This window comes from Rhinichthys klamathensis, unplaced genomic scaffold (assembly GCF_029890125.1).
Source record: "Rhinichthys klamathensis goyatoka isolate OS25496 unplaced genomic scaffold, OSU_Roscu_1.1 h1tg000391l_1, whole genome shotgun sequence".
In the NCBI taxonomy this organism is placed as follows: Eukaryota; Metazoa; Chordata; class Actinopteri; order Cypriniformes; family Leuciscidae; genus Rhinichthys; species Rhinichthys klamathensis.
This window is the reverse complement of record NW_026606894.1, coordinates 1,642,700-1,931,057: the sequence shown is the minus strand read 5'-3', so window position 1 is coordinate 1,931,057 and position 288,358 is coordinate 1,642,700. Positions and strand designations below refer to the sequence as shown.

At 39.4% G+C, this 288,358-nt stretch overlaps 3 protein-coding genes across 3 annotated transcripts in view; 1 reads left to right on the top strand and 2 right to left on the bottom strand.

Annotated features, from left to right (window-relative positions):
• Positions 1 to 60,542, bottom strand: part of gramd1bb (GRAM domain containing 1Bb) — a 205,312-nt gene extending 144,770 nt beyond the window's left edge. Inside the window, exon 1 of the mRNA XM_056234219.1 lies at positions 60,400 to 60,542. Within this exon, the coding sequence (XP_056090194.1) occupies positions 60,400 to 60,527 (128 nt within the window). The 5' untranslated portion in view covers positions 60,528 to 60,542. The remainder of the gene's footprint in view (positions 1 to 60,399) is intronic.
• A 10,250-nt stretch (positions 60,543 to 70,792) lies between these two features.
• On the bottom strand, positions 70,793 to 182,638 carry clmpb (CXADR like membrane protein b). Its single transcript, XM_056234228.1, has 7 exons — positions 182,242 to 182,638; positions 95,764 to 95,921; positions 85,441 to 85,636; positions 82,400 to 82,567; positions 80,153 to 80,275; positions 74,841 to 74,982; positions 70,793 to 71,619 (listed from the first exon to the last, which is right to left on the bottom strand). The coding sequence occupies exons 1-7, from the start codon at positions 182,270 to 182,272 to the stop codon at positions 71,280 to 71,282; spliced, it is 1,158 nt and encodes a 385-aa protein (XP_056090203.1). The 5' UTR covers positions 182,273 to 182,638; the 3' UTR covers positions 70,793 to 71,279.
• Positions 182,639 to 280,270: 97,632 nt separating this feature from the next.
• On the top strand, positions 280,271 to 284,189 carry rbm7 (RNA binding motif protein 7). The gene is made up of 5 exons (XM_056234205.1): positions 280,271 to 280,426; positions 281,273 to 281,435; positions 282,265 to 282,352; positions 283,415 to 283,508; positions 283,628 to 284,189. Exons 1-5 carry the CDS (start codon positions 280,334 to 280,336, stop codon positions 283,961 to 283,963), a joined length of 774 nt encoding a protein of 257 aa, XP_056090180.1. The 5' UTR covers positions 280,271 to 280,333; the 3' UTR covers positions 283,964 to 284,189.
• The last annotated feature ends 4,169 nt before the right edge of the window (positions 284,190 to 288,358 follow it).

Below are 288,358 nucleotides of genomic sequence, written 5' to 3'. Positions count from 1 at the left end.
GTGTATAGTATACTAAATGAGGCAAGGGTGTAGAGTTATATTCAAGCTATTTTAAAGCACGAAGACATTTTTTTCAAGGAAATATGTAATTATGGTGATCAAAGACGAGTTTTAAGGGATAAAATTATAGACTACAGGGGGACTTTAATAACAGACTTCATTATTTGAAATAGCCTCTTTATAAATACTACCATGAGCTGATGTGATGGGTTGAAATGAATGCAAAAATCTATTCAAATATGTTTTAAAAAGAAGCGCTTCCAGAATATTATGTGTTTCCAGGGAATTGAGCTTATATGGTGCTAAATGCCATCATAAATGCCAGAATTAATCCATTCAAAAGACATAAATCGATGAAAAAAAAGAGATGCTCCTCGCCTAAGTCAGGTTCCAATATCAGATACTAAAATCTCTGCCAATTATCATAAAAATAGGAGAAGAAATAACAAAACACACACACACACACACACACACTTGCCCAAACGTGCATCAGCTCAGTGTGAGCCAGTTCAGTGAATAAGCTTGATAAACAAGTTATTCACATATTTGAAACATCCTCCATTAAATCTCTCATTGGACATTGTACAACCATAAATTGCAATTGGAAAACTGATTGTATCCTGTTTATTGCTATAAAAGGCTAACAATCTTATATGAGGTTTTCCAGATCTGGTACAGTTACTCCTAAATTGTTCTTTCTTCAGATGCCCTGCTGCATTTCTGTTAGTCATTAGAATGGTGGTTTCAAATGATTTAAGACCATTTAGGCTTAAGCGACTGCAGACAGATCGAATACAATACAGAATTCAATTTCATCAAGAAATAACAATCCTGAATGCTATTTTTATGTTGTTGCATGTTGGTCTGTAAAATTATGGAAGCTTGTTTCTGCCACAGAATGAAAAATAAAAAAGGTAATTGCGACTCTTTATCTCAGAATTGCAAGATATAAAGTCAGATTGCGAGATATAAAGTCAGAATTTATTGATATAAAGTCGCAATTGCAGGTTATAAAGTCAGAATTGCGTGATATAAAGTCGCAATTGTGTGTTGTAAAGTCAGAATTGTGAGATATAAAGTCAGAATTGCGAGATATAAAGTCAGAATTTATTTATATAAAGTCGCAATTGTGTTGTAAAGTCAGAATTGCGTGAAATAAAGTCGCAATTGCGTGTTATAAAGTCAGAATTGCGAGATATAAAGTCAGAATTTATTGATATAAAGTCGCAATTGCGTGTTATAAAGTCAGAATTGCGTGATATAAAGTCGAAATTGCGTGTTGTAAAGTCAGAATTGTGAGATATAAACTATTCTGAGAATCCCCTTAGAATTGGCCTGATAACTCGCAATTGCGAGTTTATATCTCACAATTCTGAGAAAAGATGTCAGAATTTAGAGACATAAACTCGCAATTATGTGTTATAAAGTCAGAATTGCGAGATGTAGACTCCCAATTGTGAGAAAAAAAGTCAGAATTGTGAGATAAAAAGTCGCAATTCTGTCTTTTTTCTCGCAATTGCGACTTTATTTCTCATATTTGCGACTTTATATCTCTCAATTGCGACTTTATTTCTCATGTTTGCGACTTTATATCTCGCAATTGTGACTTTATTTCTCAGAACTGCGACTTTATATCTCGCAATTGTGAGATAAAAAGTCGCAATTATTATTATTATTATTATTTATTCAGTGGCGGAAACAAGCTTCCATAGTAAAATACATGATAAGAGAAGAGGTTTAAATAATGGGGTTTGTGATTGGGCTGTAAAAGAATGCAAATATTTGATTAATACAGTAACTGTATGACTTACTGAATCTTGCACTTCTCCACTATTAATGTTTTGATGAATATCAAACACTAAATGTTCAACATTACCGTCAGAAACCCTATAGCGTTCAATGCTACTAACAAGCTCCACCCCTGTTGCTAAGGTAGGATTACAGTTACAGTTTTTACAGGGTCAGTAACTGATCCGCAGCACCAATACAGTTAAGAATGATCTAGTCATTTATTTGCCAAGCCTACAGTAAATCACTAAAATGTCCCTCACATGGTACACTGTAAAAAGTGATTCTTCGCAGCTGAAGATAAATCAAAGATGATTGGAGTACGGTTTACAAGAATATGTTTCTCGGAGCTCTTTCTAATAAGATTTGCCATGTTCTTTCTGAGGGAATTCTCAGATAAAAAGAAAAGCATATCGACACCCATAATGAATCTGGGAAGATTTCTGTGAGCCATGCAGTCCTGATTTACTGCTCCGTCCTGAGAAGAACCTGACTGGCAGCCTATAAGTGAAGGAAACTGAGGAGCGACATCATTAAATGAAGGAAAAGTCGCGTGTTGTTCACTTGTAAAACGCTAGCTAGGGAAATGTAAGCTATTTTTAGATGAGAATATTTATTTCCCCTATAGCTGAGCAGGTTAGTACAGTAGTGCTCATTAAACCTTTCAGTCTTTCAGCTGAGTTCATCTTCATTACCTGCTGAAACTCACTGCTGTGTGATGGGAATTTTCCAGAAGTTTCCCAGATGTGTCCTGTGTTCAGCAAAGCATGAAGATGCTCTATGACAAACACCACTGTCAAGCCATAGTCAGTATATTCATGGCTTCAGGACGGGTTCTGCTTCCATTTCACATCATTCAGCTTCAACTTCTCTAGTGAGCTGTATAGATGGCAACACAAAAATGAACTTTCTGCCATTATTTAAAGGACAAGTTCGGTATTTTACACTTAAAGCCCTGTTTTAAGATCGTTTCTGATGAAATAGAACGGTTAAGATAAAAATTTATTTATTTATTTATTTATTTATTTGAGCAGTAACCATTCTGCTCAAAAGGAGAGAGCTGAAGCAAAAGAGCTTATAAGCGCCCCCCCCCCCCCCCCAAAAAAAAATTATACAAGAAAATGTCTCATTTCACAATGGTTCAAGGAAACAAAGTGCAAAACAACAAAACAACAACAAAGAGACAACAAGTATCTGGTCATGGTAGAAGTACCCCTAATGACAAAACATTTCTTCTTCTCTATACTTTTCAAAGATCTTTTGTTTATATTTGTATTTAAAAAGATTGATGTTTGAACTTCGTTTTATCACTATCTCCAAATTATTCCATAATTGTACCCCATTGACTGTAAGGCTAAAACTTTTCAAAGTTGTGCTGTGTTTCTGCGTCCTAAAGTTTAATTCATCACGTAAATCATAATAACCAGTACGTTCTTGGAACCTTTTTTGTATTTGGCATGGTAACAATTTGTGCCTTGCTTTGTATAATATCTGTATTTGGACACATGCTGCTGGCCCGAGAATCTTCGGTTTCTGTGGTTGCACCCCTAACCCCCCCAACCCAACCCAATCCCCCCCAATCCTTCCTAAAACGCATTAAACTTAAAATCGCTGCAAAAGGTGCTTTCCAACGGGTTTCATCATAGTTTTTGTCCCAATTCAAGTCAATGGAATTGGACCATTCAAGGAGCACCCCAGTGTAATTTGTTTGTGCGTGTGTGGGCGTACGTGTGTGAATGAGAATATTATCTTTAAGACATTATTATTATTATTACTTTGGTTTTTTTTGTTTTGTTAGAGACTTGTGCCCTGTGTGTTGTAATTTGTCCGGAATGTGTCAAAATAGTTTGTTCTGTTTGTCTTGTCTGTTGTATCTTGTCTTGTGTGTTAAAAAGAAAAGAAAGAAATGAGTGTTGTAGGTATAAAGTGAAGGGGAATGTGCATTGAGGTGGTGGTTCTTTCATGCGTGTTTTTTTTTTTTTCTTCTCTCCCCTATTGCATAGAGGATATTGCTTAATAATGGGATGGACTTGGATGTAAACCAGGTGCCCAGGTTGTTTGTCTCTATTTTTCTTTGTACTTGCAAAATAAAAAAACAATAAAAAAAATAATAATAAAAAAAAGTCAATGGAATTGGACAAAAACTACGATAAAACCTGTTGGAAAGCATCTTTTGCAGCGATTTTTGTGTGAGGATATCAGTGAACACCCCAGACCACTCGGTAAGTTTCACGTCTTTGTAAACTAAAGTTTAATGCGTTTTAGGAAGGATTGTTTCTCAAAAATTCTCGGGCCAGCAGCATGTGTCCAAATTTCAATCTTAACCGTTCTATTTCATCAGAAACGATCTTGAAACAGGGCTTTAAGTGTAAAATACCGAACTTGTCCTTTAAATCACCCTCGTGTTGCTCCAAAGCTGTAATGTTTTTTCATTCAAAGGAGGACTTCTTAAAGCTGCAGTCCGGCATTTTTCCTCTTTGTCGCCATCTCTGTTCGAAATCTGCAATTGCAGTCATTCGCGGAATTATCAACTTTACGTGGGTTGTAGTTCAACACCCTCGACACGGCACAGCGCGGATGAACACAGTGTTTGAGGAGAGTGTGCAGCTGTCAGTCACCGCGCCGATGTGGATATTGTCATTCAGAATCACAGATTATTATTTTTGGAAGTATGACCAACATAAGAATTTTCACCGGGAAATGTCTGAACTAGTAAGAAACATTCACTTTTGTTCTGGTTCTGACATTGCAGTAAATCGCGCTGATTAAATCTAACAATTGCTTATAAGTTATCATTTCACGCAAAACCGTGCAAAGTAGCTATACTATGTTCTCTAATTGTTAACGTTAACAACGTCAGCAAGCATTGCGTGACTACATCATGTAATGTCCTTCCGATATTATCCTTGTTTTCGCATGGGTCCGGTTGCAGTCTCTTTTTTTCTGTAGCCACTCCGAAGTCCGAACGAAGTCTTTTGCATTTTACAGCGGGTGAATCTCTAGTTGTCACTGATGATGATCGTCGTTTGAACCTTTCTGGATTCGCCATCAAATTGATAAGTTTAATTATATCAAGTGCTGTGAGAAAAGGCTATAAATCTCCACCTCCAACATCCTCACACGCAATATAGCTTATACTAGCCGAGATTCTTCTTTATGTGTACAGATGTGACGTAATGACGCAAAGACATGCTCGAATCTCCCGCGGAAATCCACCAGTACCACTAAAATTAAAAACATTATTACAAGCTTACCGTTTTGCATCGAGCTAAGGCAAGCAGATAGTTTTGAACACTGGCTGGTTATGTATTTTATCAAATATGTATTTTGGATAATTTTTAACCCAAAAAAAGCTACGGACAGCAGCTTTAAGTACAGCTCTTTTCTATAAAACAGTTCATAATGACCATGGCTTGGTTAAAGACCCACTCCGATGAAAATAATGTTTTTCTAGGTGTTAACATGTTCTTGTGGCATTTCTCTGATGTTAGAGGACATATCTTGAGAAAAATAAGCTCAAAGTTGTATTTCTGAGTATTTCTACATTCAAATGGCTGTGAATCAGTAGCAGACGCTAAAATAGACTGGAGTTGTGACGTAGTAACTCCACTGGGCGTCTCCACACGCGACGTCTTGGAGTGAAATAATGATCGGTGATCGGTGATCGGTGATAACTTTGATTAACTTCGGATAATAATAATTAACGTGTATATAATACTGTTGCCCCACCGGTATTGGGGGTGTAAGCTAGCGGGAGAGACAGAGCTCTCAGCAACGGGCAGGGGGAGGGGCGTCTCCGTGGCAACGGCTCCGCCCACAACGCAGAGGCGAATTGCTAATGAGCTACTGCCGCTCTGCTGAAGCAAAGTCCCAGAAAACGGCACAGGTTTTGTGATTTTGGCTAAAAATGACATAATCATAATTTAAAGACCACTGGGAATGTTTTAAAATAGCTCAAAATATGATCGGAGTGGGACTTTAAACTAAAAAAATGACCATGAAATCATCAAAAAAAGCAGCTTATACTACTAGTTAACTATGTTTTAAGCTTTGTGAGAGAAACAGACCAAAGATTATAAATTGATGATGCTTCTCTGGAATTAAATTCATTTTCTTCAAAAGAATCATTGAGGTTTTGCACCCCCAAAGGCTGAAGTTGGCACTGCATGCAATTTTTTTATGTGTTGCAAGAATCAGAGCGGCACAAAAATGTGTAAAACATTTATACAAATATGTAAAACATTTATACAAACATTTATACAAATAAAAAAAGAAAGAAAAGTATTTGCCGAAACCAAGCCCTTTCATGGATTTGTAAGAACCAAACGTGATGCCCGTTCTAACATACGGACCAGAGAACAAGAGTTGACAGCTGACCGAGGGGAAGATTATCAGTGAAAACTGAATGACATTTTGGTATAGTTTGCATAGTTTCTGAAGACTTGAAATATAGAACATATTAGTCAGATGAACCACTTTATCGTCCCTTTTTTTTGGCTTCCCATCCTATAAATATTCATGATATGAAAACTAGGATTCTTAAAATATTTTGAGAAAGACGTCAAGGGAGTCTGCGTTTTTAGGACCATTGTAAAAAATGTCAAAGACACATTAAGAACATATTAAAGCAATATTTGCTGGATACCAGGTTGTTTTAATGGTTTCGACGGGGTTTAGGAAGCACAGTGCTGTTCAACTGCCTCCTCCTGAGGTCGAGAGAGAGAGAGAGAGAGAGAGAGCTGCTTCCTGGGATAATAGGTAGGAAAATACCAGGTGTGCCTGTCTTTGGGGACTCGTTGCCATAACAACCTCAGGTTTCCATACAGCCGAAATAAGAATGGTACTCATGACCTGGTCTTGGAAACTCAAATGAGACACTACACTATATTAAGCTCTCAGATCTCTCCTGAAGATGCTCATGTTGAGTCAGGCTTTAAATGTTCATACCAATCATACAGTGCACAAGAAAAAAAAATGATATTCCTTCTGTAGGCCCTGGTGCAGTTCAGTTAAATAGAAGTGAAAATTCTTTAGACATTGTGCTTTATGGCCATATATATGGCCACTACATCCACATGGCCTTGTTGAGCATTTACAAACTGAAAGTGTCAAATCCATAGGGACCTTTATGTTTTTACATATTCCATGTTGTCTATAATATTTGTCTGTCATAATTTCTTCAAGTCAAACCAAACTTTCATTTAGGTGGGATGTAGTGAAGAGATTCTGACAATAGTTTTATCAAATGAAATGGTGACATGCTGGTGAAGTGCTAATGAGCACACAGAGAAATATAGATAACAGTGTTTTTGCTCTTTAATATTCATAGACACCAGTCCATATCACAATTTAAGTGTACAGCTCTGCTTTTGATTTATTCATCTGTGGATTCTGTGATTCAGTCCACGTTTTCTTCATCTCGGAGAGCATAGGGCACTAAGTCTGTTAATTATAAAGAGGTGTCCATATACGTTTGGTCATGGACTGTAAGTCACAAATTGTGTTTTGGAAATATTTCATTATTTCATATCTAGCTAATTGTTGTAGAACAGATCCCATTTAGCTGTTGCTAAAGCAACCGATGTTCACTCTTGCACACACGAGTCCAATTACAGACAGACAAAGAATCACGAAATGAAAATGCTGCATTGTTTGCTAAATATGTAATGTGTGAATACATTTCTCTTGTCTTGACCAGACTTAAAGAACTCTTAATTATCCCTTTACAGGCATTGAAGTCATTCAGTCAGGTGTAGCATCACATCTAAGTGGCTCTTGGATTGATTAGCATCAAATAGTAGCTCAGCAGTAATTTGTGTCTTAAGCTTTTCCAAGAAAGCTATTTTTAAAAGAAACACTACAGTGCAGATCTCAATAGAATCCAATGATCTGATAAATGCACAGCAGTAGATTGAGTTGTGACTGGACTGGTGAGTGAGTTGCTTTAAAGCAGGAATTCACATTTTGGTCAATAATCTAATAGAAAGAAAACATGTTGACATTTAATAACTGAACAGGATTGCTCAGCATGCCTCCCTTAATACTAATCTCTCCTCTGATCACAGCAAAGCCTGACAAATATGTTCCCCATATTCCACAAACCAGATGATCACGTCGTGGACCATGAAATAATATCTGAATATTATATTTAGTAGTGATGTGATGTACTGATATAAAAAGTCTGACTCGTACCGAATCGATAAACCAATTATTTTCATGTTATGGTTGATAAAAAAAAAAAAATTCAAATTCTACAATATTTAGTCTAAATAAATGAAAAATAAAACATTAAAAAATAACATGTAATTTTAAAGATAATTTTAAATACTACAAGTGGATTTAGGCATCACAACATATACTTAGAGATGCACAGATAATTCATTTCTCTACTGATTATTCAGAATGATATCTGACGACACCGATAGTTCGATTTTATTGAGGAAAAAATATATTTCCCAACTAATGCTGTAAATGTTATAGAAAATAATTCTATAAATCAAAGAAATTAGCATGCAATACACATTATTAACCAATACAATAAATAAAATGAGAAAATCCTAATATTAGACTGTAACCAATATGGTATGAATGAATCCCAAGCATGAATCCCAAGTAGGGGTTCTACAGTAGTTTTCAAAAATATGTGTAAAATAAGTCATACATGAGATGAAGACTCAACTAATATTAGTAGTCTAATAAAAGTCGAAGGCCGCCATGTTGAGATCACATGACCAGCTGAATACTACTTCCATTATCTTCCACATTATTAATCACGTCTGACAGAAAACAGAACATTTCTTCAATGGCAGCTGTAACCGAAACATGTTGCATTAGCAAGTCCAAGATGACTGCTACATCAATAAAACAGCGAGTGAACCTTAATAATCTCTGTTCTCTGTGCGCTTTCCATATTATCTGGGCGCCAGCTGTTTATTATGCAGTCCATTGTGCTACAGAAGGCCATTAGGCATCATTTAATAAGAAGTCATAAACTGAATACAGAATCAATTACAGCTCCCTTGGCTGATGGCGATGTTGGCATTCCCTTCCTATTAATATGTCTGGCACTAACCGTACTCTGAATGCTAACAGGGAATGGTCACTCCAGTGGCAATCAGTACAATTTTTTTTTAGCAAATGTTATTCTTGACAAAAAGTAAAAAAAAAAAATATATAATTAACAATTTTAAGAGGACATCTTGTTCTGAATAAATTACTTTTTCTTGCACAGCGAGTAGAGGGTGCTCGAAATCCATAGTCAGGACAGACATTGTCATGCGATTCTGTGGGTCAGTGGATATACACTCACCTAAAGGATTATTAGGAACACCTGTTCAATTTCTCATTAATGCAATTATCTAATCAACCAATCACATGGCAGTTGCTTCAATGCATTTAGGGGTCTGGTCCAGGTAAAGACAATCTCCTGAACTCCAAACTGAATGCCTTGTTGATGCTAGAGGTCAGAGGAGAATGGGCCGACTGATTCAAGCTGATAGAAGAGCAACTTTGACTGAAATAACCACTCGTTACAACCGTGGTATGCAGCAAAGCATTAGTGAAGCCACAACACGCACAACCTTGAGGCGGATGGGCTACAACAGCAGAAGACCCCACCGGGTACCACTCATCTCCACTACAAATAGGAAAAAGAGGCTACAATTTGAAAGAGCTCACCAAAATTGGACAGTTGAAGACTGGAAAAATGTTGCCTGGTCTGATGAGTCTCGATTTCTGTTGAGACATTCAGATGGTAGAGTCAGAATTTGGTGTAAACAGAATGAGAACATGGATCCATCATGCCTTGTTACCACTGTGCAGGCTGGTGGTGGTGGTGTAATGGTGTGGGGGATGTTTTCTTGGCACACTTTAGGCCCCTTAGTGCCAATTGGGCATCGTTTAAATGCCACGGCCTACCTGAGCATTGTTTCTGACCATGTCCATCCCTTTATGGCCACCATGTACCCATCCTCTGATGGCTACTTCCAGCAGGATAATGCACCATGTCACAAAGCTAGAATCATTTCAAATTGGTTTCTTGAGACAATGAGTTCACTGTACTAAAATGGCCCCCACAGTCACCAGATCTCAACCCAATAGAGCATCTTTGGGATGTGGTGGAACGGGAGCTTCGTGCCCTGGATGTGCATCCCACAAATCTCCATCAACTGCAAGATGCTATCCTATCAATATGGGCCAACATTTCTAAAGAATGCTTTCAGCACCTTGTTGAATCAATGCCACATAGAATTAAGGCAGTTCTGAAGGCGAAAGGGGTCAAACACAGTATTAGTATGGTGTTCCTAATAATCCTTTAGGTGAGTGTATGCTTGAATCAGATAATGATGCCAATAATGGCCTACTGGTCAAGCATTGTATTTGGGGAGTTTCGGTTCAAATAAAGGCCATTTTCCCTCCTTTTCAGCAAAAGAAAGGCTTAAAGTCATTTTGGATAAAAGCAGAAACTGAATGACAACTTGATGTTAGCTATTACATTTGATTATTGTCAGTGATTACAGAAATTTACACAGGTCTATTCTGAATTATTGAAATACAGTTTTTATGAGACAGTCTTGTGGCTCTTATACCAAATATATCTATTACTCTGACTGTATATTTCTTGCGTTTGTGAATGATGCACTGCCAGTACTAAGGGGTCACATTATCCTCCCAAGTAACGAAAGGGGAAATCTTGAAACTTTTGATTCAGTTTCCCTGTTTTTATATATATATTTTGTCACTGAACCAAAAAGGTGAGGAGGATAAATAAGGAGAGAGACAAGTAAGGAGACGAGTAACAGGAACACCATCTATCTCTGTCCCTGGTTTGCAGAAGGTGTTCTTTCTATCTTTCTATCTTTGTCAGTTCTCTAAAAAAAATGTAAATGCTATTCAGCATATGTTCAAGGACTGTCAGTGTGGCCACATGCATGGCCGAAGCCTGGTGGGTTTAGCCAAAAACAACATAACACAGTCAAACAGATAAACCACATACTAATGCATATGCAATCCTACAATCATTTTTGAGGGGGCAACCAGATTTACACACCAGATTTAAGCCTCCATGAGGAACGCAATTATTGCAAAATATGGGCTGACTTTCTCTGTTACTAAATAAAGGTAAAGAAAGATGTGGCATTCATGCACTAGAGCGGCATGGTTTGACCTCTGTAACCTCTGTCTGTCTTAGTTATGTCATTCACATTCACATCCTAGATGCAGGAAAAAAATCAATAAGCCAAAGTGAACAATCTGCACCAAAGATAATGAATGAATGGCACAGTTTATGTTTTTTTTTTAATAATTTAACTGCCATATAGTTACATGGGGACATGAAGCAGAGCCCATTATACACCTGAGACTCTCTAGTTTGAGAGAGAGAGAGAGAGCGAGAGAGCAAAAAGATGGGTAAGGAGATGGCTGAAAAAGATCATGAAAGAGATGAAGAGATGTTGCTGGGGGAAGGAAAATGGCAGAGGAAGTGAGAAAACACGAGGGAACAGAGAACCACCACACACCAGATTCATGTCCATTGAACACATGGTTGCAGAATCTCCCTAGAAACATTATAGAGTGACATTACAAAGAGAGATACACAACAAGAACATATTTATTCAGACAGAGTTTCTACTTAAAGTCAACATAACAATAAAACATCTTCCTTTCTTAATGCACAATCCTGGTCTTATTGTGCACAATTCACTGATGCACAGAAAAAAAACTGTTTCTCTTAAACTTTTATCACTTTGTGTTCCGCCTACAGTGTGACATTTCCCTTTTGAACCTCTCTTCCTTCAAACACTTACATTTTTTATGACCAATCAACTCCCAGTTTCACCCTATTCTGTCTCATTGAATTCCCTGTTTCACCCAGAAATACAACCAAATACAAAACTAAAGAGGTTGCGAATGCCGTTTCACATGGACTCATCCTTTCTCATCCTGAGCTATTCAAAAACTCTCTCTGGTACAAGACCTGTGCGTTTCAGGCGGGTTTGTCCCAGTGTTGCTTTATACAACAGAAGAAATTAGTGTGTTTCCATGTACAGCACAAAAAAAATAAGTTACCGTAATTAATAAAAATGACAGTTTACACAGCACTAATTTTTATTAAGTATTAAAATGAAAATGTAAACAAAACATGCAGATTTGCAAGTACAATTGATATATCATATTTTCCAATATACTTTATAAGCATTCTTTTAATCATCTGAAACATGCTGTGACTTATATTCCAAAGCGACCTATTCACTGCAATTAAAGGTGCAGTAAGCGATTTCAGAGAAACACTGTTGAAAGTGGATCAGACCGAGCAGCACAACACACTTGTAGCCAATCAGCAGAAGGGGGGCGTGTCCACTCATGAGGGGGGAGGAGAGAGAGTAAAGAAAGACTGTAGAAAGAGAGATGGCTGAGAGACATTACAAAAGGGAAGAAGAATATCACTGTATAGGGCGGGGGTTTCTCAGAAATCGCTTACTGCACCTTTAACGTCAAACACGCAAAACCTTTGTGGACTCGAGAGAGGTGTGTATTTACATATTCAAGTTTAAATTTATAGCACATATAGTTTCGGTTTCGCTTTAAATTAATAAATTTAGGCTTGGCGTTTATCATACATGTTGTTTATAATTAATGGCACTATAATTTATGTTTGTTTTATACTCCTGCTCTGTTCATACAGTTACATTTAAAGGATTTGTTAAGAATTGAGGGGAAATACATGTTTATAGTGTGTATAATGTTTGTAAATGTTTTGTTTTATTTACCAGTATTTTACATTATTCCCGAATGTAATAATAATGCAATTTTGACCCGGTGCGACTTACAGTCAGGTGCGAATAATTGGTGCGAGTGTTAATATGACCTTATTAAGTGTAACGGGTAAACTTGTGCATGTAAACAAAGTGTCTAAAAACAAGATGAATATTTTATAGTTTGAATATTCTGATGCAAAATTGTTCAACACTAATCAGCATAATTATCACTAAAGTATTTTGAAGTGCTTTGAAAGACCTACAATACCCCATCGCAAATGAGTTTCTTTTTGTTGTTTTATCATAATACAACCACTGTTTTGTAAGCAATAGCAATATTTTAGAAACGCACAAGCGATCCTAATCCTAACACCATCTTCCTTATTTCGGACTGGATGCAGTATAGAAATTACAGACAGACACAATTTTCCATCATTGTAAATTATGAATGAGGCTTTAGACGGCTGTTCCTGTTGTGGAAAGAAAGCATCCCAGCAGTGCATATCTCTGTGGATGAATCCTAGCATTAATGCGTGAAAAAAATAAGACTATTCATTGATCTCATGGAATAACCAGTGGACACACGTTACAGACCACTGTGTTCTTGTATTTAACAGCACACAGAAAGACGAGTCGCTGGGGAAGAGGGCGCACTTTCACGGATACTTAAGACTTGCTAATGGCTGGTTGGTCTCAGGAGGAGGATTTCTTCCAACTGCTCCGGGTCTTTATAAGTGCAAACAGCACTTTTCCCATGTGAAATGACTGATTAAGGGACAACCAACATCTCAAATTAATTAGCACAGCATGAGCTAGCATGCTAATCAAAATGAACAGTTTACTTCCATACAGGTTTGTGATCTAATCGTGAACAACTCTATAAATACAAACACACATACATTAAAACCCCCCACAAATAAATAAATACATTTTTGGTCACACTTTATTTCGATAGTCCACTTTAGACATTTTACTAACTATAAGTAACTTTGCAACATGTCAACTAACTCTCATTAGAGTATTAGTAGACTGTCTGGTTAATATCTGCTAACTCTTTATTGTGATGCTCCTCCAACAGACATTCAACTAACTATAATTAACTTTGCAAGTATGTCAACTTATTCTACTAACCATAACCCTAACCTAACAGTCTGAGAGTTAGTTGACATCTAGTTGCAAAGTTACTTACAGTTAGCCTGGATGCCAGCCCGAACCCCGCCCACAACATTTTTTGGTCGGGAAGTTTGGTCTGGACTCGATCCATTGAGGAGTAATTATGATCGGTTCAGAATTAGTCGGGCCAATCAAATTGCCAGGGCGGGTTTTATACGATGATGGACAGATGATCTGCAGTTACGTAATCATCGCGTTATCAAAGAGCGCTTCGGTTGAACTGGTTTCCCTCAGAGATGACTGCCGCTGGAGAACTGAGATGTAGAGATTCCACTATCGCATCTGCTGTAAAAGAAATCGACAGCGCATTCATTTTAAAAGACGAACAGAGAACTGCAATCAAGGCATTTGTCGATCGGAAAGATGCGTTTGCCGTCCTTCCTACGGGATTCGGCAAAAGTTTATTTTATCAGCTGGCTTCAATGGTCGCTAAGAAGATGGGACGCAATGAAAACCCTGTGGTCGTTGTGGTTTCTCCTTTGGTCGCACTCATGGAGGACCAAGTAAAAGAAGCAACACTCATTATTTTACTACTTCTTCCAGCGTGCATGCAGTTGAGTTCTGTTGACAACTTTGTAGCTCATAAAAAAAACACTTACTGCGTTGCTCTCATTGGTTGTAGGTCTATCCAATTGAGCGCAGAGTTTGTTTTTTTCCTGGTTCGGTTAAGACACGCCTCATAATCAAAGCCCTATGGAGCAGTATCAGACTCACATTCTGACTAGAATATGAGTATGACGAAGTCAACTTACAGTTAGTAGAATGTCTAAAGTGGACTATTGAAATAAAGTGTAACCTATTTTTCTTTCTTCATTTGGCAACAACTTGCTTTGCTTCAGAAACCATTTTCCTTTATCATCAAGCTCTCTTATTTTAGAACCCCTACAATAGCGTCAAAGATCACTTCACGATCCAATCTTTTTTTTAATCAATTTAAATATATATATATATATATAGAAGTAGAGGAACTTAAATAGCATTCACTCCAATAATCTTTGTTTAATTTACAACTTTTTTTTGCAGTGTATTCAGTAATCAAGTGGCTTTAGAAAAATGTCACTAAAGTGCCCACCCGCATTCTTTCCACGATTACAATGTTGGCGTGGAAAAGAGGGTGGATTATTTCTTAATAATTACTCATGTCTGACATTCCACATCCTAAGCTGAAAAAATATCCCAAAGGTGTACAATCAATCTGAGGTGTTTAGTTCAGTTTGAGGGAGGAATATCTCATCATCTTCCGTCTCCTCAGGCACACTGCCAGTGTGTGTTTCTGATGTAACTGAACAGAAATCGTAATGCGTTTCAGAATCACAGCCTGTTCTGCCCATGGGGAATAACATGCATTTAATACTTCTGTCCTCGTCGGTTGAATTGGTGGATAGGTTTTTGTTTCTGAAGGCATTTCTGCTGACCTTATTTCACACTACAATAAGTCATTCATTTATTAATTTTATTAGGACCGGAGCCGTTCCATTGTGCCCTGAACTCAGGTCACTTTCCAGAGTTTATTTACATAGAAGCGGTGTTCATCACAGTTGAGTTATGATTTCTCTGGGGTGAAAAGTGAAGGACGATGACTCTAAGCCTGTCCCCGCAGCAAAAGACTTAACCCTAATGGATTGTCCTCTCTACATCTCTCCAGTCCTCCATCTATTACCCCTATCAGTGCTCATTACACATGAGGAGTATAAGAGATAGATGCATTCAATATTACAAATGTCTCACACATACTTCATGATGTGTCTTTCTTTCCTTTCAAACCCTTACCAATACAAGCAAACAACATCAGATCCAATCGATTCTTAACAATACACGCAAACCACCTCAGACCCAGGAATTAATCAATTAAATAATCAAAAAGTAGGGCTGTCAAATTCTTTTAGATTATTAAAATGTAATGCAACTATTAAAAACAGAATCCAGAATGGAATTGATATGGAATTTGATTTAAAAAAAAGCCAACTCAAGAGCCCTATAAGAGTCCATTCTGCATATAACGCTATGTTACAACATAAAGCAATATTCCAATAATTTATATATAATTATAACACTTTATATAGGGCCATTTTGCATAATGAGTAGTTATGCAAGCTGACAACTTACTTGGGCCTATTTAAAAGAGTATTTAAGTAAAAGTACTGTAGTAACATGTTTTCATTATGGTATTGTTACTTTTACTTTAGTAAAAAGATCTGAGTAGCCTATACTTCCTCCACTGGTAGAGACTAGAGGAATTAAGACTAATAATAGAAGAACCCTTTCGATATATACTTATTGATATAAGTTATTTTTTTATATAACGTGACTAAATAAAAAGACAAAGTCATTAGTGCAGATTATGCAACAGTATTTAGAATATAATATAGAATATCATGCAATGCGAACTGGTTACAGTTCAAATGTATCATTCTGATTATATCATTCACCCTGCCTCCATTACATATCTTTGTCACACAAGTGTTTGATCACCACAAAAAATGTTATATATATATATATATATATTCTGTATATGTATACTGTATTCTATATACAGTACCAGTCAAACGTTTGTACACACGAATAGGAAAGTGTGTCCAAACTTTTGACTGGTACTGTACTAATATGCACATAAATAATATTGCTACTGTATTATAATATATACATAAATAATATCGTCCGATATATCGATATTGGGCTTTTTTTACTCCCTAATATCGGTATCGGCCCCAAAAAATCCATAACGGTCGGGCTTTAATATATAGTTGTGTCCCAAATGACGCACTTAACACTATGCACTTATAAATGCTCTACGTTCTCTAACATCTAAGGCTATTTTGACATTCACATTGGAGTCTGATAGTCCCTTCCACTACGGAAGAAAAGCTGTGAGTTGAGTACATGAAGTGTCTAAGGGGCCATTCACACAGAACATATTTTTGTCAAGGTCTAAGTGCTGCGAATTCAGAACGAAGCGTCATGCACGAGATGCTGCAAAAGACGCGAGTGCAGCGGTTAAAGACGTCCATCTAGCGAGTGTTTACGCTGAAAAACAATGGGAAAGTAGCGCAGTGGAATGGCCCCTACTCTACACCACGTTTTATCTGCTAATTAAGTGCATCATCTGGATATTTAAACTGCAGTTTTTTGGGGGATTTTTTTTGTGAACACACTATACTCTATTTATACTACAAAATGTCACAGCATTGTACATGCTGTAAGTGAATGTGATTTGGGGGTCTGATATAGAGGCAGAACCTTTAGTTTTAAGAGTGAATGAATTAAAACGATTAAATACTGGCTCAGCTGTCAAATAGTTGACTGTAGGATGCTCAAAGACATGGAAATAAAACAAACATATTTATTTCTAACACCACTTTTTGTCTATTCAGTAATTAACTCGTCCATTGCAACGATCTCTGATTTATTATTTCCAGGGTCTATTCTAAGCAAACATAAGTGTGTGAATTACATACTATGTCTTGTACAACACACTACTTACTATGCACTTCTGGTTAAATGCATTTTATTGGTTGTCTACTATTACGCTACACAATGCCGATCAAATATAATCAAACTGCTTTTGAAACTGAAATACTAATGGGAAGTTGACAAGTTCTGCTGTGTAAATGCTGTACTCCATCTAAATCTACTTTAAACAGCACTTATGCACAGTAGTAAAGGGGTTTTATTACTATGCATGCAGCTTTTATGAGCTCAAATTATTTGGAATAACTGAACTTTAAAAGATCCATTTGTCACACACAGCAAGACCATTGGAATGAAGGCAAATAAGTGATTCAGATACTGAAAAAAACCCCTCTTTCTCTACATTCAAACACAACTGAATCTATATCTCATGGACATGTTATGCATCACACAGCCAGCAGAAGTAATATAAGATTTAATGGTTATTTAATAAGGGAGCCTTTACTGTCAGACGACTGTTTCTCACTGTTATGTATGCATGTGTACGCACACAAGAATACACATCGACACACAGCATGCAGCAAGTAAAAACTGTGCAAAATAAGAGAGGAAGAATGGCAAACACACACAAAGCAAGCTTTATCCACACATTGACTCAGTGATGCTCCGTTACCTTACAGCAGCTGAAGAACACACACTACGAGAGCGCTTCACTTTGCCATGCCATCTGCTCCGAGCACAGGGTGCAAAGACCGGGAACAACTCTGTCTTCCAACTCTGACGTTCCCGTGCTCTCTCTCTCTCTCTCTCTCTCTCTCTCTCTCTCTCTCTCTCTCTCTCTCTCTCTCTCTCTCTCTCTCTCTCTCTCCCCCCACACTTTCGGCAGACGGACTGCTCCTGTAGGATCTCTCTCTCTCTCTGTTCTTTCCCCTCTCGCTGTCTTTCTTCAGTCTAACTCCAGCTCTGCCTTCAGATCATTGTAGCGTCTCTCTCTCTCTCTCTCTCTCTCTCTCTCTCTCTCTCTCTCTCTCTCTCTCTCTCTCTCTCTCTCTCTCTCTCTCTCTCTCTCTCTCTCTCATTAGATCACTGAATTGACTACTTCTCACTTGCATGTTTGTTTATGGAGAAATGAGTGAGTGTGAACACGCGTGTACTACTGGTTTTCCATAGTAACCCTCTGATGCATTAATGGAAAAAATACTGCGTCTTTATTTGTGTTTCAAAATAAGAAAATAATCATCAGCTGGTCATTAACTGAAAAAAAAAACTACACCTTAAAATGTTTGCCAACCAATCAGAAGGAAGCATTCACCCGCTCTGTAGTATTCCCCTTTTTCCTAATGAGCATGCTTCATTTTAGAATATGTGAGGAGGAGTTCCACTCTAAAAGACTGAAACAAATCATTTCAAATCATAAGGTTGTACAACGACTAATCCTTATCCGTCAATTTGACTGAATGAGCTGTAAAATGTCCTTCATGTTCAGACTTCAAGAGAATATTGTAATGCTTGGTATTTTAATGTGACGCGGTGGTATAACAAGAATATAGTAAGAGCTATTTTCAGTCGCTACATTCTTTTCTTCCTTATCATTTTCTTTTTCCCCTTTGTATTCTGCTGTAAGAGTGAAAAATGATACTGCGCATTTGTGGTCTGCTCTTCTGGTTTAATTTATGATATGTCCCATTAATAATTCACTGGAATGCACGAAGAACCTCTTTTTTTTCTACCCACATCCTCATGTCCAGGTTTGTTGTTTTACACGGATGCTTTAAAAGGTAATTGTCTCCCCTTTTGACTATTAAATCCCTATTAGCAGTACTTACTGGAATGTTTCTAAAGCAGGTAAATACAATATTTATTGTCTGTCAAAATGTGTGCATGGTGTGTGTGTGTCTAAACCTTAAGTTGTTATGTCAACAGAACTCATCAAAATAATATTTGCAACTTAAAAGGCTTAATAATTAAATCAATAAATCTGAATTTTTATCTTGCAACCATGCATTTAATTAATAAGTGGTAATAGGCCCCTTGAGAGTGTATATAGATAACAGATGGAAAATTTATCTAAAAAGGGAGCAGTTTGGAAGTTAGTTAGCATTACAAACCCGCCTTAATATAAAGGTAGCAATACAAATCTTAAAACAATTAGCATGCATGATCAAGACACCTTAATTGAAGAATTTATGGAATGTCAAATGAAAAGAGTTCTTTATGTAAAAGATATACCAAAAACAATCACATAAGATACATGTACTCATAAGCAATAAACATAAATAAAAATAAGATTATGTATTTATAACCCCGCAGGATAGATGCTGTTCTGGGGATTAACATTTCATTTTTTCAGTGTCTTTGATCATTTTATGCACACATCTTCATTCGTGTCTTATCATCTGGCACTCACTGCAGTGGAGCACTATGCCCATGTTTCATTATGAATACATGCTGCATGATAAGAGAACAATGCGATTTGTAATGAATTATTGCTATCGAGTGAGGGAAGTAGAACAATCTGTTTTATATTAACCTTTTTAGATTCGTTTTGAAAGGCTAGTATTGATACGCAAAGACCGAATAGGGTATCTCAAAATCATAACTGAATTTACATAAAAAAAAATTCCCTTTATATAGACTATAAAGTCTCAATTGATCGGCCGCATTCAAAAGTATTGTAAAATGCCTAATAATACCTGATAAACGTGGTCTCAGTGTGAGGCAGTGCATTGTGAAGGCTGATAAACTGAGCGCTTATATACTTTACTGCTTATATTTCTGATAAAATACCATGCTGTCTCCTGCAATTCAAACATTTTCCTATCATAGACAAATTCTGACAGATTTATGCATTTTAAAGGAATTAAACTCCCATTAAGGTGCAAAATCGTCTGTTGATCTCTCATAGAAAAATGTGCTTGAATCGTGCAATCTTGAGATCTTGCCTCTCAGGTTAATTATACTAAAAACCTGGTTGTCACTTTGATGCTGGCGTTAATTAGTTGCATGACGCAGAATATATCAAAGACACTTCTAACAAACACTCTGAGAAAATACACAGGAGAATACACGTGTGTATTCAATTCTAACACTAACAACCATGAATCCAAAGATGAGAACCGACAACGAAAAGCAGCAAACAAGGGAACTAAACGAGTTGTAACTAATAAGTAACCATGGTAACTGATGAGGAGGAATAAGTAACTGAGGGAACTAACTAGGAAACAATAGACTGAAAGGATCAACACTGTAAAAAAAAATTTAATTATAGATTTATTACAACTTTTTTTACTTCTGTCGAATCAACTTAAGCTGGGGCCACACTAAAAGATTTAGAAAATCTTATAAGATTTTCTAAATGTCAGAGACCACAAACATGACCATAAGAAATCATAGATTTAACCGTTTTGTTCCTCTAGTGTGTGGAGTGCCGCGATGTGACCAGGAAAACACACCACACACTAACAGATTCAATTCACAAACAACCACAGTCCCACCTGTGAACACAGGAAATCTCGCATAATCTCTTGCATCAAACGTGACTTTAAAGTAAACAAACATGGCGGACAACCGGCAAGAAGAAATGACGCTTTTTGCAAAAAATTTTCAGGGGGGAAAAAGAAAAATGTTTATATGAAGTCGTGGAGACAGTGTGAACATGGACTTTACATTTTACAGTGGGAGATGGTTCCCCCCACACAACAGGATTTCTGATTGTAAATATTCGACATGTTGAATATTTATGATTCGAGATTCGGGGCGGCTCCTACATTCTTCCGAGCAGATTCAGTCACTCTTAACACACCTCAGGAAAATCTAATAAGATAATCTGTAGAACCATCAAGATAATCGGGACTTTACCCAGGATTGTCGGAAGGGGAGAAATCAGTCCAAAATCGCCAAATATCTTGAAGTGGGTACCCAGCATTAGATAATTAATGTGGTTCAGATACCATAAAAATATTTTGATTTTCTGTTGATTAAACCAATCTCCTTCTTTGTATTAATTTATATTTTTAATTTCAATGAACACAGCCAGGTTACTTACTTTAAGTTAAACCAACAATTATTTTTTACAGTGTTTTACATGAACAAAAACACAACTGAACTAGACATAACCCTGACAGTACTGTCCACTCCCACAAGGTGTGTCATCGCACCTAAACTAACAGTCCTGGAGGGAGGGAGGGGGTTTCAGAGGAGGACAAGGTACAGGCAAAGGACAGGAAACAAGAGAAGCAAAAAGAGGGGAACACCAAGGCGGAGTTGACAGAGCCAAGGCGAGCCCTGAAGGGTTGACCGAGGTGAAGACGGGGGCCTGGCAGAGCAGGAAAAAACCATAGGGAGTGAGGACCAAGGCAGACCCGGAGGGAAGGAGGAACCCGGTAGAGCCGAAGGGGTGGTGGGCTGAGGTGCAGCCAAAGGCCTGGAAGTCTGCTGTGGAACCAGGATGACGAGTGACCAAGTCGGAGCCGGAGGGACTAGGTAGGCCAATGAGGCCTGAGGGATTTAGGACAATGGTGAAGCTGAGGGAGCGCAGACCCAAGCTGGAGACAATGGGCTGACAGGCCAAGGTGGAGTCATGGGCCTGGAGGCCTGAGGTGAAGCCAGGAGATCAGAGCTTGGCTGGTGGAGACGAAACTTGAGGGGGAGCCAGAGAATTGGTGGGAGTCTCCGCCAGAGGCAGAGCCAAGGAGCTGCATGACACCAGCAGAGCCAGTGAGCCCTGGGGAATGGATGGAGCCAGAGGTGATGACGGGGACTACGGAGTGGGCAGGTGACAAGGAGGGACTGGGTCATCTACAGGATTCCCTGGAGTGAGTGCTGAGGCGGGAACAAGGGTGGGAGCTGGCTCCACTGTGAGTTAGATGGCAGTGGGGACGGACGAGTTGCCAGGCTCTGGCTCTGAGGGTGTAGGCAGCTCTCACACATGATTTGTGACGGGCTTGGGCATCAAGGTTAGGTCTGCAGCGGAATATTTCTCTTGTCCACCAGGAAACTCTGGGGCTGGAACGATGGATCCTGTCTGGAGCGGACAGGAAGATGGCTGCTGGAGATGATAGATATCTCAGGGAGTTGGAGTTGTTGAGCCTGTCTTCGACAACTCCTGTGGTGAGGAAGGATCCGAACAGCCACTAGGTGTAATCCACAAACTTGGCGAAACAGCAGTGATCCTTCCCCATCAGCAGCTGGGAATGGGATGGGAAACTTCGGTCCTGGAAGGCCACTGTCCTACAGAGTTTAGCTTCAACCCTAATCAAACACACCTGAACAAGCTAATCGACGTCTTCAGGAGTACTAGAAAGTTACAGGCAGGTGATTTTTTTTAGGGTTGGAGCTAAACTCAGTAGGACAGTGGCCCTCCAGGACCGAAGTTGCCCATCCCTGCTCTAGTGTCTGACCGTTTTGTAGAAAACAGTCCTCTTTATCAGTTAAGATCACTTCTTGTGTCACGTTGACGCTGAAATCTGCAGTGAGGATGCTTTCCTGTCACATATCAATGATATCATACATGCATATTTTAATAAACCTACAAACAACGGTTAAGCTGTTTACATGCCGGGCAAAATCAGGGTAATGGGCAAAAATCTGTCTGTGTCTGGGTTTATGCTTAAGGAAAATTGGTTAACGTGTTTACATGACCACACACATTGTAGGCTTATTAATCATAATTGGGTAAAAAAACATACATGTAAACAGGTCTTATCAGGAACAAGAAAGCAAGAACATGAAAACATTACATTCTGCAGTGACGTTCACACACTGTAATTGTGGTTGGATTCAGTACAGTCTGACTTCTGCAAGTAAGATTCAGAGGTCAAAGTCATCTTCACCCCGTGATATATCCATTTATACAAATGGGCACACTCACACATTCTTCTCTGTGAAAAAGTAATGCATGGGATATAAAAAGATGACTTTTCTTTCTGTCAGTTGCTTAGGTATCCATGATGGTGAAATTGGATCTTCAAGTAACCTTTATTACACAGAAAGCTAAAGATGATCACCAAGTGTTAAAATATAATGAATAAAAGAGTATGGAGCCTATCTATCTATCTATCTATCTATCTATCTATCTATCTATCTATCTATCTATCTATCTATCTATCTATCTATCTATCTATCTATCTATCTATCTATCTATCTATCTATCTATCTATCTATCTATCTATCTATCTATCTATCTATCTATCTATCTATCTCAAACATGTATATCTGTGATATTCTAAGTGACGTTCTTGCTTCCATTAAAGCTCAAGATGCTCTTTGGATTATTCTCAAATCATGCTGGTGAACATGAACATCAGGTTTTCTACAAACTTATGCCCCGTTTACACAAAGGGAAGACGCAGATATTTCCCTGCTGTTTGGCCTCTCATTTACACGAAAACCCCGTTTTATCACAGAAAACGTTTATTTCTAAAAACTCCGGCCAAAGTGGAGATTTCAGATAACGCCGGTTATGTGTTGCCGTGTCAACTGGGAGAAACAGGGTTTTAGGTTCTCAAACGTCACATTATGCGCCAGAAAATGCTTAACGTCATGTGAGCGCCCAGTTTGGCATAGTTATTATGATGGCGCTCGACAGCGTATTTATGTGGGTTGATTTTTTTTTTAAATGATGTTGTGTGCACAATGTTATTATTGAAAACAGAGGGGGGGAAATATTTGTTTCTCTAAATACCCGGCTATGTGTTAATGTGGCCTTAAGGAGTTCATGCAGCTTGAGTGCTGCTGTCATTAAGCAACAAATACAGGTCCTTCTAAAAAAAATAGCATATTGTGATAAAGTTCATTATTTTCCATAATGTAATTATATAAATTAAACTTTCATATATTTTAGATTCATTGCACACCAACTGAAATATTTCAGGTCTTTTATTGTTTTAATACTGTTAAATTTGGCATACAGCTCATGAAAACCCAAAATTCCTGTCTCAAAAAATTCGCATATCATGGAAAGGGTCTCTAAACAAGCTATTAACCTAATCATCTGAATCAACTAATTAACTCTAAACACCTGCAAAAGATTCCTGAGGCTTTTAAAAACTCCCAGCCTGTTTCATTACTCAAAACCGCAATCATGGGTAAGACTGCCGACCTGACTGCTGTCCAGAAGGCCATCATTGACACCCTCAAGCAAGTTTCTGAACAAATAGGCTGTTCCCAGAGTGCTGTATCAAGGCACCTCAGTGGGAAGTCTGTGGAAAGGAAAAAGTGTGGCAAAAAACGCTGCACAACGAGAAGAGGTGACCGGACCCTGAGGAAGATTGGGGAGAAGGACCGATTCCAGACCTAGGGGGACCTGCGGAAGCAGTGGACTGAGTCTGGAGTAGAAACATCCAGAGCCACCGTGCACAGGCGTGTGCAGGACATGGGCTACAGGTGCCGCATTCCCCAGGTCATATTGTGAAGAGAATATTGTGAAGAGAAAGTTGAGAGACGCAAGACCCAACACTCTGGATGAGCTTAAGGCCGCTATCGAAGCATCCTGGGCCTCCATAACACCTCAGCAGTGCCACAGACTGATTGCCTCCATGCCACGCCGCATTGAAGCAGTCATTTCTGCAAAAGGATTCCCGACCAAGTATTGACTATTGAGTGTAGGAGTGTAAATATTAATCGATTCGTATCGATGCATCGATTATACAGCCGACGATTCGATGCATCGATGTGTCCGCAAGAGTATCGATTAATGTGTTTGTTTTGCCGCCTGTCTATTTTCAGCATCCGCTCATATGCGTACAAACGATTGTTGTTATGCTCTGGGCTAACGTTAGTTAGTCACCGAACTAAACTGCCGCACCCTCAGTAACTTAGTTGGCGAATTCCAAGCTAGCAGTTACTAACGTAAACAAACAGGCGCTAACGTGTACAAAAGGCTACTTCAACAGCTTACTTGAAAAGTCTAGGGTGCTTTCACACCAACTCGGAACGGAACGGGCACGGTTCGCATGAAAAATCGCTAATTATGTAAACGCTGTCTGTCATGCGGACCCGGGTGCGCACTGGGGTACCAAACCCAAAACTGCCTGAGTTCGGTTGCACTCGAACCGTGCCGCGGCTCGCGTGAATGTGAAAGCATCACACGGACTCGGGTGCGCACTTGTTCAGGAAGTAAGTGACCTGCGCATGCTTTTTAGCTGATTATGATGTATTTAGTTAAATAAAACACATGTAAGGGATGATAGTGTTGATAATTTACCTTGGATAAGAGCGAGAGTGAGTCTGTATTCGCACACACACACATAGCGCGTGGACTCAGGGCAACAAATTAATGGAAATCCACTGTCTCCTGCGTTTGCAATCAGCAAAAAGCCAAATGCGACACACAGTAAACCGGTGTTGTTCACTCAGCTGTGCATAATAATAGCACCAAATAAAATAAAATAAACACAATATATTGACCCGCGTTCTGTTTTCTATCATGCGTTGTGCACGTTTGCGATGACGTAAGATGCACGGAAACGCACCAGGATTCGATAGAATCAAGTTTAGAACTGTATGCAGTAACTGTTATATTTGCTGTTCTATTTGCAGTGCATTGAGCACAACATACACATTATGTGAATAGAATACTGTTCCTGTATTCTCAATAAAAGGCCAATTATAAAAAATTGTGTTGATTTATTTGAAACTTAATAGATATCATGTAAAAATATCGCTTATTGAATCGTATCGAATCGAATCGAATCGCGGGGAATTCTGAAGTATCGAAAATAATCGAATCGTTGGCTTAAGAAATCGGTATCGTATCGAATCGTCATGTAGGCTCCGATTTACACCCCTAATTGAGTGCATAACTGAACATAATTATTTGAAGGTTGACTTTTTTATTTTGTATTAAAAACACTTATTTTATTGGCCGGATGAAATATGCTAATTTTTTGAGACAGGAATTTGGGGTTTTCATGAGCTGTATGCCAAAATCATCAGTATTAAAACAATAAAAGACCTGAAATATTTCAGTTGGTGTGCAATGAATCTAAAATATATGAAAGTTTAATTTTTTTCATTACATTATGGAAAATAATGACCTTTATCACAATATGCTAATTTTTTGAGAAGGACCTGTAGGGGGAAAACCACATACTAAGACATTCTGAAATTCATATTCATTTGCCACTTAATATATTTTCTGTGAAATTAGGCTGACAATAACATTGGTAATGTTTTAAATTAGAAAAAGGCAAAGTGCAAGCATTTTCACAACTTGTCTATGACTTTTTTTCGACCCCCACTATATAAATACACACACAAGAAGTGGAATAGTTCTCCTAAAGGTGAGAGCTCTCATGGCAATCACCTCTGATTCTGATTGGTAGATGGTCTCTTGCTGATGATGTACATTCCTGTAGGCTGTTTGATGACAAAGCAGTCTGTGAATGAATCCACAATGACCATTTAACAGCCACCGCCAATCATTTCTGTTGGGTTTGAAACACCAGTAATGTTTAACTTACATCTTTGCAATCTTTAAGTAGTGCTATGAATTCATGAAAAGTCCTATGCAAAAACCCTTTTAATATAGAGAAAGTGCAATTCCAGGAGATATATCTCAGTTCGACCATTTCCTACTGTAAATACATCTAGTGAAATGAAGGATAAAGAGCATATTCTCTACTTCCTGGCAGAAAAGCATGTTTTAGAAAAAAGAAATCAGCCTGGATGATAAGAAAGTTCATTCAGTTATATCAGAAGCCTTTAACATTTCTTCCATTCCCCTTTTGAAATTATACACTAACTCCTGTGATCTGACAGAGCAACTGACATCATGCAGTACAGGAATATCTGAAGAAATCTGGCAGGGTGATAGAAAAGTTCACACACATACACAGGACAGGAACATGATGTTTTGTTGAAAATCGTATTAATTGCATGCATTCACTTCCACTGAAACAAATTTACAGCAGATGCAATTCAAACACGTTGTTATCCATGGCGAATTTCATGGTGAGTGTGAATAATGGTTTTAAAATAAATGCCAAATAACACAGCATACCACAGTGACTAACACACTTTGTAAGATTAAATAAGTTTGAAACTGTTTAAATGCTTTGCTCATGGAGTGAGTTGCATAACCCAGCAAGAGCATATCAGGAATAATGCTATTCATTAAGAATGCAAAGAATGCAGGAGAAAATATGAGTGAAATGTCAAACCGCAATGTAGTTACTAAGAGTAAAATCATGCATGGTCATTATGCGGTTGCTAGGGTGTTCATGAAGGTTGCTATATGTAACCGCTCCTACTCAACCCACGGGTTCTGAGTGGGTTTTGAACCGGGGGTCTCCGGCTTGGAAGTCTGCGTGTTAACAAGGACGTTAAAAACCAGAAGCTGAGATCAAGGGAGTGAGGTTTACACGCACAGCTCTTACTGGCCTACGTCCGTTACATATATTTTAATGCTTACTGGCTTAAGTAAAAAGAGCCTAAGTTAAAGACTATGGCTGCATCTGAGTAGGTCTGGCTCTTGAGTACGTGCTTATTTTGATTAACCCTCTGGGCTCTGAGGTGTTTTCTGGGTCCTGGAGGTGTTCTGACTTGTTCTGACATTTGTTCTTATTTCAGTTACTTGTAATATTTCCATGGCTAAAGTCTGATTACACTGTATTCAGCACAAACTCTGCTACAATAATATGTCAGCAGCATGTATGTAAAAGTTTGCAGTTTTGAGAAAATTGCGTTTATTCGTGGTTTGTGAAAAAAAATGTCACTGAAATAAGGTCATGAAACCCATACTGATTATTTCTTCACAAGACTTGTGAAAATTGTATCATGTAGCCTAGAATATTTGCTTCAAAACTTTGAAAATCATCCTGCCTACTCATTCAGATAAAATAATATATTGATTTAAAATTTGTAAGACATGTTTTGTGTAAGAAAGCTCTATGTGAGGAATTGTGAATCATCATGAATATTGATGTTTTTCACACTTGGAAAGACAAAGACCCTCCCATAATGGCCCTATCAGGTGGGACTGTGAGGGTACTTGAACAAAGAATGAGGAGATACTTAAAAAAGAATGGCTTTTTGATCGCTTCGATTTATTTACAACACAACATAATCCAAAAATACATAACAAAGGACAAAAAAGCACATTATTGATCACACTGATCTAAAGACAGAGACTTTAACAGTCACACACCTTTGTGCCATTCCTGAAACATAGTACATAACTGTCATTCCCAAGGTGTTTCATTTTTCATTTTACCATGTTCATGTACATGTACATGTACAGAGACTCATGTGAATGTTTAAGTCAGTAGGACTCATCAGTGGCATCTGGTTCCTGTAAAAAAAAAAAAAATAAACACCTGTGAATATGCTGATATCAAGAGAAACTATAGGGCTGTGCGATTTTGGGAAGAAATGATAGATTTTTCTGCGAATTTTTTTTTGCGATTTAAAATTTACAACAAAAAAATAATATATATATATATACCTATATATATAAATAATGAACACCAGGTTTGTTGTGCCTTGTAGCCATAAACTTGCAGGGCTGCATAAAATAATAACAAAAATAGCCTGATAATAATTTTTACTTTACAAAAATGCAGAAAGACTATAACGAATAATCGTTAAAAAGGAACACTTCAGTACACTACACTAGAGAAATATATATGGATTATCATATGTTACTTTAAATGTTCCCATTCGTTATGACGTTCTGAAATGAGATTGGAGTAAAAACATGAAGCCTAAGGTTTGGCGCGTTTTGCTTTTCAAACGCACACCACGAGTGACTCAAACTCATAGGGCGTGCAGAGAACATTTACTGAACTTGTAAGTATGTTTGTTTCGAAAAGCAAGCGCACACCTCTTCTCAATGATTCGCAGGATTTGAGGCATCATACATGTCTGTAGCAAAAATGCTGTAGGAAGAGTTGCGTGATAAATTATATTTAGACAAAACAGGATGCCTACATGAACCTCATTCAGTACATTTAGGAGGGCATGCTAGACATGTTTTTCAGATGTGGTGATGAACATAATGCCTTTCATTTGCTGTTGGCTCTTACAGGATTGTTATTTTTAGCATTGGTCTGTTGTTTTGCACTCACATTGTTGTCAATGAATGAATGATAGATTTGCATATCAAATGAAATATCCACAATTTGGCATGAATGTGATTTGTGGGTGGCTAATACTGAGAGACAATAATGAATCTACTTTAGTCCTGTTTTCCATCTCAGTCTTTGAGCAATTGTGTTGTAAATCACTTTATTCAACACGTCCAATGCAGTTCCAGTAGGTGGGTGTGTTTGCTCATCACATTAGCCATAAAGTTGTTTTAAATCCATTTTTACGAATAGAGATATCAATATGAAATGTTTTATTATTTTCTGGGAGAACACTGCCAATTCTGTCAGGTAACATAAAAAGCGTGGTAACATCTAGATTAACTGGATTGATTCAAGTAAAAAAATATTAAAAGCATTTTTTAGAAGTCATATGAACGTAGAAATAGCAGCTTAAGGCAATTTAATTAATCAGTTTCTATAGCCAAAATAATTTTTAAAACAAAATTTTAAATAGTGTTTCCTTAATTAAAAGCTACGCTCGATTCTCAGTTTAATAACGCTAATAAAATTTACATACATGCTATGGTGGCTCAAAACAAGGGGTTCATCCCCTACTAAAATCCATGTTTATGGTAAAAAAGTCCTTTGTGCCGTGTCTATATGGAGGAGCCCCGGTTTGTAACCTTGGGTCCTTCTTTAGGGGCGTTTTGCCATCCTCATTACGACTGCACCTCACTCACGAGCTGGGCCACTGTCATGGATCGTCGCCCAGCTCAGGGTCTTTGGCAAGGCCCTCATCTCTCTTGGCACCTAAAGATGAGGGCTGTGTTTTTAGCAAAACACTTCTTCCCAGATCTCAGGGGCTATTGCATTGCGCCCCCTGTTCAGGTTGGTGCAGCAATGCTACTCTGGGAGGATGCAAACTGCTCTCCCTGATCGCTCGCTTCCTTCGTGGAGCTAGGAGGCTGAGGCCACCTGTCAGAGTAAAAGTCCTTTCGTGGAACTTAGCCTTAGTTCTTAAGGGGCTGGTCGGGATCCCTTTTAATCCACTAGAGTCAGCGGCTGTCAAGCTTCTGACTCTAAAGATGGTTTTTCTCAGAGCTATTATTTCGCTAAAGAGAATTGGGGATTTGCAGGCTCTGTCAGTCTCGCCATCAAGCATAGACTTTACCCCTGGATTGGTCAAGGCTATTTTGCACCCTCACCCTGACTATCTTCCTAAAGTCCCATTCTAGACCATGTATCTGGTCATTCTTGAAGCCTTCTGTCCACTGCCATTCACTATGCTTACTGTGTCCAGTTTGTGCACTTCGGACTTACTTCCACCACACCAGTGGCATAAATTGCTATGGAGGGCCGCAACCGGAGGGCGGCCACCACCAGACAAACGGTGTCACATTGGAATGCCATTGCTCTAGCCCAGGGGTGTCCAAACTCGGTCCTGGAGGGCCACTGTCCTGTAGAGTTTAGTTCCAACTTGCCTCAACACACCTGCTTGTAAGTTTTTAGTATGCCTAATGACCTTCAACAGCTAATCAAGACCTTGATTAGCTGTTTCAGGTGCGTTTAATTAGGGGTTGGAGCTAAACTCTACAGGACAGTGGCCCTCCAGGACCGCGTTTGGACACCCCTGCTCGAGCCTATGAGGTGCACGGTCAAGCTTCGCCTCTAGATCAGGGGTGTCCGAACTCGGTCCTGGAGGGCCACTGTCCTGCAGAGTTTAGTTCCAACTTGCCTCAACACACCTGCTTGTAAGTTTTTAGTATGCCTAATGACCTTCAACAGCTAATCAAGACCTTGATTAGCTGTTTCAGGTGCGTTTAATTAGGGGTTGGAGCTAAACTCTACAGGACAGTGGTCATCCAGGACCAAGTTTGGACACCCCTGCTCTAGCCTATGTGGTGCACGGTCAAGCTTTGCCTCTAGATTCATCACTCACATGTCCTTGAGTCAACATCCCAAGGTCATGTCTGAGACTTCTCCAACATTTGTGCCCACACACTACACAACCTTGAGGGGTCCAGCAGGGAAAGTTTTATAAGTAACATCAAGGGTTACTTGACTGTAACCTTGTTCCCTGAAACAGCAGAACCAACTTTTTTGCCACACTTTTCAGACAAAGTTATAACCTGAATGCGCGTCTGTTTTATGTTTATTTATAGCCTCTCACGAGCGAGCATCCCAATGACGTCATCTTCAGAAGTGATTTAGAAGCGTGTTTGCCACACATGCTTCACAACCAGTCGAACAAAGGACGTTCTCATTAGCGTAATGAAATGCAGCATCTCGTTCCCGCTTTTTCAGGGAACAGGGTTACAGACAAGTAACCAGATACATTCAATCAAGTATGTAAAATGTTTATTTAAAAATTACATTCACAATTTAAGTAATCAACTAAAAAAACTAGCCTGTACTGAGATTACTTCTGTAAAATAAATCCACCAGACGCATACCCCTTTCAAAACGCTGACACATTGTTAGTGGAGATCACATAATTATGGAGCGTGATGCTTTAAGGAATTTTCTGGCATTAGGGAAGACTTATAGGAAATAATCTTATTCATTATTTAAGCTGGCTGTCATGGCAATAATAAAACGAAATCATGCAAAATGACTTAATTATGAATATGATCTGAGTTCACATCATCTGTGTAAATAACCATAACAAATAATTCATCTGGAATCTTTTGTGAAAACAAGTGTAAAAGTCATTCATTTGGAAGTATAAATTGACAGATCTTCAAATGGCTCAAGATAGCAGCAAATCTATTTTAATTGTTTTTTTTTTTTAAAAGAAAAAGATATGGTGGTACACAGAGCTTCCCCCTACATGTACTACAGTATGCATGAAATCAATAGGATATAAGATCTTGGTTGCTGTTAAAGTCAACAGAAAATTATGAGAATAAAGTGAACATGAGAGTTGATTTTTTTTTTTTTTTTTGAGAGTGAAATCATATTGCATTGTCAGCTGCTGACATCATCAAAAAGTCACACAAGAGCTTATAAACCACTGTGACTGTGAATCAACCTCTTGTGGCCTTTCAATATAATGGGCGGGTGATTCTGGCAATAAAGAATGGCCTCTTATGAAAGAATGACATTTTTGGCCATAAAGAGAATGTTATGAATCATTCTCAGCGTGACAATCCGGTCCGTCTGTGTTGATCAGGAAGACATTTGGAGATGAGGGGGCATTTGTCATCAATGTTTCAAAGCAGCCATCAGCTACACTGCTCACGTGCAAAGTGCCTGTGCAAATAAATCAGAGATGTATCTGCAGATTATTGCATTTTACAGTGTCCAGAGCTCTCAATCAGAGTGTCGCAATGCCAAATGAACCCAATTATATTTTCCCAGACAAATCCTTAGAAACAAGCAGTCACTGGATCAAAGAGACACTGTCCCTTCCTTATTTAAACCCAGCAGGAAGCAGTGGCAATGCCCACTAAACCAGACACAGTTTACACTTCATAATATATGCATTCAATCAGAAAAACAACAATGTGTGTTTGTGTGCATTACTGCTACAAAGTTTAATATGTGATACAACGGATACAAAATGTATTTGAACACTACATTTGAAAAATTTCAAAAGTTGAATTACAAGTAGTACAAGCACACTTTTCAAGCCAAACATTTCACACAAGTTTGCTGTTCAAAATGTTGGGGTCAGTAAGATAAAAAAAAAAAAGTAAATTAATATTTTTATTTAGCAAGGACAAAATTGACAGTAGACATTTACATTGATACAAAACATTTTATGTCAAGTAAATGCTGTTCTTTTGAACTTTTTATTCGGCAAAGAATCCTGAAAAAAAGGAAAAAAAACGTCAACATCGATAATAATCAGAAATGTTTCCTGAGCAGCAAATCAGCATATTACAATGATTTCTGAAGGATCATGTGACACTGAACACTGGAGTAATGATGCTGAAAATTTAGCTTTGTATCACAGGAATAAATTACATTTTAAAATATATTCAAATAGAAAAAGGTTATTTAAATTGTAAAAATATTTCACAATACAGTTTTTACTGTATTTGTGCTTATTTTTAAATGTTTAATCTTTTAAACGGTAGTGTGCAATTTAAAATTAGTATAAAATCTGGATCATGTTGACAGTTAATTAAATACACCTGCACATCGGTTACTTTAATAGGACATCAGTGTGAACTTAAGGAGAACTGATTTTTTTTATCTTACCCCTAAGAGTTCTCTTAAATAGCAGTATGGAGAGAAGTCTTAAGCTAAGAGAAATAGTGGGGTTGACCTTGTTGCTATGGATAATGTCATCACGCTTACTATAACTAATATTGTAGAACAAGGTATCATATTGACATTTTTATATAGGTCTAAAAATTAAAATGTTGCCATATTCAAATAAAGATTTTAAAAATGTAGGCTAAGTGACAACTTAGGTTTTATAAACAAAGTTAGGGAAGATCACTATCTAATCAGCTCGAGAGGAGGCTTACATATACATACACACACACACACGTATGTATATATAAGCCTCCTCTCGAGCTGATTAGATAGTGACTGCAATGTTTTATTCTCCATCAGTCAATGCATTTTGCCTGTACATAAATGAACCTTTATGTTATGTCATCGCAGATTAAAATCAATAAATTAAATATTTATTGCATTTATGAAGAAAAGGCTTAGTCGCCTGTTGCCTCAATGGTCTCTACAGTGTCTTTGCGCGGATTGCCAGAAACAGCCATTTTAGGATTGTTTGGTCTTAGTGATTTAGAAGTCCTCTTGACTACCCCTAACTTTTCACAGATTTAGGAGCTGGCTTTAGTACTAAAATGCTTTGTGAAATAATCAAATTTTTATTTGTGAATAAAAAAAAAGAGCAAAGATTTAGGAGTATTAAAATTAGGACTGACACACCCATTATTTTTAAGAGTTTCTCCTTAACTGGCAAGGTGTTTTGTGAATACAGCCCCAGATGTTTAAAAGTCATTCCCTCACCAAAAGTTACCGTTTAAAAAAAGGCTCAGAAAAATGATGTTAGTTCTGAGAAAAGCTGTTTTGTTTGCAGATGCTGCTTTGTTAAGTTGGTTTGATTTTTGAATGCCATGAACATGTTTACTAGCCCTGTCCCATTTTCCTGCATTTCTTCTTTGTGCAAGTATGACACCAAGTGGCTAAAAGGCTTTGTTGCAGAACGGCCAAGTGCACTTTCTGTACCACCCACAATGCTTCTCCTGCTGTTGCTGCTTCACTTATTAGTCGTAAAAGCCATTAAAGTGACAGTAGACAGAAAGAGATGATAAATATATAAACAGAGGCAAACTAAAAGATTGAGTATGAGGCATTTCATTTAATCTCTTACTGTCCAATAAATCATTGAATGCTGTGAACCCCATATAACCATTTGCTCCAGCCCACCATCACCAGCCCAAACAGAAGATCTAAGTCACTGGCCTCCTCTCATCTTTTGCTCACTCTCTCTCTCACTCCCTTAAGTCGCCATGAAAAAGGTAATCCTGTAGTTCACAGAGCTCGGTGCACCGAGAGGACCTCAGAGAAAGAGAGTTGAAAATTTAAAATTCACAGTCGTGTTGCTTTGAAGTCGGCACAGCCAAAAGCTAATCAGAGAAAGCTGGCATGCTAGATTTGGCAGGATAAAGGTTTGTGATTATGTTTACTGAAACCCAGCGCTGGGTCTCGTACCTCTAGGGCTTTAATTGAGTTCTCACAGCAGGCTGCCAACAGCAGAAGATATGAAACACAGAAAAATGAGGCCTACAGTAGAGATCTGTTTTGGTAGAATATGCCTCCTGAGGTAATCGGCATATTAGCGCCTCGTGACTCTTCTCTTGTTACCACATCCACACCTTCTTGTTTGACTGCTCAAAGACTTTGTATATAACTCTCGATGAGCATTACACACGACACGTCTGTTTGTACAGATAGTAACTTATCTTTATAATGGAACATTTTATTGTAATTGTAACCATCAGTTCGAGGCCCTGTTTTCTTTTTCTTTGTATTTCTATTTTGTCTTTGGTGCTGCAAATTGTGATGATCGGTGATATCCTGTGAGAGGTTTCCAGTTTGATGGCGAGCCACCCGAATCTACTACAGTGAAAGAATCACAATTCCTAAGGAAGAGGACAATATCCTTTCCTTTCTTCTCCAGTCTTGCTGTAGCGAGACAATTCACATGTAGAGACTATTGAGTTTTTTCTTTTTCTCAAGATTGACAGACGAATACAGAGACTGATAAGAAACTGATATGTGCTTTGAAAAGCGCTAAAATTTGATAGTAAATTTAATTAATACCGAGGTTCTTGATCAATCATACGATTGACATTGTGATATTTTGAGAGAAGAGTGTTTAAGAAAAAAGACACCACTCCATTCATTTTATTTCTTTTATTTTATTTTGTCATTCCAATTGTCTGTATGTTTTGGGGTAAAAGAAGAGTGCACTCTGGGGAAAATTGTCAGGTTTGAACTGTGTGTATAATTGCCATTGTAATTACTGTTCCTAATCCTGTGTATTTTCATTGGAACCAAAATTACATACCAGTTCACAACTATCTTGTGTTGTCTGTTGTTTCTCACCACAACCCGCTACCTCCTTTACGAACTTAAAAAAAAATCTTCTGATGAATTATCTGCATCAATAGCAATTTAATTTAATTTAATTAATTCATTGTTAAATACTGCAGACACCCGTTACATAAAGTTTGGCTAAAGTTCCCGCTTTGGCCCTGTTTACACTAGTGCGTTTTCATTTTAATAGGGGTTTGACGATTCTCCAAATCCTCGATTCGATTAAATTTTCGATTCTAAGGTCACGGTTCATTTATTTTTTTAAAGCCGAAACCGGCCAATCAGGATGCTCTCTGTCTTACATGCGCTTCATGAGGCACATACGCAAGATCTCTCGCTCTCTCCCGTGCGCGCCCTATACGGTTTGGAGCACAGTTTTTTCTGTCTCGCATGCGCGATTGCGCACTCTTGCTCGCTCGCTCACTCTAAATTCCGGGAGATTAACTAATTTCATCAGGGAGCCGCTATCAATATGCGGGAGACTCCAGGAACTTCCGCGAGACTTGGGATGTCTGCAAAGTAAACTGTGGCTCAGGCCCGGATTGGCTAATCCGGAGCACCGGGAGAATTCCCGGTGGGCCTGTCTGTTTTATTGGCCAGGAGGGCCGGTGTTGTCATGGCACTGGGTTGAATGCTTTATATAGGCTCCAGTCACAGCTTTCTGAGTGTATAATGAACGTTGTGAAATAATTGCCTAATATTAACTCTAATTTGGTGCTGCAATGATTTGCATATCGCGACGATAACCGACCTCATAATCTGAGCTGCTTCAGTATTCAAACACCGCTCGTCGGCCATTGGCAAAATGTTTGAGATGGCCGATCAAAGCAAGCGGGATTTATGTTCACAGAAGCGCGAGCCGCGGCCGCGCGCCAATCCCAACGCGACGCTTCACGAGATAAGATGCATGTGGCTAAACTAAACAGCTGTTTTAATTACGAAAGAAGTTTTAAACGACCGAAAGAAATAATCCGTTTGTGAAGACTGTATCAATCAAAACTCAGCTTCGGGAAGGGGAGATTTACAGGTAACCTAAGATAAAGAGACTGAGAGAAGAAGAATGAGAGAAGATGGAGATGAGAAATGAGAGCAGGTAGAGGAATAGCCTTGCATAGGCTACTGTGCCCAGAATGAGAATAACTTTATTACAATGGATTCCTATTTAACACAGACATATATGTTCTTTGCCAATGATGATCATCAGTGTAAAAATAAGCTCAATTTAACAACACAATCACCTATATATATAGGCTAATATATTGCTATTGTTATTGTATAAATTTAGATATTTGTATACCTCGAATGTGTTTATATTTCCCCATATCAGCACTGGGACTTTTCACTGTTTGTATTACTTCACTTGTCTGGGTGTGCATATGCCCCCGAACCCCCAGCAAGATCCCTTTTTGGACCTCTGTATTTATAAAACCCTGTATACGGCTATTGCACTGAATAGAAATTTATATATTTTTTTAAACACAATGAATAACAAGGCTGTACAGAACACTGCACTATTGCAGACTTATAGCTATACTGAGGTTTCAATTACATTATTTTAATATAGTCAGACGGGAACTAATGTGGGCCGGTCTAAGGCATGAAACTCCAGGGCTGAAAATGAGTCCCACTCCGGCCCTGCTGTGGCTTTTTTGAAGCGCGAACGTTGTCAACATAACTCACTGGAAATCAAAAAAACGTACACACCTGCGACTTCAATGAAAGAGGAGGGGGTTCAAGTTGCCATGCTATCTTTTGAATGGCTGTAGCTAAATTAGAGGAGGTTGACCATAGACCAGGGCCGTCGCCAGAACATTTAGAATGGGGGGGCATTTCATTTTCATGGGGGGGCACACTTTTTATGATCTACAAAACAGACAGTCACAAAAACATCCCCTATTTAGTCTAATATAACTGAAATAGACCAAATTCTATATTTAAACAACACCAAAACAGAAAATATTAAGTTTCTGATCATATGAGGGTCTATGGCATAGACTCGCAGCTTTTCAACACGCGTGTTTTTTTCCCGCTTAGCACGCCGACCGGACGTGACATGGGGGCGTGGCAGCATCGACGATTCCATTTTTTAATTCGATCATTAGAATATTTTTTAATTTCGATCGATTTCGATTTAAGATCGAAATCGTGACACCCTTACATTTTAACACGGCATTTTAAAATGAAAACGACCCTCGTCCATAGTACAGACGTTTCAGAAACGATCTCCATCCGCACTACATGTGAACAGATTGAATGTAGGCTTTTATGCACATATAAAAATTCATCAACCCACACATCAGATCTGGTAAACGGATTAAATAATGTATGTATACAATTTAATAATATAGAATATAGTTTTATTTCAAATGGAAACAACGAGGAAAATATAGTGCCTTGAATATCTCTGCAGCTCGTCAAAATTAAAAATGGGACATCTGTCAAAAGAAGGAAGGCTGTTGGAGTTTCCAAAGCAGACACAAATAAAGGTAAAATACACAACATATTACTTCCGTTTCTGAATAAATAAAATTAATGTCATAAAATCATGATTTTATGGTCTGAAGTTGGCTTAACAAATGAAAATCACAAACATGACACTTGTTAATACAACTTTTTTATAAATAGAATTTATTAATAAGCAATATAATTTTAAATCAAACAAAATAGAAAAATAAAGTGGGTTGAATCCAAAAAGCTCAATTTTTTTTAATTAAGAAGGCATCAGTAGCGAATAGACCATTTGAAAAGGTTAAATATAGGCCTACACAAATAAAAGCTGCATCTGTCTCTGAAAAAAAATCAGCAATATGATGTTTTTGATAGATTTGATGTTATTGAACTCTGAAACCAGAATGAATAACTTTTTTGGTTTGAATGATCTGAATATGTTCTCGGTCACGTCAAACCGCAACTGGCTTGACTGCATGTTCAAGGCTTACGTTAAAGATTGTTGCTATATGACCAAACATTTCACTGTACCAATCTTTTTTATGGATCCTAAAATTGTGCATAGGCTACAGGACAAACCCATGGGGTTCGGCAAATAAAGGCTGTAAACGCCGGTCTGTGGGGACATCGACTCTACATATTTACGCCCCTAACGCTGAACAAAACAAACGGTGACTGGTAGCTTTGCATGTTGGTCAGAAATGTCTTCTTGGGTGGTCCTTGGCCAATGAAAGCTACTATGGAGTCCAGACCTTCTGCGATCAGTCTGAAGGTGTGGATAAGCCAGACTAGCAAGGAAAGGGCATAAAAAACATGGACTTAAAGGCAACAGAAGTTAGCTCATTGGAGCCACCTTGACTTAAAATGGTAGTACAACTACTACTGATTCCAGTAAAAATTGCCTTTTAATAGCCCCAAATCTTAATTATTAAATGCATTTTCCAACTTTGAAGCTTGTCACAAACATAATGACAACATGGACATAATACAATAAAAATATTAGGGGTAAAAGTAATAATTGTTTATAAGTCTCCTCTGGATTATTATTAATACTGTATAAATTATAAGAGTTTGACTGGCTTGAGCAGGCTTGTAAAATGATTGATTCCACAAAGAACAGGGATTTTTTCCCTTTGTTTTTTTTTTCTTCCTTATTTGCCCTTGGAACTGAATGAAATTTTAATAAGCCACTTGATTGGTCAATTTAAACAACCAGCTTTAAAAAGATAAAAAGAAGAACTTCAGACTCAATGATTGTGTTGCAAGAGGGAAAGAAGATTAAAAGATAACCAAAATCCACCCACTGAATATTATCTCTCCCTCAAGTATCAAATCAAATCAATCAAAGCATATATCAATGAGAGCAGAGCTAACGTTATTTTACCCTGGCGCTGGCTGGAGGAGAGCAGTTCTCTCTCATAAGCTCATTTATTCTGGAGGGAAGACAGCTTGCACTGTTACAGGCTTTCCAGAGTGACTGATGAGTTCAGCAGAAAACAACCATAAATCTGATTGTACAGAAATGTGTAGTTATGGCATCATGAGAGCCAGATGTGTGTTTGGAAAACTGTGGTGTTCTTGTGATCATTATGCATTCAAGCTGAACTTTCAAGGCAAATTTAGTTTGCAAAAGCAGCCTAATATGAGCACATCTTATTTATATGCATATAGGGAGTTAAAAAACAAAAATCTGGTTCCATTAACAGTTCTGGTTCCATTAACAGTTCTTTGAGTACTTTTGAGGAATAAATAAAACATTACGATTCATTGAAAGAATTGCTGTAGTCTGATTCCCGAACTAACAACTCTTATAGGTAGAAGAGTCATTTATTCAAGAATCAGACTAAAGGTCATATAGTACAATATGTTTTTGGTTCACAAAAAACCCAGCTCATAAAAGTCATTTGTCTGGGGATCGAACCACACTGGTTGAGCTGTATGATTTTGATGAAGTAAAAGTCTCATAAGAATATTTTTTGGATTACACTGGTCACACTGTATGTTTTTAACTCAAACTCATCGTCTCTTTGTTCACTGGCCTGGTTACTAACACAAATCCAGTTACTACTTCATACTCAAGTGTTCATTATGCCAAATCAATACCTCAAAACCATGCTTTATTTCCTTTATTTTGGAATTGGTCATTTCTGCTAGCGCTAGACATTTGTATGGTATGTGCAAAATGCATCAGTTAAACAAGAATAGACAGTGGGCAAGCCATCTGAGACTAGCATATCAGTAACCCAGTAATGAACGCTCTCTTCATAAGGTTCGCCTAGAGCTTTTTCTTTAGAATTAAAACCAATTACTGTGAGGCAGAACAAATCAAATGCAAAATGTCCCAATAAAGCAAAACAACTTAGTATGAGTGAAAAGTAGAGGAGGCGTTTCAGGCTTAGAAGGATCTGGAATAGAAATGAGAATAAACTCAGGGTACTGATGAGCTAAAGTGTCTCTGAAGGATTCTCTTCTCTATTACGGGAATCGCGATGGCAAAGAGGCTTAACAATATTGGTTACGGGATTTGAAATGATCTAGGGACAGGCTTCTTTTATTAAGCATGAGGAGGGAGTTATTAGTCTCTTATCTCTCTTCTCTGTGCTTGAAGAAAGGTGCCTTTCAAAATCCTCAGCCCTCAGCTAAGAAATCTATTTCTGTACAAGTCTAGCTATACTTGTTCACCTGGAATATACATCCTGATACAAATTAAGAAGTGCCTGTGCAATCTCTGTACTATCTTTAGCGGAAAGTCACACTCATCTTGGTTTCTCTCAACCGGCCGCCAGCATTTTATTCAAGGATGCTATATAGGACCACCTAAACACTCTCCTTCAACTCGCAAATTTCACAAAAACACATTAATTCGGCACTGTAATCTCGAACTGAGACTTAAAGTGGATGATTATAGAGCCCTGCAGCAGATGACTGGAATTATGTATCATTATCAGAGATTCAGAAAGTATAATGCACCCAACAAATCATACAACATAATTATAGCAGAACTGATTTTGGAAAAACTGAATCTGATATCTTATAACACTAACAACAATTTCCATTAAGGAGGGAATAGTCAATATGGACATATGAAAACACACAGAGTCCAGAGTGCAAGTGTTAAAATTTTTAAATTGTCCTAATTTACCTAAAAATCATTCATATATTGAAATATGCTATGTGAAGATGACAAATCCCACTGGTTATCGTGTCACATGACATACTGTATGAAAGCTACGCTATTATTATGCATTTATTAAATAATGACTTAAAATGGCCTTTAGAGAAAAATAAATAACCTACAAAACGTTATCTAACAAAATATTTTGATCAAAGTATTTCACCTTTTCAAAAGACTGTTCCTCACACAAAGCTACGGTGTGGTTTCAGAACACAACTTTTATGGTGTTATTTTTCTATTTTGAGCTTGACATCCTCTCTGTTGTATGGAAAAGAGCTGCATCAACATTCTGATAGACATCTAAAAGTGTGAAATTTCACAGGCAAAGAAGATCTATTGTCAAAACAGCGTAGCGATGTGTGAAGCACAGCTCACACAGATGCCACTTTCAAACAAGCAGCTTTCTGTTGGTCAACATGGTAACGTGTCCGACTTGAACCAGATGCGAAATCTGAGCTGGGAAATATTCCGCTCTCACACGTAATTGGATTCCTATTGAAATGGCTGGATTTCACCCGCAAATTCACTGTAAACATGAACAACTTATAGAAGAAGGTCAAACAGATTTTGATGAGTACATGATAACAGAATTTTCATTTTTGGCTACAATCCAAGCGGCAACATTCTAATCTGAAAAATGAAGCCTACCCGGAAGTGCGAAAAACTGCAATACATCGTAAATCCGCTAGGGGCAGGTCACAAAAGGGAGCAAATGTCCATAGACCCTATGTTAAAATGTCCGTTTTCACAGCATAAATTCATGTTTTTACAGGTTGGTCCAATGGACTTTTATTGTATTTTTCGATAAGTTCCGAGTGCCAGACAACTGTGAGGGGGGTGAATTTTTTTCTAACTCGTTAGTTTAGATCGTATTTAGATATAAAATGTATGACAAATAAGGGCGTGGTTAACTTTGATTGACAGCTTGATTGACAGCTGATAATGGGCTGCGCCGAGTGGAATTCCTGAAATTTGACGTCTCGGCCATGATCTGACACAACACATCATACCACCTCTGTATCCTTTCTGAACATTTGTATTGAAATACCGTACATAAAATGGGTTGCTCTGCTATAAACTGCACTAACCGACGCTGTAGGAGTACTTCGCTTCATTTTTTCCGGTAAGTGACATTCCACATCTATTTCACGAAGTTAGCACTATTTAGCATCAATGTTTGTGGGCAGTGGCACTGCAACAGTTAGCATTAAATCGCCTCAGATGAGTTAGCGTCCGAGGTACTTTACCAATGGTTATAACTGACGTTTGAAACACTGTAAATGCGTCTGCCAAATGAATAAATGTAACATAAGAATAGACTGATATGTTCCACATTGGAGTGTTAATATATTTTGATGGGTTGTACTCTTCAGCAGCTTTGCAGTGAATGTAGTAGCCATAGATAGACTGTAAAAAGTAGCCTGCCGTCTTGTAACGGTACAGATAGCTGAGGCTGCTTGGCTGAAGAGGCGCGTCCACCGGCCGGCTCAGTCTCACACAAAGCCCGCCCTTTTACCCATGTATGGATTGGCCAGAAGGTGGGCGGGGTTAGGATTTCCCAAGATTTTCAAAAGATGGCGCCGCCCATACCCCCCATAAACGGCCTCAAAACCGTTATTCAGAAAGTCTATGGGTGACGTCACAGACGCTTTGTCCATTTTTTTTACAGTCTATGCTACAATCCCTCTAATGTATGAAATGCATGATTATGGATATATGTAGAAGAATATAGCTTTTTAATGCTATGTCAGCATCTGAGGCAATCTTCATGGCAAAAACAAAAAATACAAGAGTTGCATTAATACATTAAAAATAAAAACTAAAGAAAAAGATTCTGGATATGAATCTACAATGCTACTTCATTATAACCCATCAAAGACCTGCAAGTGTCTGCCCTTCAGCTCAGCCTTTGATTTTCTTTCATTTTTGGAACCTCAAAAGCAAGAAATCCCATTGGGAGTCTTGTGCGGGTGGAGAAAAACAAAGTCCAAGAGAGACAGACAGCGGTCCAGCATGATGGACTGGAACAGCAGGTGTGCAAAGTGGAATATACAATGAGCCACAGCCACAGAGCAAAGACAAATGGCAGGACATCAAGGGCCGAGAAGAAGTACATAACAGCCACACTCCCGCAAAAGTCTTCCGTTCAAGACTGCCGCCAAAGAGCTAGTGGCAGACCGGTCACGGGGCAATGCACTATGAAAATTTATAGTGACTGAATCCAAAAATGCACATTTTATGGATATGTATAATATGAGTGAGATGTAGAACCAAACAAAACTAAAAGAAAAAAAAAAACAGTTAGGTTACTAAACATCATGCATTTACACAAATAGGTGTCAGTATAAAGTCTAAACCACTAAAATGAAGAAGAGCAAGCAAAATACACAAGAACTGACAATTGACCATTCTTATTTTTTATAGAATATTGCAGTATTTATAATAAATTAAATTATTTATCTGTGCCTCGTAATCTTGAATCAAAATAACTTCCCGCTCCCTCTTGCAGCATCTATCTTAACTCTTGACACAAAAACACTAATGCCGTTTCTGGGTAAATCCGTTGCCGTAAAAGAAAGTGTATGAAGAAAAAAAAACTTGTTTTCTGCGCATGTAAAAATACATTTTTTTTTTTTTTAATAGCCTATTTTACGTAATCGAAATATATGAGGTGAAATCAGGCCTGGAAATTTGGTAAGATACTTTAATTTATTGGAAAATTAATGAAACAAAGATGCTTCTCTGATGATGTGTTTACCAGCGTGAGGGCGGGACCAGGGCCAGATTATCCATATGTGACACTGGGCGAGTGCCCAGGGGCACCAGCCAATGGGGGGCACCAAATACTATACCTTTAAAATATTTGTCATATTTTATAAATGTATATGTATTCACTATATAGTTATATATTTGATACATATATATTTAATACATACATATTTATGCATTTAAAAATAAAGAAATATAATTGCGATTTGGTAAGTGCCCCCCTACCCCTACCCCTCCCCCTCCCCCTCCCCCGATCTTGGTCCATTCCACAGTGACACACTCCCGCCCAATTAGTCAATCAGACTAATTCAAAATGGACAGGCGTCAGTTAAGCGGTTGCGCTAAGAGAAAACTTAAAAAGAAAAACAATTACGGCACATTGCCACTATTCATAATGTACTCGCAATCGCGAGCTTTTTTATTCAGAAACCGGCAGCAGGAGCAGAAGTAATGTTAACTAGCACAGGCCCTGAAGCTAACATATGCAGCGAAGCTAATGTCTGCTCAACTGAAACAGCTCAGGAAGACGCAGCAGCTAATGGGAACCAGGTGACGGAGAGCAGCGAGGAATCCGAGGATGATGCCAATATCACACATTGGCCGGATAAGCAGCAGCAGTCGCGGGAGGATTTTACCGTCTCACTCTCAACAGACCCTGAACTATGGGGAGACATCACGGAGCATGTCAGAGAAGTGGCCATTTCTCAAGGTCCTGCAGCTTTTCAGAATAGGGCGCCAAAATACCCAGCATCCATACGGGACATTGATTTTGGAGGTAAAACGCGGTCACTTACCAATGATTTATTGCATTGTCGCCTCCCAAACAACGAGGTAGTTTCTAGAGAGTGGTTAATTTACTCACCATCAGCAGGTATGGTTTACTGCTTTGCCTGTAAACTGCTGTCCTCACAACAGAATGTTTTTACGTCTGGGTTCTGTGACTGGAAACATCCTGAGCGGATTATGGACCACGAGAAAAGTGCAAACCATAGTCACAGCATTATCGCTTTATTGCGCAGATCAAAAAATGTCGGCACAGTGGACGCTTCACTCAGGCGACAGATTGATGCAGAGGGGAAATACTGGAAGGAGGACTTAAGGCGTGTTGTGGTGGTAATCAAATTTTTGAGCGAGAGAGGACTAGCATTTAGGGGCGATGACGAACTTTTGGACTCCCCAAGTAATGGCAATTACCTTGGACTGCTGGAACTTATTGCACAGTTCGATCCTTTTTTAAAGGAGCACTTTACCCATTTCAACATTAATCTTTATTGAAAGTGGGTCATATATGTAGTCGAAATGTAAAATAAATTTTGAATTTGGTGCCCTCTTGACCGAGAAAAGACAGAAAATAACTTTAGGGCGCATTTGTGTGTAAGACCACAACTCCCAGAATGCACCACGTTGCACAGCTCCGCAAGCCACTCCCACTAATCCAGAACAGCGCAAAGTCGCAAACATCAGAGAAATCACTCTTCCGTCTACCCTACAGGGCTAACATTAGCTGCCAACAGAGTTAGAAATTCATTTCACACAAAATGTATAGTTAGTTGGCTGTGGCGAGCAGGACGAGGGACGTGAGAGCGGCGCGAGGCCGGTGGCGTGAGTGATAATGAACGACACCTGTGAGACGCACTGGTCTCTCTCGCGTCTCTCACCGAGGAGCGGACGCATAAAACGAGGAGCGACAGGGCAGATCGAGAGAGGAACAGGCCTGATTTTATGGTGTGTTTTGTTTCTGTTGTGTGTGGCCAGCAGTGAGGGGCTGCTGGCTTATACTTTTGTTTTGTATTTGTTTATTTTACTATTAAAATGTTTAAATGTTCACCGATTCCCGTCTCATTCTTCCTACAACAACGAACCCCGTTTGGCAAACTCATTAGCGAATTAGCAGCTACTCCTCGTTTGTATTTCTTTCTATATGGTGAATTATTGCATGATACCTGGATGTTCAGTCAGAACATTTGCGGTGTGACACTAGGATGGTTCTCATCACAACACAAACGTCCGTGTGCTCGTCTGATCCAGAGATTTCGTCCAGGAGAAATTGCGATTGTTGAAATTCTCTGCAGCAGACGGAGTCTGTGTCCGTAGCGCACAGCGAGAGCACAGGCACCAGCAGTCCGCCTCAGCTCGAGCCAGTCCGGGCTCCTCGTCCACTCCAGTCTGCCTCAGCTCGAGCCAGTCCGGGCTCCTCGTCCACTCCAGTCTGCCTCAGCTCGAGCCAGTCCGGGCTCCTCGTCCACTCCAGTCTGCCTCAGCTCGAGCCAGTCCGGGCTCCTCGTCCGCCGCCTGCTCCTCCAGCCTCAGCTGCTCTTCACTATACTGCGGCTCGTAAAGATAGCCACGAACACCGGATTCGAGCAGCAGAATTTCAAAATCATCTTCTTCCATATCATGTTTAGTTTCTCTCGTCATTGTTGTAACTTCCTATCTCCACAGCGCTTGTTAGCTTAGCTTCCAAACAAGATGGCGGATATTGCTTTCAGTATCTGCAAGTGAAGTCCCACCCACTGATCTGTAATAGGTCTAGCGTGAGTGGGTCCCACACCCTGAATAAATGATGAGCTTGTGTTTGTAGTCTATACACTTTTCAATGAAATGTGACTTCCTGCTTATTGTGACGCAAAACGACGATTTTTACGTCACAATAAGCAGGAAGTAAAACACTTAAATCCTTATTTCTCCCATCTCAGGGAAAAATAAAGGAAAAATCCACGATCATTATAATATATGACTGGGTTTCTAACAATACAAAGCTTAATGCAAATGGGTGAAGTGTCCCTTTAAGACAGGTGTGCCCAACCCTGCTCCTGCCGATCGACTGTCCTGCACAGTTCATCTCCAACCCTAATCAAACACACCTGAAGCAACTAATTAAGGTCTTCAGGATCTGAAGCAACCAATTAAGGTCTTTAGGCTCACTTGAAAATTAAAGGCAGGTGTGTTTAATTAGGGTTGGAGATAAACTGTGCAGGACAGTCGATCGGCAGGAGCAGGGTTGGGCACTCCTGCTTTAAGAGAACACATAGAGAAGTATGGCCAAAAGGGACGAGGGACAACATCATACCTGTCATCTACTGTGTGTGAGGAGTTCATTTGCTTAATGGGTGAGAAAGTAAAAAAAACGATTGCAGCAGAACTGCAGCACGCCAAGTACTTTTCTGTCATTGTAGATTCAACCCCCGATTTGACGCACGTTGACCAGCTGACATTTATCTTTAGATTTGTCAACGAGAAAGGGAAAGTAGTGGAGAGATTCATTGGTTTTGAGCCTATTCACAGCCACACTGGACTCTTGCTGAATCTGTAATTAAAATGGTTCAGCATTTGGGTTTAGACTTGTCAAATTGCCGGGGACAAAGTTATGACAACGCCAGTAACATGGCCGGTAAATATAAGGGTCTTCAGGCGCATCTGAAAAAAGTAAATCCCCTTATTCATTACGTGCCTTGTGCTAGACATTCACTTAATCTCGTCGGGGTAAACAGCATTGACAACAGCTGTAAAGAAGTGAGCGATTTCTTTGACCTACTTCAGTCACTGTTTGCGTTTTGTGCCGCATCAACTCACCGCTGGAATCGGATATTTAACAATAAGGATGTGAAAATCAGCAGGACTCTAAAACCACTGTCTAGTACTAGATGGAGTTGTAGAGCTGACTCGACCAGTGCTTTGAGAGAAAACTATAGTGCAATAAGAGAGGCCTTGGGAAGGTTTGCAACAGATGTGGACGAGAAGGACGAAGCCAAACGCGAGGCTGCTGCGCTCTGTCGTAAACTTGATAAACTGGAGACTGCGATAATGGCGAATCTATGGGATACCGTGCTGACTAGATTCAAAGCCACAAGTGACACGTTGCAAAAGCGCGAAATAAACTTAGATTCTGCACAGCGACTACTGGAATCTCTGCATTTGTTTGTGGCATCACTCAGAGATCAATTTTCTCATTTTGAAAAGGTATCTCGGGATGTGAAGGGTGTGACACAGGTTTATCACTCCGAGACACAGCGGGTGAGAAAAAGGAAAACCTTTGCAGATGAGTCCACTGAGAATGACACGATACTAAATGGGAGTCAACGATTTAAGGTGGAAACGTATAATGTGATCATCGACAGGTTGCTCTCCTGTCTTGCGAAACGAATTGATGCATACAAGGATTCAAATGAACTCTTTGGCGTTTTGTTCGATTCTTCCGACTGCGATGGTGTGCGTGAACGCGCTGCTGCGCTCTCCTCCACATATCCAGATGACCTGGACAAAGATTTTGGAGATGAACTTCTTCAGTTTAAGCACTTTGTGCGGGAAGAGAAAACCCGTTCACCCGAGGAGATGTTGCAAATTCTGCTAAACAACGGGCTACAAACTACTTTCCCAAGCGTGTTCGTTGCACTCAGACTGTTCTTAACCCTGCCCGTTACCAACTGTGAGGGCGAAAGATCCTTCTCTCAACTTAAGAGAGTAAAGAATGAACTCAGGACAACAATGAGAAAGAGACAACTGTCTGCACTTTCACTGCTGGCAATTGAATCTGAACTAGTCCAGGGATTGGACTTTGAGGATTTAATTAACGACTTTGCATGCAGAAAGTCAAGGAAAATTCTGTTAAAAGTAAGCCTTTATTTACCATTAATTCGGGGAAATATGTGACGCTGTGGTTATTTCATATTTGTGGAACAATCTCTTTTAACTGGTTGCTCAGCTACCGTTACTTGTAAAGTCTGGGTTCGTTAGTTAACTACATTAACAAAGATCAATAAATGTTGTATATGTGCAGTTCATATTAACTAATGTTCATCATTTCAACATTTACTAGTATTTTATTTAAAACTTGTTAACATTAGTTAATGCACCGTGAACTAACAGGAACAAAGTCAAACAATGAACAGCTGTATTTAATTTAAAAAAAGTAGTGAAAACATATGGAGTGAAAATAGCCAATAAACATCCTGTTTACAATGGTATTATTATTATTTTTACTATTATAATAATAATTATATATTATGTTTGAATTATTATATATATATGTTTTTTAATAAATGTTTAAATAAGAGTTTTCCAACATCTTAAAATTTTTCGTTTTAGGACAATCTTTAAAGGATGAACAAAAAATGTGTTGGTCATCATATAAAAATAAAATAAAAATAAAAACATTCATAAATGATATTATAGCTTTGAAGTGCTGGGAAAAGGTGTGTAGGCTAGTAGGCTACTTGCACGCGTTTGACTATTTCTGTCACATTATCATATTTATGGTTAGAGTTAAGTTACTACATTAGCCTAAATCTATGGTAAATGTTGCTGATCTGTGGACTGAAAACCTTCTAAGTGTTTCTCCTGGTTTCCACGTCAGCGCTGTTTGATCTGATATCTATGGTTTATAACTAGGGATGGCCCGATACCGATACTGGCATCGGGGATCGGGCCGATACTGTCCTAATATACTCGTACTCGTACTCATAAAAATTCGCCGATACCACGCACCGATACCACGTACATTTTGCAAAACGAAACTGGCCGCCGCGAGTGCTTTGTCGAGGTGAACTGAGGCATAGGAAAGTATAGGCTAATGTCGGCGGTTTGGGCTCATTTCAAGATAAGGGATGATGACAACAGCAAGGCAGACTGTGAGTTATGTTCAGCTAAGGTGTCGAGAGGAGGGAAAGAAAGTACATCGTTTAACACCAGCAATCTAATTAAACATCTGAAGACGCATCATAGATCTGATGGCCGAGCGCGCGCGCGGGCGGTAATGCACTCACTCTGTGTGTGCGGGTTACGGGAGAATAAAACGATTCGCGGGACTCCCGCAAACTAGAAATATCTATGAATAAAACATAAAAACTAAAAGATTTTTATTAATCTCTTGAAGAAAAGCAACAAGAACAACTACAACAAAATAGAAACGATTTACAGGACAGAGTTTCTATTCATAACATGGTTACAGCGTTGAGCGATGTAGCCAATCACAGACATATGTGTTGATTTCTGGAACGCAATGGCCAATCAGAAGCATTTAAGATAGACTCCCCTCACCGCTCAAAACGGACTTTTTTGTTCAGTGCTGAATTCTGCATGCTGGCAAATCCTCTAATTATAACAAACAAAGTGTGGATATTATGAAAGATTGATTGTGCAGTCAGCTTCATTGATAATAACAGAGATGTGTGAGATCGCGATGAACTGTCAGCTTTTAGGATTTATTAAGGGAGCGCACTTTGCGCGCATTCAGTCATGCCAGACCATGCACGCAGTAGCCTGCTTGCTTTTATGTTAAATTAACAGTGGTTTGTGTGTTAATACATTTATTATTTTACTAATTTTTATTTATTTTTTAGACTTGTTAAAACAAGCAGAGAAGAAAATAAAAACAGTCTTCTAACCTGTGTTCTAAAATAGTCGTCTTCTTTTCTGGGAGCCTATTACTTTTGCGGTAGAAATATCGGTATCGGTACTCGGTATCGGCAAGTACACAAATGTAAATACTCGTACTCGTATCGGTTTGAAAAAAAATGGTATCGGGCCATCCCTATTTATAACAGAACTCTGCGCCGAATCGGAATGTTTCTCGCTGGATCTCGTAGTGATGAATGATGTTAAAATTCTGAGGCGAATTCAATTGATTTCTTAACTGGATCTCAACTGATTTCTTAACTGGATCGTGAGCGAGATCGGCCCGCGACTGGCAAGTTCGGGGCTTTATTTTACTGTCAGTGGTTCGGGGGGCGCTGCTGCTGCTCCACGGTCCTAATCATAGGCCTATATGAGTAGCGTATTCTCGTTTCACTTTCATTTTGTTTGCATTCGCTGCTAGGTAACGACTAACGAGTCGATAGATCGCTCATTGCTCAGACGCACATAGCAGGTTGTGATTTGTCTCCGTCTCCATCCCACAGACGCCTACGCGCGCTATTCTTGTCACGGATTTATTGAATTCCCTGCAGTATTTGTGGTGAGCCTTTACTTTAGCTGTAAGTTCATGTACATCTATTGTCTTCATAGAAATACTGAATTTCAATTGTTCACACATTAAGTGTGAGGAAGGGGGCACTTAAACTGTGGTCACCCTAGGGCACAAAACTATGTTAATCAGGGCATGGGCGGGACAACCTGTCACTCACATGAGATCCACCAATAGCAAACCACAACCATCCAACCAATTCCCCACAGACAAAATCAGGTCCCGCCCTACATGTATTCTAGTCACTGATCTATATAATAATCATTCTATATAGATCAGTGTTATGGAGACTTTCTTACTACTGTGGTTCAATAGTGGTGTGATCGCGGAGTGTGCATCGGTTAGAATGCAATGGAATAGGATGGATGGATCTTTATGGTTTTTTTATTTTCAGATGGGAGAGTATAGAATGACTAGTTACATATACATGTGTGGTTCTGTAACAAAACAGACAGTAAAAGAAATATTAATTACCATTTACATACAACTAACAAAAAATAGTAGTGTAAATATAACCTGGGGAAATGAGAATTTAACCAAAAGAAGATAATAGGTAGAATTCACCATATATTCACTGTAATAATGCAGTCACATGCTATCACGCAGGCCCGAAAGCCTTCACCACTACACATGACTACTGCTATTACACATAAATAGACACTACTACACTACTAATCAACAGAACTGACATACAGGTGACTGCACTAGCATAATAGGATGCTATCAACCAACTAAACATAAATAGAATGAGCATTAAGTGCGCAGAAAAAAACATGATTTGTCTTAATATCTTAGCTCAAGTGCTAACAACAATGAACGAGAAAAAATTATGTCCAACATACTCTAGTAACACTCTCATACATTTTAACATTACAGACATTGCACAGCTAAACACCCACCTGTCTCAAGGACGCATACAGTGAAGAAAGGAAAAAGAAAAACGAGGGAACATGCAACTATCACCGATGCTCTGGGCCGACTAAATAAACACAGAAGCTTTCCTAATTCGCAAATGGCTGCGCCCCCTAATGGTCGGCCTGGGAACTGCATGCAAACTAAATATACTGTATATAAGCAGTCTTGTCTTTTCAACACAGCCGCCCCCAAACTTGCTCCAGCAAGTTTGAAGACTGGATTTACTGTCCATCTTTGTCCGGCACAGCGGGGAGCCGAATGAGGCGACTCACAGGTCTCACATAGGTGCGGTCCTTCACCTTCACTTCCGCTGAGCGGATTAGGCCATCAGCTCCTGGAAAGGCTTTACTGATCTCTCCAACTGGCCACGACGCTCTTGGTAGTTGGGGGTCTACTATTAGCACAACGGTGCCAACTTGAATGGGGGATGTGTCCTTCTGCCACTTGTACCTGGTCTGCAGGGTTGGCAAGTAATGGCGCAAAAACTGTGTCCAGAAGCGGTCACTTAGTACTTGACAGGTCCTCCAGTGTCGGCTTCCAATCAGCTCAGAGTCGTGGTACATCACCTGGGGAAGTGAAGGATCCAGCCGCCCCATCAGCAGAATATTGGGGGTGACGGGGTCTGGGTCGGCCAGGTCTGATGAGACGTATCCCAGAGGCTTCGAGTTGAGGATTCCTTCTATCTCGATCAGCACTGTCTGGAGTACTTCAGCGCTTACAACCTGAGAGCCCAGAGTGGATGTTAAAGCGGATTTGATGGATCTTATCTCCCGCTCCCAAGACCCGCCGAAGTGTGGAGCGCTGGGAGGATTGTAGCGGAATTTTAGCTGGTATTCCGCGAGCTGGGCCTGCAGGGATGGATGTAAGGCGTTGAATGCTTCCTGTAACTCACGGTCCCCACCTCGGAAATTAGTGCCTTGGTCACAAAGTATCTCAGCTGGTTTCCCACGACGAGCGATAAACCTTCTTAGTGCCATAAGGAAGGAGTCGGTATTGATGCTGGACAACACTTCAATATGGACAGCTCGAGTTGTCAAACATTTGAAGAGCAGGCCCCAGCGCTTTTCATTACGGCGACCAACTTTCACCAGCATGGGCCCAAAGCAGTCTATACCAGTGGAGAAAAAAGCTGGTTGCTGTAACCGGAGGCGGGACACAGGAAGGTCGGACATCTTTGGATTTATTGGTTGGGCTCTCCACCTTTGGCATTCTGTACAGGAACGCTGCTCCCTTTTTATGGCTTCACGGCCTCGTAGAATCCAGAATTTTCTCCTCAGCTCTGCAAACAATCTCTCAGCCCCCGGATGTTTCAGCTCACTGTCAGTCTGCCTGATGAGTAATCTGGTCACAGGATGCTTAGGTTCCAAGACAACAGGATGTTTAACATCAGTTTCCAGGTCATGGCAGCGTCTGAGCCTCCCGCCTACTCTAATGAGCTGGAGTGTGTGGTCAAGTTCTGGAGCCAATGTGTACAGGCGACTTGAGGTGGATATGGGTTTCCCAGATGAAAGGTGCAGGAATTCATCATGAAAGCTGTCTCTTTGGGCAGATCTTAGGATACGGAGCTCGGCCTCCTTGAAATCATCTGCTGAAGGGGTTCCTTCAGGATCACTGGCCGCTCCATGTAGGCGCTTGGCAGTTGCCTTAATCAGGTCACTGAAGTTGTCGAATTTCTCTGCATCAGGCACAAGGTCAATGCTCACAGATGTAGCCAAACATATTATAGGTCTGCGCTGTTCATTGGTGAAGTCCTCACACGGAGGAAGTGGATGCTCTGGCCATTGCGGTGGGGGGAGCGATAGGAAGGGAGGTCCATAACCCCAGCGAGACTGACCTGTAAGCTCCTGTAGTCTTTTACCTCTGGTCAGGTCATCTGCGGGGTTGTCTGCTGACGCCACGTAACGCCAGGCCTGGTTGTCTGTTAGCTCTTGGATCTCTGCAATCCGTGTACCCACAAATACCTTAAAGTGGCAGGAATCAGACTTAATCCAGGTCAGGACGGTCGTAGAATCTGTCCACATTACAACTCTGGACAGTTGTAGCGTCAGCTCTCTGGTCAGTAAACTAGCAAGTTGGGCGCCTGTGAGAGCTGCACATAACTCAAGGCGTGGCATAGAAAGCTGACGTTTGGGAGCTACTCTGGATCGTGCAGTCAAGAATGCAACTTCCACATGTCCATCTGTGTCTTCTGTGCGAAGGTATGCTACACTGCCATATGCCTGCTGAGATGCATCACAGAAGACGTGTAACTCTCTGCTGCACTCAGGTTTGTCTAGGGCTGGGTTGACGTAACAACGACGCAGACAGATGTTATCCAACTGTGGCAGTTCAGCTTCCCATTCTTGCCATGCAGTAAGTAGTTCACTGGGAAGTAGAGGGTCATCCCACTCACGTTTCTTGTTCCACAGTTGCTGGACAAGTACTTTGGCCCTTGTAGTGAAAGGGATGAGGAACCCTAAAGGGTCGTATTGACTGGCCAACACTCTGTAAATGTTCCTCATTGTAGGAGGGCCACTCTCGTGGTGCTTGGACTTGTAGTGAAGCGTGTCAGAGTGGCACAGCCAACGCAGACCTAAGGCTGGCTCTTGAGGGTCCATGTCCGTGTGATTCAGCCATTGTTCACTGCTCTCTGATCTCAGTTCTTTGGGAAGATGGCTGACGAGCTCTGGCTTGCTGCTGGCCCACTGCCGAAGCTCGAATCCCCCTTCCTTTAGTAGCGTACTCAGTTTTTCCATAATATCTTTGGCTGTGTCCATGGAGGAGAAACTCTGCAACCAATTGTCCACATAAAAGTGCTTCTCAATAGAGTTGCGCAACTCATCTCCCTGATGGCTGTGATCATGTACGTGTCTTTGAAGCGCATAGATTGCGCAACAAGGGGAACATGTGGTCCCGAATGGAAGGACCTGCCATTCGTACACCTTTGGATGAGCGTCTTTCTGCAGGTCACGCCAGAGGAAGCGCAACAGAGGGCGGTCTTCGGGCAGCAGTCTCACCTGGTGGAACATCCCCTTGATGTCACTGCTGACGGCGATGGAATGCTCTCTAAAACGTACCAGGACACCAAGGAGAGAGGCGCCCAGGTTTGGACCGGGCAATAGCAGCTCGTTCAGGTTCTGGTCTTTGTAGGTGAAAGAACAATTAAACACAACACGACTTTTATTGTTGTGTGTCACCATATGGTGAGGGATGAACCATGATTCAGTTGAGGTCCTCACCTGTTCGTCACTTGCTTCTGTGACATAGCCTGCTTTCACCAACCTTGTGATCTCTGCTTGATAAGCTGTGGCCTTCTCCGGGTCTCGACTGAGGCGTCTTTCAGTCCCTCGGAGACTGGGGAGGACTACTTCAGGTGGTACAGAGAGTGTGGGCATGTTATTAACACGCAAGAGAGGAGTGGCATATCTCTGAATGCCTTCCACATTTACTCTTGTAGCCTTTACTTCCAGAAGATCCATAGCTTGGTGCTCTCTCAGAGACCGTGTGATCAGCTTCTCACTTCTGTATGGCAGAACATCAAGTTGCCATAGCTTCTCTACGTGACTGAAAAGCTCTGCCGCAGGTGAGATAGTAGACAAGAAAAGACATTGTTGGGGCTGAGTGTTCTGACGGCAAGAGGGGACAGGTCCCTGTAGTGTCCAACCTAACCTGGTCTTGACTGCGGCAGGACCTCCAGGTGGACCCAAACGCACAGGCTGGATGGGAGTAACCAGGTGGGGACAGTCGGAGCCAATCAGTAGGAGCGGCTGGGCATTTGTGAATGGCTGCAGTGGTCACTTTCTCAGATGCCTGTACTTCTGTTGAAGAGCCTTCACCTGGTATGAATGCTCAGCCAGTCCTAAATCATCTGCTGTAAAAGCCTTCGCAATTGTAAAGGTCTTCAATGGTTGGCTTACTGGTGAGACTTTAAATGTCACTGATTCTCCGTGTAGTGTTCTCAGTCCTTGTCTCACAGTTCGCAGTGAGAGACTCTCTGGGGTTCCCCTTAACTTAAGCCTCTGGGCGGCCTCTTGAAGCAGGATTGTCCTCTCAGATCCGTCGTCAAGTATGGCCAATGTCTCTAGTGTATGCTCACCATTTCGCAGCAGGACCTTACTGATCTTCAGGAGAACCTGATTGCATCCTGCTCGCCGGTCTAGATAGAGAACATCTGCAGAAGATTTATTCTCTGGCTCAGAAGTTGTCGGGTTTACTGCTCTGGATGCAGCCACACGCAGATTCACGACATGCAAGGCCTCAAGATGCTTTCCTTTGCATGTCTTGCACTGTACTTTAAGTCGACACTGAGCCACTTGGTGGCGCCGCCCACAACGCCAGCAACGGTTATTGAACTTAATCCAGTTGGTCTTCTGCTCCTTTGTCAGAAACTTGAAATTGGCACACTGATCTAGAAAATGCAGAGTGTTGCAGCAGTAGGGGCAGTATGATTTGGGCTTGTCTTGAGCATCTGGAGTTGAATGGGTTTCAACTAGAGTCTCTCTGGATGTACCATCTCGTGTCGCGCCAAGCAGGACTGTTGTAGTCCTCTTAGCAGCTCTTTTATCTCTCTTTGTACTGATTCTGTCTCTTTGAACATCCTCTCCTTTGTCCACTCGGTCCCCGCCCTCTTGAATAACCAGCTCATATTCCAGCCACTCTGAAAAGTCTCTAAGTGATGGCACGCCACTGTTTCGTGGGTAGAGATAGCGGCGGAAGGCAGCTCGTAGATCCTGAGGCAGCTTTCTTGTGAGTCTCGCCACATGAGATCCACACTGTAGCTCTACACGGCCGTCCCCCCCAAGCTGTTCCAACATACCAACCAATGCTCGGACTCTGAGTGCAAACTTCCTGAAGCCTGCCGTGTCACTGGAATGGATATTGGGCTCATCCATCAGCTCTGCTATTCTTTGCAGTGACAAGTGATGAGGCTGACCATATTGCTTGATGAGTGAAGCCATAGTGTCTGTGTATGGGCGAAGAGAGTTACTGTACGAGTCAGCAATCAGAAGAGCTTCTTCGAATCTGAGGTGGTCACATAGCACCTGATACTTAAATCTCTCCGTTGCGTCAGCTGGAAGAATGTTGTCCAAAGCCAATCTTAATCGAGCAAACTGCCTGGGGTCAGCCCGGGTAAACTCCGGAATTGATGGCTTTGGGCCTCTGTAAATCTTCTCCCTCGTGGCTATAGGTTGAGTGGGAGTAGACGCGCACTCTGGAAACAGGATTTTGCCCTCTAGTGTTGTACCAAGAGTTGGTGATACTGGGACAGGCTGCGGCACATGGCTCTGGGTGTCTGTACCAGTGGTCACTGCAGCTGCGGCCTGTAGAACTCGTAACTCCTGCAGGCGCTGGCTAAGCTCTTGAACAATACCTGGTGATTGCGAGGGTGGAACGAACTGCACGTGTGGCAAATCAGGATGGTCTCTGGGAAAGGAGACTGGAGGTGGTGGTAGTGGCCACTCCTCCTGCTGTTCAGCTCTTCCTTGTGCGCCAGGTATAGTATCCTGATGCAGAGAGATCTGAGTGGGCGGATGTGTGGAGAGCCACGAGTCACCGGCTGAAATACTTCCTGACGGCGCAGGCTGCAAACTTGTAGAAGCCAATGTTGCAGTGCCACGATCCATCCGTCTGCACATATCTGTAAACATCATCTGAAGACGCCTGTTTTCTTCCTGCAGCTGTTGCACAATGTTTATAAACTCGTGGGGAGCACTGGATAATGCTGGTTCAGTGATGGGAGTTCTAACATAACCAGGAGATATTCCACTTATCTGTTCTGGGGGTTGCTGGAGGGGCGTCATCCCGGCGTATCCCTCTCTGGCCCTGTACTGCTCCGGTGGCCGTGCGTATCCCTCATAATCGCTCATCCATCCTGGCGGTCGCACTGTTCTCCGTGGACGGGCACCACCTCTCTGCTGATCAAAATCCATCTTCACCCCGTAATCATCAATTCCCGGGTTTCGGCACCAAATTTGTTATGGAGACTTTCTTACTACTGTGGTTCAATAGTGGTATGATCGCGGAGTGTGCATCGGTTAGAATGCAATGGAATAGGATGGATGGATCTTTACGGTTTTTTTATTTTCAGATGGGAGAGTATAGAATGACTAGTTACATATACATGTGTGGTTCTGTAACAAAACAGACAGTAAAAGAAATATTAATTACCATTTACATACAACTAACAAAAAATAGTAGTGTAAATATAACCTGGGGAAATGAGAATTTAACCAAAAGAAGATAATAGGTAGAATTCACCATATATTCACTGTAATAATGCAGTCACATGCTATCACGCAGGCCCGAAAGCCTTCACCACTACACATGACTACTGCTATTACACATAAATAGACACTACTACACTACTAATCAACAGAACTGACATACAGGTGACTGCACTAGCATAATAGGATGCTATCAACCAACTAAACATAAATAGAATGAGCATTAAGTGCGCAGAAAAAAACATGATTTGTCTTAATATCTTAGCTCAAGTGCTAACAACAATGAACGAGAAAAAATTATGTCCAACATACTCTAGTAACACTCTCATACATTTTAACATTACAGACATTGCACAGCTAAACACCCACCTGTCTCAAGGACGCACACAGTGAAGAAAGGAAAAAGAAAAACGAGGGAACATGCAACTATCACCGATGCTCTGGGCCGACTAAATAAACACAGAAGCTTTCCTAATTCGCAAATGGCTGCGCCCCCTAATGGTCGGCCTGGGAACTGCATGCAAACTAAATATACTGTATATAAGCAGTCTTGTCTTTTCAACAATCAGTGATTCTAGTTCGAGAAGCCGTTTCACTCGGATATACGTCAGGAGAAAATATTATGGCAACTTCCATTTCATGCTGACTTTAAATCTCAATGATAAAAATGCAAAAGAATATTCCTTCAAATCGTTCTTGTTTTACTATTGGCTTCCTGGTCTGGAAAAAATGTGAGATGTTTTGTGGTTTTTGAGGATGTTTTTTTTTTTTTTTGAGTGAGTACAGTTAGTGATAAGAACGACCACCATATTACTACAAAAGATTAAAGAAAGGCCTGAAGCAGTGAGTGAGAGAGAGAGAGAGAGAGAGAGAGAGAGAGAGAGAGAGAGAGAGAGAGAGAGAGAGAGAGAGAGAGAGAGAGAGAGAGAGAGAGAGAGAGAGAGAGAGATTGCATGGGCAGCGAACTAAACTTACAATGGAAGCACTTTGGCCTTAAGTAATTAGATAGTTAAATCAAAAACAGCAAAGTAGGACTGGTCTGTGTTTGTTAACCCCATTTTCAAAACTGCATTAAACCACAAAGTGCTGTGCCTGTAAACGTTGGCATGAAACCTGGCAGGCCGGCACTAAAGATCAGTCAATAATAAAGTAATGTATAAAACAATTACAAATAAAATCATTGTGTAGCTTATTAATGTGCAAGGATGTATTAATGTAGACTTCTAGGGGTGTGCGATATGTAACTTCTACGATAATATCGTAGTTGTTGTTTTAAAGATGTGGAAGACGACATTTATCGAGTATGTCACTTTAGACAAAAAACACTTCAAACATACTTCAAAATATATATTTTTTGTGTTCCACAGAAAAAATAAAGTCATAAGGTTTGGATTGACATGAGGATGAGAAAATGATGACAGAATTGTCATGTTTGCGTGAACTATCCCTTAAAGTCCAGTTGTATGAGTCTCTGGGTTTTGCTGTCACAATGGCTTTGTTCACCAGTATAAAAATCTATGAGGTGACCTTTGCTTTTACAGTCCATATACTGTATTTTGAAGCACAAGACCCATGAAAAAACTTTAGATAAACAGAAAAGCCAGGTATAAAATTGCCATTTAAAGAGCAGATTTGGTCCTAGTTATTCCTTTTCTGTGGACGAACATATAAAATGTCCTAAAGAGGCCTAAAAGCTGTGCTCTATTAAACTGGAATGGATGATCACATCTAATGTTACAGTCTCTCGAAGCGTCGATACCACATAGTGTAAGTCTCTAAAAGGCTTTTTTAAGCATGTCTCACGTGAGTGCTGCTCTTCAGGATCAATGGCACGGCTCAAAGTGTAATTTGGGATCCCCAACACGGACAAGATGAGATTATCAGGGCAAATTGATTTTCTTGTTGGACATGTCTCTGCTGGGAAAAGTTTCAAGAAATGTGATGAAATTTTCAGACAGCTTTCCCTAATCTGAGCACATTCTCGAGGAGCACACGGAACAAGAATATTGACTTTTCTCCAGCATAGTGGTTTATTGACTATCATTTGCCAGCCTGAGCAGGGGAGTAATAAAGCTAATATTGTAACGTTATTTGATGTTATTTTGAGTTAATATTAACTTACTATTCGCTGAGGTGATGTAAAACATGTTTTTCTGGGTATTTTCTGGGTCCTGCAGCAGTGCAAGTGTAACTTGTGTCTTACCTGTGCTGTTTTCTGCTCTTCCCAGGTGAGCTGCCGTGTTTCTGCACATGTGTGAAGGGTCTCAGAGTGTTCTTCAGCAAACTGTCCTCCTCCAGCCTCAGCTGCGGTATAAGGTGTCCAAACGCCATCTATCCCAAACTCCAGTCGTTCCGTGCCAGTCTCTCGTTAAAGTCCTTAGTTCAGGGATGAAGTGAGCAGAAAACAGGGTCAGTTTCGGGTAGTGCAGCTGTCATTCAGACCTGTGGAGTCGAGCTCGCGCTGCACAGAGGAAACAACATTTTCCGTGCATGGCGGGACAGTAAGTGATGAAACGGAGGTGTGATGCTTGACTTTTTCCTCAGGTTTTCCTCGATGTTAATAGGAGAGCACTCTATCCATCTGCCGCTCTCGCTCTCGCTCTCGGGATTACCGGGAAAATTAAAGGAGAGTGTCATGCGCTGCCCTCACCGAGGCGCATGCGCGTCAGCATCAGGTGCAGCGAACTTCAAGGCTGTGAAATCAAAGTCCATTTGTCTAGAAACTGTATTGTATTAGTTGGAATGTTGTTGGATGACACAAAAACACTAATGCTGTTTCTGGGTAAATCCGTTGCCGTAAAAGTAAGTGTATAAAAAAAAAAAAAAAAAACTTCTGCATGTTAAAATATATATATATATATTTTTTAAATAGCCTAGTTTACGTAATCAAAATGAGGTGAAAGCAGGCCTGGAAATTTGCTGGGATGATAAGAGACTTTAATTTATTGGAAAATTAATTAAACAAAGACGCTTCTTTTTTCAGTATATTTTGTTTCCTAATTTCGTGCCTTGCTTTTTATTTATTTATTTCGACTTTGAAACGTATTATTTAGTTATTTACACTTTTGCATTATACATGTATATTTTTTATACAAAACAATAAGAAGAAAAAGAAAAGAAATGAAATGAAATCTTGCACAATTAATAAAAAAAAAAAAAATAACTTTAAGGTATGCATATATCCTAGTGTACAATATAAAAGAATAAAATATTCAGTAGTCTTCCTGCATATATGCAGATATTTGTCAAATATTTTCTAGAATCCTAATTAAAGTGTTTAAGTAATTTCTACATTAGGCATTGCATTTATTCCCATGCACCAACAATTGAGAATAGCCTAATTTGTCCAAATGTAAGTTTTTTTTTAAACATTAGGAGCATGAGTTGTCATTTGACACGAAAACCATGCAAAAGGAAGTCATAGCCTGTAAATCTTTTTTTATGACACGTTTTGCACATTTTCTGTGTAGGACAGGGAACCTATACCAAAAAGCAAGATTGGAAGTCTTTTAACCTTTATTATTGCAGGTTGTCAAAGGAAAAAACAAACCCCATGAACTTAATGATATTTGATTCATGAATCTTTTTTCTACAAAAAAAAAAAAAAATACTTGAATATACTTTGTAAAAATAAATATAAGGTGTGTACACTCACTTTTTACTTATAAACAAAATACTTTTTATATGATGGTTGTGCCGCTTGACACATTTAGATATAACATAGTAATCAAGATATTGTAGAAACTTGATTTTTGCAAAGTTTTCTTTAATGCAGATTTCCTTCCACATCCTTTCTTCTCCCATCAGTCGCTAACCTCAAAAAGTATAATTAGGGTGACAATTTCAATGTACTTTCCACAAATGGGCCACAGGTCTCTAGTGACAGCTCACTCTGAGCCATTAATCTTTAGAAACATAAGACTTAAAAGAAGCCGACCCAATGAGCAACTGTATTTCCCTCACCTGACAGAGTTGCATTCATTACACTCGAGAAGCCACAAATGCACGCAGAACGTTGTCTCCGAGCTTTGTTGGTGTGTGGGTTTTTAAAAGGAAGATCATGCAGAAAGGCTGTTAAATATAACATCCCATTAACTTCTCCATTTGACTTTATAGCTGTTGCATAATTAGGCGGCTCTACAGACGGTGAAATGTGTTTTAATTTGGGTCACAAAATGTGATCTTCATCATCCGAAGTGTCACAAGAGACCAGAGAAATGAGATTGGAAGAGGGAAGTGTGCAAAAATACATACAGGCTTTGTGAATATGAATGACAAACAGAAAGGAGAAAAATACAGTGTATATATATATTGGTTTCAATGTAATGTTTCATGGTTTACATGAGAATTTCTTAGTCAGTTGGATGTTTGTGTTTTTTCGTTGTGATGAACTGAAAGGAGCTTTGCTGTTTCTTTACTTGTGTATATGTTATATATGTTCTTTAAGAATATATCTGTTTGTCATTCATATTCACATAGTTTGTGTGTATTTCTGTGTGTATTATAAATTATTTGAGATGCAGTTAGGCGAGTCAGCCTCCACAATAGATACACAATGGTTTATTAATTATCTTAAATATCTGTTGGTTGGTTTATTGTTTGGCATTTTGGTTAAAAAAGAAGAAGATTTTTGTCAAAATGGGCATGAGGCTATCTCACACTTTGACATTTCAAACACTAGAGAGCAGAGTTTTACAACAAATGTACCAACTGAGCTAGGCTATATAGTGACCAAAGGTCATTATCCATGAGAAGAGTATATATCTATATCCATAAAACAGCATAGGTGAAAAGTACCGAGATGAACTACTTCCGCAGAGATATTGAAGTGTTCATCTGATGGACACTTTAATATCCCATGAGGCCACAGGAGAATTGTGAATCCCAGTCAAGCGACTCTACTGATGCCGTAAATCACATGACAATGACAACATGACCAGATTTCATTACACATATTCATACTATATAGATTGTACTTTATTATCACATACAGTAGTGGCCAAAAGTGATGTCAGGAGAGGATATTTGACCCTCAGATTTGATTGAACCATCAAAATATGAGGAAAATATAGGATAGTTTTTAAATATTTTAAATATGAGGAAAGAACAAAACTAAACGTGGATAAGGTATTTATTCTGACAAAATTATTTGGCAAAAAAAGCCATTTTGTTGGTTCTCTCATGTTTTTGCATGTGTTCGTAATTTCTTTGTGTGATTGCATGGCCAAAAATGATATCCGCACAATTTGGCATTATGAAAAATGAAATATGCTTACAAAAATATTTAACAGATCCTTAATAATATTTCAATAAAGGGGGAAGATTTGCATATAGGCTGGACATCACTTTTGGCCACTACTGTATACATTAACAAGCAAATCAAGGCCTTTGGCTGATGATTTAAAAAGTTCCACATCAAAAAATGGTGTGCAGGAAAAGTCACAACAATAATGCAAATGTCATCTTCATTTAAATGATAATTTGCTGGATCAAGGATGCATGAAAATGGAGTGTGGGAACATTTTCAGTCTAATGACATCAACTGTTTCACTCATTTCACTTTGTCTACATAATAGCTCACATCAAATTATAATATTTTTGAATAATATTTGAATTATGCCTCTTTTGTTTCCAGCATCATTTCCACATGATTGCTCATGATAAAGGTTAATTCCATCACACATATCCTCTCTCTCTCTTCATACTTGTTTACACAAATGCATGTTGTTTGGACTAATCAAATAACAGGCTGCCAAATAGCTTGTCATTGAATATTTTATTTGCAAATGAAGTATTAATAACTCAGAGTCCGTAAAAATATACATTATTTTACTTGTAGAGGGACATATTTACAAGAATGGATCTTCTTCAAAATGAACAAACTGGTTTACAAAACTCAAAAGGTGTGCAACCACAAAGAGAAAGAAAGATCATGAGCATTTTCCCTTCATTCTCAGCAGACAGGGACTCTAGGGCAAATACAGGCCCAAGCTCCCACATGTACAACGATAAAATTATAACAAAAAACACTCAAGATAACAAAGAAAAGGACAGTAGGTGTTAAAAAAAGCAAAGTGAACAAAAAAGAAAGGAAGGAAGGAAGAAGACAAACTCACAGAGAAGATGTTGGTCATATTTACACTTACATATTCAGCCGAATACAGGTATGAACACAGAAGCAAAGCATTCCCAATATCTGACCTGTAGGCCATAACATGCAATCCCTTTGCTTTTCCAATGGAAAAGTATTCCCTTTTTACACCCCTCATAGTAACACATACTGCTACAGTTTCTAAGAGGAGTCGAAGGAGCCTTTTTTAGACATCCAACATTATTTTAATAACAACCATGTTGGGTAACATTGATCAGGCTACATAGATAGTCAAGTACGTCTTTTAAATAAGAGTGTTATGTCAAAAAAATACCTCACAGGTGGACCTCAACAGTTTTCCTGGCCTGAGCTCCCGTTCAAAACTGAATGCCCTCATGCAATGTGAGCAACACTTTAGAATGCATTGGCGGCTCTGAGATGGTTTCTAAATACCACATTTAGCATTGTTGAAATAAAAGCCACTAAAGATTAATTGTCTGAGGAAATGGACCGGTTCTTCTTGTTGGGAGGAGAGGAGGCCCTCGGGATGGCCCATAAAGGAATAAAAATAACCTTAAGTGCCAAAACATAGGAACGGAACTGCTGGAAGGCAGCTTTCCATCAGGCTTGGCTAGTTTTGGTGCTGTAAAAAAAAAAAGGACCAAAAGGAACATAAAACAATGGCTCTGTTCCAAAATCTAGAGAGCTGCCCATGTAGGCAGCATTTTAAAGCATTTAAGGCTGTTCCAAAGGTTCTGAGATACCCTTTTTTGGACCAATTCTAAGGCAACATCACCTGAATCCTTATAATGCATTTCAATAAGAAATATATTGATTGATAACTGAAACCTAACTTCTAACTGAGCTTCAGTTTCAGCTAGGATGCTGCTCTAAAGGCCCATTACCTATGTAGGCAGTAGACAGCAAGGCAGCATTTTATGTGTACTTATATTGCAATCACCTTGATGCATTGCAAGAACCAGAGTGAAAAATTCCATCCAAGATGGCAGATAAAGAGTGGAAAATGCCTATAAGTAATTCATTTAATACCAAAATGTATCGATAAAAAGTTCTAATTAAAAACTATTTGTGTGTGCTGTATATTTTTACACCGTAGAGTATTGTGTTTTTAGCTTAGCAAAATGCTAACGCCAAACTCTATTGAAATCAAAACATTGTAAATGACTTGTTTCCTCTCTAGACTGTTCCACATGAGTCTTGTGAGGTTGCATTTTAATAAAGTGCAACAGTTGGGTTCTGGAAGTAAAAATCCCATTCATTTTCTCCAAAGGGAAATTTAAATGTAATGATATTTTGTTATTTTTTTTAATAACCAAGGGATAGTTCACCCAAAAATTCTAATTACCAAATAATCATTTACTCACTTTCATGTTGTTCCAAACCTTTATGACTTTCTGTGAGAAATGGCTGTGTTTTTTTATTTTATCAATACAATTGAAGTCAACGGGAACCAAGGCATTTGGTTTCCGACATGAATCAAAATATTTTCATTTATGTCCCACACAAGAAAGAAAGTCATACAGTTTGGAACGATGTGCTGATAAGTAAATGACAGATTATTCTTTTGTGGGTGATCTATACCTTTAACAAGGGAATTTGAGTTGAAAAACTACATTACCCATGATTCTGTAAAGAAAGCTCCACCGGTCAGAGAATCGCTACAAGAAAATTGCACCAGACAAAAGGTGTGTTCGACTTGAAGCGGCCGATTATACAGACCGATTGGCGAGCAGGACGAGGCCGAGGGCCATGAGAGAACGGCGCGAGGCCGGTGGTGTGATTGATAATGAGCGACACCTGTGCGACGAACCGGTCTCGTATCTCTGGAGGAGCGGAAGCATAAAGGAGGAGCGTCGACAGTGAAGATCGAGAGAGGCCGGGCCTGGATTTATGTTGTGTTTTGTTATATGTGACGGCAGTCGTCCATGAGGGGCTGCTGTCTTTTACTTTCGTTTTGTATTTGTTTATTTTATTATTAAATTGTGTGTTGAACGTTCGCCGGTTCCTGACTCCTTCTTCCCGTAACATCTAACTGCATTACAAACATCAATGTACAGCGAGAGCGATTCGAAAGCATACGGATCATTTTATTTTATCTTCATGCATTTTTATATCAACACTTGAATGTTAAAAAATGCAACATTTTTAACAAAAAGCTAAGAATATCGTGTTTTTTCAAAGACTACAACGTGCATAAGCAATGCTTTAATCGCTTGTTTCAGCTCCTTTTTTGCCTGTGTTTTAATCCGAAGGTTCTGTAGTTTTTCAGTATGCGTCATAGCGCCCCTACCGTATAACAGTGAAAACACGGAAAGCCATACAATTCTGTCAATGGCAGGGAAGCTGAAAGTGTGCGGGCACTGTTGCACTCTATTAAGATGATAACATTTGAGCCGGCTACCTATATAGGCAGTAGACAGCAAGGCAGCTCACTAGGATTTGGAACAGAGCAAATATTTTAGACAAGGAGAGTTACTGCCAACAAAAACCTCCATATTGTGAAGGCCCAAATTGGATGGGTTTCGTCTAGGCCTCTGTTTGAAGGTGGAGAGCCTCTGTAGGGTTTGGACCCACAGAACTCTGCATGTGTTTTCCTTCCAATTCCCATCATTCACTCCTCACACTGAATGACAGCCCATCCATCACACTTACTGACAACAGTTCATCCAACAACACCGCCTACACCGCCTTGTGGAGAATGTGGCTCTGGAGAGCACGTCTCGAGTGCGTGTCTATTTATGAGGTCGGGTTAGACTGTGTACACTTGGGAAGAAGTGTTTAGTTGTGTATCAAACACAATTGTTTGGGGAAGGTAACAGGAAGGCGGTGAATTGGCATAGGCAGCACTCGGCTACATTACAGACTCAAATGCAACTGCAACCCAATAAGAATGACGTAGGTTATTCTGCTTGGCACATACACTTGTGAAAATTAAAGTGGCCCAGGAACATTGACAAGGGCGTATGAGGACGGAGTGTTGGGTAATTGTGTTGTATGCTCGCTCACGTCTTATGGCTTTACCTGTCTTAGATATATTCTTAAAGTCCATCAATGGCAGATATACAAGTAGCCATTAAGAAGGAAATGATTTTAATTATTAAAGGGAGCTTAGCGGGTCAGGGGCTACAATGACCAATTATTACTCTCTGAAAATGCATAATACCTCATCTACATCTTTATTATGACCTATAACCCCAATCTTCAACCGATAACAAAGAATATTGTGTGCGTATATTTATCTGTATGTACAATATAAAACAGCATCATGACTACAGAGTGTACATTATTCGTGTGGCTGCGTTTGGACTGCCTCTTTGTGTCAGAATGCTCTTCCTCCACTGACTGGAGCCGTTTTACACATGGCTTCCTTTTTTTGTCTGGCACATTGCGAAGGACAAAAGCAATCTCAGGGGAAGAATTGTCTGTGAAGGCACACAAAACAGGCAACTTGTCCATTTCAAATTTCACAAATGCACCAAGCAAGGTCTTCCCAGGGGCTTAGACAACACCGCTAATGGAGAGGGGTTTGACAGCGCTCGGCGGAGGAAGCCGTGGGACGGCTGGCACAAAAAGGCAGCCATCTCGAGACAGCCTGTTGTTAGAGGGTCCTAGGAGATTCCTCGGACGGTACCGTGGTGCATACACGAACTAGAAGGAGAGTACCGCAAATGCGCACACACCATCACACGCACGAATTTCACACACACTCTGTACATAACTCCCTGTTCTGGCATTCCCTTTCATTTACTTGAAGTCCACAGTACTGTGAGATTATAGTAAAAAGTTACTTGTGCCTCATATGCTATTATATAGTACCACTGGGTATTCTAGAAAAGAAGGAATAAATAAATAAAAACCAAACCTATCTTTGATTTATACACATTCATAGTATTCGTGACAGATTTTGGTTTCAGTATCATTGGAAATACAGCTGTATCGAACATACAGCGGTTGGTATGTAATACAAACTGAAATTGTCCTTGAAGCGGTGAGGATGACATCTGAAACCAGACTGCAGACTTTCTGTCAAGTACGTACACTCCATGTATATACAGATGCAAAGATTCATATCAGTGTGTAACAGTGCAGTGTAGGTGACATAGTCACCATGCTTTTGCCAAGTAAGACATGTTCCTGGATCAACAGGAACCTAACCTAACCCTTACAATAATCCTTGAACAACTTTTCTGTCAACATTTTTGTCCTAACCATATCTCTACCCCTAAACCTACCCATAACTTATCTCTAAAATTAAATGGAAATGATAGGTGAATAACACTGATGTAGAAGCACCTAACCCTGGTTGTTAGCCTCAACTTGACAGACTATAAAATTGTCCCTCAAATCTGATTGATTGATTGATTGATTGATTGATTGATTGATTGATTGGAATGTTGGTCCAGGATCAACATCATGATTTTGCCAAGTAAGACGTGTTGCTGGATCAACATTTTTGTTGATCCTGGAACAACATTCCTGTCCAAAAACATAACCCTAACCCTACCCATAACTTCACCTATCATTTCCCTCTGATTGTAGGGATAAGAATGGTGTAGAAGCCCCTAACCCTTGTTGTAAGCCTAAACTTGACATAAACTGTAAACTTCCCCCAAATCTGATTGGCTGATTGGAATGTTGCTCCATCATCAACAAGGATGTTGATCCAGGAACATGTTCTACTTGGTGAAATCACGTACACCTAGTTGACACACAGAATCAATTGCACCCACGTTGTTTTAACACCCAATTCACGAAATCAAGTTATGCAAATCACATAAGTTGCCACAATTTGCACGCTGTAATTACGCAGATCAGTTCTGAATGGTAGGTTGGGAAGGATAAAGCAGACTACTGCAATCTGGCGTACCTAACTGGGAATGTACATACAGCAACTCTAGGCACCTGAAATGGTGATTAAAGTTCGCTCGACTGCATGACACTTTGGGTTAAAATGCTCTTTTCCGTCATTTAATCATCATTTGCAAGAAAATTTGCTTAGACCAAATCTCCTAAACATTTCTTTTACCGTCTACTTGCTGTAGGCAGTAATAGCAAAACTTTGTGGCAGGCAAACACAGTAGCATAGATTTTTGGTGAAAAGGTACAATAATCAGCCTAATTTACTTTTGGTTTTGGGTTTGCGGGGGGGAAAAAACGATTAACAACGACCATTTAAATACAGTTAAACTGGACAGCGGGTGTTTTTTGTGAAATATAGCACATTAAGGTATAGCGCACTCATTTAGGGAATTGACCCGAGTGTGTTCTGCATTTACTGACCCACTGAAGTCTCTCTATGCCACTACATCAATGACATGCTGTCATCCACTGGAATTTCCATCGAGGGGTCATGTTTTCCAATCACTTCAAGTATTCTTCTTGTTAGTAGATTGTTAAGGTATTAATAAAATTGCCTTTGAATTTGAAGTGTGGGCCACAGTCAATGTGTGCATTGCATTCTGGAAAGAAAATGAATGAGAACTTTGCAAATGAGATGGACAGTTCGTATTCCCAGAGCCACCCCCATCGCCATCGCCATCAACAGGAACTACAGGTTCTCGGGTAATATCCTCCATTTCCAGGGGCGGACTGGCCATCTGTGTGATCTGGAGAATCACAGAACGGCCGGTACTCCAGGACGGCCGGCGGGCCGGCCCACCACCCGCCACACACGCAGTCACAGACATACCAAGTCTCCCGGAAGTTCCGGGAGTCTCCCGCATATTAATAGCGGCTCCCTGATGCCCGCAAATTACTTAAAATCTCCCGGAATCTAGAGCGAGCAAGAGCGCGCATGCGTAGCGCGCGCACGGCAGAGAGAGGGAGCGAGCTAGAGACCTTGCGTGTGTGTGCTAGTGTGTGTGTGTGCCTCACGAAGCGCATACAAGGTCCCAACCAGTGCGGGCTGGCTTTTATCTTTACTACTCCCGAACCGAATTAATCAGAAATTTATTTGCAAGTTACTTGCTAGGGATGATGTTAGGAAGTGATATTCAGCTTGCTACATTTTTAATGATTACAGTAGTTAAAACAGCTAAACTTCAACATTTTAGCTGTAAAATGCAACATGCAGTAGCTAATATTAAGAAATATGTTGTGCTTTTACTTTTAAAAATGTTGGTAATGTTACAGTTAATGCTTACAAACTTTGAAGATTTTTAATACAGAAGTTACATTTGTAATGGTGTAGGGCCAGCCTATTTTCATTTAGATGTGGTATTATTATTTGTGCAGTAGCTAAGATTAATTACTGCATACATTAATTAAGATTATTAAGTAATAAATTCATTTTAAGACAGCATGGAATAGATTGTATAATATGCTGTTAGCTATAATTTGGATGGTAGTATCATGAGCCACAATTGAAGTCATGTGACACTCATGCCAGGCGGCAGGCGTTATTGTTGTCGAGTTTCCGCGCGCCGACTTCTTTGGGCCAAAGTCCAGGGCCGTTTTTTAGTCCCAGTCCGTCCCTGTCCATTTCTCTTCATGGGGGCAGTCGCTGGACCTTCCCCTCCCCATCGTGTTTCATCATCCCAGCCTGCCCTTGGTCCTTTGACCTCTCTGATTCAATAAATAAATAAACTGCACTTGGGGAAATCTTTCCACCCCACTGCCTTCAAGAGTTCAAAAAGGGAAACAAATAAAGTGAAAAAAGGGTCAGACTGCACCATGAGATCAAAAGAAGTAGAGAGAACCAAAGAATGAGAATAAAAAATTCTTGTTCTTCAGTTCCTGTCTTGTTTTCTTTTAATACTTCAGTAGGGGGGCAAGCACTTTGTATTTTCCCTTGTAAATATGCATTCAACTTTTTAGATTTGTGATATATGATTGAGTTTATTTTTACGTACATCCTTTAATTATGTTTTTATTTTATAGGGTTTTTTTCCAATCGTAGATGCAACTTTTGGAAGAGTCACTGTGTGTTGTCTTGTACAGAGGCCTGCATCAGGCTGCGTTTCCTTTACTCTCTACACTGTCTGAAAGGCCTTGCTTTGAGCAGGGACCATGACTCCCGCCGGGATGGCCATGCCCACCGGAGGATTCGGGGGTCTGAACTTTGGGGTGGCAGGGGGTTCTGGGGTTTTGGGCACGACCTGCGTGTAGGCCGGGGGAGACTGGGGGAAGCCGTGGGGCTGTCCGTTCTCCTTGAGAGCGGCGACAGCGGGTGGCCGTGGACGTTGGCTTCGGAGTGCGCTGTTGTGCACCATGGACTGTGTAGAGGAAGCACCGGAGCGGGAGCTTCCAGAGCGGGACGAGGACAGGGAGTTGGGCTTCACCAGCTTGGCTTTTGGAGCTTCTGCATCCTCTCTACAAAAGTAATGAAAAAATAGACATGGTTGGAGAAGTCAATATTAAAATAGAAAATAAAAAAATAAAGCTCAAGTATAACCATTGTAGGCTGTGCCTAAACGTGCTGCCATTTTATATAATTAAACATAATTACATAAACATAAAATTAATATATTCAAAAACAAATAAACAAACAAACAAAAGCTGGTCTTTATATAGGATTATTATTAGTGTTTTACATTTACATTTTATTTGACATTTTTGAATATTCACTTATATATTTTATCCTGATAGACAGAAAAGCTTCAAGCACTATTTACTCTATTTATATATTTATTATAAAATATTTTTAAATAAAGAAGAGAGTTCAATAGCATATTAGTTATTAGTTGTTGTTTTTTTATAATGGAATTGATAAAAGACATTTCAGGTGTATTGAATCAACTATACATTTGGTATCATGACAATCCTGGCAATTCATGTTTGTACAATGTTTGTAATGTACTTGCTACAAGGTACTGTAACCTCCAGTATTACAAAACTTAGGCCTGGTTTCACAGACAGGGCTTAGATTAAGACAGTATTAGGCCTTAAATTTAAGTAGCTTTTATAAACATACCTTTAAAAAATCTGGTGTGCGTCTTGAGACAAAGAAATGGCAGTGACATTTTTTTAAGATACTATATGCCAATGCAAGTTTCTTTCAGTTAAAACAGCTCGAACATTCATTTTAGTCTGGGACTAGCTTAAAGGTGCAGTGTGTGACTTTTAGCGGGATCTAGTGGTGAGGTTGCAAATTGTCACCAACAGAAGTTACGGTGGCCGACAGGAAAAGATGTAAGCAGTTAAGCAATGAGGTTTCTTTACAAAGATAAATTAAGAAATTATGTTTACTTTATTATTTAGTAAAACAATATGTTATTGCGAATATTATTGTTACTTGATCATCATTGTGCCAGTGTTTTATTCGCTGACTTTAGCTCGCTTCTTTGTACGAAGAACAACATAGTGACGAAACGCACTCTGTAGTAGTTTGTCCGTTTAGGGCCACTGTAGAAACATCTTGGAATTTCACTGTAAGGGGACCCGCGGTGTATATAGATAGAAATGGCTCATTCTAAGGTAATAAAAACATAACGGTTCATTATGTAAGGTCTTTATACACCACTGAAAACATAGTTATGTATATGATATTGCATTTCTGTCTACAGATCCTCCTAAATTTTACACAATGCACCTTTAAGCCTTGCCTGTGAAATCAGGTGTAAATGTGCTAAACTGGCATAAGAGATCATGACAGTGAATGTGCACGAGAACGGTCCCCATGTTTGTGTGTGCATAATTCAGAGATACAGCCATGGTTTGAGGATGCATTATTCATGTGAGTAGAAAGAGTAAAGTTCTGTCACTATATAGGCCTAAATACAGTAACAGCTGTCTAATGTATTATAAAGATTGACCTGAAGACAATATGAAGTGTGTGTTCCATCCTAAACATACTCAAATAGGTAATATTAAAGGAACACTCCGACTTTTTGGGACTTTAGCCTATTCACCTTATCCCCCAGAGTTAGATAGGTCCATCCATACCTTTTTCATCTCCGTGCGTGCTATAAGTCTGTTTGACACACCCACCGCTAGCCTAGCTTAGCACAAAGACTGGATGAAAATGGTTGCAGCTAGCATACTAATCCAAATAAGTGACAAAATAACCCAAACATTTTCCTATTTACATGTTGTGATTTGTATAGTCACAGAGTGTACAAAAAACAAAGTCACATGAGACACAGACATATTTTAACCGTATAAATACTGGGAACCAGGGGCCTAGAAGCAATTTTGACTTATGGGAACAGACTGTATTACTTAGTTTGTTTCTAAGCAGTGATTAAATTGTGATTTATTATGTGGGCTCTCCCTAGGGGGGTCCGGGGGTATGCTCCCCCGGGAATTTTTTTTTAAAAATAAACCATTAAATGGCACTTTCTGGAGAGTTTTGTGCAAAGAAATTGAGAAAATGAGTCTTACATGATATGTGAAAAACTGCAAGGTTAAGAGCATATACTTTGCATTGTTGTAGTATCAACAGGTATTAGGACATTTAGCATTTACATTACTGTTAATCAGTCATGTAGCCTACTGATTAACTAAAAATAAAAAATTCAAATAAATGGTTGATTTAATTTCCATTAACCACCTAGCTTACCCTCCAAGGATAGATTGAAAAATAAAATCAATCTATCCTTGTGGAAAGGTTCCTTGGTAGCTAAAAGTAGGTCTAGCAAGTCTTATATTTCTGTAATTCACACAGATCAAACACAAATATGCTGCCTGAATAGATTGCTAGTTTATTTTGAGTAGCCAGCTAGCAGTTCTCTTGGCAGTTTGCTGATAATCCGGTGTCTGAAGTAAAATGCTCGAAACATCTCCTGAGAAAAATCACATGGCCAACCTAGTCTTGGTCATTTAATTTAGATTTAGTCTTATTTTCCTTACCTTGTCATTCAAGGCCAGGGCACTTTATGTATTACGCTTCCACATCCCGCGCAACTAGGATCTCCCAGGAACACTCATTATATATTGTTGCGTACATTTATCCGTGTCACCTAGATGCGCGTGCGCGAGCGGTGCGCGATCATGGTCGACTGACAACGAGATTAGCAGCTGAAGAGTTCGGCCGTTTTTAAAAAATTGAATTATTTATTTAAAAGTTGCCGAATGGATTCATTTGGAGACTCCGAAATCGGCAGAGATAGGCAGGCAATGCAAAACAAAATCTTACATTGGGAAATAGTGGGGGGGACAAAACTTCGATTTTGAAATGTGGGGGGGACATGTCCCCCCCACGTATAATGGCTCCTACGCCCCTGGGGAACTATATTCTCTGAAGGCGAAGCACTGCTACTTGGGCGGAGTGATAACCGCAGCACCTGAGACGCGCCGTGGTGAGGAGCAGAGAGCGCGTCTCAGAGCGCGAAAATGTTTGCGTTATTTTGTCACTTATTTGGATTAGTATGCTAGCTGCAACCATTTAGATCCAGTCTTTGTGCTAAGCTAGGCTAGCGGTGGGTGCGTCAAACAGACTTCTAGCACGCACGGAGATGAAAAAGGTATGGACTGACGGCGGACTTATCTAACTCTGGGGGATAAGGTGAATAGGCAAAAATCCCAAAAAGTCGGAGAGTTCCTTTAAGAGTGAAAGTGGAACTATAAAAACACAGTCAATACTGAGATCTCACCTGATCTCATTAGGTGTCTCCTCCTCCTCATATTTCTTCTTCTCCTTCTTGCGGAAGACCAGCCAGATGATGAGAATGAGGAGGAGAACGCCGAATGAAACGCCAACCACAGCGCCAGCCACCACACCAATGCCTCGCACATCTAAACACACAGAAGGACATTTCTGTCATATTGTCAAACGTCATTACATCATATCGGATTTGCCTCATTCATATGATGACAAGAATTCAAAAATTATAAAGAGCAAAACCCTAAGGACACCAGTGAAAATGTTTCAAATTAGTAGAAGAAAATCATCACAAATTATACTATCACGAAAACAATTGGAGTGGATTTTTTTTTTTTTTTTTAAATATGTTACATTTACATGCACATAAATCTAATTGTACCCTGGTAAAGGGATGTTTATAGGCATGCTGCAAAGCAGAGAATCATTCGACTTCTAAACTGTGGTAAAAATGATGTGTCAGTTTGCATTTATAATAAAAAGAAAAAAAAAAAGAAAAAAAAATCCATACAGCCCTCAACATGTACATCAAAAATAAAAACATATATTTTTTAACAACATAAAATGAGCAATCATTATATTCTAAACCTAATTTCAGCTGAATGTCTAAAAGCAATTACATTTACATTGTTACACCATTGCACATGGATATACATTTTTTTGTACAGCAACTTGGCTTTCAAAATCTGTATCTGAAAGTAAGGAACAGATGACATCTGTTTGACATGCAATGCTGTACAATTAACCAAGAAAATTACATAAGTTATAAGCACTTAAAGGTGCATAAAGTCATTTTTTCCCTCATTAAAACCCACAGTCATATTAATACTCTAATAACAGCATTTTAGGTAACACTTTACAATACGGTTCCATTTGTTAACATACTAGGTTAACATTAACTAACAATGAAAACATATTCTAAAGTATTTATAAAGCTTTCAACATTTAGTAATGCATTAATAAAATCAAAAGGTTATATCTGTTAACATGAGATAACGAACAGTGAACAGTTGTATTTTTAACTAATGTAAATACAAATTAATTAATACTGTAAAAAATGTTTAGCTAATTGTTAGTTAATGGGACCCTTTTGTAAAGTGTAATTATTATTATTATTTTACATAAAGCAGGTCGCCTCATGAGGGCAGCCAAATTGAGATTACATGACAGTCACATCTGGTCTGTGTTTGTGTTTTGCTTCAGTTGGACTTGTGGCTGTGTCCAAAATCACCCCTATACTCTTAAATAGGGCACTATTTGAGGGGGCAGCTTGTAGTGGTGTCCGAAACCATAGTGGACGTTATCGAGTGCACTCATTGAATCCCACAATGCACCACAATAACAATTGTACAACAGAAGTACGCTCAAAGTCTAGAAAAAAACCCATGATGCACTGTGAGAGTCACGCACCAAATTAATTCCCATGTCAGACCAGAAGATGGCGCCTAAAGCTGAATCATCCATCCATCCATTTTCCACACCGCTGGTCCAATGTGGCTACAGCGTAATATCGCAGGTATACAATCTGTTTTAATTGATTATGAAGTTATTTCATTAAAATGTTTATACATTCTTGTTTCCACAACAGAGTTCAAGATACATCTTTTCATCACTACTGGAGCTTGCCAAAGTTTCAAATAATTATCAAACAGCAAACGCGGCAGCCCTTCCTGCGCATTCAGTGTCCGAATTCACTCACTCGTTTTCATTCACTCCCTCAAGTGAACTATATTAGTGGAGTAATGTTGGGAATAGTGAATGACTGGGTATAGAGGGCGATTTCGGACCCAGCCATTGAGTTAGTTTCTTTGTTCATGCCCTTCTGTTGCCATAGTTTTTGATTTGCCCTCATGTGTCTCACCTGTGTCTTGTTAACTATTTAGTCCCTAGTGTGTTTTTTTTTTTTTTTGTGTGTATTTACAGCTCTCAGTTTGTGTTTCCAGTAGTCTGTTATTATCTACATTTGTTGGCTGTTCCACTCCTGCTTTTTGGTATCTGACATTTATGGGAATCCTGAGTTTTTGTGTTATTTTTGAATTTTGGAGTAATAAAAGACTGCTGCACAGCACATACGTAGATCCTGCTGCAACAACCGCTGTGACATTGACCAGCCAAATATTAGTACCTTTAACTCAGCAACCCTCCTATAATTGGTTATTTTGCTCCGTTAATAAATTAATCATGTCTGACTACTAATAGCATTTCTACAATGCCAATGGTACCTGACAACTTTCTTTTGCATGATTCTACATTCATGCCACTGGGTGTCAGTATTTCAGTCTAAGGTGACTGCCATATTGGCCAGCACAACATAAATAAATACTAAGTGCACCACGTATTTTTGTTTGACAAATGGCTTTTGATTTGTTCATTGTTTAAACGTTATATTATCAGGGGAGCCCATATGGTACTTACACTTTATTAGTGTTCTCATGAGATATCTTGCGAGTAAAACTGAATAAGTCAGACCCAAATTAAACTTTGCCAGCCACAACTGTAAAACGACTCTTTCACATATTATTTCCTCTGTTGTGAAAGACTTGCACAAGGCCTAAGTGCAGGACAGTTGTCAAGAGTTTATATAACTCCCTCCATCTTCTCCTCTGGTGAACATTAAATTCTTCTGCTTCTTCCAAAACCATTACACACACACTCTGAAGGATGGCTATTTGAGCAAGAGCAATGACAAATGGCCACACTCTGGCTTTCTGTAGTTCCCAGTGCTCAGTAAAGAGAGAGAGAGAGAGAGAGAGAGAGAGAGAGAGAGAGAGAGAGAGAGAGAGAGAGAGAGAGAGAGAGAGAGAGAGAGAGAGAGAGAGAGAGAGAGCAGGTTTGGCTATACTTGTGAGGGCCAAATGCCCTTACTTATATAGTGAAATATTATGACAACCGACTAGTGAGGACTTTTCACTGATCCTCATTAATAAAAGAGGCTTATAAATTGGCTGGATTGGCCCAAACATGTCTTTTTAATTAAAATCTAGTGTTTTGCACATTTTTGATATGGGTAGGTTTAGGGGTAGGGGATGGGTTAGGTAATAGAAAATATCATTAATCTGATGAAATCAATGGAAGCATATCCAATGCCTTTACTAATATATTGAAACAAACATATGAGTTTGTGTGTGTGTGTGTGTGTGTGTCTGTGTGTGTGTGTGTGTGTGTGTGTGTGTGTGTGTGTGTGTGTGTGTGTGTGTGTGTGTGTCTGTGTGTGTGTGTGTGTCTGTGTGTGTGTGTGTGTGTGCATGTGTGTGTGTGTATTATCCGAAATCCTTGTCCTTGTAGGGTAATTTTTTTGGTACCCATGAGGAAAACAACTTATAAATCATACTAAGTGATGTTTTTTGAAAATGTGAAAATGCAGCAAATTTTCTGTGATGGGTAGGTTTAGGGGTATGGGTAGTGTAAGGGGAGAGAATATACAGATAAAAATCACTATGTCTATGGAAACTCCCCATACAACATTAAAACACAATGTGTGTGTGTGTGTGTGTGTTTGCGTGAGTGTGTGTGTGTGTGAGAATGTGTGCAAAGAGAATATGGAAAATAGTTTTTTTTCCCAAGACAGCAAAGCAGGAAAATATTGTATTTTTTAAGATAGTAATACTAAACTAACTAACTAACTAACTAACTAACTAACTAACTAACTAACTAACTAACTAACTAACTAACTAACTAACTAACTAACTAACTAACTAACTAACAAAAACTACCCAATATTTAATCTGTCAAAACAATGGAAACAATGGTGTCATACCAATGATAATAGTATTTTATTTGACAGTATATTGTTAAAAAAAACTATATTATAAATATTAAAGTGTTCATGACATGAGCAATCAACTTTGCCTCAATCTTTTGACATATAAGAGGTCTTTGTAGCATTAAAACCTCCAGCATGTTTCATAGAATAAAATGTCCACCTCATAATAAACAAAGCATTTATCTAATCAAGCTTGAAGAAAGGCTTGTTTTGATATTGAGTGACCTGTGACATCACACAGGCAAACACATTTACATAAGACTGCCTGCAGAGCAAGACGTCGACGAGTAGTTACACATCATCGCACCATAGGCCCCGCCCACTGACATTCAGTCGCTGTCTACACTGGATGTGTGTTGCGTCAAAAGCTAATGTAACCCATTATAATCACTGACTCAGTCTACACTGGATACAGTATACAGATGCACGTTCAGTTTCTGACACATCCACACATCGACAACAGGAAGAGTGAAAGAACGTTTGCTTTGACACATCCAGTTTAAACAGCTTGTTTGCATCTTTGTTCAGACTTTAGAAGGATCCCTGCATCGGAAACAAGTTTGTGGCTTATTTTTAAGCTTAATTAATTAAGGCTTAATTAAGCTTTCACATGAGAACTACTTTTAATATAGCCTAATATCTAGATTTATATGCCATTTGAAGCAATGCATGTTTGTGAAATTTCATTGTATTTTTATTAGTGCTGTCAAACGATTAAAAATATTTAATCGCAATTAATCGCACATTTTTATCTATTCTAAATGTCTCTTGATTTCTTTTTGTCCCATTATTTTTTCTCATTTTAATGCTCTTATCAACATGGAAAAGTGGATCGGCTTGCTGTGTGCAAATGTTTTTTGATTGAAAACAACATTGGCATATACTGTGTTCAATTTCACACTAACATTCTCACTTGGAGCAAATAATCTCTCAATGTAACACTGTCCATCAATAAAAGGGTGAAAGAAATACTGACGAGGTCCTGATATTGACGAGGGGGAGGAGAACGAAGGTCGCTTTGGTCGACGAAGCAACAAAACGTCCTCGCGCGGCGCAAGCCATTGAAATGAATGGGTTTCATAGCGCAGCGCCGCGTCCTGTTGCAAAAGCATGTGAAAAAAACTACAAAGTTTGCTAGGCCAAAAAGACCGTTAATCGCGCAATAAAAAAATTAACGCCGTTAAAATGGGTTTGAGTTAACGCCGTTAATAACGCGTTTAACTGACAGCCCTAATTTTTATATAGTGGTGTGCCGTGGAATTTTTTACTTATCAAAATTGTGCCGTGGCAAAAAAAAAAAGGGTGGGAAACACTGATTTAAACTGCATGAATCAAAACAATAGAAACAATGGTGTCATAACCATGATGCCCATAATAAACAAATACAAATACTCTCTGCAGTGTGGAAACAGCCTCCATCCATCACACTGAGGCTGTAGCTCCAGCTAAAAGCGCCACCACCGACTGATCCGGGATCAGAGTATCATAACATCCACACTTATTACACCCAGGGCAAAGGCTGACCTCAGAGCAGAACTCACATTGCATTGTGACCTCGATGATACAGTTCTCCTCTCCTACATCGTTGCTGGCGGTGCACTTGTAGACCCCGGAGCTGTCCTGCGTCAAGTTCCTCAAGGTCACGATCTCTGGGTTCTTCAGATCTGAAAACAGGAAAACATACTTATATACTGTACATATATAAGCTGAGGGACAACTACAGTCTATCAGATAATTAGGTAGACATGTTGGCAATTGTACGTTGTACATTTCTTCAGTTACACAGCCAGAATAAAGTCCTCTTTCTGTTTAGAAAAATGAATGTGAATATTTTGAATATAGTATAATATAATTAAATGTTTAAACAATTCTATTTAAACACTATTTTGGATTTTATCTATACCGGTATATTAAGTAAAAAAACACAAAAAACTGAGACTGAATTATTTAAATTTATTACTTGATTTTACTTTACTTAATTATAATGTTGTACACTATGTCCACCAAAACAAAAACGGACAATTGTAACAGACTTATTGTATTATAAGTCTATTAATTGTAACCACATACAGTATAACAGATACATCAAAAGATTAGATCAATAAAAGAAAATGTTATAAAAGAAAAAATATAGTGAATGATTCATCCATGCATATGTTTGATTTTTATCAAAATCTTCCAGTGAAAAATTCTTATGCTGGACTTCTCCAATAATTTAGCACACTTAACCCCCTTTCCTACAATTGACCGCACATTCAGATCTGCCTCCATCCAATCTACAACTGATGCTCAAGTTCACACCCTACATTATTTTCTTTTTGAATCCATTTCATTCAGATGAGCGTCACTATACAAAAGAAACAATCTGCCGCTACTTCTGTTACATCGTGACTTAAAAGGGATAAAATCGCCAACAGTCTCCCCAACTTCCCAAGTAGAATTATATATTGGTGTTTTTGTCATATTTAGCAAGGTTTCCTGTGTATTGTGTTATGTGCATTGCTCAAGAACACAATGCTGATGAAGCAGGATTATGGTATGAGTAGCTCTCCAGTTCCAGACTCATCCTGAACCTACAAAACAGTGCTAAAACAGTGCCGTCTTTTACGACTTCCTTTACTACACAGGTTTCAATCAAACAGAGTGTTTTAATCAGAGAAGGAAGTGAGAGCAAACCCAGTAAAGTGTGTGCGTTTATGTGAATGAATTAGTGTTTGTGTGTGTCAGGGTGATTCATGGTTCTGCTGGAACTCCAGTAGATGTGATGAACAGTAAATGTTTCCCTGTAGCCTGTGAGGAAGCGCTCGTGTCTTGAGACCCGAGAACCGCGTTTGCATCTTTGTCAGCCAGAGTGATTTGAGTCGCCTGGATCATTTACACATCCAGGATGCAATGCCTCCTGTTTCATCCCCCCATTCCTGTCCCATCATCCCTCTTCTGATCCACTATCTGCAGTGAATGCAGGAGTGGTGGAATGTTTATCGGCCAAGGAAAGCTTATTAGAGTGAGCAGGTGGTCATTGATGAGGGTGGGTAATTGTTGAGCTCGGGCGAAGGCACGGTTCATCTCTCCTGCAGCACTGACTGCATACGGCTAAATAGATTGTAAAACAATATGGGGCTCTGATGATCTGGTGTCAGCAGGAGAAACTGTTCTGAAAAAGTGCATTATTCTGTCCCATCTGCAAAGCCATTTTACACTCGAATTTGTGTGGTTCTTGCACTTTCGCTAAGTTGTTTTGTTTTCCCAAGCAGAACCCAATGAGATCGAATTCTAACAACAGCCAATATTTTGTATTTTGTAATGTAGTCTGACTATGTTTAGCATAGGCATGTTTAGCATAAACATAGCAATAAGTTAAAAAAAAGAAAGAAAAAAAAGTACTTTTGAACACAAGTACATCTATTTTGAAGGCATGTGTGACTGCAAATCAGTTGAATTCAGTTTGCAGTGTAGGCTATAGTCTTCTGTTTGTGTTATAAATATATAGGTATGCTATAGCTAAATCTCTACCGGTTGACACATTTCACATTGTATACTGCACAACCCTATAGTGCATGGGCTAATATCACTAGAGCTGTTGACATCACAGGTTTAATCTGCTTTAATCAGCACTTCTGTGGAAGAACTAAGCAATGCATTTGTCAAAGTGTGTAAAGTTCATGGCATCAGATCTTTGAAAGACATTCAAGGCTATTATTTGAGACAGTTAGCAGCAAGTAACTGTAAAAACCCCTTTCTGTCCAGAGTAAGGTACGATATGCTGGTTTGCGAGATGTTTGACTCACCGATGAGGGCGAGGGGAGGCAGTTTTCCCACACTCTTGCCTTTATCCAGCACTCTCTCCCATTTGTACTGAATGGGGTCAGATCCGTCTGAAGACTTACAGCTCAGTTTCACATCGCTGCCCTCCAGAAGCCGGCCCTCCATCCAGCAGCGGGGTTTAGAGGGCTTCACTGTAAACGAGGAAACACAAATGTGTGTTAATGTTAACTAATCAGTCTTTTAATATTGTTATCCAAAGCAGCTTACTATAGAAACAAGCCCCAGAATCACGTATCAACCCTTGTTGTGGGGTTTCAACCAACTACCTTTCAGTTACCAGCCCAGATGTTTGGTGATGACTGGGTCACACACACCACCTAGTGGTTGAATGACATCCAGAAAAATGGTTGCGCTTTTAAATCAGGGATGGTGAATTTTTAGCACAAAACATGAAACAAAGATTTTTCTTGTAATAATCTATCTATCTATCTATCTATCTATCTATCTATCTATCTATCTATCTATCTATCTATCTATCTATCTATCTATCTATCTATCTATCTATCTATCTATCTATCTATCTATCTATCTATCTATCTATCTATCTATCTATCTATCTATCTATCTATCTATCTATCTATCTCTATCTATCTATCTATCTGTTTGTCTGTATATATATATATCTGTATAGATGTGGTCTAACTATCTGTATCGATATTGTTTGACACCTTGAAGCAGTATTTTGAATTCATATATGAAACTAAAACTTGCAAACTCAGCACACTGCCTTTTTTTTTGCAGGAAAGTCAATATCAAAGAGGCAATCCATCTTAACTGTGACATTTGGGGAGGCAAGGGTCAGGATTTGGGCAAAGGTCAGGATTTGTTGTCCTGTGCACAGACTGGTTTGAACTCCCCTATGACCTTACGCAGCAGATCTGAGGGGACACTGAAGCCAAATCAAACACCACACTGCCTCACAACAGTTACCAAGTGACCTCAGACCAGTCCCACTGGCATCCTGCTTACCACAGCACTGCTCTAAACTGTTCTGGGGTCAGTTAGATGAGCCTGTCCAGAGGGATCTGTCTGGAGGCTGAATGACAGTTAGGAGACAGCCTGTAGACCTCTGTGGCCCTTACTGGCCCTATACTGACCCAGTCTATAAACACACAAACACATCAGAAGGATGCAGGAACCAATCCAGATATCAAACACTCTATACATGTGTGCATTTTCTACAATGGCATTCTTTAAAAAATTTAAACATTATCTATTTTAGATTTTTTTTTTTACTTAAACAGAGAAAAAATAGAAAAACTAAAATTAAACAATGGAAAGTTTTGACAAAAACAACAAATACATAATATATGAAATTCACGTTCATTCGTTACTCAAGTTGTTATGCTGATAATATAATTTGTCATTAATAACGTTGTATTAAATTAGAAAAATGCAAAAAAATTGGTCTCACTGTACAGTATATGTCAATATATTTTACAGAATCAGGATTAGTTAACTAGAATTACAACCATAAAAAAAACTTTTGTTATTGGAAATAAAATAAACCTTAACTGAAATAAAATAAAACAAAAATTAAACATATTTATTTCAGCTAGTTGCACTGCAGCACTTCTCATTTTTATGTAGAACTATAGACATAGGCCTATATATAAAAAAAACATCAATAAAAATGACAAAAACAACTAAAATTTTAATGAAAACAGAAAATATACAAATAAAAACTAATTAAAAATATTATATATCTAGTCTGGTTCTGTTGAGATCACAAGTTCACAAGAAGACAAGACAGTAAAATAAAATTCCATGGATTGTGTGGACTGTATGATTGGAAACAATATAATTATTATTTTTGCAATTCCAATTGGTGCCTGAAATAACTGCACTGTTCCAGGATGCGGTCCTCATCTCATAAAATAATCAGCGAACAAGATTTTTCACAGCTTATGCTCCATACTGAAAATCAATGAACATGCGGATGGACTCCAATTGAAACAATGCCCATTCGTTTAGCTCTGATTCAAGAAATCTCAGGAAACAAGCAGAGCTTAGATGGACCAGCATTCACAGTAGCTGCAAGCAATTAATACAAATTATGATTAATGCGTGTGCGTCATTTCCTGTCCACTCTCAACTGCAAATTTCGATAAAGGCTGAAAATAAAGGCTGAAAATAACATCCTCATGTGAACACTAACTCTCTGTAATGTGTTTATAGAGTGACGGAGAGGAAAGAAAAAAAGAAGAGTAGCGAGAGAAACAGGGGGTGGAGAATGAGGATTATGGGAAGGCAGAATTGAGCTAATCTTCTGTGATATGCTAATACATGAGAGAAACTCTAGGGTGGAGGCCGGATTTACATCAATTCATCCTCCCATTTATCTCTCTTTTCCCTTTCTTTTTCTCTTTCTTTCAACTTTACACCAATATCCTGTCCCTCTGTGGCTAACGTACTAATCTGGTAATAAAATGATTTAAGAAATAAAATTAGGACGTGATATACAACTTCAAACTGCTTGGCATAAGCCTGCGAGTCCTTGAAAATAGGAACTACGCAGCTAAAGCATATGATAGAGATGAGTCTAACGTCTTTCTTTTCGCTGTGGTGTCAGAGATACTGTGTTTGAATGACGGCTTGGAAACCCTATGGTCTAATAATGGATGCCAGACATAGCAAAATATCAAATCATGAGAAGCTCATCTGAACCTCATTTGGGATGACAGTAAACTGTTTTGCTAGAAGAAGAGAAATCACATAAGCTCGTAATTCTGCCTCTTCTGTTTTTAAGAGATAGAGCTCAATCAATGTTCTCTCATCCCATCATTTCAAATTAACATCCTCTCGATTTACCATCCAAAGTGAAGCAAACATAACCAGCCACCAGAGTTGAGAGTGACTGGCCAGCAAATGCAACCAATCATATTTCTAGGTTACGTCAATGATGGCCAAATTTTGTAATCTGAATGATGATCAAATTGAATCAGTGTGAGGCTGGCTGATGGAGGAAATGGTTGGGAGCTGATTCCAGGAAGACGAGCCTTACCCAGCACAATGAGGTTGACTTGGCTCCAGTGGTATTTTCCGCCAGTCTTGACCTTACAGTGGTATTCTCCAGAGTCCGTCAGCTGCAGATCACTGATGAGGAGAGAGGAGTCTCCGTTCAGGTAGTCGCCCGCGAAGGACAGACGACTGGCATGGTTGTCGTTGGTGTAGACCTCATTGTTGAAGAATGTGATGATCTGAAATGTGACAGCGAGAGAGACAGAAAGAGCTTTCATATAAATGAAGGAAATCAGTGGAATCAGACATCTATTTGAGTTGAAGCCAAAGGGACGATAAAACAGGCAAAAAAACTTTTTGGGTAACACTTTGGAATAATGGTCAATCATTAATAAGTAACTTTGCAGGATTAATGAGTAGTACTACATTAACACTTCAGCTACTACTATTAACTGAAAGGTTTAACTAATTAGTAAGTAATTTCAAATTAAGGAGATGGTTCCTTATTAGTTAATCAATAATTACTTAATGAGATTAGCCTCATTAATAACTAACTGAAATTATAAAGAACATTATCATGTGTCTGAGACGTAATCAGTCATTACACTAATTACTGCATCACTAATTACTCAAGTGTTACCTAGTCACTATGCAGGAAGTGATCTGGACCATTATTTTAAAGTGAAAAATTTCACTTTTAACATAATGGTCCAGATCACTAGTAGTCCTTGAGAGTAAAGAGTAAAAGAGTAAAAAAGACTATTGCTAACGTCTCAGACAGGTTAATGTTGAGAATAGTAATTAATTAGTAATTCTTTATAATTTGTCATAATTACCTATTAGTTCTTAATGATGCCAATATTAGTGCTGGGTTTCGATTCAAATTTCAAGAATCGATTCGATTCCGATTCTCAAGATCTTGAATCGATTATCATTATTCGATTCGATTCGATTCGATCCGATCCGATCCGATCTTCGAGATTAAGATAAGTGTTTTTGAAAAAAGCATATTTTTTTTCCAGCTGTTGAATTACAGGACTGTAGTTATGCAACATATTGATACAATTATTATAGACATTTAACTGCAAATTAATGGAGTATGGATGGTTGTAAAGAACAATCCCCCTTCCAGAGTGTTGATACAACTGCTTTCACAAACTTGCACTGGTGTAGACGACAGAGGACGCAGAGGTATATCAGCAGCAGTAACCGCAGAGGATTGCAAGTAACCGCAGCAACCGCGATATTCACGTTTTTTATAAGGCTATACCCTTCTTGTTTTGAACTTCATGCATGTGTATTGAATGTTAAACAAGTTCATAATGATAACAAACAAGACTGTTTATCGTGGTGATGTGTAGCCTACAGAGGCTTCGCACAGACAGTGAATGAGAGAGATCGGCAGAGCGCGTGCGATTACCTGCGTCTGTCTTTGAAGTCATATATGTATTTGTGAAAAAGGTTGCCGTGTCAAAGGAAAGCGAAATATTTGTCGTATCATCCTTTTAACGTTCACGTCACGGGTATTTACCATAAATGCGCGTCAGCAGCAGCGCTGGTCAGCATCCCACTGCGCGAGGAAGCCGCGGGGAAATAAAATCAGCGAGTCACGCATTGAATCAATGCCATATTGGTCTCTAATAAGTAAAGCATCAGCTTCAGCGTTACCCATGCGACGCATTGCTGCTCAGCTGAGCCTTGAAAAGTGGAACTCAAAGTTAAAAAATAATTAACACCTTGTTTCATTACATCTCTTTTAATGAATCAGCTTTTTTGAACGTGTTCGTTGAATGAACGGTTTAATGACTCACTCAAAGCCCGTTGTCGTAACAATGTGCGCGCTGAGTGAAAGCCTTTCAATGCGCATACAGGGATCTCCCAGTCGCGGCAAGTTAAAGTTCACGGGGAAAATGTAAACCTATTAAAATCGATCCTCTGAGTTACGGATCGATCTTTAGAAATTAATATGAAAATCGATTCAGAATTGGTGAATCGATTTTTTCAACACAGCACTAGCCAATATCATTAAGTAATTATTGATTAACTAAAAATGAACTCTCTTAGTGATATTATTGATTAGTTAACCTTGTTTCCATATTAGTTAATACCGGTAGTAGTAGCTGAAGTGTTAATGTTGTACTACTCATTAGTCCTGCATTACTTCCTGTTACTTTTTGAGTTGAGCTCTTTTAATTTGGGCCAGTAAGCAACCACCTAGAAACCAACCAGATACATTGGCAGCCACCTAAATCAACCTAGCGATGACCTAGCAAATCTAGTAGCTACATGCTAAAAGCAAACAGAAATGCCCTCACAACTAACCAAAACAAGCAAATGATCTAGCAACCATCCAGAATACTGGATAGCCACATAGCAAAGCATTGAAAACATTCAAAACACCTCAGAAATGCATTGCAATGCCTTGCCAGTCACCTAAACCAATAGATATGTATGTGTAGATGCCATATTCAACCGCTCAAAACACGTTGACGCACACACCGTCAGTGTGTTGTCACTCACTGTAAGAATGATGCCACAACATTGAGCAGCTTCTGGTTGTGAAACCACCAAGATTTAAATTCCCAAAGGAATAAGATAATCTTTCACATGGGGAGAATATGTTGGTTTGTGTTATATTAACTCAATATTGCATGTTTTTATCATGGTACTTTTAATGTTTTTACTTTTACTATGGTAACTTTTTAATGTCGTGTTAGCTGACACCTTTGTCTTGTTGTATTGTGTTAGTTTAGAAAAAAATTCTCTGCTGAAGTCTATTTCAAATATAGATATACAGTACATGCATCTAAATGCAGTTGCAGACACTCAGTCAACTTGCTCTCGAATGTTCACGGACCAGCTTTGACCTTTCCAATATGGCGGATGACCAACGCATTCTCATCCCAAAGCGTAATATTTTGACTCTTTTGCCAAAGCGTCTATATCCAACGCATATGGCACCCTTTAGCGTCAATATAACACGCTTTGGTTTTGGGTAGGTTTAGGTCTGGGGTAGTGTTAGGGTTAGACCACTAGGAGGCGCCATATATCTGCGTCTCATTTGACGCTAAAGGGTGCCATGTGCGTTGGATATAGACGCTTTGGCAAAAGAGTCAGTATATTACGCCTTGGGATGAGAACGGGCTCGGATGACTTACGTATAGCGGCCCATTGAACGGCCGCTAATGAGGCGCCTGTGGACATATACACTCACCGGCCACTTTATTAGGTACCCCATGCTAGTAACGGGTTGGACCCCCTTTTGCCTTCAGAACTGCCTCAATTCTTCGTGGCATAGATTCAACAAGGTGCTGGAAGCATTCCTCAGGGAGTTTGGTCCATATTGACATGATGGCATCACACAGTTGCCGCAGATTTGTCGGCTGCACATCCATGATGCGAATCTCCCGTTCCACATCATCCCAAAGATGCTCTATTGGGTTGAGATCTGGTGACTGTGGAGGCCATTTTAGTACAGTGAACTCATTGTCATGTTCAAGAAACCAATTTGAAATGATTAGAGCTTTGTGACATGGTGGAAGTAGCCATCAGAGGATGGGTACATGGTGGCCATAAAGGGATGGACATGGTCAGAAACAATGCTCAGGTAGGCCGTGGCATTTAAACGATGCCCAATTGGCACTAAGGGGCCTAAAGTGTGCCAGGAAAACATCCCCCACACCATTACACCACCACCACCAGCCTGCACAGTGGTAACAAGGCATGATGGTTCCATGTTCTCATTCTGTTTACGCCAAATTCTGACTCTAACATCTGAATGTCTCAACAGAAATCGAGACTCATCAGACCAGGCAACATTTTTCCAGTCTTCAACTGTTCAATTTTGGTGAGCTCTTGCAAATTGTAGCCTCTTTTTCCTATTTGTAGTGGAGATGAGTGGTACCCGGTGGAGTCTTCTGCTGTTGTAGCCCATCCGCCTCAAGGTTGTGCGTGTTGTGGCTTCACAAATGCTTTGCTGCATACCTCGGTTGTAACGAGTGGTTATTTCAGTCACTGTTGCCCTTCTATCAGCTCGAACCAGTCTGGCCATTCTCCTCTGACCTCTGGCATCAACAAGGCATTTCCGCCCACAGAACTGCCGCTCACTGGATGTTTTTTCTTTTTCGGACCATTCTCTGTAAACCCTAGAGATGGTTGTGCGCGAAAATCCCAGTAGATTAGCAGTTTCTGAAATACTCAGACCAGCCCTTCTGGCACCAACAATCATGCCACGTTCAAAGTCACTCAAATCAACTTTCTTCCCCATACTGATGCTCGGTTTGAACTGCAGGAGATTGTCTTGACCATGTCTACATGCCTAAATGCACTGAGTTGCCGCCATGTGATTGGCTGCTTAGAAATTAAGTGTTAACGAGCAGTTGGACAGGTGTACCTAATAAAGTGGCCGGTGAGTGTATATATATATATATATATACATATATGGTCTTATCAACTACTGCTAGCAACCCTGTAGCCACATAGTAAAATGCTAAAAACACTCAGAAACAAATGCCAACTAGTGCCCTTACAACTCTAGTAGCCACATAGCAACATCCTAAAACACCTCATAAAAATACAGCCACACCTCAGAATAACACATAAATGCTTGCAAGTTGCAACTATACCTAAAAAACAACCAAACCACCCAGAATACATTAACAGTCAAAGAGTGAAATTCTGAAAACACTCAAGACCCATCAAAAACTCATAGCAACGTCCTGACCACTGCCTGCAACACTCTAGCATTGTAGCGGGGAACTTTGCATTAGAAAGCACTTTCATTTTCTTCAGAAAATGTACAAATCTTTATTTTTCTTCTGATGGTTACTTCCCGACAACTGTACTACTGTGCAAAAGACAAAAGGGTTTTTCTGATTTAAAGAACCTCTACCTGTGCTGACTGCCCTTGGAAAAGATGCTAAATGGCTGTCACACACAAACACAGCTGCCAACACACACATTCACACACAGTCTGACTGTGACAGCCGCCTGAATGCCTGGGGTTAAGAACTAAACGCTGATGCCACGACACATCAGCAGACCTGCAGTTGGGTTCACCTGCCAAAGCTGTCGGTGATGACTGCTCGTTTCACACACACACACACGCACGCACACACACACACACACACACACGCACGCACGCACGCACGCACGCACACACGCACGCACGCACGCACGCACGCACACACGCACACGCACACGCACGCGCACGCACACACACACACACACACACACACACACACACACACACACACACACACACACACACACACACACACACACACACACACACACACACACACACACAAACTCATTTGCATTTCTGGCCAAAACATCTGTGATTCTTATTGTGTGCATCCAGTATCACTGACAGTCATGACACGATACTCTTTGTCATACTTATTTATTTAGATTACAATTGACGCCAGAATAATCTTCTCTAACAAGAGTAACATCTGAGTCACAGGTTATGGCTTCACTTCAAAGAAAGAGGTTGTTTGCATTAGCCAAGTATAGGTGTAATATAGCTGGAGAGAGCTTTGTTTGTATTTCCGTTCATCTCAGTAACAGCTGATGGATGTGCGACATATACTACACATGAACATGCAAAGTCAAAGGCAAGTATTGCAGGTTTGCTGGTCAAAACGTTCACTCTGTCTGGTCTGTTAGCAGGTTTCAAAGGGTTTTTGCATACTTTTCAGTTGGTCAAGCTGGGAGACCAGCTTAAACCACCTAAGACTAGCAAATGAGATTAGGCTGGTTTAAGCAGATCTTCTTCTTTTTTTCAGCAGCAAGGAACAATCTGTCTGTTTCAGAATTTCAAGAGCCCTCTTAGGCCTTGTCCACACGGACACGGCTATTTTTATAACCGGAGTTTTTCCTCCTGCGTTTAAAAAAAATCCCGTCCACATGAAAACGCAAAAACACGCTGTCAAGAGCATGCCACACCAGCAGGTGGCGATATATAACCCTAACTGTAAAGCCATGTTGGCCAATCAGAAGCCTAATAAAAAGTGATTACAGGTTCCGGTAGGCAGATAACGGCGCGCAATCTGACATCGCAAGGCAAAAACCCCGGTTTTACTGTCTACACGACAATACTGTAACCGGCGTTTCTGAAAATCCTCACCCTGGCAGGGGTTTTCAAAAATGTTCGGTTTCAGTGACCTGATACTGCGTTTCCGTGTGGACGAACGGCCGAACCGTGTAAAAAAAGTCACGGTTATAAAAATACCCTTGTCCATGTGGACAAGGCCTAAAACAATCAGCTACAACAGCAACCTCTAGCATAACAAAATATCTGCGGTTCACACAGAACCATACAGCAGTTTGGTGTCAGTAAGATTATTTCTTGACCAAATGTGAGTGTAAAGACTTTTATATTGCTGCAATAGATCAAATACATGCTGTACTTTTGAACTTTCTAATCATCAAAGAATCCTGAAAAATAGTGTCACTGATGGTTTCCACAAAAATCAGCATATTATAATGATTTCTGAAGGATCATGTGACACTGAAGACTGGAGTAATGATGCAGTAATTCGGCTTTGATCACAGGAATTAAATTACATTTTAAAATATATTCACATAGAAAACTACGGAAGCGTATTGCATTCACTTGAGGAAAAAAAATCTACTCTGTTTTTCTGAATTAACGAGTTAATTATCTCAGAATTACGAGATAATTTTTCATGGAAAAAAAGTTTTTGCTCTGTTTTTCTGAATTAACGAGTTAATATCTCAAAATTATGAGATACATTTTTCTTGAAAAACATATTTTTCACTCATAATTTTGAGATAATTAAGTCATTAATTCAGAAAAACAGAGCAAAATCTTTTTTCCATGAAAAATTATCTCATCATTCTGAGATAATTAACTCGTTAATTCAGAAAAACAGAGCAAAAACTTTTTTCCATGACAAATTATCTCGTAATTCTGAGATAATTAACTCGTTAATTCAGAAAAACAGAGCAAAAACTTTTTTCCATGACAAATTATCTCGTAATTCTGAGATAATTAACTCGTTAATTCAGAAAAACAGAGCAAAAACTTTTTTTTTCCATATTCTCTTCAGTTTCCGGTACAGAACCCATTGGATGTTGCGCATGCGCGGTCAACAAACGAATCACTCTCTGAGACAACTCTGTAGTCCCAAGTCATATTAAAGGTTCGTTCAAAATGAACGCAGGGGCAAACTGGGCCATGCTAAACATGCAAAACCACTGGCTATATCAGTATTCTTGTGTGTGAACACATCTCCTTAGAGCCTATACAACACATTGCTAAACAAGTTGTGGCTAAATGTTGACAAGCTGAACGCTTCTAGTAACACAAGCCTTACAGTAAAACAAAAGAATGACTTATTTATTATGCCAGAGGCTCAGTTTTATTCCTAATCACATTTTCAGACATTTGATTTTAATTAATGACGTCTCAACTGTTGTCTTTCCATTAAATATTACATGCGATGAGCCAGCCGTCCCAGAGGTTTCAAAGACTGTGATGCGAGTTTCTTTATAGGCCTTTCTTTCTTCAGAAATGAAATCTCAACTGATTATATGAACAGATCTGTGCTGACTTTCAAACAAAGGAAGATCGCTGTCTGTCATGTGCATGGGGGAATAAAAAGCCTTATCACAATCAGATAATTCAATTTATCTGAAAGTATATCGCCTTTTGACGTCCCCCTGATGAATTAGTGTGCGCTGCTACATGAAAGATATCTAAACTTGAAGCTGTGTTCAAACAATGTTAGTTTCACAGTGAAAGATTCCCACTTCAGGCAGATAAGACGAGCTCTTATCTGAATGTGTTTATGCGAGAGCGAGGGAGAAAGAGAGATGGGTGAAGCGTCTGTTAGGTGTACTGATACATGCGGACCAGACGGGTGTGCATTTCAAAGAGAAATTTAGCCTGTGACAGACTCAGACTCTGAAACTGTGACGAAACTGTGAGAGAGATGACAGTCAAAACTAGCAGTTGCTTGGGTTATTTGTGTGGTTGCTATGGTGATCTGAGAGATTGCTAGACGGTATATTTTACGAGGTTGAGATTATATGTCTGTCCACTACTGACAAACACAAAATATAAAATTAAGGGGAGACTTTCACTTGTCCCAAAAGAGTTAAGACATCATTATGAAAACTTTTTTTTATTATTTATGGTATTTATGGTTTACTTTAAAAGGAAATATGATGGTAACCAAAATAACACACAAATTATTAACTATTATTAATAAAACAATTATTATTTGGATCAGGCCCGCCGACAGGGGGGGACAAACGGGTATGTTGTCCCGGGCCCAGGGTAGGTAGGGGGGCCCAGAACTGGGCCCTCATTAAATTATGGAATAATTGTAAAAAAAAAAAAAAAAAAAATAGGCATATTTGTTGAAAAAATATCTAATATTTGAGTTACATAAAAGCTTTTTATTCGTTTTCTTCCTAATTGTCCTTGAAATAGTGGTCAAGAGCCCCCCCCCCCAACAAACAAAAATGGTTTGGCCACTGATCGAAATATGATGTTGTCATTTGATTTGAAGTTCAGTAGGCTAACGTTACGCTCAAAATGTCAGCACAAGTCCGGTGCTCAGAAAAGAAACGAGAAGAAGAAAATAGAGGCCTTCGAGATGCATTAAAAAAATATTTTTAAAAAGGTGGTGACGGTGAAGCTGGAACTAACGTTAGTAAAGTCAACGTTGACCAAGGTAAGAAACAGCGCAGCCAACGTTTATGAGTGTTGTCAAAGACCCGGCACTTCGGTACCAAGTCGGTACAAATTTATTTTTAAACGTCACGCCACGGTACCAGGTTTTCTCAAACCCGGGATGCGCGTGCATGCCCAAAGCGCGTGCAGTTGCGTCCTCTTCATAAAAGCGCTGAGACATGGCGACCGGCGGTGCTGCTGCTGTGGTGGCTGTATGCTGTAAATCCACTTGTTGATAAGAAAGGAGGAAAGAGCCACATATGGAAATATTTTGGATATTAGCTCATAATAGCGACGCGGCGCGCTCGTTTTTACAGGCGCGCCTAAGTTCATTGTTGCATAGCAACGACAGACGCCACGGGAGAGCAAACGCTTGTGGAAAGGAGAAAGCGGTGCGAACTGCGCTCTCCATGATGACGAGGAAGTATTAGCAAAGAATTCATTGATTTCTAGCCCTTGGATTAGCTTTACTACTATTTATGGAGATGAGAAATAAAAAGCCGGCTGAAATGCATCACTGTCATCATCGGTGAACAGATAATGGGTCAGATCCGAGTCTATTTTTGCTGTGCTGCTCATGCTTAAAAGTGAAAGCACACTTTTGATGGACAAAAAATAAATATGATTTCACACAAAAAGTGCCCAAAATGCACAGATTATGCATGTCTAGTGTGTTTTAACAAGAACTGCAGTAGGCTATGTCAGAAAAGAAAATGAAGACATTTATTGAAAATGTACCCATTTAAACGTGTTTTTATTATTCATTTTGGGTAAAAGTATATGGTGTTCTATAAAAAAAAAAAAAAAATCATGGGGGGGGGGGGGGGGGGGGATCCCATCTAAGATTATCTTGTCCCGGGCCCAGGCAAGACTGTCAGCTGGCCTGATTTGGATTATATATACAAACACACACACAGTAGTGGCCATTATATATATACATAATAATATATACATATATATAATATAATATTAAATATGTTATATTTTTTAAATATTTTAAATATGAGGGAAGAACAAAACACTTAACTTGGTTAAGGTATTTATCTGACAAAAAAAAGGCAAGCTACAACAACAAATCCGTAGAAAAAAAAAGCTCACAGGAAAAAGCATACATTAACTTAAGCATAGTTAATAATATTTTGTTCAGATATTTTGCCTTCAGAAAACAATAGGGCTGTATACACACTTTATGTGTGTATTTTGCTAATACAGCAAAAAGACATTATCAACACAGGAGTGAAAAAAAAGGTCTGAAAAGCAAATAATTAAAATAAGGTTTGTAAAATATTAGCCCTACAACTTGTTGTCAAAAAAAAAGATTATGAAAACAATGTTTGGGCCATTTGAGCATTACAACTCCCTGACCAAACTACATAGCAGGTAACTCGGCTGGGATTTGTGTAGGGACATAAGCACTGACCTTTCTGAATACAAAATAATTTTTCTGGCTAGTATCTGTAAGGCTAAAATCACCTCAGGTTTTTTAAACAGTTAGTATCCAAATATAACATGTTTAGACCAAGTGACTGGAGACCCGGATGACAGACAAAAGGGATGAGAAGTATAATGCAAAAACAAAACTTGTATCCCGAGAGAGAGAGAGAGAGAGAGAGAGAGAGAGAGAGAGAGAGGGAGGATAAAAAGCAAAATATTTTTTACCACACGCTGTTTGATGTTAGGTTTCTGCAGGAGCCACTCGATGTCCAGTGTTTGTCCATTCGACTGCCAGAACTGGTGATAGCAAGGCAATGTGGCGTTGTCCCCGACAACCCTCTTCATCTCGGTCTGAGCCCCAGTCGAGAGCAAACTCAACAGCACTGTAGAGAAAGATACAAACACGGCATGTCTGTGAAATCATGCAATGGACTGGTGGACAATTCCACATTTAGGACATTATTGTCTTTCGTTAAAAAAGTTCCAGGTTTTATTGCAACCCAGTCTCAATGAAAAACGTGCCTGCAAAACAATATTATGTTCGTCCTTGCATGTTTTGTGTCACTTTTTTTTTTGTCCAGTGAGTGGCACTTAAAAGTCCGTTTTTATCTGAAACAGATGAATGTGAATCTGACAATGGTTTATTATAAGTTAAATTAAATGATTCCCCTGTAATTATAATTTGTTTAAAAAGGAATAAAAATTGTTGGCATTTACTGGTGGTGCCACTGGTGGTCATTTCAGCTGGAAATGTGATGGATAAAATTCCACACTTTCACTATTTCTCACTAAATGCTTCACTTCGGAATAGATTACATTTCAGGAGCAACATGTGTTGTGAATTCCATTTCGTGCTATTTTTTTTTAAAAGGGGAGACAGCCCAGGTGAATGGGAAAAAAAAAATTAACTAATAGATATCAGCATTACACTTTCCCAGTTGATTACTGACTTTAAGACAAATATCTTTTGTAGTACAAGTTTTTAGAATGTTTATGTGTAAATGTGCAAATTAGGTATTATCTCATTAAATATGCGCTAATTTGCATGTATTTCCAGAAGAGAAATCTGAACATTAGATAAAGCCAGATTCAAAATTCTTGTTTAATTTTGTTGACATATTAGAGTCAAAGGTTTTTACATAGGGGATTTTGGATATCTTTTTATCACTCATTGTCAGCAGCCATAAAAAATCTATTTTCGCCCCGTTTTTAGGTATAAAATGTTGTATTAATCAAAATCTGAATGATATATGAACAAACCCCTCTGTAAAAACCTTAAGAATATGGATAGGAATACAACTGGAGAGTTTGGTGTGTGTAAGTGCTGCTGAAGTGGAGATTTCTGGCTCAGAGTATGAGAAAAAACACATTTTGAGAAAACGGCCTTTAAAGAATTGACATCAGCCAATGAGATTTCGCTTTTAGAATTAAATGCCCCATTGTACTTTCACGATTGGTTACTGATAAAAAAGGAAATTACCATATTTGGATCCCACAACATTGTACAGGAGAGAGAGCTTTCCAATGGTATATGTGATGACAGGGATGACTATGAAATTCAACTTTTGTTGAATTTAGGAGAAATCTACAAACGCAAATAGACAAAGTGTGGTAGAATGAAGACCTAAATGTGTATTTTGGACTTTTTTTCACCACAAGTCTGAAAGAAGACATGTTATTGGAGACAAATAGCACAAAATCTCAAAATTGACCAGTGAAAAACAAAACAATGTTTTTGCCTGCCGTGTCTTGCCTTAAAGAACTAAATAGTTTTAACAAAATCAAGTTCCACTACAAGACTGGCATGGGCTTCAGCATTTATCATGCAGTCTAGACACACTGTAGCAACACAACAAATACTTCAGTACAACTTTGGAAGGTTAGTAAGTCCCAAAACCCCAGATAGGTCATTTTCACACTTTTCCGATTAATACATTTACACAAAAAAATGGCAAGTCCACATCAAGTATACTATTTCAGACTCTATGAACCTACAGCTCTTTCCGCCACAGGGATCCTGGCTAATTTACTTGAGGCTGTTGGACATTGCCGGAGGCTTGAGTAGCATTACAGACAGGCGTCGTAGGGATTTGCAGACTAGTTTGGTCCCATGAGGCAGGAATAGGACGAGATGCGCAATTCCTTCCACCTGGTGAGAGGAGCTCGCAATACAAACAATGCAGCATAACTCACAGCTTCACCGCTCTTATACCAACAGATATTTATGGAGTTCCGGCATTAGCATAACATTACACTTAATCTGCTGTCGAATATCACAAATAGCCAGGGCCGGAGTGGGACTCATTTTCAGCCCTGGAGTTTCATGCCTTAGACCGGCCCACATTAGTTCCCGTCTGACTATATTAAAATAATGTAATTGAAACCTCAGTATAGCTATAAGTCTGCAATAGTGCAGTGTTCTGTACAGCCTTGTTATTCATTGTATTTAAAAAAATATATAAATTTCTATTCAGTGCAATAGCCGTATACAGGGTTTTATAAATACAGAGGTCCAAAAAGGGATCTTGCTGGGGGTTCGGGGGCATGCCCACCCAGACAAGTGAAGTAATACAAACAGTGAAAAGTCCCAGTGCTGATATGGGGAAATATAAACACATTCGAGGTATACAAATATCTAAATTTATACAATAACAATAGCAATATATTAGCCTATATATATAGGTGATTGTGTTGTTAACCCTTGTGTTCTGTTCAATTTCTGTGTACACCCCTTATGGACCGGGTCAAATTGACCCTAATTGGATTCAATACAATTCCTCAAAAATCACACTATGAAAAATTACAAAGATTTAGATACAAACCATAAACTTTTAATATCAACATTTGTCAAACATTACAAAAACATTATATCTGAAAATATGATGTATGAAAATGTTTTTAAAACATTTTTTAAAACAGTTTTGTTTTGACAAAATTGGAAAATAAACAGTATACTGATTTTTTTGCATATATTTTTTTTTTAAACTTTTTTTTAACTTTTTTTTTTTACATTTTATGCTTTGAACATCGTAACTGAACAAAAAAATTGCTGTATAATGAAATTTTTTCATTTTCCTAAGTTAACTTTCCCTAGTTTCCTAAGACCTATTTTCCTAGTTTCATTATTCACTCACTGGGAAGTGAGAAACCAAACATAACAAAAACATACATCAAATAAATGTTTTTTATTTATTTTTTGGCTCTGTGAAGCTGCCTTTGAAAATCCTACTTAAAAGTTTTGGTTAAAAGCTAGGTATTTTAGATATCTTGAATATTGAAATGAGAGCTTATTTTAGTATCTGTGTCTGACAAAGATTTTCATCTGTAATTTGCAAATAATTCTGAACACTGTAATTTTAGCTTTTTCAAGTGTGTTTGGTTAGGGTTCGAGCACTTTTAGATGCACTTGCACGTTAGAACTGGAGTTGAAGTGCCCTGACATACAGAAAATAAATGTTTTTATTTTGTGTCTGTACAGTTGCTTTTGAATGGCTGTCTATTAGGGTCAAATTGACCCGCGAACATCACGAACGTAACAGTAATTTTGTTTGTATATGTCAAAACACATCAGCATGTTGAAACTTTGCATGCATGTTCATCATGATAAATGAGAAAAAGTCACAAAATATCAAGAAAAAAAACAAAGGTTAACCAGTATTTCCAACAACTTAAAAATCGAAACGGGTCAAATTGACCCGCAACATAACACAAGGGTTAAGTTGAGCTTATTTTTACACTGATGATCATCATTGGCAAAGAACATATATGTCTGTGTTAAATAGGAATCCATTGTAATAAAGTTATTCTCATTCTGGGCACAGTAGCCTATGCAAGGCTATTCCTCTACCTGCTCTCATTTCTCATCTCCATCTTCTCTCATTCTTCTTCTCTCAGTCTCTTTATCTTAGGTTACCTGTAAATCTCCCCTTCCCGAAGCTGAGTTTTGATTGATACAGTCTTCACAAACGGATTATTTCTTTCGGTCGTTTAAAACTTCTTTCGTAATTAAAACAGCTGTTTAGTTTAGCCACATGCATCTTATCTCGTGAAGCGTCGCGTTGGGATTGGCGCGCGGCCGCGGCTCGCGCTTCTGTGAACATAAATCCCGCTTGCTTTGATCGGCCATCTCAAACATTTTGCCATTGCCGACGAGCGGTGTTTGAATACTGAAGCAGCTCAGATTATGAAGTCGGTTATCGTCGCGATATGCAAATCATTGCAGCACCAAATTAGAGTTAATATTAGGCAATTATTTCACAACGTTCATTATACACTCAGAAAGCTGTGACTGGAGCCTATATAAAGCATTCAACCCAGTGCCATGACAACACCGGCCCTCCTGGCCAATAAAACAGACAGGCCCACCGGGAATTCTCCCGGTGCTCCGGATTAGCCAATCCGGGCCTGCAAATAGCTGCAGACTCTTCACATATGCAACAGTTGCTAAAATGATGGCAGCATACAGATTCATCCTGCTTCTGTAAATATTATGACATTTCCTCATTTAAGCTCTTCAACCCAAGGGAATAGGGAAGGGAATGAGTTGTATTGCTAAACACAGACTTGGGATTGATGGACGTGCGGTTTTAAGTGTGTTTTGTCTGGCTCTGCTCATTTGGCAATTTCCACGTCATGGTAAGAATGCATGCGCCACGGGTCGCTAACAAAGCACTCGTGATAAGTTGACTGACATGCATGAGTGACTGTCTGCAACCCATGAGACACCAGCTGTGCCAAAACACTGTTCCTACTGCGTCATAATACAGAATCAACGGGATGTATGCATAATGCGATATATGGTTTGATCTTCCTGGAGATCAGCAGGGCATGCGGCCAGGAGACCTCCACAACGTCATTACAATATACTAATATAAAAGTACCTAATCAAAATTATTTAATTTTTTTAAAGATTCTGAAAGCATTGAATGAGATCCCATAATAATTTAATTTAGATTTAGTAACATTAAATCATATTTTATTAAATTATATGATTAATATCATATTTTTAAATATGATGGTTTCACCATAAATATGGTAATTATCTCTAAGGTGGACACCCATCTTAATATATGATATTTACCATCTGAATCTAACCATGCTATGTCAACAAATGGAAAAGTTAGCCAGATATTGATTATCAAGTTAATTATTGTGCCTTTAGCCCTGACAGCAGATGCGCCTTTTACCCCAAATACCATACTTTTACATATTCTTCTGTTATTGAAAAACTGTTGGTTTAATTAGCTTGAACAAAACTGAAAATAATTAACAAGACCTTTGTCTCAGAATATATTCAAGAATTTTAGCGATTCTAATTAGCTACTTACATCTACAACAATCAAAAAAACACAACATATTAGATCAAATTAACCCTGCTGCCCGCGGTCGCATCAATGATCAGACCAAAATCCATGTGTATCTTGAAAAGCGGATGTTTTGGAAAGTGCTGCGGCAAGTTTTTGTGCCATCTAGTGGTTTAGAGGATAATAAAATCAAAGGAGCCTTTTACCCTGTGGAGCCTTTAGCACTGTTGTACCCGACATTGTTTACCAGACATGTGGCCTAACGGTTAGAACATGAGATTCAATACATTGAGCTCTAATGCTAATGCTAATTAGACTGAAAACTTGAATCTGACACTTTTTTCAGCATTTCAGATACAAACAAACATAGTTTTATGTTAATGTGCAAAGCCACAAACACTTTTTTTCACAAAAGTATGTTGTTTGTCGGACCTGAGGCCTCATTGTGTTAACACACATGCTTTGACATTTTTGAGCCTTGATGCTAACATGAGTTGCTTGGGTTTGAGTCAGGCAAATTATGTTTCCCCATCGGCTCTCTCTGTTTCTATAAATAAGTGTATGGTTAATCTATTCTACAGCATATTGTACCTGCATGTTATTCTTAAAACAGAAAGAACTGAATTAGCATAAAGTGGAAATGTTGACATATATGTATACCTGCACCGAGTCAGCCATGGTGGAGAGGTTTAATGAGAAAAACCCAGAGGAGATCTGCATGGGTCTCTTCAGGGTAAGTCATTCTCATTAAAGCTGTGTTTCTGATTCAGCACTATGATCTCAATAGGCTGTAGGCAGTGAGAAGAATAATAGAAATCACTACTCTGCCATGGCTCTTTGTCTCTTCGTGTGAACTGCCAAACTAAAACGATGAGTCGGCAAAAAAGCAGCATGAAGCCCCCCTGCAGTCAGCCCTGCTCATGATTTTTTAATGCGTTGCTTGCATACTCCATCATCGGGTGTAACTTCCACAGTTAGGGGTGTGTGAGAAACACTGAAGTCAATTGATTTCAGTGGGGAATGGGGATGGTAGGGCTCAAGATGGCAAAAGAGAAATGCAAGTGTTGTGAAGGTAAGGTTGAAAAGTTAGGAAAATTTTAACTAACTAGCTATTTGCATCCATTTCTATCCATCAAACGCTCCATCAGAGCTTTCTTTAGGTGCTCAGTGGGACTTGTTGACTTGTTGGTTGATATGTTTTCCTCAGCTGTGTGGCTGTTCATAAATATTTTAAACATTTCTTTTTTACTAATATTTTAAATATTTTGATTTGAGATTATATCCATCGGCCAATAATTGTGCAAGCTAGGCTGATTAACAAAATATTCAAAATATAGTGACAGTCAACTCAATTGGAGAGATGCATTTTATATTTTCAAATATTGTGAGAGTGATTTTGAATACTTGTTCAGTAGACTTCAACAATTTTGTGTCTTTTGCTAACATAAAGCAATAGAATTATTTTAGCCAGCTTATTCGCATCAGTTTTTGAAAAAACTATTTAGTTGACCACTATTGATGAATTGTCTGTGGTGAGAAGAAGAGTGGTTCATTCTGTCGGGCCAGACTGGGTCTCCTGGGACGTTCTCACTGGTTTAACTCTCTGCTGAAAAATGCTAAATGCCCTTATTCGCTCTCACACACACATCTGAACTCAGAAATATGTGATTAAACTATGCAATAACTATCTTTCCTGTCCTCTCCCCACATCCAGGCCCAGAGGTGAGAGGTGTATCTCTATTCTCAGACCTTTGACAGCATATTTCTTTAGGCACATTGGAGCTCAGCTTGCTGAGTCATTCCTCGCCTGTTACCGTTACGGATGGACATAATAATGTGTTGGAACAAGCTGGCAAGATATCAAAGAACAGAATGAAAGCTGTTTTAATTTCATCCTCCTTCAAGGAAGGTAAAGCTCAGAAGCAAAAATATCCAGCACACTGCCAGCCAGGTGGTTTAATAGCACTGCTTCACATGTTGGTCTGCTTTATACTTCAATTCAGGCTGAAATGAAGAGCTACGTGATGTTGAAATTGGAAACTTTTTCCTTTCCATGACGCAACAAAGCAATCGAATGTCAAATTAGATATCTTTGAAATAGAAATAAACCAACGAACGGATCAACATCAAGAACATTCAACATTTTCAAAGGTTATAAGCATTTTGGTAAAAAGCTTAATTTCTTTGGAATGCTAGGTGGCGCTGTCTTAAAACTTTTCCGGCACCTTTAGGACATGGTGATTATGATGTCTACCAAATTTTATGCCAATATGTCTATGCAATTTATGACTAAATTCAAAATGGTGGAAAGGCGATTGGTCCGATTCTGCAAAATATGCATTGATGGATTCATCATGACCCAAGGAATCTGATCGTTTTTCTGTTTTAGTGTCAACATGAAATCAGAATGGACCCTTTGAGTTTTCTTAATATATGTTTCTAGGAAAAAGATAGTTTGTCTTGAAAATCATTTCAGAATTGGAGCAAATTTTAATCACAAATCCCTCCCCTCGACATCCTGGCTCTGGTAATTAAAAAACACTTTTAAATTGAATCAAATTCCTTTGTATAAGATCCAGTCCTACACTTTTCCTTCTTAAAAATCCAATTTCACACTGAGATACATCACACTATGGAAGTAAAATCGATTGAGATCAGGGTTTCATCATGTCAACTTTAAGTTTAATAGCTACATTCTCACTGTTACTGTATATTTTCAGTGTACACTATCTCGCTACCTGACAGCTTAGCAAAAATCTACAACACTTTTTATGTGTGAAGCCCTGACATGAGCGAAGGCAAGTCTTAAAGGCAAGTATGGTTAGCGTAGTAAGCTTCTGGTTTCTTTGGCTTGTGTTTCCACTTCTGCTGCAGATGTTTTAAATTGCCAATTTACTGCATTCAATTGCCCCTTAGACTAAACTAGGAAATGTAACAAAGGAAAATGGAAATGACATGGATTTTAAGAAAGAGAGAGAGAGAGAGAGAGTTCTGTGAAAATGCCCTAGGGGGAGTTGTGCTCCATTAGATTCACCCCTCTCACACACTCAATGAAAAGCATCTCCTTTGCTAGTCACCACACCGTCAACAACCGATACCTCAAAATTTCGTCCTTAAACTCCTTAACCCCTCAACTCTGCAAAAAAGCCTGCAAATCTAATTTACGACCACATCCATCCCTGGATTACATTCGGAGCACAAAGGCAGTAAAGGAGATTCCGTGCTGACCAAAACAATGACTGCTAATAAGCAATAATCTCATAATTCAATCTGAAGTACTAGCCAACACACAAACTTGCAGACTAGCCGAGTCAGAATTTAAATTCGATTCAGTGCTAGCAATCCCTCTTTAACCCACATGCGATAAGAAATCCACTGTCCCAGTGAACCGGAACAAAGGCAAATCAAACTAGTCAAACTATGTCCAAACATAAGTCTATCTGCATTAGCAATAGGTCTAAACTTTGACCTCTAAGAGTCTTACTTTAAGAACAGATCAAGCAGAGCTTACACATCTTCATGCTGCTCGTCCTGTTATCCGCGATCTCTCGTGAGCTCTCTGTCTGCTGGGAGGCTGAGGGGCAGTTGCTGGCATGTAAAGTAAAACATAATGAAACGGACTTCCTGATGATTTTAACAGAATAATCAATACGTGCTGTTAACTAACAGGCTGTTAAGCAAGTCATTGTCTAAGCATGTTGTACCTTTACAGCATGTACTAAATATCTCAGATATAAAAAAAGAAAAAATGGTTCGAGAATCTATATGTTAAATACCTGTGGTTACTTTTATTCACTATATTCATTACCATTTAAAAGTTATTACAATTTAAAAGAACTCTTCTCTATTTTATTATACTTTAAACCAAATTTATTCCTGTGATGGCAAAGCTGATTTTGCAGCATATTTTTGTGCAAACCATGATGTTTTTTTTAGGATACTTGAATAGTTGAATAGAAATAAACCACATTTATTTGAAATAGAAATCATTTGTAACCCTTTTAAACAAATTTACTGTCACTTTTTGTCTTTACTGTTACTAATACATATTATTTACTAAATAATAAGGTTACACCTTATTTTAAGATGATGTAGTTACATTGTACTTACTATATTAGTACTGAGTAATATTAATGAACAACATGTACTTACTATAGAGTTACGGTTAGGGTTAGGTTTTGGGGTTACACTTTATTTTAAGGTGTTATTTATATATACAAAGTAATATTTAGCAAATACATGTACTTACTGTAGGGTTAGATTAGGATTTGGTTGAGGGTTAGTTAGTTAGTAGTATGTAATTATGCCTAATTTACTGTTATTACTACATATAACATATGTATCAAGGACACTGTAAAATAAAGTGTTACCGGTTTTGGTTTATGGTAAGTTACTGTTAATTATGCATAATTTACTTTTATGGTAAGTACATGTAGTTACATGTAACTACATCACCTTAAAATAAAGTGTTACCAATAATGATAATAATAATCCTTAAAGTTCACTTATAATGTTAGCACATCCAAATGTTGTTTTTAACAACACAACACAAGAAAAGTCAAGCATTTTCTTGACTTTAACAGGGTGTTTTATGTGCTCTACTTTAGACTTTGTGTGTTAGACTTTATATGTAAATGACATCTGTTGTGATTGGCTAACCGCATGCACTGTTGTAGTTTACACTGGCAGGCCATGTTTCTAAACACTGAATAGGCAATGATATGCAAAGATGCCCAGTCACCCGATCTAATGTCAAGACCAAACTGTTTTGACTCGTGGTGCAGTTTTCATGACCGATCTCTGACTGGGGAGGGAGGTTTGCGTTGTTTAGTACATCTAGAGAGCACATGCAACTCTTTATTTCAAAAGAGCAAGGACAATCCTGTTTTCCATGGTCCCTTTAACCCTTAAAGACCTAGAACATTTTTGGAGAACCTGACTCGCCTGTTCTTTTCTTTGCTTTTCTAACCCATTATAGCAGTCAGCATCAAGTGCCATATATCATTTTAAACAAGACAACTTGAAGTTTCAATCATTTAAATTCCAAATTTTACATTTATTTTGTCTTAGAATGGATGAATTTACCAGATTTAAGAAAAACGGCAGCAAATTATTATTATAATTTTTTTATACTCAACTCAAACAAAACCTCCTGAAGTTTGGATTTTTTTCCTTTAGAAAGTTTAACTTGGATATTCTAGATTTCCAGATGAAATTTTTTCTACGTTTAACAATCCCAAAGCAAGTTATAGCCATTTAGTACAACATTGTTATAGGCGATTTTCAGTGAAAGTTTGGTGTTTTTTATTTACTGACAATGTAGATGTGTCCAAAAAAGTTCAAGAAGTAATATAAATAGAAACATTATTATATAATCATAGAGCACTGAAGCAAAAGTGACATATATATATATATATATATATATATATATATATGTTTGTGTGTGTGTGTATTCAATCTGAACATGGACAACAAACACACACAGTGCAGCAAGTAGTGTAAACAAGCTGTTAACTCTCTGTTTAAGCATCCTCAGACCCCTGATGCTGCTTTGCCCTGTCTTACATCTCAACTGAACTCAATTCAATTCATTTATGAAAATAAATTCATGGGCGCTGCTGACATATAGCACACATCATCTGATTCTCTCTGACACATGATAATGTGCCGTTGCAGATGAGAAAACACGGAAATATTCATGCCTCCGGGGCAGTAGAGCACTACAGCACTACAGCACTTCCAGACAGGTGGCAGAATTAATAGGCAAAACTAATTTTTATATTCCCCCTTTGGAGGCTTGGCTGGATGTGTTTTAGAGGTTATGACAAAACCAGGTGAGAAAAATACATCAACAACAGGACTCGCATGTCTGTGTGAGGAGAAACCAATGCTATATAAATACACTGTATATATATACACTCACCGGCCACTTTATTAGGTACACCTGTCCAACTGCTCGTTAACACTTAATTTCTAAGCAGCCAATCACATGGCGGCAACTCAGTGCATTTAGGCATGTAGACATGGTCAAGACAATCTCCTGCAGTTCAAACCGAGCATCAGTATGGGGAAGAAAGGTGATTTGAGTGACTTTGAACGTGGCATGATTGTTGGTGCCAGAAGGGCTGGTCTGAGTATTTCAGAAACTGCTAATCTACTGGGATTTTCACGCACAACCATCTCTAGGGTTTACAGAGAATGGTCCGAAAAAGAAAAAAACATCCAGTGAGCGGCAGTTCTGTGGGCGGAAATGCCTTGTTGATGCCAGAGGTCAGAGGAGAATGGCCAGACTGGTTCGAGCTGATAGAAGGGCAACAGTGACTGAAATAACCACTCGTTACAACCGAGGTATGCAGCAAAGCATTTGTGAAGCCACAACACGCACAACCTTGAGGCGGATGGGCTACAACAGCAGAAGACTCCACCGGGTACCACTCATCTCCACTACAAATAGGAAAAAGAGGCTACAATTTGCAAGAGCTCACCAAAATTAAACAGTTGAAGACTGGAAAAATGTTGCCTGGTCTGATGAGTCTCGATTTCTGTTGAGACATTCAGATGTTAGAGTCAGAATTTGGCGTAAACAGAATGAGAACATGGAACCATCATGCCTTGTTACCACTGTGCAGGCTGGTGGTGGTGGTGTAATGGTGTGGGGGATGTTTTCCTGGCACACTTTAGGCCCCTTAGTGCCAATTGAGCATCGTTTAAATGCCACGGCCTACCTGAGCATTGTTTCTGACCATGTCCATCCCTTTATGGCCACCATGTACCCATCCTCTGATGGCTACTTCCACCATGTCACAAAGCTCTAATCATTTCAAATTGGTTTCTTGAACATGACAATGAGTTCACTGTACTAAAATGGCCTCCACAGTCACCAGATCTCAACCCAATAGAGCATCTTTGGGATGTGGTGGAACGGGAGATTCGCATCATGGATGTGCAGCCGACAAATCTGCGGCAACTGTGTGATGCCATCATGTCAATATGGACCAAACTCCCTGAGGAATGCTTCCAGCACCTTGTTGAATCTATGCCACGAAGAATTGAGGCAGTTCTGAAGGCAAAAGGGGGTCCAACCCGTTACTAGCATGGGGTACCTAATAAAGTGGCCGGTGAGTGTATATATATATTAGAATTATTTCTGAAGTATCATGTGACCTGAAGACTGGAGTAAAGGGAATGCATTTTATTTAAATAGAAAACAGTTCAATTTTCAATTGTAATGATATTTCATTATTTTTGATTTAATAAATGCAGACTTCCTTCAAAAACATTAAAGTACAAGTAATGTACTGTATACATATATATTTAAAAAACAAATCAATAATCCATCATTTATTATGGTTCAGATGATTTTGAATGTTGCAAGTTAGGTCACATTTGAATGTGGTGCATGGACAGATATGATAAGTTGTGCACACACTGTATGCAAAAAAAGAAGCATAGAGTCACACAAACAGACTTTCCATCTGCTGTTTTAAAGACTTGTTCTTCAGTGAGATCATCTGTAGCCTTCATCTGTTCGGAAGTTTATTAGCTTCCAGCATCGTCCTTCACAATTTTTAAAATACACATCTCAAGTTCTCTTCAATCTATACCAGCAGGCACACCCTTAATCAAAAACAGCCACATCAGCCAAACGTCTGCTACGGGTTACACATGAGGACTTACATTATGGGGACTTTCCATAGACATAATGCTTTTTATAAACTGTATATTCTATCTCCTAACCCTACACCTAAACCTACTCAGTCATCACAGAAAACTTTCTGCATTTTAACATTTTCAAAAAACAACATCCTGTATGATTTACACCAACGCATTCTCATCCTTTGGCGTCATACATGTGACGCTTTGGACATTTCGTTGAAATCTTACGCACATGGCATCCTTTAGCGTCACTATAACACACACTGTTATGGGTAGGTTTAGGTCTGGGGTAGGGTACGGTTATGACGCCTTGGGATCTGCGTCTCATATTGATGCTAAAGGATGCCATGTGCGTAAGATTTCAACAAAATGTCCAAAGCGTCACATGTATGACGCCAAAGGATGAGAACGGGCTGTTTATACGCTGTTTTTCTCAAACCAAAAAAATAGTCCCCACAAGAACAAAAATTGAGGGTATTAAGGTAGCGAATACCTGAACAACACCCCTGCACACACACACACACACACACACACACACACACACACACACACACACACACACACACACACACACACACACACACACACACACACACACACACACACACACACACACACACACACACACACACACATGCTAGCTACTTCTGACTGGACAACAATTCCTTCAGACTAAAGACAGTCCTTTGATGAGATAATATCCCATAATCCTCTTCATGTCATGGGTGGTCACTGTAACCTCAGCTGGGTCCTCTCATTTACACAGCACTAATACCAGCAGAGCTCGTCCTTGAGCAACGACCGTGGGGATTGTGATCACTGTAGTGCTAATAGTGAAGGATGGGAATAACGGACGACAGGATGACCGGACGTTTACACTGGTTTCACAGGGTATGTTGTGGCGTTCTGACAATTCACTGAAACAAGTTTTAGCTGTTTGGGGCACAATTTAAAAATATTTACTCTCATTTCAGCCATATCAACCTGTAGCCCAAGACTGGTTGCCCACTAAAGCTAAGCAGGGCTGAGCCTGGTTAGTACCTGGATGGGAGACCTTCTGAGAAAACCAGGTTGCTGCTGGAAGAGGTGTTAGTGAGGCCAGCAGGGGGCGCTCACCCTGTGGTCTGTGTGGGTCCTAACGCCCCAGTATAGTGACGGGGACACTATACTGTCAATTGAGCACTGTTCTTCGGATGAGACGTTAAACCGAGGTCCTGACTCTCTGTGGTCATTAAAAATCCCAGGATGTCTTTCGAAAGAGTAGGGGTGTAACCCCGGCATCCTGGCCAATTTGCCCAGTGGCCTCTGTCCATCATGGCCTCCTAATAATCCCCATGTATATATATACCAATTGGCTTCATCACTCTGTCTCCTCTCCACCAGTAAGCTGGTGTGTGGTGGGCGTTCTGGCGCAATATGGCTGCCGTCGCATCATCCAGGTGGATGCTGCACATTGGTGGTGGTTGAGGAGATTCCCCCTTCCATGTGAAGCGCTTTGAGTGTCCAGAAAAGCGCTATTTAAATGTGATGAATTATTATTATTATTATTCATTTAGTTGTACATTTGTACTGTTCTTCAAATCTTAATGGTATATTAAAACATAACTATATTAATTACAAACGCCACTTAAGTGCACTTAAAGAGAGTCCACTTTCATGAAGGTTTCTTTACACATGTAAGGCCCTGTCCCAAATGGCACACTCCGGACTTGTGGACTTCCTCAGAGTCCACACTTCGGTGATGTCATGTAGTGCAGAACTATAGCGCCCTTAGCGCGAGTCCGCGAGGGCGCATTGAGAGGTATTTTTGGGACAGACTCGATCGTCACGCTGGAAACAGGAAGACGGTCGATTGTTGTTATGGACAGGAGCTACAGGTTCGGGGAAATATGCTGCCTATTGTTGTTGTGTTTACATATGACTCAGTAAAGCCCTGACATTCTGTTCTATTTATTTAATGAATCATAATGCGATCGATCGTATTATTCAGCTCGCTATTATTAGCCTATGTTTGAGACATCATCAACCACTGGTCGATGATCATAATGTTTGTATAAACTTGTCATAAAAACCGTAATGATAATTACACTTAAATATTTTCTTCTCAGCCATGTTAACAATTGTCCGTGAGCGAAATCTCCTTCCATCCGTTGTCTGATTGGCCTTTCGCAAGGATTCCTGGGTAGTTAAAGTGCGTGGAGCCTGCATCTATACGGGCAGCTTCGCGGAAGACCGCTTCAAGGGTACAAAGGGGGCGCTGCTGAGCACACTTCAGAGCGTTAAAATGCTAAATGGGACGGCCTACGGACTCGTAGACTCGGCGAGCACGCGCAATTTAAGTCCACGAGACCGAAAGTCCGCATGAAGTGCGCCATTTGGGACAGGGCCTAAGTACGCCTTTAAAAAGTGCACTTTGTAAGTGTTACGAACTGCTCCGAGACTTGGGTTGAAGATCCAAATGCAGCTTTATTGGGACAATCCAGAATTGTGATTCATATAACATGCAACAGGTCAAACACACGGGCAAACAATCCGAATGAGCAACAGGGCAGAAAACACAGTTTTTTTTAAATATATATTTTATAATGTAATAATTTCACAGTTAATCTCAAAATGAATGGAAAACAATTGTTTAATGGAATCTTTTTATGAATGATACTAATACAGCTACTGATGTCTCGATGAAAATGATTCCCCCCCCCCCCCAGTTTTAAACATTAATTATAGCCATTAAACATTACAGTGCAATTGAATGAAAGCGATACATTGTTTTTAAAACATTTATTAGGCTTCAAAAAATTGAAAAACTTTTAAGTTTGTTTTAAGTGAACTTAAAACTCCTCACATAAACCCATAATCAATGTCATATTTACCGGTTCCCCTTCCTGTAGGATATATACAGAAATTGAATAAAGTCATCAAACAGTCTGTACTGCATAAATTGTAAATATAGAGAGTGGCTTTCTGCGCTGGAACTTTCTAGACCTCATCTGCTTTCCATTAAAACACAATACACACGGCACAATACTTTTACCTAAATGCATTAAGCTCACATTCAATCACTCGTATTGATTAAACACTGAAATAATCAAATATTAATCTGATCTGGATTCAATCTGTATCTAGGAAACGAGTCCATGTTTTTCCAGTAGATTCTGTCCCCTCTGGAACGCAGCTGGATCATGGAAAACCTGGCCATGTGGTCAAGATTCACGTCACACGGACTGCTTTGTGCTCAAGAAGAGAGAACGAGGGTTACTCATATACAACGCTCCCAGAAACACCGTCAGATTTCCCATCATGCTTTGGCACACTGCCTCCGTCTCTCTATGTTTGTAAACCTAAAACATGCTCATGACAAAATGGAAAAGGGTAGAGGACATTTCACACCCCCGTCCCCGACGCAGAGCTCCCTGCCCGCGGTCGTTCGGCTGACGCTTCACTCAAAGCCGGTTAGACGTTTTTGGGATGGATGTTCGGCATTTACATTTTAATTATGCCTATGAATCTTTGAGAGTTCTGTCAAACCCTGAGACTAATCTGTGGAGGCCTTTGGCTAGGAAAGCTTTGAAACTAATGGCCGCCAAATAATGGCTGGTCAACACAACGTTGCTTCACATATTTTAAAGCCGCAGCGTGTCTTTTTGGTTGCACAAAACTGAACTGAAAGGATAATGACTAAACAAGATGAGGTTTCCAGACAGAAAATACCACTGTTTACCCACAACTCTGATGAAAACAACTGTCTGAAACTAGCTATGCCTTGTGGAAATGAAGTGTCCTTGAATGTGCACTTGTAGTGTACTTCAAATCTTAAAAATATACTTAAAAAAAGGTCTTGCAGATAATATTAAAAGTACTAATGCTTTAAAGTACACTTATTTTGCCGTGTTGACTAACATACGGGGTAACTGTGGTGTGTATTTAAAGTAAATATACTAAATTGCACCATCATTATGTGTAATTTTAATTATATTGAAATACATGACGCACGTTTCAATAGAAAATACATAAAAGTATATTTTAGTCAGTAGTCTTTTGAAAAGTATGCTAAAGTGTACTTCTTTTTCACAAGAGATAATATAAAACTATCAAAGCAAACATATGTTTACTTAGCTCTCATATTTCAGATATCTATAAACATATGTGTGGGTGGGGCAGAAGAAATATAGATATGTGCAGTTCCTTGACTCTCCAAATATTCATCATCTGTGTAAACGTTAAGCTTAATTTCTAGAAAGAACGCATTCCTCTCATCTCCTCTTTTTTCAGGATATCTAGGCACTTTTGTTTTCAGTAAAGCACCAATCTCAGGATGACAGTCTGTTATTTTTCCTGGCAGATATTTCGTTTTGTGAAAATGAGGAGTAAATATCCATTACTGGAATCTTTCTTGATGAAGGAAAGCTCTACAACAGCCTCTCCATTTCTCACTGCCGGTCTCTTTCTCTCTCACACACACTCAAACACACGTTTGTCCCTGCAAAGTTCAGGTTTATTCTTGACCTTGACATCCAAACAGATGGTCTGGGATCTGAGGAGGACACTGACTGAAGGAAAGAGAGAGAGAAGCACACTCTCCGGCTCACCTGGACTTTACTTGACAGCCACAACACTGTTTTGAGGGGTTAGAAAACTTGTAAAATGTGAAAGACATAAGAAATCTGCATATACGCACTTTGAAGGTGCAATATAAATATCTTTCCTAGTCATAAGAAAAAAATACAGAGATATCTTTAATATTGCAGTTGTTTCTCCTAGATGAGATAAGTTTTATTTCAGTATTAGTTTTACTATTATAGATTTAATTAATATTTTGAATTAGCTGTTATTTTGATATTTTAGTTTTTCATTTGAATTTTCGTCAAATTTGTAATAATTTTGTTTTGTTTAAGTAGGCTAAATATTTTTTTTTTTTCAGTTTGAGTTTTTACTTATTTCTAGTTAGTTATTTAATGCTTTAACTCCAGCTTATGGTAACATTTGAAATGTATGTTTTTCATCCAATATTTATTTATTGTTTACCTATATTTTATTTTTAGCTATAGTTTTAGTTAAATATAATAGCCCTGCAAGAAATAGCTCACCCAAAAAAAAAGAAAGAAGAAAAAAAAAAAAATTCTGTCCATTGAAATATAACACATAAATCATATTGACCATTTTTATTTTCATTCTCATTTTTTTGGTGCTTCTTTCATAATTTTGGAGCTTGCCAGCTACGATTCCTTTAAACTATTTTCCCTGCCATTGATGGACATTTCTGGCAATCGAAGTTTTACACTGTTATACGGTAGGGGGCGCTATTACACATCTTCTGAAAGAGTACATAATCTCTGGATCAAAACGCAGAAAAAGAAGCAGAAACAAGTGATAGAAGCATTGCTTACGCATATTTCAAACATTCAAATCAAAACTGCAGACAGTTACTGAATGAAATGTCGACCCAGGACGAGGTCTCAGCTTTTAAGCAGAGGCTCTGTTCTTTCTTTTGATATATTGCATGTTCAGATATTCATACAAAACCATCTCCATTTATGTTCAATAGAAGAAAGAAAGTCATAAAAGTTTCAAAAATCATGATGGTGAATGATTTTTGGGCAAACTATTTCTTAATAAATAGATCAAATACAGACCTTTCTCAGATTCATCTCACAAATTCATCCACAGGTTCAACAATGTCTGTTCTGAGAATTTCTCAAAGAACTCAAGTCTGAGAACTCAACATGACCTCAAACATTTCTCATAAAACTCTTCTGAAACCAAATTATCTGAGCTATGCTATCCTCATTCATATCACTCTGTGTCAACATTTCTCTTCCTTTTGTCTATTTTTATTTCTCCTAAGGATTTTTTTTTGCAATCTCTGAGCCATAAAAATCTCCTTTGGGTAAGTTCAGACCTGGCTGCAATATCATAATAAAGTTTTGCTGTCAGGAAAGATGGAAGGTGGGCTCTCAGTTCACTGACTAAAAAGTGCAAGCAACTGTCTGCGGCACAAAAAAATATATTACTACTGAACATCTCTGAACTTTTTTCATGACTTCAGCAGAATCCGTCACAAAACGGATTCATTACCCAGCACAGAAAACACTCAAATCACTGACACAGGCCGTTCTGTTTCCATCTCCCACCTGACGTTTAAAGCCACAGTGGGCAGCGTTCCACCTGATCTGAGACGCCAGAAAGAAGGACACCTCCCGCTTTTTTATTGATAGCGTCTCATTTCCATTTCTAGCCAGCGGCGTCTGATCCTGTCACACATTGTAGGAGCTGAATTTCAGCAGTGACCTCCCTGGATCGATACTTAATAAGCTTTTGTGCAGTCGAGCCCATTTTGCCACAATCTGCAATTTTTTTTACGCCCATTATGGGAAATCCAGCTGACTAGGTGTATGAAGTGGAGTCGCAGAATGTATCTGCATCTCACAGCTATTGGATGATGGATGCCTGCAGACCAATACAAACGTGAAATACTATCATCCTTACCACTGCTTCTCTCTCTCTCACCGGTATATTATGAGTAATTCAATACTCTGCAGAGGGTTTAAAAAATGAGTCAATGGCACTGTGTTCACGGCTCATAAACAACGGAATAAAAAAATAAAATAAAAACCAAAGTGAATACAAAAAATGTGTGAACATAAAAGCTAATTGACAGTAAGTCCCATCATTCATATCTGATTGAGTCTACGGCTGGGAAATATATAATCATATATTTGCATTATATAGTATTCCTGAGAATTTTGCTGGTTATATAAAATGAATGCACTTTTTATTTGAATGCACTTTTGAATTTGCCCTTTCGTATGCTAGAGATATTTTTTTCTAATAATAAATATATTTAAGTAGCAAAAAACAGCTTGAGTTTATCTCCATGATTGAGTTTAAACTGTCACGTTCACTGAATTGATTCAAAACACTTCAATGATTAATTTGCATCATCACTTACACATGACCATAGAAACGTCCTGGGGTGCGTTTCCCAAAGCCAACTATGGTCGCAAGTTCCGTCGTTACCAATAGAGTTCAATGGAAATTGCGATCATAGTTGGCCAACGATGCTTTTGGGAAACGCACCCCTTGTCACGGTATACGATTCTCTGGTTCCTTCTTGTCTCGTGTTTATGTTGTTGTGTGAATGCACGTGCGTAGTGGGCGTGAGTGTTGTGACATTACCTGATCCGCTCCAGCTGATCATCATTATCACCGCCAGCTGCAGTCCATTTCCTCACCCCATTTATAGTCACTGGTTTTTGTCCTCTTTGTCAGATCGTTGTTTGATGTCTCCTGTGTCGGTGTTCCAGTCTTGTCTTCCCGCTCGTCCGGTGTTCGTGTTTCGTCGTGGGTTCGTCATCGTCTGTGGATTATCGTTTGGGTTGTGTGGATTCCGTCTTCAGTGTTCACCACTTCACGGTTCCTGTCTTCACCACTGACCATCGAAGTCCCTGCGCCATCGTTCCACGCCCGTGTCATTGTTTGTCTCAAGTCTGTCAATAAACTGAGTTTACTTGCTATTGCTTCCAGTGATTCTGTGACCCGTCATGACAGAACGATCTGACCAAACCATGGAAGCAGCGAGTGTGCCATCGTCTTCGTTGGAGGAGTTCATTCGGCACAGCATACGAAGGATGGATTCCCAGGAGAGGAATTTGAATGACACGGGTCGTGCGGTACAATCTTTGGTGGCGCAGGTGTCCGAGCTTACCCAACAGATCCAACAACTACGAGCTCCCACTGCGCCACCCGCACCAGCCGTTCCCCCCACACCACCAGAGACCCAGCATCAGTCTGAGCCCCGCCTACCGGCTCCGGAGGCTTATTCCGGGGATTCAAAGTACTGCAGAGCTTTCCTGACACGATGCTCGATGCATTTTGCTCTGCAACCAAGAACCTTTCAGACGGAACAGGCAAAGGTAGCGTTCGTCCTGACTCTCCTGACGGGAAAGGCGGCGCTATGGGGAACGGCGGTGTGGGAGAACCAAGACCTATGCTGCGCCTCGTTCCACGCACTCTCCACCGAGATCCGACGAGTCTTCGATCGCGCCGTCGCGGGGAGAGAGGCCGCCAGGGTTTTGGCCGACCTGCATCAGGGAGAGAGGTCGGTCGCGGAGTTTTCCATCGAGTTCCGGACCCTGGCGGCCGAATGCCATTGGAACGAGGAGGCGCAGTGGGACATGTTCCTGCATGGGTTGGCTGACCGCGTCCAGAGGGAGATCTACGCCCTGGACCTCCCCACATCTTTAAATGGGCTGATCGAGCTAGCACTGCGGGTGGACGCTCGACTCTCACGAGTCGGGCGAAGAGGGGCGTCCACCCGCACACCGGAAGGAGCCGAGGGTCCATGGTCCAGCGGCAGGGACGCGGTCAGTCCCGTCTACGATCACGAACCCATGCAGGTGGGGCGAGCTCGGCTTTCCCGGGAGGAGAGGGAAAGGCGGAGGTCCCAGGGCCTTTGCCTCTACTGCGGTGGCACGGGACATTTCGCATACAACTGCCCGGTAAAAGGTCAAGCCCGATAGTAAGTATGAGGCTACTATCGGGTGGGATCTCCGCCAAGAAGACCTCATCCACATCTACCCTCCTCCCGGTAAGACTAAGATGGTCAGTTCACCAGCACGACTGTAGAGCACTTTTGGACTCCGGGGCGGAAGGTAATTTCATGGACAAATCATTTGCACTCAAGTTTCAAATTCCCCTCAAGCCCCTCACTCACAGGATTTCAGTACATGCACTTAATGGTCAAGAACTTCCCACTATTTCATTCACGACTGAAGACATCACCCTCATCACATCTGGCAACCACACTGAGACTATTTTTTTTTACATACTGGATTCACCCCTCGCACCTCTTGTTCTTGGACACCCCTGGCTCATCCACCACAACCCCCGAATAGACTGGCAGCAAAGAACTGTGCTGGAGTGGAGCAAGGAATGTCATAAGTCCTGTCTTGTGTCTGCTTGTTCGTCTGTCCCTGTTTTTGTGTTTCAGGAGGAAGCGGGGGATTTGTCTAACGTGCCCAGGGAGTACCTAGACCTGAAGGAAGTGTTTAGTAAGTCTCGTGCTGCTTCTCTTCCTCCGCATCGTCCCTATGACTGTGCCATAGATTTACTGCCAGGTAAGTCTCCGCCTAAGGGCAAGTTATACTCACTGTCTGTTCCGGAGAGGGAGGCCATGGAGAAATATATTTCTGATTCTCTAGCAACCAAGTTCATTCGCCCTTCCTCTTCTCCAGCGGGGGCGGGGTTCTTTTTTGTGGGGAAGAAGGATGGTTCTCTGCGACCTTGTATCGATTACCGGGGGTTGAACAACATCACGGTAAAGAATACTTATCCTTTGCCGTTGATGTCTTCAGCCTTCGAGAGGTTGCAGGGAGCATCCGTCTTCACGAAATTGGACTTACGTAACGCATATCATTTGGTTCGCATTAGGGAGGGGGATGAGTGGAAGACTGCGTTTAACACCCCCAGGGGGCACTTTGAATATTTGGTTATGCCGTTCGGGCTGTCCAACTCCCCCGCGGTCTTCCAGGCACTCGTCAATGACGTGCTGCGAGATATGATAGACCAGTTCATATATGTTTACCTGGATGACATATTGATTTTTTCATCTTCTCTCCAGGAACATGTGCAGCACGTCCGACGAGTGCTTCAGAGGTTGCTAGAGAATGGGCTTTTTGTCAAGGCGGAGAAATGCGAATTTCATGCACAGTCTGTTCCTTTCCTAGGGCACATCATTTCGTCTGAAGGAGTGCGTATGGATCCTGAAAAGGTTAAGGCTGTGGTCGAGTGGCCAAGCCCAGATTCCCGTAAGGCCCTACAGAGGTTTCTGGGCTTCGCCAATTTCTACCGGCGTTTTATTCGTAATTTCAGCCAACTAGCCGCGCCTCTGACTGCCTTGACCTCCCCCAGAACTGCGTTCAGGTGGACAGACACAGCGGAAGCTGTGTTTGCCAAACTGAAAGGCCGCTTTGTTTCAGCCCCCATCCTTATTGCCCCTGATTCTTCACGTCAGTTCGTGGTGGAGGTCGATGCGTCAGAGGTAGGGGTAGGTGCAGTGCTATCCCAACGCTCTCCTACAGACGACAAGATGCATCCCTGCGCGTTTTTGTCTCATCGCTTGTCCCCAGCCGAACGTAATTACGACATCGGTAACAGGGAGTTGTTGGCAGTCAAAGTAGCGTTGGAGGAGTGGCGTCACTGGTTAGAAGGGTCGGGGGTACCTTTTATCGTCTGGACTGATCATAAGAATCTAGAATACATTAGAACGGCTAAAAGACTGAACTCCAGGCAGGCTCGGTGGGCACTTTTTTTCGGCCGTTTTGACTTTACTCTCTCGTACCGCCCGGGTTCTAAAAACATCAAACCCGATTCATTATCTCGTATTTTTGAGCCTTCCGAACGCCCGTCTACTCCCGAGTGCATTTTACCCGAAACCATATTTGTTTCCACACTCACATGGGAGGTCGAATCGAAGGTCAAGTCGGCCTTAGAAGGGGTAACGCCTCCGCCCGGTTGCCCACCGAATCGTTTATTTGTGCCGGAGGGATTACGGTCCGACGTCATTCAGTGGGGTCATTGCTCCAACGTGGCTTGTCATCCAGGAGTCAACCGAACCGGCTTCTTGGTTAAGCAACGATTTTGGTGGCCACTTATGGCTCGTGACGTCCACAGTTTTGTCTTGGCTTGCTCAGTTTGTGCCACTGGTAAGACTTCTAATCGACCCCCAGATGGGTTACTTCAACCGCTGCCAGTCCCTTCGAGACCCTGGTCCCACATCGCGCTAGATTTTATTACCGCCCTCCCGCCCTCCCAGGGTAACACAGTCGTTTTGACCGTGGTGGACCGGTTCTCGAAGGCGGCTCACTTTATTCCCTTACCCAAATTACCCTCAGCTAAGGAGACAGCGTTGACGGTCGTAGATCACGTCTTTCGGTTACATGGCCTCCCGGTGGACGTGGTCTCCGACAGGGGACCCCAGTTTGTGTCCAAATTTTGGCGAGAGTTTTGTAGATTACTGGGTGCGACGGTTAGTCTGTCCTCAGGGTTTCATCCCCAGAGCAATGGCCAAACTGAGAGAGCCAACCAAGACCTGGAAAGGGCGTTACGATGCGTGGTTTCCAAGAATCCTTCCTCATGGAGCCAACAACTATCCATGGTGGAGTACGCCCACAACACGTTACCGGTGTCGTCCACGGGCCTTTCTCCGTTTGAGGCTAGTTTAGGTTACCAGCCACCTATTTTTCCTAGTCTGGAATCCGAGGTCGCGGTCCCCTCTGCTCACGCCTTCGTCCAGAGGTGTCACCGTACCTGGACTAGAGCCCGTGAGACTCTACTCCAGGTGGGGGCGCGCACCAAGGCCAAGGCCGATCGCCACCGGTCAAGGCCTCCCGTATACATCGTCGGTCAAAAAGTGTGGCTTTCTACCAGAAACATTCCTCTCCGCTCCGTCTCCAATAAGCTTGCTCCCAAATTCATTGGCCCGTTCACTGTCACCAAGATCATTAGTCCGGTGGCAGTCCGCCTCAATTTACCTCCGGCGTACAGGAGAGTTCATCCCGTCTTCCACGTATCCAAAATCAAGCCCGTGTTTCATTCGCACAATTATCCGCCAGTCCCGGTTCCCCCACCGCCGCGACTCGTAGATGGGGAGACCACTTATTCGGTCAATCGTATTCTGGACTCTAGGCGGAGGGGACGCGGATTCCAGTACTTGGTGGACTGGGAAGGTTACGGTCCGGAGGAGAGAAGTTGGGTACCTGCTAGAGACATCCTGGATCACTCCCTTATCGATGTTTACAATCGGCAGGTAAGGAGTTCTGAGAACGCCAGGAGGCGTTCTTAGGAGGAGGGGTACTGTCACGGTATACGATTCTCTGGTTCCTTCTTGTCTCGTGTTTATGTTGTTGTGTGAATGCACGTGCGTAGTGGGCGTGAGTGTTGTGACATTACCTGATCCGCTCCAGCTGATCATCATTATCACCGCCAGCTGCAGTCCATTTCCTCACCCCATTTATAGTCACTGGTTTTTGTCCTCTTTGTCAGATCGTTGTTTGATGTCTCCTGTGTCGGTGTTCCAGTCTTGTCTTCCCGCTCGTCCGGTGTTCGTGTTTCGTCGTGGGTTCGTCATCGTCTGTGGATTATCGTTTGGGTTGTGTGGATTCCGTCTTCAGTGTTCACCACTTCACGGTTCCTGTCTTCACCACTGACCATCGAAGTCCCTGCGCCATCGTTCCACGCCCGTGTCATTGTTTGTCTCAAGTCTGTCAATAAACTGAGTTTACTTGCTATTGCTTCCAGTGATTCTGTGACCCGTCATGACACCCCTGTGTGGCAATTTTCATTAAAAGTTTGGAATTATTAATATTTTTTTATTGTTTTTTTAAAGAAGTATGCTGACCAGTCCAAGGCTACATTTATTTGATAAAAAATAAAAATATCACAATGTTGGGTGCTGTCCCTTTAAGGACGTTGATTCTGTGATTGCCAAGGCAATAAGCCTAGGTAGAAAAAAAGGGAAGGATAAAGCCATGCAATTCTAATGTTGAGACTTGCTGAATTTCTGTAACAATCTCAGATGAAACTATAATCTGAAACCATATATTCCCAGCACGTTTGACCACATAAATGTGCAACACTACACCTAAACTACAGCAACAACAACTAAATGTGTGCATTGTAAGCAAAAGAGGAATAAAATACTAAATCTAAATCAAAGTTAATGTTATTAATTCATGATTAACACACAATATTACCATTTTTACTGTAAAAACGCAGTGTGCAGCCTTGTTAAGCAAAAGAGACTTCTTTCAAAACAAAAAAATAATAACTATTCCAAAGTTTTGACCAGTAGTGTACAGTCTATAGCTCAGCTCTAGGTGACTGACAGTCGCATGTTACGTAATAGCGATGGGCTTTACCACATTAGCAGCCCTGCCTCATGAAGCCTATCTGTGCTGGACTCTGACAGCATAAGAGTGAGACACAATGACAACGCGACAGGACAGTTCACATGTTGCAAATCTAACTGGCTAATTAGCAACAGACGGAACACCAGCGTTCCCATTACCCAGCATGAGGGAAATACTGAAGCTGTCTTTGACTTCCTCCACTCATCTGTGGATCACGAGATGCTCACCTGCAACAGGAGCTGGGCGTTGGGAGAAGAAAGCAAACGAGATTGATGAGGCATGTTCAATCGCTGGGTTTCGTTGGCATCAGATGTGCCCCTGGAGTTGAGCTTGTGTCAAGGCTTTATGTGTTACAAATATGAGCGCGTCTTTGATGTGAAGGTGGTGTGACAGTGACAAACTGCCACCTGTCCTGCCACGGCAAAGAGAGGCTTATTTGAAGGTCCCATTAAAGCAAAGATGCTCACTAATAGAGCAGGGAACCATCTGTATCGTTGACTACTCAATAGGACCAAATCTGTAAAACTTTAACACTTTTTCTACTTTGTTTACACCCCAAACTTATGGCTGACTCAAAATTTTAACCCCAATTATTTTAGATTGAAAATGCCAATGGTAAACATATTTGTAACTATCATTATTAAATATACTACCAAAAGCTCCAAAGATATTTTTTTGCAGAGTTTTCTGAAGCTGTGCCATGGTAATACCATATTTACCAATATTTTCTGTAGTATCTTGGTGTACTATAACCATGTAAATGGTACATGGTAATAGTTTAATATCATGTTATATATCAAAGTATCATGCTACTAACACCATTATACCATGCTGACAGTACTACTACATAACACTACTTGCCAAAACACATTACATACTGTAATGGATTTCTTCCTAACCCTGACTATCTGCTTTCTACAAATGGCCACTTAATACTTCTTTATACTCTAGCTCTCGCGTCAACCGTCGACAACTAGCTTCGGGTTCTCTAACTTCTTTGCTGCGCAGCTTAAATGACAGACAGGCTTGAGTAATTGTCCTTTCAATGCTCTTTATTACGGCCGGGAGTTCTCGAGCAGTTCTCAGAGAATCTCCCAAAAAGAAGCAATAAGCATGGCCGGTGGATCTCAGACAAATCCCATTGAGAATCCCACCAGTAAACACAAATACAACAGTTTTATAGAATAAGGAGGTGTGGCAAAAAATGACATGAAACATTACTTAATTTGATTGGTTCTTCATAGACAAGCCCTTTGGTTACTAGGTGACCAAACTCTGTTTTTAGTTTTGAGTTTAGACACCTGTCTAGTTTCATATCCCATATTTGTTATTTATACACACACACGCACACACACACTCAAAGTCACAAGTTTTCCATTGGTTTCGTACAGTACATTCTGTTCAAATGTTAGATGTTAAATTAGGTTAGATGTACATTGTTACTTTAATATAAATAGGCTAGTTTAATTTTTTTCACCACCATACTTCTATTGTTCTGTTTTATCACAAAGGGTTGTATGTGAACAAAATGCCATGTAATAAACATATGAAAGAAGCACAAAATAACTTTTATGATTCTCAATTAATTGTATATTATGAAGACTAATCTCTGACTGTTCCACTTCATACATGACTCATCCATTGCATCCCTCATTTATTTATTTCAATCTTTAAGGGGCCGTTCACACAGAATGCATTTTTGTAGTCCTCCCGTTGTGCGTATGCCAGGACGTGGCACTCAAGTTTAAAGAAGTTCAACTTTTAAAAAAACACATTGTCCTATGCCAGACAACACAAAACGCAATCTGTGCGAACGGCCCCCTCTGACTGTGTTTCTTCTTCTCATTGACCCGCACAAGTCCCGGCTCGCTACTGCCTCCCTCTCTGTCCCTGATAAGAATGCCCACGCGTCCACATCCGGAGGAGGAAAGCAGAGAAGATTGAAAGCAGATGGAGGCGCTGGAGCGGCGGGTGTGGCGGACTCATATTTCACTCCCTAAAGGCTGATTAAAAGGCCACTCGGAGACTCTGGCTCTCTGGGCAGACTTCTGTTCTCTGACTGACATCCCTGCCGCTTTGATTCCTCAGTGCGAGAGCGAGAGCGAGAGCGAGCGAGCCATCCAGGCTCATTCTCACATTCTCTCGCTCTTCGATTGGCCCTCTTGACCTTCTATTCTAGTCTGAGAGGATGATAAACACTGAAAAACAAACCAGCCTTCACATTTAACTTGGAAACATTGCTGCTGTGTAGGGGACACACTTCAAGACTCTTTGCCATCTTTTAGCATAAAAGCCATTCATTGTATGTGTGCCGTTTTTGGGAGTCAACTTAGATGCCCAACAACAACATTAATTAACAAGCTAGACATACACAAAACCATGTTTTGAAGCTCTTAAAAAGGAAAGCATACAAGACCAGGCGGCTACTGTACCAATGTCTGTCATCTTTTTCTCATAAAGTGATGCAATTACGAGAACTTCAGTGAGTATATACTGAATGAACATCAATTATAGAAATTTAGGGTGCTACAACGCCCCCAGTCTCACAAGTTTAATTTAAAAAAGTTGGTTTAGCAGCATGAGGCGTTGTGGCATTTTTTCCCCCTAAATGCACTGACATGAAGGCGAAATGTAGGCCAAGGGGTGGAAATAATGAAATACTTCCATAAATTGAACACAAACTGTAACATTTTTTTTGGAAGTTTTCTTTAAACTAGAACGACAGTGGCAGTGAATAGAAGAGCAATTCAGTACAAATGTGGAGTCGTTTCACACCTCAGAAATTCCTTTTCTTCTTACCAAACAAAGCGTCACCCTCGGGACACATGTTCTCTGGCCTTGTGGCGCAAAGTTCGACTAGCTGACGTTCTGAAACCCACAATTGCAATGGATTGAGCAACTTGGCCTATTTCCTTCTGGTCGTTACATTCCCTGAAGGACAGAAGAAAACAAATAAAGAGTGGAGGTCTGCTTTTTCCAGTCTGCGGCTGCCACGTGTGGCTGTGTGGAGGCTGGCGTTGTGCCGAGGCTCTGCGCACACAGAACAGCAGCGCTGGGGTTGGGTGTGGGTGACTGGAAGCCTTGTTTGCAGTGCCGTTGCACAGACGACAGCCCCTCTAGGGAGGCACTGCTGTGTTTTTTTTCCCCCTCTCTGGATCCGAGACTCTTTTCTCTCTCTTACTTACACAGCTAGTCTGAGCAGCAACACTGTGCAGCTCGTACCAACCAGCTATGCACATTCCCATGACATTGCAGCAATGTCACGATGCAGCCGCTGCAGCACAGCATAGAGATGCAGCCATCTACTGTACCTAACACGCTTGAAAAAACTAGGCTTGATGTGCTCATGAAAAACATTTATAGATCAATATATTAGTCAGTCCGATCAATCAGCCGACATTTAGTCTAAATTGGCAGATTAACAGAAATGTTCTCTTCGTGTCATATATATACATTTCTGTCATGATAACTCTCAGAGTGTTTGGCATGGTAATCGATACGACAATGTTGATATATTTGATCTAGGCGGAATAGATCTGCTGTTGGTTATTGCTGCTGCGGCAGAGCAAGTACAGGACTTGCTACTACCAATTCATACACAACACACTGCTGTGAGCAAGTAAGACATGCCTCTGCTTTACAATATAGCGTACATTAAATACCAGTAGCAGATCTATACAGGTGGAGCTGGGGAAGGTGGAGGGTTTCTGAAAGTGCGCTGCACCACTATAGCAAAAGCTGACCAAGTATTTGAAGGTTAAGCAGCGAGTTCATTGGCTACTGATACAGCAGGAACCAATCAGCCGTGGACTATAGAGATTTCAGTTTGAGTTAAGGACCTATCAGCCTGAGCCATCTAGAGTTTCATGGCCTGATGGCACACTAACCATGCTTCACTCACCACACTTGGATATTCCATTTTATTGCCTCTATTTATTCATTATAACATGTGCAATATTTGGCTTGCAAAGGGAAGGTTACTCACATTTGTTTCTGAAGAAAACCACAGGCATTGCTCTGTCATGAGGAACACAGTGAACATGCTGTTGTTTTGGAGGAGTGCTACAAGTCACGACCCTTTAAGTGAGCCCAGCACGTCAGATCCATGAGCACTTGATCCAGTAAAGATCACAGTCATCCATGCCACTGTGCCAAAGAGCCATTCACTAAAGCTAATGACTCATTACCAAAGCAGAGCTGAGAGACAAGGAATTGTCCCAAAGAAGAAGCGAGTAGGAGATCTGGGCATGTGGTTCCCATCATGCCGAGGGAGAGGAAGTCCTGCTAATACTCTACCTGCTGGGAGAAACTGTTTTACGGGAGACTTGTTCCCACAATACAAGTGTAGGCCAATTAGTTTTCTAATCAACTTAATAGGACTAGGTCTGCTTTTCATTCACCTTCATCCCTCTTTCCTCCTGCTATGAATCATAGCTGGGCCTTAAGCATTATGTGGGTTTTAATTCATGTCTGTTAGCTTTGAGGTCATTACATGCTAGTGTACTCCAAAAAGTCAACAAAATAAACCAAGGTTTTTCTCTTCCAGGTAAATGGACCACAGCATCTATCATGCAGGGGCCTATACAACACCTTGCCCCATTCACTTCAATAGCAGCAACAGCTGTTTTGTCCATGGATGCTCACTTCTGGCCCATTTTGAAATGTAATTTGAGCCATGAATGCCATTTGACTTCTCTGGAGTTGCATGCAGAATAAAAGTCCTTATAATGCTGACTAGCTGATAGTACCACAAGAGCAGTCCAAAACTCTACATTAGTGACCTTCCTACTAGTGAATATATGGCCATCAATGATACCGAATTATACCGTGTATTATGCCAACTTATTGTGACAAGCATAAGCTATTGTATATCATTGTATATTCATTGACAAGCATAAGCTATTGTATATCAATCCTAAAAACTATAAAATACTGTTAATTTTTATTATGCTATTATATTACAGCCATTCATTTGTCAAATCACATGACTAAAGAAGGCTTTCCCCCCAGATTTCTACTAGCCCTAGTTCTGTAACCAGCAGAATCCCAAACTCAACATTTACAGAGATAATCAACCCAAAAAAGTAGGGGAATTTTAAAAATTGCATCTTACACTTTCCCATCCATCCATTAATCAACCAACCAACCAACCAACCAACCAACCAAGTAATGAATCAATACATTTCGATTTCAGTTCAAAGACTAAGGAACAAGAATTTGCACAAAGTTTTCGGACCATTTGAGATGGAGAGACCCATGATGAGTATAAATGTTGAATATGCATAATATTTTCAAGTTCACACATGAACTAACATATTCTGCTAATGCAGACCAGGCAAATCTTACCCTCTACTTGCAAACAACTGGCAATAGCGAACAACGATTCATAGCTGCGCTGTAAACTAAAGGCTACTGGCTTTTAAAAAAAGCATTTGCTCAAACTTCCAGCTTCAATAGTAAACACACCAACACATTATAAAAACTGCACTCGTCAAGTAATAACACGGGGCCAGCCCTGCTTCCCCTGTGGCCCCACTAAAAAAGATCAGTGAACAAAGCTAACATCTCCCTCCATCTTCCACCAAATGAAGCTCTCGATTATTAATGAACGCAGCTCATGTGCTCATGCACTGCAGGAATGAAAAAGAATACATTTACAGATGATCGCATTTGAGATGCATTCGTAATGTTGGCTTTCGGGAGATAAAAGAAAACATAATTATCACTTCCTATCAGTCTCTGTCTCTTCCCTCCCTGATATATGTCTTCCCTTCACTTTCCATTCCTTTTGTCTGCTTTTATTGTTTCGCATTTAGCGTAATATAAATCAAACCTTCAATCTTCTCATTTCAATATGCCTCCCCAGCCTTAAAAAGCGACAGAGAACAGAAAGAGAGAGAAAGGAATGCGCGTAAAAGACAGAGCAAGAGAAAGAGAGCGAGTGCATTACGTTAATCAGAGCAAGCCCCCTCTCAGCCATGAGAAAGCATGCCCTGGAGTCCTACATAAATGAGGTTTATTTTTGGCAACAGAATGAAGAATCTTATTTAAGGCTAGACATTTTAAATGCCTTGTCTTTTATGTATCAGCCCAAGGGTAATGTTTTTGGCTGAATTTTAAAGTAAAAATAAGGTGCAGCGGCTTGCAGCCTAAAGCTGGTGTGGCGACTGCTGGCTTTGCGTAAAAAAAAAAGGCATCTTTGGACACAGTCCCTTCTCCCTCCTCGGCTCAAACCTCGATTCTGCTGATGCAAGAGCTTCGTCCGAAGATTAATGACAGGCATTTGGCTTCCTGAATCCAACACAGAGGTTAAAAAACAATCCCCCTCCAGAAAAGCCCACCGACTTTGTGAAGCAATTTCTCCCTCTCCACCATTTTATAGCAATTTCAAATAAACACCAATAGAGCAGGTCTGCTTCACAGGCAGGAAATCGGATTTGGACTGCACTCAAATGGCGATGACAGTCAGATCCAATAATGTTGTATGTTTGAGACCTCCCTTTAAGTCCATCGTCTATATGTCATCCGCATGGATGTGCTGTTGCTAAAGAAGTTCCGTTGCACTTTTACAAGTTGGGATTTCTGTCTTTTGATTGAATGCAATGAAATTCCAGTACTCTAAGCAAAGGATTGTGGGTATTGTGGTCTATTTATTTCCTTCTCAGCAGAAAGCAGTGAAAAGGAGGTTTGAGAGGGATGTGCAGGTAGCTGGCTTGAGACCAGTGGAGGTGTCGGTAAGAACAGTCTAGTCCAGTCACTTTAATTCCACAATGCCTTTCTTTATTAGGTATGTTTGTGTAATGTGTGGTTTCTAAAAGGGAAATGATATGGAATACAATTAGCTACATAATGCCACAATACAAGGCCACAATCCATTTGAATGACAATCAAACATTTGTACATTTAAACAGACAGAAAGGAACATTCTCATAATTCAATTAACATACAATCAAAAGAGAAACGTATGGAACTTACATAGTTCAATAACGCACACAGGGCAGGAGACAAGGCATTTCCAGCAGCAACACACAAAGGATTCCTCCATGTGGCAGGAACAAAGAGAAAGAGCTGTGTACAGGTGCTGTCTAATAAAGTCTGTGGCTGATTGGAGCTAATTAGTTGAAGGTGTGGTGAACTGCATGGGGAACTGAGTGGCAAAGAAAAATGGGCGTGGCAACTGCAGGACAGAGAGGAAAACTTCCAAACAGCCGCCCCCAAATTTGTCTTGCAAATTTGCTTGAGTGGAAGGTCATGGGGGTTCAGGTAGGGCAGGGAGTGGGATAAGGCGGGCAACGGGTCTTGTGTACTGTTTGTTCCCCACCTGGACATCTGCAACCCTACAACGGCCGTCCTTGCCGGGATGGAGGGCAATCACTTTACCTACTGGCCAGAGGGACCGGGGGAGCTGAGGGTCAAGAATGAGAACAACAGTGTTTAGTTGGAGGTTAGGATTATCAGTGCGCCACTTCTGTCTAGACTGGAGAGAAGGAAGATAATTTCTGAGGAAGTGAGCCCAAAAATGATCAGAAAGAATCTGACTATGACGCCACTGACGGCGGCTGCGCAGCTCAGAGTCAGGATATGTTACCAAAGGAAGGGAAGAGTCATGCCGCCCCATGAGCAACAGGTTAGGAGTCACCGGATCAGGATCTGCAACGTCAGAAGAGACATAACCAAGGGGCTTTGAATTGAGGATACCTTCGATTTCAATCATCACTGTGCGTAGCACCTCTTCAGTGACAGCTTGGGCACCTAGGGTGGTCTGCAGGGCAATCTTGATGGAACGTATTTCACGCTCCCACGTCCCGCCGAAGTGGGGTGCGTGTGGGGGGTTGAACTTGAAGGAGATCCTCTGTTTGGCCAGGATTGCCTGGAGGTCAGGGGTCAGGGATCGGTAGACTTCCTCTAGCTCTCTGTTGCCTCCGATGAAATTGGTACCTCTGTCAGAAAGCAGCTCAAAAGGTTTGCCTCTGCGAGCTATAAAGCGCCTTAGTGCCATTAAAAAGGAATCGGTATTCATGTGACTGAGTAGATCTAGATGTACACACCTAGTTGTCAGACATTTGAAAATAATTCCCCACCTTTTCTCAACTCGCCGTCCAACTTTCACAGTGTAGGGCCCGAAACAATCTATCCCGGTGGAATAGAAGGGAGGTTTGCGGAGGCGTAGGCGAGCAGGAGGAAGATCGGCCATTTGGGGGATAAGGGGTTTGGCACGGAACTGCCTGCACTTAGCACATCTGTGCTGGTGTTTCCTGACAGCCTCACGACCCCTCAGGATCCAGAATCGCCTCCTCAGCTCAGCGAATAGCCTCTCGGGACCAGAATGATGTAGGTGGTTATCACAATGTTTAATTATAAGTTTCGTGGTCGGATGGGCAGGGTCCAGGACAACTGGATGTATGGCATCAGGGGGCAGGTCATTGCTTTGTCGTAACCTTCCGCCTACTCGAATGAGACCTGACACTGGATCTAGTTCCGGAGCAAGGGAAAGAAGACGACTGGAATGTGGAAGGGGTTTGTGGGTCTGAAGGCATGCCAAATCATTTCCAAAGGAATCCAGCTGGGTCTGTCTCAGGATTGCAATCTCTGCGTCAAGGTAGGTTTCTGCCGATGGTGTTGCAGGAGGTTCTGCCACCCCATGATGGGATGCAGCAGTAGAGTCAAGGAGATCCTGAAAGGTGGTGAACTGAGTAGGGTCGGAGATAGAAGGATTTTGGCAAAGAAATACAGCACCACAGAAACTGGGCTTACGTAGCTCGACAGGATCTTCGGCCTGATCTATTGTGGGGTTAGTTGGCCACAGGTCAGGGGGTTGCAGGAGGAAGGCAGGTCCTTGGTTCCACCTGCAAGGCTTACTTAGATCAGACAGTTGCTTCCCTCTAGTCAGATCGTCAGCTGGGTTGTTCCGGGAATCCACATAGCGCCATTCCTGGCCTTTGGTGAGCTCCTGGATTTCAGCCACCCTGGTTCCAACAAAGACCTTATAGCGGCATGAGTCTGAGAGAAGCCAATAGAGGACAGTGGTAGAGTCACTCCATAAAGTAGCCCGTCTGATGTTGAGGGTGAGCTCTGTTCGGAGGAGGTTGAACAGTTGAGCTCCAATGAGGGCTGCGCACAGTTCAAGTCGAGGGATAGATAGTTGTTTTTTGGGCGCAACACGGGACCTTGCCATTAGGAAGGACACATTCACCTGTTGACCATCTTCAGTGCGCATGTAGGCGACTGCACCATAAGACTGCTCTGATGCATCGCAGAAGATGTGCAGGTCTTGGATGGCTGAGGGGGTGTTTACTGTCCAATGGATAAGACAACGGGGCAGTACTATTGAGGAGAGATTAGGGAGTTCTCCTTCCCAGGAAAGCCAGGCTTCTAGGATGTTGTGGGGAAGGTTTGGATCATCCCATTCTCTCGCCTTTGCCCACAGGTGCTGGACAATGATCTTGGCTCTTATTGTGTAGGGGAGGATGTAGCCAAGAGGATCGTACTGGCTTGCAAGAACTCTATAGATGTGACGCATGGTGGGAGTAGTAGCTTCAATGGCTCTGTGCCTGTATTTCAGGGTGTCCGTATGGCAATTCCAGTGGAGGCCTAGAGTAGATTCCATGGGATCAAGGGAAGGATGGTGTGACAGCCAGAGCTCTGCCTGGTCTGACCTAGCATCGGGAGGGAGATCACAGATGACCTTGGGGTCATTACTGGCCCATTGTCTAATCTCAAAGCCACCAGAGGAGAGGGTTGCACGCATGCAGTGAAGGAGGTCCTTAGCTTCCTCTTGTGTGGGGAGACTTTGAAGGCAGTTATCCACATAGAAACAATGCTGTATGGAATAGGTAATGCGCTCATCTGCCTGTGCATCCTTGGCGATCCTCTGTAGGGCGTAAATGGCACAGCATGGGCTGGCGGTGGTACCAAATGGGATGACTTGCCATTCATATACAGTCGGAGGGGATCTTATGTCTAGGTTACGCCAGAGGAAGCGCAGAAGGGGTTTATCTCGGGGTAGCAGGCGCACCTGGTGGAACATGGACTTAACGTCTCCGCTGATGGCAATCCTATGCTGCCTGAAACGGAGGAGAACTCCAAGGAGGGAAGGCCCAAGGGTTGGACCAGGGAGCAATTGTGAATTCAGGCATTGATTCTGATAGGAGAAAGAACAATCAAACACAATGCGGTCCTTTCCATTATGATGCACAATGTGATGAGGTATGTACCAAGACTCAGGAGTATCTTCTACTTCAGATAAGGTTAACTTCTTGACATACCCCGCATCAACCAACTTCTGGATCTCTCTGGTATAGGTCTCCGCCTGTGAGGGGTTTTGGAGCAGTCGCCTCTCACAGCTGCGAAGACGGGACATAACTGCTTCCTTAGGGGCTTTTAAAGGGGGCCAGGGATCTGCTCGGAGGAGAGGTGTGGCATACCGTAGGACGTCATCAACAGGAATTCGGATGGTTTGAGTCTCCAGCTGGTGAATTGCATCTTGGTCCTGTTTAGAGCGGACAACCAATTTTGTGTTCCTAGGAGGCACTGTGTCCAGCTGCCACAGTTTTTGCACATTGTGGTGGATGTCATCAGGTGGGCATTTAAAGGAGATATAGTGACACTTGGTGGAGGGAGAGCTAACAAGATCTCTAGCAGGGCCCTGTAACGTCCAGCCGAGACGGGTTTTGATTGCTACAGGGGCTCCGGGGGGGCCTAACTTTACAGGCAGTGTTGGAGTGATAAGATGGGTATGATCAGCTCCTATGAGTAGAAGGGGGCTTACGTTATCATGCTGCTTCAAGGGAATCTGCCGGAGATGAGTGTAGCGCCGCTGGAGGGATTTCACAGGATGAGAATGTTCGGACAAGGAAAGCTGATCAGCAGTGAAGGCATGCCTGATGGCATAGGATTTCTCTGGATGGGCCTTTGGAATGAGGGTGAAGGACACGGCGGCACCGTTTAGAGTCTGGACATCCTGTCTCACAGTCCTCAGCTTCAAGCTCTCAGACTCTCCTACCAGCTGGAGTTTCTGGGCGGCAGGATGCAGGAGGATCGTACGTTCTGACCCATCATCCAATATGGCATACGTGTCTAAAGACTTGTTTCCATTACGTAGGGTCACTTCAACTACCTTCAGCAGCACTTTATTGCAATCGCTAGGATGGTCTAGGTAGAAGTTCTGCACTTGCCTCTGGTTGATGTTGCATAGGACCTGCAGATGTTTCCCATTGCATTGGTTGCAGCGTCCCTTCAGATCACACTGGTCTGCAAAGTGGTCTCGTGCACATCGCCAGCAGCGTTTCTGTCCTTTGATCCAACTAGTTCTCTGATCTTCAGTGAGCTGGAGGAAGTCATCACATTTACTGACATGATGTTCAGGGGAGTTACAGTAAGCACACACTGGACAGCGTGTGGATGTGATGTTGGGGGGAAACTGACTGGCTCTAGGAGGAGCTATCTGGACTTTAGGGGAGGTCATTTGGGAAGTCTTGCTACCATGAAGTATAGCTGTAGCTCTGAATGGGTGAAAGGGTGGTGGCCTTGGTCGGACAGGCTGAAGGGTTCTCTCCCTTCTGGGCTGGCAGCGGGTTTCCTGTTGCAACCAGGAGGAGAAATCTAGGAGGTTATAGGAAAGGGGACCTGGTTTGGTCAAACTCATGCTTCTCTTAAACTGACAAAAGTGCTCACTGGGTAGTTTTTCTAGTAGCCGCTCGACATGTGAGCCACAGGTAAGCTCGGAGAGACCTTCACGGCCCATGGACTGGAGGAGACCCACTAAGGCTTGTACTCTAAGGGAAAACTGATCTAGGCCTCTACCATCCCCTAGCCGGATAGCAGGCATCTCCATTATAGCCCGGAGCTCTCTCAGGGCAAGCTGTCTGGGTTGGCCATAACGCTCATCTAGGGCCCGAATAGCTTGAGTGTAGGGATCTTGGGCATAAACATAAGCTAAGGCAAGTCGCTTCGCCTGATCTACCTTTAAGTGATCCAGTAAGATATGATATTTATACTGCTCCGACTCTCTTGGGTCCAACAGGTTGGATAGGGCCATCTTTAACATCATATACTGACTTTCATCCTCTCTATTAAGATCAGGGAATGAGGGACCTTCTACCTTGCTATATGACTGCAATCGGCCAGAAGGGGGAGCTAAATGGCTTGGTGGTGCTGCAGAAATAAGCTGGTGAGGCTGCACATTGCTGGGCTGGTATGCTGGCTGGGCAGAGTGGGCCATAGCTCTAGGCGAAATTTGAGGTGACAACATGTAGGCTGGGAGCAAGGGGTTATGTGAGACTGGGACTTGACAGGTGGCAAGGAACTGACTATGGTCAGAAAGATTCGTGTGCTGCCAGGGCTGAGCTAAGGGCTGAATGGCAGGGGCACGGCTTACAGGAGGTGGATAAGGAAGCTGCTGCCGAGGTGGGGAAGAAAAGGGCTTATAGTCACTTGTGGTAGCCTGGAGTGGCATTGCAGCATACTGGGCTTGTGATGCTACTAACTGAGGGCCAAGGTTTTCAGGGGATGGTCCTGAACGAGACCGTGAGAATTGGCCTTCACCAAGCATACAGCGCTGGATTAGTCTACCTTGGTTTCTTACTTCTTCTAGTAACTGCTGTAAGAGCTCAGTTTGAGGGTCAGGAATTGAGGCTACATGAGGGTCACGTGGGTACTCAGGGGCTAGGGCTCTCCCAGAAGAGACAGGTGAGGGAGGCTCTGTTGCTGGCTCTTCCTCGCTGGGTAGTTGATGTGCCTCTTCCTCCTCACTGGGTAGTTGAGGTGGCTCTTCCTCCTCCTCAGACTCATGCTGTGGTTGATACTGAGGTCCAACACCAAAAATGTCTGCAGAGTGAAGCGGTGGTGGCTCTGGTGTTTCAGCAGGATGTCGTGGCTGCTGACCATATTCCATGACGTAATCATCATAGCGTACAGGACGCTGGGCTTGGCGGTGAGGACGCTGAAGTAACGAAGGCAAGGAGTGACTGGACATATCCACCGATCATCAATGGGCTCTGGCTCGAAGGACCATGAAAAGGAGGTTTGAGAGGGATGTGCAGGTAGCTGGCTTGAGACCAGTGGAGGTGTCGGTAAGAACAGTCTAGTCCAGTCACTTTAATTCCACAATGCCTTTCTTTATTAGGTATGTTTGTGTAATGTGTGGTTTCTAAAAGGGAAATGATATGGAATACAATTAGCTACATAATGCCACAATACAAGGCCACAATCCATTTGAATGACAATCAAACATTTGTACATTTAAACAGACAGAAAGGAACATTCTCATAATTCAATTAACATACAATCAAAAGAGAAACGTATGGAACTTACATAGTTCAATAACGCACACAGGGCAGGAGACAAGGCATTTCCAGCAGCAACACACAAAGGATTCCTCCATGTGGCAGGAACAAAGAGAAAGAGCTGTGTACAGGTGCTGTCTAATAAAGTCTGTGGCTGATTGGAGCTAATTAGTTGAAGGTGTGGTGAACTGCATGGGGAACTGAGTGGCAAAGAAAAATGGGCGTGGCAACTGCAGGACAGAGAGGAAAACTTCCAAACAAGCAGAATCATACAGAATAGTCTCAAAGTATATTTATTAATTCATAGCAAAATAAGTGCACTTCAGAGAGGAGCAAGGAGTAAAACGAGAGGCTTGACCCTAAGTGTCAGATAACTGAACCCTGGAGACTCTCGCTGTGTCCTCCATACAGTATATCAAGTGCATCCTGCACGCTTAATGTATTATGATATTATAGTGTTTTGTGATATTAAGCGCCATACTACTTAAATGCATATGTTTTCCTCAAACACTATGGGTTGTCTTTAGAGTCAAATCATGGTTCTCATAGGCATCTGCCCACTGTCGTCACCACCAGATGCAACATTTCAACAGAACCATATACTCGGAGATTAATCTGCCTCTTTTGCTCTCCCTCTTTCTCTACCTTCCCTCTCTGTTTGCTCAGTCGCATGAATCCGTCTTGAAAATCTGCCAAAAATCCGAGTGTTGTACATTCTTCCCTCCTCTGGTCCAGACTGTATTTGTGTCAACACTCAGTAACATTACTTTTGGCTGAACATGCATGGGTGAGTCTACTACATTGACAACACTCCCAGTGGGCGATTAAAGACGCCATGAAAACAAAAACGAAGTTTTGTGGCTTTTTTGTGTGTGGTTTTCCATGTCTATTAGCTTTAAATGGCATCAATGTGATAGCGTACAGTTAAAAAACAAACAAATTAGATGACAGTCTTTCTCTTCCTGGAAAACGAACCAAAAATATTGATGACTCATCCTGCACTGAATGACTTGTCCAAATTTTTGTCCAATCAAATGTGCTCTAGAATGAGAATACTCTTCCCCCTAATATCACCAGGTGATATTAATTTCTCTCTCTTTCTGTTCTCTGTCGCTTTTTAAGGCTGGGGACTAACAATAAAAAGTGGTGTCATGCCTCAAACATACACCGTTTAAAAGTTTGTGTTTTTAAAAAGAAATTAATACTTTTTTTCAACAAGGATGCATTAAATTGATTAAAAGTAACAGTAAAGACATTTATACTGTTACAAAATATTTCTATTAGAAATAAATAGATTTATTCATCAAAGAATCCCACAAAAACAGTTTTCAGCATTGATATTGAGAAATGTTTCTAGAGTAGCATATTAGCATATTAGAATGATTTCTGAAGGATCACGTGACACTGAAGACTGATGTTAAAAAAATTCAGCTTTGATAACAGGAATAAATTACATTTTAAAATAGTTTTTGATGAGCAAAAGAGACTTTTTTCAAAAACAAACAATTCTTACCAACCAATTTTTGAACGGTCGAGCAAATAATAGGATCTTAAAGTCATCATGTGTTCAGATTTCTCTGACCCTTACAGGGACGATCTGAGCAGAATCTATCAGTCCCCCAACATCCCTTGTCCTGTTCATATTAATCACATGATTCCTAAAGCACGGTTTAGATTACCCATATTCTCGGTGGATTAGTCGGGCCTAATCTGCTCAGCAGCCCAAGCATCGCTCCAGTATTTGTTTCCATCATTCCAGGCACGGACAGCCTCCTGTGCAGCACGTCACAAGTCTCCTCGTGTGGAGGAGTCCGCTAATGGGGTCGCGAGAGGAGAAGCTATATGTTACAAGAGACTCAATTTTCTTGTACGTCGTTATCTCGGCCCTTTTTCATTAGCCGTCTCCCTTTTCACCCTCTTTCTGTAGGTCTCGGGTTCTCGCTTACAACCCGTCTCATTTGTAAACATGCCTGCGCTCCATTCATTCTCTCTCTTTCTCTTTCCTTCTGTAGCTGACTTGTCTGAGACAGAAAAATGTCTCCTCAATTCATCCTCACAATCACACCCAGAGATTACCCAGAATCCCTCCAGTGAGGAAGAGGGAGACACAGCAGGCATGATTTAATGAGCAGCGGAGGCTTCCCTAGAGCAAACATGCATATACCACCATGTTTGCACACGTGCACACACCATCGGCCGGAGCTGTGCTGAGGCCTCTGGGGAAAGAGCAACACGATCCATGATATGACCTTCAAGCCCAAGTGTCTCTCCTGGTCCAGATAACGGTGGGATACTTGTAAACTGCCAGTCATTCAAAAAGCAGGGATATTTGCATAAGCGTGAAGGGCAGGGTGATCTTGACTTTCTGTCATACTGCGTGAATCAAACTGCGGATACGCCAAACTAAAAATGTGCGGCCCAGAGGAACCTTTTATTGCTCAGAGCTTGCTCTTTCATTGCTCAGGAGACTGCTCCTTTATAGTAGATATTTTATCTCAGATGTTTCTCCTAAACTTCTTTACTGACTTCAAACATACTGAAAAGCAAACTTCTCTATTTCCTCTCCTTTAAAGCTCATTGCTATCCACGGCCCTGTTCGGATGGGACTAGTTTTCCAGCAATGCTGGATTTCCTGTCTCCCGCGCATGTCAAAGGAATACAAATGTGTAGTGTAAAGAAAAGAAAAAAGAACAAAAGCACCGTTTGATCATCTAATTTTGTTACACATGCACACTAGATGAACAGACTAGAATGACATTTACAAGAACATCATCTTAAACTCCAGACCAGGCATGTATTTGCCCAGAGAGGGACAGCGGTAAAGGTGTGTGTGCGCTCTCAGCGAGTGATCAGCGGCGTAATGTCACTGGCTTTTATAAGAAATTAATCTTAATGTCACTCTGCCCACATACTCTGAATGTCAGCGCAGTTTAATTGGCTGCTCAAATGGCACCATTGTTTGTGTCCAAAGGCAACATGAGATACGGACAAATGAGGAAACTTATCAAAAAAACCTGTATATTGGGCTTTTTAGTGTAGCGTCACACTCCGCTGACTCGTTTCTGCTGAGGTGAATGTTTCGATGACAAAACCAAAAGGAAAATGTCACTGCTGCTATGATTAAAATGGAGGTCACATGCTGCTTCTAAGAGTCTATTTTTATTAGTATTTGTAGTAGTAGTTGTTTGCAGTAGTAGAATTATGAATAATTCTTTTTATGTTAACCAAATCAAGTGTTAGCAATCAGGCTAAACAAATACTGCAGCTTTGTCAGACCGTCAGCTAAACCAATTATTTTTTTTAATCACAGTTTTTGAGAAACATGTCTCCTTTACATGTAGTCATGGCAGCGCCTTTAAAACAGGTAAGAGCATCAGGCCTGAAGACTGCAGGATCAATTTGCAGTGAGACTCCATGGGAAATTTCCACCTTTGCAAAACAATTTCAAGATCCCACAGCTGTAGGTTAATGGCATCCAAAAAGTCACTTAGCCGTGACAGTTACCTGTCCTTTCCAGTATCCATAAACGTGAATTAAACACAGCATGCCTTTATTTAATCATGTAAGGAAGCTTGGAACACATATTATTTATAGAATAAAATGCCCTGGACTTTATTATCAACTTAACGGAGACTATGTAGGAAATGAGGTGGGAGTGTGAAACGGCCCAGTCTTCACATCTTCAGTACCAGACTATATATAGACCAGTACTGCCAATACTGAAGCCTACACCCACATCAGACAGTCACCTGAACGAGACACATAGTAGAAAACACACATTTTACAAAGTCGTTTAAAAGACTCAGCATTAGAAAAATATACTGAAAACACGCTCATGTGCACTAACACAAACACTCCCATTGCCTGTAAGAGTTGTTGGATTAAACAAAGCAGACCTGAACCTGTCAAGGGGAACAACGTGGTGGCTGTGAGAGCAGCACATTTCCTGTTAAGTCTCAGACACACACACTCCTGTCACACAGCTGAACAGCTCCTCTCTACTCGAACCATATACAGGCATGATGGGAAGCCCTTGCCTTTCATGGGAGAGAAAAGGTTGGAAGGAAGAGGGGGAAGAGAGAGTCTAATCAGCCAGGACTTTTGTCATGTGTTATTTTCCATGCTCATATCAATCACGTCATACAGAAAGGAACTGAGGTGAGAGGTAGGCAAAGGGAGAGAGGAATACACGAGTAAAGAAAAGGCCTTTCTTCCATGCCTTCTTCTGGTTTACACAACTTGCAGTCCCTCCAGGACTTTGCAACCTTGAAATTCAACCAATGCATTATGTGCAATACCTTTTTAGATTGTTGTCTTAACTCTGCAGTATTTTCACACTTAAAACATAAACTTGGGGGAGAGATACAGCATTTCATTTAATATAAGCAAGCCTCCTTTTTCTACTCTGCCTTTCTTCTCTTCTCTAGCTTGCTTCCAAATCTAGTTGTGTAATAATCCTGTCATTGTATATCACAAATATTGTTGGCTTTGCTTGTGTTCCTTTGGATTAAAGCACCTGTTAAAATGGATACATGTAAATGTAAGAGCAATCACAGCAATGATAATAAAAAAAAAAGTTTCTCCTGGCCTGAATGACCCCTGTTGAAATGATGCTGGCGTTATCAACCAGCTTCACCAGAGCTGATTCTCCAGCTTTACCACCTAAGTATTGTTAGCGAGCACTTGTTTTCCAAGCTGTTCCATCGGCTAACCAGCATAAACCTGCTGGAGAAATGAGAAAAGGGATTCCTGGATTCCCCAGTAGACTTCTTAACTATCTTAACCAGTAGGTCTCCCTATTCTACCAAGTTTTTTTCTGATGAACAACATCACTTTAGCTGGTTCAGAAGGCAGACCAGCATCAAATCAGCAGCCTGGATTCCTTAATTCAAGTGAAGCAGCTGCTCTGTCTCAGCAAGAATTGTGACTTAACCATGACACAGAGCAGATTCTTCTGTCCTATAGGACGATCTGCTTGACTTCACTTTAGGAGTTTGCTCTTCACACTGCAACTCTGGGGAACAGTGGCAGACTCATTATAAATGGATGACAATAACTGCTGCCACGCATGCACATTAGAACTGACATACCTTAATGGAGGCAGTTAAAAAGCCACAACATTTTAAACAAGTTATGGGAATTACAACTGCCTTATTGATTTGCGCTCACAGTAAAGCAAGTGGCTTCACTTGTTACAGCAATGATAAGACATGATTGCACAGATGTGGAAAAGGAATGAGCACGACAAAAATAACCAAACAAAATCTGATTATTTATTGCATAGAACATAAAATATGTGCATGTCAATGACGCAGGAATGGAGGAACAAAATCGACTCCTGTCCTGTGATGGATGACTTACTCTAAGCCACGGTCTGTTGCATGTATGTGCCGTTTTGCAGGTTAAAAGGGCCTAGAAATGAGACAGAAGTGTGCGATGTCTTCTCAGTGAACACAATTCAACCTGACAATCCAAGCAGGACTTTGGCAATCCAGTGAGGGAAATTCTACCATTTCGTAACTTAAATCCCCATTTGCCTAGAACTTCCAAGACAAAATATCTGCACTCAATTTAAAACTCACCCGCTGTTCATATAGTTTGATTAAACATATCAAGCATTTTCCCCAAAGTTTCCCACAATGCTGCAATCACTGTACTTTCTAGTTTAAGGCTAGTCCAACAAATATAAATCCAGTGGTTGTGGGGTTTTGTGCGATCAGTGTTGGCCCCTTTGGTTTCTCTTTTATATTATCTACCAATAAAAGGTGAATACTGATACGTCAAAGTCTCAAAACAGAAGCAGTGACAGATCTTTTCTTCCGTATTTCGATGTACATCCGAGTGTAACAGATTATGGGGGGAAAAAGGTAGGGCGGGGACTTGGTTGTATCCATCCGTAGTTAATTGGATTTTGAAATGTAGGCATTGCACTCAAAAGTGGAGGCAGATGAATGTGAGCTTCAATTATTTCCAAATGATCGGAGAAGTCCTCCATACGTCACCAGAGAAGTCATTTGCCCCAGTATGCTGTTGCGCCATGCAACATGCCGTTGTACTAAAGGTCTTTTAAAAAAAAAAAAATGTTCACGGACAGTGTAGTTTGTACAAAGTACAGGTATATATCAAAGTATCATGGCATATATCAAAGTGCAATGGATGCTCTATCACTGTACCATGTTTTTTTGTAAGTTGCATGGGTTGTTTCACCGACCATATAGTCTACATTTCCCTCTACAATCCTGTTGAGAAAATAATGTACCTTCCCATCAGTCATCTGAGGCTGAGTTTCCCAGCTGCCCTTCCTTGGATTCACAACCATCCATCTCTTTAGCTGCTGCCTGGTGAGCCACAGCAAGAGGCCAGTTTCTATCTTCCTCTCTCTCTCTTCAATCTCTTTCTCTGCTCTCTTTCTCTCTGTGTAGAGTGAACAGATGGAGCGCTGGCATCAACAGTAAGTCAAGAGCCCACAAACAGGTAAATGGGACCACAAGGAGTCTGACTTTACATAGTCAAACCCGCCTCGCTCTAATGTTTAGTGTGGATGTAAGGGATATTTGTGCTCTTAAAACTGGGGACCCTATGGTTTTGGTATGTCTGGCTGTGAAAAATTAAATTAGCCATTCGATGAATCTATATTTTTCCTCTTCACCAGACTTGGGTCTTGTTTCAGGATAATAGTAATCCAATTACAAAAAGTAATAAAAATACAATTTACATACATACACAAGCAGGGAGAATTCTATAAAAAATAGCCTGGGCTTTGCTACTACTGTAGCTGTGTTTTGGAATATGTTAGCTTGTTTCTTCATGGTCCAAACTGACCATCTTGATGCAATTACAAACCATACAAGCTACTGGGTGGACATTCTGTACCAGTAACATGTTGTCAAACTGTATCTTGGCACATGGTGGCCTGGAACCAGCAAATGACTAGTTCAGACTTGTTAATGTCTAGCTTGAACCAGCTAATGACCAGTTTGGACCGGCTAATGACTAGCTTTAACCAGCTAATAGCCTGTTTGGATTGGCTAATGAGTAGCTTAAAGTATCCAATGACCAATTTGGATCAACTAATGACTAGCTTGAACCAGCTAATGACCAGTAAGGATCAGATAATGACAAGGTTGATGCAGCTAATTACCAGTTGGACCAGATATAATTCAGTTACCATGATGCAAAACATAACTATCATCTTAAACTGTTTTTTTTTTTTTTTTAACTGGTCAGGCAGGTATAAAGCATGATGCACTCTTAATAATGTCATCTTTGATTACTGGCATCGGCCTTCTCCCTTCATCTTCACTCTTTCAGTTATCTGTCTCTTCTGAACATTTTTCCACCCCCGTTCTCTCACTCTTTCATTAGCCGTCAGACAGAGATGTTCCCCTGAGAGCTGCAGATAAAAGCTAGTGAGCGTAGCATGTTGCAGGGACCTTCCCGTAACCCTGTGCACCATTATCAGTGACAAGCTTTCATCCTCAGTCCTACTCTCACCTCGCCCGAGGCCTAAGGGTCTCATTCTCATCGTAAATACAGCACTGCTTAACCCTCCCAGAATCAGTGAGGCCACAAGGTTAACAGAGCAATGGGCGGCCATCTTTTTTCCCTCTGCTCTTACCAAGGGGGGAAATCAAATGGGGGCTGAAAGTAAGTCCTTGAGGTTTGGTCATAAATACAAGGCTTTACCTTCTCTTCATATTAGATGCTAGGACTAATGGCCCCGTGCTGTGACATAAACGACTACTGTTTATCACTGGGGACAGGGGCTTCCACATTTATCTGGCACGCTTAAGTAACACCTTTGACCCCGGGAGGTCAGCTTTGACACTCTGTACGGGTTCAATGACCAGGTGACAAAGATCAGATTTTGGGTTATCTAAGGTAATCACTGTTAACAAGCATTTCATCAGCTCCATCACATTCAGGCAGTCTAAGGTGCTTTATTAGAGATGTGACAGTGAATCTTAATTCATTTCTGATTAATTCAGTTGCCACACCAGGCCTTGACAGGACTTGAACCAATTTAATCACACAGATGAGAAAGCTAGCCATCCCATCACTGCATTTAAAATAAAAGGATATTTCTAAGGGTCCCTGAATGGGTCAGTCATTAGGAGCAGCAGATCCACAATGTGCCAATTAAGAGTCGGCTTTCGGTGGGTTACCCTGTCTTTAGAAACATCTGAATAGGAGGGGGGTTTGATTGCTTTTGCTTTTAAGTCTTGATTTGTTGAAGGAGAACCCTGATTTGGAAGATGAGAGGATGAAAACAGAGGGACTGAGAGAAAGTTGGCATCTCCTAGATTGCACTGCTCAGGCAGAGAGAAGGCCTTGCTGTGCCAAGGAGAAAACACAGTGAGCCGTGCCAAACCTTCTCACATCTGGGACTGAGAGTAACAGAGCTGAGTACACTCGTCCCCTCCCATCAACCATTTCTCCACACACTATAAACATCTGGTGTCCAAACCGCACACTGAATCCTCATCCCAGACTATGACTCAAAGCCAACACCGGGTCATTTGATTGGCTGAGAGTGGACCAGGGCATTCTGATGATTCACTCCCACCAATAAGACATTATGATTCTGAAGGGTCTCATTGGAAGGCTAGTTGTTATTCTAAATGATCCAGGCATGATAAAAAAAAAAAAAAAAACATATACAGAGAAGCAATGAACCAATGAAAAGCTCTCTCTGAGGACAAATGCCATAACAAAATGACAGAGTAAGCCAAGCATACCTCATTCTCACACACAAATGACTGTCAATTTACACATTTAGTAATTTTGTGAACTTTGAATCATTCTCCACTGACAGTGATGAGCTTAAAAAATTCCTCAAGGCGTGAATAGCTTCAGAAGTAATTTCTTTGAAATTACATTACCATGTCATTTCTGTTCATTACTCTTTCCTTCTACATAGAGGCGGCAATTGTTCAAAGAGTTGATTTGCTACAAATGGAATTCCTGGTAAAAGCATCCAGAAGTTTCCATCATTCCACGTCAGTCATTTCCAGTTTTTCCATGATTAGCGCATTAGTCGTGATGATGATGATGATGAGGAGGAACGACATCTGCATCGTGATAATCTGCCTGAAGTCTGTACACGAATTGATCTTGCAAGAGAGTCTTCTTTCTTATGACATGAAAGAGGGTAAATCATTTTATCTATTTATATCTCAGTTCAGGCTAAACTTATAGCTACAAGGTCTACAAGTCCTTACTAAATCAAATTAATTTATGATAGGCCCAACTAAACGAAATACAATCCATATTTCATAATTTGATAAAAAAGAGAAGTCTGGGAAGAAATACTACATCAGATTCCCATCGGTAATGATGAACATCAAGCTGAGTTTTGTATTTTTTAATGATAAAATGTATACCACATGCTATTTAAAATATAATACATTTAATATATATATATATATATATAGTTGTAGATATTTTCTTTCATTTCTATTATATATTTTATATGAAAGAAAAGTGAAGAATAATTGAACTCGTCTTATATCATTCAAGCTTCTTCACCACTCTCAGCAATCCTGCCCACTACACAAATAGATTGACCATATATGCCACCAAATCACATGTGGATTCACCAATCATAGCACTGATTCACCAACCTGAACACTAATCGTGCGCACTTGTAAACAAATCTCTCTCTGTCTGATCGAAGAGAGACAAATACTTAATTCGTTCTTTGGTGTCTCTCCGTGTTGTCTTATGCTAATTTTTTCATCACCACTCTGTATCATTTCGTTATCATTCATTTCAGTAATAATCCCGTGGTGAAGCAGCAACCGGGGGTTGTGTGCTCTGCTGAACCTCCCCAACACCACACTCCTGTAGACTGGTCCAAGGCAAATACAATCAGATTGATTCGGAAGTCGCTGAAGTTGAGGCGCACAGATGTACTTGTTTAGACTGGATTACACTCCATTAAGTGAGTGTGAGGACAGAGGTGACCTGCCACACTTCCCACAGTGTGTCTCAGTGATGGAACATTACGGGTGCTGTTTGCTTTGTGTTGAACAGGGTTCAGTGTCTTGGGATACTTTAAAGAACATCAGATAAAAAAGTAGCCCAAGTCAAAGAATATATATTTACATATACAATGCAGAGAAATACAGTGGTCACTCCTCTTCTGAGTACAAAACATATTTCTTTTATTCTTCTTTTCCAGGATTTAAAAAAAAAAATGTGTTAATGTTTATTACTTTTATTAATCAGAGAGGACCTATTACGCTTTTTTTTTTTACATGTTCATCTTTCTTTAGAGTCTAATGTTAAAGTTTGAGCATGAAAAAGGTCTGCAAAAGTCCCTCCAGCAGAAGTTATTCTCTATGTCAGGGTCACTGTTTCAGCACTCCAGGAAGCACCTCCATTGTACTCGTGAGTTTTCTTCCGGGAACAAACACGTCGCAATATTCCTCATTTAAATAATAATTCCCACCCAAGGTATATGCAAAATAAAGGATGAGACCTGGTTGAGTTTTTTTGGTTGAGTGTGTTGAAACTGGCGGTTATGGTAAGGGGCGGGACATTTCCCACACACACTCAATCACAACACACTTGTCCAACCGACCAATCAGAGAACATTGCACTTTTCGGAAGGAGGGGCTTCATAGAGACAGGAACTAAACAGGGGTGTGTTTCCCATACATGACGTAACTCGCTGCTTAACTACCATAGTATGATGCATCATTGAAGAAATCAACTAGTTTCCCAAAACCGTATTGTCTCAAATTGGTCGTTCAACCACATTGTTTAATGATGTCATGCAGGTGGTGGAGTAATAACTACTTTTAATGAATCTGTTTGAGATCGAATTAATGCTAGATGTTTTGTTATAAATTACGGACATGGCATCTGAGGACTACTTCTCATTTTTTGGCTTAATTTCCAGATTCAATCATAGGCCTGTTCTTAGGCTACGTACATACTAGTGCACGTTCGCACATGCGCACTCTTTAAAAACGATGCTTTGAATCTCTTGGCAAACTAAAAGACGTAAATTACATTTGTATGTATTCTAAATAAAAGAAAAGGATTGTACTGAATGTCATCTTGCTTATTTTGCTCAAGATAAGGATTTATTAAGTCCACATCACACAAACAAGAAACTATGCTTCTAACCGCAGGTCGAGATCTGTCGTTCCAGCCACACAACTTTGCGATGCTGTTTGCGAATGTTTGTTGGAACGATAGTTTGGGGAAACACAGACTCGTTGAACTGCTAATAATGACAGAACTTGCGACCATAGTTGGCTAACGATGCTTTCGGGAAACACACCCCAGAGAGTTACTGACAGACTGGGAAGAGAAGAGCTGCAACAATGGAGAATATGGGGAAAATACATTCAAGAATGAAAACCTTTTCTAGTAGAGTTTTGTAGTGATGGGGACGAGACCGCCTATGCCGAGTCCGAGTCAAGACCGAGTCTTTAAAGGGTCGAGTCCGAGTCAAGACCGAGTCTTTAAAGGGTCGAATCCGAGTCAAGACCGAGTCCATTGGTTTTCAAATACAGTCGAGTCCGAGTCAAGACCGAGTCTTTGAAGGGTCGAGTCCGAGTCGAGACCGAGTCCGTTGGTTTTCAAATACAGTCGAGTCCGAGTCAAGACCGAGTCTTTGAAGGGTCGAGTCCGAGTCGAGACCGAGTCCGTTGGTTTTCAAATACAGTCGAGTCCGAGTCAAGACCGAGTCTTTGAGGAAGCAAGTCCGAGTCAAGATTTTGTCTCGACATGTCAGTTTTGATATTCATGATTTAATATCAACCCAGTTAATAATCAACAGTTAGGCCTACAGACTAAGCTAGATTGGTAATTGTTTAGAGGAGCAGTCTTAACTAGTGATGGGGACGAGACCGCCTATGCCGAGTCCGAGTCAAGACCGAGAAAGCAGAAATCTAGAACTACATCACTAGAGTTTTGCTTTGTAAAAGGGCATAATATGGACCATGGAGAATATATTACGAGTGTTGAAATACATTTAACTTATAACACTGGCAAATTGTTTTTCTTTTTTAAGGAATAAATATAAGAAAACTTAGAGAAAAAACGTGAAATTTTTAGACCAAAATATACCAATTAAGAAAATAATTGTCACAGTTATTTAAGAGAGTCAAATCGCATCTACAACTGATATTAGGCATTTATTTACAGATCAGCTAGTGTGGACCCAAGCCCACCCAGTTGTCAGTTACATCTGCCATTGCAAAAAAAAAAAATTCTATAAATTAAAATTGTATCGAGAAGCCAATATAAATCAAGCATCGCGTTATTCAGGCAGGCCACGTCAGCCAAGCTCGCATCAGCTGATAGCCAGCTGTTCCTGACGTGTACCCATCCAGTGTCCACATCTATCGTTTGTAATGTAAATTCACATATAATGGCACATATAAATTCCCATTCCTTCAGCATTTCCTCCATATCATCGCTGCTCGCATTTAAACTCCCTCCTCCAACCCCAACTCCACCCAACCAAACCTTTATTCATTCTGACTATTTTGTTTTTTTTCAGTGCAGTTCAATACATTGCAAACTTTTCTATCATGTATTTGTATTTTTACAACTCATGTAATTGAGAATTGTAATTATGTATGCATATACTGACATACTAACTGTAAGCTATAATTGTAATAAATGTATACTTGGCGAAGTGGTCCTGATTGAAATGTCCCTATAACACCCATTTTGGAGGCCCATGCAAATGGGAAATCCCAACGCATTCTCATCCTTTGGCGTCATATAGGTGACGCCATATGACATTTCGTCGAAATCTTACGCACATGGCATCCTTTTGCATCAATATAACACGCACTGTTATGGGTAGGTTTAGGTCTGGGGTAGGGTACGGTTATGACGCCTTGGGTTCTGCTTCTCATATTGATGCTAAAGGATGCCATGTGCGTAAGATTTCAACGAAATGTACAAAGCGTCACATGTATGACGCCAAAGGATGAGAACGAGCTGGAAATCCAGCTCACTCTCATGGTTTGGAAACACCGCAAAAGAGTTTGTTTTCGAAAATACAGCATTTTGCTTCTGGTTCAATAAATAGAAATATTAAAGCTGTTAAAATGACTACAGGGATTTCTCTAGCAAACTGAAGACCTTGCTGTTTTAACTCATGTGTGGTGGTTTTTAAGAATTATGAAATGAGTGAACAAACAGCGCTAAACAAAATGTTCCAGTGTTCTGCACTAATTCATTTAGAGCTAAATTGCACCGTTGTGAATGAATCCCCCGGGGCGTCTCTCCGTGAAGCTAATTGAGCACTTGAGGAGCTCAAACTTGCAGCTACTCCTGATTAATGTACCTGTGACCGTTTGTAAGAAGGAGAGATCTGAGAGAATATGAATGAGTCAGAGTGCGGTAGGAAAAGAGGTCATTCAGACTGTTAAGAGACAAATTAGCATTCCTGCTAATCGCACAAAGAGGAGGACAGGGAGACGGAGAGCTCTCGGAGGCGCTATCATTAAGAACTGCTAAATAGCTTTTCATTAGCGCGTGAGGCGCCGAGGTCCGTGTATCTGCACAGGCGACCAACTGAAAAGACTGAACTCTGTGACCGAAGAAATGTTCTGGACTGGCAAGTGCCCTGAGAAACGAGCGATACGATCGCTTTCCCACCGAGGGACATTCCGTTATCGCACCATCATTACAAATGGCTCGTTGCAACACACAAAAAAAGCCAGGAACCAGCGCACAATAAAGTCTTTACTCACGTTTCCACCCTGCCTCTATAATTTATTTAACTATTTACTGTGGTTAATGATGTTACTTTTAAAGATGTAATTACACACTCCTCACTCACTATATTTTCCTGCAAATAAGGAAGCGGCTTGATCGGGGAATAAGATTAGTCAGCCAGCTGAATAGACTTGAACCATTTTATTGCTCATGCAGAGCTTGCTCTTTTATTGCTCAGGATAATTAATAAGTTATGTCTGTTATGTTTCTGTACTTTGTCTCAGAGTTTGCTCCTAAAATGGCTTAGGATAAATAAAAATACACAATAGCATTTAAGATTATTGCCATATCAGCTGCAAGCGGTTTCATGGTAGATGCAGATTCAACATTCAGTACACAATAACCACACAATAAATACAAACATTTAATAAATGTAGGGGGAAAAAAGGATAAAACCCTAACTTTTGTATGAATATAACTTAAAAAATGTATACAAAATAGAGCGATAAAAGAGCTATAAAATGAATGTTCGATTAGAAGTGTTCGAGTTTGTATTGAGACGCCTGACAATAGAGACAAAAACAAAAAAGTCTCCGTTAGCTAAGAAAACAAAGATACTACACCACACAAATGACTTGCTTTAATGAAATTACTGTACAAAACTATATTTCTTTAGAATTTTTGCAGTGAAGATACAAAATATCTCCTTGATGTCAAGGAGAGACATTTGAGATTTGTCTTTTCTATTTTGCAAAAGCGTGAATATCGAAGAATTTTGATGTTTTTAGTCTTTGTCTTGCATTCGTTCGGATAAATCTCTGGATAAATGTCAGCGGGAGTTCAGCATCTTAAGTTTGTTTTGTTAGTACCACAGCTGAGATGGAGAAAATATAGAGGAAAAGGAAGAGAAAAACACAGAGGAACATCAAAGGTCTGCTCCGAATCCAAGAAAAAACCCATGTTCTCCGAAGAACCCCTAGAGACAGACAGAAGAACGGAGCGCTGTGACTGTAATATCTGATATTTAGGTGAACGGAGAGGGAATAAAACACATACACACACAAACATGGCTCAGCTCTTTTTTGAAGGGCTCAGCTTTTGTCCTCTACTGAAACAGTTCCAGCACACCAACCACAGAGACTATCTGCGTTTATGAGAGATGGCCACGTAATTCCTGTACTGTGTATCTGTTGTGAATGGCTCAGCACGAGGCAGCAGGTGCACCAGCACTGTTCATTACGGCTGACTGACTGAACTGACAACTCCCGCTTAACTGAGACACACACACACACACACACACGATTGAAACTGTAAACAGCATGCTGGCCTCAACTGAAACAAACACACTATCCGTTTTTAGGTGGGTAGCTTTCTCGCGCAATGCAACTATGCAAATTTAAGACCACAAAATTACCTTTTTAATTTTCAGATCACTGAGATGATAATATATGTATATGTAATATCTAGGCTAAGTTCCAAATAGCATACTAGAATTACTGTACTATAATTAGTACAGTATACAGAATGCATGATGTGCAGAGTACGTAAATATTCTGTATGCATGAAGACAACCTGCTACATTTAGCAAAAAGTGCAGTGTACAATAGGGCACACTATACAGTGTCACAAATGAACTGGAGGTAATATCTGACACAGCCATCTTGACTCATTATGGACTGGCAAAAGTTAAGAGATTTGACACAAATATGCCATAAAATGCAAAATAAGCATATGTACGTTCTGCATGATAACTAGATCCCATTTGAATAATTGAATATACAATGTGACGAGGTCATGTGACAGTAATGTTGCATACTACAGATTCAATAGCGTGTTGTTAGATAATGTATGCTGTTCTGTTTCACATAGTTTTAAAAAAAATACTAGGCAAGCGGCATGCTTAGGGTTCAACAGGGTTTCCTAAATGGGGGTTCGTGAGGGAACTGCAAGTTGATGTAAAGCTAATATATATTTTTTAACAGAATGTTGCAGTGTTTATCATAAATGATTTATATGTGCACCTCTTTTTTTTATTTTTATTCATGTGCACTCGTAATTTTTAATCATAAACGCCAACTTGCCCTCCCCCTTAAAACGGCATCTGTTCTCTTCATGACGTGCGTCTCGGCGGAGGGTGAGACTGAATATCCTCCACAAACTGCAAACTGGCAGTCAGACCTGCCTCTACGGAACCCCTGAAGGGACATGGTGAAGAAGAAAATATGAGATGGGAGGAAAACGTTTTGCTTTCCCACAAAAACAATGCGTTCACTCGCAAAGAAGACAAAAGTTTTACGCAAAGTTTCTCGGGGGAATGCAAACATTTGCAAGAGATTGCAAAAGCATTGACTTATTATTTTTCCTCCCATCTTATATTTTTTTCCACCACCATGTCCACTTAGGGGCTCTGTAGCCTTCAATTAGTTAGCAAAGCCCAACTTCCTGAAACCAAGTCCTGCCCTACATTTTTTTTCCTCATTCCAAAAGCCGTTTCATTTGGATAAACATCACAATCGGGAAGAAAAAGACATGACAACTTCAATTGCATGTTGACTTTAAATATTCTTTTTTTTACAGTACATCTGTAATTTACAACAGTAATATATTGTTGTCTTCATTTTTATAATTAGAGTTAAAACTAATAATAATAATAATAATACAGGGTAACACTTTATTTTAAGGTGCTTGTAATAAGCAGTAATTAACAGTTAATAAGACACTTATAAGACCTTATAAGATGCATATATTAACTAATGATAATAAATAAATTAAATTAATTAATACATTTCTTAAGTATCAATACATTGCACTTTTAGAAAAGCTGAACAAACATAAATGGTAACACAAACTCCCAGTCACATTTAAAAATTGACCTTCCCAAGAGGGAGTAGTTTCCCTGATCTCTTCAGGGCCTGGACCTTTAATTAACCCTTATATGAAGTAGTTAATGCTTATATGCATCTTATATGCATCTTATATGCATCTTATAAGGTCTTATAAGTGTCTTATTAACTGTTAATTACTGCTTATTACAAGCACCTTAAAATAAAGTGTTACCTAATACGGACCCTAAAAGAGGTCTTGGTTGGTTTCAGCAGCATTAATATAAGATGTTAACATTTTTGTTAAAATCGCCATATATGACAAAATAATTGCTAAATATTGTTTAGTGCTAAGTTGTGTAGCCCAATCAAAATGAAACATTTACTGAAAAATAAATAAATAATTAAGGGCCAGATTTACTAAACACGGGAAATCAATGAGTGCGCAATCCCATTAAGTGCGAGTGGAAAGTTCTGTGCTTGATCTACTGATGATGCGCGAATTAAAGAACACAGACGCGGCCGGATCATTTCCATATAATGACCAAAGCAGTCTATCAAGATAAGCCCATATAGTCACAAACAAGCAGAGCCAATGATAATCAGGTGCGAGTGATCTACTAACAACACTGGCGCAAAGTAGCTTAAAGTCCCACTCCGATCATATTTTGAGCTTAAACATTCCCAGTGGTCTTTAAATTATGATTATGTCATTTTTAGCCAAAATCACAAAACCTGTGCCGTTTTCTGGGACTTCGCTTCAGCAGAGCGGCAGTAGCTCATTAGCAATTCGCCTCTGCGTTGTGGGCGGAGCCGTTGGCACGGAGACGCCCCTCCCCCTGCCCGTTGCTGAGAGCTCTGTCTCTCCCGCTAGCTTACACCCCCAATACCGGTGGGGCAACAGTATTATATACACGTTAATTATTATTATCCGAAGTTAATCAAAGTTATCACCGATCACCGATCATTATTTCACTCCAAGACGTCGCGTGTGGAGACGCCCAGTGGAGTTACTACGTCACAACTCCAGTCTATTTTAGCCGGCATTTTAGCGTCTGCTACTGATTCACAGCCATTTGAATGTAGAAATACTCAGAAATACAACTTTGAGTTTATTTTTCTCAAGATATGTCCTCTAACATCAGAAAAATGCCACAAGAACATGTTAACACCTAGAAAAACATTATTTTCATCGGAGTGGGTCTTTAAGACATGCCTTTTTTGGCCATTAAATAATGGCAAAAATACCACTAGACTGGTGCAAACCTAAGTAAGTCACTTTGCGTGATTCATTTAAATCCATAAATTTTGCGTCTGAAAGGGAAACTCCTACAAATGTATATACAATAAGATCAGCCGCAAAAATAACCATGTCCTCTGCGTGTCTTTAGTAAATCCTGACAGTAGTTTTTTAATTGACAAAATATTTGATTTGTTTTCCTACACGTCATTTGACAATTAACCAACATCAGAGAACCGTGAATATGCAAATGTAGCTTTCAATTTTTTAAATATTAACTTAAAATCTCAGTTAATATTTTTGGCTGACAAAAGAAAAGTATTGGAACCCCTGGTATAGAGCATTGATATAAAACATGCTGGTGTTCCTGAGATGGGCATTTTTTCCTTACATTTCTATACTAGTGAAATTTTTTCGGTGGAGAAAGATGACTGACAGAGCGGGTGGATTAAAGCACTGATCCTCCAGCTCGTATCATGACCTCTATACTTTAAGTGCATTGTGGATTATCGAATGAAGTGACATATGCCACCCCATAAAAAAGATTACTGTGTTTCTCGATAAGCCAATGGCATGTGCTATTCACCCCTTTGTTACACATGACTGAAACATGGAGCCTCTTACTGTACGTCTGGAAGGGAGAACTCACTGAAGAAAGATGTGTGCATTATTTATTCTTGAAGCTGTTTCAACGTGTACGAAAAAAGTCAGCCGCATTAGCGTTCAGACGCATGTGCGGATCAGGGGAAAGCCTGGGAAATTCATAGGTTCTCGAACCTTGGCGAAACTATCTAGTTTTGACTCATCGGCAGGAAGGAAGTCTTCTGAAGTTGCTCCCCTCGCGAACTAAACACAACTGTGCAATTGAATCCAGATCAATTCAGACAACCAAAGAATTGTGTGTAGTAAGAGGGTGGGTGAGAGAAAATGAATAAATGTGCATGTGTGATTAAATCAGGAAGTGTACACTCGACTTGAGGTTGAATTATGAGCAGAAGTAATAAAATCGGTGAAGGCCGGGATTTTAACGATGCATCTATGACCAATAAGCTGTTTTACCGCTTACATGAAAAATGATAGGGTTGATGAGACAGAGAGGTCAGAAAGAAAGAGATAAAGGGGGTATAAGAAGGACTTCATGATGGATGGATGGATGGATGGATGGATGGATGGATGGATGGATGGATGGATGGATGGATGGATGGATGGATGGATGGATGGATGGATGGATGGATGGATGGATGGATGGATGGATGGATGGATGGATGGATGGATGGATGGATGGATGGATGGATGGATGGATGGATGGATGGATGGATGGATGGATGGATGGATGGATGGATGGATGGATGGATGGATGGATGGATGGATGGATGGATGGATGGATGGATGGATAGATAGATAGATAGATAGATAGATAGATAGATAGATAGATAGATAGATAGATAGATAGATAGATAGATAGATAGATAGATCTGTTTATATTTTCATTCGTTTGCCTCAATTTCTGTCTCCATCCCAGTGTGTCTCCTCTGGACGGTGTGAAGAGGAAAGGGCATTGAGTATTCAGAAACTAACACTGACCTTGGCCCACCCATCCCATCTGAGACAGGAGGAGTGAATTTCATATCATGCACCTGTACGTGAACACACACACACACACACACACACACACGCTTCTCTCCAGCGACTGGGTCTTGCTGATTCACACATTGGTTGGTGTGGGGAACGTGACATCCCAAGGTTACAACACTGCCTGCAATCACATATTTACAAACACACAAGAACTAAAGCTGGGCAATATATGATATACTTAGGATATTTTCACAGTAATTTGATATAAATTTAAGCAACATATTTAATATTGCAATGATTAGTTTCTCTAAGACTTATTAAAAGGGGGCCTATTATGTCCTTTTACAAAGTACTGATTTTGTTTTTGGGCTCTACTAGTATAGGTTTCCTAGCCTGGGAAAACCCAGACAACTTCCGGCAAATTTAGATTTGCTCTGAAAGCTAGTCTGGCAAAGAGCTCATTCAAGCTCATTTCCAATCCGTCGAAATCGAGGCACCAATCAGAAACGTTGGGGCGGGCTTTACATGATAACGACAGCGCTGGGATTTTGAACATGATTTTGTAGCCTACATTACAAAGATGGATGCCGCCGTCGAACATCACTCGTTCGAATCAGCTATCGCGTCTGTTTTAAGCGATTCGAACGTTTCCTTTTAGTTAAAAACCGAGCAAAGAACAACACTCGGAGATGTTTCTCCGCCGCTCTGCATACGTCATCTCCTTCATCGCTCTGATTGGGTTTAGGTCTATCCGCGACGTCCGTTGGTGACGCCCCTCTGGAAATGATTTGTCTATGACGCTTTACAAGACCATAACTCAGTTACAACTGAGAATGGTCTGGTTTTAACCAGGCTATAGGTTTCCATGCATGAATGTTCAAAAAACACATCATTTTTTCCATATTTGACGTTGTTGCAGCTTCCCCCCTCTTCCCAGTCAGTAACACTCTGTTTAGTTCTTGTCTCTATGAAGCTCCTTCTTCTGAAAACCACACTGTGCTCTGATTGGTTGGCTGGACCAGTGTGTTGTGATCGGTCAACCGCTTTGAGCGTGTTTCAGAAATGTCACAACCCTTACCATAACCGAGAGTTTCAACACACTAATAACGCAACTCAACCAGGCCCCCGTCCCCTTTTTTGTGTATGCCTTGGGCGGGAATTATTTAAATGAGGAATATTGTGAGATGTTCGTTCCCAGAAGAAAACCCAAGACTAATACGCCCCTTTTCAGTCATATCACAGATCAAATAGATATAAAAATACTTTTAATCCTGTAGCGATCTTGTTTTTAAATGACTTATTGTAATGTGTGTTACAGTGTGTTGTGTTGCTGTACATTTATGTATTCTGCTGACAACATAACAACTTGCCTTTAATAAAGAGCAAATACATTAGATATTTATAATCCAAACAGTATTATTTTGCTATATTGCCCTTCCCTAATCTGAAACAAGATCATACACAAACGTACAAAACTTTTCACAGTAATTTTCTTTGTGTGTGTGTGTGTGATCACATCCATGTATAACTGCACACAGCCTTGCCCCTGTGTTACCTGTTCTCCTCCACGTGAGCTGCTCTGGTCGGCAGGACTCTGGCCGATTATGAGGATCCATCATCATCATCATTTTCATTGCTCAGCCCCCTGCAGCAGCACGTATCACACGCCGCGGGAGTGAAAGAGAGGCGACCGCATGTTCAAGATCAGTAAAATGGGATGATGGAAACATTTCCTCACACAGGTGTATGTCAAAGGGAACAATACCAATTCAGAGAGTGAATCGGGGCTGTCCCTTCAGATTGATGGAGTGAGGAGTGTGATAGAATAGTGTATGTGTGTGTGTGTTTGTGAGGGTCACAGGAGTGTTAATGTGGATATTTTGAAGTGTGGCACCCTTGAAATGACAGGTATTCGCCACGGCATGATGTGTTAAGTGCACAGGGGGATCAGGTCAGACCCGAAACCCTGCAGCCATTGAGCACGGCAGCCTGCAAAGGGCAAACTACAGCAATCCCTTAATTTAACTGTGTCCTTCCCGCCACAACACACATGCACACATGGGACTCCTCATGATGAGGTCTTTCTACCAATCAATTCACAGGAAGGTAATGATTTGCTGCTCAGTCCATGAACGACCTCCAAGAGCACCTGTGATAAGCAGAAACTAGTTCAAAATGAGAAAGAGGGAAAAATGAATAGAGGCTTTGAAAACCCAATGTTCTCGCCCTGTGGTCAATGCATGCTAATGCGTTCACATGATAATGCGTCGATTGCTAAATCAAAATGTCTGCCTGCCGGACACGATGGGTTAAATGCTTTTCTCTATGCCGCAGGAATATCCTTCTGAATCAATAGTGGGAAGTGATTAAATATAGAATAAAATGCCAGGGAATAATACAAGGTGAGGTTCAATGGCACTGAAGAAAAGGCATACGAGTTAACCATTTCAATATGAAATAATAGTCATAAATATATATATATATATATTTAAATGGAACAGCTTCAGAACCTTCAGACAAAATATAAAAGAAAATGTTTGCAAATGTGTTTTTTTTTTCATGGCACTTACACCGTGTCCAAACCAGAAGCAATGTGGTAAGATCCCAGCGACAAGCAGTTTGAACGTTTCCTTTAATTTATTTTCAAGATCTGAGGTGAATTATCCGTTGTTGATATTCAACTGTCCAAAATTATATTCAAAATCACATTAGATGCTTTTAACATTAAATAAAGCACATAAACAGTGTACTGATTATCATTATCATACTTTGTATGTTGTTGTTCCAGCCTCAACGTCGCAGAAAAATAGAAACCGTTTCTAAAAAAGAATCGTTGCGCATCGCCATCGCGGCGGGTTAGGACAAAAACTCTGGATTCAAATGAAAAATATACTTTTTATCACATATCACGGCATCCAGTCTGGTTAGGACACGGTGTTCATACTATAGGATGATAAAAAAAACCCTCAATTTTATTCAGGAACCCAAACTGAACAAAAATATGCAAATTGGTGCAGTTGTTGTTATTTATATGAGCAAAAAGTAAGATGAAATTCTGATAGCTTGTAATGTAAATGATATCTAACAGTATAGCAGACTATTTACAGAAAATGGGTATACATATCAGTTGTCACTCTATATGTTCAAGTTCAAGTTCATTCTATTTATATAGCACATTTTATAACAGCCACTGACTGACCAAAGTGCTTCACAGAACTACACACAGAACTATATCTTCCATGTCTGTAAGATGGTATTTAAATTTTTAGTTTTAGATTCAAAGCTCTGTAGTTTTTGTTGTGTATTTGATCCACTTTAACACAATTAAAACAATTATGTATGAATTATTTGAGTATATCAGTCTAGTAAATGTTTATCTCTAAATATTACTAACAATATCAAATACTTAAATGTATAATTACACTGTAACAAAGACACCTTAAAATAGGCTACTTGATTTTATCCATCATTAATTATTTGACCAGATTGGGACCTAAAACATCTAAATATGTGTTTGGCTGTTGGTTAACATTAACCATTTACTGTCCCTGCGCGACCTACAGAGGACAGTCGCTTTAGAAGACTACATTTTGATGGAAGTGTCCAACGGAAAATGCATTAGGATGACATTAAATGTGTCTAATTTTCCTTCATGTTGACTTCAAAAGGACACGTTAGCGATGTCTATTCCCCACAACAGTGAGGATGCTGTTGTTAGAATGAATTCAATGCTTCCAGGCAGAAGTGTAGAGCGGTAACCAGCTGGTCAATATTCCCGTTCCCTTCATGCCTCAATGTGCCTGTAACTGATGCTGCAGCTAAAAAGGTGCCATGTTGTCGATCCATCTTCCAGTTGATTGTTAGATCTTGCTAACAAGCACGTGTCAATCACTCATTACAGCCGAGACTCCAAAGTCAGGTCTTGACATACCCAAAGAGCAAGTAATGTCTTACACTGTTAAAGCCAGACATACAGTACTACATCTAACTCTCCAAGGCACTTCAACTTCAATTCAAGTCATTTGTAATGAAACAGGCCAACACAGCCACGCTACGAAGCAGAACCTTGGCATGGCGTCGGATGTTTCTGTGAAACTCTAGAGGGAATAACTTCCCCGAATGCCCTACAGGCCCATAAATACACCCGTGCTGGAAGGATGACCTTCCTCTTGCCATGATAGAATTGATGTGCTCAGCCGCTGCAAACCAGAGCACTTTCAAGGACCTGTCCTTGAGCCCTAAAGCTGACCTTTAGAAGCCAGACCGCCTTTCCGTCCCCTCTCTGTCACTGAATACAGGGCAGTGATTTCTGGGTATTGATTCAGGTCACATGATCCAAAGATCAATACGCACCATACATCACCCCACAGGGTGTTCTGAGATGCTAAAGGCAACCGAGGATGAGTTAGTTGCCTAGCGTGGGTCTGAGGAAACGGACAAAAGCTAATTACACAGTTCTGTCAGAGTAAAGCAGCTTCAGTTAAAGGAAATGTTTTCTTATTGACCCAGAAACAGGTGCACACTGAGACATTAGTGTTGTGTGTCAATGACAAATAAGAGTGCCCTTGATAAAGAAATGTCTCAATAGCAAGTCTTCTGAGATCTTACAAATTGTTAGTTACATTTAGTAAACATTAAGTTACATGAGATTCATCAAGACAATATTTTTTAAAAATGAGTTGAAATTATTTGTGCTGCAGCTAATTTGATTATTAGGGATGTCTCGATTAAGTTTTGTGTGCCCCTGATCCAATCCGAGTCATTGAATATTGAATATCTGCCGATACCGAGTCCTGATCCGATAATTGTATTTTCCTAGTGCTTGGTGCCCACTTCATGCATATTCAAGTATTAAAATCCATCCAATGTATACAGGAATGCGCAGAGAGTTTCTCAGGAGCTCAAATGTAAAAAGGGGCATATATCACTATGGAGTATAACAATTACTACAGTAATTATATACAGATTGCTTATATACAGTACATCAACATCTGCTACAATGGTAGACATTGTAAACAGACTCTGTGGTCACAATTATGAATATGGGTCTACTGATATAAGCTTGCATTTTATATACAGTAAGCAGAATAATAACAATAAAACAAGTGGATTTAAGGTTAGAAAGCATGATGTTTTAATAAAAAATGCTTAATCGGCCCCGATACCGATCCTTGAGATTGGCTCGGGACATCCCTATTGATTATCCTTAAATATTTACGCTGAATTAGATGGACATTTTTCTCTTTGTATTTATTTTAGTTTTATGTGGCTTTTAAAAAACATTTATACCCTTTTCAATAAAAGTTTAATTTTGGAGCAAGTAAAAAGGATCAACATTTTCCTCACACCTTAAATACACACGAGTGTTCACATCTTATCTAATTATTTAAAAAAACATGTTTGTTAAATATATTTTTCGAGTTAAATAATGAATTATTAATTCATAAATATCATTTTTGTAGAGTCTCACAACATGTTGTTTTACAACCAGAACTAACCCTACCTTGTCACATAATTTTTTTGACTACAGAGCGTTCCTGTTTTTTTTCTGCATATTGGTTGCACCATATGACTTGTGGAAACTTTTGCAGAAACAAACTCTTTCGAATGTTATGCAGTGTAGTAGTTTCAATAAAATATTTTTTTCCTAATAAAGAATAATGAAAGATTATGCTGAAACAATCTGAATAAAAAAATAAAGAATGCAAAAATACTTTAAAACAACATCCAGATTTAAAAATTAATTTACCCACTAGAGACTGTCTGCAGAGACACTATATCACAACACAGTCTTGAGACATGCGAGACAGACAACAATTCTGTCCTTTCTTGACAGGTTCTCCCGAGGCGTACTGTCCAGACCCCACCTGTGTGGCGATAATGAGTCGTGCTCTGCATCACTCAGCATGAGACGCTGCCTTTCATACATTCTGCCTAAACACACGCCACACCAGCCATTCATTTCTGCCAGCAAATCTGTCGGATAAGCCTCACATTATAAGACAGACAGCTATACTCTGTAATTCCTTCAGAGTAGCTGTAAGCCTGTCGTTATCAGTCGGCGCGTTCGTTTTAATTGTGTCTGCTTTAAACACATTAGCCTGGTGCCCTAATGCGAACCCCGTCATGGCGTAACATTACAGTGAACCGCACTGCTAGCAGCTAATTGATGTCACTCTAATTAAATTGCACAAAAGGAGGCACTTTATTTCCACAATTCTCAACTTGCGACGCGGTGTAAACAATCAGAATCAAACTATGAATAATATCAGGCCAGATGGGAGAGAAACTGCCCTGGCTGCAATACTTCTGTCCAGGAGCTAAAGTGCTGTAGAGGTCAGAATGAGGTGAGTAACAAAAGATGAAATTCCAAAAAAAATTGCTTCCCCTGCCCACTGAGGTGCAGACGCTGCGGTTTACATGGGCATACGTTTTCTTTCTGAAGTGTAGCGTCTCACACTGTGCTATGAATAAGTCATGGAGGTAGCGGGAAGGAAAGGTAAACACTCTCCTCGAGGAGCGGAGGGCTCAGTGACCACTTCCTAGATGCTTCGGCTGTGTTTGCCTGGGTCAAACGCTCCTAAATAGCAGAGTACACACAGACCCAGGGACAGCAATCAGGCAGAGGAGATGCTGTGCTAAACTGGCTCCGGTAGACAAACACCAACTGTGATGCTCAGCGCCCTATGGGAATTGTAAAAAAAACGACATTACTAATCAAGAAAAGTTGTCACCAGTAGTTAGTCTGCCAACAATACTAGCATAGCTGTTTACCAGCAATGTTTTGGGTGCTAGTGTCACCACTAAGTTTCATACCTAGCTTAAAGGATACGTTTGCCGATTTTCAACCAGCTTTATATTGTTGGTCATATATGTAAATTATGTCAACGATGTGTTACCTCCACCCTGTTTATTTGCCAGCAAAAGTTCACTGGGTGAAACAAAAGGCTTCATTTTGCATCATCCGGTGACTTTTGACAGATCCAGGTCTTTTGTTAAAACTACAGATCAACATTGTCCTGAACTGCAGCTGTATAGCGACACTATTATCTTCTGTTAAGCTGCTTTATAGGTTAAATTAACAGTATACATTATTGAACCGTACTGAATCAACACAGACTCGAGCTGAAAAAATGACACTTTTGTCTACTGTAGAGCTATTTTACGGCAGAAATAGAATTTTTCTAATACAATATTGGATGACGTTTGCAGGATGGATCGTTATTTTCCTGTTTATTACTGTAAAGCTGCTTTGAAAAAAAATCTGTTTTGTATAAATCACTTTATAAATAAAGGTGACTTGACAATCGAACCTATTTTTTTATTTATTCCCACAAATCCCGTCCACGAACTCTCAGGGTGGCGCCAAAATCAAAAGTGCATGGGAGTTTGCTCCCAGAAGTCAAACCTCACAAACACTTAAAAGTAGGCTAATTTTCTACATGTTCATGACTTCTTTGAAGGTTGCTTGCATTGGTTGAGCTGGAAAGAGATTGACGCTCTCAATGTTGTGATGGTGCCTGGGGGACTCGATGTTTACACATTTATGGGTGGTAAACCTAAGAATGGCAAACAAATAGTAGTCAATGAACAATGAACTGGGTTAAGTGAATCTATTTTAACATAGATCTTAGGGTATGTTTCCACGACAACGATGTACTAAAAACAGACGACAACGTTGTCAAAACGATCCCCGTTCACATGGATCTGTGAAAATGACTAAAAAGATTGTATTATGCATGCCAGGCCAGTAGTTGGCGATGTCACTTTGTCAACTAATGCCGCGTTCCAGGCAACCTGTAACCCGTGTTTTTCCAACTCGTAACTGGGAGTACATCGTTCCAGGCAACCTGTATCCCGTGTTTTTCCAACCTTATACCCGTGAAAGTGCACTGGAACGGCAGTCAAACCCGTGACTTCCCACCCGTGAATTCGTACTAGATTGATGTACTCCCAGTTACGAGTTGAAAAAACACGGGTTACAGGTTGCCTGGAACGCGGCATTACACCCTACAAACACGTAATATGCATGTGTGAACATGTAATACACATGCACATGATGTCACCGTTTTTTTACAAATTCACGTTTTTGTTGTTCACATGGAGACGGTAAAGGCATCATCTTCAAAACCTTGCACAAACCCTTTTTCAAAAGCTTGCGTTTTCAGGCCCCCAAAACGCCATTGTCATGTAAATTATCGGCCGACACTCATACAAAGTTTTCAGTTGAAAATGGTGTCGTGTAAACACACTTATATACTTCACCCTTAAAGTCCCTGTAAAGGCAATTTCAAAAAAAAATTCTAAACACATTATAAATGTTAGAAATGTATTGATTAAACATATTACAAAGACTGTGAACTGTGAAGTACTGAATTGTGGAGTTAGACCGTTAAACAGTTTTTCACCATTGCTATTTTCCGGATTTTCTGGGCGGGGCTAAAACAGGGCTCAATGACGCACTGGAGCCCTTGATCTCCTGGACACGCCCCTACTTGATGACACACTAAAGCCGCTGAGGCTGGCCGCTCCTAACAATATTATAGAGCACATTCACATCAGTTTGCCGCTCATTCGCGAGTTACTGTCAGTACTATTATTAGTAACGGCCTACAGATTGCTAGCTAGCTATGCCTTTGTCACGGAAATGCGTAACGTTACTACCTGGATGCGATCACCGGATCAGTACAAAACAGATCGGTGTCCTTATCTACATTTCCGAAAAACGATTACATCAAGAAGAAGTGGATTAATTTTGTGAAGAGCCACCTTGATGGAGAGCTGAGGATCACCGCCAAAACCCGCCTCTGTAAGTGATCATTTTACACGGGATAGTTTTATAAACTTTCATCAGAGACAACTGGGATTCACTGATAATCCGCTGTTACTGGTGAATGGTGCCGAACCGACTATCTCCCGCCTCGGCCTTCATCCTCCAGTCGCGCCGACAACTGGTGCCATCATCGGCAGTGCGTGCCCACCGTGCGAGCATCTATTCCGGCTGTAGAGTTGAGTGTGGCGACGGCAGCTTTCCCGCGAGTGGGCGTGGCTTCAGCACAGCCAGCGGACACGCCCCCAGCGTTTGAGAGCAGAGAATACTGCTCATTTTTTCAAGATTTTGATAGCTTATTTTATGTACTTGCTGGCTTTTTTTATCATTCAAATTTGGCTGGGTGACTAATAACACATTTTTCTGTGGTGTGACAAACTCAGAACACATACTTAATTTTGACTTTACAGGGACTTTAACTAGCAACTACCTTAGTCAATCAGCAAAAAAAACATGCAAAGCGGCACCAACCACATTGTGCCAATCTTGTTTGCTGTTGAGCTACATTTTGTAAATTAGATTGTGAGTGGAGCTTGGCCCTTTTGGTGGTTGTCCAGCCCGTTCTCATCCTTTGGTGTCATACATGTGACGCTTTGGACATTTCGTTGAAATCTTACGCACATGGCATCCTTTAGCATCAATATGAGACGCAGAACCCAAGGCGTCATACAGGTGACGCTCGTCTAAATCGGACGCACATGGCATCGTTTAGCGTGAATATGAGACGCAGATCCCAAGGCGTCATAACCGTACCCTACCCCAGACCTAAACCTACCCATAACAGTGCGTGTTATATTGACGCTAAAGGATGCCATGTGCGTAAGATTTCGACGAAATGTCATATGGCGTCACCTATATGACGCCAAAGGATGAGAATGCGTTTGGTTGTCACAGTGCTCTGATTGTATTTAAATGTGATTTCTATGGTGCTCTGGGTGGTTGCTTACTGGATAAAGTCAAATCCCTCCTCCTATGTTTTCTAACCTGCTTTATTTTCAAGCAGGTCTGAGATTTGAAGCTGTGCAAATTTGTAACCTTACGTATAAGCCATCATATTATCATTTGCATGCTAACCAGGGCTTGTTCTCAGACTAACAATCAGATCTCATTGCAATAAGCCTGGGAATTTCACAAGGAAAATGAAAACGGCACACCATTAGACGGATTTGAATCTTTAGCACAATTCAATTCAAGTACTCTACGATGACATGTGACGGGACCGTGTAGCACCCAGCAGAGCTCCGCTTCTGCATTCAGAAGGAATTTAGTGTCGCTCTGGGCTGTTCTTTGCTGAGACAGCACGCTCCCTTTCCTCCCTCATTCCCAGCCCTCTGCACCACGACACCAGGGATTTAATTGCCTCATTAGCACAGAGCCTGGTGAAGAGCTGAATCCACCACATTGCTCAATGTCAAAAGAGCATCCAAGAGGAAAGGTTAACCGACTAAGAGATCACATGCCCTTTCACATCACAGTGTGTTGGTTTTGAATAATCAAGGCAAGAAGATCCTAAGAGCAAACAAAGACCAGAGAAACTATGAGTTAACAGATGTATGGACTCCTGAGGAGCTGAAAATAATAAAGTTGGCACTGGTGCTCCATATGTTGCAATATATCAAAAAGTCAGAGTCAATAAGACTTGTTTACTGAAGCTGTAAAGCATTGTTTAAGGTCTGCTGCAGTCCTCGCTCAGGTTTTAATTATTCTGAAAGCCTCATTTTGCAAACGTAGCCATTTTCCAGCCCACCAAGTCTCTTTGGACCAAGGCTAACAAATCAAGCCAAATCCGAATACTCCACATCCTACATCTGACCAGCAAAACAATGAGCCTGATGGACTTGATCTCAAGCCACTTCTTGGTTGTATTTGCAATTTGGACAGAAGCATTGTCTTGTTGAAAAATAACACCATTCCTCTTTAGATAACTTTTCAATTGTGGGAAACACGCCATTCTGCATTATTCTCCTGTACTTCATAGCATTGAATGACTTTTCACAGTGAAGCAGCTCCAATACCAGCAGCTAAAAAGGCTCCTCACACAATGACAACTCTTCATCTGTGCTTCACAGTGGTAGAGAGGCATTTATTAGTATATTTCTCACCAGATTTTTGAAGACACCGCTCTGGAGTATCACCATACAACTCGTGTTTCCACACAACTCTGGTGAACCTCTGAATCAAACTTCCCATATTCGGCCCAAAACGTTATTCTGTCTTTGCTGTTTTTCTCAATTAAAAGCTTAGTATTTAGCCATTTTGGGCTTGGCCCATTTTTTAGGAGTGTATATATAACATATTACATTTTATATAAAAACACATCTGGATCTGGGAAAAAAAGAAAAGAAAAAAAAACCCCAGTTATTTATGTGTAGTCTAGGCGAGAGTACAACTTTAGACGGTGTAAGGAAATGTTTGCAGAGAGTGAAGAATGACTGACCAGGGGAGTTTGTGTGGAAAGCCTTTATATGGAGATTATCGCACACACTGGCATTTAGAATAATCCGGATTCGTCAACATTAAAAGAAGGCCAAGATTCAATGTACGCCCGCACCTGTTCCAAGAGAGCATTTTCTGCTCACATAAGAACCCTTGTGTGCAATTAAATAGTGAATAAAACCCACAGTGTGCAAATACATTTATGCATTTTTCGAATTTCGGACTCGCAAAACTGCACTGCTAATTTTCCATCCGTTCCAAGCATAGCTCCTTCTGAAAATGGACTGTTTTCTAGTTTTAAGGAGACAGCTTTCCTACATGAAAATCATAAATAATCAGCTGTAAAGAGACACAAGGGAGGCGAAAATGACTAAACAATTAAGCATGTACAGAGGGATATGGCTGCAGGCTGGGATTCAGGAAGAGGACGGCTTTAATGTTTGATCCCTGAGGTGCGGTAAGCTTGTTATGCCATACGCAGACCTAGTCTCAAGGTCTCAATGTGGGGGAGTGTGCATGTTTCGACCAAACAGAGTGACAGCCAACGGCTTTTGCTGCATCTCTAAGTAAATCTGCTGTGTTTTAGACATCACCTCCATCAGATGCTGTGTAATGTACAGAGGTGCAGTCGGCTATATAGCGCGTCCTGCACCTGGTATGCAAGGACACGGAAGATATATTAAACTGTAAAGATACACTTCTGCATTAGCTGGGTAGCGGAAGGTCTCCATTTCATCAACAAGTCAAGTCTAACGACTCGTAAAAGAAATGAGGGTGGGTACGCCATCTGTTCTGAAACCATTGCCGAAGAATAAAGAAGGAAGGTGGGTGCTTTTTACAGCAGAGTAGTGCACAAAACCATTTTTTCAAGGTGAAAGCTCCTGGACAAGGGGCTCAATCTAGAGTGCAAACAGTGAGTGTGTGCAGCGGCTGGCCGTTTAAAAGGTTGAGGCACTTAGTTAAACGGGCGCGCTAGAGTCGGTGTAATCAGGCGCATTAGGGAGTTAATTGCAGACAGGCTTGCGATTGATCAGCGATACTCCTTTATGCAATGTTTTTGCTCTAGTATGAAGAACGAAATGTCTGACACTGAGGCCTGATAATTAAGCCATTCATCACCCAAGCCTATTACTTCCTTGTACAAGTACCATTTAGGAGCTCTCCAGATTTCTCCAAATAAAATCCATTTAACAAAAAAGTGACCATCCATCAAAATATTTTGTATTTTTTTATATATATATTAAATATGTGGGAAGGACAAAACACTAAGCTAGGTTGCTAACAAAAGAATTTGGCAAAAAAAAAAAAAAAATGCAAGCTATAGCTACAGATTTTTGCTTGTGTTCATAATTTCTTTGTGTGACAGCCTGGCCAAACATGATGTCAGCACAAATTGTCAAGTTTCATTGCGTTATCACAAATAACCCAATTGACTCCAACATTGCTTGCAAAATCTTTGACACATTTTCAGTAGTAGTTGAATAAAGGGTGAAGATGTCCATTTCCCTTTTGGCCACTATAGTATTTGGTTTATGGCCAAAACTGTATTAGAGTACTCTTATATTAGTGAAAAAATATAAGAGATTAGATTAATATACATGTGATGGTGGCTATGTCTGGATAAACTCAACAGTAAATTAAACTAAAGTCAACTACAAATCAAAGATATCTTAATTAATTATTTCCTGTTTGGAACTTGATGGACACAATGCAAAATATCATATTCAGACAAACCCATAAGTCTCATGTTAAAACAAAATATTTAAAATAGTAGAGCCAATCATATAAAACCGATTATTTTTTTAAATTCGGACTAAAATGGAATTGCGACAACTTTTGCAAGAGAAAAAGTGACTGAAATAAATAAGCCAAACAGTTGGGACTCATTTATGGGTAAATTATGAAGACTTGTCTAAAAGAAACACAAATGAATCAAATCCAGTTTGCATGAATTTAATTATCAAACCTCAGAAAGTATGAAATATAAGTAAAACACTGTTGATTATATGATGTAACATTAATGTCTGTCTCATTTATGTCTGTCTCTAAATTCATAAAGGTCCATTAAGGGAACTGTGAATATAACAGTCATCGTCTTGGAAGTAAAAACATCAACTTAACTAAGTTGATTGAAAAATCCTCAGTCCTGGGCTGCATCTCATCAATCAGTTCAATAACAGATCGTTGCAATCATATTCCGCTTGTGCCGTTCCCTTCCACTAATTAATGACCTTTCAGAGGTAAAGCAAAGTATCCGCCAACAACAGATGAGTCATTCAATGAAACAGATTCCTTTTCCACTTTGCAATGTGATTTCTTAAGTAGCCTACATTTCTGTAAGAATGCTTAGAAGTGCTAATATTTTTGCAATGTTTTAAACGGACTCTATGATATTATCCATTTTGTCACTTAAAATGACAGTTACGTGGTTTTAAGCATTTCATTAGCAAATATGTATGACTGGCTACAAATGCAAAAAATGCACATACCTGCATTACTCTTAAAATAATTAGAGAATAATACACTCTCATCACATGAGATAATAAAATGATAATTAATATGGAATGGTTTGGACATGGAATGACTCAAATGCTTCCTTTCAACAGATCATGACTGAATTGACTGTCGATCGGAGCAAACCTGTAGACCAACAGATAGAAACAATGTGGTCAAGGATGAGCAAAAGTGAGGTGGAGGAGGTTTTGGCTAGAACGATGGAAATGAAGTGAGACCCTGGAGCAAACCAGTTCAAAAGAGCAAATGGAGTGGGCTGCTAGCAGAGCTAATAGACTGTTTCAAATTGCAAGGAACAGCAGGTGTCTAAATAGAGCGACGTGGAACATTTCCCCTCACTTTCCGTCTCCAGCCTTTCCCAGAACAAAGAGAAAAAGATGCGAGCAAAAAAGAGTCTAAAGGCCGCGCTCCGCATGGAGAAACATGCGTCTGCAGTGGAGAAGATATCTATCTATCTATAATCAATTCAATTCAATTACAGCTGCCTGTCAAACCAATGGAAACAAAGCAGGAGTCTCATGCTAATGAATTCCTGGTGGGAGACAGAAGATGCTTTCCTGCCTGACGATGAAACATCCCTTCCTGCTGTAATAGAATATCTTGCTTTGAGGCATTCTGTGCATTAGCTATGAAAACATCAAGCAATCACAACATAAGCATCCTCTTTAGACTGTCATATTCGGATTTCACGGCTCTCGGATAGCAATTATCAGTTGATTTGGATGGATGTACAAAAAACTTCTGGCAAAAATGCAACAAAAAAAAGAGGAAAAACTCATTTGGAAGACATTGCGTCATTGCATCAGACACCACTGCAGGTGCATGCAATCTTATCAGAAAATAAATACAAAAGCACAGTGGGAAGCTGCAGATAAAACAAAGAGAAATGTAAATTAGCACAGAGCATCAGAGCAAAAACACATTATGCCAACGAATCCGAAACAACTGCTGCATGAAATCTGATCAGAGTAGAAAATAAAAGCTTAATAAAAGAATACAGATAACCACACACCATGAAAATGCCACCATCCATCAATATTTTAAAAGAAACTTAATTTTGACATCAAATTAAGTCAATTAGTCATTAGGAACTTGGTGCAATGCATATTGACATGTCATTTTTAAATGTACACAAGTGCAAAAGACAGATACAGAAGAGGGGAAGATTTTCAATATTTTACTTAAATACTGGATTATCTAATTAAAGTCAGCATGAAATCAGAATTGACCATATTTACTTATGTTAGTGCACATTACTAGTCTTTTGGTGAACAATTCATCTGTGCAAGTTGATTCATAAAAATAAAAAAAAGATCAAAATTTGAAAATGTAATTCCCCTTCCTTCTTTGATGACGTCAGTTTGACGGCTTGGAAAGAAAGTAGAATGCCAACTTTTCTAGATCCAATCAATTGACCCTTCGCTAAGCCACGCCCGAAAACCGCCACTGGCCAATCGTGGCTTAGCAACCGTAACTAGGCGCGGGAGGTCTGTCAAGCTTTCGAGCGAGGCAAACATGCCGACGCGTTGTGCGTATGGATTGTGCAAATCTGATACCCGGTATTCTAAAAGTTTGGACGGTGGGGTGGCATTTTTTCTCTTCCCGAAACCTAAAAGCCAAAGGGGAGAAATCCCGGGCGTGGATCAAGCAGTGTGGAGACCCATTCACAACTAAATGTCGACAGGATTAACAAAAAAAAAAAACGCCTATTGCTTGGAAATAATGGCGGTTCTTTGTTCATAATGCATATATTTGAACGTAAAATAAGACGATTAAAGGCAAGACGGAGGCTCACTGACATACTTTAAAATATGTTTCAGCATTGTGTTAATCGACGGCGGACGGCCTACTAACGTTAACTTTACCCCTGTAACTTTACCCCAATCCGATCGCGTCTCTCCCGGTGTTAGATTGATGGATAAACTGTTTGATTTAAATTGATTTGATATTAGATTATTTTCACATTTCACTTACTCTGCTGTGCATGAACATAGCTGTTCAATTTGTGAGTTTCCCATTTGAATGGTCTGCTAAGGAGGCGGCTGCTGCTTGCGCTAGGACCTAACGTTATAGGCTTTAGCTTCAATTTTGATGAAATTATTCTCTAATCGGTTGCATATTATGTCGTGGATATATCCCTCGAATGCATACTGCTGTCCCTTTTGTCTTGCTCTCTCAGATATTTCACTTGTTCGCCAAAAATGACTAAATATCTCCTTGGGAATGTCTGACACCGGTGCATTCACACTGTAATAGACGTGGCAGCCACGAAAGCTTGACAGGCGTAGCAACAGTAACTAAGGAGGGCGGGGCTTAGCGAAGGGTCAATTCCCAGTGGGAAAAAAACACGCCACTCAGAAAATACGTCACAAAACTGAAGTCAGTCGCAACTTCCGGTTCACTGTCATTATGAGTAACTTGTAAGATAACTACATGTTGTTTTGTGTCATATTTGGAGCTTGACATTGATATGTATTTATCATTGTATGGAAAAGAGCGGCCAGGACACTCTGAAAAGATATATTTGAGCTCGCCGGCGGACAGAGGGTGGAAAAGATACAGGAAGGTTCATTTAAAGGCTAAAAATCATCACTCAATCATTGAGAAATTGTGGTAAAACTATCATTTTCGTGATAGTATGTGATCTGGTGAGTGGTGACAACACCGAAGAACATTTGCCATCACATCTCTAGTCTCTAGCTTCACTTACCAGACAAACCCATTTCTCTAACTCCAACAAAACCGCCTCAGCGGATCAACAAAGCTGTGTCTCTCAGAATAGAGCAGGTTATCTCCTGGGTATTCTTTCCTGAGCAAACACTTACTTTTATATCTATGATCCTCATGTACACTCTTCAAAATTTGATAAGATATGTTATTTTTTTCCCTTCCAGAGCCGTTTGCAATCTTTTTGGCAATCGGGTTATTTATTTATTTATTTGTCTCTCTGAATAGACAGATCACTGCTCCTCACTGAAAATGGAAATATACCTGCTTGCCTCCCTCCCAAAAAAAGTCTAGATCAAAAGCTGCTTGAGCTCAGAATAGACAAGCACGCCAGTCTCATCCGTGCTGCATGCTTTCACTGAGGTACTGTTTCCTTTCTCGAGAGGAAGTAAACAAAGCCTCTGGCTCAGGCGGAGAGTCTTCAGTCGATATACACCCATGATGAAATCACTGCTATCAACATGATGCAAAAGCTGAGACACTGTTCTATTCGCTCTTTCTGGATGCTTTAAGAAGAGAATACATGCGGACACAACAGGGGAATTCACTAACTGTACATACTGATAGTATTGTTTCTTTTACATAAACTGTACACAATACTCGACTGCGAGTGTGATTTTGAGTAACTTGTGTTTTACTTTGCCTGTTTTAGTTTCACCCAAGAAAATAGATCCAAACGAAGCTGAAGCTAAAGCCAAATTAGCACATCTACATAAAGTAGCGTTCCTGGATGAATCAGTGTTTTTGAACGAATCGGTTGATTCAAAGACAGTGCCGTTCGACCTAAGTGCGCTGCAACATGGACTGCACAGGGTGTTGTGCCATCCTATAGTTAACATGAAATTAAAACTGAGTTCTTATTTCTTCATTGAATACTGCAGTATTTATTCTAAATGTAAATTTATCTAATCTAATTAAAAAATCTAAATTTTTTAAATTCATGTGCCCTCGTAATCTTCAACCACAATAACTTCCCCTCCCTCTTTCAGCGAAATCTCTTCTCTTCTCTGATGATGTGTTTTCAGGAGTGAGGGCGGGGCAACCTGTCACTCACATGAGATCCACCAATAGCAAACCACAACCATCCAATCAATTCCCCATGGACAAAATTAAGTCCCTCCCTACATTTATTCTTGTTCGAGAATCCGTTTAACTTTGATATACATCATACTAGGGAAGGAAAAACTGTTGCGACTTTAGTTTCATGAAGGGAGCGTTCAGTTCGAAGGACACTGCAAACGACAGGGAATAGGGAAACAACTAGCCTGGGAAAACCAAGACAACTTCCGGCAAATTTAGATTTGCTCTGAAAGTTAGTCTGGCAAAGAGCTCATTCAAGCCCATTTCCAATCCGTCGAAATCGAGGCACCAATCAGAAACGTTGGGGCGGGCTTTACACGATGAAGACAGCGCTGGGATTTTGAACATGATTTTGTAGCCTACATTACAAAGATGGACGCCGCCGTCGAACATCACTCGTTCGAATCAGCTATCGCGTCTGTTTTAAGCCATTTGAACGTTTCCTTTTTGTTAAAAACCGAGCAAAGAACAACACTCGGAGATGTTTCTCCGCCGCTCTGCATACGTCATCTCCTTCATCGCTCTGATTGGGTTTAGGTCTATCCGCGACGTCCGTTGGTGACGCCCCTCTGGAAATGATTTATCTATGACGCTTTGCCAGACCATAACTCTGGTTTTAACCAGGCTAGGAAACAACATCGCTTCACATGAAGTGGAGAGGGAAATTTACCAGTCCTTTCACAGCAGTCCAACTTGAGTAGTTTGAGTAGACGAAAGGGCAATGAAAAGGAGATGAGGCTCCAGTATTGTTATTATTATGATGATGATTATTATTATTTATGAGTATTATTGAGTCCTATAGACATTAAGTAGCCCCGCCCCTTTTCAGCTCTGTGCTCATTGCTCTGTCTTCCGGTTTGTATTTCCACAGCATGACAGTAAGATCTTATGGATTTATGAATGTACCGTTTGTTTTAAAATATTCCCCGTCTAACTGACATTTGTTATGACATCCACTTCAAACATTACAATGAACATTACATTACAAACATTACAAGTCCACTTCACCATAGCTGCCATAGAAATATACAGAGCTACCGCAAAAACGGAAAATCAAAGACAAAATTCTGCGAGCTTGTTTCTCTGGCACATAAGGTCTATAGGTAGATTGTATGAGACTGTTCGTGAATATAAAGTGCGCAAGACACAAAACTTAATCCAACTATCGTGATTATGGTTAAATAAGATAAAAGACACAGCTAATATAACCAAATGATATTTATTGTCATGTTACACCGCAACAGACTTTTGTCACTGTTTAGCTCTTTCAAATATGATAATTTACATTAATTCAATTAATAATAGGATAAAAATAAATTAATATTTACATGAATACTCATGAGTATATTATATAGTAAACATGTAGTATTGCACGTTACACGATATCAAAACAAAATCATTATCCTTATCATGTCATCGTACACAAAAATCGTTCAGTAAATTCTCTCCCCAATATTCATCGTTTGGTTCATTGGCAATTCTCCTGGCTATATTGTTTATCATTGCGCTAATCTCAGCTCCTCATTGAGGACCCTCATCAAACTGTTTACACTCACTACAAACAGAGTTCTTCCAGGAATCAGGAAAAAAGTAACTGCCCTTGCACCATTGACTTTCATGGTTATTTACTGCATCAAATAATGCACACAATCCTCTATTCTATCTCTTGCAAATAAGCATGGAGGTGGCGATTAGGAAAATCCTGTTGGGCCATGCGATTCTAGAAGCCAAAACCTGTGTATCAGGGCTGAGAGGGGGGCGGGGGCCGCTCGTGACCAATGACTTATGTAAGCGAGCCGGGCTTTGCTACAAAACGAAGCAGCTGGATTGAATTATTGCCAAACCAGACCATTCATGAACATCTGTCTAAGGTTAGCCGTAAAGGAAAATAGGCAGTTCCTGTTGAGCGGCTCCAAAGTAATCTGGGAGTAATTTAGCCAAGGGAGTCAAAAGAGTCTGAGATTTATAGGCTAGAGAACGACTCAAACGTGGCCTGGTGTTTACTGTGGGTTCCTTTGATTTTTTTTCAGTCAAGGAGTGTGTTATAGTTGTTCATTGTTGCAGTTTTCTTCATTAAGAGTTTTTTTTTTATATTTAAGACAAATACAGCTAACATTTTCTCATAGTGTATAGACATGAGACAGCAGCTGAGGGAGGGGTGGTTTGAAATGCCAGGAATGATGAAACAAATATCTCCTTGCATGAATATGACTTTTTATTTTTATAATTTTTTTATTAAGGAATGATATTCCTTTATACTCCCACAATTGGTTGGACAAACAGATATAGTTCTGTCCCAAACAATTATATATGTATATATACACACTAATGATCAAAAGTTTGGGGTCACTCAGATATTTTTTTCTTGAAAGAAATTAACTTTTATTCAGCAAGGATTGACCAAAAGTGACAGTCAAGACATTTACAATGTTACAAACATATTTATATTTCAAATCGAGTTCCTTCTGTTAACTTTGTATTCATCAAAGGATCCTGAAAAAAAAAAAAATTCCCCACATTGATAATAATATTGAATGTTTATAGAGCAGCAAATCAGCATATTATAATGATTTCTGAAGGACACTGAAGACTGGAGTAATGATGCAGAAAATTCAGCTTTGCATCACAGGAATAAATTACATTTTAAAATATAGTAAATTAGAAAACGGTTATTTCAAATTGTAATAATATTTCACAATATTACTGTTTTTACTGTTTTTGATCAAATGAATACAAACATTAAAAAAATATTACCGACCCCAAACTTTTATATGTTTTATACTGTATATAATTAAAAAAATTGGACTTAAAGGCACACTGTGGAATTTTTGGCCACTAGGGTGCGCTCGACCTGTAATTTTCAGGTTTAGTGCCCCTAGAGGCCACAAGCGCCGCAGCATTGTCGCAAAAGTCAACAGTCAACCGGTCAACCTCCCGTGTCTTTATGTGTGTGCAGACGGCATTTGATTTGTATGTTGGAGAAAGTTAATCGATTCACTACTGACCAAAATAATAATATAAATATAAGATTAATAATATAAATCCTATAAAGAAAAAAAATTGAATAAAAGTAGCATACGCAGAAAACAATGTCTGATCAGGTAAGTCGCATTGACAAGGGTTGCCCAATCCTGCTCCTGCCGATCGTCTGTCCTGCACAGTTCATCTCCAACCCTAATCAAACACACCTGAAGCAAACAATTAACGTCTTCAGGATCTCTTTGAAATGGGTTGGAGATGAAATCGAGTAGTCGGGAAATCGTGTAACAAAACTGATATAACTCACTACATATTTCCGTTACTTGTAGTCTTCAGTTTGTTTTTCCTTTTACACAAATACAAACATATATGAGCTGAAAGGAAAAAAAACATTTACATTTGTATACGGCAGTATGTTGTGACTTATATCAATTTTGTTACACGAATTCGCAGTAAATATTACATTATATATACACTTTTATGCCGATGTTTATTTTAAACTCTCCCTTTTTCTTTTTTTGGTCTCCTCTGACAAAATCTTTGCTTTCTTCCGAGTAGCTGTTGATTCAGCCATGACGACAACATACAGACGCCGGCAATCAAACGCGAGTTGAGCTCTCACGTTAGAATTTGAGGAAGTTGGGGTGGTGGGGGAAGTGACGTATGCCGTAAAGCGGTCGAATTTTGTAGTTCTTTTTGTGCTCGGGTTCCTACCCGAAACCCGAAGTTACATAGTGCTAGTAAAAGCGATACAGACACCTTCAGGCTTCGGCAGACGTGTCATTCAACCTATTGTAAGTCGATGTACCATCTCAATGGGTTTTGGTAATATATTATAAAGGTTGAAAAGTTCCACAGTGTGCCTTTAAATGACACACACAACCATTAAAAAAACATCTATCACATAGATAAAGCACCTCCCACTGGCTGAGTCACAAAAAGAAACAGCACCACATGTTCCTCAAGGCCAAACGAGTAGAATAACACATCTGGAGAACTCTTCAAGCTGTTTATCTGCTCTGTGAGGAGCGGCTGGGTGACAGCACAGGGAGAATATTGAATTTCAGGACTGAGTTGAGACAATGTCACCTCAGATGTGTTGCAGCAGGAGGAGAAGGTTGTTCTCACAGCACTGCACCAGCTAACTAGAAGCTCAGAGACGAGTCCACCTGTCATGTTATCCCATGACAAAAAGAATATCCAATGGCCAAGACAAGGAGGAAAAACATAAGTTAGACCTGGAGCTCTGTGTTTTTGTGAGACCCTAAATGCAGATAGGCTTGATTTGAATGATATCCTGATGGAAAACGTCAGGAATGTTTATGTCACTGCAGAGACAGACACCCAAACCACTTCGGGAACATTGCAATGCTATTTATGTTGCCTAACCAAACATCTGAGCTTCAGTAAACAAGTAAATCACAATCTCCAGATGCCAATTTCAGCCACTCGAACCCACTCAAATCATTCTGCAATCTGCACATACTAAATTAAAGTCTGCAAAAGTTTTCTCATATTTATTGCAAAAAAACAACAACAACAATCCTCTTAAAATGTAATATACAGCATAAGAGCGTTCAGTTGCACCATGTTTAGAAGAAAAATGTATTAAAATGGCAAAACCCATTAAAATGCCAAAGATCTCATCACTACGCAGCGTTTTATCGCAAAAGTTTGTAAGTGTTTCGCATGCTTATTCATTCTGTGCACATTTCCTGTGATTCAGGAGCGTGCGCATCGAGCTGTCATTTTATAACCTCTGGGTCTGCAGTGTCCTGTCATTTTCAGATATGAGAGATCTTCTTACTGCCTGTGGTTATCAGCCAAATATAGCACAGGATGAGAAAATGAGTTACTTTAACCAACACTTTTTCGTGATAGCGTAACTAATGGCAACCTGATTTTCAAAACAGTAGGCGGATGACTGCATCCATTCACTGCATTATGAAAAAAGTCAAATATCTAGTGGTCACGCCACATTCACACAGCAACAGAATCCAGTTGCCAGTCCTGTATTTGAGTCTTAAAAGGGGACCTATTAGGCAAAATTCACTTTTACATGGTGTTTGCACATACATGTGTGTTGGCAGTGTGTACACAACCACCCTATACTGGTGAAAATCCACCCTCTCCTAATTTTTTTAACTCCCATAAATCATAAGCAGTGTCTCAAAACAAGCCATTTGCATTTCTACCTTTTGTGACCTCACATTGCACAGGCCCCGCCCACGACTGCTGACAGACTCCGCCCTATTAGCATAGACTCCGCCCTCAGTGAGCTGTACACAGTCCGCCATGTTTATCTCCTCGCCAGAGCATTTAGTAAGTAAGTAAGAAATGTATTCTTATTAAAGCTACTAAAGTTATTCAATCAAGAGCAGTGAGTGATTTTCTTTTTTCTTTTGTTGTTTGATTCATATTAACAGCACAAACAGCAGTATGAACTCTAATATACACATGCGATTTCTTTACTTGCTGTTTATGTTCACAGACACAACCGACTGTGTTCATGTGAACGTTGTTTGACACACCCTTGTGTGCATTTGACAGTTTAAGCACAATAACACGTGAAAGAGAACTGCGCGTGCTTCGGATGTGTGCGCTCAGAAAACCATATATCAGAAGTTTAGACTGATATGGCTTTGAAACACATGCAGATAATACACTTTCATGATGATGAAGAACTACAATGTCACTTGAGCATGACCGCGGTAGAGACAATAGTATCCAGCTGCAGACCCGCAGCACCACCAGTTTCAGAACCCCAGCGCCAGGACCGGAAGTGAGGGGTGGAGCTTACGTTCTAAACCGAGTAACGCCACCTAACGCTTTGGAGCGTAATTTGCTTAGACACGAAACGGCATTATTACACACGAAACGTTACACTTTATACGTATTATAATGATACATTAAGGTATAGTACAATAAGCATTTTAAAACATTGATTTTGTGTAATAGAATTCTATATATTTATCCGTTTCATTGTATTATGAGAGTTACTAACTGATCATGATGGTGAAAAATAATGCTTGAAACTTATGGTCATTTTATATAAAATATACTTTATTTCACAAGAACATGTGCAGCATGCATTTTTCTTTATGTAAAATAATGTCAAAAATCTAAAAAGAGAGAGAAAATCCGGCATTGTTTTAAAAGAAACCATAAAAATGTACCGTAGCCTACTTCAAATAATAGCCGAGTCCCAAATAGACGATTGTCTCTTTACACGCCCGGTGTGGCTGCAGGTTTGGGTAAATATAAGTCCGGTCTCAAATAGAGGTCGGGTCTGTTTTTTAGTTTCAGGTTGTATTAAATCTTCTAAAACCCGTCAGATCGTCCGCTTTTTGGCGGCCGCCAAAGCAAATTTTTGTCCCGCCAAAGCCTATTTTGATCGGTGAGTGATGTAGAATAGAATGACTGCTGCGCATGACAGGGCAGAGCCGAGAGAGGGAGAGAGCCCTGGCCGCGCGCGCACGCACTCTCACGTCTTCAAAAAACACTTGCTCTTTATTTGTCACATACCAGTTATAGTTCATACAACGAGCAGTGACTCACTGTGTAATAAAAACATACCCTAAATATTATTTAAAAGGTGCAACAATTTTAAATATTTTTAAATACTTGCAAAAATAACCATGCTTGTGTCATTGTAAATAATTCCGCCCCTCCCTCACTTCCGGTTCTGGCGCTGGGGTTCTGAAACTGGTGGTGCTGCGGGTCTGCAGCTGGATATATCTCGGTAGAGATGACAATCAAAATCAAACAGATGTGTACTCTGCACAAGCTGTAAAGACTCCGCCCTCTTCTGGAAAGCGGGGCGGGGAACAGAAGCTCATTTGCATTTAAAGATACATCCACGAAAACAGCATGTTGTTCCTTCCACTCAAAAATGGGCATTTACAACATGGTATAATAAATGATCTGTGGGGTATTTTGAGCTGAAACTTCACAGGCACATCCTGGGGACACCTGAGACTTATATTACATCTTGTAAAAAGAGGCATAGTTGTCATCAGTCCTGTATTTGAGTCCTTAATATGGTTACGTTCACACACAGTTCAGTTATTTACGGGAATGACAACCGCATTCTATAACCGAACCCACACCCTTAAATTTTCAGGACTCACAACTGCATTCAGTGCGCTGTGAACGGAACCGGAGAGGACAACTAGTTGTCTGTCACGTCATACACTGCAAGAGAGACGCTCTGCACTGCACATACGTATGTCTACCGTGTGTTGTGTGTTTTCATGCGTGGTTTTGCTTTCGGTAACTTACAGCGACGGAGATATTGCATCTGAACGTTTTATATCCAGTCACTGTTCTCCACACTAGAGCTGCTCCCGTCAGTTTTCCACCCTGATATAAAACTGCTGATGAAGATTTATGGGATGAACTCTTGGCTCGATTGGACTTGTCATATCAAACATAATAAATCTTTTTAAGTTTTATGGACGTTGCCATCTTTGATGTGGTTACTGTCAATATGGTTACTGGTAAGAGAATACGGGCTTGACTCCTGTTCTATGTTCATTCAGACAGTATTTGGGACTTTTCGAGACTTGCACCTGTAAGTAGATGCGGTTGTCAATCCCCAAAACTGACAGTTTGAACGTCATGGATTCTCTATGCTGGATTAGCGTTAATCACGTGACATGGAGAAAGTTATTTATTATGGTTCCATTACATTCCTGAGAAGTAAATTACAATCTGTTATTACTTCCCAGACTTCCCATTTAACGTTTTCCATTCAAGTCAGTCGGGGTGAGAGGGGTTAGACTATTATCATCCATGTGGTTAGCCATGATTTCTGCACAGTTTGGTTGGTTTGTCCTTTTTTAGCTCATTTCCAGAGAGTAGCAGCAGCTCATTTTTGCTATAAGACTTTTAAATAAATATTACTTTCCTCCAGGGTGCTACACTTAAGTAATGTAAGATCTTCGAAAGCATCAAATCAAATGAAATGGAAATTACCCCATTATGCAACATTGATTCACTCTATCATTGAGGATATTCAGCAATGAGATGAGCTCTACACGCCCAACATTTTTCCATTAATGGAGTTATACATTCTTGAAGAAATGTACTTATAATGACACTACAAGGCTATTTCATTAAACTAATTTAATGCAGAAGCCAATGGGATTTACTACAAGCACAGTGTCAGTTCTCAATCCATTCCTCTCTCACAACACAGACCAAGATAATCATTAACCAAACAACACATTAAAATGTATCTAATAATATGTCTGAAAATAATTAAGGCTCAGTCAATGCCTAAAGACAAAAAAAAAAAAAAAGACAATTAATTGTCCTTTTGGACAAACAATAGCTAATAAGCATGACCTTTAAAATGCGGTAACCTGATTGATAAATCAATATTTCAAGAGTGCTCAAAGTGAAACGGGATTCTATCCCTTTATATTGCATTTAAATAAATAATTATGCTTAGAAATTATTAGTTTGAATTTGTATATCTGTATATTTTAGACCATTTAACCATCTTACTTCATTTGATGCAAATGTGCAAACATGAAGGATACATAAAAAATAAATCCCATGATCTGATGCACGTGTCAGGGCACATGTAACACACTCTGTCTTCTCTTGCCATCTTTCCATTACCATATAATGGGATTACACCAACTAGCAGCATCCCATAGGTGTGTGGGTTCCAGTTCCAGCGCTACAAGCAATGCACTGGTAACACTTTACATTGCAGTGTAGATATTAAACATTTCAAATGTAAATAAAGGCTATAATTACTATAGCAATAATTTCATATTAGGTAAGCAATTAATTGCAAATTAAATCATGGACACTTATGTAAAGTGTTACCAGGCATTTTATATTTCTATAAGGCAGATATGTTAGCCGTAACATTATATTTTGCTGTATTTAAAGTTGATAGTAAAAAAGCAAATATAAACATACCGGGTAACATTTAAACAAGGGTTCATAAAATGAAAGTAGATTTGAACCCAAACATTGAACTATTTATTAACATTTGTTAATAGTTGGCCAAAACAATAGTTTGGTATTTTTGTATGTTAGTCTACCTTTTACATTTCTGCACATTTAGCTTATGCTATATGTTCCCAAAGTGACAACTTACCCCAGACAGTGTGACAACATGCCTTGCTATTGGGTTGTGTGTTAAATCAACTATCTTTGTTCCTCAGATGGATGTATAGCCTACCGTAGATGTTCTACAGTTTTTTTTTTTTTTTTTTTTTTTAACGAACTCTTTATGGTAGCCTGTGTAAGAACTGGATTTCAAAAGAAACTAATTTCTGAGAAATGGGCTATTCGCAGGACCCCAAACACTTTCCTGAAACCTTTGAGGAAAAATGAAAGCATGAATTATGCTGATATCAAATAATTGTGTGAGGAGATGTTTTCGGCAAGCTGAAGCTCCTGTCACGAGTGTTACAGCAGCGTTGACCTTCTCAACACGCCACGGAGAATGCGCGAGGAATTTTTAATACAGCTTATCATACATTTAGGGAGCACAATAGCCAGTCAGACTCAACACACACCGCTTTCATGCAGCATCATATAGACGCGCAGAGGACACGAAAGATGGGACAAAGTTTGGCGCAGTGATTATAATAAACGATGGGTCACGCGCACTATACTACAAACGTGTCGCCCGAGAATCGGACGATGAACCGCGCGCGAGACGGTGGAGGACTCCCAATGTGACCCATGGATGCATGCATGCTTTCACACATCCTCCAGCACACGCAGACACGCGAGACCCTCGTGCCCACCGGACAGCAGCGGCTCGCGCCACCGGCTCATCACTGGACGTTTAACATGAGGATCTATTTTCGTCATCAGATGTCACAACAAATTAAGAGATCTGGATTGGGCGGCGTGCCCTGTCTTTGTTCCGCTCTGCAAAGAACGTTAAATTTAGTGCCGTAGCACAAATGTACTAACAAATGCTAAACATTTGTTTTGTATTTGGATGATGCTTAGCATGCATTATGATTTAATGTTTCCATAAATGCACATTGTAGTCTAGCTACTGTCCGACCATTATAGTTATGGGGTCTCAGACACAAATACAGTGATGGAACAATGTAAAAAAATAAATAAATAAATAAATAAAGATCCTCAAGTTCGTCATAAAATCCTCTTTTTGAACAAAAACAAAACAAAAACATTTTTCTATACCCTTTCTGGGTTCTAACCTGGTTCAGACCTTGAGATTTCATTACTGGGTTTTTGGATCAGCATTTTGGTTTCTGGGTTCATTAAAGCACCAGCACGTGATGGATTTCTAAAGAACTAGTGAATTAAAACTTCTCCGTGGAACTTTTGGTTTTGGAACCCTTATTTTTTCAAGAGTTGTCTCATCTCATCAGAACCCCAAAACCAAAAGCATCTGGATTTGATTTACTCCACTGGGTGGGGGTCTTGTTATGAACAGGACTTCTGACTATTCTGTAAAGCTTATAGGTTAAATTTTGTTATATTTATGCCTTCGTATTGAAGACTTCATCCACTGCTCAAACTTATTTGACATGGATGAAGGTGAAGAATATGTTACTAACGATAGGATCGGACAACTTAAAACACAAGGTTAGATTTCCAAAAATAACACCGCATGCCATACTCTAAAGGAATAAATAACTCAGTTTACTTACAGAGGAACAAGGAGCGGTATGTTGCAGACATCACGAATCCCGTATGAACTGGAAGTCCTTTATAATAGGCTAATGATATTTGAAAAATTGAACAATGCGCCCCGCTTCCTTCACTGTTCTTCACGCCGTCTCAAGTGTTCAATCACCAAAGCTGTAGTAAAGCAGAAGTACTTGAGGAGAGAAATGAATCAGCTGTCTATTAGGAGACGAGCACAAGGACAGCATAGCTAGACATGCTGAAAGACGAATCCATCATCAAGGACTGGAACATCATCTCCACGTTTCCATCGGTTTCACCGTCAAATCATCAAAGTTCCCGTTCGCACTGAGGGAGGACACGCGTCTCAGGTTGCCGTTGCGCGGTGTCCTCTCTCTCTCTCTCTCTCTCTCTCTCTCTCTCTCTCTCTCTCTCTCTCTCTCTCTCTCTCTCTCTCTCTCTCTCTCTCTCTCTCTCTCTGTGTCCCTCCCTCTCTCAGTCTGTGGCCGATGCAGAAGAATGCACAGCGCGTGGATGCTGAAGGATGGAGACCTCTAGAGTCTGAAGTACACTAGTCTCTCGCACTGTCTGGATGGAGAGGGGCAGAGCACATGTGCTCTGATGGAAGCGGATGCAAAAAGCCACAGTGTAAGAACAGTATGTTAACAATAGTGTTACTGCATACACGACACGTCATTCTTAATATTTCATGTGCTTGAGTATTTTTTGTTGAACATTGTTCCTTCACAATATAGGCCCTATAGTACAGTTATGCTATAACAGGATCTTGCAAAATCAACGATGTTTTATATAGTGCATTTAGCATCCTATGTAATAAAAGTGTTTAATAATAATAAATAATGAATTAATAATAATAATAATAGGCCCTATTTGGAAAATTACTGTTAAATGGCTGTGTATTTATATAATACAATTAGAATAAATAGTATACTGTCACTACTCATATTTATTTATACCATATTGTACAGTTTTTACAAATATCAGATATCGTGTGCAACAACAACAACAACACAAAACAGTAAAATATTAACTTTGGCAGGTTATACGGAATATATTATAATAGATTTGAATATATTGTGTCAATACAATAAAATATATTAGACTAAAAAATAAATATGTTAACACTATTTAGTGTGTCCTTGTTACAGTGTAATTATACATTTAAGTGAGTAATATTAATTAATTATATATGGGTTGGAGTTTAGGGTTTGTTGCTTGTAATTATGCATAATTTACTGCTATTACTATAGAAAGTACATGTAGCAGGACCAGTGCCGATCCTGACCTCCCTGGGGCCCTAAGCTAAATTCTGCTAAGGGGCCCTCTACCTGACCCGTGAAGCCGTGAGCTATGTAAACCATTTGCCATTGCCACAGTCACACCTGACACTTCAGTTCTCCCAATACAATCCTCCCTCCTTTAAACCAAACAGTCAAAGAATAAGTACAATAATATAGAACAGAATGATATTTATTGAATAGAGTATTTTCTATAGAATATTAAGATAACAAGTGAATATTGTGTTGCAGATATCAATAATCCCTGTGAGTGATGACATCATTGAAATCAAGAATTAACTTTTGTACAAGTGAACATGTAATTCCTGATATCAGAAATAGACATTGGTAGATAAAAATGTAACTAAGGGGCCCTACTAGTAAAAAATAATCAAGAATTCACATTGCAAATAGTAAAAAAAAAAAATGAATTCTTGATATAAAAAATGCATAAACTGTGAATGAATAAAAGCTAAAATGGCTTGCCATATGTTAAAGGTTTGTTTTAGTATGCATGTTGAAGCAATTCTTGATTTATGGTTATTATTTACTGAGGGATGTGCATCCATATTGACCAGTATGTCCAGCTAATCAACATTTTAAATTCAATATAGCCTATAAATCAATAGTCAATGTCAAATTGTCAATACATTGCTTTCCATCTTGCATAAGCAGTTGTTTAGAGTTTTTAACTACACATTGACTGAGACTAGATAATCAGTGTCTTGTTTTAAAAGTATGTATAATGTGTAATTTGATGAGGAGTGTCATCATTCAGGCCCAAATATTGTAGGCTACAGTATGTCTGGTCTCTCTCCACATATATTTCTGCTTGAAAAATGCGCGTTTCATTTCGTGCACGCGCATATGAACGTATGATAACACACGCGACGCGGTTATCTTTTCCGAGCCGTTGCACTTTAAAAAACACAATAGAAATGCACATAAACTTAACTTTACTTTGCTGACATCAAACTTGGAGAGGAGAGAACACAAGTTTACCTGATTGTTGTTTCCGCAATTCACTCATGTTTTTCCCCCCTCTTTTTGTGACCAGAAGGATAGTTTCGCTTCATTTTGTCATTGATGTTGTAAACATTAATTGACGCGCTATGACACGAGGGGGAGGCGGGGCCTTGAGTAATTTGCGGGGCCCTACGCAGCTTGCGTAGTGAGCGTATAGGGCGGATCGGCTCTGAGCAGGACACTGTAAAATGAAGTGTTACCTAAAATGTTTTAGGTTGTTTTTACTAAAAAGAACAAAATGTGGCTTTATCAAACATTTGTCTGTTTTTTTATCCCAATCAATGGTGTGAATAAGTGCATAAATGCAATATCTACTAAATGATTACTTAATACTTAATTACTTACTTAATTCCTATTCCATCTTCAGCCTCCTCCTAATTATGAAATATAGTTGCTAATTGCGTTGATAATGGAGATTTTTCACGAAGATGCTACATATAGAATTCACTCCAATCATATTATGAATCCTCATGAATAATTTGGTCGTAATTAGCAATATCAGCTTTTTGAAATAGTATAGTATAAAATAAAATTTACTTTATTTTTAGAAGCACAGATTATCTGTCAGCGTTGGTTCCAGCATATAAATGCAGCAGCTTTACCTTTAATTTCAGGCGCAAACTCAAATGTTCACAAAACACTCAGGAATAACAGGAACATGAACAGAATAACCAACGCAGTAATAACGTGGAACTGACAATAAACTGAAAGACGCACATGGTTTAAATACTCAGCAAAACGAGGAACTAATGAGACTAATTAACGAAATCAAATCAGTAACCATGGAAACGAACAGGCAAAGGACAGAACTAATTAGCAAACTAGAAAGATAACAAACGAACACAGACATTCACAGAATTGCCTTAGCATGATTTAAATCATACTTATCGGACCTTTATCAGTTTGTAGCAGTAAAGGAAGAGATGTCATACCGATCACAAATTCAGTATGGAGTACCGCAAGGCTCAGTACTAGGACCGTTGCTTTTCACCCTGTACATGCTACCTTTGGGAGATATCATTAGGAAGCATGGAATTAGTTTTCACTGTTATGCTGAGTTTACTCTGCTATTTCTTCGCACCCTGACGAAACGAATCAATTCACAAAATTTATGGAATGCATAGCTGATATAAAAAAATTGGATGATTAGTAATTTACTACTTAATTCTGATAAAACAGAGTTTTTAATTATTGGACAAAAAACCTCAGCACGTAGTAACCTAGAATACTGTCTAAGACTTGATGGATGTTCTGCCAAGTCTTTGTCATCAGTTAGGAACCTGGGTGTGCTCTTTGATACCAATCTTTCATTTGAAAGCCACGTTTCTAGCACCTGTAAAACCGCATTCTTCCATCTTAAAAATATATCTAAATTACGACATATGCTCTCAATGTCAAATGCGGAACAGTTAGTTCATGGGTTCATGATCTTAAGGCTAGATTATTGTAATGCTCTACTGGGTGGTTGCCCTGCATGCTTAATAAACAAACTCCAGCTGGTCCAAAATGCAGCCTCTAGAGTTCTTACTAGAACCAGGAAGCATGACTATATTTGACCGGTTCTGTCAACACTGCATTGGCTCCCTATTAAACATTGTATACATTTTAAAATCTTGCTGATTACTTATAAAGCACTAAATGGTTTAGGTCCCCAGTGCTTGAGCGAGCTCTTAACACATTATAGTCCGTTATGTCTATTGCAATCTCAAAATTATGGCAAGTTGACAATACCTAGAATATCAAAATCAACTGCTGGTGGTAGATCCTTTTCCTATTTAGCACCTAAACTTTGGAACAGTCTTCCTAGCACTGAACACTATACATTTCTATTATTCAAATCCGTTAAATGATTGTTAGGCTGCATAAACTAGGTCAGCCGAAACCGGGAACACTTCCTATAACACCCAATGTACTCGTAACATCATAAGAAGAATGGCATCTACACTAATACTGGTCTCTCTGTTTATCCCAACTGCAGTCAGCCGTATCAGGCCGTATTCAGATCAGATGGTGGATCTGTGCCTAGACACGACCACAATGCGTTATTAGTCAGACGGATCCGGGCCGTATCCAGATCAGATGGTGGACCTGCGCCTAGACACTACCACAACGCATTTCTGAAGTGTCAGCAGAGATTGTGTCAACTAGACTCTCCCCTGTGAAGGCCTCATCGACACAACAGCCAGTGGGACTGATCCTCAACAATCCTCAACAACAAAGTCTCCATACTGGCGTGATGACGTCTTCAACCAACTGGATAAATATTCTGAATCCTGATCCAATCTGACTTCTGACCTGTAATGCTGCCTGAATCATAATCATACACTGTTCGTTCGTGGGCCAGAGAAGAACTGGCCCCCTGACTGAGCCTGGTTTCTCCCAAGGTTTTTTTCTCCATTCTGTCACCTGATGGAGTTTTGGTTCCTTGCCACTGTCGCCTTTGTCACCTTTGGCTTTTGGCTGCTAAGTTGGGGACACTTAATATTCAACAATATTGTTGATCTGCCTGCATTGACATTATTGTATGAGAACTGAATTGACCTGGACGATGACATCACGGTTTTCACCAGAGCCGCGGCTGTATAGATAAATTAAAAACTTTTTTACTACAGAAATTAACCATCACTGAACTTACTTAAGCTTGAATATGACGCTATTTTCTTCTAGATCTGCTGTACAGCCGAAACAAACTTTGTTGCATTATTTTCCTGTCATCACTGTAAAGCTGCTTTGAAACAATCTGTATTGTAAAAAGCACTATACAAATAAAGGTGACTTGACATGACAGAACAGGAAAACAGATCAGGAACAAACTCAAAAAGTGACAAACAGACTCAAAACATGAGTCCTCGCGCCATATTACATCCACAGGAGTGGGAGGGTGGGCGCCCTGGAGGCTGACGAGGCCGTGGTTTAGTAGAACGGGAAGCCTCCAGGGCGGAGCTGGCAGTTCAGGGGGCCTGGGCGGTGCAGGTAGCTCAGGGGACCATGAAGGATTTTGTCTCCGTGGACTTGACATTAGGCTCGGCCACGATGGCTGGAGACGTATAGCCCGCCCATCAAAAAAAAAATGTCTTGGGAGAAGCTATAGGCTCAGGGGCTGGAGCCTTTACCGGACTTCTGAAAGGGGCTGGAGCCATCATCGGACTCCGGTCTGGACTTTGGCCACGTGTGTGCAGCCCAAACATACAAAATGGCCGCATTCTCGGGAACTGACTCTGGGGCTGGAACGGGCTCTGGGATTTCCCTCAGTGGAACGTACTAATGAATTTCTTTCACTGGAACAGACTGGTGAATTTCTCCCACTGGTACAGACTGGTGAATTTCTCTCACTGGAACAGACTGGTGAATTTCTCTCACTGGAGTTGACTGGTGAATTTCTCTCACTGGAGTTGACTGGTGAATTTCTCTCACTGGAACGGACTCAGGAATTTTCCTTACTGGAAAGGTGGCTGTGGCTGGCACACTGGTTTTCTCCTCACTCTCCATGATGGTAAAGGGGGAGCCATTGTGGACAAGCACCCACTCCACATAGTCCTGGAAGCTCCCCCGAGGCCCGTCTCCGGGCAAAAACATTTGATTTAAGTTTATGAATACCTGAAAATCTTAAAACACTGTTTATCTCAATCGTATCTTTGTTCAGTTGAATCTATTTGTTGCGATTGCTAGTTTTTATTTGTCCTTTTTTAATTACTGAGTGTTTACTTGTCTTTAATAACGCTTGAAATTATTAAAACCCGCCCTGGCAATTTGATTGGCCCGACTAATTCTGAACCGATCATAATTACTTCTCAATGGATCGAGTCCAGACCGAACTTCCCGACCAAACATTTTGTGGGCGGGGTTCAGGCTGGCATCCAGGCTAGATGGAAGGCCAAAACGGAGAGAAAAAGATGAAAACCGAAAAAACGTGTGTGGACAAGGCGCTTATTAGTTACTCCTAAACACTGATAGGGAGGCCTTAAAGGCACAGGACTCCATAGGAAATGAAATAATAGTACTAAATGTTAACAAATAGTTCAAAAAAGTGGCGTTGAAAGTAACTACTGAACAAAATGTTTGATTTGCTAATGAGAGAGTGTCCTCGGGTCTGTCACTGTTAGAACAAATTCACTAGTTGTTTTTCTATGGAATTTTTAAACCACAGGCAAAAGTTCCTTGTGTAAGTGTTCTTAGTCTGTTGATTTTTGTTCATGATTTTCAGCTACAATTAAATGTTTTGCAATAAGACTAAATGTGAATGATATCTAACTTTTTTTTTTTACCTTATTGGAATCGAAATTAGGAATCGATAAGAATCGGAATCGATAAGCAGAATAGAAAGTATTTTAACAAAAAACTGACACATTTTATCTTGAACAACTGCGGCACCAGTAATAGCAATGAGCGATGAGAGTAATGATGCAGCTCTCTCTCTTGTATTTCTGTAATGTCAGTCACAGTTCATGCAGGGCATGATTAGAAACAATGACATTAAATAGAATCCAGCTTTGATCTGTATTCAACGTGTTCCTGAGAGAGCTAACTTCCCACACTACCACATTCCCTTCACAGCAGTTTGGGCTGCTGATTTATTTATTCTGTTTCTATGAGAATTGAGATGGAAGGTTTGAGCAAGAACAGGCTGAGACAGGCAAACAAGCTGAATAGAGAGAAGAACACAGCGGTGTGCATGTCTCAAGACTCATAAAGAAGCACTGACCTCTCAAAACAACTTCCTCATCCGGCCCGGCCCGGACGTACATACACGTAAAAGCACGAGTGAATGCATAGATAAAGTTTGTATGCACCCACATAAACACATACTAGGTTAATTTTGACCTTGCCTTCTGTTCTTCTCAGGATTGTCTTTCATTATAAGCAGAATAACTGCTAGGAGGAACGGAGGATCATCACATATCACAAGTATCTATTTCGGCATCTACATCTGCGTCCTTATTTAACATGAATTGAACACCGGAGGCTATTTTTAAGCTCTTGTCACAGGGGACTTTTTTTATTTTTTGGGAAAGGATTTATTATGGTCTGCTAGGGAAATTGTTTTCCATCTTCTTAATCACATAGGAAGGAAAGAAAGTTTTGTAGGAAGAAAGCAGTCTGTGATGTATTCTGTGAAGTTCCCTTTCATTTTGTTTAAGCTGTAAGGAATAAGAAGCTCATTTCTGTTCTCTCATTTCCCTACAGGACTACAGACATACAGTGAATTTGTTCTAACAGTGACAGACCCGAGGACACTCTCTCATTAGCAAATCAAACATTTTGTTCAGTAGTTACTTTCAACACAACTTTTTTGAACTATTTGTTAACATTTAGTACTATTATTTCATTTCCTATGGAGTCCTGTACCTTTAAGGCCTCCCTATCAGTGTTTAGGAGTAACTAATAAGCGCCTTGTCCACACATGTTTATTTTATCAGCTGGCTCCGATGGTCGCTGAGAAGATGGGACGCAATGAAAACCCTGTGGTCGTTGTGGTTTCTCCTTTGGTCGCACTCATGGAGGACCAAGTAAAAGAAGCAACACATTATTTTACTACTTCTTCCAGCGTGCGTGCAGTTGAGTTCTGTTGACAATTTGTGTAGCTCATAAAAAAAAAAAACACAGCCTACTGCGTTGCTCTGATTGGTTGTAGGTCTATCCAATTGAGTGCCGAGGTTTTTTTTTCCTGGTTCGGTTAAGACACGCCTCATAATCAAAGCCCTATGGAGCAGTATCAGACTCACATTCTGACTAGAATATGAGTATGACGAAGTCAGGCTACCTTCCATCCACACTGAGATGGCGTTATTTTTTTTTTTTGGAAAACACTCTCCCAAAGTGGATAAATTTGAAAACGCAGTTTTCATGTTGTAGTGTGGACTGTGAAAACAGAGGTATTTAAAAAAACGAGGACATAAGTTTAGTCATGTGATGCATATTGAACCCACAGATATTCATGTGTACCGGTATTGTGCCTGTTATGCGCTTTTCACTTTCACACAGTTTCTAAAATATGTCACTTTGCACACTCTTTATATCACAGTCCTGCAAAGATGACAGCTATACACTCCCATTTGCTGTCCTGGATGAGAGCAGTCGCGTTTAGTCCAAACATATAATGTTGAGTGAGTGCTACCTGGACGCATCAGTGAATGGTGAGATATTTTACGAAATTCAGTTTTTAAATCTAGTAGTAGTCTAAAAGTAGCTGCCCTGCTTCCTTAAAGGCATAGTTCACCTAATAAACAGAAAAAAAAAAATTATTCCCCCTGACATCATTCCAAACCTCTGTGCATTTACTTTTTATTTTCTGTGGAACACCAATGTTTAATACGTCTTTGTAAGAAGTCAATGTTTTAATAAGTATTTAATTACATTGACATTTTTTTGCAATTGTACATGAAAGTAAAAAAAAAAAAAGGTACACTACACAACTTTTTTTGTTCAACATTCACAAAATGTAAATAATGAGTCAATACTTCATCAATCCTTTTTCCAAAACATGTTTTTGTCTTACACTGATTTACTATGGTAAGCCTGTTATAGGTGTTATTACGGGATATTTTTCACTGGAAAATGTGCACGTGTCACTCGTCCATGAGTGTTTTGTCATAACCGTAAGTTGCTCCGTCTACTTAGTCAAGGTTAAATGGTCCCGAAAAAATAGTCACACTTGTACTGTTCGCGGTCAAAATTGAGCCCATTAAAAACGAACGTGAAGAAAATTTCATCTAGTGGAAGCGTTTGGTACTGCGCCAAAAATAAATCTTACTGAAAGGTCATATTTTGAGATATCAACCTCAAAATTGTAACACAACTTGTTTAGATTTATGGCTTTGATTGTCTCACACTTTTACATGTTTTGGAAAATATATTCATTCATTTAAATTTAAAAATAGTATTTTTATGCATTTTTAACACCTTTTTTGTGTTTCTTTTTTAACTTTAGCAATAATCTGCCACGTGTCTTCTTTAAAATGAAACTAAACTGCAAACTACTACAAGATTTACAACAGTTTAAGTTGTTAATTTCATTTTCAGGTCTATGCTCAACAATATCACCAAAAAATACAAAATATTAAATAAAAAAAACATTATTGAACTAAACCATTCATTTTATTGAAATAGCCATGCGAGCAGCACCAGAGTGTTAATTACACCTAGAATTCCTTCCAAGGTATTTTACTTCATTTCTGCATTTAAATGCTTCTATTTGCCATGTTTTCAGCTTTCAGATTTAGATTCCTTATTGAAAACTAATTTTTGTACCAGATAAACACTACTGACACAATCACTTTTAACTTTACTTGCCATTTTAGCATGTAATAGCGGATTTGAATCTGTGACTATCAAATTTGGATTTAGATTGTATCTTCAGAATATTTATGGATTATTGTATTTCCATTTTGTTGAGTTACAAAACTATTTGCACTCTCACTGGACGTATAGATGGGACTCAGCACCAGGTATGATGTCTTAAAGTCCAGCCGAATAAAAACCAATAAGTCTTGGATTATCCTGCCTCAAGGAAATGCAGAAACAGAGACTATGGAAATGGAGGACCAATATGAGGGTGTTGGGTGGCTTGGCCTTTGCACTTGATGTAGCATCTGAATGCAGATGGTCACACAGATGGTTGATATTTATATTGCAGGTCCCAAAAACTCATCCGGGTGGAAAGAGCTTTTTAAAACTGATTGGTTTGGAATAAAATGTGGCACATTGTAGCACTAAACAATGACTCTGGCCTTCTATCTATCTAAAAAGGGAGAGTGAGTCAATGGCTTTCTGATTTAACATACAAGCAATGACTTGTACGTTTTTGTGTTAATGTTGAGAAGAAGACCTCTTCATGAGTAAGTAATATTTGGGAACTCTTTCCACGCATGAAAATATAATCTTTCCTAAGTGCAAAGGGAATGATTTAAAAAAGAAAGAAAAATCCATTTTAGTTTCGAGCCCTTTTTCCTTACATGCCACAAGCGGCTTCATGATGCTAATTGTGAGATGTGAGTGTACCGTCAGTAGCCGGTCGTGCCGCTGCGAAGACTTTCTGTCTCCTCACGCACACACACACCTCTCTCCGTGACATCTTTCATAGACGTGTGAGCATTATTCTGACAAGAAAACGAAAAGAGACACATTTGCACCGAGGGAAGGAGAACGCATGTCTTCGGTGACCTCTGGGACTGAGACAAAGATAAAATGCTTCTGAAGAAACAATACGGACGGTAAAGTCTGTAGAAGTCTATTTTTAGGCACCACTGGGATCTTTCGGCCTCAGAATTTCACGGCTCATGGATCTTTTATAATTTAATGAACGGGTGGCCTTCTGAGATTTATGGACAGCGGCTCAAGGCCTCGGTAGCCACATGGCTTATTGATCCACATCATTTTGTTTGTTTATGGATCAGTAAAGAGCATTCCTATTCATTTTAATAGAGCAGGGTATGGGTCACTGCACATTTGCATCCAGCACCTTTTAATCTAATATAAAATCATCACCTGTATCATTTTACATATATCAGTCTTAATTTAGTGAAGAGGAAGATTGTATGACCCACAATGTGTGTTGAGATAATGTCAAGCAGCAGGGTCCAAAATTAACACATAATGCCTGGTAAATGTGCTTGTTGCGCAAACGAGTGTGTGAATAATATGCATTATAATACATGGTTTGCACATATATGCACACACACACACACACACACACACACACATGCACGTATATACACACACACACACACACACACACACACACACACACACACACACACACACACACACACACACACACACACACACACACACACACACACACACACACACACACACACACACACACACACACACACACTCTTGTACATCTATCTTTATGAGGACATTCATTGACACAATGCAATCTCTAGCCGCTTACCCTAACCTTACTCATCACAACTAAGTGCTTAACCCGAACCCTTACCCTAAACCTACCCTTAACCTAATTATAACCTTATCCCTAAAACCAAGTCTTGACCCTCAAACAGGCCTTTAAAGGGGTCTCAGAAAGTGAGGACCGGCCAAAATGTCCTCACGTTACTCTCTTTGTCCTCACTCCAATGGTCTAAAACTCAAACTGGTCCTCACAAAGATAGTCGTACAAGTACACACACACACACACACACACTTATGCAATATATCAACATTTTTATAGGTGATCATCGACTTTAAATCTGACTTTGATAGAAAGGGGAGTGGGACTGGAAATGTCAGATAAATTCTAAAAAAAAAGACACATTGACATCAAAAGTCCTTTTTCATTACCTTTTATTCAGGACCGATTTCCATTACTACATTACAGTTTTTACCAACTGCTTACACACAAAATCTTTTCATGTCACACGATTTTTGAAACCTCTCACTCAAAGTGCAAAACTACATGCCAAATCTTCAAAACCATAAGCTCTTTCTCAGCCTTTGACTCAGTTTTCAATTGCATAAAACACTTTTTTCAAAACACTACACACAATTCTCTACCTAAAACACAAAGATCTATCAGGAAGTGACTTGCTTTCCTTTTCCAAACACAACCAATCAAAATGCTACACTTATTCTCCAGGTCACACAGACACACTCCTCACATGTGCAAACACTAATTGCTTAACTGATCACTAACCAATCACTGCTTTACTTTAGTATAGATAGGCCTATAAATAGGTCAAAGGTCAGAATACCTGTTTTGAACAATGGATGCTAACAATGAACAGAGAGCAAGAGGAGTAGGAGGAAGAGGCAGAGGAGGAGGCTGCTAGATTTGTGGTTGTGTGGGACAATGTTAGTTTTCACCGGGCTGTTCTGGTCCAAAACTGGTTTGCCATCCATCCACAATTTGTAGTTTTGTACCTACCCCCATATTCACCTTTTCTAAATCCCATAGAGGAATTCTTCTCAGCCTGGCGCTGGAAAGTGCATGATCGCCAACCCTATGCCCGCATGCCGCTTCTCCAGGCAATGGAGGACGCATGTGGGGACATAGAGGTTGCCTCTGTCCAAGGTTGGATACGCCATGCTAGGAGATACTTCCCTCGATGTTTGGCAAGAGAAAACGTATCTTGTGATGTGGACGAAGTATTGTGGCCAGACCCAGCTCGGAGAAGAGATGAAGCTTAGCACTGGGGACTGCACCCCCCTCCCCCCCCTGCCAATTCCTGGACCGGGACCCCACACACAATTTACTGTATTTTACTGTAAAGAATATACTTTTTGTTTACGTAAATGTTTATAGTTTTGTTGTATGCTAATGTATACAACAGTAATGTTTGGCCAAATAAATATTTTCTGTTTCTACATTGCATTGGCGTTTCCGGTGTACTTGTTACCACTCTCAGCAGATTACTTTCACTGTAGAACATTATATTAAAATGTAGATATAAGCCTATGAAAGACCAAAGAGCTTTAGATTTAGAACAGCAGTGTTTACATGGTATATCCCAAAAAAAATTATTATGAAAGAAGTGTTTGCCATTTGATGCAAATGCTTCATTCTGACATGTGTTTATGGCATTTTGAATGCAGTGTTGCATTTTGAAGGAGATGTGAGGCATTTTGCATTTTGTGTGTGCAGTTTTGAGAATTGTGTGTAGAGTTTTGAAAAAAGGAGACTTGGTTTTGAAAACATGTGTAAGCAGTTGGTAAAAACTGTAAGAGAGATAAAGAGTCCAGGAGGCTGGAAGTAATGATGATGGAAAGGAAAGGAAAGGAAAGGAAAGGAAAGGAAAGGAAAGGAAAGGAAAGGAAAGGAAAGGAAAGGAAAGGAAAGGAAAGGAAAGGAAAGGAAAGGGAAGGAAAGGAAAGGAAATCCCAGCAAATGAAGCATGAGGACAAAAACTATCAAACAGAAAATCAATGCCAAACAAAATGTGGATGTTGTCTTTGTTTCTGATGTACTGTAAATGAAGATACTTTACTGTAAGTCAATGGGATAACAGCCTAAAGATTGTGATCAAGACCAAAATATGGACAGCAGCTACAAATTATATTCAACAGTATATTAATACCAAATCCAAATTCTTACTCTTCTCAAAAAGTATGTTTGCACAAAGTATGGCTATATGGTTACTGTTAAAAATGGTTCTGTTATTAAAAAATGTAATAGGTAAACAGAGGATAAAAAAGCAACTTCTGTTACAGTAACTTAAATACTGTATTAAAAAATATATTGTACTCATTTTATTATTCGTGTTTATCAAACAATTACATTATATTCAATTTATTCACTATGCCTCCTTCCCATGTATTATTCATAAAGTGATATCCACATCCTATTTGAAATTGAATTAGGTGAATATTCATGTAGTTCATGAGCATCTTCTCCTCCACCGTCTTGTGTTCGCTCTCTTTACATTCCTTCTACAGGACCTGATGGTGAACAGAGTGCTTCAGCACACTGAGACGACAGAGACACTAATAAGATGAGATCAACTGAGATTGTGGCTAAATTGAGTTACAGCCTCAGTGGAAGATCTCGCCATCAACCCCCAACTCCAACCCTGACCAGACTCAAACCAGTGCTCTTCCCGCCCCATCCCGTCTCGCCTCTGGGGATGTCCTGTTGGGAGTTCATTCGCAATTAAAATAATCACAGCCAATAATGTTTTAGTTCACGGTTCCTTGCTGGTGGAATAATCTTCCCAACACTATCCGGACAGCCAAATCCCTGACCATTTTCAAGAAACAGCTTTAACTCATCTCTTCTGTGAGCACTTAACTGGAGCCAGCTGGAAAAAAACAACAACATATATGTATCTCACTATTCTTTTAGCCCTCCTTATAGCTTGAACTATTATGAAGGATTGCTGAAACTTTGTATTAACAGCACTTGCCTCTTTGTTGTATCCCTGTATTATTGTATTATTGTAAGTCTCTTTCGATAAAAGCCTCTGCTAAATTAATAAATGTAAATGTAAACAACACTCAAGAAAGATATATATCCAACGCTATCTCACGACCAATTCGTACGAATTTGTGCGAGTGATTAAAAGGTGGCTAATTCGTACGAATTCGTACGACCTCACTCGTACGAATTTGTACGATTTGTCTAAACCCACGTGATGGGTAGGTTTAGGGGCGGGGTCAGGGGTCAGGTTTACGAATTGGGCAACTCGTAAAATATGTACGATTTAGCAAACATCGTACTAATTCGTACGAGTGAGGTCGTGCGAATTGTTACGAATTAGCCACCTCGTAAAATTCGTACGAATTGCCGTGAGATCGGGTTGTATATATCACACATTTTAAACAAATGAAGAAAACAGGGGAGAGTCTGCTGGCAAAAAGAGACCGTGACAGAGCTCGTAATAAAACCAGAATCAACATTGGCTTTAGCCTAGAAATCTAGACGCACCCTAGCGGCAGCAAAAATTATTTTGCAGCAAAGTGTGGTCTAGCAACTCTCCATAGACTTTTGAGCTGGAAAAACCAAAAACTGGTCCGGCCAATCAGATCGTGTAGAGTTGGTGGGCGGGCTTAACATAATGACGGCAGAGTTATGACGGTTCCGCGTGATTTCCATAGGTGATTTCCCTCTGCTTGAAAACAAAGAAGATGCTGCTGGCGAACAGCGGTCTTTCGAATCGGCTTTGCCCGCGACTCTGAAGGACTTGGAGTTTAGAGAACGTAACTTAAGTCATTCCTAAAAAAGGAAGATGTGTTCAGAGTTTTGACGACCGGATACGGCAAAAGTTTAATATACCAACTAGCTGGTTCACTGCTGGTGAAAAAACGCATGGGACTCACTCAGCCACAGCCGTTCGTTGCTCTGGTTGGTTGTAGCGCTGTCCTATTGCGTGCCGAGGGATATTGAAAGACAACCGTTTATCCCGCCCCTCGGATTGAGGTATGCCAATTGTGAGTTCCCAGACCTAACATCTTGATGTAGGTCTGGCTTGCCAGGCTACATTGGCTTGGCTTTCAGAGATAGTGAGAACTGAGGAATTTGAAATGTTGTGAAAGAAACGTGGAAATGCCGTTTATATTACTCAACAGGCGAGTAAGTTATTTTATATAACAGATAAATTGCCATATTTAGCTCTCTAACAGAGTTCATTGTAGAGCATTATCTATTGTGAAGGGTCATTTCATTATGGTTGTTGTAGCGCTGCGTGGGAATTTATTTAATAAGGAATAATATTTAATACTTATAAGTATGTGTCTATTAATAGCAGTAATGTCTTCTGCTGTCAGCTAAAGATCCTTTTCATCTAAACTGGTTATATCTCTTAAGCCTAATTCATATGCAGTAAAGGATAATCATATTACTGAGCCCTGCACATGACATGTGGACAAATATAAATAATATATATGGCCATGAATTAACAATACGTTCCCACGACTAACTAATACATCAGCATTTTTTACGAATTCGTTCCCTTGAGGGAACAAATTTAAAAATTGTGCGCACAAATTAGTAAAGCGTGCTGATGTATTAATAAGTCGTAGGAATGAATTGTTAATTCGTGGCCACCATATATTATATTTGTGGCAAACGAGTGAACAAATTAGCTAAATCACTAAAATTTACTAAAATGAGAGAACAATTTTTTTTTTCTAAATTTGTGGCCACTATGTATATATAGTATTTATTTCACAGCTGGTCATATTTTAACCATGTTCAGTTTATTAGTAAGTTTATTAGTTTGTTTATGTTAAAACTGTGTAAACAAAATGGGTCTTAATTTTAGGGCGAAGTATGTTTTAGTGCAGGTTGCGAAACCCAAAACCTCAATCCCACTCAAATAGACCGAGCGTATGAGGGCAATTGGGAAAACGGAAGTTTTTTATTCCTAAAATAACTTTTGAGCAGCAGCAGCAGCAGCGACTGACTGTAGAGCTTAGGCTAGTTTAATGAACCAAATGAATGACTAAATTAATTACTTGATTAGCCTTGGATTTAGATGCAAATTGAACACATTGATTCCTTAGCTGGTGTGTTGATAAGGAAATAATTTACACAGAATTCTGCCAAATCCTCTTTCAGTTATAAAGCATTTCTGTCCTTTATGAATACGTTTAATGATGAGAGCAACTCGGCTTATGTTAATTAAAATGTCATAATCTTTGAATCACAGACGGCAGTGATTACCGCCCCTTTTTATGTGTTTAATATTACTGTCATTAATATTAATGTTAAATATTAATGTCATGTTAGCAGCAAGGCTATCTTCATGGAGAGAACAAAGGGTAACACTTTACTTGAAGGGGTGTACATAAGACTGACATGACACCTTCATAACCATGACATGACACATGTCATGAATATGAAGTAGGGTTTATGCATGTTTATGACAACTGTCATTAAGTGTCTTTCGCTCAATAATGACATTTTGAATGCAAATATGACATTGTTTAAGATGTCTTTGTTATGACACCTTGACATAAACCAATACATCATAACCTGTCAGTGTCTTTGTCATGACAACTTGACATTAAATTAGGTTAAACTGTCATGTGGTTGGTTTTGACATTGGCTGTCATAAGGCCATTATAACTGTGTCATGAATATTTTTCGTGACCTCAACTACAGTGGTACAAATTGAATTTGTCATTAAACAGTTATAATGGCTTCATGACAGCCAATGTCAAAACCAACCACCTGACAGTTTAATGTAATGTTAACCAATAAAGCTAAGTGGTTTCTTAAGTTTGATAATTAATCTGCTATGTCATGTTTATGACAGGTTGTGTTGTCTTAGTAATGTCAAGTTGTCATGACAAAGACACTGACAGGTTATGATGTATTGGTTCATGTCAAGGTGTCATAACAAAGACATCTCAAACAATGTCATTTGCATAAAAAATGTCATAATTGAGCGCATGACACTTAATGACAGTTGTCACAAACATGCATAAAACTTCCTTCATATTCATAACATGTGTCATGTCATGATTATGAAGGTGTCATGTCAGTCTTATGCACACCCCTTCAAGTAAAGTGTTACCGAACAAAGTAACAAAAGTCTTACAGATACTGTAAAAAAAAAAGAAGCTATATAAGACAACAATTCTTACTGGTGATACTTTTTTTTTTAAAATACATTAGTTAAACATCCAATCAGATATTTTTTAACAGTCGTTGGAGTTTGACACGGAAGGCATGATGGTGGTTCTTCACCTTTTAATAAATAACCACGTGTGAATCTTGAATGACCTAGTAAAAACAACTTGAACTAGATTTGAAATGACTAAAATCCTTCTTATAGACCTTATGCACCAGACAAACAAGGGCGCCGCCATCTTTAGAATATTGTCTTTGAACTTCCGATTTTGCAGTCGCTCTATATATCTCTATGGCATTGCTGTCCAGGAGTAATTAGCTTTTGAAGTGGATTTACTTAACCTGTCCTGGAGGACCCCCAACACTGCACGTTTTCTTTGTCTCCCGAATCAAACACCTGATTCAACTCATCAGCTCATTATCACATGGGTTAATGAGCTGATGAGTTGAATCAGGTGTGTTTGATTAGGGAGACAAAGAAAACGTGCAGTGTTGGGGGTCCTTCAGGACAGGTTTGAGAGTAAAGTTAACAAAAGTTATCATGAGGATTGTAATGTTTAAAGCAGATGTCTTAACAAATTTTAAAACGAGTCGTTCATTCATAAATAGGCAAGATCACTGTGAAAATACAGACCAGAAGACAGAAGACAAGGAGCGCAGCGCTGAAAAGGGGAGGGGGTACATAAGGTCTATAGGATGTAGTGAATGTAACTTATTTTCTGAACACTCTTAAAAATAAAGGTGATTCCATAGAAGCATTTTCAGTTCCCCAAAGAGCCTTTCAGTAAACAGTTCTTAAAATATTTTACTAATCTAAAAAACCTTTTTAAGAACCTTTTGTGCTATAAAATGTTAAAGGTTCTTCATGGAACCATAAGGTGCTTTCACACCAGGAACTCCGTCATAGGAACTGGGGCAGGCGGCCAGAGAACAACATTTTCCCCTAGAGCTATTTTCCTGGTTGCATTTACACGCCTATATAAATGACACAATCCATTATTTACACCCTGCCGCTCTGTAGTCGCAACCAAACTGTAGTCGCCAACTGTAGTCGCAATTTCCATCATTAACATATATATGTTGGCTAACGTTGGCTAACAGCTTCCCGGTTGTTGTGCGGGACTTTTATTTTGACATCGCTGACAATGCCAGAGCCTGGGCATCCAGCGTTCCTATTCTCCATCTTCATTAGTTTACGATCCATTTAACAGTCCTATCTAACATGTTATTAGATAGAACTGTTAAAGGGGTCATATAATGCCATTTTTGTACAAGCTAATATGATTCTTTAGGGTCTAAATTAAAAGTTTGTAATATACTTTAATTAAAAATTCTCATTAGTATTGTAAGAAAACACTTATTTTACCTGGTCAAAAACAGCTCTGTTTTCAGCACGCCGTTTCAGTGCATATGACTTTAAATGATAATGAGCTTCGCTGACTCCGCCCCTCTGTTCTGTGCATACACCGTTTATAACACAATAACACAATAACCATAACGCGTTGTTCATTATAAATGTGGGATTATGAATTATATTGAGAACGTCATACATAGAAAACATGCCGTAATGTACCCTGAGTGTAAACCTTAGACGCATTCATTGTGAAGCGTGCAGCTAGTGATTTGCAAAGATTAATATATTAATATAAAGTTTAATAAAACGTTACACTCACTTCCGTTCTTCTGGAGATTCAGCAGGAACACTGATATCTGGTATCGATCCTTTTTTCATGAGCAGCTTCATAGCAAATCCAGCTTTATACTGACCCTCGTTTATAAAGCAGTCTGCTGAGAAATGATTCGCGCAAACATGAGAGCATTGACGTTGCTCGTGGGGAATATTCCCTTCGAAAACAAACTCAACCACTGCGTCTTCAGCGGTTCGAATTTAGGAACATTAAAATGACTGCTGTGTTCGTTATTACACCCAAGAACAGAACACCACAATCACTTAGACGCCATTCTGCTCATAGACAGTGCTCCAGCATATCAACAATGACCGCGCCGGTCCGCGCAGACAATGATTGACAGCTCCCTCACGAGCGAGGGCGGGTCTGTGTTGAAACGCTCCTGTCAATCAACAATCGTGGGAGGGGCTTCCGAGCGTGTGACGTCACACGGTCGAACGGCTTGATTTGAGGCAGGGGAAAACATATAAGGAGATTAAAACAAAAACACTGGAGGGATTTTTATCATTTTATGATGGTTGTGTACAGGCACTGCCAACGCACATTTCAGTACAATCAACTTGTAAAAGTGCATGTACCATTATATGACCCCTTTAAGGCCCTTGCACACTGAGTCCGAAATTTTCGTATATGCGTTTTTTCGTATTCGTGATTCAGTGGCTCTGAATTGTCAAAACACCATTCAAACTGCTTGCTACGGATGCGAAAAACGCAGAAAATCGAACCCGATTCGATTTTTTTTATGACGGACGAAAGTTTCGGAGGCGTGATTGACATAACGTGAGGTCGTATTTATTTTTTAACGAGCGAAAATTTCGGACGCGTATTTCGGACTCGGTGTGCAAGGGCTTTCAAACAAACAAAGTAAACGGCACATCAAACAATTTTAGCATTTTCCGTGTGGTTGATGAGCAATGTCGCTAGCTGAGCAGAAATACAAAATCATGTTTCGCTTGGCCACTTTAAAGTTGCATTGGATTTCCTCCATAGGGTAAAGGTTGAGAAGTGCATGGACTATTCGTGGTGTAAGTAATAAAAAACTGTGTGCTTACACGGCTTTTAAAAAATGGCTGGTGCCGGTGTTTCGCATGCATTCGGCCAGTCATCATACACTTGTGGCACTGGTTGTTCCTATTGTGCTAGGGTAGAACTAATTTAGTCCCCCCAAAAGGCGTTCCTATAACTAAAATCGTTCCCAGTTCATGCGGTGCGAACACGCCAAAAAGAGGGTACTTCCACCAATAGTTATAGGAACTATGAAACGTTCCTCCCTAGATGCCAATAAAGAACCTTAATTTTTAAAGGGATACTCCACTTTTTTTGGAAATAGGCTCATTGAGTTTTACCGTTTTTGAATCCATTCCGCCGATCTCCGGTTCTGGCGGTACCACTTTTAGCATAGCTTAGCATACATCATTGAAGTGGACAAGACCATTAGCAAATGATATGACGCAGCGCCTGAAAATAGTTCCGTTGTGTTGACGGAAGGTGGCCTATTTTCAGGCGCTGCGTCATATCATTACGCCTGCTGCTCTCATGGTACGGCAGTAAAGTTTCTTGATTATTACGCAGGAATGAGTGTATAGTTCCTAGTCTAAATAGGAAAAATATCGAAACTCTTTGGTCATTTTTTTTTTTGAAATGCTAATGGTCTTGTCCACTTCAATGATGTATGCTATGCTATGCTAAAAGTGGTACCGCCAGAACCGGAGATCGGCGGAATGGATTCAAAAACGGTAAAACTCAACAGTTTAACTCTGGGGGAGTTGTAAAATGAGCCTATTTCCAAAAAAAGTGGAGTATCCCTTTAAGAGTGAAGTATATGTGGGATTGCAGGAGGATGGAAAGGCTTCTAAATCAACAAGTCAGCATCGGAGGGCAAACTCAAGCACAACCAATCGCTTTGGTTTATCAGTCACGTCATGAATCAAATGGCTAAATGAACCATTCAGCCTTGACCACAGAATAAGATGCCTGTGATTTACACACTAGCCAGGCGGTCCAGTCAACAAAACCTAAGAAGCACTCGTGTAATTTATGCCTTTGAATAAGAAACTCAAACTTGGCAAAGCCCATGACTGAAACTGAAGAAAACTGGCAGAGTTGTTATTTCAGGCCGCAAGGGTTTCCTCATGCGATTCACCTGAAGGGGACAGTGTGGACGGCAGTTGTCTCTGCCCTGGAGCTTTTCTCTGGGGTCACTGGAAATCACCTGTCCATGTCGCCGCTTTCTCGCTTAAACTAGCACAGACAGCACTTTTCTTTACTGCTGTCTCTTAACCATCAGAATCACCAAGGTGAAAGGTGAGATTGCATTTCTGAGAGTTTCGACCCCGTGCACAAAGGCAGTGTGATGAGCCGGGCAAAAGGGCCAGCTTTCAATTTATAGAAGTGAAGAAAGATGAGACGACTCATATCTCCGTGTGTAAAGGCTCACGGTCACTCAGAAATTAAAGATAACTGTGAGGTTCACCTTTGCTCATAATTCCAGCAGAAGGAGAAATGTCATAATTTTCTCTCATCTCATCAGAGGGAACATTGTATGTTGTAATGTATCATGGGGTTTCAGGCTACATTAAATAGGCTAAATAAAATTACTAATGGCTAAATTGAGCACTACATGCATGCATTTTTTTAAAGCGAATAGAGTACATATTAAAGGTGAAGTGATTTTTAAAAGATGTTACTTCATGCCTTTACATATGTGTAGTCTTGTAAATACGAATAGTTTGGTTGGGGGAAACAATTCTAAATAATACGGAACAATTTATAAGATACTTTCTAGATACTAAAACATAATATTTAAAAAAAAAAATCACATGTCTTGATTCTTGTTTGTTATTTAATAATTATGATAATTAGATTTTAAATATGGCAAAAAAAGCAAAGATGAATTGTATCATCATTCCATATACTACACAACAATTCTGACAAAGCACATGTACAGTTACAAAGAATAGTTCTTAATATTATTTACATCCTCATTATTATCCAATGTTTAAGGAAAAAAATACTGTTAAATAGTTTTTATTTTTTAAGATTTAACATTTTTGAAAGAAGTCTCTTCTGCTCAGCTGCATTTATTTGATTAAAAATGCAGAAAAACAGTAATATTGTGAAATATTATTACAATAAAAAAAAAATCTATTTGAATCCGTTCAAGTAAATTAGAATTTATTCCTGTGATCAAAGCTGAATATTCAGCATCATTACTCCAGCCTTCAGAGTCACATGATCCTTCAGAAATCATTCTAATATGCTAATTTGTGTAACTTCACTAGCTGGAGTGCCCTTGAGACTCCACACCAGACTATTATCACTCCCTCACAAACTACATTTCCCATAACTCACTGCCCGGACTGATTGCATTCACCTGTGTCTCATTAGTCTCTGTCTATTTATACCATGTTCACTCATTCACTCACTGCGAAGTTTTGTATGTTGTGGCACTGCGTTTCCAAGCGGTTTCCCTGGTTTCATGTCTCTTGGTTTTTGGATTTTTTGCCTGTTCCGTGGATTACTCTTTTGCCTCTGACCCCTGCCAGTTTTGTTTGTTTGTTTGTTTGTTTGGACTGCCTGCCTGTGTTTCGACCTATTGCCTGTATATTGGATTACGTGTCTGGATTGCCCCTAATTAAAGCTGCATTTGGATCTCAACCTTCGTGTCTCGGAGCAGTTTGTAACAATTTGCTGCTCAAGAAACATTTATCATTATTATTGATTTTGAAAATAGCTATTTCATATTTATGTGAGACCTAGGATTCTTGGATTTTTCAGGATTCTTTGATTAATATAAGTTTTAAAGAACAGCGTTTATCTGAAATCTAAATCTTTTGTAACATTATAAATGTCTTTACTGTCACTTTTGATAAATTGAATGTGTCCTCGTTGAGTTAATTTGCCTTAGCAGTTGCAGCGTGCTTTCAGAAACCCTCACCTTCCCCAGCTCCACCTGTATAGATCTGCTATACGGGTAATTCATGTACGCTATATTGTACACAGAGTCGGCTACTTAGGGCCCCGCCGCCACTAGGGGGCCCCCAAACTATGGTCCGACTGTATAGCCTGATCGTGACCTGTAACTGTACAACTCTATAAACATTCGCATCACATGTTAATGCAACGGTAGAGTTACACTCACGGGAAACTGAATCACAAAAGTTCATTATTTTAATTTGCTTTAAAGCTTTGCCGGTTAAACATTTCATTCGTGTGCAGTTCTGACATGTGCTTTTTCTGAGCGCGTACACCCGGAGCGGTATCACTCTCGCTGTACTTTGATTGCAAACGTCACAGTCATGTGGCGTCGGCGCTGTCTCACGTCGGACAAAAATTGTAACCGGCATGCACTGCTTCGAGTCTGCCGCCAATCGGTCTGCGCAGTGCTGTATGAATTCGAACAAGCTTTTTGTCACACCCTTTACCATCCCAAACACTCTGAGAGTGTTGACAGAAATGTTGACTCATGACAGAAATGTATTCATTATTCAAAAAAACAAAAACAAAAAATCAAACAGTGTACTGTATGTCGCACAGTTATTTCTGCTGCTCTGGAGGGCTTCCCGGAGCCTTCTCTGGTGTTCCCTCCTTCTCCATACTGTGCACTATGTGCCTTTCACTAGAAAACCATGAAAAACATGCACAGGTAGGATTCAGTTTATGGCACTTCTAATTCAATTTAATGACGTCAAGGCTATGATGTAATATGGGTTATAAAGGCATATCTGAACCAAGATGACATTTGTACTTTCTCCAATGCTAGAGCCATGGAGACTGGTTTCTCCCAAGAGCATCTCTGAATTATCTACTTCCTCAATTGCCGACCAACACAGATGACATCATCAGGAAACAAGGAAGAGACAACACAGGTAAAATTACTTTTGTCTGACCAATGGTGGAAGGAATCGATTCACAATGAAATCAAAATGGAAAATTCTTGTTGTTGTTGTTTTTTTGTTTTTGTTTTTTTTTAAAAATATTGTAGTATTTATAATACGTGATTTATCCATGCACATTATTTTTAATTAAAGGCATACATTTATTATTTTTCAAATAGCCATTTCACTTGGATATACGTCTCAATAGAAAAGAAAAGACTATCACAACTTCCATTTCATGCCGTCTGTAAGGCTCTACGCTTTGTAAAGTCATTAAAACATATGACCCAAAGGAATTTTCCATATTGATTTTTCACAGGTGTTTACCCACATTTTGAACTACACTTTGCATTGTGTTGTTTTATAAGGGACCGTCCAAAAACTGAACTGATTTATTTTACAGTGTAATAAAGAATGTAAAGAGTTAAGCCAAGCAAGGGCATTTCTTTGACAAAAGAAAAAATGACAGTCCATCAAAACCTCAACAGGATTAAAAGATACTTTATCTCCAAACACTCACACAACTGCAGAGACTCATTAGACGGCCCTGCAGCATATGATATAGAAGATTATACGCTTTACATTTGCTCCTAATGAACGCACAGCAGAGCCGATGTTTCAAAATCCCTTTGTATCCTGAGCTTATTCTTGTGAAGTAACAGCCAGTGAGCTAAAAATAGATTTCCTCTAGTCTGGGATTCAAGGAGCCATGAATTCCTCTGAAAACGCAGTCGACGGACAATTAAAGAGGAAAGAATGGCTTTTTGTGGAAATACCAAAGGTTCCTGGGTCTTTCCAGGCAAAAAATATTTTCAAGGTTCGCTATTTAGCATTCTCAGTAGCTGTGTGTAGATTACGCTGGGAGTCCACAGTCTCCCCACAGGCTTCCAGCACTCACACATTAAAAAAAAAAAAATCAATAAATCCACCCTCGCTCACAGACTCTCCTGGAGACCGCATACAGATTATATCCAGAGATAAGGGCGCATATGAACGATTTGTGACACTTGAATGTGAATCAGTTGACCGATAATGTGCATGTAATTGGTTGTTTCAAAGGCTTTGTGCTGGAAAATAGCTCAGACGGTATTATTTGATGTCGGTTGAATGATAATGGCAGTCTTCGGTGTTTCGAGCTCATTCGCCACATGAGTACCATCCTAAACGTGTCAGATGTCTGCGATATACATATTCGACAGCGCTCTGTGAACGGAGAACATGTGGATCGCCTAAAGGATATCAGATGGGAGAAAAACACTATCGTTAATCCTATTCCGTATTATAACCGTTTATCTCAAACACAAATCTGCCTCTTTTTTTCGACTATTGGTTCTGGAACCAAAGTAGATAAAGAAATCTCCATAGATTGTCTTCTTCTGTAAGGAATTGTGGACGTTTAACAGCAATACTTCTGGCGTTTGGCAGAACGGAGGGGTAAATCAAATCCCTCCAGTCCACGGCTTCCCTCATGTCGGCTCAAATGCCATTCTGATTTAATTCCTCCATCTTTTACCTTCTATTTCTCTTAATGCATCAGTCTTTTTTTCTTATCATGCATTTCACCCATAACCTCTCTGAACTTTCATGACTTAACTTCTTTTTCTCCCCATCTAGATGAAGCTTAATGCATTTCACCACTCCCTTTTTATAAATCTGTAATCCAACAGCTGTGACAGCTATTGTGGCTCTTTGCCCATAAGAGGTGAACATGTCAACTTTGCAGGCATGTTTTCCAATCAAACAGGTAAGGATTTTGACAATAGCAGCCGGTTGCTAAGTAGGGAAGAGAGGACTGAGCAGGATTGCGCTTTGGGCTGCATAAATCGAGGCAAGAGCCTCTAAAGAGAGAGAAGAGCTTGCAGGCTGAAATTCAGCACTCATTTAAGTGGAGCTCTCCTGCTGGGATCTGAGAGCGCTCTTTGAGGAACTGTTGTAAGAGCTAACTCTTGTTCTACTTTAATGCTTCTCACAATTTCCCAAAGAAAATGAAAATAACAGCCTGTTATGAAGCAGCCCTTATCTGAATTGCAAAGTTGTTATCGTGGGTTCTGATTCTTTACTGAATCACCAAGAGTAAAGGCTGTATGAGGATAATATTATATACCACATAAAGCATACATACATCAAGATATAAGTATTTTTGCTGGAAATTAATTGATTTCTTTAGATGTATATTTTAATAACCACAGGGTAATGCCTGGATAATCCAAGGAATCACTTAAAGGGATACTCCACCCAAAAATGAAAATTCTGTCATCATCTACTCACCCTCAAGTTGTTGCAAACCTGTGTGAGTTTCTTTCTTCTGCTGAACACAAAGGAAGATATTTTGAAGAACGATTGGAACCAAACAGTAGAACAAAAAAATACTATGGAAGTCAATGGTGCCAATCGTTCTTCAAGATATCTTCCTTTGTGTTCAGCAGAAGAAAGAAACTCATACAGGTTTGCAACAACTTGAGAGTGAGTAAATGATGACAGTGGAGTATCTCTTTAAATAAATCAAATATGCTTTATAAAACAGATAGTTCTGGTTCTTGATTCTGATTGGTTGAGCCGCGTTCAAAGCCACTCCACAAGCATACATCTTGTGCTTTTAACTTGAGCTCATTTGAACCTGATTTTTGAATGGCTCTAAACAGCATGTATGGCCCCAAAATATTACCTTTTGGCACTGTGACTTTATTTTGTATAACTTAAACATCAAAACTGCTTTTCCTGCCCAGTTTCTGCTCATATTGACTTTAGCTGCCCACCCCAGGACGGCATCCTAGTTATGCCACTCAGTAAGAAGCCTTTGTTGATCCCGCTGAGCCAAAAACTCCATCAGCCACTCTCAGACATTCACACTTGGGTTTCATAAAATACAAATGACATCTCCGCATGCCAGCAGACATAGAGCGTTTCGAGAGCAGAGCACTCTCATTAAACGCTTGCCGTCTCTTTGCTCATTATTCACATCAGAGGAAAGCATGGCCGTTCTCAGACGCTCTGCTTCGTGAGTTTTGTCATGTATGCTCTAAAACTTTATATATTGGGATAAGAGAAACTACTTCTTTCAAGTAAGTAATTACTACTTTGGGGATTTTGTTTCAATAGCAGGCTCAATGAACTCTGCATGAATTGTTTAGAACATCATAAATTGAGTATTTGCTTTTGCTGAATACACTACCAGTCACATATTTGGAATCATTAAGATATTTTAAATGTTTTGGAAGAAGTCTCTTATGCTCATCAAAGGTCATTTGATCACAAACAGTAATATTTTGAAATGTAAAAAAAACTGTTTTACTGAATTTTCAGCATCATTACTCCAGTCCTTCAGTGTCACATGATCCTTCAGAAAATAATATACTATTTAGAAATGTTATAGAGTATAGTAAATCAGCAATAAGATATTGCTGATTTACTACTCAAGAAACATTTCTTAATATTATAATTTTGAAATGACTGCCTCACTTAGAAACAAAATGACTGCTTTTGAAAAAAAATATGGAGCTCTTTTCTAAAGTTCCTCGACAGATGATCATGAAACATGATATAATAATGCATATAATCAAAAGTGCGGATAAATCAGATGTTAAATGACTTTAATATGTTAAATAATGTGAGCTCACAGTTAAGTGTATTTGTTTTTGTGAAGATTTGTTTAATGTTCTTTTATGTATGGTATGTGTATCGTATGGTCATGCATATAAAGAATAATATATATACAGTATGTATATATATAATGTTGAAAACAGTTACAAAATATTTCTATTTAAAAAAATGCTTTTCTTTTGAATGTTTTACTCATAAAAGAATCCTGTAAAAATTGCATTCAATATTGATAATAATCTATACTAATAATAATAATAACTCTAATAAGTGTTTCTTGAGCAAATCCGCATATTACAATGATTATTGAAGGATCATGTGATGCTGAAGACTGGAGTAATGATAACGAAGCATCACAGGGATACATAACATTTTCAAAATATATTTAAAAAAAAGATTTATTTATTTTTTTATTGTAATATTTCACATTATTTACTCTATTTTTGATCAAATACATTTGTGAGTATAAGAGATGTCTTTCAAAAACATAAAATAATATCAATGATTCCAAACTATTGTATAAGTGACAGAAAAAATCAAAAAGTGATCTGCTTACAGGCAAAGATCATTTTCATACGCAGCCATTACCCGTTGCAGATTTTCTATATCAATGCAGCCTCCTGTTTACCTGGCACACACACACTTCCACAAACGCTGATTTGTGGGCCTGCTACAGACTACAGTAGGTGATACTGGCCTTGTGCCAGCAATGCAGTCTCCCTCCAGCCTGGCTGAAGAGTTGCTCTGCTAGTGTGAGTGATCACTGACTGCAGGCGCGCTCTACAGGAGAACACACAGGGTCCAACACTCTGGACGAGAGAGCCGTACACTCACACGTGCCAATGAGACATCAGCGGCCACTGATTGTGTTCGAACAATACATGCTCTAGGTTTTGTGAAGGAAAAGGTTTGTTAGTGTCCATTGAGGCAGAGTGAGGAAAGCATGAGCAGCCGTTTCCAATTCGTTCTCTATGGGAGATGAGCTCCAGGCTTGTGGAGGGATTGTGGGATTGACAGTGAAGTGCAGCAAGCCGTGAGTGCATCGAAGTTGTGGATGCAAAAGGTGAGGTGAGGTAATTGCAGGCGGTAACCAATAGTTGCATGCCAAGGTTACGATGTCTTATAATCTGCTGCCAAAAGTGCATTAGATGCATGCACAGTTAAATATTCCTACATATTAGTTCATTTACTTCAGATATGTGCTATATATACACCCACCTGATTCCCCACCTGCTGATCCCAAGCAGAGCTAGCTTCGAAATAAGAAAGAGGGGACAGGATGTTCACGCAACAGGCTGACACGCCACATGCTGTAGCCTTGACAACACAGCTAACTTCACAGATGCTTATGGTTGGCAGGGTGACCTCCAGCCCTTCATCAAAGCAACAGAGAAAATGACATATACAAAGTATAATTGTGCATGAGTACTAAAAATAACTGACTTACTGAAGAACAATTATACCAGAGCTCACAGTTTAGCTGGTGCTTTAATTGCTGCTGTTGCGCTGAAGTCCAGCAGTAGCACGGTGGATATTTTATGTTAAATTAGCCAGATATATTACTTATTAACAGAATCATCATTGGATGACAACCTGCTATAACAGCGTGGAAAAGGGCAAAGTTAAAATTGGAGGCAATGCTATGGTGTCCGGTTTGGTGAGGCTCTGCGTCTTATGTAGACACAGGGTACGCTGTTGAATTTATCTTAGCTTAATTCAGTCGCTTTTTTCATCAAAGGTGACAAGAGGTCACATGATCATATAATTTAATGAGAAATACTTCCACAGATTTAGGGGGGTTGAGATGTAAGATATGGTCTAGCAACACCTAGTCGGGATACTGAAGCAAGATTATGCACAGGACATCTCCACAAGCCGAAGCATGTATTGATGAAATTCAATGGAAAGAGGAGTCCTTTTTGAAGCTGAAGAATGAAAGGAGAGAGGAAAAACAGTGTGGGAACTCAGAGGTTGCTGTGAAAACAAAAGAGGAGAAGGTAACAGGGAGATGAATGAAGAGGACACACAGAACTGCTACAAGTATGAATGAATAAAATCAGGCCTGGCAAAGAGGAGAAGAAACACATGTGGAGGTCAAAGAAAGAAAGAAAGAAAGAAAGAAAGAAAGAAAGAAAGAAAGAAAGAAAGAAAGAAAGAAAGAAAGAAAGAAAGAAAGAAAGAAAGAAAGAAAGAAAGAAAGAAAGAAAGAAAGAAAGAAAGAAAGAAAATAGAATGGAAATAATTAAGGAAGGAATGGAAATGGAAGGAAGGAAGGAAGGAAGGAAGGAAGGAAGGAAGGAAGGAAGGAAGGAAGGAAGGAAGGAAGGAAGGAAGGAAGGAAGGAAGGAAGGAAGGAAGGAAGGAAGGAAGGAAAGAAAGAAAGGTAGAAGGAAGGAAGGAGGTAGTGAGAAGAGGGAAGGAAAGAAAGGAAGGAAGGAAGGAAGGGAAAAGGAAACGGAAGGAATGAATGAAAGAAAGAAAGAAAGAAAGAAAGAAAGAAAGAAAGAAAGAAAGAAAGAAAGAAAGAAAGAAAGAAAGAAAGAGAGAAAGAAAGAGAAAGAAAGAAAATGGAATGGAAATAAGTAAGGAAGGAATGGGAGTGGAAATGGAAACGGAAGGAAGGAAGGAAGGAAGAAAGGAAGGAAGGAAGGAAGGAAGGAAGGAAAGAAAGAAAGAAAGAAAGAAAGAAAGAAAGAAAGAAAGAAAGAAAGAAAGAAAGAAAGAAAGAAAGAAAGAAAGAAAGAAAGAAAGAAAGAAAGAAAGAAAGAAAATGGAATGGAAATAATTAAGGAAGGAATGGAAATGGAAATGGAAGGAATGAAGGAGGTAGAAGGAAGGAAGGAAATAAAGAAAGGAAGGAAGGTAGAAGGAAGGGAAATGGAAAAGGAAGGAATGAAGGAGGTAGAGAGAAGGAAGGAAGGAAGGGAAAAGGAAACGGAAGGAAGGAAGGAAGGAAGGAAGGAAGGAAGGAAGGAAGGAAGGAAGGAAGGAAGGAAGGAAGGAAGGAAGGAAGGAAAAATGAAGACATGGTAAAAGAAAAAGAAGGAAGGAAAGGGAAGAAAAGAAAGGGAAATGGAAGGGGAAAATAGAGAAATAAAGGAAAAGTAAGAGAGGGAAACAGAAAGGAGGATGGAAAGGAAAGAAAACGGAACGAAGAAAACAAAGAAAGGGGAAAGAAAATGGAAGGAAAAAGGAAGTAATAAGGAAAAGTAAGAAAGGGAAAAAGAAACAGAAAGAAGGAAGGAGGGAAAGGAAAGGAAAGGAAAGGAAAGGAAAGGAAAGGAAAGGAAAGGAAAGGAAAGGAAAGGAAAGGAAAGAGTGGCAGAAGGAAAGGAAAGGAAAGGAAAGGAAAGGAAAGAGTGGCGGGAGGAGGTGTTCGCTGCTGGATAGCAGTTATGATGTTAAAATAAAAGAGAGCAGAGACTGTGTTATTTCCCCTCTCTGAAGTCCTGATACACACACACACACACACACACACACACACACACACACACACACACACACACACACACACACACACACACACACACACACACACACACACACACACACACACACACACACACACACACACACACACACACACACTCTCTCACACACTCTCTCACACACTCAGCTCCTCCAGCCCAGAGAAGGAAACATCACGCCCCTGCATTACCACTGCAATGTCAATGAGGACTATACATCATTGACTGTATGAATGGATTTGTTTTTGCATAGGTCCTGCAAGGAGCTATTTAAAGGCAGAGCAGCAGCATTCATTTGTTTCGCAAACCTCAGCATTCAAGCACATAAAGCAAAAGTCTTAAATTAGCTTCAGGCACAAGGCAGTAACTTCAGGCGTTTTTCCACATGTATATATTTTTAGAAAGCACCACTTTTTAGCACCACTATTGTTCATATTTAGCATTAAGGATTTCAACAAAACCCTATAACCCAAGTATAACACTTCATAACTCAAAATGAGAAAAAATGTGATTTAATTTAATGAAATAAGCATTTTCTTTTAAGTAATTTTTTTTTCAAAAATGATTTTTTAATGGTTTTAGTTGGGATTAGTTAACAATAACAACCCTGTTATCAATATCATCTAATATTCATGGAAATATCCCATTTGTTGTGTGTATGATATTTTGTTTATTCATACTGAAAAAATATATATATTTATGAAATGTATTTAATTCAATTTATTAAAAACCCTGGCAACCACCAATATCTCACGACCAGTTTTTCGAATTCGTGTGAGTAAAAGGTGGCACATTATTACGAATTCGTACGACCTCACTCGTACACATTTTTTTAAAACCCTAAACCCCGGTGAGGGGTAGGTTTAGGGGCGGGGTCAGGGGTAGCTCATTCTTACGAATTCAGACGAATTGGGCAACTCGTAAAATATGTACGATTTAGAAAATATTTTACGAATTCGTACGAGTGAGGTCGTATGAATAGCCACCTCGTACAATACATACAAATTGCCATGAGATTGGGTTGCCACCCTCAATACCGTGGCGGTAACATTTTTCAGTCATTAAATGTGATGGAGTGATACAGGTGGAAGGATAGACGGTGGACAGACAGACACAAAGCAATAGAGACAGAAAGAGAAGGAGTTTTGCCCTGCGCTGTATGCAGCACCACTAGGTGAGCGCACACATGGCCACGCGTGGGCAGGGACTGGCCAGGAACAAGGCACAGACTGGCTAGTAAAAATAGCTGCCCTCCCTGGCCTCTCTTTCTTCTGCCTCCAGCACTTCCACTAATATTAGTAAATACACAGAGCTCACGGCCAGAGCAAACACACAGCACACTAACTCATGCCTGGGGCTCGGCTCACACACTGCCTTTAACAAGGCCTCTGCTGAATCTCCTCATGCCGTAATGAGCAAAGGAGAGAGCTTTAATGACAGAGAGACTGAGATATGGACAGAAAGAACACTTTGATTTATGTCTGTGAACATAAATGTTTGCATTCCATGAACGTTTCAGTGTGATTGACCTTGTTAGCAGCTGTGTTGCTCCCCTGTAACACAATCCTCGAGCTTGTGGTGTTATTATAGAACAGTTCACCTGGGAATGTCAATTCTATTGTCATTTACTCATCTAAACCTGGATGACAGTATGGGACACTAAAGATGTATTGCAGAAAGTTCACACAGCTCTTTTCCATACAACGGATAGTGACCATCAGCTGTTAAGCTCCCACGATGCCAAAAAAGAACCATAAATGTCTTATAAAAATAGTTATTTTGAATCTAAAGGCTCGTACACACCGGGACGAATATCGGCGTGCGTTATTCGTCAGCGTTTTTCAACGCGTTTTTTGTTCACACCCAAGCGATTTTCGCTGGCGATGAGCCGAGTGAACATGCAAATTCATTCCCTGACATTAGATGGCGCTTAATGTAAAACAGAAATAGTCCTATTTTGTAGTCGCTGTCGCGTTTGTCATATAGTTCTTTATGTTCCGACACCAACGAGACCAGCAGCTCTACATTCATCTTGCCTTGCATCTTCCTCGTCTTATTTCTTCCCGACAGTGTAGACCATAGATATCCATAATAAAGGCCATACTTCAATGGTAGCCAAACGGTTCAAGGTCTAAATTACCGTTTCAGTTCAGCTTCAAAGGGCTTTAAACGATACCAGACGATGAATAAGGGTCTATATCTAGAGAAACGATCTGTCATTTCAAAAATAAATAAAAAAGTTAAAGTGTTATAGGCACAAATGCTCGCCTTGCGAACTCTCCTGTTCGAACTCGTTCATCAAAATGAACAGATTCGTTCATTTTGATGAATGAGTCAATGACTCGAAAAAAGATTCGTTCATTTTGATGTACGAGTTCGAACAGGAGAGTTCGCAAGGCGAGCATTTGTGCCTATAACAATTTAACTTTTTTATTTATTTTTGAAATGACAGATCGTTTCGCTAGATAAGACCCTTATTCATCGTCTGGTATCGTTTAAAGCCCTTTGAAGCTGAACTGAAACGGTAATTTAGACCTTGAACCGTTTGGCTACCATTGAAGTCCATTATATGGAGAAAAATCCTGGAATGTTTTCATCAAAAACATTAATTTCTTTTCGACTGAAGAAAGAAAGACATGGACATCTTGGATGACATGGGGGTGAGTAAATTATCAGCAAAAGTTTTTTAAAAAGTGAACTAATCCTTTAAGGGTACGGTTACACGACAACGATGTACTAAAAACAGAAAAGGTCTTCCTTTCAGTCGCCCAAAACGCTGTTATCAAGTAAATGAATGGCCAAAATGCATAAAACGTTTTCAGTTTTTACTTAAAAACAATGTCGTGTAAACGGCCGCTAAATCCGGCGCATTAGGTCAGTAGGCGGAGAGTAGCCGGTCTTTTGTGGCTGTTTGAACACATTTAAACCACATAAGCGTCTACACTACTAAAGCAATCCGGTCAAATGCGTCTTCCACTACCTCTGGAAGTGGTTGAAAGTGGACAAGCTCATAACATTTTTGACCCCTTTACACCTGTATTTAGCGTCGTCCACTTGTGATCCGATCGGGGGGGAAAGCATCTTAATACCAGGAGAAAACAGAAAACACAACCTTTTTCCAAGGCTTCTGAATCATACAACAGACTTGAGTGACATTTAGACTCTCAAAATGTTTTTTTTTCTTCACATCAGTGGAACTCAAAACCACAGTCAACTAGAGAATACATGTCCTATTATTCATCCAAGTATAATTTTAAGAAATGGGCTTTTTGATAACCAACAATATTAACACTGATGTTGAATTTTCTCATTCAAAACAAGACTATGAATTATGCTTCTTAGTGTATTTTGCTATAATGATATATGCATTATATATATTGGCTGTTTTCTTTCATTTTTATTTCTTTCAAATTAGCATTTCAGCTAACTCAGGCACATATACATTTGTTTGAATATTGATTCATGTATTGACCCTTTTAAACAAATAAAAACAATAAAATACAAAATGTTTGTGCATATTCAAATATGGAGCATTGCTCACTTATTTTGGATGTGTCGCTTATCCATATGTTTCTGGTCTTGAAGTCTCTGCTAGTTAACTGATGAGTTTGTCAGGTGTGTTTGATTAGGAAGAGTTTGAAAACGTGTAGCGTTTGGTGTGCCAGTAGGAACATGATTGGGAAACACTTGTAATAGCTGATTGTGATGCTCAAATTAGAATATACATATATTCAAATTGAACAAATGAGATTTTCAAGCTATGGTGCATGCAAACTTTTTCAGCGAGAAATTACTTGACTAAATGACTTTCACATAAAGCTAGACGTCTAGGAATAGTACAGCACAGAAGTCTGATAAAAAAATTCACAAATGTGATTTTAAATCTACAGCTGAAGTGTATATTTGTTCGGTTTGTTTCTTCATAAAAAGCTGGATGACTTAAAATGCAGTGCATATTCAAAAATGGAGCATTAGTCAAAAATGTAAATCATTTTTGGAGCTTGACATCCCTTCACCATTCACTTTCATCCAGCCTAGAATTGTATTTTCTAACGTAATCAGGTCAAGTCACCTTTATTTACGGTAGCGCTTTTTACAATGCAGATTGTTTCAAAGCAGCTTTACAGTGATAGCAGGACAATAATAATTGGTTATTACTTGCAGATGACTACATCACCCGAGGAAACTGCTACCAATTCCCAGAATTTATCCCATATTTGGCTTTTGAGCTCAGATTTTTCTCCATCACATGGGGTTTAAAATATTAGATCAGTAAAGAAACTGTGCTCCTCACTCTGGAGTCACATATTGCAACATGCACTGAAAGTGAATGTGAAATTTAATAGAACAAAATAATATCATTTCATAGGTACATTTTGTAATGACTGCGAAGAAAGCAAGATAAGAGGGGCCGATCCACATCTTTTGTTTGTATCTCCAGCCATTTTCATGAATATATTATTCAAATTCCACTGAATAGCTGTGAATATAAGATCCAGAGCTGTTTCTTGATGTAAAGACTCTTATGTAAAGGCTGAATCAAAGCTGAAATGTGCTTGTGTTCCCTATGAAAGACCATAGATCATCAATATCAAATGGTAAACGTTAACCTGTCAGCAAGCATTTGCTGTTATCCAGGGTGGGCATGGGGGATTTATAGTTGTGCATGATGGCAAAAGAAATCGCTCCCATGTCTTTCTCACCTTGCAGCAACAGAAGGCTATAAAGTGAGCCAGGCTCCAGAACACACGCACCATTTCGTCTGGGCCAGATAAGACTCTCTCAAATTGAATTGTCAAAGAGAGACAATATTTCAATAAAACTACAAGACAAGAGGAAACAATGAAATAGCATATTGCAGTCATATTCATAGTAGACTGTGTAGCAAATTATCCCCAAATAAATATTAACAATCAATCATAACTTTATTTGGATCAGTTAATAGAATTAACTTAATTAATATTACAATCAATCCACCTGTTCCTCCCGTGAACACTCAGTGTTAATTCTTGATTAATTCTAAGGGGAAGGGAAACAGAAGGGAACTGTAAAGTACTACTAAGAGCCTGAAGTCAAAATCTAAATCGTAAAGTAAACTTTGTTGCAAGAAGAGAATCAAAACCAAATACGTATTGTGCACAAGTTGTATTAACTAACGTGGTCGTTCAACCACGTTGGTTTATGAAGTTGCGCACGTGGTGGAGTAATAACTTATTTTAATTAAACTGTTTGAGATCGAATTAATGCTTGACGTTTTGGTTCGTCTTTGGGAGAAAAAGAAGAAATGACATTTGGAAAAACGTGTGTGACTAGCGTGTGTGTGTATATTTGTTCGTGAGAGAGTTTGTGTGGGTTAACGTGTGTGTGTGTGTGTGTGTGTGTGTGTGTGTGTGTGTGTTTGTTTGTCTGAGCGAGTGTAAAGTGGGTTCTTAGTTCCTACCTGACTGACTGACTCCATGTGCACTAAGCATCCCTTGTTGGCCAAATACTAGTTGTGTCATTCACATAGCAATCACACTGTACTGAATTTGGCTTCAACAACATGACTTTGAATACCTTATTCTAGACCAATAGGTAATACTAATATAATAAGATAACCTTGTTTGAAATGGGTTTGGCTAAAATAACATTTTGGCTTCAAAATACTATATTGACGGTTAACATTACTAAAAAAAAAGAGACTAAATTACAATTTTCATTGACTAAAACTACACTAAATGTCATCAGTTTTCGTCGACTAAAACTAGACTAAAATGTCATCAGTTTTCGACTAAAACTAGACGAAATGGATAATTCTGAGTAAAATAAGACTAAAATGCTAGACTAAAAAGAGTATGAACGTGACTAAAACTAATAAAAACTAAAATGACAGCTTGACACTAAGACTAGATTAAAACTAAAATTAAAACAGGCCGCCAAAAACAACACTAGTGGCCACGCAGGACAGCTATGCGAACATACCGAGAAGGCCAAGAGAGGGAAGGGCTTGTGTAGAGGCCATTCAAAGTCTAAGAAAGGTCCCACCTATCAGGGTTGGCTCAACCAATAAGAAAGGTGGAATTTCCAAGTGGGAAATTCCTCTGTTGGGAGGATTTATGGCTCTGTCTCAAGTGTAGTTAGACATAGGCCTTGCTGTTTGTGTCCATTTATACTCAGATAGATATAACAAACACACACTACATTCTATGAGAAGGTGATGTACACTAAAGTGTGAGTCATTAAATCAGGATTTTTTAGATAGGAGACACGATACCGGTGGGGTTACACTGGCCATTGGTTCTATCATAAAATACATAGTATCAAAGACATACTAGTATCAAAAAACACTACACAAGACAGTAAATCATTCACACTGTGTCCTGGGGTGCATGTTAATTTACAGGTCAGTTCATTCATAAATATATGCAGGAAAGTCTGTTTTAAGGGCTGTGGGTCTTTCCTATGGCCTCTGCTTTTTCCATGTGACCACATTTTTAACAGCAAAAAAATAAATAATAATAATCGGATCGTAGTCATGGTAACCAAGACCCTTCTTGCACTTGTTGGGGGGATGGGACCATAGATCCCACAGTGAGTTTTAAAGATTATTAGTTAAATATAACAAATAATTGTGTCTGATTTGTCTCAGTCGTTACAACTGCGTATATACAAAGAAATGAAGACAATTTGAGTAACAATTTTATTTAAAGGAGACTAGTTTTGCAACAAACAAACTTTGAAGTAATATATTTGTACCATTTAATTCATCAAATTATAAACCAAAATATTTTTTGTCCTATAAATTCCATTTATTGTATATTTTACAAAGCTTTATTTATTTATTTATTTGAGACTTCAGGTAGATATTGGTTATGTATGATATTTCTAAGTAGTTAAACCAATGGTTATTAAAGTCACCAACACTTCCCAGTCTCCATGACTAAGAGTGTTCACACTTGGCAGGTTTGCTTTGATTAAAACAAACTCTGGTGCGATTGCTCTGTCAGTGCGGTTCATTTGAATAAGTGTGAACGCTGCCATCCGTAACTTGGTGCACACCAAACGAACTCTGGTGGGTTCAACTGAGATATGAACGCCACACGGACCCAAGACATCTAAACGAACCAAAAACAGGACATGATGTCACAAGATATAACCTTAAAAAGCACAAAATGCTCACCTGTTTTGTTTCTTGTCATAGGAGCAATGCTTCCCATTAGAGATCCATAACAGCATCTCCTCACAGCAGATCTTCGTGTGTGTGTAACGGAGGAATTCCTGTCACTGTATCGACTCCTTTACACATTTTATAAGCTCTCATCTGGTCAAAGTGGTTTTAAAGTTTTGTGTGAACGCTAAACGAACCAGGACTAAATGTATAATTTTCCTTTTTGGTCCAGACCAAACTACAAGTGTGAACACACCCTAAAATTATGACTGAAGCTGAAGCACTAAAAGCTATTAAATCATTCTCAGAGGGGCTCAAGATTTGACTACTTTGAGACTTCTTTTCATCTTAATTTACAATGTCCGAGTCCAATCAGTCTTCAGTCTTTAGCATTTCATGTTTTGTCCTCTTGAAATACCCAAAGCGTCTGGTTTTATACCATGTCATTCCAAAAAAATAAATAAATAAATAAATCCACCGGCTGGTCCCATAATCTTATGGATTCAGTAATTGGATTTTTTCCCCTTGAAAATTGGTTTCTGGTTTGACGGACTTGATGAGAATGTCAACCTTTGTGCTATAAGGAGGAAAGTGAGAGGTCACTTAAGGATAGAACGGGTGTCTCTAACATAAAATAATCTGATGTTTCTTTACAGGTGAGTAATAGGGTGGAATTAATAAATGACAGTTTTGGAGTGGCCATTGACTAACGAAACCAATTGTCAGACGTGTTTTTTTTCTTTTTTTTCTGCACTTAACAGTGTCAATTATTGCATGTTGTCAGCAGAGATTGGCTAAAGGGGCTAACACTTTAAAATAACACCTCCTGACCCAAATATGTTACATAAATAACCACACATGGACACCAAATCCACAGTGCTTCATGACAGCAAGAAACCTAAATCTTATTACATCTTCACCATGGAGTCTGAAATTCAGTTGCCCAGAACACAAAAAGAGAGAGAGAAAGAGAGAGTAAAACAACATTAGAAATAAGAAAGAAGGTTTGCTGAAATATTTGCATGCATGTTTCAATTGATGTTTTGAAGTAAAAAATTTGCAATATGATCAGATTTACAGCATGTCAGTAAAGCTAATACAAATAAAAGGTTTGGTTAGACTTTATTTTGATAGTCCACTTTAAACATTCTAGTAGCCTATAACTGCAACTACATGTCAGATAACTACATTAATTTGCAAGTACATGTCAGCTAACTCTCAGACTGTTGGGTTAGGATTCGGGTTAGAATAAGTTGACATGTAGTTGCAGTTCTTGCAGTCAGTTGAATGACTGTTGGAGGACCATCACAAAAAAGAGTTAGCAGATATTAACCAGACAGTCTACTAATACTCTAATGAGAGTTGGTTGACATGTAGTTGCAAAGTTACTTATAGTTAGTAGAATATCTTAAGTTGACCAATGAAAATAAAGTGTTACCAAAGGCATAATATGCAGTACATGCACACCTGTGATTGCATGTACATTAAATACTAAATAAATCGCCAAATTGCTACATGTGCTACATGTGGCTACATGTGGCTTATTGCTGAAATATTTCATGCATGTGATGCATTGTCACACTGTACCTCGTCTTCTTTAAAAACACCACAGCCTCTCTGTCACTTGGTTGCCATGACAGCTTATTCTCTGAAGGCATTTCGCTTTAATTAGAGAAAGAACCTCGGCCAGGGTGCGAGCCGTCTCTTCCTGCATATCTTAAACACATCAATGAGGAATGGCTCAGGGAACCGTGTGATTATCTTGGACGGTATCTAATTGCACATGATTATATTTTCTGCATAATGGCTGTCTTATTAAATGACCTAGAATCAAAGGTGCAAGTATTGAAGTGAAGTACCTAGTTCATTTCACACAACTGATAGAGAAATCAGGCTCTGATGAGGGAGAATGAAAAAGGTAAAGATTGGGAATGAGAGGGAAGACAATGACGGTGAACGAGATGAGACAGAACGATAGAACAGGAAGAGTGTGGCTAGATGGTGGAAAATTTAAAATGACAAGATGAAATTTAAACAGGTGAAGACATTTAAAAGAAGAAGAAGGAAGATAGTATTAGACAATCAGGAAATCCTAACATGACAAACAGACTTTTTTTTAAGCTCATTCTCATCCCTAGGCGTCATGAAACTGACGCCTTGGGAATCATTTTGACCATGCTTCAATATTTGACGCTTTAGGCACCCTTTAGCGTCAGTTACATGACGCGATCCTAGGGCGTCATCTTACTGACGCTTTACCTTTAACGTCAGTTAGATGACGCTATCTAATCCTAACCCTACCCCAGACCTAAACCTACCCGCGTCATCTAACTGACGCTAAAGGTAAAGCATCAGTATGATGACGCCCTAGGATCGCGTCATGTAACTGACGCTAAAGGGTGCCTTAAGCGTCGAATATTGAAGCATGGTCAAAATTGTAATTTTAGTGACGCCTTGGGATGAGAATGCGTTGCTTTTACATGTACCCTGCACTCTTAAAAATAAAAGTTCTTTATTGGCATATACAAAGTTCTGGCATGAAACTCATATGGCGCATGCTGATAGGCCCTTAACTCAAACTGATTGCAATCACATCATTTTCTATAGGTCACGGCTGATTGGTTCCTGCTGTATCAGTAGCCAATGAACTCGCTGCTCAACCTTCAAATACTTGGTCAGCTTTTGCTATAGCGGTGCAGTGCGCTTTCAGAAACCCTCCACCTTCCCCAGCTCCACCTGTATAGATCTGCTAATGGTAATTGATGTACGCTATATTGTAAAGCAGACGCATGTCTTACTTACTCACAGCAGTGTGTTGTGTATGAATTGTTAGTAGCAAGTCCTGTACTTTCTCTGCCGCAGCAGCAGCAATAACCAACAGCAGATCTATTCCGCCTACACTGTAAAAAATTCCTGTAAATTTACATGGAAATTTAGCAGCAAAATACTGTTTTCATGTAATAACTGCAAGTTACTGTTTTTTGCAATGCATTATGGGAGAACTTGGTCGCTTCAAATTTCGTCTTGACCAGCAACAGTATGACACTGTTATTTAACAGTATAATACCATATTTTCCCATGTACATGTGAGAAGACATTTTAGTTTCTGCATGAGGTCATTTTGCAGCTCTGCCTGTTATTTATTTGTAAACTATTACTTTTAAATATTACATTTTAAACATCCAGTGATGTTTTTGTGATTTCAATCGGATGAAGAGACTGTTTTAATCCACAAGATACCACAGGAACGTGATCCTATTGTAGGCTACAGACTGTCATCACATCACATTCAAACGGGTAAGAAACTTTCATCCAACTTGCACATTTTCCTAAAATTTATCTGAGTATAAAAATTAGTGTGAAATGTTTTTTCTTCTTCTTGTGTGATTACAATTTTAAAGTGAGATTCAAACTGTTCATTATCTGCTACTGTTATTTGCAACTACGTATTTGATTTGATCTGTAGCCTAAGTTACCAAGTAGGCTACCTCTAAATATTCACATGCAGTATAAAAATTATCCAGCTAAGTGTAAGATGACATGATATAGCATGTTTTAATCATGGAAAAAGTAACCGAGTAAAATATGATAGCTTGTTTGTGAGCTCGTTAGCATTCTCAGACTGCATTTGGTTTGCTACCGTCACATGCACACTTTATGCATATGCAACGGACACATGTCCCAATCTTTAGCTTAGCAAAATATACGTGAGGTATGATAAAAATTCATAATTCTTGTGTACTGTGAACGTGCGTGTTCAAACCGCTGCAGAAATAGCAGCATAACAGATGGATGGACGGAATGTCGATTTTCAGATTTTTCTTTTTTATTGAGACTTTATTTTGTTTATTTATTTTTTATGTATCTCTTCTTTACATTATGTTTTTCTTGTCATTGTAGTTCAACTCATGAAGGCTTACTTTGTAGAGAAGCAATGACTGCTTCTTCAAGAAACTGTAAGTTTGCCTATTGTTTGTTCTATGAACACCTGAATAGTAATTGTTCACCTAAAAATGGTAGTTCTCTCATCATTTACTTAACCTTATGTTGTCTCTTTCTCTTGGAGGAAAAATTAAGATATTGTCGAGGAGAAATTATGTCTGTTTGTTTGCCCAAACAATGGAAGACGAATGGGGACCAAACCTTCAAGCTCCAAAAGGAACATAAAGGTACAGTACAATTAAAGGGATAGTTCACCAAAATTTGCCCATGATTTATTCACCCCGAAGCCATCCTAGGTGTATATGACATTCTTCTTTCAGACGAATTCAATCAGAGATATATTAAAAAATGTCCTGGCTCTTCCAAACTAATGTCAGTGAATGGGCCCCATTTTTTTTTAGTCCATACAAGTGCATCTATCCATCATAAAAGTGTCCAAAACAGATCAGAGGGGTTAATAACGGCCTTCTGAAGTGAAGCGACGCGTTCTTGTAAGAAAAATGCCCATATTTAAAACTACGCCACAAGAGTAACACTTAAAAATGTATGACATAGATGTAGGAGTAGCGTAAGCTTTGACGCCTCTCTCAGTTCAAACACACAGGGCTGGGCAACTGCGTTCGTCATTACGTTGTGTGTCAAGTTCAAATGTTATTCTTTTGCCGTAAATCAATGTGTATGGCCTTTGCAGGAAACTAGTTATTTTAGTTGATAAAGTTTTAAATATGGATATTTGTCTTACACCTACATATCGCTTCACTTCAGAAGACTAGAAGGCCTAGATGTACGGTGAAAAGTGTTTGGTCTGTTCTCACCCAAACAAATTGAATCACTTCAGAAAACTAGTTAAACCATGTGACCCATATGAATTACCTTTATCCTTCATTTACTATGACTATTGGTGTTTGAAAGTTTGATCCCCATTCTCTTCTTTTGCATTGTAGGGACAAACAGACATTTCATCCCAATGAAAATATCATCTTTTGCATCATTGGAGTTTAAATTTGAATAAGGGTGAGTAAATGAAAAAAATATAATTTTTACATAAACCATTCATATTCTGAATGATAGGCCTATTGCCTCTGTAGAATATAAGCAACAAGTAGCACATTACGTTTTAAAAATATTATTTGCAGATAATGTCAGTCATCTTAATTGTTTTATTTACCAATAGATGTCTGCCACTCCTGCTGACCTTGAGAAAATGCTTGCCTGTGTCTCCTTGTTTTATCATTCTTGGTAAGTATGTCATATATGTCTGCATTTTGTTTCACTAAAACAAAGCTCACATTTCCAGACTGACACATAACTTGACCTGTGCAGTTTATTCCAAGTCTTCAGTTAATTATCCAGTAGTTTTTGATTAGACATTTTTAAATAATCAAAAATATACACTGCAAATCATTTAATTGAAAATGTTCTCCTCTTATTTTTCAGATACTTTATTGGAATAAATCTGTAAAAGAGGACCAAAGCTGCACGGAGAAAAGAGGTGTGTAAAATAACTTGGAAAACTGTGCAGAAAAGACTTTAACCATCAGTCCAAAAGTATCAAATACTGATATTTATTTATTTTATAGACTATTTGTTTTGATATAAAGTAATGGGCTAGTGTTCACTGAAACCTGACTTGAGAGTATATTTGTATTTTATGAACAGTTAAGGTATGCATGTATGTAATTACTGTATGTATGCCTGTTTTAAGGCATATTGTAAAAGTCTTTCTAGTGTTGTATGAGAATAAATCTAAAAGTTGTGTTCTCTTTTTTATCCACATAACAGAAAATGCAGGGTATATTTAAAATTGAGATGGGGTTGTGAGTAGTAACACAACTACTATGATGAGCGTACAGTGATGGCAAAGGCTCTGAATGTAATGGTGCGTTCAAGCCGTGTTGGAAAGATCGTATTTACGAGTTGCACATGACCTCCACCACAATGTCGTTAATATGAGTGGAAAGCTTGGGATTTTCTTTAAGCCCTGATTTCTATGAGTTGGGGGCATGTCAGTGAAAAACATGGCAGAATACCACAGTATTTACACTGTAAAAAAAATAATCCTGTAAAAAAACGGTAAACTACTGGCAGCTGTGGTTGCCAGCATCATACCGTAAAAATACGGTGTGTTACTGTTTTTGAAATTAACAGCTAAATACCGTTTTGTCAGCTACAGCTATATGCTGTTAATTTACAGTTATATGCTGTAATTTAACAGCATATAGCTGTAGCTGACAAAACGGTATTTAGCTGTTAATTTTAAAAACGGTAACACACCATATTTTTACGGTATGATGCTGGCAACCACAGCTGCCAGTAGTTTACCGTTTTTTTACACGATTATTTTTTACAGTGTAGATCAAATATATCAACATTGTCGTATCCATTACCAAGCCAAACACTCTGAGGGCCCTATTTTAACGATCTAAAACGCAAGTGTCAAGCGTAAAGCGCAAGTAACTTTGTGGGCGGATCTCGGCGCTGTTGCTATTTAACCGGCGGGATAAATGACTCTTGCGCTCGACGCAAATCTAAAAGGGGTTGGTCTGAAGTAGCTTCATTATTCATAGGTGTGGTTTGGGCGTAACGGGAAACAAACCAATAAGAGCGTCATATCACATTCCCTTTAAGAGCATGATGAACGAGGTGCGCTTGTTCCATGGCGCAATACTATTATAACGGCGCATTTACCAGGCGCGCTTCAGAATCGGTTCACAGCCGAGGAGATCGATGTTCTCGTCAGGGCCGTAAAAGAAAGAGAAGTGACATTGGGGATGGGACAAACCCACCCAAATTAGCTTCGGTTAAACATGCATATAATAATTTGGGTAAATGTGTAAGCTTTATGCCTACTTTTCCCATCGTCATGGACACAACAATGATTTCCCTCGTGTTTTCAAAATTTTCCTTATAATAATGTATCATTTGCAAAAAGTAAAATGCATCTGTGTAGATGAGAGAATCATCTACAGTGTATGCGCGTTGTTCACACTCTGTATTATGGCCAAGCATGCGCGGTCAGTGGCGCAACTGTTTTCTGGAACTGCAAAATAGCACCAGGGATTGTTTGCGCCGGAACACGCCTCCTTTTTTGCGCTGAACCGCCCAGGGAGTGCAAGTTCATTCCCTAGTTTGCCGGCGTGCGTCTGTGGAGGGAAAAGTCCGCTTTGCACGGGTGCAAAATACAAATGATACATGCGTCGGTGTACAAAGTCAATTGCGCTGGGTGCAAGATAGGGCCCTGAGAGTTCATGACAGAACTATGGGTCCATGAAGAACTTTTAAAGGGATAGTTCACCCTAAAATTCTGTCATTATTTACTCCCCCTCAGTTGTTCTAAACCTGCATGAAAGTCATTCTTCTGCTGAACATAAAGGAAGATATGTGAAGTCTGTTGGTAACTAAACAGTTGCTGGTCCCCATTGACTTCAATAATATAGGCCAAAAAAAAAAAACACCTGGAAGTTAATGGGGAGCAGAAACTGTTTGGTTACACACATTCTCCAAAATGTCTTCTTTTGTGTTCAGCAGAAGAAATAAATGGATACAGGTTTGGAACAATTTGAGGGTGAGAAAATTATTACAGAATTTAAATTTTTGGGTGAACTATCCCTTGGAACCTCTTCATTCCACAAAAGGTGTTTTAGAGTATTAAAATATTATTTACGCTAACAGAAAAAAATGGTTCTTTTAGGAACTGTTCCCTGAAAGGTTCTTTGAGGAACCAAAACATTTGTTCTTGACATCACTTCAAAAACCAACTTTTGGAACCTTTATTTTTAAGAGTGTGAATGGAATGAGTTGTCAACATGTCTTTTTTCATAATTATTTTACATTATTCAGAAAAAGAAAAACTACATGCTGCATTGTTGGACAACAAAGGGCTTAAATAAAACATGCTCAAAAGTAAGGAAGAACATGAATTTAAGAACAGTAATAAAGGATAAATGACAATTGTTCACCCAGTTTGAGTTTGTAAGAGTTCTTATAAAATAAACAAACATGAATGTTTAATTAAGAAAGACATTTTTAATATTAATTTATAATATATTTTATTTAGCTTCTTGGTATGGCCTTTAAATAGTTATAGAACAGTACGCCGCTTTCTGAGCTTCAGGGTGACTCAATGGGAGGAGATGGTGGTCTTAGCCGGGAACATCCAAATGGGACACCTCACGGTGTGAGCTTGAGCCAATGCTATTCCAGTCCTGTTCCTCTGAAGAGTGCAGGAATGACCTACATAGTAAATGATTATCCTTTCATTCGTCCCTCCCTCACTCTCCTTTTCTCTATCCCTCTATTCTGCCGGGGCTGAGAGGAGCAGAGGGCAAACACCCCACTTCCACTGCAGAGGACAGATAAAAGACCATCCGTCTCCAATGAATCCCCTCACCCAACAAACACCGACTCTTTCTTTTACACACTGGCTTCTTCACTCACTATCTCTAACTCGCTCACCCCAACTTTATCTCTGTCCTCTTTCCCCATGTTTCTCACACTCTCTCAATCATCTTTGAGGGGGATTAAGTTCTTCATATGCTGCTTTCTATCACTTCTCTCTCTCCATTACCTCACCCTTATCTTTTCCCCACTCTGGTGCCCTCTCTCTTATTTCTTTGCCCTAATTACCTTTCCTCGTTCATCCTTTGGCTTTTCCCATCCAAGTTCTTCTAGTATTTCTCTTTTTCACTTCCCTCTCTTTCTCAGTTTTGTGTTGGTCTTTCTCTCCTCACCCTCATGTTTACTCCTGGCTGATCGAGTATCATCTCTGTTGTGCATCATGCCAGGTTGAGTTGGCCCCTTTTCTCGTTCCTGTTGTCTGAAATCTATAAATAACACTTCATCGTGCGCTAGCCGAGGCCGACTCTGCACTCAGTGAGATAAAAACTTTATTTCCCGCCCGTAGGGAGAGAATTACATGTGCCTGTAAGACTTTGACATCACGGGTAACTAGTTGCATTTTAACTGGCTCTGTGGATACCATTCAACCTTTTCTCTTCAACATTAATATTTGAGTTTATAAAAGCTGCAACACTTTAGAATACTGTTCCGTCATTAATGAATAGAGAAACGCACTATTAACACTTTTGAGGGTTTGTAAAGTGTTGGATAGTAATGACTCAAGGGTTACTACAACGTTTAAAGGAATTACTAATTAATCGAATCAGTGTTCTAAAGCCGAGGACACACTTAAACTAGCTTAAACATTCAAAGACTGACCTGAGCACACTTACAGACTGTTTCAAACAAACACATTCTCATCCTTTGGCGTCATATAGGTGACGCCATATGACATTTCGTCGAAATCTTACGCACATGGCATCCTTTAGCGTCAATATAACACGCACTGTTATGGGTAGGTTTTGTTCTGGGGTAGGGTTACGGTCAGTGGTGGAGGAAGTACTGAATCTCAGTACTTCAGTAAAAGTACAAATGAGACATATTTACTTTAGTGAAAGTAGAAGTATGACAATGACAACCCTACTTAAGTAAAAAGTAAAAAGTACCTGATTTTAAATGTACTTTAAGTATTAAAAGTAAAAGTACTTGCATAACAATTTATTCTCTTAATGTCTATATTCGAATGATTAATAAAACAGTTAATCGTAACTCATTCAACCTAATAATCCTATAATGATGTTCAATAATGATGGACGAGCCATTATTTTTAAATTTTTTGTCACCATTTCTGAACAAGCTTGCAATTAGGCAATATACACACCAAGCTTAATTTGACGGGGTTTGGCTGTAAACGCGATTAATTTATGGCATAATTCTGAACCTCTTGGCTTGCTATACTAATCCTAACCAAACGTATAATAGGCTACACACGCACCACACACCACTACTAAACTAACACAGTCTCATCCCAAGACGTCATATGACTAACGCTTTTGACCATACGTCAACATCCGACGTTTTGGGGTACCCTTTAACGTCAGTTAGATGACGATCCTAGGGCGTCATCTAACTGACGCTTTACCTTTAGCGTCAGTTAGATGACGCGGGTAGGTTTAGGTCTGGGGTAGGGTTAGGATTAGAGAGCGTCATTTAACTGACGTTAAAGGGTACCCTAAAACGTCGGATGTTGACGTATGGTCAAAAGCGTCAGTCATATGACGTCTTGGGATGAGACTGGGCTGACTAAACCTACCCATGTGTATCCTATGCACGTAAAAACAAATTTCCGCGTATAAATTGCACGATAAACACACTTCGTTGATGTTCCAAAACAAGTAGCGTAGCGAAATAGAGTTTCTGTCGTGTTTTATTTGCCATTTTTTTAAATCGCATTGATGTCTGCTGGAGGACTCAGTGCTCGTTGATATTACTGCGCTACCGGAAACGGAAAGGGGTCTGTTTCCATTTGGTTGTACATTTGGTTGTAGTCTTTTCGCTCGGTTCTCCGTCTCTCAGAAGGCTAGCGTGAGCTGAGCAACTGCGGCAAAGTGGTTGTCGCCATCAAGTGGTCGGGAGTGTGCTAACGCTTCAGACTCAAATATCGAGCGGAAGTTTATACGCGGTTGTGAGGTATCTGAAAAAATAGTTCCACTATAGCAAATAACACGGATTGAAAGCATACATTGCGCCGATATATTTGTTTTTAATCATCAACAAACACCACTAACCACTCGGTGAGTTGCACAGTTTTGAAAAAGAAAGTTAAGGGTTGTTTTAAGGACATGTTTGAGCATGCTCATAGACAGCCACTCTGAAGCGCTCAGAGGCGATTCTAAAATAGTCAAAAAGTTGAGACAGGACCCATCGTCAACATTTCTAAGTCCACCACTCTAGTTCATCCAAAACAAACTAGAAAATAGACTCAAAGTTTTAAATACCGGAATTATCCTTTAAGTGTATCCCTGGCTTAAAGTGAAGATAGCCCACTAGTAATGACTCAAGTGTTACCAAATCGATCGGAAGGAATTACTATCCAAAACCTTACAGAAACCTCAAAAGCTTACAATGACTTCAGTCAATAGAGAGTTAGGGTAACACTTTAGTTTAGGGTGCAATTCTATAGTTAATAGGGTAACACTTTATTTTAAGGTGCTTGTAATAAGCAGTAATTAACAGTTAATAAGACACTTATAAGACCTTATAAGATGCATATAAGATGCATATAAGCATTAAATAATGATAATAAATAAATTAAATTAAATAATACATTTCTCAAGTATCAATACATTTCACTTTTAGAACAGCCGAACAAACATAAATGGTAACACAAACTCCCAGTCCCTTAAAAATTGACCTTCCCAAGAGGGAGTAGTTTCCCTGATCTCTTCAGGGCCTGTACCTTTAATTAACCCTTATATGAAGTAGTTAATGCTTATATGCATCTTATGAGGTCTTATAAGTGTCTTATTAACTGTTAATTACTGCTTATTACAAGCACCTTAAAATAAAGTGTTACCGTTAATAGTACTTACTAGTGTTAGTATTGCATTACTCATTTGTTCCTGTGTAGTTATTCATTAATGACAGAACAGTATTATAAAGTTTTACCAATAAGCTTTAGTTTATTTTTTGTGATTGTTAATGATGAAAATCTCCAATTATGTGAAGGCGACGCAACGCAGGACTGAATAAAGGAACATGGAAGTAGTTAAACAATATAAATTTCATCAATTGCAGTAGGTTAAACTTTCCTTCTTTTTAACTTTAATATTCATAACATTTTAAGCTGTTGGTATTCTGAGTAATTTCAAGGGTTCAAGAGGTTAATTATTATAATTATTTATTTATAAAAATATGATCAATTTTACTAAATTCAGCTGTTTTTTTTGTTTTTTTTTGTTTTTTACATGTATACCTACACCTATAGTATTTGAACACATAGGTTATTAGACAAAATCTTTGTTCTTTGTTGTCAGACGTTGAAAATATAGATGAAATAGGAGAAAAATAATGACTATGAAAAAAATATTGAGTGTCTTTTAGATCTTTAAAGCTGTTTTTATTCAGCCTGTTCTCACGTAAATGCATCTCTATAGCAAGCATTGTGTTTTATTGTGCAATTTATACGCGAAAATGAGTTTTTACGTGCATATGATACGCAGTTTTCGCGTGCATTTGATACGCAGTTCATTTGCGTGTAATACACACGCACCCCACACCACTAATTCTACCCAAACGTATAATACACACGCACCCCACACCACTACTAAACCTACCCTAACCAACCCATGCGTATCATATGCACGTAAAAACTCATTTTCGCGTATAAATTGCACGATAAACACACTGCGTGCATGCTATAGAGACGCATTTAGTGTGATCGGGTTGTTTTATTAGTATTAGTTCTTAGTCAAGACGTTGGTAGATCTGCATGCACTGCAGCAATATATGCCAAAACACACCGAGAATCACTTGAAAAATTGTTTCTTAAACTGAAAGATGAATTAAACTGTTCTTGATTCAGCAGTCATGCACTGTGGAGAAAGAAGATCTGTTCTTGCTGCACTTTCAGTTTTTTGTCATTTTTGAAACAGGTGTGCGCAGGCTGAAACTCATTGCATAGAGAGAGATCTCCCTGTGCATCAGTGCAATGACTCACTCCCACAAGATTCTAATAAAAAAAAAGGAAAAAACAAATGGTAAGGGAGAAAATGCCGGGAGCAAGGCATCTTGCCTTAAATTCAGAAACTATGAAGTGAAAGAACACGAAATGGAGGGTTTCTTTTTTTTTTTAGTCTTCTTACTTTTTAACTCCTCTGTGTAATGCAAATAGACACAAGTGCCTTAAGTTCCTTGATACTGGCAAACAAAGCACTTTAGGAAAGAGGGAGGAAAAGCCCCTTCAGCTCATGATCATCCAAGTGTTCCCCATGAGCATGGGACTACATTAATTGGGATTTGCTGAATGTGGAACATGACTAGGCTTGGAATGACTTGTTGATGGGCAAGTACAATTGTTAAATAGCCCACAAGGCATGCCACCAATGCATTGTGGGAGCCACATTCCTAATTACATACAGTATAAGTGTGGCATGACTTTTTTAATTCCTTCTTTGTACTTCTTTCACCCAAAAACTGACGAATAAGCCAACATCCTGCTACACTGGTTAATTAAATTTAAAAAAGTCATATATTTACTAAAAATGGAAAGTTTATAATTATTATAAGCCTGGGATGGAGATGGGTGCAAAGCTTACAGGAGCATAAATGAGACTGCTGACAGGGCAAAATTAAGGTTATTAGTGTGCATTACCACAGCTCATTTTAAACACCCTGGCCTTTGGAATGCAGTGCTCTTTTCTCAAACTCCTGCCCGTTTGATGTGCACTTTGCTCGAAATATCACTACTGCATTTATTCATCTGACTGTAGCTGATCTGGCAGCTTTAATGTAAGGAGTGACTTTAAGCACAGAGGCCATATGAACGAATGATTTCACACTGATTTAACCACATAAATAACCAGATCTCACTTGAAAGTCTCATTGTGTAAAAACGCTGTAGGCTACTAGACTAAACCACTCCTCTGGTTCATGTCTTTCTATAAAACATAGACACTATAAATAGCTGCTTCGGTATTCATCTGCTGTGATTTCAGAACTGACCCGTGGGTTTTTGAGGCTCTAGGCGAGATTATGAAAGTATGAAAATAGGCTGGTCCACTGGTGTTAAAAAAAATAAAAATGAGAATAGCAACCACTGCAGGTCCGAAAGTATTTTTCCCCTTCTTTTTAAGAGAAAGCACAAAAATAGCCATAGTATTATCAGAACAGCAAGTCACTCAGTGCCCAGCCCAGCTATATGGACTAAACTTTAAACAAATATTTTTCGAAGTTGTAAATAAAACAAAGATTAAACCAAATTATTTGAGCAAGTTTAACTAGAAATTTCAGTATGTCACATTGAATTCAATGTGTTGTTTATTTCTTTAGTAACATTTACTAGCAATTTCTTAGTGATGTAAATCGCACACCATTTTGTTTTCAGCGTGCAGGCGTCACGTAACGTAGTAAATAGAAACTCTCACAACAAGGAATATTTCAAGTAGATAGGCTTTAATATCAAATACTCAGTTTATAGGATAAACACAGGGGAAAAATATATTGACGAGAACGGACCAAGGCTGAGGGAGAACACAGGGACTAAATACATGTAGCTAACAAAGCTAGTCAAACAAAAACGAATCAACAACAGGGAAACCATGGTCACAGAGGACAGCAAAGACCAGACCTGTACTTCACCAAGCAGTGTTGGGGAAATGTACTTTTAAAGGTGATGCGCTAAAATATTGCGTTACTCCCTAAAAAAAGTAACTAATTATGTTACTTTTTATGAAAAGTAATGTGTTATGTTACTTTTTCTCATCTGGGCTGGGCTTGCTTGTTTATTTTTTAATAACAAAAAACCCCAAAAGTTCTATTTTTGACAATTTTTGACAAATCTTTTCCTTTCACACCAAAAGTTAAATGAATAAGTCTCAGGCTGAAAGTATTTTTATAGCCTAACTTAAGTAAATTATCAAATTAATTCTAGGGGTACCACGTCACTTTAAAAACAAAGAGAACCAAAATGTAGACTGTAACATCACTGCGAGAAAGTTTCGTTGTTTCATTCCTAAACTTTTAAACAGCAGGGCCCCAGGCAAGCAATTCCACCCCAGGCAAGAATGTTTGCTACAGGCCATCTAACTCAAGTCAATTCTGATTTCTGCCCATGTGCTGCATGATTATTCTTGACACAGAACAAATTACAAATGTGTAGACCATTTAATGCCTTTGTTTCATTTTCTTTGTATAGTTCCTTTTGTAAAATGGTGGGGAGATGTAGGTGAGAATGCACTGAAAATGACACTTACTATTGTTCTTTTAGTGTTTAATAATGCATTCAGTAGTTTGGTGCTAAAGTTTTACACATTAAGAAATAAGTTGTGTTTCTGTCATCTGAAATGTGTAGACAAATGAGAAGACTGTACTCATCACAGTTTTCTATAAAAGTTGTTTTAAATATATTTGGTGCATTTCCAACCCAATCTCATGAAAAAAGTAACTATTTTTTTGCAAGGTGGGGATTTTGTATGAATACGTACAATGTAAATAATAGGAACACATACAGTTTTTAGAAACTAAAGTAAGGATGAAGGTCCAAACATATTTGTCAAAACATAAAATTATCAACGCTATCTCACGACCAATTCGTACGAATTTGTACGAGTGATTAAAAGATGGCTAATTCGTACGAATTCGTACGACCTCTCTCGTACGAATTTGTACGATTTGTCAAAACCCACGTGATGGGTAGGTTTAGGGGCGGGGTCAGGGGTAGGTCATTCGTATGAATTCATACGAATTGGGCAACTCGTAAAATATGTACGATTTAGCAAAAATCGTACTAATTCGTACGAGTGAGGTCGTACGAATTGTTACGAATTAGCCACCTCGTCAAATTCGCATGAATTTTCGTGAGAAAAAATTGTCATAAATTATTATGAATTGCCATCAGAGTGTGATGACAGGTCACCCCTCAACATATTTTGCCATGTTGAAATGATGTGACCCACAGTGTTTCACTAAACAAAGATAATCCGCATGCTCATTGGCTGCCGACACACTCGCAGACACACTAGTAGTGTGGTGTGGTTTGGTGATGCGAAAAGCAAAATGGAACGCACTTATCGTGCTTTAATAGCGGACACAATGGTATAATCAATACCTGTATGGCTGAAGAAGCAGAAAAGGCCAGAAGACAGAAATACAACAAAGACAGTAGTGATGTCTAAGTTGCTTCTTTCCTGTTGGACAGTCAGGGAATTTATTACTCTTTAAAACTCAGTATCAGAGTAATTCTCACTCAGAAATGCTGATGCACATCGATAGATAGCAGTGGAGCATCTAACATAATTGTGGTATTGGTACATAAATTACATGACGATCAGCAATGCTAACACTAGCTAGAGAAGGACTGAATGCACCTTTAATGTAAAATATAAAATGTGAAATGTCTGAGGCATTGCAATTCTAAGTTTCACATTTTTAGGTCACTGTGATTTTTTATTGGGATCGCATCAACCATCATTCAACTGATTTCCAATCCACTTTGTACTGCCTTTTGAAATAAAAAATGGCTCTCTTAAGGTTACTAGCCTATATATCCCTCCATCCTAGTCGCACCATTACGGTAGCTACCATTTTTCATTATAAAATTTACTTGTGTTTTTAATGTTTAGATTTGGTGAAATAAAGTAATCCCATTTAAGGGACAAACATAAGCAAACCTTTTTTCCCCATGCATGTTGCAACGGGGAAGCCCTCTAAAGTGAGTTGTACAATATTAAACTATATTAATATTACATATGCAATAAATATTTGATCACATTAAAGTCCAATGAAACAAAGAATAATTCAGGTCAGACCTCTGTTCCTTCTGTCTCTCCTCTGTTTTTCTCCTCTATTGATCTCCAGATACCTGAGACTTCCTAACCCCTTCCCTACATCCAATATGTCCAGCAGTTCTACTGAGCACTTCCTTTCTACTCGTGCTATGTGTGGATTCCAAGCAACAATAAAGCCCCATCGATTTTCTCCTTCCCTCCCCTCTGAAGGACAAATAAAGGGCATCTGCTGCACAGAAGCTCGGGACTTAGTTAGCCAGCAAGCCTGACAATCTGGGCCCACCCCTTCAGCAGGTGTCAATCAGTCCCACCATATACGCTTTCATTTAACATGCAGGGAGAAACTCCATTATGATAGTGACAGAATTAGCTGTACTTTTCAGAGGTGTGAAGTGACTTACAGGCTTAGGGACACAGTTTGTTTACTGTTTCCACTGACTAATTTCTCTACAAGAGAACTGTTTACATGGTACACACAATTAGTAAACATCCCCGATTATCCCTCGGGCAATGTCGTCTAGAACAGGTGGGGAAAATGGCTAATAATAACTTGAGGTATTTTGCTCTCTTCGCTTAGTCATTATTATCTAATTAATTCCAAGCAAATTTACACTTTTAAATGGAGAACTCTAAGCTAAATAGCCTACACTATAAAGATATAAGCATTTCACCTCAAGAAACTGATTATCTGGGTATAATGTAATGTCTGTTTGGAGATATTACTGCCATTGGGTTTTTGAAGCTAGCTTAACTTCATGAAAACACTTTATTGCTTTCCATCGGTTCTCTTTGTAAGGCAGTCAAATCTACACAGAACCGAGCTGAAGCAATACTGTGAATCACTAGATCTAATAACTCTCTGAAAATGCCATACAATCAAAGGGGGAAAAAAGATGGAGCCCACTTGTGCTGTTTGTGTTATTGGCCTTTACTACATAAGTGCTGAGAGCCACTTAGGGGAAGAGAGCGCATGCGCTATATCAAGATAATAGAAAAAGCATCTAATCAAGCTTCTCGAAGTTGATGTAATGGAGTCAAAACAGCTAAAGATGAAATCAGGGGAGAGAACAAATCAAGGTTAACCACCAAATGGCACTAATGAGTGTATGAGCACCACTTCCAACAAGACAAACCATCCACTGACCTCTTCAGACCACTCGACTTTAATAGCAAGGGCCACTCAGAAGGCTTGTAGATTGTGAGAGAAAGGAAGAGATGGACAATTTGACCTCTTCCTGATAGGAGTGTTTCAATTAGTTTCTTATCTCAAGATGAACCTCCTCATCTCCCTGCACTTAATTACCTTAGAAAGATGTGGCCACGAGCAAATCACGGGATCCCATGGTGAGCGGTCCCTTGAGGGAACTGTCTGCGGTGTGTGTGGGTAGGGAGTGTAAAACTTCCAGTCTAGTCAGGAACTTGGTTGTCACCTGTCATAACATGTGGATGGCAGGCACACTTTGGTTGTAGAACCACTGCAAGGCTGAGGATTTTTTTGGATGTGTGTCGACAATTTCAGCAAGTGACCTTGACATGGCGGCCTGTACTGGCCTGGCCTGCAGCACTCTCAACATGGACAGTGGGTGGTAGTCAGTCCACCATCTCTAATCTGTGATGAAAAATGACACATTCGTTCTGTTTGAAAGGTGAAAGGGAGAAGTATTAACATTGACGTGCACTCACCAAATACTCAAAGTAAAACAGTCACGAAATGCTCCCAAGATAAACTCATAGCGGGTTATTATTGTGGAAAGCAATACACAGATACTAGAAAGGTTTGCTTACACAAGAGAACCATTTGCAAATGAAATTGAGTGAAACAAAAAGGTTAATAGCTGAGTTAAATGCCGAAACTGCATCATCACATAAATAGATTGTTGTTATAGTGGAGAGAAAATTGATCGGCAGCATGTGTACTCGCCATGTGTATTCTCATCGTCTTCTCTGATTTCCATCTATACAGCGCATCTGTGTTTCTGTGGTGAAATGAAAGACAGCATTGCATATAGAGACTGTTAGCATAATTTGTTCTTGTAGTACATAAAATAGAACAGTCACCTGCATTTAAAAGGCAAATGATCTTAAAGGATTAGTTCACTTTTAAAAAAAACTTTTGCTGATAATTTACTCACCCCCATGTCATCCAAGATGTCCATGTCTTTCTTTCTTCAGTCGAAAAGAAATTAAGGTTTTTGATGAAAACATTCCAGGATTTTTCTCCATATAATGCACTTTGCTGGGCACCAAACGGTTCAAGGTCCAAAAGACAGTTTCAGTGCAAACTGGAAACTGTTCAAATGGCTTTAAACGATTCCAGACGATGAATAAGGGTCTTATCAAGCGAAACGATCGCTCATTTCAAAAATAAATAACAAAGTTTAAGTTTAATAATGTCAAATGCTCGCCTTGCTCTGTTCTGTGATGCACGTTCGTGACTCTCCTGTTCGAACTCGTTCATCAAAATGAACAAATCTTTTTTCGAGTCATTTGGTTCATTTAACGAACGAAATGAACGAATTGACTCGGAAAAAGATTCGTTCATTTTGATGAACGAGTTCGAACAGGAGAGTCACACAGAACAGAGCAAGGCGAGCATTTGAGCTTATAAAACTTAAACTTTGTTATTTCTTTTTTTAAATGAGCAATCGTTTCGCTTGATAAGACCCTTATTCATCGTCTGGTGTCGTTTAAAGCCATTTGAACAGTTTGCAGTTTGCACTGAAACTGTCTTTTGGACCTTGGACCGTTTGGTGCCCAGTAAAGTGCATTATATGGAGAAAAATCCTGGAATGTTTTCATCAAAAACCTTAATTTCTTTTCGACTGAAGAAAGAAAGACATGGACATCTTGGATGACATGGGGGTGAGTAAATTATCAGCAAAAGTTTTTTTTAAAAGTGAACTAATCCTTTAACATTTAGAGTCCAAGGATCACAGCTTTACCAAGTAAAAATGTCTTGGAACAAAAGTTATTGGAACAAAGCAAATACAATGGCATTGGAATTGGTTGGTATGTTTGCAATGTTAATTGGTATGACCGCTAAAAGGGGTTTGTTCTAATGAAACGAGCCTGCAGTGACATAATAGAATTTATATTGCTTACATACAATATATTTTCAATACCTGACATTTACCTCTTAGGAGACCAAATAGATCGAACCTGGCAAGTATTTTCCACTTGCTCTCTTTCTCGTTGTGACAACAAAAGTAAAGTAAACACTTTAAAGAGGACTTGAGGGAAAGAGACATGGCATGGTCATTTATTTCTCAGTGGCCCTGAGTCGTGGTGTTAATTGCAAGTCCTAGAAGACATGTGAGAAGAATGAGAATCAAACTGCAACATAGTACACAAAGACCTAAAAAGAGCAAGAGAGAGCTTGGACTTGTGGCCAATTCATCTCTCACACTGTTGTATTTCAACATAAAGCGCCACCATGGGTTTCAGTAACAAATAACAGACCAGCAAACAAAGCAATGACAAATACCCACTAAAATTTGTAGAAGAATGAATGGTAATTCAAACAAGCAAGTAATACAAGCTTAAATGTCATCTAGATGTAGACTTGATTGTAAGATAGACCAGATCTACTTATTTGACCAAGTGCCAAACAGGAATCACAGGTCATGCCGGCACACGTGAGGAAGTCGGGTGTTTATACCTCACTGACATCCTCCTCTCTTCCTTTGGCCCTCGTCTTGTTTATTCCATATATAATCCCCATATTTTGGATCGGACAGTTTGCAGCTCTGGAAACCATCATGTAAACCTGAAAAACATTTAGACTCTGACATTCAACTCTTTCAAATACACTGACTCTTATAGTTTAGGCACAAAAACACACAACTGACAGTGACAAACTTGATTGATTTTAGCAGTTCTCTCATCTGGATGTTAGCCAAGAAGCCTGGGAAACTTTTCTATGATGTTAGCCACTTACGGTGTAGTTTGTTGTTGTTGTTGTTGCTTCCCAGCCCTCACCTTCCCAGGGCCAGTTGAGTGATAACTCTCCTTCTCAACCATGCAGAACTACACTCAAGTCTGGCCAAGTGGCATAAAGTATAACAGGCAGATATATGACACACATCAATTCACACTGATTAAAACACATCTCGTGTTCCTGTTTTGTACTCAGAATTTGGTTAAGCACTGCATGCTGTGAACTTCATGTTGAACCGGTCTCTGTATTTTTAATTGATTTGTCGACTGAACACCTGACATGTTCAACATCTGTTTTGTGTTTGGAAAGCCAATTAGTGTGTAATTGCCCACATTCTGTGCAAAGTTAGCATAAACGTGTCAAAATTAAGATCTTAGGATGTGACAAGTATGATGTTGCCACTTTGAACAGTATTGGATGTCTTGGCTGGTGACACGTTGATGTGTAAAAGGCTCAAGTGCCAGATATCCATCAGCGTTTGACAGAATTCATTCTAGAGTTCCACAGTGTAGACAAATCAGTGTCTACCACATGTGTTTGAAATGTAGATCTATTATAGTTGCATTTATCATGCACAGGTTTTCAAGAGATGTGCCATTTCAATGCAGCCAGACGGAACAGTGTATTACTTTGGTTATACGTGACACACACAGACAGAGTAATATCTGTATCTAACTGTCTGGGAGATGGGTAGAGGTGTAAATGCATTTCACGCTTCATGTTATACTTATGTCTGAGACACTGCATTTAATAAAACTGAGAGAAAGTACAGACAGCTTTCAGCATAAATGAACCTAAATGTTGGCACAGTGGCTGTACGCAGAAGTGAGTCCCCATCTACGGAGGAAGCCAGACTGATCCGAGCCAAGTTCCACCCACCTTGGATTACACATCACACAGATCCACTGATGGAGGCCTCGACTAAATGAGTCATGCTGACTTGCACACTCAGCAAGGGTCCGTCCCAGCTTTGGCTCCATCCCAAAAGCAGCAAGGAGAGGAAGTGAAAGGGAGAGAGGGAGCCATGCCATCTTAAGTCACTTGACTCGGTTTCTGCAACAGGCGAGACTGAGCCATTGTTTTCATCCTGCAACTTCAGTTAAGATTAACCTCCTAATTGCTACTTTAATAGCTGAGATAGGACAGCCCTGTGCGTGCAAATAAAAATCTCCAGCACAACCTAACTGAAGGAAGCACCTTTTAGCGGGTCTACTGATCACATGGTATTGGGATTGGTGCTACCCTCTGATCGGATTCCTGCCCTGTTGTATTTAGTCAGGATGGCTACATGTTGTTGCTCTCCACGATTTTACCATCTGCTTTAGGAGTGGGTTCCAATTCCTCTCAGTTTAGCTAACTAAACCAACCCAGAAGTGAATTCAAGTGGTTACCAGGAATGTAATTGTATGAAAAAATATTTCTGAATTAATTGCAAATTTGAAGTTCAGTTGTAATCAGTTCCGTGAATTGTGCTTTTCTAAGTAACCCAATCTCAGTATCCTGACCCTACAGATCCTTTCCGACCGATTACCTCTCACTGTCTGTTATTTACTTCACATGGACTCAGGAGAGGAGAGTGCTGGGAGAGGACATGGGTGGGGGCCACTAAAAGCTACATCACAACATACTAAAGTGGCGGAGAGGGAAAAGAATCAAACACTCTGGCAGGGCAAACAGAAACTGCGTGTCCCTACTTGTCAAAGGCGGTGAGGCTGTTCTTTTCAGCTGAGTGGATATTTAATATGAAAGGCTCTTCCTCCAAAGTTCGAATAATCTCTAAGAACGGTCTGTCCAGACAGTTATGAACAACCTCCGGCTACCGCTACTGACCGGTGCAAGGAACAACGACGGAAACGCCAGACACAGTCCCTTGTCCTTTCTTCTTCTGCTGTCTCCTGAAGAAATGAAAGAGAAAAAAAAGTCTGGTAACTGACAACCTGTCTTTCTGTGTTTGTGTGCCCTTGAATAATTTATAGGGCCCCGGTTTCCCCGGAGCCATAGACATGTTCGGCTTCTTTAATGCTTCATCTCCCACACTGAGGCTTACCAAAAAAAGTAGAGGAAGGATCCGGAAAATTCCCTGGCAAATCCTCGGAATAAACTGCCGTTAACTGCAGACTGCGTCCTGACTGCTTGTAAATGCTGAACAAGCTGGTGTGAGTCTGGATCTTTGTATAGCTAATACAGGGCCAATCACCTCTGCTTTTCTTTTTTCTGTCTGTCATTAGAGAGGGCACTACTAGCAAATAGCTCTCTTTTACACTGTTAACTGTCAGCATGTAGATATGATATTCAAATAGGGGAAACTAGTGTTTCCCTTTTTGCTCCAGTGCATACATCTCAGTCAATCTGTATACACTAACTTGAACGTCCAGGCTAAAAAAAACTGTTGAACGTTTGCTCCATTATTGCCAAGGATAAAAGAGCCAGTTCATTTAGCACATGTTGACATTTTGTGAACCTTATTGAGGCATGTTGTCACACCTTATGGGGTAAGTTGTCACAATGGAACCTGCTATTAAACTGCCCATTTAGAGTTCTTAGCTACATTTAACTGTAGAACAATTATACAATGCACATTTTAGAAATTGGACTTTTGACTTTTAACATTGTAGTTATGGAGATAAAGCCCTTGTGACAACTTCCCTATGTGTGAACTAGCCCCCGTCTCCCCTGCATGAAATAATACTGGAGCAAAATAAAAAAGGTCACGGCCTTGTTCATGAAAGCGGAATACATTTTTATGTAAATTATTCACAAAGCAACTCTTACATAAATTGAAATAATAATTTTTGACATGATGCCCCATTGTGTGAAAAGAAATAAAACTATATATTTACATAATATAAAAGCATTTTAAAATCAATGCTCAAACCTTAAAGGAATAACAAAGAAAAAGAAGCGACACACTCACTGTTATCCAACTCTCCCTGAAAATGTTATGCTCACTCGAACACCTCAACATGACTCAGATCTTCATCATACCAGATCATCATCACAAATCACATCCAGTCAAAACCTTTAGCGTTCAGAAACACATGAACCATGACATCGTTCGACATCCTGCATCTGAGCATTCTTGTGTATCTGGAAATGCATGCAGTGACCCCGGGGCTTTACAGTCACAGTGTTTTATCAAGAGTTACTCTTGCATTGTTCTGCTCCTAAGTGTGGCATTACTCATCAAAACTTGGGTTATCTGCCAGGCATCTTTACATAACACCATTGTGTGAATCACAGAGCCCACATGGGAGACATGAGGCGAGATGTCACTAAGCCTTTCACTCTCGAGAGATTGAGATTCAAAACGAGCCTATCAGAGACTTCGGATCCTCCACTCTGGATGGGGAACTATATTGTCTCCATTATCATTTCTCCCCTTGTCATTGTTTAGCCTTTCTCACCTCTTTTGGCACTGAAACGTTGGTGGATATTATGGTTCTCGCTGTCAAATTTCTTCTTTCTTTCTCCGTCCCCATCATATTTAAATGTGTCCACTTGATTGATTAATTGCATCTGCTGTGCGAATACACTCCCGACCTTATGACACAACATCCACTGTATCCTTCATGCTATGGCCAGAAGCGTTCACGAAAATCTAACGGCTCAGTAGAGTCACTGCTGATGCATGGGATTTTTCCTGCTAGCATGTGTGCTTTTGTGCGTTGGGTGTGTACATGCGACCGGCTGCTGTAAGCTAATCACGGCACATGTGTCCTCCTCCAAATCCATATTGATTAGGTTTGAGGGAAGAGGACATGTAGGAGCCTACTGGTTTGACAGGTGTCCTCTGGGCCTGTTTCGTTTTGGCTGCGGCAAAGCAAGAGGAGGACCCCTGGAGAACAGACGTGAGATTTGATGGACGTGTCAGTCGATACCAGCAGTCGGGGTGAACGGCAGGGACAAACTATACAGTGCCCATCTGCCAAGATGTGCAACCATTGGGGTTTTTTTTTTTCTCAAACAACAAGGTTTGCTTCGTACACACTGTGCCCACATGCATAAAAACCCACTTTCACAGTGCCTGTGGGGTACGGCGGAGACTGCCCCACCTGCAGAACTGTTATATTGGGTTGAGTCTTAGCAGCACGTCTGCGGTGAGTTGATTATGATGCATTCCACAACTCTCTTTATTACTAGGATATGCTGCAATGATGCTACCCGTTCTTCCGTGAAATTGAAGAACTGACACACTATGTTTACCCTCTCTATTTTCATCTATTCCTCTCCCAGTCTCCCTTTGAGTTCAATATCAAGCTGGAAGGTGGTCATTGGCATGTCTTTCTTGCTTTCCGCTTTTTTTCGGAAGCTCATTTTGATGGGCATTCAGCTTATCGACTCTTGACTGCCCTTTCCAAGAATCAATCTAACCTTTAGACAGGCGAGTCTTTATGGCTGGCTAGCTGGAGAGAAGTGTGCTGTGCTGTATTGTTTAAGGCAAAAAAAAAAACACACCTCTTTTGACAAGACAGGGATTCTCTGTGGAAACACAGGTAGACAAGAGTTTCAGGAAGGACTTGTCATTGGATATAAGCCCAGTGGAAAAGGGACGCAAAGCATTTGAACAACTGGCTCCAAGTGCTTGTCTGCGTCAGCACAGAACGTCACTTGTGAGCATTAACATCATGAATAAACCTGCAGGGACACAGAGTCGACACAAACCACAATGTTAAATGTGGCAACAATGCTGTTCGTGTCTTATTGGTTTCAAACTCAACTTCCTATGATCACTGCACTCCGTTATGCAGCATTCTCTGTGTTGGTAGGATAACAAAACAGTTTTAAAAGGTACACTATTTGGCTGGTCTGCTTTAACAGACTAATCAATGTCGATGATTGAGATGGCCATTCAAATGAAAGAATTTGAACTGTTTTACTCTTCACAGAAGCACATCAATTCCAACGCTTCAGTTTTAACAGTGAATGAGTGCAAGGTTAGATGTAAGTATAACATTTCCTTTGACAAATGTTTTATATTGGAAACGTTAAAAGACTGACAGTAATATACAGTGATGCAAACCCGACTTTGTAAAATTCCACCATACATAATTGAATGTGAAGAGACAAGAATAATTTAAAATAAAAATAATTTTGGCAAATAGTCCAAACAGACTACAATACATTTTAGTTCTATTTTGTTTTTAGTTTAAATCCTTAAATTATTATTACACTTAAATTAATCTAAATGTACATCAAAAGTGACAACTAGTGTGTTTACAAAGACTTTTCTTCATCAGTAACAATTAACACATTTATACCATTGGATTGAACAGATACTAAGCTATTGCTAAATTGTGCCTTTCTCCTTATAACACTTAGAGTGTCTCTTTTCTTTTGTGGTGCTGGGACATCAAGATTCACTAAAGTCATTGCACCAGTGCGGTTCTCCTGTCTTAAGTACGGTTAGCTCAGAGTTGCAGAGAAGTACATGCAGGGTTTCAGGCTGCAAGACTGCAGAATGACTAAAGAAACGTTGTCAGCAAGATGGTAGAAAACTGTACATTACCACCCACTGCTACTTATACTAACGACGGAAATAAGCGCAGTTACAATAGCTTAATATGTCGGAGAGCGTAGAGAGTGACAATAATGTATTGCAATAGGCAGCAATTCAAAGTCAATGCCAAAACTAGTTAGCACATCCTTTGTAATTGAAAAGGTTTAATGACAATATGGTTATGGTTACGCTTAGTTACAAAATAGATGTATGAGATGATGATAACTATACAATTAATTGTACCCAGCATATACTGTATGTAAAATGTTACCTGGGAGAGAGAGAGAGAGAGAGAGAGAGAGAGAGAGAGAGAGAGAGAGAGAGAGAGAGAGAGAGACAAAGAAAAGAGGAGGTAAAGAGAGAAAGCCCAAGAAAGGGACCCAGAGAACAAAAGAGGCAGAGCAACAGTTACAATCTTGTTTGATCCTTTCCATGACCATGTGACTTTAACCCAAATGTGAGACGTTCAAACTGACCAATCAGATAATTACAAATTCCCCAATGTACTAAAGGTGTGACAATTCATAGACCCCCTATAAGTACACACATATTGGCCTACAGGCCTTGATCACGATCTACGGTGGCCGAGAGAGCTCAACGCGCTGCAACTGAAGAAAACGCATGCAAATAGAAAACAACGCGTGCAAATAAAACGCATGCAAATAGAAAACAACGCGTGCAAATAAAACGCATGCAAATAGAAAAAAACGCGTGCAAATAAAAAAAACACCCGCAAATTAAGAAAACGTCTTCATCAGTTTCACAACACACGTGTGCTCCAAATACTCACAACACCACCAAATATATAAACGCGCTGCAAATAACACAGAGCACAACGGAAATGTTTCAGGGAACCAAATAAGTGACGAACCCGGCTGGGACGTGCTGGCATTGATATCCATAAATCTATGCGTGCTGGTGCTTACAGCTTAAAATTATACTTTATTTATTTGTTTATTTATTTATTTGTTTGAGCAAAACATACAGCGATTACATTTTTTTATGACATACAACTTGTATACAATGTACAAAATGTATTAACAATATGTTCAATGTCATCAGAATACAAATGAGAAAAGAACAATGAGCTGGAAACTAAAATAAATAAATAAAAAAGATAAAGAAGAAAAACATGAAGGAAAGATATTTATCTATAGATCAGTTACACTGTACAAATTGATTCATGTTATTACATTTTCATAAAGAAAAGTTTCGTAAGAAATGTTAGGTAATGTAGGGTCCAAAATTTTAAAGTTGAACTTGAGACACAGAACGCATATTTTAAAAGCTTTTTTTTTGTAAAATAAAAATAAAAATGTATTTGCATCCGTTATGTTAACAGCATCATATTTCTGTTGTAAGACCAGCTGATGGACGCCGTGCTGCGTTGTCATGGGAACATCCCAGGTGAAAATAATGAGGAAATTACGTTGTCTTTAGTTGCTCCCTTCATCAAGTGCGCTCCACACGGCTGCCTAACAGCACACTAGAGCCTTGCTCACTCCAAAAGGGCTCTGCAATCTGCCCTTCGAAGGGAGTATGGCACAGAGACGCTCACGAGCAGTAAGCACGTCTCAGCCGGGTTCGTCACTTATTTGGTTCCCCTGGAAACATTTCCGTTGTGGTCTGTGTTATTTGCAGCGCGTTTTCTGTATTTGGTTGTGTTGTGAACTTTTGCAGCGCGTTTCCTTATTAGGAGCACACGTGTGTTGTGAAACTGATGAAGATGTTTTTTTTAATTTGCAGGTGTTTTTTTCTATTTGCACGCGTGTTTTTCTATTTGCATGTGTTTTTTTCTATTTGCATGCGTTTTTTTCTATTTGCATGCGTTTTTTTCTATTTGCACGCGTTTTTCTCTATTTGCATGTGTTTGCTTCAGTTGCAGCGCGTTGAGCTGTCTCGGCCACCGTAACTATCAGCCCCTCTGCGCCTTTAGGAACTCAAAATGGTCATTGGAGAAAGAGGGGGTGGAAAACAGTAAAGCAAATGTCTTTGTTCATTTCAAATATCTTGGATTATTTTCAATCCTACACACGGAAAAAGGATAAAAAAAAAAGAGAGCGATTAACTGCCCATAATAGCATCATTATGTCTGCCTCCATCAGTAATACTATTTTTAGCCCAATGCAAAACATGTGGACAAGTTCTATCTCATGGTTCATGGGTGAGGCCCTCAAGATAAAAAAAATAACTAATAAATATCTAGATTAATTTCTTATCTCTCTTTGCAGTCCATCACAGCACCCATAAGCCAAGTCTTTTTGCTGAAAAGATAAATGTTACATGATTTCTCAACTTTTACACAATTGACAGCAGTGCTTTCGTAAAATATTAAGAAGAGTGTTATGTTTAACCAAGCCTGTCAAGAGCATTTGGGACAAGAACATTGCGTGCCAACAGATTTTCTTGTGTAACACGAAATTCTGTCCAGAGAGATTATTTAAAGAAAAAAACATGTTATGTATTGATTCCTCATGTTCGTTCAGCTATTAGACAGACTCTTCAACAACAACAGCAACGAAACAGCTCTTATTTATTGCAACCGCTTCACCACTGCCCAGCCATAAACCAATGAAGCAAAGCTGACCCAAACAGATGACCTCAGCCCTTTAACGAACATGTGACACAGCTTGACGAAAATCTGCCCTCGGCATTCTCTGTCCCTGTCTCCTAAGTGATCACTTACATGCTCTTTGTGCAGAGAAGCATTAAGGTGTGACTGACTCTCTTGCCTTTAGCAGATCAGACAAGGGTCTGATGTCTCTCAGCGCTGTTGCACTCCTATTGAGGTCTTCTGTTCACTCTGAGCATGCTTGATATGTCTTTGAAGCTTGCCAATATAGTTAGGCCACGTCCCATAAGTAGCTCTTAAAACCAACTCTTTCTCTAATGTTTTCACTTTTTAACTTCTTTCTTTCCTTCTTGCACTCTATTTGTCCACTTTGTCAGGTCTCATCAGCACAGAGATGAAGAAATGCTCTTTCCGGGGTTTGTGTGTGTATGTGTGTCCATCTCCCAGTAGTTCTTTTCTTCTTTTCTTTGTACTTTGCCCTATTTTTCTTCCATTAGACTCAATCCCCCCCGGATGTAAGACTTTACTTTATGTTTTTGTCTTCTCAACATTTTCTACAACAATTAGCGTGTACAAGAAACAGGCCACTGCCCTTGATAGGTAAGGTTTTTTTAGTTATGATATCCCGGCTAAAACCACTCATTTCATTTATCCTCATACAGACATGATGTACTGAATGGTTCAAAAAGACCATTTATATAAACCTATAAAAACAACTCGCTCCATTGTTCTGCAACTTTCTGATTCCAGACTAATACATTTAAACTTTTCTATACGTGTCTATTCAGGAACTACTGTTGCTAAACACCAGAGGAACTAAAACATAAATAAAATATGTAAAAATGCCAAAACCTTAATCTCTTCATGGCTCTGTGTACCACTTACAACTGTGTACATATATTCTCCCAGACAATCTTAGCGGTAGGAAAGAATGACTGAAGTTTAATTTTAGATCCAATATTGTCTCAGACTGATCTTAACCGTTTTTAGAAGCTTATTTCAGTGTGGATTGTGATTGTCAAAATAGCTGTTTTGGGAGGACAGGACAGCACAAACTATATTAGACCTAACCCATTGTATTAAAGTCCTAACCAAATACTGCACAACAAGATTAAAACCACAAACTAATTTTCCGAACTGCAATGTTTCACCTTATTTTCCTCATATTCAGGGCTTGACATAAACACCCGCAGACACTTTGGCGGGTTGAATTTTATATATAATACATACATTTTTCAGTTCTAGTCTTTTAAAAAAGCAATCTGAAATAATAAAGTAATGTAGTGTTGAAAAAAAAATATTTGATCAGAAATGTAAATTTTTCAATACATATCGATACTGAAATATCTTAAACGCTTCCAATACTCATTTTCTGCAGAATAGATACAGGATACCAGCTGCTCTTTCTCGCTCTCTAATCTCTCCGACAGCGAGTGACACACAAACCTGCCTCCACTCACTCGCTTCATTTGCTCTGGATGAATATTGTGGGTGTAACAGGGTTTGAATTTTGGCGTGGGATTGCGTGAATTTTGCATAATTTTACTCATTCCTTCAGATTTTGTGCTCAAACCCAAAGTGTGCACTCATAAAGTCGCCTCTCAGTAATAAATCGAGTTCTTTTTTGCACCTTATTGCACTTAAACAGGCACATACACACAAAATGATGTCGAAATGCCAGTCTTTGTGAGTATTCACATCAGTCAGTTATGTTTTAAGTGAATGTAAACAGTTTAGAAAGAAAACCCATGTGTAACAGTATAATGGATCTGTGTGCCAGGTCTTAAAGTGACAGCAGCCTGATGTACCTGCTGCCAAATTATGAGATAATATAAAAAAATATCTATATGACAGTTTTCCCCCATGGTGTTGATGTCAAAATTGTGGCCAGTGAAAATGTTGAGTGGCCAGTAACTTTTTTTTTAACAGTAACAGTAACCAGTAAACCACTAGCCACAGTGGCTGGTGAGCAAGAAAGGTAACGTCAAGCCCTGGTTACTGAAAGTGTACATATTTGTACGTAAATTGTGCACTTTGGTACCTTTTAAAGCAGGGGTGGGCAACTCTGGTCCTTGAGATCCACTTTCCTGCAGAGTTTAGCTGTATCAACCACACCTGAACAAGCTAATCTAGGGGTGCGTCTCAATCAGCTCACTAGCTTCCTAAGTCGTGAATCAGTATACATTGAGACACTGATGATTAGATTTCCAACAACATGAAAACATCCTCATTTTACAACATTACTACTGGTATTTACGAACAACAGCAGATACAGTCATAATTTTTAATGTTATTTAAAGTACATTATGATAAACACTTTGCTTGTTACATATACGTGCAACATTTCGGCCGTAAATAAATTATAAATGTTATAGCTAGATTATGTTCATTACCTGTCTAGCGATGTATGTTTGTGATAAAATATAATTAAACAAGAGTTTCTATTTTTTTTTAAAAACATGTGATTCACGTTTCTCGCTTCAGAACTTCTGTTAAGGGATCATGGTCATCGATGCTCCCTGGTTTTCACGGTGCATTGAGGGACTTTTTAGGGTTTGAACATTTCAGTGCACTGGTAGGATTTTGCGATTGAGACAACCCTTAAAATGGCCGACTCCCTGATCAGTCACTACTGAACTAGGGAGCTGATTGAGATTCACTAGGTCTTCATGATGCGTGATTTTTTCCCCCACAAACCAGTTCAGAGGGAATCCCGTCCTGCAGTTAATTTCATTGATTAAGGTTAGGGTGAAGGGTAGGGTTAGGGATTAGTGTTTGGTGTGGGTCATCAGCACTGTGATTGCCATGACCAATGAAATCTGTCGGGATTAATAGAAAGACACAGGCAGGTGATTTATGATCAGGCTTGGAGCTAAACTCTACAGGAAAGTAGATCTCAAGGGCCAGAGTTGCCTTGCCCTCTTTTAAAGGGTAGCGACCCAGTGACAGCTTTTCTACCTGTTTTCTGAGAGTGCTGAAGGTGAAAATGTTGTGCAATCAAGAAACTGACAAAAGGTGTAGCTTGTCGAAGCTGGTTAGGACTGAATCTCAATCATAAAACATGGCCAAAACAACTTTTACCAGCTTTTCACTTAGTGAATCTCAGGGGTAAAAACAGTTTCCTTTGACAGTTTGAGCATTTTCACACAATGATGAGCTCTCCAAAGCGGACAGGGGTAGACAACCATTTCACACATTTATAAGACTGGAATACAGACAGACAGACAGACGACTGGGCAGGAAAAACAGAATGCCAGGGAGCAAAATGAAGAGAAAGAGGATGTCACGATGGAAAAGAGAGGAAGGTAATGGAGAAGCGGCATGTAAACAGTACTCATCCAGGGCTGGAGATGGTTGGCTGGCTGATCAGGGGGATGAGAGATGAAAGGGGCTCGCGCTCCTCTCGTTGACTGTCTGTGCGTGTGAGATACAATGTGACAGCTGAGCGGAGCTGCAAGGCCAGACATGAATTCACAAATGATAGCCCCAAGGATGAGCACGGGGTTAGGGATGAAAGGGTGGGGCCGAACCGATGTGAGGGTATGCAGGAGGTGAAGAAAAAAATAGGGATCCCACATTTTTCCTTGCAGTGGTCAGCTGACATTCACATCCAGCACGTAAAAGTCATGATTGCAAATGTATTGCTGTTCTTCAGATTCATTTATACAGGCAAGTAATTGTCTAATGGCTTTTAAATGCCAAAGCAAGCAAGACAGTAGACACTTCCTCTCTGTTGAGACATAATTTAATTGTCTCCTTTAGGGAAAACAAACAGCCCAGACATGCTTGCATGTGTCTTATTCAATGGACTGTGAAAGACATCACAACATGTGAAGCAATTTAAGGCAGAGATTTTGCAATACCGTTTTTTTTTTGTGTGTGTAGTAGGTTTATTTGTGGGCAGCTATCAATAGGAATGTTAAGTATGAGAGTGATGAAAAAAACATGGAATAATTTGAAAGAAATTTGGAACGTGTCTCAAACGTGGCCAAAAACAGGTTATTAAGGGGTGTTGGAAACAGTTTTTACAGCTGCAGTGCAATGGCGGATTAACGATGTACTAATGAAGAATTCAACTGATATATCATGCATTCAATGATTTTACAACTGCTTAAATGTTGCTCACTCTGGTTGTGCTCTTTAAAATCAGTTTTACCGTTTTGAGTCTTTTTTGTGTAGTGTTAAGACAAGTGAAGCTTGCGTGAAGGGGCTTTCCTCTTAAACAAACAGCTTACCAGTCTGGCCGGTCTGGTTTGATGATTTTAAAGGGGTTTTGAAACTTTTTGAAATTTTCAAACCAGTTGGCAAGATAAGACCAGATTGGCTAGTCTATGAGAACCGGCTAAAACCAGCAAACCATCTTAGGTTGGTTCAAAGGGTAAGTTACCTAAAATTGAAAATTCTGTCATTAAAGACTCACCATCATGTCGTTCCAAACCCGTAAGATTTTCGTTCATCTTCTGAACCCAAATGAAGATATTTTTTATATCTTAATGTCTGTCCCTTTCTGTCCCTCTATTAACAGTCTACGCACTTTGACGCTTCAAAAGGTTCATAAAGAGATCATAAAACTAATACATATTAATTGAGTGGTTAAGTCTAAATTGTCTTAAGAGACTCAATTACTTTACACGATGAACAGATTTAATTTGAGCTTTTATTCACATATAAACATTGATCAGTGAACTTAAACAGAAGCTCAACCGAACCTGCTTGACTCGCGAGAGCAAACTTCATTGGTTTTTGGAGAAGCTCAAACGTGCTGCGTAACACGAGAATGAACCTCATTGGCTCTTGCTGAAGCTCAAACGTGCTGCGTAACACAAGAATGAACCTCATTGGCTCTTGCTGAAGCTCAAACGTGCTGCGTAACACGAGAATGAACCTCATTGGTTCTTACAGAAGCTCAAACGTGCTGCGTAACACGAGAATGAACCTCATTGGCTCTTGCTGAAGCTCAAAAATGCTGCGTAACACGAGAATGAACCTCATTGGCTCTTGCTGAAGCTCAAACGTGCTGCGTAACATGAGAATGAACCTCATTGGTTCTTACAGAAGTTCAAACGTGCTGCGTAACATGAGAAAGAACCTCATTGGCTCTTGCTGAAGCTCAAACGTGCTGCATAACACGAGAATGACCCTCATTGGCTCTTGCTGAAGCTCAAACGTGCTGCATAACACAAGAATGAACCTCATTGGCTCTTGCTGAAGCTCAAAAATGCTGCATAACACGAGAATGAACCTCATTGGCTCTTGCTGAAGCTCAAACGTGCTGCATAACACGAGAATGACCCTCATTGGCTCTTGCTGAAGCTCAAACGTGCTGCGTAACACGAGAATGAACCTCATTGGTTCTTACAGAAGCTCAAACGTGCTGCGTAACACGAGAATGAACTTCATTGGCTCTTGCTGAAGCTCAAACGTGCTGCATAACACGAGAATGAACCTCATTGGCTCTTGCTGAAGCTCAAACGTGCTGCGTGACACGAGAATGAACCTCATTGGCTCTTGCTGAAGCTCAAAAATGCTGCGTAACACGAGAATGAACCTCATTGGCTCTTGCTGAAGCTCAAACGTGCTGCATAACACGAGAATGAACCTCATTGGCTCTTGCTGAAGCTCAAACGTGCTGCGTAACATGAGAAAGAACCTCATTGGCTCTTGCTGAAGCTCAAAAATGCTGCGTAACACGAGAATGAACCTCATTGGCTCTTGCTGAAGCTCAAACGTGCTGCGTAACACGAGAATGAACCTCATTGGCTCTTGCTGAAGCTCAAAAATGCTGCGTAACACGAGAATGAACCTCATTGGCTCTTGCTGAAGCTCAAACGTGCTGCGTAACACGAGAATGAACCTCATTGGCTCTTGCTGAAGCTCAAACGTGCTGCCTAACACGAGAATGAACCTCATTGGCTCTTGCTGAAGCTCAAACGTGCTGCATAACACGAGAATGACCCTCATTGGCTCTTGCTGAAGCTCAAAAATGCTGCATAACACGAGAATGAACCTCATTGGCTCTTGCAGAAGCTCAAAAATGCTGCGTAACACGAGAATGAACCTCATTGGCTTATGCTGAAGCTCAAACGTGCTGCGTAACACGAGAATAAACCTCATTGGCTCTTGCTGAAGCTCAAACGTGCTGCGTAACATGAGAAAGAACCTCATTGGCTCTTGCTGAAGCTCAAAAATGCTGCGTAACACGAGAATGAACCTCATTGGCTCTTGCTGAAGCTCAAACGTGCTGCGTAACACGAGAATAAACCTCATTGGCTCTTGCTGAAGCTCAAACGTGCTGCGTAACACGAGAATAAACCTCATTGGCTCTTGCTGAAGCTCAAACGTGCTGCGTAACACGAGAATGAACCTCATTGGCTCTTGCTGAAGCTCAAACGTGCTGCGTAACACGAGAATAAACCTCATTGGCTCTTGCTGAAGCTCAAAAATGCTGCGTAACACGAGAATGAACCTCATTGGCTCTTGCTGAAGCTCAAACGTGCTGCGTAACACGAGAATAAACCTCATTGGCTCTTGCTGAAGCTCAAACGTGCTGCGTAACACGAGAATGAACCTCATTGGCTCTTGCTGAAGCTCAAACGTGCTGCATAACACGAGAATGACCCTCATTGGCTCTTGCTGAAGCTCAAACGTGCTGCGTAACACGAGAATGAACCTCATTGGCTCTTGCATGTCAAGCCAATCATGCTTGAGCTTCCGTTTAGTACTGAGTTGATGAATGTTTATATGTGAATATATATTTTAACTATTCATTATTGCCCGCTAAATTAAAGGACAAGTTCGGTATTTTACAATTAAAGCCCTGTTTTAAGATAGTTTCTGATGAAATAGAACGGTTAAGATTGTTTTTTAGACAAATGCTGCTGTCCCGAGAATTTTCGGATTCTGTGGTAGCACCCCCACACCTCTACAATGGTAGCATAGGTGCACAGGAACAATCGGTAACACTTTATTTTAAGGTGCTTGTAATAAGCAGTAATTAACAGTTAATAAGACACTTATAAGACCTTATAAGAAGCATATAAGATGCATATAAGCATTAACTAATGATAATAAATAAATTAAATTAAATAATACATTTCTCAAGTATCAATACATTGCACTTTTAGAACAGCCGAACAAACAGAAATGGTAACACAAACTCCCAGTCACTTAAAAATTGACCTTCCCAAGAGGGAGTAGTTTCCCTGATCTCTTCAGGGCCTGGACCTTTAATTAACCCTTATATGAAGTAGTTAATGCTTATATTCATCTTATATGCATCTTATATGCATCTTATAAGGTCTTATAAGTGTCTTATTAACTGTTAATTACTGCTTATTACAAGCACCTTAAAATAAAGTGTTACCGAACAATCCTTTATAAAACGCATAAAACTTTAGTTTACAAAGACGTTAAACTCACCGAGTGGTCTGGGGTGTTCACTGATATGCTCACACAAAAATCGCTGCAAAAGAATTTCATCAGAAACGATCTTAAAACAGGGCTTTAATTGTAAAATACCAAACTTGTCCTTTAAAGTTTTATTTGCAAGTACTGATAGTGTGCGGGAGTTCCTATTTGTAGATTGTCGACCAATCTTGGTCTTCCTTTCCTACGCACCTATCACCTACAGGTGTGCGATGCCGTTTGTTTATTAACTATTCATTATATAAAGCAATCGTGTGTCTTCGTGTCTCTTAGTTTTATGAGCTCTTTATGAACTTTTTAAAGTGTCAACAGTGGTAGTTGCATAGCTGACAGTGGAGTGACAGAAAGGTCTCAGGAAGATCTTCATTTGTGTTCCAAAGATAAAAGAAAGTCTTAACGATATCAGGTTGAGTAATTGATGACAGAATGTTCATTTCTGTCAGGACCACTATCGTCAAATACAACTGACAATTAGCATACAGTTAGGATTGGCGGTATGGTTCTGTTCTGGGCATCTCCCTGCGCATCCATGCAGCCTAGCATGGATAAGAGCAGCAATAACCCCCCTTAGGGTAAACAGAACAGAACCAACATGAATGTATTGGAGATATCATTAATCAATTTTAATGTACAACATAATTAGAGAATTTTACTCTGATTCAGGGGTAATCAGAATGCCAAATCCTGACTGAGACAGGAGGAGCTGGGGGTTGAGGAGGGTAATTCGCTCCTGAGAAACGCGATAGCTGCTGATAATACTGAAGGAGCTTATATATGTATACAGAGATAGGCGTCGTATTCCTATAGGTAGACGTGGATCAGCTGAGAGTCATCTGATGCGAGCTTGACTAACGTGACCTGCCAGAACTGACGCTACGCTTCATTTTTTGGGTGAACTAACCCTTCAAGCTGGTCAGTAAGATTTTCATTCTTTTGTCAAAAATCTCTTTTCATCATTTCAATTGCATCTATCAAGTTCAAAACAAAACCAGAACACAGTTCTTAAAAATGAATTACATTTCATTTGTAAAGTATTTCATAAATTGGTTTACCCAAAATATAGTTACAGTTCCACTTTGCATGTAAAAAAAACATTTTATATATGAAATAACAATTTTCAGCAAACATAAATAGCAATGCCATGATATAAAATTACCCATATCATGAAGATTTTAGTCATACTGACCACTCCTATTGGGAAGCACATGTGTGGCCAAATATTCTGTCCTGTCAAAAAGTAAAAAGACAGAAAGTCAGTGTGACTTCTCGTGCCCCCATCACCACAACAGATGTGTTCTCATCTCTGTTATATTCATTTCTTCAGTAGGGCTTGGCATTCTGACACATTCATAAGGAGTCATGGGCATCTGAAGCCCAGGGGTATTTAGAGGAATCAATTTAAATTGGTCCGACGGATGATGTGATTCCATCGGAGGGACCTCAATGCATTACATCAGGGTCTGGGTTTGTGTTGCATCAGTAATTTTAATAAAAATACAATTTCTACCTCAGCGCGGCTCTAACACCATCGATAGGCGCCACAGATTATAGATGAAATTGTGAGGTTTTATTTTTCTCCAGGGCCGGATGTAGGAAACAGGGAAGAGAGTATTAATATATCTCTCTGCTCCCTCCTGAGAAAAAAAGAAAAAAAGAAGAAGCAGCAGCAACCCACATTTGCCTGTTAAAAATACCCACACCCCACTGCAGGGACAAACCTATATACAGCATCTGTGCCCCGATGAAGAGATTTCTCATGCCTCTCATTTAAAGCCCACTTTACCACTATAAGATCCCTCCCTGCCCTCTTCCTCTGCTGTCAAGCGCTCATATCGATGCCCAATTAAATATGCCAGCGAGATCTACAATCGAAAAACTTCGTAGTCCCCTAAAAACTATAGTAACAGCATCTGTTATATATCTTCCCTTTCCCCCTATAACATAACTCAAATATTTAGGCCAATTTAAAATCCAATATTTATGAGTAATGTGAACTTATTTCATTTAAATCCAACAAAACTTGCTCATCATTCTCAAATATTTTCTTGGAAATTTAACACATATATTAATTATATTTAAAAAAATGTATTTGTTCGTCAAATACTAATTCCTTTCTGTGAAAAACAATCACTTAAGCGATATTTAGAGATTTATGTAGTATAGTTAATTATTATGGTGATATTTACAAATCCACTGAATTAGCCAATCAGGACGTATTGCTGTAATGGCCAGTTTTGTCAGGAATTAGTCATTTTTTTAGGTCGTTGAAAGAAATTAATTCTTAATTAGCATTATTTTTTTTTATTTAGCCTACCTGTAAGAGCAAAACTCCATTTTTACCAGCCATTCCTTCAGTCTACAAAAAAAAAAAACTATTTTGTGATCCTTTAGAAAGCATTCAGACATGATAATGTGGTACCTGTTCTGTTATTAGCACAGCTGAAAATGGTTGTGCTGCTTAATGAAGTGTGGAAACAGCAATATAGTGTTTTATTTTCAGCGGCTGAGGTATTGAGCACATTTGCATTTCTCACAAGTCACATTGCACTTGCTAGACAAGCACAAACACATTTTTCTAGAAACACATCAGTCTGATGTTCTTTCGAAATATGAAGGCCATTCCATACACTACTGTCTTAAATTTAGAAATAAACTGGATCAAAGCAGAACAGACAGAGAAGTGAAAGGAGCACACGATGAGGAGCACATGAGCGTCTGTAGTTTTGAGAAACAGACCCCTGACTGGTGCTCAGCTGGAAGCTTCACTGAACACTACACACTACACACTAAACACCGGCTTCATCTGCGGCAGTGAAGAGAAGAGATCCTGCTGGCCTTTCGGGAGAGTTTCAAAGACAGTCACATCTGACACTGGCAAACAGAAAGCACTTTTTGAAAGTCGTCTCTAATGCTTATCAAGGCTGCATTTATTTCATCACAAATACAGTAAAAAAAACACAGTAATATTATGAAATATTATTATATCCTTCAGAAATCATTCTATTATGCTGATTTGGTGCTCATATTGGTTCTTACTATTATTATTATCAATAACTGAAAGCCCGCACAAGTAAAGATGCAAATTTCAAATCCTGCATGTGCCAGCCGAGAAACTATCATTGATATAAATGAGAATGCTAATGGATAGTTGGTTACACTTTATTTTGATGGTCCCTTTTGAACAATCTGTTGACTACGTAACTTTGCACCTACATGTCAACTGACTCTCATTAGAGTATTAGTAGGCTGTCTGCTTTATATCTGCTAATATTGTGATGCTCAAAACAACCATTCAACTGACTATAAGTAACTTTGCAAGTACATGCCAACTTATTCTAACCCTACCATCTACTAATACTCTAATAACACCCTAATGAGAGTTGGTTGACATTTAGGTGCAACGTTACTTGTTGTGACGGTGTGGGTTCATGTCTTGTTTCTGTCTGTCTTGTGTTCCCCCCATTATTGTGTATTTGGTTTAGTCCTGTCTAGTTGTCCCGCTCCTCGTTTGTGTTCATGTTTTCCACCTGTGTTCTTAGTTAATTTGCCCAGCTGTGTCTTGTTTCACTCACCCGGTCCTCTGTATTTAAGCCCTGTGTTTTAGGTCAGTCCTTGTGAGTTCTTGATGTTGTTATGTTTGCTATTCTTGTCTTCGTGTTCATGGTCCTGTTCTGAGTTCCCTTGGATTTACCTGTTTGTTTTATTAAATAAGTGCTTGCGATTGGATTCACTCTCTGCTTCATTCCTGTCAGCACGTAACACTTGTAGTCAACAGAATGTGTTAAACTAGGGACCATCCAAATAAAGTAAAACCGGATAGGTTTCTCCAGGTGTTACAGATGTATTTGCTTGAACTCTATGTAAGGAAGGAGTGCAATGGAAAGCTTAAGGAGGATTTTTAAATAGCTTTATTTTTTTTAAATAGCTATGGCGCCACATTAATTACAAGAAGTGGAGCAGTTAGAGTCGATGGTGTGGGATTCCCTCTCTTATTCACTTTACTACGCCATTACGGAGGGAACTAATCTGCGCAGCCAACTTTATCATGATTGGATGAGGGTGATTTATTGCTAGTCTTGGGGAGAGATGACAGGGGAAGCCCTGCGCTCACACTTCAGCTCTTGAGAAGAAGTGGATTAGTGTAGAAGGAGCATACTACATGTGCATTGCTTCTGTCCGCACAATGGCTTTCTCAACTCACTCATACAGCCTCATTTGACTAATATGTTAATTCCGGTCTCATAGATGCATTACTGCAATAATTCAATGCAATTGACAAGGGCTGTTGGAGATATTTTTTTCTGCGAGGGAGATATTTTTTTTCTCCTAGAGCAATTTACTCACAGTCCACCTTCAAGCATGTGTAACCTCAGGAGATCTCACACTGTTGTTACAAAAGTTTCTGTGGTGTCAGACTGTTTAATGCAATTCTGACTGGCACTTTACCTTGAACTAAGAGTAGGGAGGTGTGTGACATGTAAGGAAGCCTTTAAAAATACATTCACAAAGAGCTTTTAACAGACCCTGCACCAAAGCGCCGTAGCATCAGTCGCACACAGCGACAAGCTCTCTCTCTCTCTCTGCCTCTCTGACAAGTGTGCTGTTTCCAAGGCCGCTGAGCATGTTTATATTTAATTTAAACAGTAGTTTGCATAGAATCTTGTAAAACTCAAAATGCACTTTATTGTACAATGCAACAGTAGGAAGATTTTTGCTCGTACACGGGGCAGCAATGTAGTTATGGCTCCGTTCACACCAAGGACAATACTCAACACATTCTCATCCCAAGGCGTCATAAACTGACGCTTTTGACATTTCGTCTAAATCCAACGCACATGACACCCTTTAGCGTCAATATAGTTATGGGTAGGTTTAGGTCTGGGCAGTGGCAGATTTAGCAAATTGGGGGACCAAAGCGAAGGTACGTAAGCGAACCCCCCTTTTTATGAATGAAGGTCAGTATCACTGATACTAATACAGCTATTGATGTCTGGATAAAATTTTTTTTTTTTTTCACAAATTTTAAACATTAATTATAGCCATCCAACATTACAGTATAATTGAAAGCCAAAAAAATTACATTTATTAGGCTTCAAAAAATATATAACAACTTTTAATTTACGTGAACTTCAAACAATCATCACATAAACCCATAATAAATGTCATATTTCAGTCCAACAGGATGTATACACGTTATCCTGAACTAACTTAGCGTCACTTCAAATCTAACAGCTGCTGCTGTAGCGGCATGTATCACCAACAGTAGGCGTAAAAAAGTTTGTCATTTTTGGCAGCTTTGCCAAAAACATACCGGCGTCTTTTTTCTTTTATTTGAGCCGCTTGGGTAACAGTTTCATTTTCGCCTTTAGACTCGTGTTGCTTCGTTGTGTACTTCCCAGTCCTCCTGTCGTGTTTATCTTTCGCCGTTTTCGCGCCGCGCACCGTTACGGACTAATCCATTTCATTGTGAAAGTAGGGGGTGTTATGTGTAGGGACAGATAACCATGAACTGGACATTTTAACTACTACCTCAACATTGCAACGTATTTCTTAAGAATATTTATAACATTTACTATGCTTTTGAAGCGTTCATGATGATAAGGGGCTTTTTCTTTTCTTTTTTCTTTTTTGAGGTTGGTTGGGGGCCCCCCTACTATGACCGCTGGTAGGGGGCCCCAAGCAGCCGCCTACCTATGCCTCTATGTTAAGACCGCCACTGGGTCTGGGTTAGGGTTAGACCACTAGGAGGCGCCTTCTGGCCCATAGCGTCTCATATTGACGCTAAAGGGTGCCATGTGCATTGGATTTAGACGAAATGTCAAAAGCGTTAGTTTATGACGCCTTGGGATGAGAACGGGCTCCAATACTATAAAATGTTAAGAGTCGTTGTAATTCTATGAGAACAGGAAACTTCCACACTGCCGCCGTCTTCAGTGAGAGAAAGAGCTCTGATTGGCTGTTCAGCTTAGCGAATCAGTGCATGAGAAGAAAACCGAAAGCGACGAAAGAAAGCCTCTTACCTTATACACAAACTCAAACTCAAAATGGTAAGTCTTTGTGGTGTGTTCAAACACAACTTTTTTGGCCCAGACGCAGGTGACGCGAGGCAACAACACAGTCGGCTTTCATCGCCGCTAGTTCTTTGATGTCGGTTTGATGCGTCATGGCATTTAAAGAATGCTTGAATTGTTATTTAGCTATTGGTTAATATATTATAAATGATGGCAGCAGAAAAGAAAAGTCTAATATATTATAATATAGCATAACTTGACTTTAGCCGTTGTTATGTTTTAAATAAATATATGTATTTAGCTAAAGACTAACATTTGGAAAAACATGAAATGTGTATTACGAATGTTAAAAGAGGCCATTTTAATGTTGACTTAATGAGTGTCTGAGTCTTGTTTGTTGTGTGTGGGAATCACCACAATATCCACCTAAGGGTCTTACAGCTAATCCTGTTCTTAATGCTACCAAATGACATTTCCCTCTGAGACTATCCCACATGGCCAAACCAAGCTTCCTCAAAAGCTAACAAAAAAGAAAGGAAAAAAAAGTGACATTTACATTTGTGTTTTGGGCAGATGCTTTCTTATCAATGCTGCTTACAAGAAAGCACACGATTAAGGAGGAAACAAGAAACCATAGTCTCAGCTTTAAATTGCACAGACACGAAAATAGTCAAATCTGCCAGTTACCATCTGGGGACGGATTCACGAAACATTCATTACAGTAAAATTATTCTTGACTGCAATGTTCTTATTTTCTAACTTAATAATGTTAATAATGTTCTTAACTTATTTAAGATTTTTGTTCTCACTGGTATAGTCACTGGTATAGACTGTATTAGAGGAGCTACTGTGAGTTGCTGTTTTGAACGGGACATTTCAAGACTCACACCTGTAAATACATGCGGTTGTCAATCCCAGTGTGAATGTTGTCAAAGAGCTGTACTTGCATGACTGAAATTGCAGCCCAAGATGCGTTTCAAAGATGGAGGCCGAGTGAAATGACTTGCCTTAATGGGACTTTGACTTAAGGTCCAAGTTAGTAGCTGAGAATACATATTAAAAAAGTAAAAAATGTACTTATAATACAGTTTTACAGACACATTCCAGGAGCAGCAAATAAGCCGAGTAGCCTCACATTTTTTAGTGTTTATAGACGAGGACAAAAGCTGGTACCATGCCTCCTGTCTAATAGCATGGGATAATCTGCTATTGCATTCAGTCACTATTAGCATGCACTAATGGGACCCAAAGAGGGAGACTCGGGGCTAATTACACTCTCTGCTCATTAGTGGACCATGGGGGTTGGAGCAACAGAAAGTGCTTGTAAATAACAGTAGTTTCAGCCTGGGAGGCGATGAAAGATGCTGGGAGGCTCGTGAAGGAAGTGTGAGGAACGGGACTCTTTCCAAAACCGACAGTTACATCGTTTAAAGGATGTGCCGATTGCGTTGTTGATTTGAGATCATTGTGTCAGCGTCATACCGGCTCGTAAGTCTCCAGGTGGCTGTTAAGAGGGAAAGGCATGATTTCATACCACCCAGAGATAAAGTCAATAAACAGCAGAAATCCTGGAGTATTACGGTAACACCTGAAGAAATAATTTCTGCACAGAGAGTGTGCATGATATTAATTGGGTTTGAATGAAATGTAGAGGATTTATAATGAATAAATAAAAACTCCATTAACATTTAACTAGCAGTAAAATGGAGTAACACAAACAACAGCACCTCTGGGCTAAATGCTAAATCAGACCTAATTAAGATGGCGGAAATTATGAATATAAATGAATGCAGAGCCCTTCAGGATGGATAAGCAGACGCACACACAAACAATCACACTCTCACGATCTACACAGAGAAATTAAGAGTGACCTGTATAGGTGTTCATTACAAACCGATGTCAGACACCGCACTAATGAACTTTAATGCGAGAGGTAACGATTTATTAGAACATATAAACAGAGCGATTTCTCTCTCTCTCTCTCTGTAACAGACAAAGAAAAAAGGGTTTAAGTTAAAAGGTATTTTAAATACATCCTACAGCAAACATGTACTGGTGTGCAGTCATTACTATAATAACATTATTAAATATTAAAATAAAATTTAAAAAGAGCAGTCCCGTGGTGCATTGTGACAAGTTAATTGAAAAAAAAAATCCAAGAAAGTAGACAATGTGAGAGAAATGATTATAAATACTGTACATAATCTTAATGAGGTTTTGTTGTGCTTTTAAGAAGTACACTTATTTTTGATATTCACATGTAAAGTACTTGATTATCATTTAAACTGTATTATAAACTGATTATAATTTAATCTCATTTAAAGTACAAATGTGTAATTAATTACAAATATATTTAACTACATAACACAAGTTTCAATAGAAATTACATTAAAGTAGCCTATATTTTAGTTTAGCATAAATGCTTGTCAGTAGATTCGAAATAATTATAAAATTGCATATAAAGATGCACTTAATTCTTTTTTGATCCACTTAAGTAGGACTTAAGTTCAACTAATTGCATTTAAATCAAATGTAAACACATTTGAATTTAATTGTAAAAAAAAAAAAAAAAAATCAAGTATCTGAAAACATTACATTCAGTAGACACAAAGCGTACTTAAGAACTCTGTTTAAATTATGCTATAGTGGACTGCTGATATATTGGTGACTTCTAAGGCTTCATTTGAGTTAGGATTTAGTAATTACACTGGCAGTAAGTAGTAGACAACAGCATGGCAACTCTGTAGAGCCCTAGAGTTTGTCTTTGATTTACCATTTTCACTATAAAGGCTCATGGCTTTCTGAAGGCATCCAGCTAGACATGGCTAAACCAGTAACCCAGACCCCACCCCCATACTTCATTATGCATGTCAGTGTATCTCATTTGACATCAGATATGGGGCCTTGAGCATGTTACACTAGCCATAAAATGCAGGAATTCTGTGTGAATTCTTCAGACCACAGTATAATATCCAACAAGTGATTTATGAATTCTTCCTCTGATTTCCCAATCGTCCACACACTGAGGTCTAATTACACTCTTTTTCCTACGTGCATAATTTACCTCCCAACAGTTTTTCAATAAGAAACACATAATAAGAAACGCTGCATAACCTTGTTGCATTCACCAAGCGCAGTCGTCTCACTGTCACTTTGAATATAAGTGAGACTGGATATGCTAATTCAGTAAACACACAGTCGTGACTCCCTTCTGTTTGTCATTAAGAACTTTGGCCGTGAATACGGGAACAGGCCGTGGCTTGCTCTCTATTGCCACATTTTTAATATTCATTTAAAGCGCTCAAAAAACAAAAACAAAAAAGTTTTTCTTTAGTTATGCCAAGCTCATACCTAGGTATAAATTCCAAGTAAAATATTTTTTTTTTAAATCCCTATCCTTGGTAAATAATGACCGATCCTCCGCGAATGAGCAAAACACATTCATTGATCCAAAAAAAAAAAGAAAAAAAGTGGGATTTCTGAAGAATACTTACATTTTAACCCTTTAGGCGCCAGAGGTTTTTTCCTAAAACGTTCGATTTTGACATCTTAATTTCAAAAGGCTATATCTTAAAAGTGATAAAAGATAGAGACTTTCTGTAAATTAGATAAATATTAAGGATGACCCAAAGTTTATGTAGGGATTACATTTTCCAATCTAATTTGCATATTATGATGTCATATGGTGGCGGCAATGTTGGCAACTATGTTCAGAAAAGAAAATGACACATTCTGCAGAGCCCCTAAAGAGACATGGTGCTGGAGGGAAAAAAATAAGTATTTAATTCATTGTGTCACTTCCCATTTCTGTAATTAATTGTGAAATTTAATTTCAGAGTGAACATTTTTTCCAAGTCGACACACTATTAACTCACAGTGTCTGTAAATAAAGTTAGAAAACAAGCAGCTTTGTCATTAAAGCAGATGTACCAAAGGAATATACAGCATTAGTCTACAATAAGTCAAACAGATTGAGAACCAGTGTAGACAGCCTGATCTCACGCCAATTCGTACGAATTTTACGAGGTGGCTAATTCGTACGAATTCATACGACCTCACTCGTACAAATTCGTACGATTTTTGCTAATTCGTACATATTTTACGAGTTACCAAATTCGTATGAATTCGTACGAATGACCTACCCCTGACCCCGCCCCTAAACCTACCCATCACGTGGGTTTAGACAAATCGTACGAATTCGTACGAGTGAGGTCGTACGAATACGTACGAATTAGCCACCTTTTAATCACTCGTACGAATTCGTACGAATTGGTCATGAGATAGCGTTGGTGTAGAGGACATAAGTAAAGCAAAAGCACACAAACAAGAAACCTTGCCATTAAAGCATGTATAAAGGGGTCTTGTGGTCTTTGCTATGAAGACATGACAGGACTAACAGGCATATTTATACTCTAAACAGTCCATAAGCATGCAAGAGTTCAATACATGTTCCATTGTGCTAGTTATGGACATAATCTCTGCTGGGTTAATGAACAGAATGAGTGTTTTCACTGCCCTGGGCAACATCCTACCTCTCACATTTAGGGACAGCACCTCCCATGATACAGAAATTAATATTTCACAGGGCCACAACACCCATCAGACAAATGCGTGTGGACGTCCCGTCAATACGTGGCTGAAAGATTGATGAAATATGATGGCTGTGGGCAGGCCATGAACCTGTGTGAGTGGGCGTTGACACACACAGGCTATTTTTGGGTGAGTTTTATATATTTTAGCTGGGAGCCAGAGTCGGGTAGGCAGGCGCACGTCATGGTCTCCTGCTAAATTAGAGTTAACAGCTTCAATGCAATGCACTGACTTGCCATCTCAAGATTTATTGGGTGCATGACAGTGGAATAATATGCTTCACATCAAATATTACATTTATCTCTAAATATCCACCTTGTGGCTTTTTACACACATTGATAAAGAAGAAAATATCACAACAACAACCCTTAACTTGCAACCACAGTTATTCTATGATGAAACAGTGTGCAAAATGTTTATAAGGCTGAACAGGCTGGTCTGTTTGCAGGTTTTATAGGGGTTTTGGACACTTTTCAGCTTCTCATTTCAAGGCCAATTGTAAGATATATAATTTAACAGTGGTTTAGTGATTGGAAGTGATTGGAAGATTGGAAGTCACACTTTTGTGACGTAACGCCGCGTTGACAGTCGGGAAGAAGTCTGCTGCGAAGCTCATGGGCTCGGCAAAAGTGCGCATTGAGGGCGCATGTCGACCATAGGCCCTGTCCCAAATGGCACCCCAAACACTCACGGTCTTCCAACGAGTCCGCACTTTCGTGAAGTAATGCTGCTTTGACTGCCGAGAAGAAGTCTGATGCGGAGCTCGCTTCAGTGCGGCCTTGGCAAAAATGCGCATACCGTAAAACTTTAAATAGTAGCCCTGGCTTTTATTTGCCCAAATCGTCGAACTGCACCGGCTTGTATTTGAGACAGGCGTCTATATGAGACAGGCCTTTATAATTTATTGTTGAGATGTTGTTCATTGAGTGTGTAGGCCTGTCTCTAATCTCTAAAAATCTCCAAATGCTCCACGTGAAACTGCGGTCTTCCGACCTTTTACTATCGCGTCAATTGATTTTGATTAATATGCGCGAGGGAGAGAGAGCAAGACAGCGCTCGTGTTGTTTGAAGACGTGAGAGTGCGCGCGCGCGGCCGGGGCGCTTTCTCTCTTTCTGCTCGTAACGCGCCCTGTCAGGCGCAGCAGTCTATTCTACATCACTCATCGATCAAAAAAGGCTTTGGGACAAAAATTTGCTTTGGCGGCTGCCAAAAAGCGGACGATCTGACGGTTTTAGAGGATTAAATACAACCCGAAACTAAAAAACAGACCCGGCCTCTATTTGAGACAGGCCTTTATTTACCCAAACCTGCAGCCACACCAGGCGTAAAAGAGACAGGCGTCTATTTGGGACTCGGCTATTGTTTGAAGTTTTACGGTATGACAAATGGAACACTCTACAGTCTTGTGGACTTAATGCACACGCGCACATGGCAATTGTAAGTCCACAAGACCGAAACTGCACATGAAGTGTGACATTGGGCCTTAAATGGGACGATCTAGCCGCCGGAGGACTGTTCTTGTCGCCTATCAACTGTGACTAGCTTTTGCCATTGACGAGTGGCAGTAATGTTTGGACTGGACTTTTTTAAAAGTTATACTAAACTGTAACAAAACAAAACAGGGTTTACAACCTGTCTAAATATGTTCACCATGGTCCATTTAAGTACGTAATAAAGAGTATAAACTATATATAAAATCACATGGTAAGACATGTCAACATATGTACATTGTACATTTGCATCGTTAAATATTTGAGTAAGTTATAGCCCAATACACTGTAAAAAAACTTAACTCATTATTTTGTGTTATCTTTTTGCATGGGTTTTTTTTAGTTTAATTAACTTATTTCGATAAGTTGAGGACAAGAAAACTTAAAATTTCTTGTTGTCTGGACAATCTAGTTATCTCTACACAAAAAAATAAGCTGAAATAACTAAATTGCTAAAATATTTTTTACAGTGTACTATATTTAAAAGTGCAATTCTGCATTTTCTCTAAAAAAAAAATCCACTCTTCACCAGCGTGCGATGAATCTTGGGACAGGTTAGGCTGTGAAGAACCCACTTGTTCTAGGTGACCTGAAAAACGAAGGATGCATTTGTAGGCTGCATTTAAAGGAGCCATCGAATTGGGACAGTCTTCGTGGCGCCGCTGTGACTCCCTCGTCTGACGCAGCTGCAATCTCATGGCATTCGTAACATTTCAATCTTTGGAGAATTGGTGGGTAATGCGTATGTTTTTGTACGATCTCCTGGCGCCCCAGTAACGGGGGTGGCCCTTCATGCTTTCTTTTTTCTAATAATCGTACATTTTTGTATGATTCACATCGTACGATTTCATACAAAATCACCACTTCGTTAGTTACATTTTCCTGTGAGTGTCAGGATCACCATGCGTGTTTCCTCTAAACACTACATTTCCCATAATCCACCCTGGGCATCACCTGCACACCCTTCTTAATCACCACACCTGTCTGCCATCAGGCCCATCAACTCTCCATAAAAGCCAGCACCAGATACACAGGGGTTGTCTGATCTCGTCCTTGCTAACTTGGATTGTTTCATTGTCTATGTCTTGTACTGTGTTTGAAATCACCCCCTACATTACTCCACTAATATAGACCACTTGAAGGAGTGAATTTAGAAGTGCACCGGAAGGGCTGCAGATTTTGCATAGTTTGTGCTTGCTGTTTAATAATAATTTGAAACCGCAAACCGGCAGCTCCAGTAGTAATGAAAAGATTTATCGTGAACTCTGCCATGCAAACTAACATATAAACCTTGATTGAACAATTTAACAACAAATTAAAAAGGAATTAATACCTGAATGATAATACGCTGGACCAGCGTGGTTTGGAAAATGGATGATTTGATTCAGCTGTAGGACAATCTCCTGGCGAGACGCGGGAATTCATTCAGAGCGCGACTCTCACAGTGCATTATGGGTATTCTCTAGCCGTTGAGCGTACATCGGTTGCACACTCGTTATAGTGGTGCATTGTGGGATTAAATGAGTGCACTCAATAATGTCCACTATGGTTTCGGACACCACTACAAATGGCTGTCCCCTCAAATAGTGCCCTATTAAGAGTATAGGGGGTGATTTCGGACACTGCCTGTATTGCTAATCGCTGTCCTGCTCCTACAAAGATAAGAGACATTTAGAGACACCGCCGTCGGTGTATGAATGAGTGAGTGAATGGGTGAATGTGAGGGAATATGTAAAGTGCTTTGGTGGCCATTTGGTCTGTGAAAGCGCTATATAAATGCAGTCCACATTATTATCTTGATCTTCAGCGATCATCAAGGTGTGTGTGGTGCAACTTACCTGTTTGCACTGTTATATTCCTCATCCACTCTGAGATGATGGCAAATGAAGTAAATTACACAACCATTCACCCTGATTTTTAATAAACTGTTTCATCATTGTACTCACTGTTCTCCTGAGTCTGGGTTTTGTGACGGAGAGATCATGTAATCAAATTTTTTCACCTTTTATTTTATAAATCTAATAGTTTTATTTTTTTTTATTCACTGTTTTTATTGAAATTTCATGTGAAGCACCCAATTCAGGTCAATAATAGTAAAAAAACAATTGCATTTATATTAAACAATGGCAAATTCCTTTATTCCATACCATGCGTTTTAATGAAATGCTATTTAAATTGTGTCAGATATATGTGTCAAGCTCTTGTTTTTAACAAGTCAGTGAATCAGTGAGTTGCCGACTCGAGAACTGCGTGAATTTTGTTAAACGATTCAACTGACACACTGAAAAGATCTGACGTTTGGTTCACAAGCTGGACAACAGCATAACCAAATAGAAAAATGATTAATCATATCAAGAAAGCAGAAACATCACTAGCTCACACATGCTAGAGGAGAGTCTAACCACAAGCATCACTTGCACTGATTGCCTCATTACAAATGATTAACATGCATCTTCTGCTAAAATTAGCATGGCAATGTGTACAATTAATTAAAAATCTATTAGCTAAAATATCATTACACACTCCATGTCCTCTTTCCGGGTGCTGATGAAGGAATTTCTGAATTATCAACATACATCTCAAAGCAGACTTCATTAGCTAACTCAACAAACTCATTTCAGTCTGTAAAAGTGTCTTCTCACACATGACTATGACCTCGGCGTTGCGTGGCTGTGCCTCCTGGTTTAACTCTGACGTTGAGAGGAAAAGGTGAAATGTCTGGATGAGAGAGAAAAACAGGACAGCCTCCAGAGAGTTCACTTCTTATTTGAAGGTTAGCTTTGCAATTTTATGCCGATATAAGTCTGCTACTTGATTCAATTATTCCATAAAGCCTCCGCCCGCAATTAATTTACACGCCAAGCGTTGCCAACAAGATTGAGGATTCTTTGACCTTCTTTTACACTCTGTAAAATGCTTTACTATACAAATAGATTTCTGCTATAATTGCTTGGCTAAATGCAGGTCTTATTCTTCTGCCCATTTCAACTCTTGAGGCATATGCTCTTCTGTACCAATTAAAGCTCTGAAATGTGATTTATATGAATAAGAAAACCCTGTACAACACCTATGTTTGTGCACCGCTTAAAAACTCATACAGGGATTTTATAAAGTAATTTTGCCAAGTATATGTCAAGTTTAGGTTTACAACAAGGGTTAGGGGCTTCTACATCATTCACATTCCCCTATCATTTCTCTCTGATTTTAGGGATAAGTTATGGGTAAAGGGTAGGGATTATGTTTTGGGACAGGAATGTTGTTCCAGGATCAACAAAAGATGTCAAAATCACAAAATTACTCGGCAAAATCACAGCAACCGTGAGGTTAGGGAAGGAGCTGATGTTCCAAGACCCATAAAAGATACTGGTCCAGCCACGTGTCCTTAAATAACATTTAAAGAATTAAATTAAACTTTTAACTTCAACTTTCATTTGTGTAATGTTGTTAGAGTTTGTGTATGTTAAGAGTTTCATATTAGTAGTGCATATATAGAGAAATTCTGTGAAGATGACTGTAAAACTGGCTATCATTTACTTTTACTACTTTTCAAATGCCTTTAATTTTTCCTTCAAAAGACCCAGACATTTAACCTTAAATTATAAAACTCCATCATAAAAATATGTATGATGTTCAAAACTATGATGATGCATGAAATGTTTCAAAGACTGTCACAAAGTTCCCGTCATTTTCACCAATTTTGCCCCTAATAGGCATCAATGAAGAGCATACATGAAAAGGTAGTGCTCTTCATTTATGACTGTTAGGGGCAAAATAAAAGTTTGGGGTCCGTAATATATTATTTTTACACCATATTTTTATTCAGCAAGGATGTATTAAATTCATCGAACATTGCAGTGAAGACATGTATAAAGTTACAAAAGATTTCAAATTCAAATGAAAATGCTGTTCTTTTGAACTTTCTATTCATCAACGTTTCCTGAATAAAAAAAAAAAGAAATTACAGTTTCCACAAAAATATGAAGCAGCAAAAACATAAGAAATGCTTGCAAATGCAACAAATCAGCCTATTAGAGTGATTTCTGAAGGATCATGTGACACTGATGACTGGAGTAATGATGCTGAAAATAAATTAAATAAATTACATTTCAAAATGTATTTAAATAGAAAACAGTTATTTTAAATTGTAATAATATTTCACAATATTACTGTTTTTACTGTATTTTGATCAAATAAATGCAGCCTTGGTGTGCAGAAGAAAAGTTTTTCCAATAACATAAAATAAAATCCTACGAACCCCAACTTTTTGACGATAGTAATTGAGATGACATGATGCATGTGACATATTAATGTCAAAATTACAAGATTAATGACACTTGTGAGCAGAATATGTGTATGGTGCATTATTTTAGTCAAGCTTCAAGTTTGGCAAATTATGCAACAAAAAACCGGTACAAATATTATTTAATTGTAGGATACATAACATGTTAGCTATTAAGTTAAAAAATGATGTGTTGGATTTACTTAAAATATATAGGCACCATTTTTGCATCATACTTTTTAAGTAATCCCAACTTGGAAATTTTTTACATAAAATTAACAAGAAACCCTTTGTTATATGTAGGCCTACTTAAATATTTGAGTTCACGCAACATTCTTTACTTAAAAATATATGTAATTTGAGTGTTGACAGCACTCTAAAAAATGCTGGGTTGTTTTAACCCAAATTTGGGTCAAATATGGACAATTATGGACAATATACAAATGCATATTTTTAACCCAACATTTGGGTTTGTCCATATTTGACCCAAATTTGGGTTAAAACAACCCAGCATTGTTTAGAGTGAGGTGATTTCTAACACAGAATGCTATTAAACACAATATATGGAAATGACGCAGTGTTGGGAATCTTCAGGAAAAAAAATCAGAATTCATGTCCTTACTGACCCGTAAGGCCCTGAAGATTACGACATTAATGACATTAGATATTTTTGTCTCAGGCACTTATTGATTCCCAATTGTTATTCCCAGGGCTGTCTGTGTGTGTGTGTGTGTGCGGTCTCTCTCTCTCTCTCTCTCTCTCTCTCTCTCTCTCTCTCTCTCTCTCTCTCTCTCTCTCTCTCTCTCTCTCTCTCTCTCTCTCTCTCTCTCTCTCGCTCTTTTTCCTATCCCGTTCCTCACAGGTCACTCCACCCTAATTTCCCGTGTGCACAGGGATTGGTGACAAGGAGCGCAGGGGTCTTTTAAAAAGGAACGGACGAGGGACATTTGAGCAGAGAGAGAAGCCAACTGATAAATAATTGCTGGGAGTTAAAGGGTAATAACATCCTGGATGACTCCAGTCTAAATTTATGCAGATCAGCTCCAGTCCCACTCTAGACAAACACCTGAATTTAATCCGTAGTGACGATTTGGGTCAGAATCATGGTTATTCCTACAAATTAAACTCACTGTGGTGCCAAATTGCTCTTTTGGGTGAATTGTGTCTAATTTCACCCTCAACTGCACAGTCATGGTTACTCAGATTATGCTAACTAGGGATCAACGCTTTGTTTCCTGAACTTCTTGGAAGAAACATGTAGCTAATCTGATTCCTTCACTGAATCCACTCGACCTCAATCACTCTCTGGTGCTGCAGGAGAGCGTTCATATAAAAATGGGAGGTTTGACAGGAGTCATTATCTTCTTTGAAGCATCTGAAGCGTAAAATGCAGCATGGGGATCCAGCAGATGCTGGAGATTGGAGACGAGATAGCACTGATCTTAATGTCCCTCTGTTAATTAGTGCTATAGGCGCATGGCTAATACAACCCGACTCTTATTTCACATAGCATCTTGATTCTAGCTCCTCTGGCTAAAGCCATCATCTCACCAGGAGATCGAGGACGATAGCAGAGAGAGAGTCTCTCCTGTGGGGTAATTAAGGCTAATGCAGTGAGTTTGTAACTCTTTGATTCATGACACGAGTGCCCTTAAGTCTCTCCTAGCAACACCAAAATGATTCGGCCTTATTGAAATAATTAAACACCTTCTGAGACAGACATCTACCAGTGGAAACCATTCTGCAGTCTATTTGTGTGTGTGTTTTGTTGCCAGCTAGCATAGTGTGAGTGATGCAACTGTTAGCAGAGTGGCTGGTATGACAGTAATTGTGCCTCCATTCAGAATGGAAATTTAATAATGCTGCAGTGCAAACAAGTGTTTAATCCAACAGGGGGAATCTACAGTGTGTGGGAAGTTTCACACAAAACAATGACTTTGTATGATACGCTTTTAAACATAAAGCTTCTTTATTTCCTTCGATGGTTCCATGAACAACCTCTAACTTTCAATTCCACAAAAGGTTCTTTGTAGTGGAAAAAAAAGGTTATTTAGATTTTTTTAAAAATGTTCTTCGCACTAAGAAAACATGGTTCTTTTTTAAGAACTGCTCACAGAAAAGGTATTCGTGGAACCAAAAAATGGTTGGCATTGCTGTTAAAACAGTACCTCAAATCAAAGGATAAACTGGAGCTACTGTATCGGGATCAGGGGTGAGTTTCCCAAAATAGCAGACCTCTATAGCAGAGGTCTTCAACTCTGCTCTTGGTGACCCACTGTCCTGCAAGGTTTTTCCCAACCTGCTTCAGAACACCTGCATGTGTTTATTTTTATTTTTAACAAAGCCACTTGAAGGCAAGCCTGGAAAAAGCCTATCGCCCGCTTCGCAGGAAGGAGACAAGCGGCCTTTTTTTTTTTTTTTTTTTGCTTGGATGTCAATGGAGAGGAGTCTTCACTCCACTGAATAACCCGCTTTTGTGAGGAAATAGCTTATCATTTAATGAATCATCAGCCCATTGGCTAATCTTCAAAATGTTTGCTCTTAAACATTTGTTTTGGATCGATCTATTCTCAGAGCTTACACCGAAAAAAACTGCTGTTTTACGAGAGAAGTCACAGACAATTGCACGACATGCAGGTATGATTTAGTTCACGGCGCTTCTTGTTCATTTCTATAGTATCCGCAAACAGTGATTGTCTGTCGGTCAACTCTGAACAAAATTCAATGACATCAAACCTCTGACCTATAAGTCAAGCTCCAAAATAAAAACAAAATAAAAAAAAACAAAAAAAAAACATTAAAGTATTATAAAAGAAGTACATATGACTTGTGCACTATGTATGTTCCAAGTCTTCTGAAGTCATGGCTTTTTGTAACAAACAGACGGAAATTTAGATTTTTAAATTACCAGGTTTGTAGAAAATTCTGAATTGGCTTGCTAGTGTTGAGATTCTCAATTGAAATCGAAATGCCAGGAAGAGGAATTTACTGAACTGTATCTCTATGTATATACAGTATGTATCTCTGTCTGTCTGTCTATCTATCTATCTATCTATCTATCTATCTATCTATCTATCTATCTATCTATCTATCTATCTATCTATCTATCTATCTATTATCTATCTATCTATCTATCTATCTATCCCTCTATCTATCTCTGTCTATCTATCTATCTATCTATCTATCTATCTATCTATCTATCTATCTATCAAACTTCAAGGTCTTCAAACAAGTATTCTGTTGCAAAGTTGAACATGAAATACGTTGCTTTTATAAGTTAACAATTACAGCTGAATTTCTTTTCGTTTCAATTCACTGGAATTTATCTTCTTACATGTGAATTTGAATTGGAATTCTGCATTCTGCTTACCTTAAATTAAATTTAAAAGATATTCTCAATTCAATACTGAATGTTGCACAGCCGTGTTATTCACTATTGTTCCTAACAGCCTCAATTCGCTGCCAGTATATTCTCAAAAACATCTCCTTTATGTCATACGGAAGAAAGAAAGTCATACAGGTTTAGAATGGCGATTAACTGATCACAGAATTTTCATTTCTGGATGAACTGTCCCTTTAAATTCAAAACGGTGTCCCCTAAAGCAGTGCAAAGTCTGAGGAAATCAGTTCCGTTAACGGAGAGTCTATACGTCTGCTTGAGTTATGATACAACGCCTTCCGAGATTTCTCACAAAAGCAGAAAACTCCGGAAAACACAGTCAAATTTAATAACTAGAATTCTTCCAATCATTCTCTAGGACATAGTCATTTGCCTTTGGCCCTCTATATGACCCGCACACTGCAAACAGGACATGACATCAGTGTTTGGCTCTGCGCACTGATAGGACTTGTATTTCCACTTATCTTCAGGACATTTCATCGCAGTCTGGCAGCCATTTCACAGCTACGACAGGCCCGACGTCTGCTCCAGTCGAGACCTCCTATCACGCATCTGCATAGTTTATGTCATGAGCCACATTCCGCCTATCACTCTGCTTTTAATATGTGCATGCCCATCCATGCACTCTGCAGATCCATCAATAATTACAGGCATTCACTTACGATGCAGCACAGGGCAGATGCATTCCCTGGCCGTTGCATTAAGCAAGATTGATCATTGTGCGTCCCGTGACACCTCAGGGGCATTTAAAAAGCAATCTCTCCCAAGCGGAGGGGGCAGAGAGGGTGTAAGCTCGGTTCGTCTCCCATGAAGACATTGCACCCAATTCTCAGCCATTCAACCGGGCTGAAAGCGCCAGCGGCCGGTTAAGGTTTCACCCCGCAAATAGTCATGTGCATTTAATGATGCTACATCACTTCATTCCACATGAATTATGAATACGATGAGTCAAAAAGAAAATTGCTGGAGAGGCGGAGGAAGAGGGAAACTGGGACAGAGGTTGAAGCCACCAGCGAATAATCGTGGCGATACTGGTGTTTTCCCCAAGGTTAGAGAAGAGGGTGAATGCGTAGCTGATGGCCTAGATCTGGGAATCTCCACAGCCACGCTTTGGTTTTTTTTCACGGCTTCACTCGTTCCAACCTCGCTCAAAGCGATAAACCCCCACGTCACGTTCCTCAGTGACGCTAAAATAATGCTGGCTGGCTAAAAACGCTCTAATATGATAGAGACACGGATGCCAGAGTGCATGTCTTAATCATGTTAAGTGTAACAGTTGACATTTCAGTCTGCCTAGAGCTGCCTTGGACACATTTTAATCAGGAATTCAATACGCTTAAGTGCCCCCTTAATATAAACAAACTAGAACTATTCTGCGCTCGCACGCTTTAACATTTCCGTGACTGACAAAGAAGAGTGTTCACAGTAAATAACGAGAAAAATCTTTAAGAATGAATTTAAAACTAGTGCTGTCAATCGATTAAAAATATGAACTAATTAATCACAAATTTAATCACAATTAATCACACCTAACAATTTAGTTTTTATTATATTTTTTATATTGTAATACTTTCACATTGAATCTCCGAATTGAACAACATAAAGATAGTAGGCTAGCCTATATTTTGAATATTTGTTTAATGGCATCTTTTATGAATGAAGGCCTAACTACTGATGTAGCCATTAATTAGGCTATAGCCATTCAGCATAATTGAAAGCTACATTTAAACATTTATTAGGCTTTTAAAAATATAACAACTTTGAATTTAAGTGAACTTTAAACAATCTTCACATAAAACTACTGTAATAAACATTTACCTGTGCCAATTTTTATCTATTTTGTCAGTCAGGCGGGTTCAAACTTTTACTTGCTGTCAAAATGCACAAAAAGTTATTGTTTTCGTTGTTTTTGACCCATGTAACCTTGTAACAGTGCTTTAAATTTTTCATGTATAAAGACCCCAAAAAAAAAATATTTAGCCCAACCTTTTTTACTTTTCTTTTCTTCAACCGTTCTTCTTTCCACACTTGCACTCTTGATCCCACTACAACTATCAACCTTCCATCAGGATATCTATTTTTAATTCAGGTTAGAATAAAATAAGGCTAAAACAAGGTACATTGATTTTATAAATGACTGAAAACAAAGGCATGATAATTTGCACTACTCAGAAAGGTCGCGATCATACAAAAAAAAAAAAAAAAAAAATTGACGACGCTACTGGAATTTATTCTACCTTGCAATTGGAGTAAAATGGCACGCATTTAATTTTAGTACACGAGGTCGTGACTAAGACAGAAGAAATCCATCCCTCATCTGCGACGTCGATCAGTAGGCTATCTGTAGAGCAACACTAGCTCGCCTCAGGAAAAGTCGGAGAACAAACTACAGAGTGAATCTTTCTATTGTAGTTTTGCTCCTTTTGTCCTCTCTCACTCTGTCTTTTACTGACTGAGATTTGTACAATATACACATTGGCTCAACAGATTTAACGGAGTTAGCTATATTTTTTATGTTTTAGGAGTTTGTCGTCTCTGTTGAACGTCAGTGCAGTTCTGAAGGCGAACATTGCCATCTACTGTTGGATAACGAAACTACACCTAAAGTTGAAGTGTGTGTGTGTGTGTGTGTGTGTGTGTGTGTGTGTGTGTGTGAGAGAGAGAGAGAGAGAGAGAGAGAGAGAGAGAGAGAGAGAGAGAGAGAGAGAGAGAGAGAGAGAGAGAGAGAGAGAGAGAGAGAGAGAGAGAGAGAGAGAGAGTGTGTGTGTGTGTATCTGTGTGTGAGAGAGAAAGAGAGAGAGAGAGTGTGAGTGTGAGTGTGTGTGTGTGTGTGTGTGTGTGTGTGTGTGTGTGTGTGTGTGTGTGTGTGTGTGAGAGAGAGAGAGAGAGAGAGAGAGAGAGAGAGAGTGTGTGTGTGTGTGTGTGTGTGTGTGTGTGTATCTGTGTGTAAGAGAGAGAGAAAGAGTGTGTGTGTGTGTGTGTGTGTGTGTGTGTGTGTGTGTGTGTGTGTGTGTGTGTGTGTGTGTGTGTGTGTGTGTGTGTGTGTGTGTGTGTGTGTGTGTGCAATGGCAGTGTTTGAAACTTGTTATAAATCCATCATTTTTCACATTTACAGAAAACTGTAAGAAAAAAAACCCCCAAAAGACTAACCCAAGGAACAAACTACACTACGAAATAAAAAAAATCTGTGTGAAAATATGTGATTGTCACTTGTAAGTTTACTTGTTACTTGTCCCCGCTTAAACATTTCCATCTCAGATCAAACTGATCTTTAAGTCAGCCTAGCATAATTCAAATATGAAATAACACTAAAAACAACAACAGCATCAAAACTATCTCTATAGTTGAGTCATTGAGTCTTGAAAACAGAGCAAGTTGCATGTTACCATATTTACATATTATTTCAACCGACAAATTAAAACATTTAAATGTTTTTTTTTTTTTGCAAGGTCTTCATTTTGAACCATGAACAAAAAGAGTGACTCATTTGTGAATATTGCATGACCCGTTGTTAGAAAATATTAACATCTCACTCCATCACTGTGTCACTTCTTTTCCAGTTTAAGTTTAACTGAGGAATTCCAGCTTGTTATATGGAGCTCACCTACGATTTATCTCCAGGGACATTCACGAAATCTGCAGGCATACCTCGAGTGATCAGTGTGACCTGAACACACAACACATCACTGAATTTTATGCCAATACTTAGTAGTATTTATATACTTTATAAATAGGCTAATTTATCTCAAAGACTACATATGTAGCCTAATAAATGTTATAATAATGATGATAATTATTATTATTATCCCCGCGTCTTCTCTAAGTCAGCTGACTGTAAATGCGCAAAACCTGTTTCCATTGCAGTTTTTTTTTTACTAAAGCAGTATATAAAATCAGATGTGTATTACCTACCACCATTTAGTTGTTTTGTGTTATTTAAAATATTTATAATATATTTTTTTTAACAATGCAAAAAAAAATTTTAAACGGGTTTCAGCCACCAGGGGGGGCAATGCTCCCCCTGCCCCCCCCCGCAAACTCCGCGCCTGCTCAAAGTATTTATTAAATAAGGTTAAAGACTAAAACGCCAAACTCTTTTTTACTGAGTCACACATGGCTGTTCTTTATCTGACTGTGACAGAGCCAACCGCAGTGTCAACAAGTGCATCCTTCCGTGTTCTTGAGGTTTGACCGGAGAAAATCATTATATTTTAATTAACCGAATTCAAGCACATAGGGCAAAGAGCACCAGGTTGGATATATATATTGATTTTTGCTTTATTAAAGGTAATTGCTACTTTTTAGCTCACGGTAAGTTATATTCTCTAAACAAGTGTACAATAGCGCCTTCCTGTGGTTGGAATTGCTGGAACTGTGTGTCGTGAAGCGGCTGTTCATCACGACAGTTATTGCTCACACACGGTAAAAGCGTTTTAAAAAATACAGATGGGTTGCTGATACAATCAAGCTAACCGAGTTAACGTATTCAACCGGCTGGATTATCAATATTTTACAAAATGGGAATCGCCGATGAGGCTGACCGGACTCTGTTTGTCGGGAACTTGGACCCTCAAGTAACAGAAGAAGTTATATTCGAGCTGTTTTTACAGGTACGTGCTGTAGCGTCATTGATTAGCTTGCTAATGCTAACGCTAAAGATAGACTGTTTGCTGTTAGTTGTAGCTCGATTTGCAAACGAATTAGACGCGTGTTTGACAGATAAGTATCGTTTTATATAAAGTGCCATCACCGTGTCTCTGTTATTTGACTTTGATATGATGTTTTTTTTTTAACTGTTAACCTGTAAGAGTATAATGTGTTGTTGTGCTGTTGATATTAAGCTATTGTTGTTGTCTTTGCAAACACACGGTCGCTCTAGCCATTCGTTTACATTGCCTTTAGTGTGATTGTGTCGTTCATTAAGGCAATACACTAACGTTACAGGTGAATAGAGTAAACATTTCAACGAATAGTTATAGATGATTAATACATTAAGACAATTGTTTTGTATTGCAGGATTTCTGTAATGTTATGTTTAAATATGCTATCATTATGCATGCATTTCAACATTGGATAAAGCCAGGTTTAAAATCCTTGTTTAATTTTGTTGAGTATAAATCAGGCAAATTATATATGAATAAACCTTCACAATATATATCGTTTGGTGTATGTAAGTGTTGATTACTGCTTCTGTGCAGGAGAAAAAAATAAGGCGAAAATGGCCTTTAAAGATGTATTATTGTAATTGAAATAGACTGGCACAAATAGATAGTGTAATAAAATAAACACCTAAATGTGTATTTTTGATCTTTTTTCTTTCCATTAGTCTTAAAGAAGACCTGTTGAAGAAGCAGAATAGGCCAACATCTCAAAAATAACCAGTGCATGAGAAGTGTTTTGCCAGTAGTCCCTTCTTAAATAACATCAGAACTCTCTCCTGTATTTCTTTCCAATAGGCTGGGCCATTAATCAAAGTCAAAATCCCCAAAGACAATGATGGAAAATCAAAACAGTTTGCATTTGTGAACTTCAAACATGAAGTGTCTGTGCCCTACGCCTTGAACTTGCTCAATGGAATCCGTCTGCATGGACGGCAGCTCAACATACAGTTCAGATCCGGTAGGAGTTTCCATGTTATTCTGCTTTATTTGGTGTTCATTAGAGGTTCGTCACCGTCTATCATTCCAGCATAGCCACTCACCAATCTTTTCATGAGTTACAGCAATTTTTTACAATTGTCTTTAAGAACATGATGTTAAAAAAACGGTATTAATTAAGATTAATTTTAGGTCCATTTTAAAAAAATTTAAAATTAACATTGAAGCCATTTATTTAATGGTAGTTTTTGGTCATTTTGTGAGTGAATCAAGTGTGCAAATTATTTGAAATATTTAAAATAATCTTTGCAATGTTATAAATTTCTCTTTCATTTAGTAACAATTCATATCTGATGTTAAACCATTATTGAATCTGCATACAGTAAATGGTGAATTTAATTAATGCAATGTAACAAACTATATGAGGTGAAACCAGTACTAAATCAAGGAGTTAATTGTTATTTTGAAAATGGATTTATGAACATGTTGTATTTATGATATGTCGAATTGGTCACTCAAGACTCGCTCGTTTAAATTTATTGAAAGGGGAAGAGAAACCGGTTTGTTTTTACAAAGGACGAGAAACTGTTTTTTTTTTTAAGACAAAACTGTTATATTGTAAATAATGACATTGAAATGGCATTGTAATCATATAAAAAATAAAATTTTTATTTTTTTATTTTGCCATGAATATAGCCATTGCTGCTGATATGTTAAATCATAAATAAATGAAACAATACATCACAGAAATATAATGGGCTGTGAAAGGGTTGTCACATTTACTTTACACATTAATTACAGTAAAACAGTAACTGATTAATCATCATCTAAACCTGCTGTGCTCCTAACAGGAAGCAGTCATATTAATCAGGAAGGCAAAAGTCCGGCAAACTCTCAAAACCCCAGTCCAGCGAATACACCAGGTCACCGCGGTGGAAGGTAATCTTTGTTTTGAATGTAGTGCTTATGTTTACACCTGGTCAGAACATCCATCACAAGATGTCAGCAGAGACAGATTTACATACTTGCGTCTCTTGTGACCATTTGTGATTGGATTTCATCAAGTGCCGGGTCTCTGATTTCATGAGTGCGTTCTTTACTTTCTGTGCACTTACAAGTTAAATTCATCAACAATTTATATTATTTTTCAAATGTTTTTTTTTATTGAACAGTGCGTTTTCTTTTGAATCTTTGATTTTGTGATTGTATATACAATACTATTCAATAGATTGGGAAGATTTTTTGTTTCATGTCAAATCAAAATGTGAGATTTTTTCTCTTGTAACTTATTTTAAAATGTAATTTATTCCTGCAAAGGAAAGCTGAATTTTCAGCATCATTACTCCAGTCTTCAGTGTCACATGATCCTTCAGAAATCACTCTAATATGCTGATTTGCTGCTCAAGAAACATTTCTGATTATTATCAATGTTGAAAACGGGTGTGATGCCTCATATTTTAGTTAGAATAAAATGACAGTAGTATAATAGCTACAACAAATTAAATTCTGCCGAATTTTACATGTATCAATTTATTTTAATGTAGCAATGACATCCTGATAATTTGTTCAAATGTAAAGAACATTAGTTTATTCGTTTAACGACATTAATGGTCATATGAGAATTTACTTGCTGTCTGAGAACTGGAAGCCATTCTGGTGATTTGACGTGTTCTGCGGCTCTTATAGGCTGCATTTACACCAGCTCTCGATGCCCAGTTCTGATATGTTGACTAAACACCCAAAGGTGACCCGGAAAAGCTTAGGCTGGAAAGAAAGTAAAAAAAACGGCACAATTTTTGCAATTGGACGCAGACAAAATAATACAACCTTCTCTTTTGAGCACCATCTTTAAAGGTCAACAAAATGCAAATTATCCTTTTATTTTTCCTTAACTTAGAAAATGAACACATGCCAGTTAAGAAGAATAGTTTTCTTCAGATTGTTTGTTGAATGTGTGTGTTTCCCCTGACCTGATGAGTGTGTGTTGTGTTGTTCTGGCAGAACCCCAGAGCAGATGAGCTCTCCGTCCTACTCTCCTCCACAGAACATCCAGAGGTCTTTCAGTTCTCCGGACAGTCTGCAGAGACAGGCGATGGTGAGGACACCTCCACATTCAAACTTCTGTTAATTCATGTACATTTTATTGCATGGACAAATGTATACCCTGTTGCATTTAAAGTTGTCATTCACATTTTTTTAATTGTTTTTGAATAGATGAACAACATGTGGCAGGTCCAGATGCAGCAACAGTTGCAGCAGTTTAACGGGGCCTTCCAGCAGAGCATGCAGCAGATCCGGGGCACTGGAGACGGTAACCCATGGCAACCGGACTGGTCTGGCCAGCGAGGTCATCGCCACTCTCCCCAGGACAATAACAACCATCACGGCAGAGACCAACGGCACGCAAACAGCGGGAACAACTACGACCGCCATCGGCGCGACAGCCAGCGGGGAGACCTGCATCCCCAGGACGACCGCACTGGAGGAAACCGAAATCACACCCCTGAGAGGCGCCGAGACTCACGGGACGGCCGGTGGAAGCGCTTTTAAAAAATCTACTTGGTAGTTGCATTTTTAGTTCTCCTGAAAACCTTTTTTTTTTTATCAACTGTTTTTATTATCTTTTGTTATCCTCATAGATTTTTAAATCTATTTAGGTGGATTACATATTAACTGTTTAAAAAAAAAAAAAAAATTGCAGTACAACTGTAGGGGGGGAACAAATCTGACACAAGGTTTAGGCATGTTGACCAGAATCTCTTTGTTGAGATGCAAGAACAAAAAAGAAAAAGAAAAAAGACTAAGGTCATTTAGAGGGACGGCCTATTTTAAAAAAATATATGTTTTGATCTCAGGGGGACACCCATGTTTATATATATATTTTTATTTTTAAGAATGTCCTTTTTGAGAAATTTCTGTATGTACAACATCAAAGTGCATAAAATAATCAAATTTGCTATGGTGGATTTTTGTTTTTATAGAAATTTGTAATTTCTCAGGATTTCACAGAAAGCATCTGAAAACTAGTTTTCTATCATTTGTTTGAGTAACAATGTTTTTTAAAAAGCAGATTGTTTTACTTTCTACGTTCCTCTTTTGGGATAAGAATGGGATTATATTGACTCTTAATTAATCAAGACGCTCTTTGAAAACTTGGAACAGTAACTAGTTTTAATACTTTTGTAAATACACCATTTTTATTGTCAAGTGCACCATTCGTTTTCATAAAAGTCACTGTTTCACTGATCTTTTTCTGTTGTGAATTAATTATTGCACTCATTGCGTTACGATGGACATAAACATTGCGTTACGTCCATATTAAGACCATGTTGATTGGTTTCTATAATTCAGCTAGTATTTGTTAACTGATTATTACAAATTTCAAATGGCTCTTCTAGTGAATTTAGTAGTGTGTCCAGTAGGTGGTGCCATACTTCCTTCCAGTTGAAGCATATTTAGGCATGATATTTATACTTCTAATGCATACTTTTAAAATAATGAAAATGTAGGGTGTTACATGTAGGCTAAAAAAAGTGGAACAGTTTTTGGTAGATTTGCAAAATGTGTATGACATCAGTTTTAAGTTTATATAAAACATGTTAACTTAAATGTAAGTATTACACAAAGTATCAAGTTTAAATATAAGTTAGATCTACAGGAACATCCTTGCCATCAGCTTAAGGAGGATAATTTTTCTAATTTGTTTGTAGGCTATTAATCGTGTTGTTTATAGAGAGCATTCTCATTTGCTCAGATTTTGGTATTTGATTTGTTTTTGTCATACATTTAACACTTTTTTTTTTTTTTTTTTAGGAGTGCTTCTTGATATTTAGAGGGGGGAAATACGTATTTGCCCATTTATTACACGTCTCCCGTTCAAACATTATTTAATCACTCGAGATTAAAAATAAAACCCTTTAGCCTACTGTGGGCTACAATTATAAAAACTATAGCCTAAATAATAAATATGGAATTTCCTGCAACCAGGGAAGTTTTCAAAATATGTCATTTTCTCTTTCTAACTAGCCTAACTACCTTTTTTTGTGTGCAAAAAAATGGCACATTTATGATACGTCTTCCGTTGAAAAATTAAGTATTTAATCACTCGAGAATAAAAATAAAATCCTTCGCCAAATTTTTGTGAGCTACAATTATTAAAACTATAGCTTAAATAATAAATATGGAATTTCCTGCGACTAGCGAAGTTTTCAACGGTCTGTCATTTTCTCTTTCTAACTATAGCCAAACTACCTTTTTTTTTTTTTTTTTGTGTGCAAAAAAATGGCGAATTGGCAAAGGTAGGCTATATACTGGGAAGTTGACGGGAACATTAATAGTCGAGATGTGATTAGCAGAAGTATTGAGCTGCCAGTGGTCAGTGCGCGACACCCCGCAGGAATCTTTTAATGTCCGATATAAAGTCATAATCTGCCCTTCCGAAAGTGCTTTAGCTGCTAACAGCGGCTCCCGGTGTGTGTGAAGCCGCACATCCCCGCAAAGCTCCTCGGTCCAGAAGCGTCAGGCATTAATCTGCGGAGGATCGTGTTCTCTCTGTAATGAATCTGCCGGACTGAATAAAGCGCTGGTTAATAGATTGAGCTGCTCGGCGTCCGCAGTCCCGGAGGCTTGAACTGCAGCTTCACACTGCGCCGAGCTCTGCCTCTCTTCACACTAATACAGGCGATGAACTGACTCCTGTCACTGTGTCTCTGTGAGAATTTTTCCTGTTCTATAGGCTATAGCCTATATTTTCTCTACAAAAACAAACAAACAAAAAAATAATAATTTGACGTTTTAAAAACTTTTTTTAATATTTAACTTTTTCCTAGTTTATTTTAAGTTGAAATATTCTACCTGTTAAAATTCAAATTTTGATGTAGGCTATGTGTACAGATCGTGTTATGGAAAAACACCATTTATAGCTGTCGTTATTAGGCTACAACATCAGTGTAATATCAATAATAGGCCTAGGGCCCTAGGATATCAACGCAATTATTATTTTATCTATCTATCTATCCATCTATCCATCTATCCATCTATCTATCTCATCAAATATTTAATATCTATCTATCTATCTATCTATCTATCTATCTATCTATCTATCTATCTATCTATCTATCTATCTATCTATCTATCTATCTATCTATCTATCTATCTATCTATCTCATCAAATATTTAATATCTATCTATCTATCTATCTATCTATCTATCTATCTATCTATCTATCTATCTATCTATCTATCTATCTATCTATCTATCTATCTATCTATCTATCTATCTATCTATCTATCTATCTCATCAAATATTTCATATCTATCTATCCTCTATTTCAGATCTATCTATCTATCTATCTATCTATCTATCTATCTATCTATCTATCTATCTATCTATCTATCTATCTATCTATCTATCTATCTCATCAAATATTACATATCCATCCATCTATCTATCTATCATTATTTTTCATATCTATCTATCTATCTATCTATCTATCTATCTATCTATCTATCTATCTATCTATCTATCTATCTATCTATCTATCTATCTATCTATCTATCTATCTATCTATCTATCTATCTCATCAAATATTTCATATCTATCTATCCTCTATTTCAGATCTATCTATCTATCTATCTATCTATCTATCTATCTATCTATCTATCTATCTATCTATCTATCTATCTATCTATCTGTCTATCTGTCTATCTATCTATCTATCTATCTATCTATCTATCTATCTATCTATCTATCTATCTATCTATCTATCTATCTATCTATCTATCTATCTATCTCATCAAATATTACATATCCATCCATCTATCTATCTATCATTATTTTTCATATCCATCCATCTATCTATCTATCTATCTATCTATCTATCTATCTATCTATCTATCTATCTATCTATCTATCTATCTATCTATCTATCTATCTATCTATCTATCTATCTATCTATCTCATCAAATATTTCATAGATAGATAGATAGATCTATCTATCTATCTATCTATCTATCTATCTATCTATCTATCTATCTATCTATCTATCTATCTATCTATCTATCTATCTATCTATCTATCTATCTATCTATCTATCTATCTATCTATCAGTTCACAGGTCACAAATATTTCATAGATAGATAGATAGATCTATCAGTTCACAGGTGCCGCAGTGAATCCACTTCGCTTCCCATTTACTGTCTGTCAGTTTATCTTGATATCCAGTTGTATCCCTCTGTTTTAGATCCAGCAGCAGTTGTTCTCATTTCTTCCTTTGATCGAACAGAAAGAGCTCAAAGCTTTTCCAGAGGAGATCTTTATATTTCCTTTACATAATCCCTCGCGCTTTGAACACGGCGGCTGTTATCTCGGACTCTCTGCGAGTTATATTTACTCTCATACATGGGAAAATGATAATCATTTGGACAGAGACACACAGAAACCCGACACTCACATCAAAGCAGCGCTCCATCTGTAATAAGCATCATAATGTCAAACTAAACTGAGCTGTCTGGAAAGAGCTCTTTCTCACTGTTCTGTAACAAAACCGAGAGCAATATCTGTTCACCTCCATCATTTCACACGGTCTACTGTCTCTGACACTGATATGAGCAACACTTCAGCACCTGTTGACTCTTAGAAGCAATGCAGGGGGAATATGACTTATTTCAAAATATTATTTTTACAACGATTTTTGCTAAATAAAAGGGAAACAGAACCTTTTCAGAAATGTCACTGCAGGATACTTTAACGAGCTCATTGTTTCTGCCAAAAATTAATACATGATGCTAGCTAAAACTGTGTGATTTATTATCTTAACTATTTGTGAAATATGGATTTGGACACAGTCACCTCTAGATCAGATTCTGTGAAGCTGCTTTGAAACTATATGTAGCCTATTGTGAAAAGCGCTATAATAAATGTGAATTTAACTGAAAATGAATTATC

Excerpts from the sequence above, each read along its gene's own strand:
- rbm7 (XM_056234205.1), top strand. The coding sequence starts at position 280,334 with ATGGGAATCGCCGATGAGGCTGACCGGACTCTGTTTGTCGGGAACTTG. Across the intron at positions 280,427-281,272 it reads TATTCGAGCTGTTTTTACAG|GCTGGGCCATTAATCAAAGT; the intron begins GTACGTGCTGTA and ends TCTTTCCAATAG. Across the intron at positions 281,436-282,264 it reads CAACATACAGTTCAGATCCG|GAAGCAGTCATATTAATCAG; the intron begins GTAGGAGTTTCC and ends TGCTCCTAACAG.
- clmpb (XM_056234228.1), bottom strand. The coding sequence starts at position 182,272 with ATGTCTGCAACATACCGCTCCTTGTTCCTCT. Across the intron at positions 82,568-85,440 it reads AGTCAACCTCATTGTGCTGG|TGAAGCCCTCTAAACCCCGC; the intron begins GTAAGGCTCGTC and ends CCTCGTTTACAG. Across the intron at positions 71,620-74,840 it reads GAGACACCTAATGAGATCAG|AGAGGATGCAGAAGCTCCAA; the intron begins GTGAGATCTCAG and ends TTACTTTTGTAG.